We start from the raw sequence: 243,576 nt of genomic DNA, 5'->3' as shown, positions 1-243,576 counted from the left end.
AAATGAGATTTCTTCCTGTCTTTGCAATGCTGTTAGGGAATTGCCTGTTCTGCACTTTGCAGTCTGGTTTGATGCTCATTCAATAATTAAACTATTTTCTTTGTTTTATACATTTGTGGAGGGGATTTTCTTTTGAATTTTCTCCCACACCTCCTCCTCCTACTCTCTCATTTATCTTCACCTTCCCTATATAGGCTTTCTGAGACTTTCCCTTTTCTAGAGTATTCAGGAGACACAAATCCTTATGAACTGGGAAAGAAGTAAGAATTTCCTGAAATTCTGCCCCTGGCTGTCTCTGTCTTGGAGGCTACCATGATGGTACTGGGCAAAATCCAGCCCGAGTCCTGGAGCCTTTCCTCAGCATCCCTCTCCACCTGAGGTCTAAGTTTGAGGTCAGCATCTGAGGTAAGGATGGTCTTTGACAGGATCAGGTCTAAGTTCAGGTCCAAGGTCCTAGACAAAGCTAGGCCTAAATTGCAAGCAAAGATCCAAAATTTAGATCCAGGTTCAAGGTCTAAGGTCCAGTTTGAGCTGAGGTCAAGTTCAAGGTTCAGATCCATGATGAAGGAGTAGGTCTAAGGTCATGTCCAAGGTCTGGTACAAATCCAGGCCCAAAGTGCATGTCCAAGGTCAGGTTCAGGTCAGATTTCCAGGTCTGAAGTCCATGTATAAGATAAGAGGCACAGGTTTGATGAAACTGAATGTACCCCAGAAAACCATATTATTAAAGCTAATCCATTCTTGTAGGTGTAAAGTTACTGTAAGTAGGGCCTTTTGATTGGGTTACTTCAGTTAAGGCATGACTCACTTACTTAATCCACTTACTGGAGTCCTTTATAAATGGAATGAATATGAGAAAAAAAGGAACAGATAGCCAGGGAAGCAAGAAGCTGAAAGCAAGGAAACCCAAAAGAGAAGGGAAAGACCAGCAGATACCAACATGTGCCTTGCCATGTGACAAAGGAGTCCAGAATCGCCTGCAGATCTTCTGAAAGAAAGTATCACGTAGATGATACCTTGATTTGGACATTTTTCTCATCAAAACTATAAACTTACAAGCTTTTCCCGTGTTAAAAGCTAACCCATTTTATGATATGTGCTTTGAGCAGCTTAGCAGACTAAAACGAAGGTCCAAGACAAAACACTAGGTGGAGGTCCGAAGATCCAGGTCAAAATTCCAGATCCAAGGTCTAGTTCCAGTTCCAAGGTCCAGGTTTAAGGTTAAGGACCAAATCTGAGGTCTTAGTCTGAGTTTTAGGTCCCCATCCTGGTCCAAAGTCTAATGGCTAAAGGTAAAGGCATAGTGCAGAGGTCCAATGTCCAGGTCTAAGTTCAGGTCCAAAATCCTAGACAAGCTGTACTGAGCTTGATTTCACTTATACTCTAGACTAGCTACACTTTAATTCACCCTAATCATGTATCATTGAGAACTTGCATTAACTCCAATGATAAATAGGAACCTTTCTTTGTAATGAGTGAGTGATGAGTGATTTTGAGCTTGATTTCACATAAAATGTCTAATATGGACTCAATTTGTTCTCCCTATTAGTATTTACATTAGGAAGGATTATAGATTCTGAGCTTATTTGATATAAACAACTTCATTTCATCTAAACATTTTCTAACTTAACTGAGACATTTCACTTGAGGTGAACAGGTTTCCTGCCTGTTTTCAACTGTTCTGCCAAGTTTCATATATATTTGATCTAGGTCATCATAGGAGGTTACCTAAGGTATGAATGTGTGATTCTGAAATTATCACTTAAGCCACTTAGAATCATCCAAATTTGTTGTAAATCACAAAAATAAGGAGATTTAGAGAACAATATGTGGTTACAAGCTTATTCAGTATGGCTTAGAGTTATGTAAATTTGCTCTAATTCATTTGTATTATTCAGTCTTGTTACTTCACATTTCTTAGGAGGGGAATATCTGATTCTTAGCTTGCTTACAAATGTACTGCCTCCTTTCTAGCTCCCTTTGCTCTGGTCGCTCACCATTCCAACCATAGGGCTGGCAGTTTCCCAGGAATCTCAAAGCAAGGGGAATCTTGGGATCAGAAAAGTCCTTCTCCACCCCAAAGTGCCTACGTGAATATTCTGATCTAGTTTCTAAGATGAACTGTGCCTTGCTAGGAAAGGGGAGCTCTAGAAACAAAGCGGCAGGTGGGCAGATGGAATTCAAAACAGCCAAAGAGGGGAGAGGGTGTTACCTGGAGCAGAAGTGGCTAAGAAATTTAAAGCCATTCAGTAGTCCATACTTTGGTATTTTCTTCTCTGGGCTGTGCAATAACCCACCCCACTTCCACCCCCACCCCGGATGATTGGCAAATTGTTGATGATGATCATTACACACCACAACCTGGGGTTAGTGCTGCTTTGTGGAATAGAGATGAAGATGCCATTCCCCCCCTAGAGCCAAATAGGAGAGAGCACAGCAGAGGCCAGAGATGGGACAGCCAACAGGGTGACTGTGACCTTCCTGCTCCCGGGTACACAGAGGAGCAGAAGAGGAGCTGATCTGTGCACTAGTAAGAGTGGGGCCAAGAAGCCCTGGGTCTGTGAGCAAAGTGGCAGTGAGCAGGAATTCCTAGTGCAGGGTGGCCAGGGTAACCCAGATACCCCTCCTCACTCTTCAGGGCTTGGGGGTACTCGGGTTATAGCCCCATTGGCTCACGCAATCCCCAAAGGACCCTTGCAGGAGTCATATCAGAATTACCTCCACCTTACAAATGAATAAACGGAAACATAGAAATCTTCGGTGTCTTTCCCATTGTCCTGTAGAGGGCTGAAGAGGGTTTTAAGCCCACGTGTGACTTAGGTGACATCCACAAATAGAATTTGATTTACTCATTTAACACATTCTCTTGTGAGGAGCATTTCCAATTATTAATGCTCCTTATCTCCTATTGGCGGAAGTAAAATTGCTCCTGAATCTTGGCCCCCAACTTTTCTATTCCTGGCTCTGCCTCTCCTGGGATGGTGGAGAAAGAGGCAAGCAAAAAACAAAACAAAAAAAATCCATGGTTAGGGGAGCCGCGGGGCCCCTCCCCCACCGCTCGGGCGGGCGGCGGGCGCTGGGAGCGGGGCTCGGCCGCGGGCGGGGTGCGGGGCCCTTGGGGTGTGGGGGCGGCGTGTTTGGGGGGGGGCGCTGCGTGTGCGGTACTGGGGAGGGGGGGAGATGCGGCGGGGGACCCTCCGGCCTGCGTGCTTCCTTCCCGCTCTCCCGCAGCTCCGCGCCCGGGACCCTGCCAGCCGCGGAGACAGGTACATGCTGGTCACTTTCGAAGAGCCGCCCTATGCCATCAAGGCTGGATGGAAAGAGAACCATGCAACGTTTATGAATGAACTGAAAAACCTTCCGGCTGAAGGACTTACGACTCTTGGCCAATCCCTAAGGACAGCTTTTGATTTGTTAAATTTAAATAGATTAGTAACTGGCATAGACAACTATGGGCATGGAAGAAACCCTTTTTTCTTGGAGCCAGCAATAATTATTACAATTACTGATGGGAGCAAGTTGACTACTACCAGTGGAGTCCAGGATGAGTTCCATTTACCTCTTAATTCTCCTTTGCCTGGAAGTGAATTGACCAAGGAGCCATTTCGCTGGGATCAGAGACTGTTTGCGCTAGTGCTGCGGCTGCCTGGCACCATGTCGGTCGAGTCAGAGCAGCTGACCAGGGTACCTTTAGACGACTCTGCCATCACACCCATGTGTGAAGTGACAGGAGGCCGCTCATACTCTGTATGTTCTCCAAGAATGCTGAATCAGTGTCTGGAGTCCTTGGTGCAAAAGGTGCAGAGTGGGGTGGTGATAAACTTTGAAAAAGCAGGACCAGATCCTTCTCCTGTAGAACATGGGCAGCCAGATGTATCAAGGCCTTTTGGATCTCAGCCTTGGCATAGTTGTCACAAGCTCATATATGTCAGACCAAATCCTAAAACGGGGGTTCCTATAGGTCACTGGCCTGTTCCAGAATCTTTTTGGCCAGATCAGAATTCTCCAACACTACCACCTCGTACGTCTCATCCTATAGTGAAGTTCTCCTGTACAGACTGTGAACCAATGGTTATTGACAGATTGCCTTTTGACAAATATGAGTTGGAACCTTCACCACTGACTCAATTTATCCTGGAAAGGAAATCTCCTCAAACATGTTGGCAGGTGTATGTGAGCAGTAGTGCAAAGTATAGTGAACTTGGCCATCCTTTTGGTTACTTGAAAGCCAGCACAGCACTGAACCGTGTCAACTTATTTGTGATGCCTTGCAATTATCCAGTCCTTCTTCCCCTCTTAGATGACTTGTTTAAAGTACATGAAGCAAAACCAACACTGAAATGGAGACAGTCATTTGAAAGTTATTTGAAGACGATGCCTCCCTACTATCTTGGGCTCTTGAAGAAAGCTGGTAGAATGATGGGTGCACCTAACCTAATAGCAGACAGTATGGAATATGGACTTAGTTACAGTGTCATTTCATACCTCAAAAAGTTGAGTCAGCAGGCCAAAATAGAATCTGATAGAGTCATCGGATCTGTAGGCAAAAAGGTAGTACAGGAAACTGGAATTAAAGTCCATAGCCGATCACATGGTTTATCAATGGCTTACAGGAAAGATTTTCAACAGCTGCTCCAGGGAATCTCAGAGGATGTTCCTCACAGACTGCTAGATCTTAATATGAAGGAGTACACTGGTTTCCAGGTGGCTCTGCTGAATAAGGATTTGAAACCACAGACATTTAGAAATGCTTATGACATACCAAGACGGAATCTTTTGGATCACTTAACGAAAATGAGATCTAATCTTTTGAAGAGCACCCGCAAATTTCTTAAAGGACAGGATGAAGACCAAGTGCACAGTGTTCCCATAGCACAGATGGGGAATTACCAAGAATACCTCAAGCAAGTCCCTTCTCCACTAAGAGAACTCAATCCTGATCAGCCTCGAAGATTGCATACATTTGGGAACCCCTTTAAGCTGGATAAAAAGGGTATGATGATAGATGAAGCAGATGAATTTGTGGCTGGACCTCAAAATAAACATAAGCGGCCTGGAGAACCAAATATGCAAGGGATACCCAAAAGATGTCGGTGTATGTCTCCGCTACTCAGAGGCAGACAGCAGAACCCTGTTGTGAACAATCACATTGGAGGAAAAGGACCACCTGTACCTGTGACTCAAGCACAGCCAGATCTTATTAAACCCCTTCCTCTTCATAAGATTTCAGAAACCACTAATGATTCAACAATGGATGATGTGGTTGAAAATCATGTTGCAGACCAACTTTCACCGGACATTACCCCAAATGCTTTGGATACTGAATTGTCAACATCCTCTTCTCCAGCCAGTTTACTGGAGCGACCAACCAATCACACCGAGGCTGTTGGTCATGACCATTTAGGAACTAATGACCTTGGTGGTGGTGGATATTTAGAAAATCATGAGGAACCACGAGATAAACAACAATGTGCTGAAGAGAATATACCAGCATCTTCACTCAACAAAGGAAAGAAATTGATGCATTGCAGAAGCCATGAAGAGGTCAACACTGAATTAAAAGCACAAATAATGAAAGAGATCCAAAAGCCAGGAAGAAAATATGAAAGAATCTTCACTTTACTGAAGCACGTGCAAGGCAGCTTACAAACAAGACTAATATTTTTACAAAATGTCATTAAAGAAGCATCAAAGTTTAAAAAATGAATGCTAATAGAACAACTGGAGAACTTCTTGGATGAAATCCATCGAAGAGCCAATCAGATCAATCACATTAATAGCAATTAAAAGAAAATAGAATGTGGCCATTAATTTCACTGTCTTCTCCAAATACAAAGTAAATACAAGACTGTTGTGATCTTGCATTCTTTTTTTGACATGCATTGTTGGTTATTTGAGATACTGAAAGCAAGTCTACAGATCTTTTTTCCATCATTTTACAGTGACCTTTTCTTCATTTTGGTTTATTTTTGTAATGTGAAAAGTATCACTCTAAAAAACATTTTTATTTAACAAACTAAAAATATTCCTCCAAATCTCTTGCTTGTCATTGACTCTTGCATGTCAATTTCCCTCAGGTTCTATTTTCTTAAACCAACCTTTAAAATTGTCACCTCTATTAAGGTTGAACTTTGCCAAAAAAATAAATAAAAAAGAAGTTACTTTGTAATTTTGGGGGAAAAAAGCACATACATTAAAACTAGGTAATGTTTTGTATATACAGTTATATTTGGATATATTATTGTAAGTTGTACAAATGTATTTTGAAGAATATTTATTGTTATTCCATCAATAAATGCTCTATTTAAAAAAAAAAAAATCCATGGTTTACACACCAGTGTTCATAGCGGCATTATTCACAATTGCCAAAAGATGGAAGCAACCCAAGTGTCCATCAACAGATGAATGGATAAACAATATGTGGTATATAAACAATATGATGGAATATTATTCAGCAGTAGGAAGGAATGAAGTCCTGAAGCACGCGACAACATGGTTGAACCTTGAGGACATTATGTTAAGTGAAATAAGTCAGACACAAAAGGACAAATATTGTATGATCTCACTGATATGAACTAATTATAATATGTAAATTCATAGACATAAACTATAGAATATAGGTTACCAGGATATAGAATGAGGCTAAAGAATGGGGAGCAATTGTTTAATAAGTGCAGAATGTTTAGGTTGAAAAAACTTTTGGAAGTTAACAGAGGTGATGGTAGCACATTATTGTGAAAATAATTAACAGTGCTGAATTATGTGTGAATGTGGTGGAAGGGGGAAGTTTAGAGTCGTGTCTGTCACCAGAAGGAAAGCTGGAGGTTAAGACATGGGAATATATAACAGTGAATCTTGTGGTGGACAACGTCCGTGTTTATCTGTACCAATATAAAAAAGTTCTTTCATGAATTAGAGCAAATGTGTGACACTGTTACAAGGATTTAATAATAGAAAGGTCTATGGGGAAAAAAATATACCTATTACAAACTATGGACTATAGTTAACAGTAATATTTTAATACTCTTTCATCAACAGTAACAAATGTACCACACCAAAACTATGGGCCATTAATCGGGGGTACTAAGGGTTATGGGAGGATTTGGGTTTTCTTTTTTCTTTTTATTTTCTGGAAAATTGAAAATGTTCTAAATTTAATCATGGGGATGTATGCACAACTATGTGATGATATGTGAGCCAGTAATTGTATACTTTGAATGATTTGTATGGTGTGTGACTATATCTCAATAAAATTGCATTTAAAAAATAAAAATAAATAAATTTTTAAAATGGCATGGACAACCCCAGCCCTTCTTCACAGGTGAGAACCCTCTGCCCCACCTTCAGTGCTGATCAAGAAAGGTCGAGGGAATAAAACCCTACCCAAAAGAGCCTTAAAACCACCCTGTTCACCATACATGCCAAAAAGCCTGCAGAAATATGTTCCTACCCACCAGATCTCCATGACCTTCCTGCAGCCCTGCACCACGAACCACCCCAGCGGTGAGCTCTGCTGTGGGGGTTGGTGGGGTGCCACAGCCTTGCCATAGCACTGGCTCACATTAGCCCGATAGGCTGCAACCTTCACTGTAACAGGATCCTCTCCATTGTGCTGGTTTGCAACATTCTGTGAGTGATACTGGATGTTTTGTAAGCAGATACCCATAGCTAATTAAATAGATATACTTTTTAAAATTGCTCCGAGTCACTTCCCCATTTACAAGGGCTTTTGTGACTAAAGCACAACTGGATTTGATCACCCTGACTTTTGGTTGAGATTTTACATGTGATTTTTGTTGTTATCTGGGTTTTATTTTCTCTAAGCAAGCCATACCCACGAAAGAGAGCTCACCATCCTTACACCCTAGCAATAGGAACCATCACCATCCTGATAAAATATTAGAACACACCACTCCAATATTATTATCCTTCAGAGCAAGGTTTATCTATGTTGAGTTGAATGTCCCATAAATGCAACTCAAGTACTAATTAACTCAAGTCTTATGTTAAGCAGAATGAAAGAAAAGGAAAAAGGCTTGGGAAGTGCCTGGCAGGACGGAAGGGATGGATAAATCCCCATTTTTATTGATATCTCTGGGGTGGACTTCATGGTTGTGTGACCTATGTAGTTGCCTGTGGCTCCAAGCTCAACACTTGGTTTAATGTTGTGCTGTCACTGTCTTGCAATTCGTAATAATTTTATCTTAGAACTTGTGTTTTGTAAGTGAAGTCCGATGGGATGATGGAGCATGTGGGTGAGCAGAGGGGACATGAGCACTGTGCCATCCCACTGGCATATCCTGTATGTGATGCCCATGAGCACATGCTTACGGTGAACCCAGGATGCATGGGAGCTCAGTGAGACTCAAAGTGAGTATGTGAGTATGAGGTGTGTTCTGTCTGTGACTTAGTGCGATGCTGACAGCTCCGAGAGGCCAAGCTTTCTATTCAAACCAGATGTTTCTTTGATTACAGAGAGCATGTTTTGGTGTTCCCACAAACATGGACGATCAAGAAGCCCACCAGATCCTTTTGTATTGATTATGTTACTTCCCTGAATTAGCCAGCCACTTAGGCTGAAAATGATGACGGAGAAGGAGAGGGAGAGAGAGGGCAACCCAGAGTTTCTTTGTTTTTTCAGTCCTTCCTTACTCATGAGTATGCAGAAGGCAGGAATGGTTGGTAGAATGTGCAGGAATCAAAACGTGAAATAAAAAAAAACAGTTGATTTAGTTTGTGCAGCATCTCCACTGCTCTGGCAAGAACTAAATACAAATGCATGTATGAGTTACAAAATACAAATTGTGTAATTTCGGTGAGGCCACATGTGAATTAAATGCTCTCACACTTGCATTTAAAACTGTCATTGCTCAGTATAAAGGTGAACAGAAAACTTCATGCTAATAATTAAATGCTTTTTTTCCTTAAAATTACATTAAATAGCAGAAAGCACACTTTATATTTTAGTACCCCTAATGGCATTTTTTTCCTTCCTTTTGAACAAGAGGACCTACATTTTCATTTTGCATTGGCCCTACAAATTATGTAACACTCAGGGGTGGATGAGGATTAGGGAGAAGGCAATAGAATCCTGGCCTATGGTATGAGAGCCCTTGGTGGCAGACATGCTATAAAACCATTATGTTTTGGTCCAGAGGTACACCTTGACTCCAAGCAAATGAGGCAGCCCAGGGATGCTCAGGCCTGTCCCACCCCCTTCTCTGACCCCCTTGGTCTGAGTGTGCATCCTGGTCCCTGCCCTCTGTCTCCCCTGGGCCCTCCACCCCCACCAGCCTTGCTCCCCAGTTCATGCCCCAGCCTGCCACAGGAGGATGTAGGGCACTTGCCCTCTAGTCTAGAAAAAGCAACACTTAGCCTGGTCCCTGAAAGAGTATTTAGGTACACGTGATTTATTGGAGAAGAGCTCTGAGGAAGAAGGGAGTGAAAGAAGTGAAACAGGGCTGAGGAAGGAGCTAAGCAAGGGTGTGGTCTCCTCTGGAGTTTTGAGCTCCAGCCTGATCCCATGGGAGCTCTGAAACATGAATGACACCAAAATACAGTCCCCTCCTGTGCTGGTTTGAATCTATTATGTCCCCCACAAAATCCATGTTCTTTAATGCCCTCTTGTGGGGGCAGACTTATAAGTCTGTTGATCAGGGTGGAAATTTTGATTAGAGTATTTCCATGGAGGTGTGGTCCCACCCATTCAGGGTGGGTCTTGATTGGTTCACTGGGTACTTAAGAGAGCTCAGGAGCCAACACAGGCACAGACACTTAGAGATGCTTGGAGATGAGAATAGAAGAACGTTTGGAGATGCTAAGCTAAGAGATGAAGCCCACAGTTTGCCCCAGAGAAGCTAAGGGAGGACCCCCAGATGCTTAGAGAGAAACACCCTGGGAGAAAGAACCAAGAATGCACAGGAGATGAGAGACGAGCTGAAACACAACCCAGGAGAAGCAGATGCCAGACACATGCCTTCCCAGCTCACAGAGGTGTTCTGGAAGCTACTGGCCATTCTTCAGTGACGGTATCCTCTTGTTGATGCCTTAGTTTGGATACTTTTTTGGACTTAGAACTATAAATTTGTAACCTAATAAATCCCCTTTATAAAAGCCATTCCATTTCTGGTATTTTGGCAGCATTAGCAAACTGGAACACCTCCCTTTTGGCAGAGGCCAGGCTTTTCTACCTCCATATCGGTCAGTCAGTAGCTACAGGCTGACCCAGGAGTGTGGTGCGGTTACCTCAGGCTCAGCGGCTCCCATTCAGTCAAGGGTAGTTCTCACAGAAGGTGCCAACCATGAGCCTGTAGCCACCGACACTCCCAGAAGCTGGGGGATGGGGCACCTGTCCTTAAAGGGGATCTTGGCAAGGAGACCAACAGTGCCCACTTAGAGTCTATCCCCGAACAACAAGGAAACCAAGGCCCAGAGGTCAGACGACCTTCCCAACATCACTCCGAGATTTAAGGGTCAACCCAAGTTGAAGCCGCATCTCACGACTCTTAATGTCTCATCACAGACCTGCCCAGGAGACATGAGGGCTCTGCATTTTTTTTTTTCAGTTTCTCCCTCTGAAAAAATGGAGGCAGCAACACCAGTCACCAGGCTATTGTGAGGGATAGGGGGGCCTTCCATGGAAGCACCGAGAACAGGACCTAGCACAGAATAATGTACAACGCACATGATCACATTGGACAATCACTTCAAAATACCAAAATGGTTTTCTTCTTCACACTCCCTGATAGGAGACCTTCTCACTCTTTACCTCAGGAAACACTGGAAGTGATATAAGTGGTACACAGAGCAAAAAGCGAAACACTCAGTGTTCAGCTTTTGATGTCCAAACTTGGATTTTTAATTCCACAGCAATAGTTGTGGAAAGCAGGTTATGTCATGAGAGAAAAGAAATTTCTAAATTCCTTCAGACACTAAGGTCTAAAACTAGCCTCCTTACAAGGAAGGACACAACTGTCCCCCATCCACCCCCCCAAGGGCAAGAGTCTCAGTTTTATTCACTGATGAATCCCCAGTGCTAGAACAGAGTTTGGCCCTGTTATCCTCTATGGAAAGAGGAGAAGTGGTGCATTCCACAGTGCAGATAGGGCAAGTGGTGGCACCTGAGGAAATTTCCCTCCAGAGACTCAGCCTTCCTCCTCCTCAGACAACAGAGGAGGAGGAAGAACAGGGCAAAGCATTTGCTGAGAGGTTCCTCACTCATCAGGGGAGAGGGTTGGGATCACCCTTATCAGGAAGCTAGTGCCCCATTCCTCTGGGCAAGGCCAGCCCAGTTGCTGCCAGCACTTGAATGTGCCACACAGTCAGCCTGACGCTGCAGTGGGGTTGCCATGGCTGGGAGAGGGGCTAGCTGAACCCCCCCACCCCACCCCGGGGTGGGCAGGAGCTGCAGGAACCAGTTGGAACAGAGTAAGGTGAGGTGCAAAGAGAAAATTTTCAAAGCTTGTGCTGAGCTGTCATGTGTGCATTTCAGACCCTACCCCATATGGCAGCTCTTTCGCCCCCTTTATTTTGAAATAGTTATGAAAATATTTTTAGAAATCTGTCATAATGACACTGTGCTTCCTAATGAATAACAAGTTCTAGTGGCAGAGCTACCATAATTTTGAAGGAGTGATAAGCATAGATGGTATTTTCAGATGTCCCCAACAGACTTAGAGGATAAGAAAATATCTGTGTCTTCTATTGGGAAAAAAATCACACACTGTTGTCTCCATTCATAATGGAAGGTGTCCTAGTTTGCTAATGCTGCAGAATGCAAAACACCAGAGATGGATCGGGTTTTATAAAACGGGGGTTTATTTCGCTACACAGTTACAGTCTTAAGGCCACAAAACGTCCAAAGTAACACCTCAGCAATCGGGTACCTTCACTGGAGGATGGCCAATGGCGTCCGGAGAACCTCTGCTAGCTAGGAAGGCAGCTGGCATCCGCTCCAAAGCTCTGGCCTCAAAACGGCTTTCTCCCAGGACGCTCCTCTCTAGCAAGCTTGCTCCTCTTCAAAGCATCACTCCCAGCTGCACTCACTGAGTTCCTTCTGTTATGTCAGCTCATTTACATGGCTCCACTGATGAACTTAAACCCACCCTGGATGGGTTGAGCAACACCTCCATGGAAATTATCCAGTTAGAGTCATCACCCATAGCTGGGTGGGGTGCATTCCAAAGAAACACTCAAAGAATTACAATCTGATCAACCCTGATAACGTCTGCCCATACAAAATTACATCAAATATAATGGCGTTTGGGGGACATAATACATTCAAACTGACACAGAAGGACATGCTAATTTTCAGTTATAGGTCAGGGAAAATGAAGATGTGATGTTTTCCCCATCCCTGCTCGCAGACCCACAAAATTCTATCTGTGATGCTCGAGGATCCAGGGGTCCCAAGTTAAGAGCCCTGCAATCGGAGGCCTTTTAGACGGTCCCTCTGAAGCTCTGCTGATGGTTTTCAAAGCTGCTAAATCCACCCTCTCTGAAACCAGGCAGCAGTGGGAGGAGCTACCCAGCAGGGAGCAGGTGGGCTGAGCAGAGAAGTTCATCAGAATTTGGAGAACAGGTGCCCTGCGAGCACCTGTTAACAAAACATGTTAATTCCCTCGTTGATTAACATATTAATTCACATGTTAATCCTGGGAATCTGCATTTTAAACCAAAGCCCCAGGTGATAATCTACACAAACATACTGCCACTTCCCTAGGCCTACACCCACTCAGGGCTCCAGGCAGGAGGAAAGAGCTCAGCTGTGCCACCCTCCTGCTCCTCACGTGTCCCCGGGCCGGAGCACTGGGGGCATCCTTGCCTGGAGGTAAGCTGCAGCTTCTGGCCCCTCCGGGGCCCCTTCGTGTGTAAATGATGCCTGAAACATGAGATTCGCAGCTTCTTTGCTGGAAACTTGAGCAGAGGAGTGTGTGGCGGGATTGATGGGCCGAGGCAGGCCCAGGAACTCGCCGCCTCCCATCCCTTCCTCTCTCCCAAACTTTACCCTCCTCCACATTCGGTCTCAAGCAGGCCAAGGAGCCCGGGCCGCCGTCGGAGCCCAGGAAGGGAGGCCAGCCGGCATGAGGGCGGGAAGGCACCCCTGGCTGGAGGCAGGCGTGCAGGAGCAGACTGTGTGAGCCCGCGTGGGAGCCCTGCTCACCATGAGCAGCCAGTTGAAGGTCCCGGAGCAGGAAGGTGAGTTCACATCCTCATCTCCTAGGGGGAGCAGCAGCAGGCAGATGAGATCTTGTGAAGCACAGGGACCTGGGTTTGCATTCAGGGCCTGCCATTTGCTGGCTGTGTGACCTCAGCCTGGTTAGTCAGCTTTTCTGTGCCTCATCTGTGTGAGTGAGAGGATCGCTGCTTTCTTGCAGGACTATTGGAGGGATTAACAACAGCATGGACCACACATTTCTCAGAGCCCGCCAGGCTCTTTCAGCCTCGGCTGCCTTAGCAGTGCCCGCAGCAGATTCCTGGGCCTGTCTGTCTGCCGCTGGAGAGGGAGTTGTGATACTCTGGCCTGATGACCTTTCCATCAGGGAACTCGCAAGCTTGCCGAGTAGAATCGTCGGAGCCGGGCTCCAGTCTGAGGTTCCTCCAGGGAAGTGGGGGTAGTGCAGGAGGGAGCACTTGTCAGAAGTCAGCCCTTTATCCCAGTCCCCATCTCTTCCAGCTTGGTGTGCAATGAGAGGGCGGGCGAGCAGCAGCGCTCTGGGCACAGGTAACTGAGGGGAGTGTTCCAGGGAAACCCACAGTGCCCGGCTCCCCGCAGCCTCAGCCTGGCCATACCAGCCTCCTGTCCCATGTTTCTCTCTCATCTTCCTCTTCTTTCCCTCCCTCTCTCCCTCTCATTCAACGGGAAGCATTGAGCCCTCCGGAAAGGCAGACAGTGTAATTGGGGAGGGCGCAGAGGCCTGCGTGCTGTGCAGAGAGGGCCTGTGGCTCAGGCCTGGGTGTCAGGGGTCCTGTGGTCAGTGGCACTGTGAGATGAGCCTTGACAGGCAGCAGACGTTGACCAGACCAAGCAGGCAGGAAGCGCATCCAGCAGCTGGTCCCCTGGTGCAGCCAGGATTCCACCCAGGCCACCCACTCCACAGGGTGCATGTTCAAGCCCCTAAAGAACCAGCAATAAATGAATTCTCAGTCACCTCCCCATTGGGCAAATGGGCTTGTGAGGGAGGAGGCTGGGCTGCCACAGAAAAAGCTGGAGAACCCAGAGAAGCCACAGGCCAGAGAGGGGACCCTCAGCTGTGATGAGGAGAGGGGGCAGAAGCCTTACCTTCAGGCTGGGCACCCCACCCTTCATTTCACAAAACATGTTATAGATATGATCCCATTTTCTCCTCCTCACATCCCAGGCAGTGTGGGACCCCAGGTCCTGCACCCCACTTATAGGCAAGGAAGCAGAATCTCAGAGTGATGGGCTCTTGGGGATTGGAAGAGATCCCCCCACCCCATTGTGAGAGGGAGGGTCTGTCCTGGCCCCACCCTGGTGTACTAGCCCCAGGATCCACCTCATCTGCCTCCTCTGCCAAGCTGTTCCCTTCTTGTCACCCTCTGCTCTCCATTATCAGGTACTGAGTCCTTGGTGAGGCAGCTCCCTGACCAGGGGACAGACCCAAGAGCAAGAGGCCCAAAGGAGCCAGGCTCTTAGCAGGAGGAAAGGGCTCTGTGTGCCCTCCTGGCATCTCAGTGCTCCTTCCTGCCCCCTTGGCTCTCCAGCTCTCAGGAGCTGCCCCTTGGTCTCTGTCCCTCTTCTTCACCCCTGACCCCCACCTTCCTAGGCCTGTCCTTACCTCCTTCCAAAGACATGAGAGAGAGACAAGTGTGCTGCACCCCAATGTGGCTAGATGAGAAACCCCTTCCTCAGAGGGGACGGGGCCTGTGGCTGCTCGGGGCTGCCGTTCCACATTCCACTCCCCGTGTTGGCTCCCAGTTGCTGTCCCTTCTGCACCCAACCTGGGTGCCCCCACCCCAGCTGAAGGGGCTGGGCCTTACGAGATTAACTTCTATGGGCAAGTAGCTCCTGAGCAGAACTGAAGACCCTTCTGCCTAAAACTCAAACCTTCCTCCCACTGAAATATGCCCACACAGCCCATTCTTCTTTCCCCACAGAAAAAGGGTCAGGATTTTCTTTACAGGGATCCAAACCATCAAGAAATGCAGTGAAGTTAAATATTGGAAATCCATTAAATTTACTGAAACCCAATTCCAGAAAGACCTGATTCCTGTTCCTTCAGCTTATATTCTACAAGGAGGGGGGAAATGCTACTAATATTAAGTTCCTTTATCAAAAAAAAAAAAATAATAACAATTTGCTATTCCATTAGTTGAAAAGAAGGGTCAGAACTCTTCCTTATCCTGTTATCATTTGGTAAATATGCTTAGCTATTAAGATCCTGAGTCGGAGAGTGAGCCGGGCTCTGGGCCCTTCCCAGCTTCTCCCTGGCCTATTTTTTGTTCCATGAATTCTCTGACTTGAGTCAGGTGCATGAGTGAGAGGAGCCTGTTATGTCTACGAGCAGGCATGCCAGGCCTGGAGGTCTTCCTAGGGTGGCAGCTGCCTTTCTAGCTTCTAAATTATGCATCGTGTGGAATCCACTGAACACTGGTTGAAAGAAAACAAAAAAGCAGCTTGTTTTCTGTGCAGAAGAGGTTTGGGATAGGATGAAGGGCAAGTTCTGGCTTGTTTTCCACATTCCACATGAGTTCCATTTATTTGGGAAATGACATTACAACAGGAATTATAGCTCGGGAAAAACATATGAACCCCTTAGTTATAGCTGCAATGCTTGCTCACACCCTCAGTATTTTGTGTTCTCTGCCTTCCCTGAGAACCTAGCTCCGTCCTGGAGAAACCCTCGAAGGGGTCAAGGCTGCGGTGGTATTTGTTTCTGGTTCCCTCCCACCTCCCAGAGGGGGCTGATGCTTTTCAGAGCCATGGGGAAGAGCATCTGCAGGGCAAACCCACCTCTCACTGGCCAATACTAACTGGCTTCCTAACCTGGATGAGTTATTACTACACTTATGTAGTCTTTCTTTATTTGATCTTCTCATAGGGAGCGAGGAGAAAAAGAAAGGGGTGAGGGTGGGAGTGGACGAAGAAAACCTACCCTGTCACACGTACAAGTAACATACTTTGAATGTGTAAGTAGTACTTGATACTTTACAATGTGTTCACACCAGTTATCTCATCGGTCCCCTGCAGTGATCACAGTAATCGTTTGAGAAGGGCAAAGCTGTTCCAGGAGGCTCGATTTACAGCTGAGGAAACCGAGTCCCAAAGACATGGAGATTGTTAATGGTGGAGTCAGACCCATGCTCGATGCCTCTTTTTGCCTTCACAACAAGTGGAGAAACCACAGCAAACACACTCCCAGGGCCCACCCCACAGTGACTGGGGTGCAGGGTCCCTACTCCACAGCAACTTCTTCCATCCTGCTGGTGTGATCCTTTAATGCAGACCTCACCCCATAAAACGTGCTCCAATTTCAGACCTTCACCCTTCAAATTCCAACCAAGATCCCCAAGGGCATGGGCTGCTTTCTGGGCCACCTTCTCTCTCCACACTCCCCCACCCAGCACCAGAACATACCCAAGACTCGGCTCTGTCTTGGCCACACATACCCCAGACCCCTTGGCCTTTCCACCAGGGTTCCTGAGACTCCTGTACCCGCTGCTCAGAGTCCACTCCCCTGGCTACCGCAACACTCCCCTCTCTAGACCCACCCCTCTCTTCTCTGGACAAACTCCTCATCCTCCAAGACTCAGAGTAAACGTCCGCTCTTTGTGAAGCATTTCCAACCATCCTAGCCAGATTTCATCACTTCTCTGTGTTCCCATGGTCCTTTTTTCTCTAGCCTACATTTATTTCTTTTTAAAAACAAAATAATTTTTATCTAAGTTGTTGTCAAATAAAAAAAAAAAAACTGCTCCCTAAATATCACCAACACAACCTCTAGATAAGACAAAGCTGAGTTTATTGCTTACCACGGGCAATGCTTTGATGATGTCTCAGAGGAAGGAAGGTAAGGTTAGAATTTATTGAGAAGTAGAAGTTTGATTTAAGGCAGGTCTTTCAAAGTGCCGGCTTGATTGAGATTGGGTAAGAATCACAATACAACAGTCCAGGATGGTGAAAACAGCAAGGCCAAGATGTTGAGGCAAGGGATTCAAAGAATCTTGGAGCACAATCTGTCGATGCTTTCCACTGATGAGTCAGTGGGTCTTTCAGGAAAATCCTGTAATGAACAACCAAGCTATTTGCCTGGGTAGAAGACTCCCAGAAAAATAAAGTCATGCTAGGAAGACAGAGACATAACACAAAGTCATATTAATGTAGACAGGCTGAGTATGGGTATAGACAATTTCACTTCTCATTAATTAATCATGTACATAGTTGGAAGAGTCAGTGAGTTCTACAGGTTTGTAAGACTTGCAGCAATTTCTGGCCGCACCTTGCTACACTATTTTCCATTCTTCAGAGGCAACCACTTACAGCTTTTTTCTCTTGACATTTATCTCTACCTCTCCAAATAGCATGCTACCTCTCAATTTTGTCTGTTTTAAATGTCACCTGCTGATTCGTTACTGTGGGAGAGGACAATTTTTCTCTGTTTCCTCCTCTCTCCCTCTCCAGCACATGTCCTATCTTACCTCATCCTCCCAATACAGTTATATGTTATACTTGGCTAGATCAGCATTCAGTGTTTAAGTTCTTAGGACTACATATGCTGTTCAGAGCTGAGTCATTTAGTAAATTATGATCACCTTTTCCTTCTTGCCAACTTTCCACCTCCACCCCCCACCCCCAGGAGATAATCATTGTCTTATGTTTTGTTTTTTTATAATTTTATAATTCATACCCAAACTCCCTGCCAGTGATTTAAACATCTTCTTGGTATGTTCATTTGTATTGACAATTCTATCCATTTTGTCTTCTTGAAGTGGTTTCTTCTAGAGCTTTATGCTCTGCTTTAGGCTGGCCTCATTGTTCTCTACGCCTGATGCAAAAGTTGTCATCCTGCAGTCTTCCTCCACCTTTCTTCTGTTTTAGACCTACTCATTCCCAAATTTCTCATCTTCCTCCTTTTTGGTTTAATCCTTTGTTTTGATGGAGCACATCTTCCAGTAGCTTCCTGAGAAGGGTTGTGTGGGATATAAGCCAAGGTGGCCCTTACATGTCTGAAAATAACTTTATTCTACCTTCCTACTTTAATACTAGTTTGGCTGGATATAAGATTTAGGTTGGAAATCATTTTCCTTCAGAATTTCTAAGACTTTGCTCCATTGTCTTTCTGTGTTCTTTTGAACAGTCCAAAACTATTCTGATTTCTGATCCTTTGTAAGTGACTTAGTTTTTCTTTCAGAAATCTCCTTGTTATTCACAGTGTTCTGAAATTTTAAGATTATGTGTCTTGATGTGGATCTGTTGTATCAATTGTACTGAGCACTTAGCCCTTTCAATCCAGCATGTCATTTCCTTCAGTTTTGGGGAAATCTTCCTGAAAGATTTCTTTGCCTTGTTTTTCTCAGTTTTTCTTTCTGCAATTCCTTTTACTTAAATAAGAAGATATATTTTCTTATTTTTTATCCTTTTAAAAATATGTGCCTTTGCCTTTTTTGTTTTATTTTTGTGACATTTCCTCATCTTTATCTTCCAACCCTCCAAGTTTTTATTTCTACTATCATGTTTTAATTTCCAATAGCTCTTTTCTTTTCATTGAATGTTTCCTTTTCATAGCATCCTATTCTTGTTTCTTCATTCAATATCTTCTTTCATCTCTATAAGGATATTTCTTCTCTTAGCATAGTCTCTGAGTCTTAAAATTATTCATCACTTTCATATTAAAGCTGTTTCTCAGAAGTCTTATGACCTTCAATTGTTTCCTGATATTATAAAGAATGACAAACAGAAGCCTCCTAGAAGCTCCAAGCTCCTAGTAGGGCATCCTAAATATAAAGGGATTGAGTGGGCCCTTTGTTGGGGAACCTACAGTGTCAGCCCTCCTTGACTGGTCACGTCCTCTGGAAAAGACCTTTCAAGTCCCTTGGTTGGAGGGTGATGACCTGGCTGCCAACATCCTGGGAGCCTTGTGGAGGATTCAGGCTGAGTCCACAACATCCATTACATGTTAACTTCATCCCTCATGTTTAGTCCTGTTCTCCCACCCTCAGCTGTTCCTGGCATTCCCTAGTACAGAGACTCTGTTTTTCCCACAGAGAATAAATATCCAGGATTCACTGGGATGAGGGAAGGGGAGTTAACCTATGGTAGAGAAGATATCTAGGGATCAGCTCCCAGACAGTTTTCTTTAGGTTAGCAACCTCTACCCAAATCCACCTCCAAAGGGATGTGGTGCCTCTAATTTCAGGGCCTCTTGAGGACTCAGCAGTCTTTATTTGGTTGATTCTCAGCTTTTTCCACTGCTGACTTAGGATCTTGTTCTCTTAGGACCAAGTCAGTTATTACTCATCTTTCTGCTTTCCAGCTTCTAAATATTGCTTTTTCCTCCACTCCTATTCTCCTCACCTATGTGGGAGATGAAAAAAAAAGAAAATCTGAATTTGAATTTGATTTTGGAGTTTCAAAAGGGAATGAAATCGGGTAAGTTTGTTCTGGTGAACTCCACATGAATCTGTCTTCTAGACTAGCCCGGGATCTTTCGAGGGCAGGGACCATTCACTTCCAAATCCCTGGTTCTTCTCAGAGACCACGAGAAGTAGGGAATGCTCAGTAAACAACCACCTTCTCCCGTGGTTTCCATTACCATCTGGGTGTTAAGGATTCTGTTTTTGTTTGGGTGAATGAATTAGTGAATAAAAGGACAAATGCATCTCCTTTGAGTTCTTGGCCAACTCTGTTCTGCCAAGTCAAGCAAGCATCTTGTCCATTTGAATATGCTACTGATATCCTAGTCTGAGATCCAAGGAGAGAACTTAAGGTAGTATCTCTTTAGACCTCGACTCAAATTCGGTTCACTAAATCCAGCATGCTCCACCTTACGTTACACTTTCACACACATTATCTCAGTTGGATTTATCCACCACATTTTGAGGTAGGAGCCTATAGGTAGATCAGGTTCCCTAGAAGCAGAGCCTAAGATGAGAATTCTCATGCATTTGATTTACTGAGGGCAGGCTCTCAGGAGAAAGGGAGTGAGGGAAACAGGACAAGGCAGAGGAAGGAGCTGAGCAAGGGTGTGTGTTCAACTGGATTCTAGCCTCAACCTGATCCCACAGGGGACTCTGGAACATGAATGCCTGGCCTGGAGGCAAGAGGGCTGGGATTTGTATCCCTCTATCGGTTAGTAATTGGCTTGGGGCTGACTGGAGGAAAGAAGAGGGACATAAACTTCCAGGCATTTCCCAATAAGCTGCTCCTATCAGCCAAGAGCAGGGCTCTGAAAAAGGGAGCAGCTGTGAGCTGTTAGCAGCCAGCACACACAGCAGCTAGGGGACCACCAACAGCACATAGTGAAGTGCCCACGAGTAAGCTGGCTCAGAGGGAACAAGCTACTTCTCCAGGGCTACCTCGGTAACAACCTGCAGAACTGGGACTTGGGCCCAGATATCCAGACTCCAGATCCCAAGCTCAGTCTGCCCAAATCCAGCCCCACATACAATTGACCAGATTTGGTTGTTCTTTCACAGGGTGGCTTGCTCCTCAGTGTCAGAGAAGCAGAGAGGAAAGCCCTCTGCAGGCACAGCCCTAGGAGGCTGGGCGAGGATTAGATCAGAGGCCGTCTGCTGGAGGTTAAGAATTTGAGGATCTGAGGCCCTATGTCCCATGATGCCACCACAGACAGGACTGCTGCTGGGGACGTTAGGTGGCAAAACTCCACTCCGCTCTGCCTGAAGTTCGTGCTCCAGCAATGCAGTTGAGGAAATCCACCTGTTCACGGCAGAAGAGCCTGAACAGGGAGCTTCTGTAGATAGCGAGAACAAGTGTAGCCAGCTCTGATTCTAGGCCATGCCCGTGCTAATAAAGATGAACAGAGCACAGACCTGACAAAGCAGGCTGGAGACACAAGAGGGGAAAGGGTCTTTCTGGAGTCTCCCATGTGCTAGATCCTTTATTCCTGTTTTTAATTAGCATTTCCAACCATGTAGGAAAAAAGGAATATTTAGCACCATTTCATGCATGAGGAAACTGAGGTGCAAAGAAGTTAAGTAATTTATCTGTGGTCAGATAGTTAATAAGTGATAAAACTGGGATTTTCAAGCAGACCAGTCTGGGTCTATTCTAGTTTGCTAATGCTGCCAGAATGCAAAACACCAGAAATGGATTGGCTTTTATAAAAGGGGGTTTATTTGGTTACACAGTTACAGTCCTAAGGCCATAAAGTGTCCATCAACAAAGGGTACCTTCACTGGAAAAAGGCCATTGGCATCCGGAAAACCTCTGTTAGCTGGGAAGGCACATGCCTAGCATCTGCTTGTTCCCAGGTTGCATTTCAAAATGGCGTTCTCCAAAATTTCTGCATCAGCTTCCAATGGCCATCTTCAAAATGTTTGTCTCAGCTCCAGCTTGCTATGAGCTCCTTCTGTCTGAGCTTTTATAGCTCCAGTGAACCAACCAAGGCCCATGCTGAATGGATGGGGCCATGCCTCCATGGAAATTATCCAATCAGAGTTATCACCTACAGTTGGGTGGGTCACACCTCCATGGACACAACCTAATCCAAAGGTTCCAACTTAACACTAATATGTTTTCTCCTAGAAGAATGCATTAAAGGATATGGCTTTTTCTGGGGGACATAATATATACAAACTGGCACAAGGTCCAAATAAAAAAATGAAGATCTTATTTCTGGCTAATATGTCAATGTAACAATGTCCATTCCCAGATGTCAGTCACTGTGCTATCTATGTTTATTAACAAGCTAATGATAGCGTATTATCATCCCATTGTTATAGATGAGCTGAGACTCAGAGGTTAAGTGACTTGCTCAAAGACACCCAGCTAATAAGTGGTAGAGAGCTTGGTTATGAGCACCAGAACGTCATCATAATTTTGCCTGCATTTGATTTGTAAATGCCTATACAGATAGTTGTGCTTAAGCCAGCCACGGGGCAAACTGTGGGCAAAAGTTCATACTGTAGAATAGATTCTGCTCAACCACACCATCTGTCATTGTGATAAAGTTACCTTTTTAAAACCCTGCTGAGAAATAGGACCTGAACTAGCTTGGCTGCTGTCACCCACTGTCATCTCCCTCCTGCCAGGTGAGGGCACATCAGGGACAGCTCCTGAAGAATGGTCCCCCAGGGGCCCTGCCTGCCTCAGTCATCCAGCCTTACCAGCCAGAGGCCCATGTTTGGCCTTGGCATTGGGGGTGGGCAGGTGGCTCAGCTCTGACTCCAAGGAACTGCAAATCCAGCAGGAGAAGAAAGACGGTACCTAGGTCTCTGCCTGCAGTTTAGGCAAGAGTGTGGAAGTGCCAGAGGGTCAGAGGAGGGAGACATTAAATCTCATCACAGGGCAAAGGCGTCCTGAAAAGCCAAGAAGCATCTTGGCTTTTGATTTCTCACAGCTGGGGACACTTTCCTGGTGCCAATGCAGGTGGGGCCAGAACTGTTCATTTCCTGCCCCTGCAGGTGATGGGTCCGCGAGGAGACCCTCCAGGAAGCGTACCCCCAAAGCCCAGGGCACGCCGGGCAGGCGCGGAGGCCAGCGGTGCCCGAAGGAGCAGGCCAGAGGCAGCCCACGCCCGGGGTCTCCCCAGAGGAAGCCGGCAGAGCGCCGGAGACGCCGAGAGGAGCTGGGGGCAGCCGAGCAGAGCAAGGCAGAGAGGGCCTGCGAGGGGAGGCAGAAGAGGGAAGGGAAGGCTTCCCTCAAGGAGCAGAGAGCACCCCCAAAGAAGGAAAAGGAGGTTCCAAGGAAGGAGGAAAAGTGGACCCAGCTGAAGAAACACAGGTGTGTCTTGACTGTGATCAGAAGGGTTTTCATCTGCGTTTTCTCTCTCCCTCTGGGCCTTTCTAACGTCCCCCGATGAGGGGCCAGTGCTCCCCGCCTTTGTGAATCAGCAGCTCCTGCTCTTTCCTCCTGTTTCCATTTCCCTTCCCTGCCTTTGCCACTGCCCAGAGCTCAGCATCTGGGGCAGCATCGGGAGGAGAGTCACTGGCCATCAGCATCATAGCGGCCACTGGGATCCAGTGTCTCATGTAAGGCAGGTGCAAATGGAAGCGCTGAGTCGGGAGTGGGTGACATGGCAGTAGGGACGGGACAAGATCCCAAGTCTCAAATTCCAACTGGTGACTCACCACAGCTCTTGAGGGGGAGGAGCTGGGAGAAATGAACAAAATTGGGTTTAGGAATCATTGGAGGGCTTAAATAACCACTTTCCCCATCTGAACCAGTTTCCTCTTCTATGAATTGTGGCACTGGTCCAGAAGACTTTCATCATGGGATCTATCAGCTCTGAAATGCCAGGATTTTGTAGTTTTGTTTATTTGTTGTCTCCTTTGTCCAATTAGCACTAGCACCCAGGGGTTAGTGGACAGACCAGCACATGGAATCAGAAAGTCAAGATTTTGATTTCAGTGTCTGCCACCAATGTTGATGTGAGTTTTCTCTCTCTCTTCTTTCACTCCTTGGGGATGATACCTGCCCTACTTGCTTCTCAGGATGTTTTGAGAATCCCCCATGATGGTGGATGGGAAGGCTTTTGAAACTGTTGGAGGTGTCAGGATTATGGCAAAGCTGATGCTCCTTCCCACTGGGTTCTCACAAACCAGATCACCTGTGCCTACGCCTGTGGTTGGGTGTTCTACTACACCTTTCCACCTTTACAGAGAGGTAAATGAGGCCCTCAAAAGGGGCCATTGGTTTCTTATGTCACGGTGACAGCCATCCCTGGCTCAGTTAAGGCTTTTGTCTGGACATGAGCTGAAGAGGTAAAGGATGAACAGTGTCCTTAGAAATTTAAAGAGGACTCAGACACTTCTTTGGTGGACCCTGGGGTTTCCTGAACTTTAGAGGGAGTTTGCACCACCCTAAACATACCACAGGTGTCTGAATGACAGATAGAAAGTAAGGGATACAGGCACGGATTCTTTCATTTAACTTTCAGCAAGTATTTATTGAGTGCCATAGTAGGGCATAGAGAGTTGAAAAAGACTCAGTCCCTGTGCCCAGATGCCAACAGTCTAGCAGGTCAGATAAGACATGGGCCCCAGAATCATAAATCAAGGCAGAAAGCAACATGTATACCAGAAAGGATTTGTTGGAGTGCTGCATTCGTGTGGCCCGGGCATCCAGGGTTTCTTCCTGGAGAAGGTAAGCATTTCAAGAAGGTTTTAAAGTACAGGTGGAATTTGAACAAGCAATGACTGAATGTTAACTCCCCACCCTAAATGAGGGACACCCTAGCAAAGAGTCAAAGGCACATATCACGGGGTGTACCTGAAGTATGGCCAAAAATTCCTCTGTTTTAGGCTTTCCAAATTTTAAGGGCTAGAACCTCCTCCTCCCCACTTCCATCCTAGGACTCGCCTTTGTTCCTCAGGAATTAATCAGAAGCTAAAGCTCACAGGAGCTGCTGCAAACTGGTCTCTAAAACCTATGGTTACCCAAGCCCACATCCTATTATTTCTATTTTTGAAACCTGCTAAGACTGCTCAGCATTGCCTTCTCAAACCCCTCCTTCACCCACCTTGTCAGCCATTGTCTAACTCAGCTGAGAGGCTAGAGCCACTATTTTTATCAGAGAGGGACTCATAATAGCAAGCATAATAAGTTGGATTAAGCGGCAGCTAAGCACAAAGGATTATTTGCAAGAAGGTGAAGTCATCACATGGAGGGTTTCTAGCTGGAAGTTCTCTAGAGCTGTGCTGTCCAATTCGAGAGCCACTGGATAGCCACTGGAATGTGGCTAGCGCAACCGAGGAGCTGTATTTCTAATTGAATTTCATTTAACTTGATGTTAATATGACTCAGTTGGCACAACAGTTAGTACTGAACTTGACAGATGTAGTTTAGAAAGCATTTCTTCTGAAAAAGGCAAACAAGTCTTGTCAATGCAGATGCAAATATTAAAGGAAAATGATGTCTGGGTACTTGATGCAGTTATTGGAAGACTTTTCAGTGTGTGTGGAACCATTTGGATATGTGACTCTACCTTTTTAAATTTAAATTTTACAAAATCCAAATACTGATCAAGTATATCCAATAAAAACAATGTCTGAATGAGATGCGCCGTGAGTGAAAAATGAACGCCAGATGTTGAAGACATGGGATCAGAAAGAAGTGTAAATATCTCAGAAATTTTTATATCAATTACATGTTGAAATTATAATATTTTTTATATGAGATTAAGTAAAATACTATTGAAATTATGATTCTTTTTAACGTGGCTACCAGAAAATTTAAAATCACAAGTGGCTCACGTTGTGTTTCTTTGGACGGCCCTGGGCTAAAGGGTCATGTGTGGGGAGGACTGGTGGAAACTGAGTTGAGGGGCACAGCCCTCCCTGTTGCCTTGGGCTCTGACAAGCTGTTGGGGTCACTGATGGCTTCTGAGCAAGGCCATGGTCAGAGCTGTCTTGCCTGCCTGGTTCTCCCCATTCCACAGAGCACCTGAGGACACTCACCACCTTTTCAACTCTCCTTTGCATCTGCCCTGGCTCTGCCTCCAGATCTTCCTCCTTGGCCTCCATAGCCTCTGGCGGGGAGTCTCTGCAGGAGGAGGAACTGGCCAGGATCCTGGAACAGCTGGAAGAAAAGAAGAAGCTCATTGCCACCATGCGGACCAAGCCCTGGCCCATGGCAAAGAAGCTTATGGAGCTCAGGTGAGCAGGATGGTGGTCAACCAGGGCCTCCCGACCCCTGCAGGGCCCAGCGTGTCCAGGGGCCCTGACAAGGAGAGGGATTCAGCCTCCCACTCTGCTTTGGTCCCCCTCTGCTCAGTGCAAGCCCAGTGCCGAGGTGGAGCCCTGTTAGAGGTGAGGCTGGGAGGAGCCGAGACTGCTCCTTGAGCCCCAGCTGCATGCCAGCACGGAGCAGGGCCTTGGGGAGAGAAAGAAGACTCACAGTGCGTTAGGCCCACACCCAAACCCTCCCATTGCTTGGCTGCCCTTTCTACCCCATACCCCACCTCATCTGGTGGCTTCTGTGCCTCCCTCACAACCCTGTCCCTTCCTCGGGAGGCTTTCCATGGCCCCCAACATCAACAAGTACATATCTTTCTTGTGTTCTTCAAGCACCCAGAATGTATCCATGTGTAGCACCCTCACGCTTGTAATGATTTGTACAGACAAGATCAGGGAGAGGGTCAGTTTTAGCTGATCTTACATCCCTAAGTCCTAACACTGGGCCAAGCTTTTAATGATGCTTGACAAATATTGTTCTGTGAATGCTGACATGCATCGAACCCATGCCACTCACTTTTTTTTTTAATTAAATTCAGTTTTATTGAGATACATTCACATACCATACAGTCATCCACAGTGCATAATCAACTGTTCACAGTACCATCACATAGTTATGCATTCATCACCCCAATCTGGTTTTGAACATTTCCCTTACACCAGAAAGAATCAGAATAAAGAATAAAAGTAAAAAGGAACACCCAAATCATTCCCCCCATCCCACCCTATTTTTCATTTAGTCCTTGTCCCCATTTTCTACTCATCCATCCATATGCTGGATAAAGGGAGTGTGATCCACAGGGTTTTCACAATCACACTGTCACCCCCTGTAAGCTACATTGCTATACACTTGTCTTCAAGAGTCACAGCCACTGGGTTGGAGTTTGATAGTTTCAGGTATTTACTTCTAGCTATATCAATACATTAAAACCTAAAGAGGGTTATCTATGTAGTATGTAAGAATGTCCATCAGAGTGACCTCTCGACTCCATTTGAAATCTCTAAGCCACTGAAGCTTCACATGGTTTCATCTCGCATCTCCCTTTTGGTCAAGAGGATGTTCTCAATCTCACGATGCTGGGTCCAGGCTCATCTCTGGGAGTCATATCCTGTATTGCCAGGGAGATTTCCACCCCTGGGAGTCAGGTCCCATGCAGTGAGTTCACCTGCGGAGGTGGCTTACCTAGAGAGAGAGAGAGGGCCACATCTGAGCAACAAAGACATGCCACTCACTTTTATCTTCAACTCAGCTACATCACTGGTTTCCATATGAGACGCTGGCACACCAGGCATTTTATGATTCTTGAATCTCTACTGGAGTTTTGAGGTCAAAGGCAGGAGTCAGATGGCTTAACTTCTGGTTTTGCACTAAAAACTTCCCCTCCGACATTACTGCTTTCCCCAACTCCTTCCTCACTTTTCTGCCACAGGGTTGGGGAAGACATGCCCTCTCCCCTTTCCTCTATATAAAGCCCGTTTCCCCGGGCTCCTTTCACCCCTGAATTTCCTTGTTGCTCAAGTCACACTCTTCATGCTTCATCATGTAGAACCATTTGTCAGCCATCTCTTGACACTTGGGACCTCATGTCAAAGATTCTGGCTACATGATTCCAGAGCAGAATCTGACAAGGGTTCTGGCCAACAGAGCTCTGTGATGAAGGAAATGTTTTACACCTGCACGGCCCAATATGGTAGCCAGTAGCTTCCTGTGGCTCTTGAGGACTTAAAGTGTGGTTACTGCAACTGAGAAACTGAATTTTTATTCATTTTGTTTTGTTTTATTTTAATTTATTTAAATGTAAACTTAAATAGTCACCTGTAGCTAGAGGTTACCACTTAGCGCAGCTTGAGGCAGTGGACTGTCTTCCCTCCGTGTCTCCTCTCTCTGAGTCCCTCCACTCTGTTCCCTCAGGGCCGAGTCTTCCTCCTGTCAGCGGGGACAGAACAGCCATCTGTCACCCTAACAAACTCATCCCCACTCAGGTATCACCTGAACACATCTTTTATTAACAGTGGAAAAAGAACAACCTTGATGCTTATGGAAATGAGATCTCCAGCTGGCTGGAAGGCTCAGGGACCATGAACATCCCCGAGGGCTAGTCACCCACCAAAGGAGAACTGACATCTCCTCCCTGCCTCTGCAGGCAGAGTTCCTGCTCCTGGCAGGGGTGGGGGTGGCTAAGGCCTGAGAAGCTGAAAAAGACTATGTCCCTCTCTCCGGAGCCAAGTCTCCCCAGCAGACAGTGGCTCTCTTCTCTCTAGACATTCCTCCTTCTTTTCCCAATCTCCTGCCCTCCCCCAAGATGCCTTATTCTACACTCAGATGTAAGGCTGTCGGACCTCCGTGTCTCCACTCAAGCCAGTTCCTCTGTCTGAAGATCTTTGCTTCTGCCAGCCCACCTGGGCAACTCCTACATACCCTGTAAGACCCAAGCCAAGTATCCCTTCTGCAGGGAAGCCCCCATTACCTCTTCTGCATTGAGGCTGAGTTACTCGCTGCCCTTCTCTCCCCAAGGCACTGTCCCCTCACTTTACTAGAAGCTCTTGTTTGCAGAACTGTGTTTTATTCAACTTTTAATTTTATCTCCTTTTATTTATAACCAACATTTGTTGAGTGTTCCTTATGTGCCAGGCAGTGTTCTGAATGCTTTGCATATAACAATACATGTGATCCTCACAACCACCCTGTGATGTAGATATTGTCATTATTGTCCCCATTTTACCGATGAGAGGGAACTGAGGCAGGGAGCAATCAAATAATTTGCCCAAGGTCACAGCTAGTTAAGTGGCCTGGCCAGGATTTGAACTCAGGAATTCTGGCTCCAGAGCCTGTACTCTTAATTTGTAATCACCTCTTGAGAATTACCAAGCATTTTAGAGTGCACCTCTGGTTCGTGTATGATTTCCTTTTCTGGCAGTAAAGTCTCCAACCACATATAATGACCCCAGAATGCATCCTCTGTGATGGAAGCAGTGGGGTGGGGGCCCCAGCCTCTGGCCCAGTCAGGCAACCCGCTGACTTGTGCATAATTGTTGGAGGCAATCAGAGAGGGATGGCAAGGCATAAAGAGCAGCAGTGGTGGATTGGGGCAAACCTGAGTTCTCTACTCTGCCACTTCCAGGTAGACTTGACTGGCTGCTCAATCCCTCTCAGGCTGGTTTCCTTCTCTTAAGCTCTCTGAGTCTCACATTCTTCACTTGTGAAATCCACCTCACAGGATTTTCCTGATGGATTGGAAATATTTACAAAAAGTACAATTAATCAATAATAGTTATTGTTATGATTAAAGCTCAAACCATTTTGTGCCAGACAGTATGCTGAGCCTGAGAGATGAGGTTGGGGTACAAAGATGAATCAGAGAAGGACATGAACAGAATTGATAATGACACAAGGTAGAAAGTGATGTTGGCATATGAGCATCTAGTGCCCGAGGGTTAGGGGCTTTTGCTTTAATCACATGGACGAGGTGTGCCCCTCTGCTCTGTTAGAAGCCTGATGTCTTAGAGAATTCCCAAACTGCTCAGTTTCTTCAGAGCTCAGGAGACTTCCACCTCCAGGGTGATAGAGTATGTGCACTTGTACTGATGCCTCCCATGAAGTACAACTGAAACCCCTGGACATTATGTAAAAAACAAACAGAAGACTCTGAAAGGTGGAGAGAAGAAGGCAGACCAGCTAAAGACCTTGGACTGAAAGAAACAACAGGCGGTGAATTCCGTGGTTTTCCTTTGGCCTTGTGTGTCCCACACTGGATACTGGAGAATCCAGCAACCCAGAAACACCAACGGACGCAGACAAAAAAAAAAAAAAAAAGCCCCCAGCAAAGCCAGCTGTCTCTTGCCAAAGGGCCAGGAAAGAGGCCAACTAGCGAGATAGAAAACTTTTAGACAATAGCTGCTCAATTCCAACCAAACACCACAAGTAAAACTGCAGCTCCTCACCTACCAGCAAAGACCAAATAGGAAGCCTAGACCTCCACCTTTGCCAGGCGTAACAAGGTGCCAACCTCTCCCCAAGCACCACCCCCTCCACCACACACACACACACACTGGAGCAGTATTGGAGGAGGTCGGCTAAAACTCAAGATTTAAATAGGATGCAGAGCTGTGTAACATAACACCCCCTTTCACCCCACTGGATGTGACCAGCCACCCTGACCATGTTTTAGAAATTGTGACTTGGGACACTTGTCTAGAAGGAAAGTCCTATCAAAGGCCAATGTGAGGGGACCCTGCAGTGGTGTCTGAGGTGCAGTGCCCCTGAGAGCCCTTTTTACAGGGCCTTCCTCCTCTGCTAAGAGTTGGAGGAGCCCAAGGGTTTAACGAACACCTGCCAAAAGTCACCTAGAAATCCAGGCCCCTGGGAGGCTCCTCTTTTGCCTTTTCACTTCATTTCCTATACATCATCTGCATCTTGTTTGAGGAGGAGAGGTGAGCTCGCCAGGACTGGGGGGACAGGGCATTCCTGTTTGAAAAGGACACTGCTGACAAGGAAGGGAGAATAGCCCTTTACGGGAGTAGAATTTGCAACAGCTGGGAAGCTCAGAGCCAGAGACAGTGCGTCTATAAACCAAATACTATTTAAGGAAGAACATGGCATTCTGGGTCACAGATAACGTGTTAAAAAGAGTTTGCTATTAAAATGTTAGTGTGTTATTTGTACACACTCACTGCTTCCAAAAGGGCTTGTGGCAGCCATCAAAACTCTTAAACCAGCGGACTCTTCACGATGTCTGGTCCTTGGAGTTTGCACGCAGCGCTGGGCAGGGCCATCTGTTCTCTCGAGGGCTCTTGTGGGTCTGGACCAGGTCTGGACACAAAGAAGAGAAGCGTTTGCCGCTGGGCTCGATGGCTCAGACACAAGGGCTGGCCCTTAATTTTGAGAATTCTTATCCAAGTCTCCAAATCTTAAAACCTGGCACATTTAAACTCACAAAGCCCCAAGTGCTTATGGGTCTCTACCCACTCATAATATACAGGAAAAGGGCAAAAGTTAAAAATTTCATGAAGACGTTCTTTTTCTTTCACTGCCTGGAGGAGAGAGTGGGTAGCTTGTCCCTTTAAGGAGGTCATAGAGCCCAGCTTTTGTCCCTGATGTCAGGAGCTGGGCAGTTGGTCTCATTAAACAGACCTCTGAGCTATCTCAGTAAAGCCAACTTCAGGACTAACCCCAGGTTAGAATGTGACTTTGGCATACATGAACTGCTCGCCCTTGAACTTGGGAGGCTACATAAGCAGTGTTGTAGGTTTTGTGTGGGTAGTGGGGCTGCAGCAATAGCAGCCAGCCTTCTTCATTCTTCATTCACTTCTTTGGGTTTAATCCAGTGGGTGTTGATAAACTGGGGATGGGGGTGGGGGGACAATGTGAGGGACCCCTGATTTGCAACATTTGCTAATTTCCATGGTCTAAATGCTAACACTGTGGTTGATTTCAAGCTGCAGACAGTTTAACAACCCATTGGTCAACTTCCTGAATATTCAACAGCTGCTTCTCAGGAGCCAGCCACAGTGCATCACCCTAGAATATTTAGTAGACAAATTGATTCACATGTTTCTCACCCAACTTCCATGGAGTGGTTTCACTCGCTCATCCAACAGTCATGCAGTCCACAAATATCTATTGATGCAGAATTAGTTTTCCTGTTGCTGCCATAACAAATTACCACAAATTCAGTGACTTAACACAGCACCCATTTATTAGCTCGCAGTTCCATAGGTGAGAAGTCCAGCACTGCCTGGCTGGATTCTCTCCTCAGGCTCCCATGGACTAAAATCAAGGTATCCGGTTGGACTATGGTTCTCTTCTGAGGGTGGACATCCTCTTCCAAGCTCACTGGTTGTTGACAGAATTTGTTTCCTTCTCACACTTTCCATTTGGTCCCCTCCATCATCTAGCCAGCAACAGAGGGTAGAAAATTCTCCTGCTTTGGATTTCTCTGACTCTGCTTTCTATCTCTTCTGCCTTTCTCATCTGTTTTTAAGGGCTCATGTGATTACACCTGATCCTGGAAAATCTCTTTATTTTAAAGTCAGACGATTACTACTCTTGCCAGGTAAAATAATATATTCACAGTTGTAAATACCAGGGGACAAAAGACATGGGGTCAAAATTCTGCTGAGCACAAGTGCCTACCATGTACCAAGCCCTGTTTTTGGCATTTGGGAAACTTCAGTGGACAAAACAGACAAAAATGCCCTGCCCTCATGGAACTTGCACTCTAGCTGGGGGTATCAAAACACTAAGGCTTCCAGCCACATTTTTACCCACATAGTTCAGATTCCTTGTGGTTAGGTGTTGTGCTGGTTTGTATATATTATGTCCCCCAGAAAAAAGCCATATTCTTTAATGCAATCTTGTGGGGGCAGATATATTAATGTTGATTAGGTTGGAACCTTCTGATTGAGTGTTTCCATGGAGATGTGACCCACCCAACTGTGAGTGACACCTTTGATTAGGATGTGACCTCTAGGTTGAATGTTTCCATGGAAATGTGGTCCCACCCTTTCAGTGTGGGTCTTGATTAGTGCACTGGGGTCCTATAAAAGAGCTCACAAACAGAGGGATCTCAGAGCAACTGAGAGTGACATTTTGAAGAGGAGCTGCTGCTAAGAGAGGACAAATGTCCCAAGAGCAACATTTTGGAGAATGCCATTTTGAAACGCAACCTGAGAGCAAGCAGACAGCAGCCACGTGCCTTCTGAGCTAACAGAGGTTTTCTAGATGCCAATGGCCATCCTTCAGTGACAATGCCCTGTTGATGCCTTACCTTGGACACTTTATGGCCTTAAGACTGTAACTTTGTAGCCAAATAAGCCCCCTTTATAAAAGGCAATCCATTTCTGGTGTTTTGCAAAAACGGCTGCATCAGCAAACCGGAATAGGTGTTAATTGAATTCCTGCCCACATTTTTGTTTTGTTTTGTTTTCTGACCAGGGAGGCCCAAGCGTTTGTGGAGAAGTATGAAGGAGCCTTGGGAAAGGGGAAAGGCAAGCAGCTCTACGCCTATAGGATGCTGATGGTGAAGGTGTGTGGTACGGAGGCAGCAAATCTGTGGGCGGGGCCTGCTCAGCTCCTTACCTGTGTGTCTCTCACAGGTACCCGCACGGCCCCACCAGGCTGGGGCCAGCTTCCCCAAGAATCCTGAGTTTGAAGCCCCACTGACCATTCTGAGTTATCCAGGAATGGAAGTCAACTGTGTCCGGCCAGTTCTTCTATTCATATCTGTTAGGGTTTCATTATATTCAAGTCTTTAATAGAATAGAATATTAATATTATATGATTAATATGATTGTCTCTTCTCCAATGGATAACTAAATTCACAGGATTAATGAAGTTATGACCATTGGAACCTTATTTTCCAAACCCCAAATCAGGACATTTTACTTGATTTGGTGGGGTTCCATATAGGCCATCATGTAATCAGGGACAAATGGATGATGAACGGTAACATGCACGGGGGTGGGGGGTTGGGGGCAGCTCTGCTTAGTTGTGTCATAGCAGGGCTTCTGATTCAGACTAGAGGAATGTTCTGTGACTGGATATTTAATGTGGGACTTATTGAAGTATCCTGCCTTTACCCACCACCATTTTTTAAATGATTGATTTTTAAAATTCCATTTTCATTCATATAAGTCTTTATAGGGTCTGTTTCAGGGCTTTTAATTCTGAACAACCGTTTGACCTCATTGTTTTTAGCTATTGGTTAATTCTAATGCCCAATAATGCTAGCCTCTCCTTCTTGCGCTTGTTTTTCAAAAATTTCTTGGCTGGTCTTGCCCATGCTTTCATAAGCATTTTAAAAACCACTTTGCCAACATAGCCCATTTAGATTTTGATTGCAATTTTTTTTTTAAATCCTCAATTTAATCTGGAAAACATCTTATCTATACAAGATTTAGTTTTCTCATCTAAGAATGCCATACATTTCTGATTCTTATTATATGTTCTTCAGTAAAGTTTGTCATTTTCTTCATATAGATCTTGCCCATGTCCCAATTTTATGTCTACATAGTTTAGGTTTTACTTGCTTTTGTGAATGAGATTTTTTTTTTTCATTTATCTAATAACTAGTTATTGCTAGTATGTAAGAAAGCTATGGATTTGTGTATTGATTTTGTATCTTGTCCCTTCATTCTAATCATTTTCAACTGATTCATTTGTCAAGATGTTTTACTTGGATCCTTCTAAGTGTGATTTATCATTCCCATCTTAAAATGTAGGCTAGCAATTCTAGAACAATTTCAACTAATAAAGGTGATGACCCTAGTATTTCACATTCAGTTTTATGGGACTCAGCTTGAAATAGGTTTTCTTTATCACAATAAGAAATTAGCCTTTGCGTTCCAATTTAGTAAGATTTCCATTTTATTAGAAACAGATATCAAATTTTATTAAATGCCCTTTCCTTTCTCTTATTAAACCTTTTATTTCTGGGATAACCTCAGTCATGGAGTATTATTTCTAACTCCACAGCTACGTTAACTTTTTTCAGTGTTTTATTTATGACTTTTACATAAATTTTTATGACTAATATTGATATTACTCATGAATAATATGTGTGTGTGTTCTGTCTTGACAGATTTTAACATTAGGGCTGCATTTGCTTTATAACATTAAATGAATAGTATTTCTTCCTTTTTATACTGTAAATTGATTTTTAGAGCATAATTGTTTTGAAATTTGAAAGATGATATCCATAAAGCTGTAGAGATCAGGAGTCATTTTAAATGCCAATACCTTTGTAATTTTTTTTCATATATTCCTTGTTTAATGCTGGATTTAAGTTTTTCACTTTTTCTTGGGGCCATTTTGATAATTCATATTCTTCCCCCAAATTGGTCATTTCATTAAGATTTTCATGTTTATTAACATCATAAAGTTGCATGTTTTTCCATAATTTTGTAATTACACCCTCTATCTGTTGAGTTTGAATCTTTTTCATCTTTAATATTATTTTTTCTCTTCTTTTTCAGTTTTAAGTGCATGACAACCATCTGTAGGTCATTTTATTAATTTTGTCTAGAAACTATTTATCACTTAATTGCACACGCAGATCTTTTTTTTTTTTTTTTTACCACCTGAGGAATGGGTTCATCATATATAGCTATAATAAATATTTCTGTTCAAATAGTTCTAGCTTCTTCCTTAGGAAAAGATTGATTGCCCTTCCTCTGTCCTCCATATTTCCCTTCTCTTGTTTTTTTTTTTTTATTTTATTTATCAAAAATTTTAAAAAAACATTTCAAACAAGAAAAAAACAAAAGAATAAGAAAAACAAATATCCTAAAATAATTACATTGCTTCCAATGTTCCTACTGTATCCCAAGAAAATTAATGAATCATAGTCATTCCTGAGCATCCCCATATCATTAAGATTATTCTTAATATCTTATCTGTTCTTATTAGATTATCATTCCCCCTTCACTAGCTTCTATCTCTAGGTCCCCTATATTCTACATTATAAGACATTTATTTTACATTTTTCACAGAGTTCACATTAGTGGTAACATACAATATCTCTCTTTTTGTGTCTGGCTTATTTCACTCAGCATCATGTCTTCAAGGTTCATCCATGTTGTCATGTTTCCCGACCTCGTTCTTTCTTACTGCCGCGTAGTATTGCGTCGTGTGTGTGTACCACATTTTGTTTATCCACTCCTCTGTTGAAGGACATTTGGATTGTTTCCATCTCTTGGCAATTGTGAACAATGCCGCCATGAACATAGGTGTGTAAACATCTGTTCTTGTCACTGCTTTCAGATCTTCTGGGTATATACCAAGAAGTGAAGTTGCTGGATCGTAGAGTAACTCAATATCTAGTTTTCTAAGGAATCCCCAGACTGTCCTCCAGAGTGGCTGTACCATTATACAGTCCCACCAGCAATGAATAAAAGTTCTAATTTCTCTACCTCCTCTCCTGCATTTATAGTTTCCTGTTTGTTTAATGGCAGTCATTCTAATCGATGTGAAATGATATCTTGTTGTGGTCTTGATTTGCATCTCCCTAATAGCTAGTGAAGATGAACAACTTTTCATGTGTTTTTTGGCCATTTGTATTTCCTCTTCAGAGAAATGTCTTTTCATATCTTTTGCCAATTTTATAATTGGGTTGTTTGTACTATTGTTGTTGAGTTGTAGGATCTCTTTATATATGCAAGATATCAGTCTTTTATCAGATACATGGTTTCCAAATATCTTTTCCCATTGAGTTGGCTGCCTCTTCACCTTTTTGATAAATTCCTTTGAGGCACAGAAGCTTTTAATTTTGAGGAGTTCCCATTTATCTATTTTTTCCCCTTCTCTTGTTTTTAATTCTTTGTTTTTTCTCTTTGCACTCACAGAAATTTCTCAGGTTTAGTCTCATGCTTATCATTGAATCAATTTTTTTTCTGTGTCAATTATAGTCTAGTTATTTATATTTCTTTTCACCCCATTTCAAAATTCTTAGCTCCCTGTAATCTTCCCAATCTCACCTTTTAAAAATCTCAAATTGTTATCCTATCCTATAGAAGCCATATTTCTTGCATTGTATTAAGAGTGCTGAACCATTTCCTAAATTTATGTATTCATCCTAGAGGAAATACTTTCCAAGAATTCAAAGAATGGTGCCCCCATCCCTTGTTCTACAGTACTTTTTCATAGTTTTTATTTTATTCATCCAGACCCCAGTTTTCATCCACAGACATGATGCACAGCTTGCCTATGACTTATTCGACCACTGTTTGAAAACACTTTTCCTATATACAGCTGGAAAGCAAGATGACATGCACAGAAAATAATCCAATCCCAAGTTCAGCAGCCACCATCTCTCACGGCCCTGAGGAAGGAAATTGGAGTCTTCTGCCCAGGCCCATGCCCAGTTTTCCGACTCTCTAAACTAATGAAGAACAAGAATATCAATGCCAGAGCTTCTCCAAGTCTCCCCCCGCCTCCACCCCACCTCTGGGCCATCACTTTCCAGGCCGAGGGGCCCAGAGACTTGAGGGCTGTCAGGTGGTTTCCAAAGGACCAACTGGCAGACTCTCTCTCCAGGAGCCTCACCTGGCCACGTTCATTATCCCCACTGGTCCTCAGCCTTGCAAGCCTATATTTTGTCCTGATTTTATCAGCACCCTGAGAGAGGATCCATCTCTCAAGGGAGGACTCATATTAAGAAAGATTATGAGGCTGATATATAAAACCAGATGCCTTGGAACTTTGAATAGGAAGTGAGATACGGTAGGTTAGTATAGGCTGGAGTGAAATAGTGACACATCCTAGAGTAATTTGGGCAGATAATAAAAAACATATTTACAGCCTCCCCCTCCCCAGCCCTGAGAATCTGGGGGAAGGTGCGGATGTGTTGGACATCCTCACCTGGACTGGTATTGATGTTGTCACAAACATTGGGACTGGAGGTTTGATGTGCTGTGCCCTTGAGCATGGGACTTGCCCTTATGAAGCTCATTACCACAAAGGAGAGTCTAAAGTTGTACGTAATGGTGCCTAAGAGTCTCCCCCTGAGTACCTCTTTGTTGCTCAGATGTGGCCCTCTCTCTCTCTAACTGAGCCATCTCGACAGATGAACTCGCTGCCCTCCCCCCTACGTGGGACCCAACTCCCAGGGGTGTAAATCTCCCTGGCAACGCAGAGTATAACTCCCGGGGATGAATGTGGACCCGGCATCGTGGGACTCAGAGTATCTTCTTGACCAAAAGGGGGATGCAAAATGAGACGAAATAGTTTCAGTGGCTGAGAGATTCCAAATGGAGTCGAGAGGTCACTCTGGTGGACATTCTTATGCACTATATAGATAACACCTCTTAGGCTTTAATGTATTGGAATAGCTAGAAGTAAATACCTGAAACTACCAAACTCCAACCCAGCAGTCTGGACTCCTGAAGACAATTATATAATAATGTAGATTACAGGGGGTGACAGTGTGATTGTGAAGACCTTGTGGATCACACCCCCTTTATCTAGTGTATGGATGAGTGGAGGAATGGGGATAAAAACTAAAGGATAAATGGGGTGGGATGGGGGGATGATTTGGGTGTTCTTTTTTCACTTTTATTTTTTATTCTTGTTCTGGTTCTTTCTGATGTAAGGAAAATGTTCAGAGATAGATTGTGGTGACGAACGCATAACTATGTTATCATACTGTGGACAGTGGATTGTATATCATGGATGATTGTATGGTGTGTGAATGTATTCCAATAAAACTGAATTTAATAAAAAAAAATCAAGTAAAGTATGATGTACTATTGAATGAAATCTTAAAGTAATTAAACAAATTCTATGATTCTAAAAAAAAAAAAAAAAACAGATGCCTGATTATTAACTGAGAAGGAGAAATAGCTGATGATACAAGAACTAGAACAAAGTTCGTATCAGCAGTACATTCTATTTTTGATAGTAGAATTAGTATATAGGAACCAAAATACTTACAACCCAGGGGATCAGCAAATGTTCTTCTTATATACAGACCTACACAGGAAGCCACATAAACCAAAGGTTATTTTTTTTAGCACAGAATCAAAATGAGGGAAGACAGATGAAGCAATGGGACTGCAGTGCCCAATATCCATCATCCACCATTCCCCACATCTCCCCCTTTCTGTCTTAGGGGTAGCATTGCCGTTATTATCAGCTAGTCCCTTGTTTAGAGGGTCTACTTTTTCCTTTGCATCTATGACCAGCTCCCTCTTCTGACTGGTGGTTTCCTTCCCTATATAGTGTTCATCCAATCAGATAAGGCCAAAACCTTCTAGTCTGTAAGTCCATCTGATTCCTTCTGATAGTTTTTCTCTATCATCCTTTAGTGAATTTACAAGGGAAAATTTCATTTCCTTCTGGAACAAATTTTGAGGAGACCCTTATAACAATAGAAGTTGATGTTAGGATCTGCTCTCTACTACTTCTCGGTCTGCTGTTTTCTATGAGATTTTTTATTCCAGTTGGATCTGTTTCCAGGGGGCAGGGTTGGTAGGGAGCAGCCCTTTGGAAACTTGACAAAACAACAGCCAGCCAGCAGATAGACAGTGACTCAGGGTTCTGGCTGATACAAACCCTGGGTTTTGAGCTGTGAAGCAGACTAGGAGAGGGGGGCAAAATGCCTTCCTGCCTCCTTTTAGAAAAGCAGGGCTGCTGCTTCAGGAGAGGAAGGACTGAGGTCTCTTTAGCAGCTCCACCAGCCTGGTAGTTTAGAGTCAGTTCTTAACCTATTCAGGCACTTGGCTGTCTGCCATCATTGGGTAAGACGGTTGTGAGATTTCTCTTCCCCTTGAATTTTTGTTTTAAAATGGAGAGAGCTGCATCAGAGGTTGCTAACCCAATCTGATGCCCAAACCAGAAACTGTACAGAGAATTTGTAAGTTTATATGTAAACTGTACAAACCTGAAATTTTATAAGCACTGCAGACAAATACAAGGTGTTATTATTGCCCTGGCTTCTCTCTCACTCCACACCTGCCTTTGGGAAGGTGGAATCTTGAGCATCTGTCTCCAGCAGACTGGGCCCAAGGACTGCAAGAGATGGGAACTTTACCTGCCTGTCAATCTCATGTTGACATATCCACGCCAACACACCCCTCCCAGCCCCAAGTCAACACGTTAATGTACTGAGAGTGTCGCCTGTTTTATTTCAGAAATGGGTCAAGTTTAAGAGAGACTTTAATAATTTCAAGACTCAATGTATTCCATGGGAAATGAAGATCAAGGATATTGAAAGTGAGTATTTTCATGTCATTTTTTCCATTTGGTTTACTGAAGGGTTTTCAGGGGCTTTGATTGTCTTCTTCACCTTCTTATTAGGTTATTTCACAGGCTGCATCATACTGAAAAAAGGAATGGGCTTTGGACAAGTCAGATCAATATTTAAATTCTGCTTCTTCACTTTCTGATTGTGGGTGTTTAGGCAGATTGATTAACCCCACTGAGCTTCAGGTTATTTATTTGGGGATAAAAAAATGGAGACCAGGATGTTTGTTCCAGAAACTGACGTGAAAGTAAATCCATAACACACGTAAAATGCTCAATACTGTTAATTTCCTCCTTCTGTGGCCCTTAAATCCCACTATATTTTCTCTCTCCAGGTCACTTTGGTTCTTCAGTGGCATCATATTTCATCTTTCTCCGATGGATTTATGGAGTTAACCTTGTCCTTTTTGGTTTAATATTTGGCCTAGTCATAATCCCAGAGGTAAGAAAATTACTTCCTGTATCTTTGGATAGTGTTGAGGCTTATCATGACTGCCACCTTCATTTATATTAACCAAGAACTCTGTTTTACAAATAATCACTCATTCATTTTAAATCCTGTATTCACCTCAATTGCCCAGATAGTTCAGTACAAAGAATAAGACCAAAATACTTGTGTTTCTGGATTGAGGTGGATCCCCACATTTTCCTGTCTTTTTTTAAACCTCAGGAGTGGAGGAGAATTAATATTCTCAAGTGGAGAATTAATATCTTAAGTGAGTTTTTCCTTTTTCCTTGAAAAAAGGAGATGAAATGTCCTATGTCGTAAGTTATCACACACACACACACACAAAACCTTGTATTTAAAATAGTACTTGTCACTATTATCTCAGATATAATCTTAAGGATATTGGTAGATCCTTACAGATGAGGAACTGAGAAACAAAAAGGGGATAAGCAACTGGTGCAAAGTCACATAGTAAATTTTTAGGGAAAGCCCCCAGGCCCCCAGAGTGCTGACCTGAGGTGTTTTCTGAGGGAGACTGGTCTCCTAAACTCTGAGCACAGTAACTGCTACAGTCCTGCCTGAATTGCTTCGGCCAGTAGTGGGTCCACAAGGGGACTAATTTCAACAGATTCTGGGGTAACAATATGTCTGCATTTGAATCAGTAAGCATAATGGAGTCAATTCTACTTGTCACCATCCTTGGGAAACTTGTCCACCCAGGCATTTTTCTGGAAATTACAAACCTTCCACATGAAGTGAATTAAGTCCAATTAGTTGGAAGAAGTTGATGGTGCAATATAATAGCCCTTAGTAGCAAAAGAGTGTTAAAGTATTGCCTTATTTATAAAACCACTGAATATTTTTCTATACTACCTAAAAAATGCACTTACAAATGTGTCATTAACTATAAGCCTTTATACTCCTTGATATGCAATCCTTGAAACCAAGGGTTATGAGTCCACTTAGCCCCAGGTATATTCTTAAGTCAGTAGCAGTCTCTGACCCAGAGATGAGGATTTTAAACCTCTGGCAAGTGTGTGCAAATGCTCTTGCACCAAGTTTGGCTCTACTCAAGAGAAAAATATTATCAGAAGCTAACTAGAAGTTTCACCTGTTGCCTCCACATTCAGGCAAATGTGAGACTTCTCTTCCGTCAACAGTGGGGAATGTTTTCTCACAGAGCTCTTGGCTTTCCTCCTGGGAGCATCTAGTCCACCTACAGAAGAGAGCACATTTAAATGCTGTAGCGTATGAGATATCGCTGGAATTTTGTTACAAGGGGTCCAGAAAGGCAGTCTTTTTTCACTTAAAGAAAATATGAGCAGAAATCAGCAGTAAAGAAAAGTCATGACTCATGTGGTAATCAGAAGGGCATTTACATTATTCTAGGATTCCAAATGCTAAAATAATTAGGATTCCAAAAGCATAGTAAATATTTTAGATAACAAAACCCAGCAACTCATTGTTCATTTAATAAATATTTACATACAAGAAAAATACCTAATTAGAAGCATTTCTAAAATTCAACCTTCAGGTCAAATTAGATCCTAAAAGAGACTAACTTATTTTTCTTCTCTGCCTTTCTAAAGATTTTGAATAAGCAGCGTCTAAACTGTTGCTTTTTGTATTTCAATTAAGAAATACTAAAATAACACACTTTGACCACATAAACCTAAATACTTCTTTTTCATTTTCAATTGAAATTTTCAAAAATTGATTAAAAGCCTTCATACAAATTTTAGCAAAACTTGTTTCTATAGTTTGGTTGAGAAGTTGAATGTTTTAAAGACACTGGGTTTTTTTTTCCCCTTTAATGAATCATTAAATTTGATACAATTTATATAAATTGATTTAATTTAATAAATATGTCTTATGGGGGAAAATGTTTGTTGAAAACAATGAAACCTTGATGATTGGTACATTCCGATGAAACAGCAAAACCCAAACCTTCCAAGCAATAGAGCCTTGATTTGATTGGCAGGTGATTGGGAAAGCCCTCTTGGAGTGGAGGGAGAACTCGCTGAAATGAGGACTCCCTGAGGAAGATAACCACTGGGGGAACAGGGAGAGGTGGGGACTATTTAGGATCCTGTTGCAATAGTTCAATCCTAGATCAGGGTAATATCAGTAGGAATGAATTAAAAGAGGTATTAGAGATAGGTAGAATGGACAGAACTTCATGGTAGGTGTGATAACAGCAGTCAAGGATGTGAAGTATCCAGAGATGTCTTCTTAGCTAGGATGATGGAAAATAGGCCACATGAGAATCAGCCACATCCGAATTCACTGCAGAGAGAGTGAAGGGGGTACGAAGTTGGTCAAAGCATAAATAACTTCTGGGCCCAAGAACTGTCAGCATAAGCCAGGAATCAGAAATGCTCTCAGCTCATAGATGTTTTAAGGCCAGTCATGGTGAATCAGAGGATCTAGGAATAAGAGTATTAAAATTACTCAAACAGCCATCTCGACAGGTGAACTCGCTGCCCTCCCCCCTACGTGGGACCCAACTCCCAGGGGTGTAAATCTCCCTGGCAACGCAGAGTATGACTTCCGGGAATGAATGTGGACCCGGCATCGTGGGACTGAGAGTATCTTCTTGACCAAAAGGGGGATGCAAAATGAGACGAAATGGTTTCAGTGGCTGAGAGATTCCAAATGGAGTCGAGAGGTCACTCTGGTGGACATTCTTATGCACTATATAGATAACATCTCTTAGGCTTTAATGTATTGGAATAGCTAGAAGTAAATAGCTGAAACTACCAAACTCCAACCTAGCAGTCTGGACTCCTGAAGACAATTATACAATAATGTAGATTACAAGGGGTGACAGTGTGATTGTGAAGACCTTGTGGATCACACCCCCTTTATCTAGTGTATGGATGAGTGGAGGAATGGGGATAAAAACTAAAGGACAAATGGGGTGGGATGGGGGGATGATTTGGGTGTTTTTTTTCACTTTTATTTTTTATTCTTGTTCTGGTTCTTTCTGATGTAAGGAAAATGTTCAGAGATAGATTGTGGTGATGAACGCATAACTATGTTATCATACTGTGGACAGTGGATTGTATATCATGGATGATTGTATGGTGTGTGAATGTATTTCAATAAAACTGAATTTAATAAAAAAAAATTGCTCAAACATTAGGCAACTTAAACAGAATTTCTCCTCATACCCATATAACTTTTGCCACAAACCCTTTGTGGTGGATTGAATTGTGTACCCCAGTTTGTACATGTTCTTGGTCTTGGTCTGCATGCTGATAAGTGTGGACCCATTGTAATTAAGATCTCTTCAAGATGTTGTTCATCTTCAGTTAAGGTGTGGCCCCACTGAATCAGGTTGGGCTTTAATCTGGATTCTGGAGTCCTTTATAAGCAGAGTGAAAGCAGACATGGAGAGAAGTCACAGGGAGCAGCCAGACAATGGCAGTCAGCAGAATCTGGAAGAGAAAGGAGAGGACACTGCCACGTGATGGAAAAGCCAAGGAATCCTGAAGACTGCCGGCCAGCCAGAGAAGATACTGACTCTGGGAGGAAGGAAGCCTTCTAGCCTCTGAAACCATGAGCCAATAAACTCCTGTTGTTAAACCAACTCACTGAATGGTGTTTGTATTAGCAGCCAGTAAACTAAAACACACTCCAGTACAATTTTAATGGAATTAAACAGCTCTGAATGCTAGAATGAGACGCGTTCAGCTTTAACGACAATTGTCTGCAGATCCCAACATGCACCGTCCCTGGAGAATCCTCAGTTCTGCTGCAGTAGTTGGCTGCCAAGACCCTACTGGATGACAAGTTCATGTGCTTCTCTTCTCAATACTGGCTACTGTGAAATTCACCTAAGGCACTTTGAAAAAATACCTGGTGGTAGGTAGGCCCACCCCAATCAATTGTGTCTGAATATGAGAATGGGGTCTTGACATCCCTATTTTAAAAGCTCTTCTAGTAGGCAGACTCTTAAGGTGGCCCTCAGTGCTCTCCATCTCCTGGTATTCATGCCCCTGTATAATCCCCACCCCTTGAATATGGGCTAGATCCAGTGACCTGCTTTTAACAAATAGAATACGACAAAAGTGATGGGTTGTCACTTCCATGATTACGTTATAAAAGATTGTGACTTCTGTCTTGCTGGGATTCTCTCTCAATTCCCTTCCAGGCTTGCATGTTTTGATGGAGCAGTCTGCCCTATTGGAAAGTTCACCTCCTTGGCAAGGAACCGAGGCCCTAAATCCAATAACCCATGAGGGACTAACTCTTGCCAACAGCCATGTAAGCAAACTTGGAAGCAGATCCTTCCCCAGTGCAACCTTTAGATGAGACCAAAGCCCCAGCAGACCCTTTGAGTGCAGGTTTATGAGAGACCCTGTTGCAAAGGACCTGACTAAGCCATGTCAAAATTCTTGACCCACAAAAACTTTCAGATAATAAATGTGTATTGTTTTAAGCTGCTCGGTTTGGGGGTAATTAATTATACACAGCAGATGACTAATACAGCTTTCCAGGTGATTCTGATATGCTACCAGGGTTGAGAATTGCTGACATACATTAACTAATTAAGTAAAATGATTTTTAAAAATATACTTTATGATCTCTGTTCTAGAGTTCACACAGACAACATTCAGTCAGTAAACATCATACTGATACTCCCTTTAAAAATAGCTGTTAAATATTTCAGACATATGGAAAGGCATTAAAAATGGTCACACTTGCTGACCACCAAGCTTAAAAATTAAATGTTACATATACACTAAAGTCCTAATTACTTCTCCTCAATTGCATTACCTCATATGTAACCACTATCCTAAACTTTCCATTTCAACTTAAATTTATTGACCTTAAAGTTAAATATAGTAATTTCTTACTCTTTTAAATCACTGGTATATATGAAGTTATTCCCCTTTGCATTACTATGTAATTTTTGCTGTCTCATTTATAAAAGGTTTGTCTCTATTTTAGTTATTTCATTAAAGAAATAACTTGCAACTTTGTTGATTCTCTCTGATATGTCTCTTTTTAATTCAAGTTTTTTTAGGCTTAATTTACATACAGTAAAATTCACCCTTTATAAGTGTACAGTTCAATGAGTTTTTTTTTTGTTTTGTTTTGTTTTTAGGTAGCATTAGGACTTTAATCATATTTTCTGTTTAAAAACAAACAAATAAAAAAGAGCTGGTTAAGACAATAAGTACAAAGTTTGCTAAGTAAATTCAGTAGTTTAAATTCCAGTGATCTGAGAGTCAGTGGACAGAGCACAAGCCTGAAATCAAGAAACCTAGATTCCAGTCCCAGCATAGCCACTGTTTGGTTCTGTACTCATTTCCAAAATTTTCATTATCAAGTGTCCTTTTTTAAAAATTCCTTTTCAAATAAAGGACTTTACACTGCGGATAACTTTGTATAGTCAGCTATTAAGTGTCTTTGCCTGCTGGGAGTAAAGTTACATTAATAATAATAAAAGAATGTACTATTAGCCAATACTAGCTCTCGATTAATGAATACTTGACTACGTGCTGAGCAATTAGATGCCATAGTGGCTTGCAGTTATAGACCCCCTCCCCCCCAAATTGTTCTTAATCCATTCTTGTGTGGGTGAATCCATTTGTCAAAAGGATCTTTTAATAAGGTTACTTCAGTTAAAGTGTGGCCCAACTGAATTGGGTTGGGTTTTTTTTTTGTTGTTTTTTTTTTTTTTTAATCATCATTTTATTGAGATATATTCACATACCATGCAGTCATACAAAACAAATCGTACTTTCGATTGTTCACAGTACCATTACATACTTGTACATTCATCACCTAAATCAATCCCTGACACCTTCATTAGCACACACACAAAAATAACAAGAATAATAATTAGAGTGAAAAAGAGCAATTGAAGTAAAAAAGAACACTGGGCACCTTTGTCTGTTTGTTTCCTTCCCCTACTTTTCTACACATCCATCCATAAACTAGACAAAGTGGAGTCTGGTCCTTATGGCTTTCCCAATCCCATTGTCACCCCTCATAAGCTACATTTTTATACAACTGTCTTCGAGATTCATGGGTTCTGGGTTGTAGTTTGATAGTTTCAGGTATCCACCACCAGCTACCCCAATTCTTTAGAACCTAAAAAGGGTTGTCTAAAGTGTGCGTAAGAGTGCCCACCAGAGTGACCTCTCGGCTCCTTTTGGAATCTCTCTGCCACTGAAGCTTATTTCATTTCCTTTCACATCCCCCTTTTGGTCAAGAAGATGTTCTCTGTCCCACGATGCCAGGTCTACATTCCTCCCCGGGAGTCATATTCCACGTTGCCAGGGAGATTCACTTCCCTGGGTGTCTGATCCCACGTAGGGGGGAGGGCAGTGATTTCACCTTTCAAGTTGGCTTAGCCAGAGAGAGAGGGCCACATCTGAGCAACAAAGAGGCATTCAGGAGCAGACTCTTAGGCACAAATATAGGGAGGCCTAGCCTCTCCTTTGCAGCAACCGTCTTCCCAAGGGTAAAACTTATGGTAGAGGGCTCAACCCATCAAACCACCAGTCCCCTATGTCTGTGGTGATGTTAGCAACCATGGAGTTGGGGTAGGCGAATACCCCTGCATTCTCCACAGGCTCCTCAAGGGGGCACTACATCTTTTTTTTTTTTTTTTTAACTTTCCCTTCTTTTTTAAATCAACTGTATGAAAAAAAAAAGTTAAAAAGAAAACAAACATACAATAAAAGAACATTTCAAAGAGACCATAACAAGGGAGTAAGAAAAAGACAACTAACCTAAGATAACTGCTTAACTTCCAACATGTTCCTACTTTACCCCAAGAAAGTTACATAATATACCAACATTTCTGTGAACTTGTTCCTACTATATCCATCAGAAATTAACAGACCATAGTCATTCCTGGGCATCCCCAGAACATTAAATAGCTTATCTGTTCTTCTTGGATTATTGTTCCCCCTTCCTTAATTGCTCTCTACTGCTAGTTCCCCTACATTCTACATTATAAACCATTTGTTTTACATTTTTCAAAGTTCACATTAGTGGTAGCATATAATATTTCTCTTTTTGTGCCTGGCTTATTTCGCTCAGCATTATGTCTTCAAGGTTCATCCATGTTGTCATATGTTTCACGAGATCGTTCCTTCTTACTGCCGCGTAGTATTCCATCGTGTGTATATACCACATTTTATTTATCTACTCATCTGTTGAAAGACATTTGGGTTGTTTCCATCTCTTGGCAATTGTGAATAATGCTGCTATGAACATTGGCGTGCAGATATCTGTTCGTGTCACTGCTTTCCGATCTTCCGGGTATATACCGAGAAGTGCAATCGCTGGATCGAATGGTAGCTCTGTATCTAGTTTTCTAAGGAACTTCCAGACTGACTTCCAGAGTGGCTGAACCATTATACAGTCCCACCTACAATGAATAAGAGTTCCAATTTCTCCACATCCCCTCCAGCATTTGTAGTTTCCTGTTTGTTTAATGGCAGCCATTCTAACCGGTGTTAGATGGTATCTCATTGTGGTCTTAATTTGCATCTCTCTAATAGCTAGTGAAGCTGAACATTTTTTCATGTGTTTCTTGGCCATTTGTGTTTCCTCTTCAGAGAACTGTCTTTTCATATCTTTTGCCCATTTTATAATTGGGCTGTCTGTACTATTGTCATTGAGTTGTAGGATTTCTTTGTATATGCAAGATATCAGTCTTTTGTCAGATACATGGTTTCCAAAAATTTTTTCCCATTGAGTTGGCTGCCTCTTTACCTTTTTGAGAAATTCCTTTGAGGTGCAGAAACTTCTAAGCTTGAGGAGTTCCCATTTATCTATTTTCTCTTTTGTTGCTTGTGCTTTGGGTGTAAAGTCTAGGAAGTGGCCGCCTAATACAAGGTCTTGAAGATGTTTTCCTACATTATCTTCTAGGAGTTTTATGGTACTTTCTTTTATATTGAGATCTTTGGTCCATTTTGAGTTAATTTTTGTGTAGGGGGTGAGGTAGGGGTCCTCTTTCATTCTTTTGTATATGGATATCCAACTCTCCCAGCCCCATTTGTTGAAAAGACCATTATGGCTCAGTTCAGTGACTTTGGGGGCCTTATCAAAGATCAGTCGGCCATAGATCTGAGGGTCTATCTCTGAATTCTCAATTCAATTCCATTGATCTATATGTCTATCTTTGTGCCAGTACCATGCGGTTTTGGCAACTGTGGCTTTATAATAAGCTTCAAAGTCAGGCAGTGTAAGTCCTCCCACTTCGTTTTTCTTTTTTAGAGTGTCTTTAGCAATTCGAGGCATCTTCCCTTTCCAAATAAATTTGATAACTAGCTTTTCCAAGTCTGCAAAGTAGGTTGTTGGAATTTTGATTGGGATTGCATTGAATCTGTAGATGAGTTTGGGTAGAATTGACATCTTAATGACATTTAGCCTTCCTATCCATGAACATGGAATATTTTTCCATCTTTTAAGGTCCCCTTCTATTTCTTTTAGTAGAGTTATGTAGTTTTCTTTGTATAGGTCTTTTACATCTTTGGTTAAGTTTATTCCTAGGTACTTGATTTTTTTAGTTGCTATTGAAAATGGTATCTTTTTCTTGAGTGTCTCTTCAGTTTGTTCATTTCTAGCATATAGAAACATTACTGACTTATGTGCATTAATCTTGTATCCCGCTACTTTGCTAAATTTGTTTATTATCTCTAGTAGCTGTATCGTCGATTTCTCAGGGTTTTCTAGATATAAGATCATATCATCTGCAAACAATGACAGTTTTACTTCTTCTTTTCCAATTTGGATGCCTTTTATTTCTTTGTCTTGCCGGATTGCCCTGGCTAGCACTTCCAGCACAATGTTGAATAACAGTGGTGACAGCGGGCATCCTTGTCTTGTTCCTGATCTTAGAGGGAAGGCTTTCAGTCTCTCACCATTGAGTACTATGCTGGCTGTGGGTTTTTCGTATATGCTCTTTATCATGTTGAGGAAGTTTCCTTCAATTCCTACCTTTTGAAGTGTTTTTATCAAAAAGGGATGTTGGATTTTGTCAAATGCTTTTTCAGCATCTATTGAGAGGATCAATTGATTTTTCCCTTTCGAGTTTTTAATGTGTTGTAATACATTGATTGTTTTTCTTATGTTGAACCATCCTTGCATGCCTGGAATGAACCCCACTTGGTCATGGTGTATGATTTTTTTAATGTGTCTTTGGATTCGATTTGCAAGTATTTTGTTGAGGATTTTTGCATCTGTATTCATTAGGGAGATTGGCCGGTAGTTTTCCTTTTTTGTAGCATCTTTGCCTGGTTTTGGTATTAGATTGATGTTAGCTTCATAAAATGAGTTAGGTAGTGTTCCATTTTCTTCAATGTTTTGAAAGAGTTTGAGTAAGATTGGTGTCAGTTCTTTCTGGAAAGTTTGGTAGAATTCCCCTGTGAAGCCATCTGGCCCTGGGCATTTATTTGTGGGAAGATTTTTGATGACTGATTGGATCTCTTTGCTTGTGATGGGTTGGTTGAGGTCTTCTATTTCTTCTCTGGTCAGTCTAGGTTGTTCATATGTTTCCAGGAAATTGTCCATTTCTTCTACATTGTCCAGTTTGTTGCCATACAGTTGTTCATAATCTCCTCTTATAATTTTTTTAATTTCTTCAGGATCTGCAGTTATGTCACCTTTTTCATTCATTATTTTGTTGATATGGGTCTTCTCTCTTTTTGATTTTGTCAGTCTAGCTAGGGGCTTGTCAATCTTGTTGATCTTCTCAAAGAACCAACTTTTGGTGATATTTATCCTCTCTATTGTTTTTTTTGTTCTCTATGTCATTTATTTCTGCTTTAATCCTTGTTATTTCTTTTCTTGTACTTGGTTTAGTATTGGTTTGCTGTTCATTTTCTAGCTTCTTCAGTTGATCCATTAGTTCTTTGATTTTGGCTCTTTCTTCCTTTTTAATATATGCGTTTAGTGCTATAAATTTCCCCCTTAGCACTGCTTTTGCTGCATCCCATAGGTTTTGGTATGTTGTGTTCTCATTTTCATTCGTCTCTATATATTTAGCAATTTCTCTTGCTATTTCTTCTTTAACCCACTGATTGTTTAGGAGTGTGTTGTTTAACCTCCAGGTATTTGTGAATTTTCTAAGTCTCTGATGGTTATTGACTTCTAATTGTATTCCATTGTGGTCAGAGAATGTGCTTTGAATAATTTCAATCTTTTTAAATTTATTGAGGCTTGTTTTATGTCCCAGCATATGATCTATTCTGGAGAAAGTTCCATGAGCACTAGAAAAGTATGTGTATCCTGGTGATTTGGGATGTAATGTCCTGTATATGTCTGTTAAATCTAATTCATTTATCAGATTGTTTAGGTTTTCAATTTCCTTATTGGTCTTCTGTCTGGTTGATCTATCTATAGGAGAGAGTGATGTGTTGAAGTCTCCCACAATTATTGTGGAAACATCAATTGCTTCCTTTAGTTTTGCCAGTGTTTCTCTCATGTATTTTGTGGCACCTTGATTGGGTGCATAGACATTTACGATTGTTATTTCTTCTTGCTGAATTGCCCCTTTTATTAGTATGTAGTGGCCTTCTTTGTCTCTCAAAACATCCCTGCATTTGAAGTCTATTTTATCTGAGATTAATATTGCTACACCTGCTTTCTTTTGGCTGTAGCTTGCATGAAATACTTTTTTCCATCCTTTCACTTTCAGTTTCTTTGTGTCCCTGTGTGTAAGATGAGTCTCTTGTATGCAACATATTGATGGTTCATTTCTTTTGATCCATTCTGCGAATCTATATCTTTTAATTGGGGAGTTTAATCCATTTACATTCAACGTTAAAACCGTGAAGGCATTACTTGAATCGGCCATCTTATCCTTTGGTTTATGTTTGCCATATTTTTCCCCTCTCTCTATTAATATCCTTTATTGTACCCATACCGAAACTCTTTAGTACTGAACCTTTCTCCAAGTCTCTCTGTCCTTTCTTTGTTTCTCTGTGTGTAGGGCTCCCTTTAGTATCTCCAGTAGGGCAGGTCTCTTGTTAGCAAATTCTCTCAGCATTTGTTTGTCTGTGAAAAATTTAAGCTCTCCCTCAAATTTGAAGGAGAGCTTTGCTGGATAAAGTATTCTTGGCTGGAAATTTTTCTCACTCAGAATTTTAAATATATCGTGCCACTGCCTTCTCGCCTCCATGGTGGCTGCTGAGTAGTCACTACTTAGTCTTATGCTGTTTCCTTTGTATGTGCTGAATTGCTTTTCTCTTGCTGCTTTCAGAACTTGCTCCTTCTCTTCTGTGTTTGACAGTGTGATCAGTATATGTCTCGGAGTGGGTTTATTTGGATTTATTCTATTTGGGGTTCGCTGAGCATTTATGATTTGTGTATTTATGTTGTTTAGAAGATTTGGGAAGTTTTCCCCAACAATTTCTTTGAATATTCTTCCTAGACCTTTACCCTTTTCTTCCCCTTCTGGGACACCAATAAGTCTTATATTTGGACGTTTCATATTATCTATCATATCCCTGAGGTCCATTTCGATTTTTTCAATTTTTTTCCCCATTCTTTCTTTTATGCTTTCATTTTCCATTCTGTCATCTTCCAGGTCACTGATTCGTTGTTCAACTTCCTCTAGTCTTGTACTATGAGTGTCCAGAATCTTTTTAATTTGGTCAACAGTTTCTTTAATTTCCATAAGATCATCCATTTTTTTTATTTAGTCTTGCAATGTCTTCTTTATGCTCTTCTAGAGTCTTCTTGATTTCCTTCATATCCCGTACTATGGTCTCATTGTTCATCTTTAGTTCTTTGAGTAGCTGCTCTAGGTGCTGTGTCTCTTCTGGTCTTTTGATTTGGGTGCTTGGGCTTGGGTTATCCATATTGTCTGGTTTTTTCATATGCTTTATAATTTTCTGTTGTTTTTAGCCTCGTGGCATTTGCTGAACTTGATAGGGTTCTTTTAGGGTTTGTAGACCTATTGAAGTCCTTATCTCTAATTTATCAGATCTACAGCTTCGTGGAGTACTTTCTCTAACTAACCAGCAGGTGGCGTCCACGAGCCACCTGTTCTCCACAAGCCAGTTCTCCCCTGCTTAGCCTTTTTGGTGAGTGGGGGAGTGAGTCTTGTGGGGCTCAATTGGTGTACCAAGCTTGCATGTGTAGTTTGTGTTGCCTGCCCTGTATGTGGGGCGTGTTTCTGGGCAGTCGGGGAGCGGGGGTGGCCCTAACAATCAAATCTCCCTGATGATCCTGGAGTTTTAAAGCTGCTGCAATAGTCTAATCCTTCAGTTCAGTCCTGCCACAGTTTGTCTCTGCCACTGACCCACAAGTCTTTGGTATTGGCGTATGGCTCCTGAGACTTGCAAGTGGGCCCCTCTTCCAGGCTGTGCACCCCGGGTCCTCTGTTGAGGGATGACTGTGCTATGTCACAGGTGAGTGCCGTCCCCCCAGGGCAGTTCTGGGCTTCTGGGCTGTGTAGGGAGGCTCCCAGTCTGCTCAAATGATGGCTGAATGGGGCTTTGTTAATTCACACTGCTCCACCTTCCCAGCTCTGGGACAATCAGCTGAGGTTGCAGGGAAGGCTAATGTCCACGCCCAGTTTTGTGGTGTGTGCCTGTTATTTGAAGCACTTCCGTCACACTGGGTTGTCTGGGGCAGCTCTGGGCTATGGGGCTGGCGATGGGCAGGAGTGTTTCCTGTCCACCAGGATGGTGGCTGTGAGCAGACACCCCCCTTTTCTTGGGAAGTTGTGGTGTTTAGTGAATTTTCTCAGCCACTGGATTATTGCCTTTTGTCTCAGAGCTCTCTTAGTTCTGCTCTTGACTTGACATGCCCAAATTGTAATTCTTTGAAGCTTTCTGTATTGGGCTTCTTAGAGTAATTGTTTCAGAAAAAGAAAAAAGGATTAAAAAAAAAAAAAAAAAGGGCCTTCCTCAGAGATCTAATGGGTTATTGAAATGCTAATAGACAAAGCAACCAGGGCCATTAAGGAAATGTCCACAGGGCAGAGAGATCAGCTTTTCTTCAGGATTTGCATATGCGCCTCAAGGCCTGAGCTCCGCCCTTCCCCTTTCTGTGTTCACCAGAACTCCAAAAATCCTCTGCTTTTATTTTGGAGTTTTTCGCGTTATTTTTTTTTTTCTATGCCTGTCTCCTCTCTGCTGGGCTGGCAGCTCTCAGATTCTCTGGTGTCTGGTCTCAGTCTATCTATGGTTGGAGTATGAATCAGTAGAATGCGTTTCTGAGAAGGGCTACCACTGCAATTCTCCCTTCTCCTTCCCGGAGCTGGCAGCCCCTCCTCCAACGGGACTGAGCCTGGCAGGGAGGGGCGCGGGTCCCCTGGCCGCAAAAACTTACAGATTTCGCTGATCTCAGCAGTTCGACATTTTCATGAGTGTTGTATGAAGTATGCCCGAAGTCAGATTGCTCTGTGGTGTCCAGTCCACGCAGTTCCTGGCTTTTTACCTACTTTCCTGGAGGAGTAACTAAAACTTACAGCTCACCAGTCTGCCATCTTGCCCCGCCTCGTCAATGAGTTTTGACAAATGTATACAGTCAGATATCCAGCACCCACAATTGAGCTATAGAACATTTCTATGACAACAAAAGTCTCTTGTGCCTCTTTGCCAGCAATCTCCTCTCCATCCCCAGCTCTTAACAACCAGTGATCTGATTTTTTTCCCTACAGTTTTGCCTTTTCCAGAATATCATCTAATTAGAACCATACAGTATGTAGCCTTTTGTGTCTGGTCTCTTTCACACAGCACAGTGTTTTTGAGAGTCAGTCATGCCATTGCATATATCGAGTGGTTTGATCCTTTTTTTATTGCTATGTGGTTTTCCATTTTATATATACCATAGTTTGTTATCCATTCACCAGTGCATGGACATTCAGGTTATTTCCAGTTTGGAGCTATTATGAATCAAACTATTGTAAATAGTCACAGTCAGGTCTTTGTCTTGTGTATTTTTATTTTATATATTATTAATTTCTACTTTTACATGTATCATTTATTTCCTTCTACTTTCTTTTGGTTTGTATTAGTTATCTATTTCTGTATCACAATTTACTCCAAAACTTGGCTGTTGAAAACAATAAACATTTATTATCTCACAGTTTCTTTGAGTTGAGCATCCAGTATTGGCTTAGTTGAGTAGTTCTAGCTCAGGGTTTCTCACAAATCAAGCTGTCAGCCAGGACCAATTCACAAACTGCACAAACTGTTATCCTAAGATGTCAGTCATCTCAAGGCTTCTTTGGAACAGGATCTGCTTTCAAACTCACTAACACGACTTTCTCAGGTACTCACTGGCTATTGGTTGGAGACATCAGTTCCTTGCCACTTGGGTCTCTCCACAGGGCTGCACACAACATGGCAGCTTGATTCCCCCAGAGTGAGGGATGGGGGGCGGGGAGAGAGACCCTGAGATAAGAAACTACTGTCTATAACCTAACTTTCAGATGTGACATACCATCACTTCTATATTGTATTCACTAGAAGCAAGTCACTAAATCCAGCCTACACTCAAGGGGAGGGAATCAGGCATCCTTGGGGGCCAGCTTAGAGATTACAAATCAATATGCAGTTTTTTTGATTGTTTGTTTGGGGATTTTTGTTTGTATGTTTGCTCATTTTCTAGCTTTTTCAGTTGAACAATTTGCTCATTGCTTTTCAGCCTTGTTTTCTAACATGAGCATTCATGTATACAAATTTCCCTCTCAGTACCACTTTAGCTGCATCCTATAAGCATTGATGTGTGTTATTTTCATTATCATTCCTTTTTAAGTATTTTACAATTTCTTTATAACATACAAGTTATTTGTAAAATGTATTTTTGAGGTTTTTAATGTATGGGAAGGTTGATGGCATTTTATTACTGGCTTTTAACAATTTTATAGTGATCCTTAGAGCATGTTTTATATGAAACTGATCCTTTTTTGGTTGGTTGAGACTTGCTTTGTTAGCCCAGAACAAGATCAGTTTCCTAAAGTTCTCCAGTTTTGCATGGTTCAAATATGTTACTTGTATTGTACAAATCATCTCTAATCTTACTAACTTCAGGTCAGCATGAACTGTCAATTACTGAGTGAGATAAATTAAATCCCCTACTATGTTGTCTTTCTCTCCCTGTAATTATCTCTCTTTTTTTTTTTTACTTTATATATATGTTAATTCAGTATTATTGGGCACATACAAATTTAAAATTGTGATAATATGGTGAGCTTTTGTTCATTAATTTTCGAGTGTTTAATCTTATTGAATTCCTGGAATAAGTCCAATTGCGTCATTATGTAATTTCCTTTTTTATATATCCTTGAGTTTTGTTGTGTTGATATTTTGTTAAGAATTTTTGCACCTATGTTTGAGAGACAAAACTATAAATTTCCTTTCATAAATGTCCTTATCATGTTTGGTGATCAAAATCAGGATCCTTAAAATGATATGGGAAATGTTTCTTCTTTATTCTCTTGAAGACTGTGTGTAATTTCCCTCTGGTGTGCTTGGGTGAGGTTTTTTGCTGTCTTTGTTTGTCCTTTTTTTGTAGATGTGGTAGGCAGAATTCTAAGAATGCCCCCCAGTGACCTTGTCCCTGGTACAGTCCCCTCCCCTTTAAGTGTAGGTGGAACCTGTGACTATGAGGAAATACCATTCTGAGATTGTCTAGGTGGGCCTAATCTAATCGCATGAGCCCTTTAAAAGAGAGAGTTTTCTCTGGCTGGTTGCAAAAGAAGAGGTCAGAGAGATGCAAATCAGGAACATGATTTGAAGATGGCTTGAAGATGTGGAGGCTCCATGAGGGGGGCCTCCAAACACCAAGAGTCCACTGACTGACCTCCAGCAAGGGAACAGAGGCCTCAGCCCTACAACCACAAGGAAACGAATTCTGCCAACAACCAGTGAGCTTGGAAGAGGACTCCAAAACCAGATGAGATCCTCAGCCCCTGCTGAGACATTGATTTCAGCCTGGTGAGGCCCTGAGCAGAGAAGCCAGCCACATCGTGCTGGACTTCTGACCTGTAGAAATATGAGGTAATAAATGTGTTGTTTTAAGCCATTAAGTTTGTGTTAATTTGTAAAACAGCAATAGAAAACTAATATGTTATATATCCTACTTGGTATTTGTAGTGTTTCTTGACTCTTAAAATGTCTTGCCATTTTTGGAAAATTCTCTTCATATATTGTGTCTATGCCTTAACTTCTCTCTTCTCCTTCTGGGTCTCCAAATTTATTTATGTAGAACTTGTCTCTATATTTCCATGTGTCTCATGTTCTTTTCAGTATTTTCCGTCTTTTCTCCATGTGCTTAAGTTTGGATTTTTTAACCCTATTTTTCAAGTTACCAATTCTCTTTTCAGTTGATCTGTATGTTATTATACCTGTCAACTGAGTTTTTAATTTCATGATTGCATTTTTCAGTTTTCTAATTTCCATTTGATTCTTTTTATAGTTTTAGTTCTCTATCAAAAGTCTCCATCTCCTCTCTTAATTCCTTAAACATGTTAAAAACATGTGATTTTTTTTAATTAAATTCAGTTTTATTGAAATACATTCACACACCATACAATCATCCATGATATACAATCCACTGTCCACAGTATGATAACATAGTTATGCGTTCGTCACCACAATCTATCTCTGAACATTTTCCTTACATCAGAAAGAACCAGAACAAGAATAAAAAACAAAAGTGAAAAAAGAACACCCAAATCATCCCCCCATCCCACCCCATTTGTCCTTTAGTTTTTATCCCCATTCCTCCATTCATCCATACACTAGATAAAGGGGGTGTGATCCACAAGGACTTCACAATCACACTGTCACCCCTTGTAATCTACATTATTATATAATTGTCTTCAGGAGTCCAGACTGCTGGGTTGGAGTTTGGTAGTTTCAGGTATTTACTTCTAGCTATTCCAATACATTAAAGCCTAAGAGGTGTTATCTATATAGTGCATAAGAATGTCCACCAGAGTGACCTCTCGACTCCATTTGGAATCTCTCAGCCACTGAAACCATTTCGTCTCATTTTGCATCCCCCTTTTGGTCAAGAAGATACTCTCAGTCCCACGATGCTGGGTCCGCATTCATCCCCGGGAGTCATACTCTGTGTTGCCAGGGAGATTTACATCCCTGGGAGTTGGGTCCCATGTAGGGGGGAGGGCAGCGAGTTCACCTGTCGAGATGGCTCAGTTAGAGAGAGAGAGGGCCACATCTGAGCAACAAAGAGGTACTCAGGGGGAGACTCTTAGGCACCATTACGTACAACTTTAGACTCTCCTTTGTGGTAATGAGCTTCATAAGGGCAAGTCCCATGCTCAAGGGCACAGCACATCAAACCGCCAGTCCCAATGTTTGTGACAACATCAACACCAGTCCAGGTGAAGATGTCCAACACATCCGCACCTTCCCCCAGATCCTCGGGGCTGGGGAGGGGGAGGCTGTAAATATATTTTTTATTATCCGCCCAAATTACTCTAGGATGTGTCACTATTTCACTCCAGCCTATACTAACCTACCGTATCTCACTTCCTATTCAAAGTTCCATGCAATTGTGGTGTTTGAACAAATCGACTGTAGAGTTGTACCGTTTAGAAAATTTAGATCCTGTACCAAATAGATATCTATTCCCTTGGTCTCATATGAAAGTTGAAGAAAAACACGTGATTTTAAAGTTCTTGACTGATAACTCCCCTATCTGGGTTTCCTGTGAATGTTTATATTCTTTAGTTTTTCTTTTGCTTTTTGGTCAAGTCTTGTCTTCTCCTATGTCTGATTATTTTTGATGGAGTGCCAGGCATTGTATATGAAAATTATTGAGATTTACTTATGCTTCTGGCAGGGACACTAACAATCTAAAATCACCTTAATCCAATCAGTGATTTATGTGATTCAAGGCTGGACTCACTCCCTATGAGGGTTGGTCTATTTTTTGCTTAACTTTACTCTCAGAGTAAAGAACTCCCAGGCCTCAGCCAAAAACCTGGGGTTTTGCTGGCCCTAATTTCCTATTCAGCCTAAATTTCCTTTTTATCATACCCTCAGCCTTTTAACTATTCCAAAATCCCTCCACACTTTCTTAATCTTTTAGCTCCTGTTTTTGAAATCAGCAAATGATTCATGGGGACAGCAGTGCCACATGCCAGGACCGCCTCTCCAGAGTCCTTTCCGTCCTGGATCTTAGCCATGCAAATCATCACTGTTCACATTTCTGCTTGTTCTCAGTGAGGGGGTTTGTCAAAAGCAACTTCTCTGCCTTTGCTGGAAGTAGCTTTAATGTTATTTGTAAAAGAAAAACCTGGAAACAATCTCAAGGTCTATGAGGAGTAGAATGTGGAAATAAGTTGTAGTATAATCATGCAATGTAGTATTACATAGCAGAAAATTATTGTACCTATGCACATCAATATGAACGAGTCTCAAAAACGTAATTTGGTATGAAAAAAGAGCAATTCACAGGAGAATATTTATGCATGATTCCATTTATATAAAGACTTCAAACAAGGAAACCTAAGCACTAAGTGAGGCAAGTATAGGGAAAAGCAAGGGAATGATTATCATAAATGTACTAAATTTTTTTTATGTCTTAGGTGTGGAAGTGGGTTGTGATTCAGGATATAACACCCTGGATCATCCAGGGCATTGTAAGTCCTGGTGATGTTCTATTTTTTAAAGCTAGGTAGTGGATATCCAGTAGTTAATTTTATTTTTATTATGATCAACTGCATATATAGGTTATCTATGTACTAGTGTTATGTACAACATATTTCTCAATAAGAATATGAATTTTAAAAGAGAAGTGAAAGAGAATTACCTAAAAATAGTGTGCCAGTTTGCATGTATTATGGCCCCCAAACGCCATTATCTTTGATGTAATCTTGTGTGGGCAGACCTATCAGTGTTAATTAGATTGTAATTCTTTGAGTGTTTCCATTGAGATGCGCCCCCACTGAACTGTGGGTGATGACTCTGATTGGATAATTTCCATGGAGGTGTTGGCCCACCCATTCAGTGTGGGTCTGAATTAAATTACTGGAGCACTATATAAGATCAGACAGAAGGAGTAAGCTTGCTATACCAAGAGGGATACTATGAAGAAAGCACAGGAGCTGCAGATGAGAGACAGTTTGAAGACGGCAGTTGAAAGCAGACTCTTGGTCCAGAGAAGCTAAGAGAAGACAAACACCCCAAAAGCAACTGAGAGTGACATTTTGACAAGTTGAAGCCTAGGGAGGAATGTCCTGGGAGAAAGCCATTTTGAAACCAGAACTCCGGAGCAGACGCCAGCCACATGCCTTCCCAGCTAACAGAGGTTTTCCGGACACCATTGGCCATCCTCCAGCGAAGGAACCCAATTGTTGATGTGTTACCTTGGACACTTTATGGTCTTAAAACTGTAACTCTGTAACCAAATAAACCCCCTTTTATAAAAGCCAATCCATCTCTGGTGTTTTGCATTCCGGCAGCATTAGCAAACTAGAACAAATAGTAAACCTATAAATGAAAAAAAAAAGATATCTTATAATAAATGGTGAAATACTAAAGCCTGTGCTACTAAAATCAAGAGCAACATAGGATGCTCTTATCCCTACTACTTTCCAACATTATTTTGAAATTTCTACCTAATGCAATATGTCAGGGAAATTCAACAACTTATACATTTTGTACAAAAAAAGTACAAAATTTTATTAGTTTCCAGGTGACATGATGGTAGACCCAGAAAATCACAGACTTTTCATTAATTACTAGAATTAATAAGCAAGCATTTTGAGGTGGCTGGGGTTATTTTAAATAGGTAAACATCAATTTGTCTCTCAATATCCAGTTTGAAATGGAATTTAAAATTTTCAAATTTTAAATAACAATATTCACAATAGCAATAAATCTATAAAATAACCAGTAATAAAGTTAAGAGATTAGAAGATTTCTATGAGGATAGCTATAAAGCATTACTGGACAAAAATATGACAATAAATGAAATGTTACATTCTTGGAAGGGAAAAGTTATCATAAAAATCAATCCTTTCTACATCAATATGTAAATTTAAAACAATTCTGTTTTTTATATAATTAAGGATGTGAATAAGGGCATATGTATAAGGGTATTAATAACAGAATTATTTATGAGCAAAGAACTAGAAATATTCTAATGTCCTACAATAGGAGATTGGCTAAGTAAGTTATGGTACAAACATGTGATCAAATATTTTGAAGCCATTTTATTTTGAAAAATGCCTTATGACATGGAAAATTGGTTATAAAATAGTATTAAGCTAAATAACCAGACTAAAATATATAACACTCAAAAACAACTGAAAGGAAATATATGAATATCTAACAGCGTGTTTGGGTTGTGGGGATAGAGGGAATTTTTCAAATGCTCTTCTGTACTTTTTCGTATTCTCTTCAATAAATGTGTGTTACTTTTAAATTCAGAAAAGTGATGAGTGTTATTTAAAGTAGAAAATGTCCATGCCCCACATTTAACTCAGTGTATGAGTGTTTAAGTGACCCTGTGTGTTTGTGTTTCCTCCATTTATGACTGTGTCATTCTGTCCCTCTACAAGGTACTGATGGGCATGCCCTACGGAAGTATACCCAGAAAGACAGTGCCCCGAGCCGAGGAAGAAAAGGCTATGGACTTTTCCGTCCTTTGGGATTTTGAGGTATAACGTATTCCCAACCTGCCAATGCTCCTCTATTTTGCATTGTAAGGCTTAAAGATTGCATGGATAAGTGTGCAATATTGGGCTCAATTATTGGAAAACCTGTGCTTTCATCAAACAGTATCCCCACACTGTGCAAAATGAACAAGCAAACCATGAGCTAGTCTACCCTGTCTCTCAGCTGTCCTTCTAGGTCTCCTTCCTGGGTTCCCCTCTCCAGCCACACCCTGAGGGATCTGGGTCCCTATGAGGCAATTGCTTCTCTCACTCTGATCTTATAGTATGGTTTTGTCTCCCCATTAAAACACTACACTTTTTCCCCATTTTCACACATGTTCGACTGACTGCCCTACTTCCTCCTCAAATTCAACATCTGTCCAACCAAATCCACTTCTCTTTTTTCCATCTCCTTTATTGGCACCACTGTACATCCAGTCATTCAAGTCTGAAACCTGAAGCTCATCCTCCACGTCTCCTCCCCCCATCAATCCCCACATTCAGTCACCAAATCTGATCCTACCTATTAAACTTTTCTTGACTCTGTCCCCTTTTCTCCATCCCTCTTACCTCTGCTTTGAATAGTGCCCTCACCTTGCCAGGCCAGTTGTCACAACCTTCCAACTCTGCACCTGCCTTGGCTCGGCTCTTAAAATTCCCATTCTCTTTGCTGCCAGAGCCATGTTTCTAAAATGCAAAGCTGACCCAGCCACTCCTCAGATATTCACTGATTCCTGCTACCAAATGGAATAAAAGCCAGAGTTCTTCATTGGGTTTACAAAAGAACTGTTCATGACCTGGCTGCTGAGAGCCTCTCGAGGCCCATTTCTATCGAATCCCTCACACTTCATGCTCCAATATTGTCATGTTTGGAGGCATTCCCTGAAGGCACTATGCTCCCAGGGTCTCCCTGCCTTTTGCCCTTCTCCTTTTGGAATCTCCATCCTCCCATGCCTCTGGGGGTCTGGTCTGTGGCCCCCAGGAATTCCTGAGGCTGGAGGGCTTTGCTGTGGTGCCTCAACCACAGTCATTGTTGCCACCATCCTTCACCCTCACAGTCAGACCTGAGACCCCCTAGAAACCTAAAATGGAGTGTTTTCCTAAGTTACTTGGAACCATGGTGCCAATATACCCCCACTAAGGATTCCCTTTACTGTTTCACCGGAGGAGTCTGGTTGAAATATTGTTATCTACCAAAAACAAACTGAATTTATTCAATAATAATTAATTCCCTGTTTTGTATCAGAAAATACATATAAGTGTTAAAACCCTAAGTGATATGATTTGTTCTAGTTTGCTAATGCTGCCTTTTTGCAAAATTCCAGAAATGGATTGGATTTTATAAAGGGGGTTTTCTTGGTTACACAGTTACTGTCTTAAGGCCATCAAGTGTCCAAGGTAACGCATCCACAATCAGGTACCTTCACTGGAGGATGGCCAGTGGTGTCTGGAAAACCTCTGCTAGCTGGGAAGACATGTGGCTGGCATCTGCTCCAAGTTTTGGTTTCAAAATGGCTTTCTCCCAGGATGTTCCTCTCTAGGCTTCAGCTTCTCTCCAAAACATCACTCTCAGTTGCTCTTGTGGTTCTTGTCCTCAGCTTCTCCAGACAAAAGTCTGCTTTCAAAAGCCATCTCCAAAATGTCTCCATAAACTGCAGTTCCTCTCTCAGCTTCTGTGCATTCTTCAATGTGTCCCTCTGGGCTGTAGCAAGCTCGCTCCTTCTGTCTGAGCTTATACAGTGCTCCAGTGAACTAATCAAGGCCCATGCTGAATGGGCGGGGCCACGTCTCCATGGAAATTATCCAATCGGAGTTATCACCTACAGTTGGGTGGGTCACATCTCCAGGGAAACACTCAAAGAATTACAACCCAATCAATACCAATTCTGCCCACACAAGATTGCATCAAAGATAATGGCGTTTTGGGGGACATAATACATTCAAACTGGCACAATGATTATACCTAAATAATTACCCATAAGCACACCTAAATCCAATAATACCTAAAAGTCAAAATCAAAACAAAACTTGAACTTTGAGTTTGACTGTAAGCCTTATTGTGTATCATTTTCTTTAGAAATTTTGAAATACTGAGAAATCTCACAGACTCCCATCTACTTCTGGCATAAGTTAAAAACCTGGAGATGGGGAAAAAGAATTTGGATTTATATACGTGTGGGCGTGCACGCATACACACACAAACACGCACCTTATCCCTACTCTTATCCCAAACGATAACTACGCTCTACTCTCCCTCCTGTATATCAGTGTACTCCATGTAAAGGGGAAATAAAGGGAGAGAAGGGGAATGGGAGAGAGACATTGATGGACTCTGGAGCAACTGAGAGAAGTGAAGGAAAAAACAAGAACTTCCACGATCCTTCCTTCCTCCATTCAGACTCTCGTTAAACCCCTGAGAAAGAAATCCCCGGTAGAATGGAAGTGTCTGATGACTGCCTGCACTGAGCTTGCAAACCCAGAGCACTTGGATTTGCTGTCCCACAGGGCTTCATCAAGTATTCTGCTCTCTTCTATGGCTATTACAACAACCAGAGGACCATCGGGTGGCTGAGGTACAGGCTGCCCACGGCATACTTCATGGTGGGGGTCAGCGTGTTTGGCTACAGCCTGATGATTGTCATTAGATCGTAAGTATGGCTCTCATTTACAGGCTTTTACTTTTCTTCACACAAACAGCCCACTCCCCCAGCCACTCTATGCCTGCTTATCCTCTTGTGGAGGATTTAGAGAGAAAACAAGAAAACAAGCAAACAAGGCAAATGTGGATTGTAATATGTGGTATGAAAGACAGAGCAATGTGGCATTTTCTAGGAAATGGGATAGAAACTCCTGCAGATGAGACCTGAAGCCACCAGCGATGCCGGGGCACAGCATTTTTGACAGAGGAAGAGCATTGCAAAGGCCCTGAGGCAGCATTTGGCCTAGTGAATTCCAGAAATGTCAAAAGGCCAATGTGACTTGAGATGGAACATGGTACTTGGTAAGGCTGGACAGGTTTGCAAGGCCTGTTTCTGCTTTTCTCAGAGCTCAGCTTTCTACAAAAAGAAAATGTTTCTGCTCCTCCATAACTCCAGCTTGTGTATTCTAACCAAGTCTAGCACATATAAAGATATAAACAATGAATATGCACTAAATGAATATATTGTAGCTGTGATTAATCTGGCAGCCTCTCTGGCCCCAACTCTACCTGACTTTGACAGAAATGGCCTTTCTATATGTGTGTGCCTCCAAATTCATATTCTCTAATGGAAAAATTCAACCCAGCCCATGAGTCAGTTTATTCTGAGCCAGGGGACCCCAGTCAGCTCTGCCTGGGGGTATGGAGTCATCATCTTTTGCACAAACCTGAGCACCATGGCCCACACTCCAGCAGGCCACAGGGACCCCTTCTCCCAGAAGTTTCCAGGAGAGGAGTAGGGCCCTCTTGAAACCTGGTTAGAACCCCTGCAAGGGTAATGGGTAGGACCAGCGTGACTTTCTGTAGCGTCATCTCGGGGGGAAATGCTGCTATTCAGGAGAGCCTGTGCTTCACTTGACAGTGACCACTGGGTAACAGCTGGCTATCCAGCTCTGACACACACAAAAAAGGAAAAAACAAGGAGACAAGCTTGGTTGTATTCTTAGCCCTCGTGTTGTTACTTTTCCCCTGCTATTATTTCAGGTAAATATAGGGACCTGGAATGTTTCCTTGATGAATCAGAAAGCCAAATTAAGCCCTGTGGAACAGAAAATCCAGAAAGCCAACATGTAGGCTGGAGTTACGGAGAAGCACAAAAGGCCCCCACAGTATCTGATAGAACCCCTGCTTAGAATTCTGCGGACTCCAAGGGCACGAAGAGAGGTTGAGCACAGGCAGGATCAGGTTGGGGAGTAAGAAGGAAGTCCAAGGCACTCCCAACCAAGCTTGCTTACAGAGAGGATGTGAGGGTTACCTGGTTGTGGTTCCAACCTCCTCATGGTTTATTGGGTTTTACATCAGAAAATATATATTTTCTATCCAAGAAAATAGAGGACTTAGAAAGGGATGCTCCTCTTTGAGAATTTATTAGTCTCCATAAAGAGCTCCCAAAATACATTTGCAGGTGAATCAAGTCACAGGAACTCAGACTTAAAGGTAGGAAATATGGTTAAGTGTCCTATATCCTGCAGGCTCCCTCCTACCCAATTGACACTATGTGTGTTTGCAGGGAACAGAGAATTGCAGGGGTGGGGATTGGGCAGGGAGAGGCTCCTGGCTATTATAAGTCCCATTCGATCTGTCTTGGCTCAAGTCCCAGCCTAGTTCATGCGCCTCATCAGATGTCTGCTCCCTGCTCATCTGCCACCTGAGCCCAAGACCATCTCGGGCCAAGGCTCCCTGGGCAGACAGAGCAGAAACAGGCAGGTACAGCAATGTGGGGGTGTGCCTTACAGGATGGCCAGCAACAGGCAGGGGAGCACAAGCGACGGGGAGAATGAGAACTTCACATTCAGCTTCAAGATGTTCACCAGCTGGGACTATCTGATCGGGAATTCAGAGACAGCAGACAACAAATTTGCCTCCATCACCACCAGCTTTAAGGTGATTATGCCTGAACCTGGCCACAGTGAACTGCTGGTTAGTTGGCAAAGTCTCCTCCCAGGTACCTGGTGTATGGGACACCTCGTTTTCCATCCTGGCTCTGCCATTTACTGTAAGTGTGCAGGACACAAAGTTAATAATCAAAAATCAAGTGTATTTGTATATACTAGCAGCAAACAATTAGAAAATTATTTTCTAATTCCATTTACAACAGCACCCAAAACACAAATTCCTAGGAGTAAATTTAACTAAAAAATGTGCAAGACCACAACACCAAAAGTACAAAACATTGCTCTAAATAAAAAAGAAGCTCTAAATAAACAGAGATATATGAAGTTTAAAACTAAGAAGCTCTAAATAAACAGAGATACATGAAGTTTAAGACACACATCCAGTTATCAGTGAAGTTTGCGGATTGGAACTAGAGTCAACAAACTATGGCCCATGGGCCAAATCCAACCTACTATTTCTGTAAATAAAGCTTTATTGAAACACTGGCATGCCTATTCATTTTCATATTGTCTACAGCTGCTTTTATGCTACAATACATAGTTAAGTAGGTGTGAGAGAGATCATACAGCCTGCAAAACCAAAACTATTTACTATCTAGCACTTTATAGGAAAAAGAAAAAAGGTTAACTGACCACTGGATTAGAAGACTCAATATTGTTAAAATTCAACTTGAATATATTTGTTCTATAGATTTAAAACAAACCCTTTAATAATATGGTTAAAAGGGGAAATGTTAGGTTGTATATATGGTAACAAAATAAAAATTTAAAAAATAAAAAGACAATCACAATCATACAGTAATCAAAATCTCTCTGGACTGTAGTAACTGTAATTGAGGTAACAGTAGCACCTCCTCTATTTGTTTGTTGTTGGGATTCAAAGGGATAATATGTGGAAAGTGTTTAGCACTACATCTAGCACATGTTAAGTTTTCAATAAATCTCAACTTTTGTTATTCCATGTTCCAAAATAACAACAGCAACAAAATAAATTTTCTTAAAGAAAAGAACTAATTCTTCAAACTGTGGCAGAGTATTACACCATCCCTTTGTATTATTTCATTTATGGAGGTATAGAAAGTATTATTCTCAGAAACCCAACCTGGTACTATTCACATTTCATTTTCACACAAGGAATCCATAGTGGATGAACAAGAGAGTAAAAAAGAAGAAAATATCCATCTGACAAGATTTCTCCGTGTCCTGGCCAACTTTCTCATCATCTGCTGTTTGTGTGGAAGTGGGTACCTCATTTACTTTGTGGTGAAGCGATCCCAGGAATTCTCCAAAATGCAGAATGTCAGCTGGTACGAAAGGAATGAGGTAAGGAGGACGGCTCTGAGGAAGTGAATGTCGAGGAAAAGTAGGCACTCTTATTTCTACATTTTGCCAAAAGTAACCGAGATCCAGAAAGTTTAAGACACACATCCAGTTATCAGTGAAGTCAGAATTGGGATCCAGGACCTGTGTGACTCCACATCTCTCAGGTGCCTCATTCCTGAAGGCCTGGGCTCGGCCCTGCCCCACCCTCGAGCAGCAGCAGTGAGACATCAGTCAGCTTGGACCGGCAGTCTCACGGGAGCTCCTGACATGGTCAGAATGGACTTAGGAGATGGGAAGGACCAGGCTTCTGGGGGTTCCTCTGTAGGCCCAGGTTAGAAGAACTGGGGGTTGAAACCAGGAGAGAAAATTCCCTTCCTCAAAGCCATCGCTGGGTGAGAGGGATACAAAAGATGCCCCAGATGCTCTTAAGGAGCTCACAGCTTCCTCAGGAAGCAGGCTTGACAAAAATAAACCATACAGCACTGGGCAGAGGCAATGTGATCAAGTCAGATGTTTTGGGTTATGGATGTGTTGCAGGTGGAAATGTCCGTGTGAGCTGGGGAGGCAGGGGGACTTGGTGACAGAGGCAGGAATTATGCTGAGTATTAGACAAACATGTAAAGAAGGGCTGTGGTGGATGCAGTGCAGCGGTGACTCTCCAGGTAAAAGGGACTCCATGAGCAGGAAGTGAGGAGAAGCCAGGCAAGGATCAGTGGAAGAGACGGTGGGAGAGTCATGCCCAGCCCAGAAGAGTTGACCAACCAGAGCTTTGGTCAACAGTTCAGGATTTACTCTCCATTGGGAGAGCAGTTTTAGTCCCAGTGGTCAAGTTTGGTAATAAGAGTCAGGATTCTCCCAAAACTGGAGTTAAAATAGAGTGCCTACTGATTCCCAGACTCTGGGCTAAGAGAGACTTCTGACTCTCACAGCAACGACTATCATCCCCATTTTACAAATGAAGAAATGAGATGCTTAGAGAAGTTCCATAACTTTTCCAAAATTATCAAGCCAACAAGTGACAGAGCTGGGACCCAAACCCAGAGAACCTGACTCCACATGCTGCACTGTTAACCACATCCCTCTCCTGTTAGTTCTCTCCTATGATCTGAGCTTTCTGCCTTCCATTCTCTTGAGATGAGGTTATCATGGTGACTCCTTCCTAGCTCACAACTTTTCCAGCCACAGAACTCTGCCCCATATGTTACCCATTTGCTCCTTGTTCTGGTTTGCTAGAGCTGCTGTTACGCAAAATACCAGAAATGGATTGGCTTTTATAAAGGGGCTTTATTTTATTAAGGTATAAGTTTACAGTTCTAAGGCCATAAAAGTGTTCAAACTAAGGCATCAACAAGAGGATACCTTCACTGAAGAAAGGTCGATGGCATCTGGAACATCTCATTCAGCCAGGAAGACACGTGGCTGGCATCTGCCGGTCCCGGTTCTGGTTTCAAAATGGCTTTCTCCAAAATGTCTCTGGGCTTCTGTTTCTCTTAGCTTCTCTCTCTCAGCTCCTGTGCATCCAGGGTGTTTCTCTCTAAGCATCTGGGGATCCTCTCTTAGCTTCTCTGGGGCAAACTCTGGGCTTCATCTCTTAGCTTAGCATCTCCAAACATCTTTCTGTCTGCATCTCCCAGCATCTCCAAGTGTCTGGATCTGTGTCAGCTCTTAGCTTCTCCCAAGGGCAAATTCTGGATTACGTGTTGTTCTAGTTTGCTAATGCTGCCAGAATGCAAAACACCAGAAATGGATTGGCTTTTATAAAGGGGGTTTATTTGTTACACAGTTACAGTCTTAAGGCCATAAAGTGTCCAAGGTAATGCATCAATAATCGGGTACCTTCACTGGAGGATGGCCAATGGCATCCAGAAAACCTCTGTTAGCTGGGAAGGCACATGGCTGGCATCTGCTCCAAAGTTCTGGTTTCAAAATGGCTTTCTCCCAGGACATTCCTCTCTAGGCTTCAGTTCCTAAAAAAATGTCACTCTTAGTTGCTCTTGGGGTGTTTGTCCTCTCTTAGCTTCTCCGGACCAAGAGTCTGCTTTCAAGGGCCATCTTCAAACTATCCCTCATCTGCAGCTACTCTCTCAGCTTCTGTGCATTCTTCAATGTGTCCCTCTTCACTGTAGCTCCTCTTCAAAATGTCACTCTCAGCTGCACTAAGTTCCTTCTGTTTGTCAGCTCATTTATATGGCTCCAGTGATTTAATTTAAACCCACCCTGAATGGGTGGGGTAACACCTCCATGGAAATTATCCAATCAGAGTCACCAGTCACATTTGGGTGGGTCACACCTCCATGGAAACACTCAAAGAATTACAATCTAATCAACACTGATACATCTGCCCACACAAGATTACATCAAAGATAATGGCGTTTGGGGGGACATAGTACATTCAAACTGGCACACGTGTCTTAGCTTCTCTCCAAAATGTCTCTCTCAACTTCTCTGAGTTCATTATCTCCATGAGCCTCTTAAAGGACTCCAGTGATCTAATTAAGACCCACCTGGAATGGATGGGGGTCACATCTCCATGGAAATGATCTAATCTAAAGGTCTCACCTACAGTTTGGTGGGTCACGTATCCATGGAAACAACCTAATCAAACGTCCCCCCCAATCAAAAGACTAATAAGTCTGCCCCAACAAGATTGCATTAAAGAACATGGCTTTTGTGGTAAAAATAATAGAGACAAACCAGCATACTCCTCAAAAAAAGGTGACAATTTTTTTATCAGTGCTAAAAGTGACAATCATGATAGCAGCCAGTCACCAAGCAGACAATTGTGGAGACGCCGGGGCATCTCCAGGACACAAAGGGGGCAGCAGGGAGATGGAGATGAATGTCCCTGAGGATGCAGAGACAGTGGCCAGGCATGGCAACACAAGTAACCCAGGCTCTCTGATTTCCCAGGTAGAGATCGTGATGTCCCTGCTTGGGATGTTTTGTCCCCCTCTATTTGAAACCATCGCTGCCCTGGAGAATTACCACCCCCGCATTGGACTGAAGTGGCAGCTGGGACGCATCTTCGCACTCTTCCTGGGGAACCTCTACACGTTTCTCTTGGCCCTGATGGATGATGTCCACCTCAAGGTAAAAACTGCAAACTCTTCCCCATCCCTGGTATTCACTATATCTCCTTTTTTAATATAATAATTTTATTATGCACCATACATATTAATTAAATAAATTTTGGAAAGTCCAGAAAAGTAAAACATAAAAATATCCCCAGAATCCTCTGGCTCAAAGACAACCATTATCAGCAGATTTCTACAATTCTTTTCTGTCTTTTGTGGGTTTTTTTAAGCTGTCTTTTTACACAGCATTCTAGTCATATATATGTGATTGGTATCCTGAATTTTCACTTAGTATTTTATCTGCAGCCTTTTCCATATTGTTTCATGACTGCCATAAATGTTTAAAAGCTGATGAGTGTCCACTGAGGTGATGTGTCACAGTTGACTTAACCTTTCATCAGTCCTCACAAGACAGTTATGAAACATCTGCTCTGTCAGGGCCTGGGGTACAGCAGAGAACAAGGTGCATCCCTATTCCAAGGGGGTTCACACTCTGGGGTGGGAGACAGACTGGCAAATAGACCATTTATAACATCATGTGGCAGGATGGATTTTGGTGGGGGCAAGTACAGAGCAGCACAGCAGTGCATAGAAAGGGCTCTGGACCCTCTCCTGGGGGATCCTAGCAAGCACTGGAAGAAGCAAGGGGAATAGCTGGTGCAAAGAGGAAACTACAGGATGGCTGAACAATGGGGTGAAAAAAGAAGAAATTAAAAACAGACTGGGAAGGGGCCATATGATGATGCTCCTTATTCCCACTCCTACCTCTTCCTTATTGAATGGCAGGAACATTCTCCCGAGGATAACAGGGAGCCATTGGGAGCTTCTAACAGAGAACTTACTGGATCTGGCCCTTGCCTATCCCTCCACCCTCATCTCCTTCTGCCCTCCTATCCCAGTAGACTGTGTTCCACCCTTCCGAACCTCACATTTCCCCCACGGGACACAACTCTGTCGTGCCTTTCTCTCCCGACCCTTTTCCCTGTTCGACTACTTGACTAATCCTCCCTGAGGTTTTGGCTCAGATGTCATTGCCTTCAGGATTCCTTCTCTTGCCACCATTGTCTGGTATGGATGTTCCTTGGTCCCTAGAGTAAATTTCCCAGAGCTCACATCACTCTGCTCTGTAATTGTCTGTCCACTCATCTCTGTAACTTACTAGACTGTGAACTTCCTGTGGCAATCCCCATATCTCTTGTTCACTCCTGTATAACCAGTGCCTTATATACCCATAATAGATGCTGAATAAATTATTCTCAAAAGAAGAATGAAGAATTGGATGGATGGGTGGATAGATGGATGGATGGATGGATGAATGGGTGGGTGGATGGTGAATGCTAACTTAGGGGAGAAGATAAATTTCATGGGAAAGACCCAGCCACCTGCCCTCTCTCTGGCCTATATTGAAAGCCTGAGGAGGGCATTTCTGGAAAGACAGTCAATGGGGTGGATCAGAAGCTAGGCAAGAGGGATTGGCTTTATCTCAACAGGTGAACTCGCTGCCCTCCCCCCTACGTGAAACCCGACTCCCAGGGGTGTAAATCTCCCATCTCCCTGGCAACGCAGAGTATGACTTCCGGGAATGAATGTGGACCCGGCATCGTGGGACTCAGAGTATCTTCTTGACCAAAAGGGGGATGCAAAATGAGACAAAATAGTTTCAGTGGCTGAGAGATTCCAAATGGAGTCGAGAGGCCACTCTGGTGGACATTCTTATGCACTATATAGATAACACCTCTTAGGCTTTAATGTATTGGAATAGCTAGAAGTAAATACCTGAAACTACCAAACTCCAACCCAGCAGTCTGGACTCCTGAAGACAATTATATAATAATGTAGATTACAGGGGGTGACAGTGTGATTGTGAAGACCTTGTGGATCACACCCCCTTTATCTAGCGTATGGATGAGTGGAGGAATGGGGATAAAAACTAAAGGACAAACGGGGTGGGATGGGGGGATGATTTGGGTGTTCTTTTTTCACTTTTATTTTTTATTCTTGTTCTCGTTCTTTCTGATGTAAGGAAAATGTTCAGAGACAGATTGTGATGATGAACGCATAAGTATGTTATCATACTGTGGACAGCGGATTGTATATCATGGATGATTGTATGGTGTGTGAATGTATTTCAATAAAACTGAATTTAAAAAAAAAAAGAAATTAATTAGAAAAAAAAAAAAAGAGGGATTGGCTTTAACTGTTGTTCCTGTGGGCATGGTTGGCCAATCCCTGGCTCTTTCCAACCCTGTATCTTCATCTTCCCCTTTAGCTTGCTAAAGAAGACACAATAAAGAACATCACTCACTGGACTCTGTTTAACTATTACAACTCTTCGGGTTGGAATGAGAGTGTCCCCCGGCCACCCTTGCACCCCGCAGATGTGCCTCGGGGTTCTTGCTGGGAGACAGCTGTGGGCATCGTGAGTAGTTACGCTCTCCTGAAAAGACAATCCCTGTTCTCAGTTCCTTGTTACTCCTTCCTGGTTATTTCCATTTCTAAGCCAACAAAATGCCAAGCCAGTATTTCTTAGGAAAGTTTGACCTTTTCATTTTCCTAATTTTTTAATGTCACATATTTCTCTAGATGTTCCATACATCAAGCTAATATCACTTGGATTTATTTCATGTTTCACTGGAGATTTCACTTAAAACTCCCCAGGGTTCTTAATCCAGAAATTATTAATAAATGCACCTAAAAATTGGATGTGAAATTTAGTGTGTATATGCTTCTGTGCATTTTCTGTAAGTAGAGTTCATGGACCTCATCAGAGTCTCAAAAATTAAGAACTAGCATTTGCCCTTATCCACTTTAGCTACTATTTCTATAGTTTGCACAGTGTGAACTTCAAAGCCTAGTGTTCTTTGCCATCCTAGGCAGAAAATTATAATATTCATAGATAATCCAGGGAAATTGTGATACTCCTGGGTAGCACATGGACCAACTGCCCTCTTTCCTCAACTCCACTTTTTGGCATTGGGGTTTCTATTCATCTACCCCTGCCCCCTACCAAGGAGCAGATTTATTACTTCTTCATGGGTCTCCTGAAGAATCCACTCACTACAGCATTAGACAACACTGCTTTTCAATGAGGCTGATGAGGTCCACAGAGGAGGGCATTAAGCACACACTCTGTGGAACCCTGCCTGCAAGTCCAGCAGCAGGTCCTTTTCCAGTTGCAAAGTCTCTTTCCCAGGGGGCCCTGAGGGTCTTTCATCCCTGCTTTGCTTATGGGGGGCTCAGACTTGCTGCTTCTCATCTCCTCCTGTCCAGATGCCCCCTTGCTCTTCAAAGCCTCCTTTCTTTAAGGCACAGAGCAATTCAGCTTCCTCCACCTCCTGCCTGTCTGGACCCATCACAGCGTGGCAGAGAAAGAGTTCTCGAGTCAATAAAACCCATCTCCTTAGAAGACAGAAGAGAGTTAATCACTTGCCTGATCCATTTGGAATATTCTGCTCTAGCACTTCTCATTTCCTGCCTCATGTCCTTGGAAAACACCTCTCTGGCCCTCCTTCCTGACCGCCCATCTCTTTTCCCATCGACTAAAGCTTGTTTCTTTCTGAGCCAGTTGGTAATGGGGGGTTGAGGTGTGGTGCCCCAGCCATCTGTATCCTCCAACTCCTCCATGGCCCCAGAGCATCACCTTGCACAGAAAGGAGACTTGATGCAGGTTGGCTTACTTTTTTACTTAGGAGAATTAACCTGAGTTCTTGAGGAATAACACTGAGAACTCACCAGGAGTTCATCCAGCAAATATTTATTAATCATCCCAGGGATAGAAAACTGAGTAAAGCAGACCCCTGTGTCCTCTAGGAACTCCAGTTCTATGATGTGTCTTAAAAACTGTGAGGGCATCTGGTACATCTTTTCCATTTAAAAATAATGATAATGAGTTATATATACTCAGCAAAAGCAGAGTAAAGCTTTGTTTTTTTGCTTTTGGCTCTTCTGCTATGTGCCTCTATTCAAAACCTGTATTACTTTCTCTAAATAGAAAGAAAAAAAAATCCCAGATTAGCAGAAGTTGAAGAAAGCCAGCTATTGTCTCCAGTGACCAACAGTCAGATTCGGTGTGAGCTGGGGCAGACATACTTCAGAGCAAGGGGTGAAACTTCTGATCCCATATCTGTGCAATAGTGGTAACTTCCATGCATTGGGTATCTCCAATGTGCCAGGCAATTTGCAAACATAATCACTAAGTTTCCCAATAAGCCTGCAAGGGTGATATTATCAGCTTCAACAGGTTCATAGATTATTCCAAAGCCAAACGATTAGTAACTTGTACAGCTGAGACCTAATTAGGCATTTTCCAAAACCTGGGATCCTTTCTCTGCTCCACAACACTGCCACCAAGAACCAGAGGGTCACGAAGGTAGGTTCAGGTAGATGGGAGAGAGTTTGCCTGGCTGCAGCTGGTTGGGAGAAGTGAGCAAATTTGCCCTGGTCACCACCTTTCTCCTTGCTCCTCCTTGTAGGAATTCATGAGGCTGACAGTGTCCGACATGCTGGTGACATACATCACCATCCTGCTGGGGGACTTCCTACGGGCCTGTTTTGTCCGGTTCATGAACTACTGCTGGTGCTGGGACCTGGAGGCTGGATTTGTAGGTCACTGTTTCACAGACATTCCGCAGAAATGCATTTCAGTGGTCCTGTTTGACACTTACAGGCAGATACATTCTTGAATGTCTAATGCCAGTCTCTAATAGTCAAGTCTTTAATCTGTATTTCCTGTAAGTGAACTGTTTGCCCTCTAAAAGGAAATTGTGCTTTTTCCCAGTGTCCTTTTTATCTGAGAAATGGAGGTGTTTGGCCTGGGGAAAAAGTGCTGAGCAGGTGGAGGTAGAGCAACCCCTAAGCAAGCAGCAACTCCCACCAGGAGGCTGAGATCTTGGGGCAGAGAGGGCGGATGTGGACGTGAATGTTTCAGAAAGTCCTGGAACACACCAAGAACACAGTAACCATTAGCACTGTCTTCTGGATTATGCTCTGAGAAACTTCTTTGGACTCTCACTCCCTCCACCTGAGATGCCTCCCCTTCTCCGCCCCCTCCCCCCACCGCCCCTTCCTGGTGAAATGCTGCTGAGTCACCTTCTCTCCGTGGTGGCCTGCTCTGACCCGCCAGAACCTCTGTCCTGTGTGTTCCTCTTCTACAGCACCTCGTAGTCATTGTGAGGGGGGAGCCCCCCCTAGCTGAGCCCCCAGCATGAGGGTCCATATCTTGTTTGCCCGTGTAGCCCTCATCCTGACCTGACCCGGGAAACAGCCCCAGTCAGCCCCTTCGGTTTCTGTCATTTTTTTTCTTTTAGTCACCAACCACAATTTTAGACATCTCAAACAGACAAACCAGTCTACGGCCATACCCACCCTGCATGCGCCCGATCTCGTCAAATAGACAAACCCACTCAACTCCTTATAAACAGTAAGGAAAACGTCATAATTGTGTCTAAGAACAAGGATGAGAGAACCTTGTGCTCAAAGAGGGTGACATCTTTCCTAAGGTTGCAAAGATGCCATTGCCCTCAAATTAACTTGTAAGTTTAAGATCCAAAAATAATACTAAAGTTCATTAGGAAAATATGCATATGGAAAGATCCAAGAAATTTTTAGAAAAGAAAAAGAATGAAAGGGACTAGACCTACCATTATATGAATACATATTATGGAGCTATAATAACTAAAACTGATACTAGGAAACAGACAAGTTTATAAATGGAACAAAATAGAAAGTCCAGAACTAGACACAACCTATATGGGAATGCAGTTCATGATAAACCAGTGGATAAAAGAAGGATTATATAATAAACAGGTCTGGACAACTGGTTAACCTTTTAGGAGGGGAAAAAAATCTGTAAATAAATAAAATTCCAGGTCAATCAAAGTTTTAAACATCAAAAAAATGAAATCATAAATTTCTAAAAGGAAGTATAAGTATATTTATAATCTTGAGATAGGGAAGTTTTCTCTAAGCAGGACCCAAAACCCAGCAGATAAAACATTTTTTAAAATGTTAAAATGTGAAGTCCTAAGGTTTACCCCTCACATAAGCTTGGATTGTGTGTGCTTCCTTGATCCAGTTTGCCCGACCTCCCTTCCTAACTTCCCATCCCTCCTCCTCTCATTCCTTTCACCCTTTACCTCCATTTCTGGAAGACAAATTAGGAAACAGACTAAACCTGCTGCCTGAGGACCCTGCCCCACCAATGCTCACAAACACTTCATTCTTTCAAATACTTGACAAGTCACCAAAACTCTGAAACTCAGAGCCAGGCTGAAAACCTGAACCAGGCTGAGCTCTCTTCTCTCCATGAACTGCTCTCAGCTTGGAAGAAGATGAGTAGGAGAAAGGGAAGGTGGGGAGTGATTCAGTTTTTTCTTGTTTGTTTTAAAGCCTCTTTTCATTTGACCCCTGATTTCATTATTTGCCCTTTATTAATTATGAGATTTACTCCTTGATTATAATTTCTAGGTATACTTCTGTTTAGAGCATTGGAAAAAAATGCCCTCTAAGGGGCCAGGGGCCTTCCAAGAACACACTATCAGCCAGCAGGTACATGCTCTCACATTGAAAAATCTTTCAATTTTAGGAACATTTAAACCTTTTCTTAAAATTTTGGAAACATGTTAAAGAAATCAACCCTGAGTTAAGGTCCCTGTCCAGTTTCTAGAGTGGGCTCTGGGATGGAATGGTCTTGGCTTGGCTAGTTGGCGGGGAGTGGGGTCTGGTTGACACCATCTAACATGCTTTTTCTCTCTCTTCCTCTTTCTTTCTCTGTCTCTCTCCAGCCCTCATACGCCGAGTTTGATATTAGTGGAAATGTGCTGGGTTTGATCTTCAACCAAGGAATGATCTGGTGAGTTATTCATGTCATCTGGGGATCACCTCATTCAGGGAGTCAAAAAAAACTGGAATTATTTCCCAGGTTTGTCATTCAACTGGCTTGGGAGAAGCTGGACAAATCATCTTGCCTGTTTGGAAAGAATCCTTTGGGACTCTTTCATTCATATGAAAAACAGGGGCAGGATTAGATGAGAACTAGCACAGTCTGGTCCACCCATGTGCTACCATGAAAATAGGGAGGGAGGAAGAGAGAAGGAAAAAGAAGGAGGGGAGAGAAGAAGGAGAGGGGTGGGAAAGAAAGAAATAAAGGAATGGGAGAGAGGAAGGAGAAAAGAAGGAAAGAATGGAAGAAAGAAGGGAAAAGAAAAAAGGAGAAAAGGAGGGAGGTAGGAAGAAATGTCTTCCTCCCCTGTAAAGGAAGTTAAAGGAGGCTGCATAACTTCAGTCAAAGACTTGCAAGATGCCGAGGACTCCCTGCAAGCCACTGTCTAATTCTCTTAATTGAAGGACTTCAGCTACTTTTCTGTTTAATGGAGACCATGCAGAAGCAGGGAGGGGGCCTTGTATTTCACTAGCTGTCCCATGGTGAGGCAATGGTAAAATCCCAGCCAGAACCCCCACCAGGAAGGCTCATGGGGTCTCCCTCTCTTGAGGAACAGGTAGCTCTGGCTTGGTTGATCAATGTCCTTGTAGACTAGGAGGCCTCTTCCTTTGAGCCCTGCAGGGAAAGCAGCCTGGCCTCGTGTCCCTGGCCTGTCCATCCCACGTCCTCCTGTCATCCTCCCCTGGCCTTCCCTGCCATCAGGCCAACCAGGTATCCGGTTTCTGCCCTTCCAGGATGGGCTCCTTCTACGCTCCAGGCCTGGTGGGCATCAATGTGCTGCGCCTGCTGACGTCCATGTACTTCCAATGCTGGGCCGTGATGAGCAGCAACGTCCCCCATGAGCGTGTGTTCAAAGCCTCCCGGTCCAACAACTTCTACATGGGCCTCCTGCTGCTGGTGCTCTTCCTCAGCCTCCTGCCGGTGGCCTACACCGTCATGTCCCTCCCGCCCTCCTTTGACTGTGGGCCCTTCAGGTGCAGAGTCTCGGTGGCCCGGGAGCAGTTCCTCTAGCAGGGCAGTCGGCTCAGGGGGTCCCAGAGCTTTGGGCAAATCATTAGTGCCGTTCAATGGAGTTTCCGGCTATGGTGGAAATTTTCTGTGTCTGCGCTGTGCCATGCGGAAGCCACTAGCCACATGTGGCTGTTGAGCGCTTGGAATGTGTCCAGAGCAACTGAGAAACTGAATTTCTAATTGTAACTAATTTTAATTTAAATGTATGTAGCCGCACGCGGCTAATGGCTACAACATGGATTTTGAACATGTGGGTGATCTATTGCCCTGAATTTCTTTACCATAGGATGAGTAATGGGGGATATCCTGAAGATGAAATGACCATAAAATTACAAGTGTTGTTCAAATGTGAGGGAGCTGCAGTTGACTCTCAACTGTTATTCTCAATTGAACCCCTATGCTCTATAGAGCATTTGACAGCACTACAGGTTAAGAGATGTAAGTCAAACTAGTTGAGGAGACTGGCTATCATATAAAGAGATATAAATGCAAGGAGGTAGACTGAGAAATATTGTGCATCTACTGCTCTCTTTCCAGCTGTGTGACCCTCAGAAAGCAAACCCTCTCTACTCCACAAAGAGGCTCTGTGGTTAAAGTAGTTTGGAGCATGCTGCCCCTTATATCAGCCACCTTCTCACTTGGAAGCCTTTACTAGAGGCTCAGTGCAGTATAAGATAATGTGTTTAAGCCAATGTTTCCCATTCTTACTGACCACGGAACCCTTTCTTCATGGAACACTTACATGGCTCAGGGCTAGGCTGAGGCACACGAGGCACCGACCCTGCATTGCACAACCCTGAGAGTGGGTTCTTCCTTAAATTGTGCACCCCAAGTGCCTCATTTGCCTCCTTCTAGTCTCGGCCCTGCTGATCAATACAAAGAAACCCACTTTGGGAAATGCTGATCTGGTACTTCTCAGTTTGTAAGGAACTTACCTAGATCCTTCTCTTGTTAATTGCCTTTCAGCTTGTCAATGCAGTGCCATCTAATTCAACAACAAAATAATCCACACTCAACTGTGCCTTAAAATTATGACATTTGGAATCCAATTTTCTCTCCTTATTTTGACATGATGGGTATGCAGTAGAATAAAAATTGAACAAAATGTCATGCTATGATGATATATGTATTGTACTCGAGACACCATCAATTTGGAACTGCATCAGTGTGATTTGTAGTGTGCTGAGCAGTAGTCCTATGCAGTTAAGGCATCACAAATGGTCTCTGATACAACTACTCATCCCTGCCATTGTAGCATGAATGAATGAGTGTGGCTGTGTTCCAATAAAACTTTATTTATGGACACAAAAATTTGAATTTCATATAATTTTCATGTCACAAAATATTATTATTCTTTTGATTTTTTCCAGCCATTTAAAAATGTAAAAACTGCAGTTCCCAGGCTGTACAAGAACAGGTGGCAAGCTGGATTTGGCCCATGGGCTATAGTTTGTCAATCCCAGCATAAATTTTACACAAGAGAAAAGTGAGGCTGCTAGCTGCAGCATTTTGGACAGCATTTATAATTTGCCAGCATCATATTCAATGTTTTATATGGATTCACTTCTACATGCCCTAACAATCTTCTGAAAAAAAGCACTATTGTTATACCCCCATTTTGCAGACGAGGAAACTAGGGCAGAGAAAGTTTTGGTATCTTTCCTACAAATATGAAACCCCTGCAGCGCTGACCAAAAGTACTTTTCTGTGATGATGGAAATATTCTGTATCTGCTCTTCCAATATAGTAGCTACCAATCACATGCAATTATTGAGTGCTTGAAGTGTGGCTAGTGTGATTAAGGAGCTAAATGTTTGTATTATTTTATTTGAATTAAATTTTATTTTATTTTAAATAGCCACAATGGTGAGAGCAGCTCTGGGGGCAGAACTAGGGTATGGAGGCAGGTAGAAAGATAATAACTAAATTGTCCATGGAGTCCCAAAGCTAATAAATAGGGGAACAATGAATTTAAAACACTAAAGACCACTTCTGGGTGTCAAAATTGCCAACCAAGAGTCAGCAGAGTTCAGTGGTCTCTGGACAGGCATTTGTGAGAGGCAATCTGCATAATCTTAGGTATTTGAAGAAAATCATAAATACAAATTGGCCAGGGTGTCTTAGAGTGATTCAGTCTCCTAGAATTACAACCTGAACTCTAACTTTAGGTATTTTTGAGAGGCCCTTTGAGGTCATCCAACATACTAGCCTCTGGAGAACTGTTTCCATACCAGAGGGCCCAGAGGAACCCCCATGCTGGTCTCACAGCTGTATCAGGGCAGTTTTCTCCCATTAGAGTATAAGAGAAACCCATTTCTATCTTGCTCAGGGAAGTGTCAGACACAGAAGACCGATGTGATTTGAGAGGTGAACCAGTGTGCTGACCCAGGTGTAAGCCCGAGCCAAAATAGCAGCTCTTTGGGCATTTTTCCCTCACACTCTGTTTGGAGCAGAGCTTGGTTCTTCTAGGAAAGCAGTGGCAAGTGTTGGCTGTGGACCTAGGGGCATGGACACGGTTGTATGTGCCACATGAGTTTTTCAGCACCCTGTACCAGTCCTCTTCTCTTCCCAGTGGGAAAAACAGAATGTACGACGTCATCCAAGAGACCGTTGAAAACGATTTCCCAACCTTCCTGGGCAAGATCTTCGCTTTCATTGCCAACCCAGGCCTGATCATTCCAGCTATCCTGCTGATGGTGTAAGTTGGCCAGGGCCCACGGCTCTGCCCCTCGGAAGCTTCCCCTTGCAGCCGAGACGTTTCTTGGCAGGTCCTTCTTTCTTGCTCTCTGCCTTGGTCTTGGTTTCCCAGAAGATGACCCTGGGACAGGGATTCAAATGCAAGTAGCTTATTGGGGGGCAGGGAAGTGAGACAGGAAAGGCAAGGGACACCACTAGCCTTGATACCACTGTGGATGACTTGACTGTAATCCTGCTGGGAACTCTGGGATTTAGAATGTGTGCCTCCAAGTTATCCCACCTAAGAGTGAAGAATCTGCAGGCATTTGTGGAACAGTTCCTCTCAGTCATTGGTTAAGGGCTCTGGGAGATGGGTTAATTTCCCGGCAATTCTGGCCTGCTGCATGCACAGGCAGGAAGGTTTTTGTGGGTGGTGGGGAAGCATCAGGCAGAGTTGCAGGCACTGGCAGTTGTAGGTCTTCAGGGAGCACACTGGAAGGTAGGGTCAGAAGGATATGGGTGCGCACTGACAGAATCCCCAAATGTTCACCAGAAATGTCAAAGACCTCTAGGCTCCTGACTGCTGAGGGGGTGGTTCAGTCCTTCCCCTCCCACAGCACTTCACCACAAAGCACACCATGCACCAAATGGTTGGTTCCTTCCTCATTATCCCCCTCACAGCCTGAGAGATCTCCGAGCGCCTTGGGTGGGTTTGGTGAGCTATATGTTCCCAACACCCAGCCCCATACCTAGGGCACAGGAGGCAAAAAAATAACACTCAAGGAAGGAACTAGGGAAGGAAGAAAAGAAGCAAGACAGGAAACGAGAGTCTTGAATTTGAATTGCTGGCATTGAAACATGCTAGTGAAAATATTGGCTTTTTTAAAATAAAACCCGATTTTGGCGTGCTTTTTTAAAATCATCAGATATTCCTAATATATGGAAAAGTACAGGCATCCACATACAGTACTACAAGATTAAACAGATATTAACATTTTGCAATGTTTGCTTGAAATCTGTCTCTCTTTTTAAAAGAAATACATTACAGATGCACTTCAAGTCCCACCCATCCTTCTCTCTTCCACTCTTTCCAAAGGTAACCACTATTCAGATTAGTTTCAATCATTTCCATGCATATTTTGGTACTTTTATCACATGTATTTATGCTATTGTTTTCTGAGTTTTAAAGTTTTTCGTGAATGGTCCATGCCACATAGCTTTCCTCACTCAACTTTATGTTTCAGGGATTTATTCTTGTGGATACATGAGCTCACATTTTACTGGCTTTAATGTGTCCCACCGTATAAATATACCCACAGTTACGTTGTTTCCACTTTTTGCTATTGCAAACTGTGCTCCATTTAACAGCTTTGAATATGTCCTTGTGCAAATGTGGAAGTTTCTCTGTGGTAGACATCTAGAATTGGAATTGCTGGGTCATAGGTATGAGTTACTCTGTTTTGATTCTTTTATATAGATTCCAAGTCTCTGGTGAAATGCAATACCTTTCTGTTTTCTTGAACATAGTAATCATGGTTATTTTTAAATCTTTGATGATTCCAATATCTGAGTCACCTGTGGGTCTATCACTACTGTCATCTTTCTCTTGTTTATTGATCATTTAGTCTCATTTTTAGCATGACTTAAATTTGGGGGGCATCCCAAACATTATGGATGAAAAACCATGGAGGCTATGGATAATGTTATCTTTCCTGAGATGGGATATGTTTTCTCCTGGAATTCAGTTAGAGAACTGGCAGATCACTTAATCCTCCCCGAGGCCAAGGCCGAGTGTCGGTTCCAGTGTCCCCTGCTTCTGTCCCAGCTTTTGCCCTTTCCCGAGGTGGCTGGACCACAGGAAGTTGCTTTCTTTCTTGCAGCCTGGCTATCTACTACCTGAACTCAGTTTCCAAAAGCCTTTCCCGAGCAAATGCCCAGCTGAGGAAGAAAATCCAAGTGGTGAGTAGCAAAACTTTCATCCTGGAGGGTAAAGAGATGTCATGTTTCTGTTTTTGTTTTCTAATTTGCTCTGTGAGCTCAGTTATATTATCTAAATGGCTTTCTTCTAAACCAAATCTAAAAATACATGTATCATAGGAAATAGCCTCATGAGAGTCAACAGAATGCTTTTATATTCTGGGACATCAGTAGTCCATGAAAGGTTGCTAAAGAATGGGAGAAATTCAACAGATTCAACCAATGCATGTACATAATAAATCCAGTACCCACAATATTTCCTACAGATTAAAATTAATTCTATAAATACTGAAATAAATAGTGTTGTCAAAACAATGTATTCCTTGTGCCCCTCACCCTAAGACATGTCCTGAGATCCCGTCACACACACAGGCTGCCTTGCCCACACCCCAGATGATGGCCTGACTTCTGACCTCTCTCTTCCACTCCCGCCCACCCCAGCTCCTACACACCATGAGAGGCAGCCCCCAGCCCTCTCCAGTCCTGTCCTCTCTCCTCCTCTGGATCTAGTCTCCTCTGCCTGGCTGCTGGTTCCCCATCTACACTTACTTTTGTTAATCTCACTGGCCTCCCACCCATATATGTAAAGAAAGCCATTGAAATAAAGGAATAGAAGGGTTTCCATCCCTCCCTGGCCAGCTATTCCTTCAAACTGTGCAAATCTGAAGAGGCTGCCCTCCCAGTCAGTGCTGAGGATCAGTAACCTGGGCGATTTAAGGCAGTTACCAAGAATCAGAAAGAGAGCCCTTGCCCTGTAGCACTCACCATCCTGTGCTCTGACCTCAAACACCCCTTTCCCTGGCCGGGACTGACAGCTAATTTTTTCCTGCAGCTCCGCGAGGTGGAGAAGAGCCACAAATCCATGAAGGGCAGAGCCACAGCCAGAGATTCAGGGGACAAACTTAAAGGCAGCTCCCAAAGCGCCGCACCCCTCCCAATCACCAAAGAGGGTAAATTCTGTTCCGTGACGAGTGCTTCCGGTGAGGTCACGTGGAACCGGGTAAAGCGCGTGTGTAAAAAGCAGACCGATCTGATTAAAATCAGACTCTGGCAATTATTAGCTGCATGAAGTTGGGCAAGTTACTCACTTCAGGGTTCTGATCTATAAAATAAGGATAATCAGAGCTCCTACTTCATGGAGTGGTGAAGATGAGATGGGATCACGCATGTAAAGTGCTTAACAGAATTCCTGGCACAGAGAGAGAACTAATAAAAACTAGCTGGGAGGAGCAGCACTGGCAGTAGTAACGCTGGGAGTATCTGTAAAATGGGGAAAATACTACTGTCTGTCCAGCTAGCTATTTCTATGTTCTTCATAATTTAGTGATTTTGTCATCTTTACTTTCTTTCCTGAGTCTGTTGGTTCCCATATTATATTCTCCTACAGTCTGGCTTCTTAACCTAATGTAGGAGCCCTCTTGATGCCCTGCTCAGATTCCCTCTCTCTGGCAGGTGTCCCCATCCTCCAGATGCTCTGAATGTTGACTGGCACGGACCACAACTGCCCACGGGTGTTCTACATGTTGTATTGAATGTTTTCTTTAAGATGAGAGATAGGGAGATTTGAATCTAGCAGCTTCTTCTCTTGCCAGACCAGTTTATATTCTCTTTAAAAAGAGAAATACTGGAATATCTAAAATAAAAGAGTGAGATCAGGACTACATAAGAAGTTTCAAAGGAAGTGCCAGAGGGCTTCAAAAGGGAGTGATCACAGACCATCACATGGAAGGTCTAATTGAAAGAGGTGATTCCATTTTCCTAGGGTGGTCCCTGTTTTAAAGTCAAACAGCTCTCTACACAGCAGTGGGACTATGGTGCGGAGGAGAGCTTAGGGAAATGGTCAAGCTTCAGCCGGGAAAATGCCCAGTAATCTCTACAGTTGCCCTCATTTAGTTTCTCTTTCTTGAAGTATTAGCAAGGATGATAGTAGTTGCTGTGACAAATAGGCCCAAAATCTCTAACAGCTCAAACACTATAAAAGTTTATTTCTTATTCAACATGGAGTCCAAATTGGGTGTTTCTGCTTAATGGCCACTTTTTTCCAGTGACAATGGAGGGGCCCAGCTCCTTCCACCCTGTGCCTCCAACTGCATCAAGCAATGGGCAGAGCCTGGAGGGCACACCTGGAAGGGGTGCACATCACAGTCAGGAACTCAGTCACATGCCCAGATCCCACCCACAAGGGAAACTCAGTCCACTCCTGGGTCCCAGAAGAAGAGGACCTGGGTTTGGTAAAGAGCTGGCCCACCATTGCCCCTAACTTGGAGTTAGAGGAAGGGAAAGAAGGAAGGGAATATGCAGGGAAATGGATATGATTCCAAACAATCTACACAGCCCCTTTCCTCCCTAATCATATTTGACCTTGTCAGCCACCCTATGAGGCTGTTATTATTATTGTCCCAGTTTTACACTGGAGGAAATCCAGGTTCTGAGAGGCTAGTCCAAGGTCAGAACTCAAAACCAGCCAGCAGATCACACTCCTCAACCCAATCTTTGTCCAAGCATCAGGCCAAGGTGTCCTTGGACCCTGAGGGGAATCTGATGACCCACATTGCCAAACAGAACTGGAATCTACAGGACAGTTCCAGAGAGCTCTAATTCAATATCAAGAAACTAGACTGAAATTTCCTGCCTCCTCATAATTGTCTTGGTTCATTTTTCAGGAACCACACCTCATTCTGCCAGCCAAAGTCAGATCCTCGACAAGAAGGCTCAGGGCCCTGGGGGCCCCAGCTCTGCTGGTGGGCCCACACTGCCTGCCTCCCAGCACCAACCTGTGTCCCAGCCCCCTGGAGTCAGACGAGATTCTGCCCAACCCCTGCCACATTCTCATCCTTGGAGGTCAGCTTCTGGAAAGAGTGTGCGGAGGCCTCCCCACTGATGCTGGGACCCGCCGAAGCACCCGTCCCAGGGCTGATCCTTGGCACCCCATCTCACACGCCCATCTCACACACACCCGAATTGGGCTTCTCTCTTCCTCTCTCCTCTCTCACACACGCACATTCCTTTTAATGTGGGATCTTTGGTTAATCAGTCTCAGGCCCTTTGGGGCTACCATGAGGGAAGGACCATGACTTCATCTGTGCTTTAGGGGAGCTAGAGCCTTCCCCCCACCAACTGCCCTTCCCAGTATTTCAGTTCAGGCAGCTCTGGACACACAGTGGCTTTTCTTGGGACTAGACTTTGGGAAGAAGGAATAGGGCTGGGACCACCTCATAGACTTTTCCCACAGTGTATATGTTGGGATGCAGGTTTCTATCAGCCCCCAGTGCCTGTGAGGAGAACACAGAGGGGCCCACACATCTAACTATCACGTCTATCTAAAGGAATCAAGGTGGCTTCAATGAAAGGTACAAGAAGCCAATGAGATTAAAGGTAAATGAACCAAAGTCCTGTCACAATGGGAGGGAAGACGGCGATACCCCAGCCTCCAGCCTAAGGGAAGCCGATGCCATTAAGCATAAAAAATGCGTTGGTACCTCCCAGCAGCAAAGCACAGGAGCAAGTGAGTTTCCTTCTTTTCTAATTGAAGGAAACTTAAAGACGCTCAGGGCAGAAAATTTTTCATGCACCAATTCTAAAAGGAACTTGATAACCTGGTTATTGCATGAGGGACCTTGAAGATGGTTCCCTTGAGGAGTTTTGCAAAGGGTGCAGGGCAGAGCCTTGGCTCTGGTGATTCTGTGTTCACCTAGTGCCGTATCATAGTTCTATACAGAATGTCTCCTGGAGATACAAGCCAGGGAGGGCAAACAGTTAAGAAGTCTTTTCTAGAAAGAGCAAAAGCCTAGCAAGGTGAGATTTGCAGTCCAGGACTCCTCAGCAGCCCAGGTATCTTTCGGGCAGTTCCATACTTCCCTCTACCCCATGCTCCAAGATCCAGGCAAGCAGTGCAGCTTCAGGATCAAGAGCTGTCTCACCCCATGTTTCTGAGTCCTCTCCCTCAGCCGGTCACCCCCCATTACAGCCACTACCCAACCCTGTCCCCTGAGATTCTCAGGAGAGTCCCCCACTCTTTGGTGATCAAAGAGAGTCCTAGGGGAGAGATGGAGATTTCATAGATTCCATAAGCTATGCAGTTAGCATATTTCCAAGTTCCTTCCCAATGCCTTCCCCTTCCCAACCCAGCACCAAAACCTCACACACAACCTGCATGAAGTTGGGGTAGGGACATATGACCAGGTAAGGCTAAAGAAAATGTTCCTAGTGCCTCATGCTGAGTTATATTTTATTAAGAGGAGGGAGATGCTTTTCAGTGCTTGGTGGGAAGGTCAGGTTTAGTAGCTTAGGAATTATTTGTGCAATAGTAAGACTATCAGATGGCTGTATTATATAAGCTAACTACAGACAAACTTAGGAAATGGAACCTCAGGGAAGCAGTGCTCAGCATATCTAAATAGTGATAACAAGATTAAATCCAGTTTAGTAAGTTCATCAATATCCAAAACAGAGAAGTCCATGGAGGAGCGCCTGGGAAGAGGGCTTTGGTCAGCTGTTGAATCAGTTATGCATCATTTCTTAATATGTATCACATCGAAAGGAAACGTTTGTTTCACCTTTTTAATGGTTGAAACAGTGCTCTCATGGTACCTTAACAGATAGTCTTCTGATATGCACTCCTGACAAACACAGAGATCTTTAAATGCTATGAGATCAAGACATAAACAATTCATAGCCAGTGAGATAAAAAGTAACCTAAACCACCTAAAAATGTGGAGGGGCATTTTAAATAAATATATGCTTTTATAAAGAAAAGGATGGGAAATTAGTATCAAACCGGTGGTTAATATTCAAGTTAACAACAGTTTACCTTTAAGGTTGCCTTAAAAATGGCCTATTAGGAAGGCACGAGAATGGAAACCTTCCCATTTAGCTGGAACCAAAAGAATCAAGAAGGGAAACCAGGCCACCAAGCTAAGACTGTTTGATGAGTTGCTTATTTTCTCAAGTTCTTTTCAGTTAGCTTTGTATGGTAGAATTTTTTTTTTATTGAAATATATTCACATACTATACAATCACCCAAAGTGTATGGTAGAGTTTTGAAGGTTCTCCCCTCTGTTCTGCTAGAAAGATGGATAGAGGAGGAAGGTGTAGGTGAGGGGACACGTGGTGATGTGACATGGTTTAGTGATGGGGCTTGTTGTTATTAGAAAGCAGATAATGGTTGCTAGCAACTCTGTGTTCTTGGGTTTGACCTCCCAGTTCATTCCATCTTAAATTTTTCTATTCAGTATATTCAAGGACCATCAGGCATGAACACTTTCTTTTTCTTTCTTTTCTTCCTTCCTTCCCTTCTTTTTGTTCCTCATCTTACCTAAGAACAATTTAAACTAAAAAGTCTATTTAATAGTTTATCCAGAGAAATATAGCTGGGGTTCTTACTGATATACATGCCCTGTTTTGTGCATTCCTTATTGGAGGAAAATGTAATAGACACTGAATTTTAACTGTTTGAAACTTTTTTTCCTGGCCTATCCTTCCATTCCTTCCAACCTACATGCTCAATTCCCATAAGGAGCCCCACTGCACACAGACTTGCATAAATAGGAACATACTTTTGGTGATGAACATACCTTTGGTGATGAAGATACACTTTTGAGTGTACCCTGTTATTGGTACACTCAAAGAAACTGGGAGGTGAGGCACCAGCCAGTAAAAGGGAGCTGGACGCAGGTGTGCTCTGTAGAGTTCCAAGCAAAGTGGAGCACCAAAGCTTCTCATACTCTATAAGAGGAAATAAGAAATAAACTTGCCATGAAGAAAGGAACAGCAAGAGAATTTGCCTATCTTGACCTTAGCAGAAAGTGGAGGAGGAAAAAGTCTCCCTTGACAGTTTATATCCTTAAGACAGCCCTCACAAGGAGGAAGTAAAATCCTATACCACCTGTTTTTTCAAAAAAACTCAAATGGAAGCTTTCACTTAAAGTTGCCTATGGTTGAGAGTGCCTCCAGGGAAGGAAGGAAAAGGCAAAGAAACACAAAATCACAACAAATAGAAAGCACATAATAAGATGATAGAAATAAATCAAAATATATCAGAAATCATAATAAATATAAATGGACTAAACTCTCCAGATAGAAGACGAAATTCCATGTGCTGTTTTCAAGAGTTACCTTTATTTTTTTTATTTTGAAATAAATACAAACTTACAGAACAGTTGCAAAAATAATACAAACCCCATACACAGAACTCCAGCATACCCCAACCCCCTCCACCGATACCCCAATCTACCAACTTTAATATTTTGTCACTTTACCATTTCTTTCTTTCCCTCCCTCCCTCCCTCTCTATCATCCATCATCTATTGCTCTGTCTTCTGAACATATGAGAGCAAGTTGCACACATCCTTAAACAAATAATATAATTCACATATACATTTCCTATGAACAAGAATATTCATTTATGTAATTACATTAAGTGTAGTTAAGAAGTTCAAGAAATTTAACATTGATATAAAGCTTACATTCTATATTTCATTTTTTTCCTTATGTCCCAATTGTGTCCTTTTGAGCCTTTTCTCCTATTCTTAAATACCATCCAGGATCATCTATGGCATTTAATTGTCTTTTAGACTGTCTTTTTTTTCTATTCTGGAAACATATCTACAGCATAAATCTTCTCATTCCAAACCCTCCCAAGCATTCCACTTAGTGGGATTAATCACATTTACAATGTTGCAACGCCATCACCTTCCCACCCAAGAGTTCCCTTTAAAACTGAAGGATAGGACTCAGGCAAGATGGCGGCATAGAGAGGAGTGGAAACTAAGTAGTCCCCCTGGAACAACTACAAAAAAACAGAAACAACTAGTTAATAATCCAGAATAACTGCGGGGGGACAAATGAGACCATCCATTCATTATACACCAACCTGAATTGGGAGGAATGCCCGAGAACACAACATAAAATCTGTAAGTAAAACCTGCGGAACCAGGTCGGGAGACCCCCTCCCCCATAGCCCGAGCTGCAGAGCCGCATGGTGCCACAGAGAAGCTCTCTCCCAGCAAGCAAATACAGCTCAGCTGAGCTCCAACTGGGGTTTTAAGTAGCGAGCGTGAACTGCTCACTACAGGTACGCAGCCCCAAAAAACAGACAGAGGCTTTGGGTGACGACTGACCTGGGAGAGCCAGAGGGTTGCCTTGGACTGGGTCTGAAGGGGACTATCTGTTTCTTTTTTGGCTCAGTGGGGAAAGCCCCAGTCATTTTCAGTTTCCAGGGCTGTGACTCCGGGAAGGGTGGAGACAGCACAAGCAGAGAGTGAGACCATTGAAATGCTAATGACCTTCCCCTGGGGGCTCTGTTGTCTCTAGGAGGAAAGGGGTGGGGCCCTTTCCATTCAGAACCAGACCCCAGAGCCTGGGGGAACAGGGCCATACCTCCTCACACCAGTCAAGAATTATAGGCTAACAGGCGTCACCTGCTGGGCAGAAAAGCACAGTGACCCCAGGCATCAAAGGGTGGAGCAATTTTCTAAGACACACCCTCAGGGAAACCAGATACTGAATATTTCTTCCCTCTGGGACCGGAGCCTGTTCTGGTCTGGGAAAACCTGATTTGGATAACCAAGGAAACCATGCCTAGACAACAGAAAATTACAACCTACACTAAGAAAAACAAAGTTATGGCCCAGTCAAAGGAACAAACGTACACTTCAACTGAGATACAGGAATTTAAACAACTAATGCTAAATCAATTCAAAAAGTTTAGAGAAGACATTGCAAAAGAGATAGAGGGATATAGTAGGAGCAAGTTCACAGAAATGTTGCTATATTAGGTAACTTTCTTGGGGTAAAGTAGGAACATGTTGGAAGTTAAGCAGTTATCTTAGGTTAGTTGTCTTTTTCTTACTCCCTTGCTATGGTCTCTTTGAAATGTTCTTTTATTGTATGTTTGTTTTCTTTTTAACTTTTTTTTTCATACAGTTGATTTAAAAAAGAAGGGAAAGTTAAAAAAAAAAAAAAAAAGAAAAGAAAAACAAGGAAAAAAAAAGATGTAGTGCCCCCTTGAGGAGCCTGTGGAGAATGCAGGGGTATTCGCCTACCCCACCTCCATGGTTGCTAACATGACCACAGACATAGGGGACTGGTGGTTTGATGGGTTGAGCCCTCTACCACAGGTTTTACCCTTGGGAAGACGGTTGCTTCAAAGGAGAGGCTAGGCCTCCCTATGGTTGTGCCTAAGAGCCTCCTCCCGAATGCCTCTTTGTTGCTCAGATGTGGCCCTGTCTCTCTAGCTAAGCCAACTTGAAAGGGGAAATCACTGCCCTCCCCCCTACGTGGGATCAGACACCCAGGGGAGTGAATCTCCCTGGCAATGTGGAATACGACTCCCGGGGAGGAATGTAGACCTGGCATCGTGGGAAGGAGAACATCTTCTTGACCAAAAGGGGGATGTGAAAGGAAATGAAATAAGCTTCAATGGCAGAGAGATTCCAAAAGGAGCCGAGAGGTCACTCTGGTGGGCACTCTTATGCACACTTTAGACAACCCTTTTTAGGTTCTAAAGAATTGGGGTAGCTGGTGGTGGATACCTGAAACGATCAAACTACAACCCAGAACCCATGAATCTCGAAGACAGTTGTATAAAAATGTAGCTTATGAGGGGTAACAATGGGATTGGGAAAGCCATAAGGACCACACTCCACTTTGTCTAGTTTATGGATGGATGAGTAGAAAAATAGGGGAAGGAAACAAACAGACAAAGGTACCCAGTGTTCTTTTTTACTTCAATTGCTCTTTTTCACTCTAATTATTATTCTTGTTATTTTTGTGTGTGTGCTAATGAAGGTGTCAGGGATTGATTTAGGTGATGAATGTACAACTATGTAATGGTACTGTAAACAATCGAAAGTACGATTTGTTTTGTATGACTGCGTGGTATGTGAATATATCTCAATAAAATGAAGATTAAAAAAAAAAGAGATAGAGGCTGTAAAGGAAGCACTGGACATGTATACAGCAGAAATCAAAAGTTCAAAAAACCTACTAGTAGAATCTATGGAAATGAAAGGCACAACACAGGAGATGAAAGACACAATGGAAACATACAACAGCAGATCTCAAGAGGCAGAAGAAAACACTCAAGAACTGGAGAACAAAACACCTGAAAGCCTACACGCAAAGGAGCAGATGGAGAAAAGAATGAAAAAATATGAGCAACGTCTCCGGAAACTCAAGGATGAAACAAAGTACAATAATGTACGTATCATTGGTGTCCCAGAAGGAGAAGAGAAGGGAAAGGGGGCAGAAGCAATAATAGAGGAAATAATTAATGAAAATTTCCCATCTCTTATGAAAGACATAAAATTACAGATCCAAGAAGCGCAGCGCACTCCAAACAGAAGAGATATGAATAGACCTACGCCAAGACACTTAATAATCAGATTATCAAATGTCAAAGACAAAGAGAGAATCCTGAAAGCAGCAAAAGAAAAGCAATCCATTACATACAAAGGAAGCTTAATAAGACTATGTGCGGATCTCTCAGCAGAAACCATGGAGGCAAGAAGGAAGTGGTGTGATATATTTAAGATACTGAAAGAGAAAAACCACCAACCAAGAATGCTGTATCCAGCAAAGCTGTCTTTCAAATATGAGGGAGAGCTCAAAATATTTTCTGACAAACAGACAATGAGAGACTTTGTGAACAAGACACCTGCCCTACAGGAAATACTAAAGGGAGCACTACAGGGTGATAGAAGACAGGAGTGTGTGGTTTGGAACACAATTTTGGGAGATGGTAGCACAACAATGTAAGTACACTGAACAAAGGTAACTATGAATACGGTTGAGAGAGGAAGGTGGGGAGCATGTGAGACACCACAAGAAAGGAGGAAAGATAACGACTGGGACTGTGTAACTTGGTGAAATCTAGAGTATTCAACAATTGTGATAAAATGTACAAATATGTTCTTTTACGAGGGAGAGCAAGCAAATGTCAACCTTGCAAGGTGTTGAAAATGGGGAGGCATTGGGGGAGGGATGCAATCAGCATAAACTAGAGACTGTAACTAATAGAATCATTGTATTATGCTTCCTTTAATGTAACAAAGGTGATATACCAAGGTGAATGCAGGTAAGAGGGGGGGATAGGGGAGGCATGTTAGACACTTGACATTGGTGGTATTGTCTGATTCTTTATTCTACTTTGATGTAAGGTTATTTTTCCTTTTGCTGCTTCCTAGCTGTCATTTTTTTGTTTCCTCTTTCTTTTGCCTCTCTACCTTCTTTGACTCTCCCTCCTGCCTTGTGGAAGAAATGTTAATGCTCTTGCTTAGTATGAGCAGAATGTTCAATTAGGATGAACTTAAATGTTTGGAAATGAACAGGGGTGTTGGTAGCAAGATGTGAGAATAACTAACAGCGCCGAATGGTGTGTGAATGAGGTGGAAAGCGGAAGCTCAGAGTCATATATATCACCAGAAGGAAAGTTGGAGGTCAAAAGATGGAAATGTATAAAACTGAATCCTATGGTGGGCAATGTCCATGATCAACTGTACAAATACTAGAAATCACTTCATGAACCAGAACAAATGTATGACAATACAATTAGAAGTTAATAATAGAGGGGCATCCAGGGAAGAACTATATACCTATTACAAACTATATACTACAGTTAGTAGTATTTCAACATTTTTTCATAAACAGTAACAAACGTACTATATCAATACTAGGAGTCAACAATTGAGGGGGGTTGGTTAGGGATAGGGGAGGTTTAGAGTTTCCTTTTCATTTTTTCTTTTTTTATCTTTCACTTTATTTCTTGTCTGGAGTGATGAAAAGTTTCTAAAAATTGAACAAAAATTAAGTGTGATGGATGCACAGCTGTATGAGGGTACCCAGGGGCAAGTGATTGTACACTTTGGATCTTTGGATAATTGTATGGTATCTGAACAATCTCAATAAAAATGAAAAAAAAAAGTTTACAAGGTGTGACAGTATGATTGTGAAGACTTTGTGGATCACACCCCCTTTATCTAGTGTATGGATGAGTGGAGGAATGGGGATAAAAACTAAAGGACAAATGGGGTGGGATGGGGGAATGATTTGGGTGTTCTTTTTTCACTTTTATTTTTTATTCTTGTTCTGGTTCTTTCTGATGTAAGGAAAATGTTCAGAGATAGATTGTGGTGATGAATGCATAACTATGTTATCATACTGTGGACAGTGGATTGCATATCATGGATGATTGTATGGTGTGTGAATGTATTTCAATAAAACTGAATTTAATAAACAAACAAACAAAATAAAAAAAACGGAAGGATAGATTGGTGTGGTAGTTTGGAGGCTGTATGTACCCAAGAATGGATCATGTGGGTGGAGACCTATTATAGGTATGATCTTTTGATTAGGTTATTTCAATTGAGATGTGATCCACCTCATTCAAGGTGGGTCTTTATCATCTGACTGAAGTCCTTTATAAGAGGATAAAACACATACAGAAGCTAAGAGATAAAATAGAGAGAAACCCAGAGAAGTTTAGAGAAAAAGCCACAGACAGAGAAGCCAGAAGCTGAAGCAACAAAACCCAGGAGAGAAGAACCGGCAGACACTGACCATGTGCCTTCCCATGTGACAGAAGTGTCTTGGATGCCAGTAGCCTGTCTTCAGAGTCCAGGTATCGTCCTGCTGATGCTTTGAGTTGGACATTTTCAGAGCCGAAAAACTAAATTGTAAGTTAATAAATCTCCATTGTAAAAGCCATCTCATTTCTGGTATATTGTATTTCCAGCAAACCAAAACAGGTGGGTAAGGACTTCATCCCTTTTGATTCCTAGGGACAAAAAACAGAAAAATAATCATCAAGGGCAAAATCACCATGTGTGTGAGTGCTATCAAATTGTACAAGCTGGGCTTCTTTTTGAGTGCTGAGGATTACTATTAAAGACAGTTGTCTGCAAACTTGTGCCATATAATTTATTCTTCAGTGCTATATTAGTTTAGAAAAGCTGAAGACCAACCTAGAGTCATACTTGGGGCAGATGAGGTATGTAGAGCATATAGATAACTCTATCACCTAACTGTGTGAAAAATGGGCCATATCAACAGACTTCCAAATTCTGTTGTTACAATTCAGTGAGTTGATGCTTGTAAGATTAAGTGCCAAGTATTAGGCCAAGTGCTCAAGAAATAATAGATATTATCACAGACGTGAATGAGCTCTAACACCCTCAGGCTCAGGTTATAAACACAAACAGCATCAAATGCTATGAACAAAACTTTTGCCTTATAACCTTAACTCCTGGGCTTCAGGAGCTGTGCCCCCAAAAAATGAGGGATATTGGACTAAATGTTCTTTGCAGGGTGTTTTTTGTTCTTCTCTGACTATTGAAATAGTGCATATATGTGTAACACGGTACCAAAGAAAATTGTTTCCACATTTGAGAAAAGGGCCAAGAAATTTCCAGAAGCCCTTTCAATTTGATTTGAGAATTTGCTCATTCTCAATTTGTGTGTAAAGTGCTGCCATCTTGTGGGTACTTTATGCAGTTTCCTTTTTTGATGCTGTCCCTATTCATTGGAATTTAAATAGCATATTCCATTTCCATAGGACTCCACTAGTGTTGCCCAGAGTAAAAACTCAGGGTTAATTTATGCAGAAATGATAGTTAACCAAAGCCTGAGCTAAGTGAAGGAGGTTAGCTGATATAGTGCATGAACCCTTCCCAATGGGTGAACAGTCTTATCTCCCCTGGAAAGGGCCCCAGGTATCATGTGGCCATAAACCTGAGCCACGAGCACACCTGGGAGGCCCACAGCTCCCACTCAGACCTGCTGTCCGTATAGGACACTTTTCCAGCTGGACCCCTTTAGGGACAGTGTCCTGCACATCACCTCCAAATTAATCTGCTTGATGGGGAATCAAGAGAGTCTCATCAGACCCAAACCACTCATCCTAGATTGCATCCAAGGCTTCTTAAGTCCTGGATCCTTCAGTCTTTTCTCCAACTACTGTCCAGCTTGAATTCTATACCTCTGGCAGTTTCTTCTCTTGTTTATGGCTTTTGCTTCCACCCTCTTTCCATTCTTCATCTCTAAATAACCTCCACATTCTTCTGTGAATACCTAAAATCCTTCCAGCTATGAAGTGTTCCTCAGAAACACCAAGCCAAATTAATCTTCTTCTGATTAGCCTCCCGTAACACTACATTTAGCACTTGATTATGTTCAGTCTTCCAGGAAAGTAAATTCTCTGAAGTCAGAAATCATGGCTTATTGTTTTTATTATCCCCCCAGATATTCCCATTGCTTATACCATCGATTCCTTTGGTTTCTGCCCAAATGTCACCTCTTTGCTGAAGCCATTTACAAAACAATGCAACACTCCTTAATACACCAAAATCTGACACACTGCTTATTTACTTGATTGTCCAGCTCCACGTCTTGAATGTAAACCCCATGATGGCAGGGACTTGTATCCCCAGCACCTAGAAAGATACCTGGCATGCAATAGGCACATAAAAACTAGTTTTTTAAATGAATGGAAGAATTGATTGATTGATTGATTGACTGCTTCTGTGGCTTCTTGAACACTGAGTGGATAGCTGTTTCCTCAACTGTAAAAGGAAGAGGCTGGCTGAATCATACAGTCTCCAAGGTGCACTCTAGCTCAAAACACTTATGTTCTCAGTGGCACAAGAAAGACCAGCTGATTTGAATCGGTTAGTTTGGGTTCTCAGATGATTAATAGATGCGGCTTTGGGCTCATTTCTCTGCTCACTCCTCCCATCACCCATGACCATTGCAAGCTTCATGTCTGTGAGGTGTCTGCAGATTAAAATGATTCCTTGGGCCGGGGGCACACAGAATGATGCTGGCTATTGGAGCCATGCCAGCACTTGAAGATCTAGGTTGAAGCTGACAGAAGGTGGAACGATACAAGCAGGATTGTAAATCTGAGGTTGGGAAGCTCAACAGCTCATGGCTCCCCCAAATTGTTTTGACCTGTAGCATCTTACCTTGTCCAAAAGGTAAGTTGTTGTTGTTTAAATGGCTGTTGCTAACTGAATTAATTCTGTGTCCAGGAATGGATTCTGGTTTTGATTTGAAAATCCCTGTCTTAGTGGATAAACAATTATTAACACCAAGATTTAGGATTAACTATGCAAATAATGAAGTAAATCAAAGTGATAGCCTTCATATTTTCCATTACATTTTGGAATCGTGTTTGGTATTTTGAGTATTTGTAATGTTTAGGAGAATTTAAGATACTGAAATATGTTGTGGATTAATTTTGCAATCCCTTTTAAAATAAGTAACAGAATAACTGATTCAGACTTATGATTGTAAACCGATATGCACATGCAATTTACCACATTTGTAAGCGATACTGAGACTTTTAAGAGATCTTAAGATTCACCAACCACATTTTTAAAATGTAATGTTTTAGATTTATAAATAAGGTAAGTTCTTTGTTTCTCTTGTCAAGTCACTGAACTACTTAAGAAGAAAATAAAACATTAAATTTATAAATGCAGTTCATAGTTATGGGAACCCAAGTTATAAAAGTGCCTTTAAAATCTCTTCAAATTTATCAAGAAATCTACTCATTAAGGATAATCAAGTTTTGGATTTAAAACTCAAATATTAATTATTAAATCCAAAATACCTTCAAAATAGTCTTCTGTGTGACCAAAAGCCGCTCTCGAGGACAGGGAAGCAGCTCTAACTGAGAGACAACTGGGTGTTAAGAACTTAGGGCCATTCATGCGAGCGAGCAACACGTGGCCCTAAATAGTTGGGTCTAGCTGAAGTAAGGGAAACCGTCCTGGGAACACGTGGTAGCGTCTTTGTGTTTTACCTTATTAACCGTTACCTTCGTTAAAAATAAAAAAAAAGTGCCAAGAAAGCCACGGGGAGTACAGTTTCCTGCAGGATCTGCTCCCGCGCGTCCCAGGCCCCGCTGCCGCCCAGAGCACGGGGGAAAAGGTGCGGCCCACGGGGCTCTGGGGGGTTCACCCCGAGGGTATGGCCGGTACCCAGCGGTTCTGAGGGCGTGAGGCGGAGGGAGGGGTCTGGGGCCCGAGGTCACCAGCGATGCAGGGAGTGAGCTCGGCAAGTTTCCTGCCTGGGGGACGATCGCCGCCCCACACGCGGTGCCTGGGACACCAGATTTCACCAAGCTCTGCTGCGCCTAACTTAAATGAAGAAAACATGAAGGATAGGTCTATTATCCAGAAAAGCTCTTTTGCAAACCATTTTTGCGGCCTGCAGGGAAGGCCGGGAAGGGGGAACCATGCAGCCCGCGCTACACCAAAGGCCGGAAACGGCCGGCTCTTTCGCGCTCCGCGCCGCCACTCTGGAAGATACCACCTCTGCTGACCCCTTCTGAAGATTCCGAAATGGTGCCGTCCCCGGTCTCTGATTGGCCGACGAGCCGAAGGCGTGGCTTCCGGAGCCTGGTTCCGCGCGCCGGAGGCCGCTAGTCGCATTGCGAGCCGGGCAGGCAGCGGGCGCAATGGTGAGGAGTGGTTTCGGGTTGCGGGCTAGGCGGAGGCCGTGGCCTGGGCCCGGGCTCGGACTCGAATCCGGGACTGGGCTGGGGCCTGTCCTGGGAGCAGGGGCCGGGCGGGCGCGGGAGCTGCGCTTATGTTCGCGCCCCGGCTCCTGTTCCAGGTGCTGTTGCACGTGCTGTTCGAGCACGCGGTCGGCTACGCGCTGTTGGCGCTGAAGGAGGTGGAGGAGATCAGTCTGCTGCTGCCACAGGTAGGTGGAATTGGTAGGTCCGCACAGCCGAAGGGGATGAACTGGGTCGGATAAGCTCCCAGCGCGGGCCCCAGCATGCACCGCGCCCCTCCCACGTGGCTGGCTGCGCTCGGTGGGGGTAGGGCTGGGCCTGGAAAGCTAAAGAGTCGGGGGTCTCTTACCTTGATTCATGCTTAGAGTCGTTTTAAGAGCTTTTATAAGTAACCTTTATTCTTTTTCGTACGGATTAAAGCAGAACCTCAGGCGGTGAGTCAGATGCATCAGTGTATTTTAAAAAGCTTTCCAATTGGTTCTTAAGTGCATCCGGGGCTGAAAACACTCTGCTTTATTGCACTTTAGAGGCCAAAGCGAGGGAAGAAAACTGTTCATCTTTTTCTACCTACCCACAGGTAGAGGAGTGCGTGCTCAACCTGGGCAAGTTCCACAACATCGTTCGTCTAGTGGCCTTTTGCCCGTTCTCCTCGTCCCAGGCTGCCTTGGAAAACGCCAATGCCGTGTCTGAAGGTGAGCGGGCCACCCCAAAGTATTTTAGGAAGATAAGCGAGGTGTGGTTATTTAGTGATACTATTTGCATTTCTTGGATTACTTTGTTCTAGTTCTGGTATGTGCTGGGGCATTGTTCAAGATGGTCAGGATGTAATTTGAGATAGTTGTCTCCACAGAACTCAGGGTTTACGGTATTTCATAGCTGAATGCTATCATTTAAAACTCAGTGCAGAATGTAATTTTTGGTTTTGGGCACTGGAATGATGATTCTTAAACAAAATCTTGGAGGGGCTCTTGTGCTCCAAGTTTGACTAAACCCAATCAAATGTCTGGTCCCCTGTTGTATCCTTCATTTGATTGGAAGGGGTGATTTTTTTTAAATAAAACTTTATTGAGATATATTCACATACCATACAGTCACCCACAGGATACAGTCAGTTGTTCACAGTATGATAGTACTAGTACTATATACTATAGTATAGTACTATAGTTGTGCATTTATCACCACAATCAATTTTTAAACATTTTCATTACTCCATAAAAATACACATAAAAAAGAACACCCAAGAATCCCATCCACCCCCCATTCATTTTATTTTTGTCCCTCATTTTTCTACTCATCTGTGCATACACTGGATAAAGGGAGTGTGAGCCACACGGTTTTCACAGTCACACAGCATAAGCTATATAGTTATACAGTCTTCTTCAAGAATCAAGGCTACTGGGTTGCAGTTCAACAGTTTTAGTTATTTCCTTCTAGCTATTCCAATACACTAAACTAAAAAGGGATATCTACATAATGCATAAGAATAACCTCTGGACTCTATTTGAAATCTCTCAGTTACTGAAACTTGATTTTGTTTCATTTCTCTTCCCCCTTTTGGTCAAGAAGGCTTTCTCAATCCCACAATGCTGGGACCAGGCTCATCCTTGGGAGTCATGTCCCACATAGTGAGGAGAGTGGTGAGTTTACCTGCAGAGTTGGCTTAGAGAGAGAGGCCACATCTGAGCAACAAAAGAGGTTCTCTGGGGGTAACTCAGGCACAATTATAAGTAGGCTTAGCCTCTCCTTTGCAGTAACAAGCTTCATAAGGGCAAGTCCCAAGATTGAGGGCTTAGCCTTCTAAATTGGTAGTCCCCAATGCTTGTGAGTATATCAGGAATTCCCCAGGTGGGGAAGTTTAATATTTCCACATTTTTCCCTAGTCCCTTGAGGAAGCTTCACAAAAGCCTCTGCCCAAATTACTCTGAGATGTATTGGGGCTTCACACTAACCTGTACAAACCAAACAGATCTCACTCCCTATTCAAAGTTCCATGTAATTATAAACTGACCATACAAGTCAAATTACATAGTGTGCTACAGAAAATACAGATTTTGCAGCAAACAAGACATCTGGAAGGGGCAATTTTGATACATAGAAGCTAAGTAGAAAATTTGGCAGAAATAATTTTTATCCCGGGAGGCAGATGAGGTGCTCAATACTTCAGTCACTTTTATGTAATTCACACTTGTGCTGTTGGACCTGAATCCTGTTCCTCCTGCCGTTGAGCCTGGCTTTGCAGTGATGACTTGCGAATCTGTCAATCCCCTGAGTGCAATCGCTGATGACTCCGTGTCTCTGAGCAATGCCGAAAGGAAGAACAGGGTCAGATGTTTTTTAGCACCTTATCAGTAGTTAATGGGGATAAGGGTCTCTCAGCATGTTAGTGGGAGCTATATTCTTTGCCCCAAGGTGTTGTTCATGAGGACCTCCGCCTGCTCTTGGAGACCCACCTGCCATCCAAAAAGAAGAAAGTACTTTTGGGGGTTGGGGACCCCAAGATTGGTGCTGCTATACAAGAGGAGTTAGGGTACAACTGCCAGACTGGAGGTGTGATAGCTGAGATCCTGCGAGGTGAGACCATCATCTGTTACACTCATGCATGTCATTCTTGGCATCTTTGGGGGTGGGGGTGTTCCAGAAATGAGTTAGGGTGTTTTTGATTGCTTCTGGGAAGCCCTTCTGCTTGGTTGACTCCCGTGGGTGCAGGAGCTAGCTCAGATCCCTTTGTTGCTCACAGTCTTGCCCTTCTCCAGGAGTTCGCCTGCACTTCCATAATCTGGTGAAGGGTCTGACAGATCTGTCTGCTTGTAAAGCGCAACTGGGGCTGGGACACAGCTATTCTCGTGCCAAAGTTAAGTTCAATGTGAACCGGGTGGACAATATGATCATCCAGTCCATTAGCCTCCTGGACCAGCTGGATAAAGACATCAACACCTTCTCTATGCGTGTCAGGTAAAGTGCAGGGATGGCCCCTGAGAGTAGGATAATTTTGAATCCTAAGATCAGCATTGACAGCTCCTGTGGGTAGAACCAGGTGGGGTAGGACTGGGCCTCCTGATGCTTACCACAGGCTGTGTTCTTACACTGACTGTATAGAAAGAGGAGGCAGAGTAAACCTACCCCATCTACACCTCAGCCCAGGCCTTGTGCCTGGGCTGTATTGCAAATGGGGGGACATGGAATTTGGGCTTTGGACTGTTTAGTCCACTACTGTTTAGTAGATGTGGAGATAGCTGAGGCTGCGGCTTTATTGTTTTGAAGCATGGCAGCTGGGCCCAGGAGTAAACTATGGCTCTTTGTAGGGAATGGTATGGGTACCACTTTCCGGAGCTGGTGAAGGTTGTCAACGACAATGCTACATACTGCCGCCTTGCCCAGTTCATTGGAAACCGAAGAGAGCTTAACGAAGACAAGTTGGAACAACTGGAGGAGCTGACAATGGATGGAGCCAAGGCCAAAGCTATTCTGGATGCCTCACGGTCATCCATGGGTCAGTGCAGCAGAACCTGGCAATCAGGTGTAAAATAATTGGGCTTTAAACACCCCGCTCTTGAATTCACACCTAGTTTTTCCTAGGCATGGACATATCTGCCATCGATTTGATCAACATCGAGAGCTTCTCCAGCCGGGTGGTGTCTTTGTCAGAATACCGCCAGAGCCTACACACTTACCTGCGATCCAAGATGAGCCAAGTGGCCCCCAGCCTGTCGGCCCTCATTGGGGAAGCGGTGCGTTAGGGTGAATACAAAGGGGAGAATTGGAATGTTGCCATGTGTGTCTGTGCTGCTGTATATTCTGATTCATCGTGTCTTTCCCAGCTGCTTGCTGAGAATGGGAGCAGGGATTGTGCAGTTGGTGGAGACAGGCAATTTCTGCTTCTGATTTTTCCCTTGAATCTTTATGCAGGTAGGTGCACGTCTCATTGCTCACGCTGGCAGCCTCACCAACTTGGCCAAGTACCCAGCATCCACAGTGCAGATCCTTGGGGCTGAAAAGGCCCTGTTCAGGTACCAGTGAGGGCACCTGCCCACACTCCGGTGCCACTTCTGGTGCCCACTGCTTGTTTGGGGATCACAGTGATGGCTGACCAGGGCTCCCTGACCTGTGCAGGCCTCTGCTCTGGGAGTGATGGCCAGCCCTGGTGTCTGAGTGATTCCCAGGGCCCAGCAAAGGGACCAAGCTTCCAGGTCAGCGACACTGATACCTTGTCTCTGGGAGCTGTGGGTTGGTGTGAGGTGGGGGGGTTGGCGAACCAGTCCCAGCCTGAGAATCATTCAGACTGGGGAAGGAGGGGGAGGTGGGGTTTAAATTTCTGATTTTAAAATCATTGTTATTCTCAGAGCCCTGAAGACAAGGGGAAACACCCCCAAATATGGACTCATTTTCCACTCCACTTTCATTGGCCGAGCAGCTGCCAAGAACAAAGGCCGCATCTCCCGATACCTGGCAAACAAATGCAGTATTGCCTCGCGAATTGATTGCTTCTCTGGTATGGGGGTGGCATATGTGGGAGGGAGCGGGGCTGACTACCTCAGCAGCTTCTACAATGATGGCAATATTTTTCGTCAACAGCAGTTCACCTATTTGAGTGAGTGTTGATAGTTTTGGGTCTGAGTGAAGCTGAGGGTAGAAGGAGTAAAGGGCAGGGCTTAATCCATACTTTCAAGGGCTGACCAGCTTTGTTTGCCCATATACATTTCCAGAGGTGCCCACAAGTGTATTTGGGGAGAAGCTTCGAGAGCAGGTCGAGGAGCGGCTGTCTTTCTATGAGACAGGAGAGATTCCACGCAAGAATCTGGATGTCATGAAGGAGGCAATGGTTCAGGTCTGTTTGGATTGTTAGGAGAAAGAATCATAAGCTTGCTGTTGGAGGTGATGAACCGTCTTAGCCTGACTTTGTGAAGTGGAGGCAAAAAAACTGATTTAATGAGCCTGATCCAATAAGGCTAGTAAGGAGGCTTGGTGAGCCAGAGGCCTTCAGAGGCTTTTCAGCATTTTTCTTTGATCAGGCAGAGGAAGCTGCTGTGGAGATTGCTAGGAAGCTGGAGAAGCAGGAGAAGAAACGCTTGAAGAAGGAAAAGAAGCGACTGGCTGCAATTGCTCTCATGTCTTCAGAAAACAGCAGTACCCCAGAAGAGTGTGAGGTCAGCTGCGGGCGGTCTGGGTTTTTGAACAAGTTTTCTCAAAACTATCTTATTCCTATAGGATCAAGGTAGTTTTAGATGGATTTACACTAACCCCTGGTTGAAGATTCCTGGGAAGCAGCTAAGGACAAGACCCCAGGGAATGGGTGTGAATCTTGCTCTGCTTATTCTCAGGTGCATGTCTGGAGGCATGTCCACAGTGGGACTGGTGGAGATTTCTCCAAATGGAGAATCATTCCCCCACCCCCAGAATTTTCACAAATAGTATTTCAGGTTCCCCTCTGAAACTTGATATGGTTCTGCTGTGACCAGTTTTCTTACTGAGTATAGTGGTTTTCTGTGGGTACACGGGCATAGATGATTTCTCATTCCATGTTCTCCCTGCTTCTGAGTGGCAATATACTTTGGGTAGATTTCTGGAGACATACAACTAAAAAGCCTCCAAGAGAGAAACAAGTTTTCTGCCCCAAATGCTTACTTGCTGAAAGCGTAGTAGTATGTGAGTGCACGCATGCATGTCCCTGTAGTGAGTGGCAGTGCTCTCAAACCTCTCTCCCCCTTTAGGAAGCAAGCGAGAGACCCAAGAAGAAGAAAAAGCAAAAGCTCCAGGAGGTGCCTCAGGAGAATGGAATGGAAGACCCATCTGTTTCTTGCTCCAAGCCCAAGAAGAAAAAATGCAAGGTGCTAATTAGTGATCTTGAAGAGACAGCTGGCAGCACAATAATCCCCAAGAGGAAGAAGTCTTTACCAAAAGAGGAACCAGTTAGTGATCCTGAAGCAGCAGCCAACAGCAGGAGTACCCCCAAGAAAAAGAGGAAACTCTCCAAGGAGGAGCCCATCAGCAGTGGACCTGAAGAAGCTGTCAGCACGAAGAGCAGCTCCAAGAAAAAGAAAAAGTTGCAAAAACTATCCCAGGAAGATTAGAATGGACATTCCCTGGGTGGCTATGCCCCAACCCATCTCCCATACCCCATACCCCAATAAAAACAAATTTACAGAAGTTGACGCACATTTTATTGAACACCTTACACAGGTATGGGTGGGGTCTATGGGTGGGGCAGGGCAGCAATGACAGCCTCAGTGAAGTCTTGGCAGGTGGCATAACCACCCATGTCAGAGGTTCGAACCTGTGGGGGAGAATTGTCATCATCCCTCTGCCTGGGCCTCACCCCTAACAGCCCACCACCACCGGCAGTTCCTTAGGGAATAGGAGGAAGCCAGCCCCAGGACAACCTAGGCTCTGCCCAGAAAGGTGATTTATGGTCCGCTGTCTAGAGGGGAGGTCTGTTGTGGTCCACTGTACTGGAGGGATGTGTAGGTAGTATGGTCCTTGTGAGACTGGAGGAAATAAAGGGCTCTAGACCCCATGGGGGTGCAGGTGGCCGATGACAGACTTGATGAAGTCGGATGTGGTGCTGTAGCCGCCCATGTCTCGAGTCCGCACCTACAGCCACCAACGGCAACAGCCGTGGGGAAGAAGAGAAGAAAGCCCATGAAGGGGGCGGGGCAGTATGACCAAGAAATAGAATCTAAGGAGAGGAGACAGCCAGAAAAAAAGATGTAGCAGAAATGAAAGGTGGCCAAGTTTGGAAAAGCATGAACCCAACCCTGGCCAGGCCACTCCCACTCTTTCTAGGGCCAGAGTTATTACTGGAGCTAGGCTGTGGCCTAGGCAAGATGGGAGTGAGGGGACAATGCACATCAGGCATAAGGTAACCTTGGAGGAAATACTGAAAGCAGGACCAGCTGAGAAGAAGGAAGACAGAAGGGGAATAAAGATAAGGATGGTCCCTCAGGTGTAGAGAACTGAGCTCCCTCCACAACCCTGCTTCCCTAGATAGAGTGCAGCAAGTTCTGGGTGAAACAAGACCCATAAAAGGGGCAGAGCTGATGGAGCAGAAACATGGCAGAAAGAGGGAATGGTAGATGAGAAATGAAAGAGGCAAAGCAGACAGAGGATGAAACGGCCAAGAAAAGGGAGGTGAAGAACAGCCCTGAGTGGGCAGGGCAGACCAGAAAACAGATTTTGACCTGGGGACCTGGAGGGAAAGAAAGTACCCACTCAGGTCCCCCCAAGTAAGAGCGAGGCCCTGCATCCCTGCATCCCTTCTAAACTCACCTTGCCAACTTTGATCACCTTCTTCACCGCATCAGCAATCAGGTTGGAGTGATACTCAAGACTGTCAATGTGGACAGGAAAAAATTGAGACTCCCCCCAATACATTCTCCCCAATTCCCAGCCCACCTGTGCTCCCCCTCACAACATACAACTCCGTATCTCATTAGCCTCCCGCAAGCCTACTTGAGATGCCGCAGCATGTTGGAAGCCGACAGCAGCATGGCTGTGGGGTTGGCTATATTCCTGCCCACTGCCTGGGCAAATGGGTGCCGGGCGCCCTATGAAGAGAACATAAGGTCAGAGTCACTGAGGGAAGACATTACAGGGCATTATGGGAGAGGCAGAGATGAGAGGGAGGACAAGCCTGGGTCACTGCTAGTGCCAATTATGTGGCACTAGCCCAAGGGAACTTTGGAGGGGGAGGAATGGCAGGGGAGAAATTAGGGGGAACCTAAGATCAAAGGAGGGCATGCAGAGAAGGCTGAAGAAGGAGGTGGTGGCTCACTCACCATCTCAAAGACTGCATACTCTGCACTGTAGCTCTCACCAGGGACCACACCAGCTCCCCCAACCAGGCCAGCAGCCAGGTTGTCAATAATGTTCCCATAGAGATTGGGCATCACAAGCACATCAAACTGGTAAGGATTCTGCACCAGCTAAGAGGCAAGATGCAGACATGGAGAAGGGAAGTGAATCCCACTCCATGCCACCAGAGCACCAGGAGAGAGGGGGCACAGGGAATGGCTGACCTGCATGCAGCAGTTGTCAATGATCATTGTCTCAAACTTGATTTTTGGGTACAGTTCAGCAACTTCCTCACAGCACTGCAGGAACAACCCATCCCCAAGTTTCCTGCCCATGGGCCAAAGGGAACAGATTCAGTCAAGAGTGCAGGGGGCCACCTTCCCAGGAACCCACCCTGCACAGTCATCTCCCTCACATGATGTTGGCCTTGTGCACAGCTGTGACCTTGCCCCGCCCCTTCTTGGTGGCATAGTCAAAGGCGAACTTTGCAATCCGCTGAGACTTGGTTCGAGTGACAATCTTCAAGCACTCAATCACGCCCTTCGCACTCTGGGTGAGAAGAGAGAAGCAGCCATGTGACACTGGGAAGGAGGACAGAAAAGAACCATGCCTCTCCTCCCACCTACATCCCCACTCTCCCCAATTTCCGAGATCTTACCTCATGTTCCAGAGAGCTGTATTCCCCTTCTGTCTGCTCCCGAATGATCACCAGGTCTAGATTGTTGTGTCGAGTCTTGTACCCAGGAAGTGACTTCACATGGACCACATTGGCAAACAAGTCCAACTTACGCCTGTGGGTGGGTAGAGCAGAGCCATCAGCACTGCACCTAGTGCCCCAGTGCCCCCTCTGACCACTGCCCCCACCACATACCTCAGCCGCATGTCATAGGAAGCTAGTTCCCCCTTGAACTCCATTGGGGTGTGGATCTTCCCTGCACAAAGAATTGGGGGGGTGGGGGGTGGCGAGAGGGAGTGTCAGGCACAGGCCAAGCCCAAAGAAGCCCAAACCAGTGTCCAATCCTGTTAGGGGCAATATAACCCAGACTCCCCATCAACTAATCCCAAATCAGTGACCCTTAATTGCCTCTGGGATCAAGGGACAAAAGAATAATGTCATTTTCTCTAGCGCTTTATTATTAGTCACCACATTTAATGAATGTTGAAACTTCAAAACGAACTTAAAGAAAGACATGAGATTTTTCATATTTATCAAGGAGCCTGGGTTTAATAAGGGGTTGAGAAACAATACCAGGAGATCTGTGGCCTTGCTTGATGTTTCTGCATCTAGCGACTTGACATTTTTTCAACCCACACTTACTATCAACCATATGCCATGCACTAAGGACATCAACCAAAACACTCAACCCCTGCCTTTGAGGAGCAAACAACTCACTAGGGAAGACAGATGATATGAAAGACATAACAAATACCACGGGAGAGGTATTAAGAACATGCATAGGGATACAGAAAAGAAATTTCCAGAGGGAATATCAAGAAGTGTCACAGAAGAGTTGACATTTCAGACACTTGAATATTTCCACATTCTAACCCTCAGAACCAGTAAATGTAACCTTATTTTGGAAAAGGGTCTTAGCACATATGTGGCCAAAGCACAGCAACCAAGTCAACAGAGTTCAGGGCCAGCTTATAAAGAACTTTCTTTCCTGGGCTGAGGTTGAGCCTGGAAAAGTCAGGCTGGTGTTTCTAAGATGTGGAGATGGATTGTAGGGGCAGAACTGGAAGCCAAAACATCCCATGAGGAGATTAAAGTATGACAGCAGAAATGAAGATGGAAGAAAAGAGGCAGCTAAAAGTAGCATTCCAGAAACAATTAACAGGACTTGATTAAGACTCATGACAGACTCCCAACCCTTGCAGCCTTCCTGCATTCGCAGCTAATATGATTTCTCAACTCCTGGCTCCCAACGGAAACAGATGTGGACGTGTTAGTGATAGGAGCTGTGAGAAGTTATGTATTATTAGTATGTGGGAAGGGAGACTTGAGCATTTGTTCATTTGATTTTAAATGACACTGGCAGAATGGCAAGGGGCTGCACGTACCAATGATAGCCACCTTGTTCTCCTTCATGGAACTCAGCACCTGCTCCAGCTTCTCCTCTGATGCCATATTCTGCACCTCACTCAGGTGGTGCTCCTGGAACTCCACCGGGACTGCGGCAGCCTTCAGAGACAGGTCCCAAAAATCGCAGGGTCATGGTCGCATAGGTCCCAAAAATCTCAGGGTCAAGGTCGCGTGTCCTTTCCAATCTATCCAACTCTCTGCTGGCTGAGCCCCCCAGGCCACTCACCTTGAACACCTCCTTGACAGCGTGCATTAGCTCAGGCCCCACGCCGTCTCCTGGCAACATAGTCACCGGAAAGGCGCCTTCCCCCCTCACGTCCACGGCCTGCGGGCGAAGCCAACAGAACTAGAGCCGAGGCGGGAGCGGATGTCCTGGAGCCAGGGGACAGGAGCGCGGGGAGGGGGGCGGGGCGAAGAGGGAGCGGGAGGAGGGGAGAGAGGCGTGGGCGAGTCTGCAGCCCGACTCGTGCCTACCTGACTTGCCGAGGCGGCGCGCACTGTGGCCGAGGTGCCCAGGCTTCTCCATGCCCCACCGTTCGCACCAGCGACCAGCGCCTGCGACGGAGACACGTAAGCCTGTGAGGTCAGGTCTGGGACTCTCAGACCGCAATACTACAGGAACCTTGCCCTGCTTAGGAAACCCCAGAATGAACCTGCCGTTCTCCTGCCCAGAGTGTTTCCCGTCCTTACTCGGGTCATCCAGCGGACACCGCCGACTGCCGCCATGTTCTTCTCCGCAGGAAGTCGCGCGGAAAGTGACGCCAGAAGATGGCGCGGCCCCGTACACGAACTTCCGGCCTAGCATGTCTTCTTGGGAGGTCCGTTGCCCACACCTCTTTCTCCTCATCCATCTTCTTTCCACACCTTCTCTTGGACACTGACCGGCAGGGTCGGGGACACACATCACTTTGTCTTTTGATTTAATTCCAGTCACCATATTTAATTTATGTTGAAAGTAACATTAAAGGAAAATATGAGATTTTGCGTTCTTCAAACAAGGGCCTGAGTTTAATGAAAAGTTGAGAAACGATACTGGGGAACTGGTGTCGTGATGTTTTTGCTTCTACATGCTTGTCATTCCTTTAACTCCCTGAACATAGGAACAATATGTCAGGCACTGGAGACAGAATGAACACACCACCCTGGGAGAAGGTGTGTGTCCGGCTTCTCCAATCCCTGAGCCTGTTTTAATCACGACCCCTCATTATTTTTGCCTTTATTTTCTAGTTCTTTGGCCTGATGGTTGTTTAATGGTGTCCCAGGCTTGAATTCCCCTGGGCAGGCTCATAATGGATGCATGCCAGAAATCGATTCAAGGATATAAGAGTGACAAAAGGGGAATTTCAATTTTGGTTTTAGAACTGCAGTCTCATGATGTTTATAAATGACATACCTAAAAACAAAATGAGACAGGAAGATTGGCCTAAACTAGTATTTCTGGAAGTGTGGTTTTCAACACCTATCCGAGTTGACCAGGGGCATTTGTTAAAAATGCAAATGACAGGCCTCACCCCAGACCTGCTGAATCAGAATCTTAGGATTGACACCATTTAACTGGTTCAGTGATGCACACTGAAATTTAAGAACCTCTAGCTAGGTTCTTTGTGTGATAAAGACATCATTTGTATATCTCAGCTGTCCAAAAGGATGACAGGTCATTCTCCCAGCACAAGGGAGGGATGCAGTGGTTCTAACATAACATTCTCATAATTTAGTATGTTACCTCCAACACTCCTGATTGTAATAATTAAAGATTTTATTCCCAGATTATAATTTTTCCTTTGCATGAATAATTATTCAGATGGTGAAACAGTGGTTTGTTCGATATATCTTGTTAAAGAGAATGAGCAGACTCATTCTTTTAGTCTACTGCCTATATTCTATAATTCTATAATATGTGAATATACTTAGGTGGTTTCCAGTTTGAGACATTACCAGCAACATTGCTCTGTACATGCCTGTGCCTTTTCCTTTGTACACATCAATCAGTGTCACCAAGGGTACCCAAAGCAGCTCTATCCATGTATATTTGTCAATTATGAATGTGTTCTACTGCGATAAACAAATAAGGGTTATTTAGTTGCTTTTTTTACTCCCATCACATCTAGAAGTAAGGGTTACTGAGATTGCTTTAGCTGCTCAGTGGTGCCCTAGTGATCCAGGCTTCCTAACTTTTTGCCCTGCCAGCCTAAGTATCTTGTTTGATGTCTTCCTCCTTGGTACCTTAGAGTCACAAGATAGCTGCTGTGGCTCTGGACATCACTTCCACATTCAGAGCTGGAAAAGGGAAGAAACACCAGTTCCAACCACATCACTTCTTCTGATCAAAAATCTACTCTCAGTAGATTTCCACTTAGATATCACAGGACAGAACTAGATCCATGGTCACCGCTACTGCAAAAAAAGGCTGAGAAAGGGGAGAAGATTTGTCATGATTGGCTTAAATGCACGATATGCATCCTGTCTGCACATTAGAGTCACCCAGGGAACTTTTAAAAAACACCTATGTCTGAGTCCCACCTCCAGGTTTTGATGTAATTGGTCTGGGTGAGGCCTGGACACTGGTGTTTTTTTTATTTTGTTTTTGTTTTTGTTTTCTAAAAATAGTTTTTATTAGAAAAAATTTAGGTTTACAGAAAAATCTTGCCAATAATACAGAGTTTCCATGTATCTCCCTCCCATTATCAACACTTTTCTTTTTTTTTTTTCCTTTGCTGGGAAGTTTTTTTTTTTTTTAATACTTATTTTATTGAGATATATTCACATACCATGCAGTCATACAAAACAAATCATACATTCGATTGTTCACAGTACCATTACATAGTTGTACATTCATCACCAAAATCAATCCCTGACACCTTCATTAGCACACACACAAAAATAACAAGAATAATAATTAAAGTGAAAAAGAGAAATTAAAGTAAAAAAGAATACTGGGTGTCTTTGTCTGTTTGTTTGTTTCCTTCCCCTATTTTTCTACTCATCCATCCATAAACTAGACAAAGGGGAGTGTGGTCCTTATGGCTTTCCCAATCCCATTGTCACTCCTCATAAGCTACATTTTTATACAATTGTCTTCGAGATTCATGGGTTCTGGGTTGTAGTTTGATAGTTTCAAGTATCTACCACCAGCTACCCCAATTCATTAGAACCGAAAAAGGGTTGTCTATATTGTGCATTAGAGTGCCCACCAGAGTGACCTCTCAGCTCCTTTTGGAATCTCTCTGCCACTGAAGCTCATTTCATTTCCTTTCACATCCCCCTTTTGGTCAAGAGGATGTTCTCTTTTTTTAAAAGCTTGCTGGAAGCCAACTTGGCAGGTGAACTCACTGCCCTCCCCCCTACTTGGGACGAGATTCCCAGGGGTATAAATCTCCCTGGCAACGAAAGATATGAGTCCCGGGGATGAACCTAAACCCAGCATCGTGGGATTGAGAACATCTTCTTGACCAAAAGGGGGAAGCAAAATGAAACAAAATAAAGTTTCAGTGGCTGAGAGATTTCAAATGGAGTCAAGAGGTCACTCTAGTGGGCAATCTTATGCACTATATAGATAGCCCTTTCTAGCTTTTAGTGAATTGGAATAGCTAGAAGTAAATACCTGAAACTATCAAACCTCTACCCAGTGGCCTTGACTCTTGAAGACGATTGTATAACTATGTAGCTTACAAGGGGTGACAGTGTGATGGTGAAAACCTTGTGGATCATATGCCCTTTACCCAGTGTATGGATGTATGAGTAGAAAAATGGGGAAAAAAACTAGATAAAAAATAGGATGGGATGAAGGGGGTGATTTGGGTATTCTTTTTTACTTTTATTTTTTATTCTTATTCTTTCTGGTGTGAGGAAAATGTTCAAAAATAGATTGGGCTGATAAATGCATAACTATATGATGGTACTATGAACAATTGATTGTACACCATGGATGACTGTATGGTATGTGAATATATCAATAAAACTGAATTTAAAAACAAAACAAACAAAAAAGCTCACTGCATGACTCTAAAAGTCACCTGAGGAAGAGCAGATGCATCAGTTAGGATTTGATTCAGCTGTGAATGGCAGCACACAAAGTAACTTCACAGTAAACAAGACAGGGGTTTATTTTTCAATGATAGATGATCCAGGGCTGAAGTGGCCCTCCACAGTGTTAGAGACTCAGAAACCATCGTCTTGTTGACCCACCTTACAGGACCTCCATTCCCCAAGTCACTTCAAGATCCAAGACGGTTTTTCCAGCTCCAGCCATCATGCATGCATTCCAACCAGCAAGAAAAAGGATAGGGAAGGAGAAGAGCAAATCCCTCACCCCCACCCCACCCTTTTAAGGACACTTTCTGGAAATTGCACACACCATTTCTGCTTGCATCTCATTATGATACAGAAATTTGTTTGTCTTTTCTTTAAAAATGCTAGCTTTTGTCCAGAAGGTCTCCTCTACCTTAAAATGATAAGCATATTCCCCAATATTTTTCTGTTGATGTTATGGTTTTGCATGTTTGTATGGTTTGGGTTATTAATTCATCTGAAATTTAGTTATGTAAAGGGTGTAAGGTAAAGACCTAACTTTGTTTTTTCCAAAAGGTTATCTAATTGCCCCAGTAATTTATCTTTCCCCCATATAAGAAATGCTACCTTTATCAAATACTAAATGGAAGGATGGGGGCCCCGTGGGTCAGATTCAAGGAAATGAAGATTCCCCGGCATCTATTAGTGAATGCTCTCACCCAAATGGTGAGGAGGTAGGAGGAGGATACCTGTCCTACCTGTTAATATTAATGAAGCTAAGTGATAAGAGGTAGGATTAAAACAAGCCACCTGAATGGAACTTTGGTTGTCACTCATACTCCATGCAGGTGGAGGGAGAGATGTTACAACAATGGGACAGCAAAAGGCCTGCAAGCCCAGCTAAAAGGCAATATGGATGTCAAGAGTCCTGAAATAAAATAAATAGTAGCAGCCATGCTGTTTGATACAGAGTTTTAGGTGGACTAGAAACATTACAAGGGTAGTTGGCTGAGTCACGCAGGTGGCCACTCAAAACGAAAGTGAATGCAAAGCCTTGCTTACTGGCACAGAGCTGCTCTCCCCCTGTGCTCCCCAATCCTCCTCATCCCTCTTTCCTCCACCCTCAGCTGCTTTAATGAAAAGCTGTGTATGCTGGGGGACTTCAAGGAGGGGAGGGTCTCAAACACTTATACCTCTGTTGGACCCAAAGACCCAAGTCACCATCTTACCCAGCCAGATGGGAGGAGTAGGAGCCAGGTTCAGGGGTGGCTGAAGGCACCAAGGACTACAGTATGGAGTGGGGACAAAGAGAATGGGCTCCCTGGACTCAGGTCTGGAAGCAGCCCTTGAGTACCAATCCTGGGGCCAAGGGAAAATAAAAGCCTCTCGGCTTCCAGCTGCTCCCCCTGCAGGCCAGCCTCCCTCTGCACCCTGCACTTCCCTGCGCCCCCACTCACTCCACCCACCACCATCCCTGGAGGTAGGGTGATCTCCTGGCAGCTGTTGCTAGGGCGCTTAATCCACATTCCTGCAAAGTTTAAAAAAAAAAAGAAAGAAACAAAAAAGCCCAATTTCAATTGAAGAAAGTTGAACAAAGTTCTAAATGGGGAAGGAAGAGAGTTTGTCATGTCAATTCAATGTTCTATTGTTGCTTCCACTGCTGAATGTGTAATTAGGATTGATGGCTGTACATGATTTTCCTGGGAATGCCCCTAAGTGTCAGAGGGGTCTCGCCCACTCAGGAACTGCAGCATGTAGAGATTATTCTTGAACTCTCTTAGACAGTCCAAAAGGAAAAGTAGAGGTTTCCAAGAGGAGAAAGGGAAACCAGAATGTCAAAGGCTTCAAGGCTGCCTGGTACCCCAGAAGGGCCATTTTCCAGTACAACAGTGCCACCTGCTGGACACAGTTGCCAGATACAGCCCTTTTTCAAAAAGGACCTATGGGCATGTTCCTGACCCATTGAGTCAGTCTTGTGTCTCCCCAACTTGAACTTCCCCACTTAGGGATGGGACAACTGGAAGGGCATTTTCTAGGCCCAACACAGCTCAGAGTCCCCCAAAGAAAGCATACTTTTGGTTCACTGGTCTCAATTTTGTGTGTTAAAGCTGCCCCCTTTCCCCCCACGCACTGGGCTTGGGAGCCATAGAGAGTGCAGGTGAAGCTTGAAAGAGAAGTTTGGATCTCTACATCTCTGTGAATGTCCTTGTCTGTTTTAAGTACAGTATAGTCAGTTTTATATGAGACGCAATTTTCTAAAAAAAAGGCTTTGTTTAAAAAAAAAAAAAGGGAACACAGCTGGCTTGGCCCTGGGGGAAACTTAATCCCTCACTTCACTACCTGAAGCACAGAAGTTCCCCTGGGTACCTAGTAGTTCAGTGAAGCCGCCACCTGGTGTTGCAGCTGTGATATGGTCATTCCGCCCAGTGGGTGGAACTCAAGGCAGTGCCAGTAGTCCTGGCCAATGCTCCCTTTGATGAACCAATGGCCTAGGTGTCCAGTCTGATCCCACCCACACTGCCCACATCACGGTCATCGCTGCCTGGTCCCACCCCCCCCACTCTGCACTGCTCAGACATGGTGACATGCTCACCATCTGGACTGGACACAAAGGAAAGGACTACACGGTTCTGAAGCAGAAGCCACCCCTACATACCACATTTGTGACTCTGCCTCCAAATTGGACCATTTGTCTTGCAGTCAAGGAGGCCCCACTGCCCGGACATTGTCCCCACCTGCTCCTGGCAGGTCAACGACATCTGCCTTTTGAGCCCCCTCACTGCTGTCAACACATCTTCAGGTTAACACATTGCTGGTCTAGTCTGATCAGGAGACTCTGGCCACATCACTGCGGCCCTTGACTCTAACTCACATCAAGTTTTCAGCTTTCAAACATCTAGAGTCTGACAGTGATGTGCCTTTTGTTGCAAAAACCACCCAATAAGAAGCCAATAATAAAGATATCAGATAGCTGTGCCACACTCCCCACCATCTGCAGGCATCTGGAGTGCTGGAAAGGCCTCAAAAATAAACTCAAAAAGATTTCTTACCCCACCTCCCTCACCTCTTTTGGGCCACACACCTCAGTAAGGCAGCTTGGTCCCTGAATTCAGCTGTCCCCAGAAAGGGGTCATCTCCTCCCAGCCACTTCCTGGGTAATGATCACAACAAAAGGGGTGGGAAGCTATATAGACCTATTCTGAAAATGTGGGATTCTGACCACTCCTGGGCACGGTGCTTCTTTTTTTCCCATAACACCATCAGGTCAGCCTGGTTAGTAAACTCGCCAGATGTCAGCCTGGTGAAAGGGGGGCTGGGGAATTCAAACTTAATTCTGGTTTAGCCTGCTGCTTCTCTTGATGTGTTAACATGGCCCTAGATCATAAAAATGATGAACATCTGGTTGAGTCCTCTGCTTTCCAAGTCCCCTGACCATGGTCTACACAGGCCAAGGGAGGAGACATAAAGAGTCTCCTGTCAATTTTGTAAAAACACCCTTACCCCCTCAAACACAAACCTCTAGACAAAGAATCTGGGTAAGAGTAGGGAAAGACTGGAGAAACGGTGAAGCTATAGCTTCTGGAATGGGGCTCTGAGTCTATAGCAATGGAGAGAGAGCAACAACTCTGGCACTCAGACCCAGCAGCTGCAGGGAAGGGGGGACAGTTTATCTCTTTGTCCCCTAGACCCAGTGCCGAGGCCTTGCAAACTATCATCTGGTTCACCTGAGTCAAGCAGCAGCTACGGCTGCCAATCTGACCCACTGCTGGGTTTGTCACCCTGGCCACATGCTATGAAAACAGAAAATCGCACATGGGCATGGCCAATCCTTAACAATAATGTTGTGCCCTTTGCCATCAGTGGTGACTCCAGAACATGCAACCTCTCCCCGTCATACATGCCCAAACACACAATCCAGCACAACCTTGTTTCAATCGGACTGGTGCAAATATATATGCTTATCCTGTCACCCAAATGGCCTTGGGGCCATGTATAGTGACCGAGGCTGAAACTACTTTGTGACCCTGCAGTGTCATGGTGATCTAAATTAACAACCCATCCTGGACTGGAGCAATACACAACCCCTCGTGTTGTGTGTTTGTGTATGGGCCACAGAATGTCTCTCCATCAGGGATGGTGGTTGCTTTGGGGCCCATCTGTTGCCTCCTGTAATTACTGACAGTGATGTTAAAGATCAGCAGGACGGTCTAACTCTCACTCATGTGGCTTGTAATGGGTAATAGTCTGGCCTTGGCCTAGATCCTCACTGTCTGAAATAAGACCCACTGGTCCCAGGTGACTGGGATGCTAGGTGGCAGAGCCAAGGCCCACCCCACAGGTTGGCCTCTTCCTGCTGCTTGGAGTCCTATTAACCAAATGCTATATGAGACAAATTGAACTGATTCAGTCCCAGCCTCTGTTGACCAGACTAACCAGAATGGCTGAGGAATGGCATCCTCATGTGAATATTTGAGCTCAGACACAAATGCCCAGGGCTGAGGAGTGGATTGTTGGGAGAGGCAAGATGCCACTGGCCCTGAGCCTCCCTGCACATTTTTCCTAGGAATCCCAAGAATACAAGGTCCTGACCACTCTTTGTCTGGGCTATTTCTCAGGGTTTTGTTTACAGCAAGCAGTGTTGAGGAGTGAGGTAATATATCCTTCCAGGACAAAGAACAAGTTTGCTTATTGCCTTCTGTAAGACACGGGTTCCCTTTGCTCAGTGTCTTCAGATGTGACCCAAACCCACTAACTGCTCCTTACCTGCAGGACTTGAGGAGCTGAGGCGAACATGATGCTTTTGCTCCTTATTATGCTGTAAATGATAAAGTTCTTTGTCTCTGATCAAGGAAGATCGTGTCTTCTGCCAGCACCCATATAACAGTAACAGGCTAACTTATTAACTCATGAGTACGGTAAAATCAAATTCCAGCTCCTGACGTGTAGTTGGGGTATAAGAGAATAGACAGTAACTGCTTAGAGAGGGGCTTAGGGGTAAGTATGTCCTCGAATATTATCCAGGTTTCAGTTAGGCTGGAGTTGAGAGAGAAAACTTTAGAGAAATGATGAGAATATGAGGAAGCTGGCTAATTATGAAGAGATTCTGATGGGTATGGCAGATGTTTTGGGAAATGAAGAAGTGATGGAGGATGGGTTAGGGCCAAGGAGGGAGGAAAAGAGTATTATGGGATTGAGGACATGGCTAGGAGGGCCAACCAGTGGAGTCCACAGATTCAGAGATGGGTGACCAAAACAGACATAAGAAACTTTTATTAAGCGGAAGTTATTAAAGTGGGGATACTGCACATAAATAAAAATGAATGAACTACTGTTACATACAACATGGATAAAACCCACAGACATAACAATGAGTTAAAGAAACCAGATACAAAAAACTACATAGAGCATAATGCCATTTTAACAGGAAAAACTAGTTTACTGTGCTATAAGTCAGGAGAGGGGTCATGTCTGAACAGTATGTATTGAGTGGAAATTGTGGGGCAGGCTGCTGGGATATTGGAAAGGTCCTACATGGTAACCTAGATGACAGCCACATAGGTGTGTGCCAGCCAGAAGACACTGACTCCAGGAGGAAACAAGCCTTCTAGCCTCTAAAACCGTGAGCCAATAATTTCCTGTTGTTAAGCAAACCCAATGTATGGCATTTGTTTTAGCAGCTAGGAAACTAAAACAGTATGTAATCATTTATCAAGGGGTACACTTAATATTTGTGCACTTTAATGTATGTAAGTTATACCACCATATAAAAGCAAGTAAAAAATGTTTGAAAACCTAAGGAAAAAAAAAAAAGGCATTTGGCCACATTGATCACCCATGGATATTTCTGTGAAAGGATCTTGTCAGCAAAACTGTCCAGATACCACTTGGCACGGAACGTGGGGCCCCACTGTCCAGCACTTGCTCAAGTGAGGGGAGACCTCAGTCACTGGGACCCACACAGGAGTGTGCTGCAGCCAGCTTGCAGGGGCTCTGGAGAGCTGGCTGTGCACATCTCTACCCAACACGTACAGGAACATCACAGTGGAAGTTGAAATCATCCATGGTGAGAACACACACATCATGAAAATTGGCAAATGCTACAAATCCAGGCCTTTTTTTTTCTGAAAGCCAGTTCTAATGGTTAAACACTTACCATCACGCCACTGGACCCCAGCTTACCCATGAAGTTACTGAAGCTGAGAAGGATTCGATGACTTGCCCAAGGCTGTGCAGCTGAAACTCAAACTCAGGTCTCCAGTCTTAAGTCCCTTCCCACCATGCAGTGTACTCCAAGCACCTGGCTCTATCTGGCCAAGTGGCCACTAAAGGCGAAGGGAGAGAGGGGCCTTTATCTTTCTCTCCCGGGAGTGGGCCTGGTGACAGGGCAGGGCAGAGTGAGGTGGCAGATGGGAGGGGTGCTGAGCTCATCAATTCAGAATACCCCGTGGGACCCCATGTATCCAATTGATCATGAAGTCCTGCCCTCTACCTCCCAGACAAGCATCCATTCCTCAAAAGTTTACTGAGTGCTTACAGCAAGCCAGGCTCTGTTCTCGGCACCGTGGTACAGATGAGACAAAAGTTCCCATCTGCATGAGCTACGGGCAAGTGAGTAGCAGCCCTTTTCTAGCAAGACATATATCTCTTCTGCTGACCGTGACTTAATGGAAGTCCTTATTACCTCTTACCTGAACTGTGGGACCCAATTCCTGGTCCCACAGGAAGACTAGATTTTGTGGGGTCTGAAGCTTACATGATTTGGGGGGAGGGCAGGTAGCTCTTTAAGAATATCTAATGAATTCACAATTACATATAACCACGTGAACACATCGCAAGGATCTCTTGAAGGACTTTGGGAGCGGCTGTGGGTGAGGGGCCCTGAAGCTTTAACCTCATGGAGCCTCTACCAGGTCCTCTCCCCACTGCACTCCAAACGAGTGGAGAACAGCCCTCTCCCACCTCCCAGTTCCACTCCCCTCACTCCCCCACCCTGCTACACCTCAGAAGTGGCTTCCTTTCCTGGTGCCCCCAGCGCCATCTGAAAAATGCCTTCCACCAGGAATTCGACCTTGCCCAATCAGTAAAAAAAATATATTTTTAGTTCAAATTTTCTGCCACCACCTGTGGGTCATTAGCGGGCAGCCATCCAGGGTAGCGTTGCGTGGCATTACAGTTTCAGGTTAGAAACTTACAGGCCCTGGACCCTCTCTGAAAGCTGGGGAATGAACAAAGGGAGCTGGCCATGGCTCTGCAAAATAGCCCGGAGTGGGCAGATCCAGCTGCAGGGGGCTTTAGCCTGGTTGTTTTGACATGCTTTGTGACTGGGGGGAGCAGGGTGTGGACAGCCAGGAATAATGAGGGACAAAGCCAGCCTTCACCCCAGCCCAGAGGCCGCCTAGGAGACTGGAACCTGACTCTCTTGTCAAAGGGCCCACCATTATGGCTCAATGTGTTAGCCAAGACAATAACTCAGCCTAGTTGTGGGGACAAGCACAGATCCTAAAGCATCACCTGTAGTGTGGGTTGTTCCTGAAAGCAGGAGTCAGCAGGGAGGAAGGCTTAGAGCTAGGGCATGGGATGGTTATCACCTTTTTGGCTTTCTTCATAGGCCATGTTGAATGCATGCCTTAATTTTGTTCTTCCTATATTTTAATTCCCATCCAGGAAGTTGACAGGAAATCTAAGTGCCTGCCCGACACCCTCAGGCCTCCAGGGGGAGCTACGGCACAACACTCAGCCCGGCCAAGCCAGCCTCAGCCTAAGACACCACTTGGGATGTTTTCTAGAGTATGGCTACCCCCATTTTTTTGGGGGGGGGGGGCTGGAAAGAACCATTCTCCTGATCTAAATATATATTTTTAAAGCCCTAGGCCTATTGGAAAAATTTCAAGCACCATAGCATGGCCTACCAGGTATCAGCTCGATACTTCATGTAGTAAAACCTTCCAACATGAAGTAAGTGACCAAACCCACTCATTCAGCTCTGCCAGTCTTTACGCATGCTGACACTTCTACCCTGATGTCCTTCTGCCCGTCTCATGCTCAGGCCCTTACCTGAGTTTTCACAAGTCTCCCCCCTCCCCACCCTTATCCCCACCCCCCGCCCCCCACCAGACTGTGAGCTCTGTAAGGTCACAGTCTGTATTCAGTATTTGCTTATTCTCTAGCATGGAGCTTATGACAAGCACCCTTCACGCTGTCGTGGACATGAATGTCCATGACACATGGAGGAGGAAGAGGTCAGAGGCTGTGGGCTGGAGATTTGAGGTAAGCCCCTGCTTGGGCCAGTGGGACCTGGACCCAGCCTCCTCAATCCGTCACCACCACCACTCCAGCTCTCTGTGGCCACAGCCATGGCAGGCCCCCCAAACCCCTTGCGCATGGAGAAGCTGCAGCTGTTAGAAAAGAGACATTTGCTAAAGGAACTAAGGTAAATAATGGAAAAGTAAGAACCCACATAAGGAGCTCTAGGAAACAGATTTCCAACTGGATCTCAAGCAGGGATACTAATCTCTTCCCACAAAGACTGCCCCAGAATTTGCTCATGGGTCTTCCACCTGGTGGGCCTAAAAGTTACCTTCATCACCAAGAGGTCTTGCCCCTTGGTTCAGTGACTCTAACCCAGGATCCCTTCTCTGGGGCTGCCGGGAAGCCTCCACCACCAACCTGGCTTGCTTCTTTCTATTTCAAGTGAGTAGAATCGAATAGAAACTCACACAAATGCAGAGCATTACTTAGCTCAATGCTGCTTTCCTGGCTTGACCAGTTTCCCTATCTGCCCCAAGTTAATTTTGAGCACCTTTCCCTCAAATCTGCTTTGGGGAGTCTTCCAGAACTACGATGGTCTGCAACACCAAAGCACTCAGCCAGCACGAAAAGGAATACAGACTCCTTGCCTGCCAGGGAAGAAAAGTGTTCCAAAAGTCAGGACATTCCAGCTGGAGGAAATAGGCAGAATAAAGGCACAGAGATGAGAGCATGGGAGCTGTGTTTGGGAAAAACAGAGATTTTCCTTGTTAGGTGAGCAAGGAATTCACACAGCAAGGACATGAAGGGGAGGCTGGGAAGGAAATTTGGATCAGGCATCAAAGGGCCTAGAATGTGCCTAAACTGAGCCAGTCTTCTATTTGGGGAGCCATGAGAGGCATTTGAAAGTCTCAATGACTTTCAAATTGAAATGGCTGCCTATGAACAACACTTTTAAAAACAAGGGCAGGAGATGGAGGATGGAGGGGGTGAGCAGCTGGGGGCAAGGAGATAGACTAGGAGACTGTGGTGAGAGCGTGGGCAGATTCCTCCTCCAAGCCAGGGTGCAGCAGTAACTCTGTTACATGTTGGCTGTGGGCACTGGGGTAGGGAGAAAGACCTGGAAGGGAGCATCCCAAAGACCTGCCAAACAGGTGGCTGCAAGGACAAGGTGAGGACAAGGCAGGGTATCAGAGATGACTCACAGGCCCCAAGCCTGGCCGGCAGCAGGAGGAAGGCTCCAGACAGACATAGGAAGTCCAGAGGAAAAGACTGGTATGCGGGGAACAGGGCCCAAGTGTGGCCTGGGCATGTGGAGATGGACAAGGTGCCCTACCATGTGCCCAGGGGCAGAGTTGCTCATGATGGGGACACTCCCCAGAGGAGGTGCCCCTTTTTCTCCAAGCGTCAAGCGCAGCTCTATCCTCAACAGTGCATGTCCACGACTGACAGAAGCAGGCCAGGGGCTCACACTTGGAGATCGTTTCCCCAAAGATGCCTCTGAGGCCATGGAAGAGCATGGGGTGTGGGTGGAGCAAGGCTCAGCAGCCTGGGACCTGCTCACGGGGATAAGAGAAGAAATGGGGAGTGCTCTGGCCATGGGGACAGCTCTCCCAGGCATGGTGGGGAGGAGGCGTGGAAAGTCAAGGGATGGGAAGCAGGAGTCAGCAGCAGAGCTGGAGGGAGCCCGAGCGTGGGGGCATGGCGGTGGCTTGCTGGGGGATGGCAAGGCACCCTGGTGAGCCTTCCTGGAAGCCTCTCAGAAACAGGAGGAGGGCAGTTGAGAAGGAGGCGGGGACAAGGGAAGGTTCTTCGAAGAACTGGGCAGTCTGAGCAGAGGAAAGACGGAGGCTCAAGACACAAACAGGAGATCTGATGGGATACATCAGGAGGGGCAGAAGAGGGTTCTGAGCAAAGAGGTCCCTGAGCCCACATCCTTCTCCGAGGCAGGAGGAGAGGTGGAGAGAACAGGTGAAGAGACTGAGGAACTGCGAAAAGTGTGGAGGGGCTGAGAGAGCCGGCAGGGGTCTGCCAAGATTCTCTGTATCCTCTCCACTAAAGAAAAGGTAGGGTGTCTGCCCAGGAACCTGGAGAGCCAGAGGTAAGTCCAAAGGTGGGAGAGAGGGGCAGAGCAAGGATGGAACCATTCTGGGCGGTTTCTCTAGAGCAAGGCTTCTCAAATGTTACAGCGAATACAAATCACCTGGGATCTTGATAAAATGCAGGTTCTGATTCAGTGGGTCTGGGATGGGACCTGAGATTCTGCATTCCTAACAAGCTCCCAGGTGATGCTGGTGCAGCTGGTCCAGGACCACTCTGTGAGGAGCAACGTTTAAGAGTCAGAGGAACATGAGATGGAGAAAGTGGTTAGTAGAAGAACTAACCTTAAGGAGAGACCTACCTTTGATAAACCCACTTGGGGTAAAAGCTAAGATCTTGAGGTGTGTGGGTGGAATGACAGCCCCTGCAGATGATAGGAGAAGAGGGAAGAAAGGGCTGGTAAAGAGGAAAGAGGTCAGGAGAGGAGTTAGGAAAACCTCTGGAGCACTAACCGCACACTTGGAGCCCCCCCCCCCCCAGAGGATGGTACTCAGTGGGGGCAGAAAAGTGAAACCCAGGGATGGCTGAGAGTGAAAGCAGCCACGGGGAAGGCCATCCTGTTCTGCAGGAAAGTGCTGGACTCATTCTGGGGTTGTTCAAAGCCAGGCCAGGACACACTAGGCCAGAACGCCGATGAGGGGGGCAGAAATGGCTCTGCCCCAGGGTCAAGGGCAAGATGACTTCTGTGCCAGGAACTAACAGAAGAGTAAAGAGAGCTGAGTTGGGGAGGCCGCAGGGGAGAGGGAGGGTGAGCTGGGCTAAGAGCCCTAACACCAGACACTTGCAGCCAGAAATCAAGACGTTTCGGAAAGGCACAGGTTGGAAACGGAAAAGCTTTAAGTTTAGGCCACCCAGAGACAGAGAATAGGGATGAGGGGCTGAAGGAACCGTTCAGCTCGCGCTGGGCCCCAGCCTCGGCCTGGGGCAGAGGTTGAGTCCTGTTCTGGGGTCAAGCAGAAGCCAGGTGTGCCAGGCGCAATGCGGGGAAGGCAGCCCGGCAGGCAAAGAACACCAAGAGCAAAGGCTCGGAGGCGTCAAAATGAGCAAGTCCAGGAACAAGGCGTCGGCGTGGAGAGTACTGCGAGTACTTGGGGGAGGGAGACGAGGCCGCGAAGACGCCGGAGCTTCGTCCTGTGGCGACCGCGAGACCGTGGAGGTTGCAGAGCGCGGCGTGGCACGCTCCTCGGCCTTTGGCCCGGCTCCCTCGCCGCGCCGCGCCGCGCCGTATCCTCCCAGCCACAGCCTCCCCGGCCCCCGCCGACCCCTCCGGCTCCCTCCCGTGGCCTCCACCAGGCCGCAGCCCCCAGCCCCGGCGACCGACTTGCCAGGGTCCGCCCCGCCGCCGCGGCCCCGGCCCGGCCGCTCCTCCCCCGATGATGTCACGTCCCTGGCCGCCCCTCGGCCGGCCGCGCCGCCCCGCCCCCGCCTCCCCTGGCCCCCCGTCCCCTGGGCCCGCCCGCTCCCGCCATCCCTCCTCCCTCCCGAGCTCCCTCCCTTCGGCTCCCGCTCCCCCGGGAGCGGCGGCGGCGGCGGGATGGCCCGGGCCCGCGGCCAGGCCCCGGGGAGCAGCGGTCGGCGGCGGCCGCGGCGGGGCGGCGCGGGAACCGGGCCCCGGGGGGAGTCGGCCGGGCTGCTGCTGCTGCTGCTCCAGGTGCTGCCGCCCGGGGCTGCGGCAGGGCCGGGGCGCCGGAGCGCACGGGGAGCTGGCGGCGGCGGCGGCGGCTGGCCTGGCGCTCCCCCTGCCTTTCCCCGGGACGCGCGGCTGCTCCTGCTCCTGCCGCCGCTACCGCCGCTGTCGCCGCCGCCGCCGTCGTCGCCGAGCTCGGCGCCCGCAGCCTCCGCCTCCCGGATGGTAATCAGCGCCCCGCGCCGGCGCCGCGGGCGGGCGGGAGGTGGGGGTGGCGGGGGGAAAGGGCGGGCAGCCCCGCGCCCCCGCCTTGTCGGAGACAGCTCCCGGGGCGCTTGGGCCCCCCCCCACCTCCGACGACCGCGGCCCTGGAGCGCGCGCCTCTGGGGCGCCTCCGTGCGGACCCCAGTGCCGGCTCCGCTCCCGCCCTTCCCGCCCCGCGCGCAGTCGCCCGCCCGCCGGCACTCAGGCCGCGGGGGAATCCCTCCATCTCCCCGCCCCGCGCCCCGGGAGGGGAGGGGACAGCGCGGGCGCGCTCGGACCCGCTTTCTCCGAGGGAGAGCCCGAGAGGCTGGCGCACACTGAGGCGCCGGGACTTGGCGCCGCACTGCGCTCCCCCGCGGCTCCTGGTGCCGTCGGGTCCGGCTGAGCTGTGACGCCCGCAGCCTCCACCGGGCAGGATCCCGGGCGGCTGGGGCGCCCACCCATTGCGCGCCCTTATGTTCCCCGCGCAGGACGTTCTGCCCCGCGGCGGGCTGAACTTGAAGGAGGAGCCGCTGCTGCCCACCGGCCTGGGCTCGGTGCGCTCCTGGATGCAGGGCGCGGGCATCCTGGACGCCAGCACCGCCGCGCAGAGGTAAGCGGTCCGGCGGCACCCGGGCGCGCTCGGGTTGGACGGCTTCTCTCCGTCTTCGCTCTGCTTGCTCAGCTGCTGGGGTAAGGGTAAGGGGGAGTCTTAACTCTGGACGGTCCCGGCAAGTTCTCCCGCCCACCCTGTCCTGAGTGCCTGTGCTTCCTCCTGAGGATGTGGGGCGGGCCGGGGCGGGGCTTCTGCATCCACTCTGGGCTGTCCCGGCTTTGACTTCTGACAGTCGCTCTCCGGGCGCGGCGGTGAATGCCACCCTGGCCCGGCTGTCCACGGCTCTGGAGGAGGTGCCCCCGCTGCCCGCAGCTCCCGGGCCGTGTACCAGCCTTAGAGGAACGGCTATTCCCCTCCTTTCTGGGCAGTCCTACTTCTTCCCCTTGTCCAATTCCGAGGCTCTCTGCCAGGAAAGGCAAGAAATCCAGCCCCTCCTTTCCCACGCCCCTCAGAGTTGGAGGGTGGGGGTGAGTAGAACCGGAAAAGCGGCTAGAAACTAAAAAGTCAGGGAGGGCTAAGGTGGGCAGTGGGCTTAACTGGAATGGTTGGGGGTGGGAATGGGCCGGGATCCTCAGGCCCCACCTCTTTTCAAGGAGTGTTTCTGGAGTTCCTGTCGGGGGCAGAGGGTCTCTGGGAAGCCAACATCCACACACATTTCCTCTGACTCCTTTGCAGCAGTTTGGGCAGGGAGCCTCTAGGGCGGATGGACTCCTGGATCTGGAATATAAGTTTAAAACTTGGCCCACCACACACACACAGCAGGTGGGCCCCAGGCTGTTTGTACCCCCAGCTTTGAGGGCAGGAGGAGAGGTTGAGACATCCCATGGGGAGCTCACAGTGGTTAGGATTAGGAAGGTGCTGGCTCTGGAGATAGCTGGGGCTGGGTGGGAACTGGGCTTTCCAGAAGGTCTGAGCTGCTCCATCCAGCAGCCAGAATGGATTCTGCTAGCAGGTTGCCAGGGCACATCCAGCCTGGCAAAGGGGCCACCCACTGACATCCCTGGCCCTGGCCAAGGGACATCACTCATACTGCAACACACCCCTCACCCTGGAACAGACACACACCTTGTTTCGTGCTCAAGCTGAAACTGTTTCTGCGCTCATGACCTTTCAAAGTTGGGTATCAGGAAGGGGCATGTCTGGAGCCCAATTTCAGATGAGAAAGAGCCTTGTGTGTGAGTTACTTTCCATAAGCATTACAACGGACAGTGTTTCAGAAGAGGTGAAAATGTAAAACAAAACCCCACTTCTCTATCACAACTACTGTTAACGTGTTGGCGTATTTCCTTCCCATCTTTCTTTCCATTAACCATGTTTTTCCTGAGCTATCCGTATGATTTTGTCCTGCCTGTTTTTCTGTTGGTTTGGATTTTTTATTCAACTTGAGGGGATAAATTTCTTATATGGCCCCGTCCTCATCCTCAACACTGGTTGTGTGGTAAGAGATCCTTGTAAGAGAGGGTTGGGAGTTCCAGGTCCTCTGGGACTTAAGGTTCCTAATCCCCTCCACCCCTCCCCTCTGTCCCTGCAGTTTCCCTGAGCAGAGAGCAGGTGCAAAGGAGGCAGTGTCCTTGTAGCCTGTGTGGGGTACAGGGAAAGTGGGGCTGGGTGACACCCCCCCCCAGAGGATATGGCTGCCAGCAATGCTTTCGGCACATGGGGTTCTTAAGTGGAGTTAGAGTGTCCAATCTGAGTCCCCAAGGCCACATCGGAGGACTCGGAAGACATCTCCAATTTAAACAGGGGCATTTTTTCAAGCCCAGGCTATTCATCCCCAAATCCAGAACACAGATTGGGAGCCCCCACATGTTTGCTCAACTCTGGGGCCCCCTCCTTCCACGGGGGAGCAATCTAATCCTTTCTCCTCTCCCATTTATATCTTGATCCTCAGTCTTCTGCTCAGGTCTTTCCATCTGAAAACAGTGACGACAAACATTCCTTTCCCTGTCCCCACCTCACTCTGCAGCCCCTGCCTGGTTGCCCCCACTCTCATCTCGGAGAAAATTCACGGGGGCCCCCTGCCTGCCAAGGCTGTTGGGATCAGAGAGTTGTCCTTGATGCCTCACCTCACAACCACCTGGTTATCAGGGCTTATGGATTGTCCTACTCCCAGTGTCAGTGCCCACAGTCATCACTTTTAACAATGCACCACATTCCTCCCTGGCTTGAAGGCTGACTGTGCCCTGGTTTATCCCCTCAGCCTCCTGGCCCACTGCCCCAGTCCCCACCACTTCCCCCAAACCATCATGCACCTAGGCCCCAGCAATGCTCCCTAGGAACATCTCTGATCTTATTTCTCCCCTGACTTAAAACTTCAGTGACTCCCTGCTTCCTCCCAGATATTCAACATTCAAGACCCATCATAGTCTCACCCCAACTTTCCTCCCGCTCTGTAGGATGCCTGGAATCCAACAGTGTTGGAAAACCAGCTGCTCCACCAGTAAGTCCTCTCTTCCTATCGTCTTGTGAACCAGTCCCCCCAGCCCCAGCACCCACACATCCAGCCTTCAGGACCCACCCCACCCAGCACCTTCTCCCCACCCTCCACCCAATGGAATGGTTCTTAGGACTGCCTAAGAATGCTTATTGTAGGCCAGAGGTTCCTGTCCTGCCTGTCCCGGTTGTCCTTGCCCTGCCAGCCTGGGCATTCCTCTAGGGCAAGGATTTGGCTCATTCATCCTTGTGTCCACAGCACCCAGGACAGGCTAACACAGTCAGTAAGGGATCAATGAGTATCTGCTGCACAAAGCAGAGTGCATCTTAGTTCCTGAAACCACTTTCTGTTCGTTCCTCTCTCTACCTTGTTGGTATTCAGGATCTACTTGACCCCTAGAAGCCAGGTACTGGAGCAGTTACTGTTCCCCAGTTTTCAAATGCCAATGTTTTACAGAAGGTGGATGAGGAGGAGAAGGCCCAGAGCCTGCTAAGATCAGGGAGGGAGGCTCTGCCAGCAGGAAGGAAAGTTATTAACAAAGAAGGGGTAGGGGAGAAGGTGAGCTGCATACTCAACCTCGAGGCAACAGGGAGGGAGACTGGAATAGAGGGCGTGCCGGATCTCCCTAGTAGGAAGCCAGGAACTCTGCACAAGGACCCCTGGCCATTGCCGGGACTCTCCTGCCCTGAGCCCACAGGACTTAATCTCAGAGACCCATACGCTCAGCCACAGCCTGCCTTCCCTGGACTCCCTGCAGACCTGGGGCACTCGGTGTAGAAGCAGTTCTCTCTTTTCCTTCTGATATGCTTCTCGGCCTGCGGAGACCCCTGAAGGGCCCAGGCCAGGCCTCGCCATTGAGCTGTCCGTGGCACACTAGCAAGGCCCCTGAGAGGGAAGCCAGCTGGGGCTGCCTTTCCTGTAAGCAGCTGCAGGCTAGCTTCCCTGCTAGGAAATGCTTTTGTTGGCTTTAATAATTAATAGCCACTCTTCAGCCTGGGACCTGGCAGGCAAGCCTGTGGGTGGGTGGCAGGAGGGTGGGCAGAAGACAAGCAGGGTGGGCAACCTTTGGGTGGGATGGAGGGCAATTGTGAGGGCAAGAGGAAGAATGGGAAAGCAGGCTAGTGAGATCCTTCCCCCACCCCACCTCCTTCAGGGATCTGGGTGGCTGAGCCAATTTCCTAGGGCAGGTGAGCAGGGGCCGCTCCTGGGGCAGTGGAGGAGGGAATATAAAGCCTCCCCAGCCCTGAAGCCTTCTCTCCAGCAGAACCTTCTGGACACAGGTTCTGGGCAGCTGCCCCTAGCCAGCAGGCACTCCCTCTGCCTGAACTGCCCCACTGTTGATGTGGGTGTGCCCCAGTGAGCGGATGCTTTTATCTTCTCTGGTCTGCAGGGCAGCCAGGCTCTGGGCATTGTCAGGAGCTGGGCAGGGCTAGGTCCACAGGTCTTGGCTGGGGGCAAGATTGCCAGGCCCAGTTTGATGCTTATTGGCAGTCCCAGGGGCCTAGGGGTTGCCTGTAGGGCAGAGCAGGGGCCAATGGGATGCTTGAAGGATGGGAGGATGTAGAAGAAAGCAAGGACAGAGCATCAAAGCCGGGGGGCTTTGCGGGGGGGTAACACTTATGTAACCATGCCAAACAGGGAGAAGAAGAGCTGGATTTAGAAGAGAGAGGCTTTAGGGAAATCCAGCACAAGGAGTGAGATGCAGGAGACCTACACTTTTTGCTCTTTCCACCTCTCCAGGGGGTGAGGGTGGGATCAACAAAGAGCTTCCCCCATTGTTGATGACCTCAGGGCTTGTCCCCATCGCCCTTGCATCCCAGACTCAAAACGGATCAGGCCCAAGACAAGATACTGCTCAGAACCTTGGGCTGTCAAGGCTGGCAAGAGAGAGGGAAGGGGAGGACGGAAGGCCTGGGATCCCTCTCAGAGGAGGAGGGAGCCCCGGGCTCCAGCCTCGGTCACTAGTCCTCTGTAGGGTTTGGGACAGTTGTTGTTAAATTGCTCTTATTTGTAATAAGCATGTAGTCGAGGATGTAAAGAGTCACGAGCGGCTTCTGAGGAGCAAGCACAGGCTGGGAGGGAAGCTTTGTCTCTGCTGGACAGTTGTGGCAGGGTCTTGTGGCCGCCATGAGAGGAGAATCTGGGGCATCCTGCTCAGCCTTCCAAAGGAGCATCTCCAGGGACAGGCTGGGGTCCCCAGCAGTGACAGCAGACAGACAGCTCTGCAGCCCTCAACATGTCCCCACAGGCATCCCTGTGTGTCCTGGTGCATAGGTCCCCTGAGTGGTCCAGTACCTGAAGGTCAGGTTGCCCTTGATGTCGACTTTAAACTGGATTCCCAACAGTTCTCCCAAAGCCTGTGCACAGCCGCGCTTGCTGTGAGTATCTGTGCAAACTAAAGCTTTCCTGGTACCACAGTCTCCTTTCACTGTTGGCCTATTTCAGAACAGAAGGTGAGAAGTGGGTGAGTGGGGCTTGATAGTATAGAAAAATGAGCATTCTCTCCTCCCAAAACTGGGTTCTTTAGTTCAGGGGCAAATGCCCCTCCACCTTAGCACTCTCCAGAGTAGATAAGAAAGTGTTCTGACCAATTCATTAAAAACAGTCTTTTTAAGAAAGTGTGGAAATGTGGCATTCATTTTGGAGTCTTACAAAAGCAGTGCATGTGGCTGTTTTCGTAAATCAGTGAAGTAAGCTGCATTTATCTGGGAAAAAAAAGTGCATACGTGGAATGCTTTGTTCACTCATGATGCTAAGTGAATGAGATGTTTCTGGATTAGGGGCTCCATCCACAACCACATGTGCCACATGAGGCGGTTCTTACTTTTATTTGTCATAAACAGATACCAGGCCCTCCTGGCTGTGGCTTGGGAGGCTGTCCCGGCACCCCGGCCTCTGGATGGCTGGGTCTGCTGGTGTCCTCTGCAGGGTGGGAAAAGGGCCTGCTTCTACTGCTGGCTCCTGCTTGCCCCTGCCTGCGGGCGTTCCCAGGCTGCCAGCACCTGCTCTGCCCTCTCGCAAGGCGAGCAGAAGTAACTGAGGAGTGCCTCGGCCAGTGACTAACTGGCGTTGGTGGAAAAATACCCCGGCTCCTTCACACACACACACCCCCACCCGGGTCGGATAACTGAGGCCTGTGTTCTATCCTGTTCCCTGACCCCGGTGGGGTCAAGCTCCTGTTGCCCACAGTGGCAGGTTACTGAGACCATACCCCTCATTGGCTGCCTTCCCCTCCCTGTCTCATGTCCCCACTCCCCTACCCTGTTTCCTGGGCTCACCTCCCAGTCAACATCTGAATCCCCATCTCATGTTCTGCTTCTGGGGAAATGCAAAAAAATAACCACGCAGCTCTCCCAACTTCAGAGACCCCACTCCCACTTCACTCCACCTTTCTTTCTTTTAGCTAATGGATAAATATCAAGAGACATCCTCAGTTTCTCCCCACACCTAGAGGTTGTCTTGGGCATTCCCACTTTGGAGACTACTGAATCAGGCCTTGGCCTTTACCCTCGTTTCTGTCTCTAAGCCAGACTAAGAGCACACCATCCCCCCCACCTCCCACCTGTTTCCCACACATTTCTGCACTCAGGATGCACTTAAGGGGGCTCTCAAGCCACGAGGCACCCTGGTGTCTATCTCCTGAGTCGTGTGAACGTATCTCTGTTTCTTTCTTCTTGTTCTTTAAACTTGGCTTGTTTTCTCATTACAAGAGCAGCAGCTATTCCTAAGAGGAGAAGCGCAAAATTCTCCCCACCCCCTCCCCAGCTCTCCCCCCTTGAGGTCTGCAGTTCCACTAGGTGGGTTTTGATTGGCCGCTAGCTGCTCTCTGGGGGTTGTGGTGCCTTGAGGGAAGGCCCCAGGGCAGACCTGTTAGCTTCCTCTTCCTTCCCATCTCCTAGGATGCCGTTAAGATGGAAACTTTTCTCATTTTACCTAGATTTTCTCACGAGTCCCACAGCGAGCAGGGGTATGGAAAGGGTAAGCTGGGGACATTCTCAGACAAGGAGCTTACCTCGGTGTGCCTGGCAGGGGTCTTGCCCAGTGTGTCATCCTCCCCTGGCCCTCCCCTGGTCCTCAGAGGCTGGGGCTGTTGTTACTATTGTTCTGTTGTGCTGGTGCTAATGATCCTGGCCAGCCCCTTCCTTTCCCTTGCTTTGCACGGATGACTGTGAGCCTGGGAGGATGATCATGCTTCAGACTCCCTGAGCTGCAGGGGGGCAGGGCAGAGTGGTGCTCCAAGGCTGCAGTCTTTGTAGGGAAAGGGCTAGAAGCCAGACCCCGCTGGGGGGTAGGACACGGGCATGTGAGCCAGTGTGGCCGCTCTGCTCTGTGAACCTCAGCTCATAGCACAGGGGACCGGGCCACAGACCCCAAGGGTACTTGTTCCCACCTCCCTCCCCAGTCCCCATGCCCTCTCTCCTCAGGAATCCCCTCCTGGGAAGGGAGAGAGTCTTTCGAAGGGAGCTTGGCTTAGGGCTTCAGCCAAACTTCCCAGATCTGGTGCTTAAGCTCCAGAGGCCTGGCAGGAGCCGGCAGGCAGCCAGGGCCTGGGAGTAGTGATGCTCGCCAAGGGGGATGGGTGGGAGAGAAGCATCCTTGACGTACTCTGCGCTGATTTGGAATTCAGTGTGGGTGGTGCAGGTTTATCAGTGTAGAAAGGGCATGTCAGGTGGTCCAGGGGACTCTTATTTCTCAGCATCCTAATGGCCATGCCATGGTGACCTGCCCCATCCCCGCCAAGGCCTCTTTCTTCCCCTGTACCCTTCTACGAGCCTTCCGGGGACCTTTCCTGGGCAGCAGTGATCTGAATGCTCCACAAGCCCACCTCCTTCTGGCCTTCTCGCCCTCCAAGTGGCCCTTGAACCTGTGGAGTTCAAGAGAAGCTGGTCCTGGGAGCCAGGGGGAGGAGCTGAGGGTTGATGCCTCATTAGCATATTCATCAGCAGTAATCAGGGGCCTGCTGTGATTGAAAGCCCTCTTTGGGCTTCCCAGACACTTGGCAAATGGTTAGGTGGGGCTGGAGCTGTCAAGGCCTGGACTTATAGCCCCAGGGGAAGGGAGAAGGAGTGAAAGGATGGAGGTAGGGCAGGGTCCCTGGTGGAAGGAACTGAGGTGGAAAGAGCCTTAGGGAAGTGAAAAGAACCTGTTGATGGACCTCTCCACCCCCTCATCTTGCTCAGGGGAAGAGCAAGCCCATCACTTCTGCCTCCTAAATCAGCATTTCACAGGGACCATTGGACTCCAAAGCCAGGATTTTAGAGGAAAGAACAATTTTCATTTTATTATTTATATATGTATTGTAATCCATATGAGTGAAGACATAACAGGCCCTTCAAGCCTAGGACATCTCAGATATTGTGGCTCACACGAAGCTGAGTAAAAGAGTGAGTTGATTTAAAGATAAAGAAAAATATTAAGTAGTGATGAATCTGGCAGAGGTTGTCACAGTGGCATGTCCATGATGGGATTCTGGGAAAGCGGGCTTAAATGGCTCTCAAGGCAGTTCCACCATCCTCATCCTCTCCCCTGCATCCCTGCAGCAGCCTCCTACTTGTCCCCCACACTGCACCCTGCCTGCCTGCAGCATCTTCGGAGGCCAGCCTGACACTGCACTGTCTGGCTTCAGAACTTTCTTGTGACCTTTAGTCATGTTTCCCAAACCATGTGTTTTAGTTTCCTTGGCTATTCAAGCAAATACCATGCAATGGGTTGGCTTAAACAATGGAAATTTGTTAGCATACAGTTTTGAGGCTAGGAAAAAGTCCAAATCAAGGCATCATCAAGGCGATGCTTTCCTCCTGAAGTTTGGTGTTCTGGGACTGGCTGCTGGGAATGTTTGGTCCTTGGCTCCTCTGTCACGTGACAGTGCACATAGCGGCCTCGCCTGGCCTCTCCCTTCTCTTCTGGGTTCCACTGACCTTCAGCTTCTTGCTTCCCAAGGCTTTCTCTCCAACTGTCTGAATTTCATTCGGTTTATAAAGGACTCCAGTAATAGGATTAAGACCTACCCTGATGGAGGTGAAACGTGCCTTGTCTTGGTTTGCTAAAGCTGCCCAAATGCAATATACCAGAAATGGGTTGGCATTTACAAAGGGGGTTTGTTAGCTTACAGTTTTAGAATTCTAAGGCCATGAAAATGTCCAAATTAAGGCATAAAAAGAAGATACCTTCTGTGAAGAAAGGCTGCTGGCATCTAGGACACCCCTGTCACATGGGAAGGCACATGGCCAGCATCTGCTGGTCCTTCTGTCCTGGGTTTTGTTGCTTTCAGGTCCTGACTTCAGTGGCTCTTTTGGCTTCTGTGGGTGTTTCTCCCTCTGTGAGCTCCCTGGATGTTAAATCTATTTTTTTCTGTCCTTTATCCTCACATAAAGGACTTCATAAAGGATTAAGACCCACCTTGAATTGGGTCAATTGAAACAACCTAATCAAAAGGTCCCACCTACAATAGGTCTGCACCCACAGGAATGGATTAAAAGAACACGGCCTTTTCTGGGGTACGTAACAGCCTCACACCAGCACACACCTTAACTGAAGTAACCTTATCAAAAGGTCCTCCTTACAACAGGTTCACACCTATAAGAATGGATTAAGTTTAATAACATTCCTTTCTGGGGTACATAATTCCAAACCACCTCACCATGACCTTCATAAAAATGCTCTATGGCTACATAAAAAAATTACCTCAAAATTTAGCAGCTTAAAACAGCAAGCATACCTCACAGTTTCTGAGGGTTAGAAATCCAGGGAAGGCAGGGTGGTTCTTGCTGAGGGTTTCTCACACAGCTACAGTCATCTGAAAGCTTGACTGAGGCTGGTGGAACTGCTTCCAAGATGGCGCACTCAACTGGCAAGTTGGTGCTGGCTCTCGGCGAGAGGCCTCAGTTCTTCTCCAAGTGGACCTCCCCATAAGGCTGCTTGAGTGTCCTCAAGACATGGCAGCTGGCTTCCCCACGAGCGAGTGACCCAAGAGAGAGAAGAAGACAGAAGCACAGTATCTTTTTTTTTTTTTTCATGGTCAAAAACTTATATTTAGAATTTACCAGCTGAACTCAGTTTAGATGATCCCAATTTTGTTGGCAACATCCAAAGCATCATAGTCAGGAGCCAGTCGAACATGCCACCTTTTCTCCGTCAGGCCTGATCAGGGTGTTGACCTTTGACAAGTGTGTTGTCTTCAGTCTTCTTCATGACTGGCTCAGTGTCAGGGGGAACTTTTTGATGTCATAGTGGTCAAGTTTGTTTTGCCTGGGGGCACACTTCCGAGGATATTTGGGCTGTCTTCTGAGACACAGCATCTTGGGCTGCTGGAATGTGGGTGAAGTGTGGATCTTTTTTTGCACGGCTGTGGACGCCTTTCAGTACTGCCTTCTTGGCTTTCAAAGCCTTTGCTGTGGCTTCAGTTTTGGGAGCGGGAGGGGCTTCCTTCTTTGCTTGCAGCTCCATCTTGGTGAAAAGGTAGCACAAAGTCTTTTATGGCCTAACCTTGGAGTCATATACTATCACATCTGCCATCTTCTGTTGCCACACAGACCAATCCTGACAAAATGTGGGAGGAGGGTGTGCACACAGGCACAAACACCAGGAGACGGGGGTCGTTGGGAGCCATCTTGGAGGCCTGCAGTCACTCAGGACACTGACCAGAGTCAAGCCAAAGAGGGTCCTTTCCTGGAGGGCCATGTTCAAATACACCTGCGTCTGCTTTGAAGTTGCATTTTCCCAATCATTGTGGCCTTAGCACCGTTTTGTATAGGAGCATCTGGATCCATGAGAGATCCAAGGAACACACTTTAGAAGATCCTGACCCAGAGAGAAAAAGTCCAGACTCCCTGGCCTGGCTTTTGTAGCCTCCCATGGTCTGACATGAACTTACCAATGCAATCTTTTCCCTCCTCACTTTGCTTCTTGAAACCTGTGGTCCAGTGACACCACCCCTCACACTTACCGCCATTTCTTATGCTGTCTGTTCTGCCCATTTGCCTCCTTCACCTGTTCAGCTCTTATTCATTCCTCAAGGCCCAGGAAAATGCCACCATCTCTATGAAGTCTTCCCCTTACCTCTCACAAAAACAATTCATTTTTTTCCTCCATTGCTTCTGTAGCTTTCTATACAGTGATATCTTTTGGGGGACACCTACCACTTTGTCTTATGTTACAGCTGTCTGTATCTCTTACCTCCCCTTGCACGCATTTAGCTCCAACCCCATTCTTTGCTTGGTACATCACTAGAAGACAGGAAATATTTGTTGAATAGCGCCTTGGTTCTTCTCTTCATCCTGCCCTCCCCTGGCCTTATTTCTAGGAATGGTTTCTGATGAGCCAGGAGAAAGCCCTTGGCAAGGACAGACTAGGAGGTCCTCCTGCCCAAGGGGCCTAGTGGTTGTCTTCCTCCAGGCCTTGTGGCAGGCCCCTCTATACCTGGGGAGGGTGTTGCCCACCTCCAGTCATGACCAAGGGTCCAGGCTGGGCAGACTAGTGGCCCTGGGCCCATTTGATGTCTCTGAGAGCCTGATGGGCATCATTTCCCAGGCAGTGCCACAGACTTATGGAAATCTTAGCTGTGGGCTGGGTACAGTGGGATATTTATTCCAGTATCCCCCAGCTGCCCCCTGATGTCCTAAAGGGGGTAAATTGGGCACTCACAAGAGCCTCTGGTCAGTAAGATGGATTGGTTTGTATGTTTGGGTTTGGAGCTCAACCTTTCAAAATGTGGGTCCCAAGAGGAAGGCCTGGAAAGGGCCTGGTGGGGATGCCTCCCTTGCAGCCACAGGCTATGATCCTTATTCCCAAAGGAGAAGGCTGGGGTGACCTCGGGGCTGGGAGGCCCTGGCCAGGGTGGAAAGAATCTGTCTGGTTTGAATTCTTGCCCAAACTCTTCATGGGTCAGAGCCAAGTCCTGTCCAGCCCATCTACCTGGCCAGATGCTTTGGGGCTTTCTCGCTGGAGGGCACTTTCAGTGATTTTCCAGCTCCTTTCCTCCCCACAGTGGTGTGGGCCTGGCACGAGCACATTTTGAGAAGCAGCCCCCTTCCAACCTCAGGAAATCCAACTTCTTCCACTTCGTGCTGGCCATGTATGACCGCCAGGGGCAGCCTGTGGAGGTGGAGCGCACAGCCTTCATTGACTTCGTGGAAAAGGACAGAGTGAGAGGCTCGTGGGCTTGGCTGGGATGGGCACGGGGTGGGATGGGAGAGCTTCAGGGACCCCCCCTTCCACCGCCCTACAGCAGATGAACCGGTAGATGGATAGATGAGTGGAGAAGGATGGATGGTGAACGGATGGAGGGCAGGAGAGAAGAGTGGGGCTAGGGAGGAGGACACGGGCAGGGAGGATGGAGGCTCCCTGGAGAAGCACTGGCGCATCCTCCCCATCTTGTCCCTGCAGGAGCATGGGGCCGAAAAGACCAACAACGGGATCCATTACCGCCTCTGGCTGGTGTATAATAACGGTGAGTGGCGCCCACCGCACCTCTCTGGGCCCTGACCCAGAGGAAGTCTGGCTCCTGCTGCATTGTGCAGTGTGGGACCATGGGCGGGAGTGTGGTCCAGCCATGAGAGGCCACAGCTCCTCCCCATGAAGCAAGCCCCCCTTCCTCCCACTCATAGGACTTAGGACCGAACAGGACCTCTACGTGCGCCTCATCGACTCCATGTCTAAGCAGGTGAGCCAGCCAGGATGCTCAGACCCATCCCGCCCTCCTCTCAGACCCCCATCTCCGAGGGAGCTCCCCCTTGGTCTGAGTGTGCATCCTTGTTCCTGCTCTCTATCCCCACCAGTCTGGCACCCCAGGTCCCGCCCTATCCTACAGCAGGCGCATGGGTGAGTCAGACTCACTAGGCTAGAAAAAGGCAGCATTTGTGCAAAGACCCCTCTTAGGTCCCCTTCCCTAAAAGCCCATCCTAAGATGGGAATTCAGGTGCATACGGTTTATTGGGGGTGGGACAGGGGTGCTCTTTGCAGAAAGGGAACAAGAGAGGCAGGATGGGGCCAGGGAAAGAGCTGAGCAAGGACGTGGTCTCTGCTGGAGTTGAGCCTCAGACTGATCCCGTGGGGAGCTCTGGAGAAGGAATAATGGCACCAGAGCTGTGTCCCCTTGAAGCTAGGAGGCCAGGATTTCATACCCCATGTCAATCATCCAGGGACTGGGGACTGGGGATCACTCCTAAGGGGAGGGTACAATCCCTCAGACATTTTCAAGGGAGGCAGCTCCCATCAACTAATGGCAGGGAGAAGATAGTGCACTAGTCCAGGAAAGGGGACTGGGTGGGGCCCCAAGAGCTTCTACCACAGCCCTGCCCTCCTTGCTACTGTGGAAGGTGGGAGGAAGGAGGCTCAGGGGACCAGCTCTTGAGAGGAGGAGAAATCACAGTGGCCTGAGATGGTCTTAGGGATAGTGGGAATTCTTTCCCTCCTCCTCTCCCTCCCTCCCTCCCTTCCTTCCTTCCCAAGCATTTATGGAGCACCATAGTTTGCCAGGCACAGGGAAGGATCTCAGGGAAATCAAATCCCGACTAAGACCTGATGGATTCTGCTGGGGCAGGCCCCCAAGTCTCAGGGCTTTTCATATAAGTTGTGCCTGCTGGTAAGGAGGGAACTGGAATCTCCCATGGGCCAGATCAGTGGGCCTGGCCTGCAAGGTGGGGACTGGGGCTTTGCCACCCAGGCAGCATCTCCCTGCAGCCTCCATCCAATCCCAGGGCAGAGGAAGAAATTATTTGTTCTGGAAAGGCTGTGGTTGCTGTGGTGGAGAGACAGACAGGGCAATGGCAATGTGGGATTGTGTGGGCGTGGATGTGGAAGGGGCTTGGGGAAGTCCAGAGAGGAAATCCCTGCAAATGGGTTATAAGGCCCAGAGAGTTATAAGCTGGGAAGACAGATTTACAGTTTAGGAAGTACATTCCTTCCTTCGGGGCAGAGAGTGGAAGCTGCAAGGCTGGTGAGGAGGCTGAGCCAACAGTTCAAGGGAGAGAGACTGCCCTGAGCTAAGGGGAGGTGACAGAGATTGTGGGGGGTGGGGGGAGGCGAGGGGAAAGGCAGCTGCTTGGCCCTCAGGGCAGATTAGCCGGCAGGGAGAGTGAGAATGGCTTCCTGAGCAGACTTCGGAGATCCAGCCGGAGCCTGGGAACAGCCTGCAAACGCAGGATAATGCTCAGGGCCAGGAGGGGAGCATGATGCAGCATGGGCATAGGAGTGTGCCCTGACCGTGGTCCCCATGGTCTAGGAACGTCCCACCCAGAGCCGGCTCTGGAAAGAGCTGCCTTCAGTCAAGTAGAAGCTACAGCCCACATGCTGCTCTTGCCTGCTCCCGCAGTACTCCTGGTCTGGGAGGAGGGAGTTATTCTCCACCTGGGCAGCCAGACCCGCAGCTCTTGCTTGGCACTCTTGGGCCCCTTGCAAGTGGGACTGCAAGTGGGTCTCCCCTCGGCTTGAGCTTTGAAAATGCCAGGACAGAACCACAGGTCCAGGTCCCTGCCGGCACCTCCACTTGAGAGGAGCCTCCTTTCCCTCCAGCCTGTGCACTTCCCCCTTCCCCCCAACCCCAGGCCATCATCTATGAGGGGCAGGACAAGAACCCGGAAATGTGCCGAGTGCTGCTCACCCACGAGATCATGTGCAGGTGAGATGGGCCGGGACACGTGGGGGGCGGGGGGTGAGGACACCTTGCTCGTTTGCCAAGATGCTGCCAAGGACTGCTTCCAGGCCCTTCCCCGCTCCGCCACACCCGGCTCTCCCGCTGCTCCCTGGGGAGGCGGCGGGGAGGCGGGGAGGAGCGGGGCCCCCTGGCTGAGGAGAGGGTCCTTGAGGCCCCATTAGCCTGGCCTGTTTATGTGGCTGCTCCGAGTGTTTTTGTAAGAGAGGCCTCCTGCCGATACGGGGAAGCGTAACTAATAAGGCTCGGGGGAGGGGCTCGCTGGGGAGGTGGGGGCAGGGCCGGGCTGGCGACGCCCTCGGGCCTCCAGGATTAGCTCAGACGCCCGAGGAGGAAACTTGGCCGCTTCCCACGTGAACCTCAGCGCACACGGGGTGGGCAGCTCCCGGGGACACAGTCCCTGGATCGCTCTTCCCCATGACCCCTCTTTAGGCATTCTTAGGCATGGAAGAGGGAACAGTGTTCAGAACGCGGCGGTTGGGACGTGCCAGGAAGGGGGCACAAGGGGGCTTCTGGGGCGCTGATCATGTGGCATTTCGCGGTCTGGGTGCTGGTTACATGGGTGGGTTCGCCTCGTGATCATTCATCGACCGCGTGCTTACAGTTTAAGCTCGTTTTTATATGTAGATTGATTTCAATAAAAGTGTGTCCAGAGAGGATGCCCAGGCCCGCAGCCTGCCGTCTCTTGGAGTCACCAGGAGCAACATGCCTTTGGGACAAGGGTTTCCAGGCCAACCTTATCCCCAGGGCGGGGCTCTCCGGGTCCCTGGGAAGAACTCTCAATGCTTTCCTCCCTGTGGCCCCTGGGAGCCCCTCTGAGACAGGACATCAGCATCCTCACCCCTGGGCTGCCCTGGTGGAGGGGCCCTCCCTCACCACACACACACACCCCACACTGTAATCTATTTCCCTCCCTTCCTCCTTCCCCTCCTTCCTCATCCTTCCCTCAGCCGGTGCTGTGACCGGAAGAGCTGTGGCAACCGGAACGAGACGCCCTCAGACCCGGTCATTATTGACAGGTACTGGAGGGGGCGGGGCGGGCTGGGTCCAGCCACAGAGCTCCGTGGCTCCAGAAGAGGCCAAGCTGCCCGCCACCCCTCCCCACCGCCAGCACCCCCACCTACCACCCCCCACCCCGCCACTGGCACACGGGGTTGTGGGCTGTCTCAGCAGAGAGGAACTGTCAGGGACCAGGGAGCCGCCAGCCACGGCTCCCTGAGGTTGGGACTGGGCTTAGGAGCTGCCTTCCCTGATGGAAGGAGGGGAAGTGGGGAGCAGTAGGAAGTGATAAAGGGCCAAAAGGGGAGCAGGGGAGGGAGGAGGTGAACTCAAACACAGAGAGAGGCAGGGAGGCTTGGAGGGCTGGCACCGGTATGTCAGGAAAAGCTGGGTTCTATCTAGTCCTGGTTCCAACACTGCACTGTTTGACTTCACTTCTCTGGAAGAATGTTTCCTTCATTTGAAAGAGAAATGCTTGGCAGGTTTCAGTCACAGGATTGTCAAAGTGATAAATGTAAAAAGGCATTCTCCCACCACAATTATTATTCTATTTCTTTTTGAATAGGAGGTGCATGTATAAGATACAAAACTCAAAAGGTACGAAAGAATAGATAGTGAAAAGTAAGTCTGCCTCCCACCCCTATGAATAGCTTACTGTACACATTCTTTTTTTAATTCAGTTTTATTGAGATATATTCACATATCATACAATCATCTGTGTTGAACAATCAACTGTAAACAGTACCATCATATAGTTGTGCATTCATCACCCCAATCTATTTTTTTAACATTTTCTTTATACCAGAAAAAGTAAAAATAAGAATAAAAAATAAATGTAAAAAAGAACACCCAGATCATCCCCCTCACCCTATTTTTCATTTAGTTTTTGTCCCCATTTTTCTACTCATCCATCCATACATTGGATAAAGGGAGTGTGATCCACAAGGCTTTCACAATCACACTGTCACTGCTTGTAAGCTACATTGTTATACAATCATCTTCAAGAGTCAAGGCTACTGGGTTGCAGTTTTAGAGTTTCAGGTATTTACCTCTAGCTATTCCAATACATTAAAACCTAAAAAGGGTTCTCTATTTAATGCATCAGAGTGCCCACCAGAGTGACCTCTCGACTCCATTTGAAATCTCTCAGCCACTGAAACTTTATTTTGTTTCATTTTGCTTCCCCCTTTTGGTCAAGATGTTCTCAATCCCATGATGCCGGGTTCAGATTCATCCTTGGGAGTCATATCCTGCATTGCCAGGGAGGTTTACACCCCTGGGAGTCAGGTCCCATGTAGGGGAGAGGGCAGTGAGTTCATCTGCTGAGTTGGGTTAGCTAGAGAGAGAGGGCCACATCTGAGCAACAAAGAGGCACTCAGGGGGAGACTCTTAGGCACAATTATAAGAAGGTTTAGCCTCTCCATTGCAGTAATGAGCTTTATAAGGGCAAGCCCCAAGATAGAGGGCTAGGCACACTAAACCGCCAGTCCTCAGTGTTTGTGAGAACATCAGCAACAATCCAGGTAAGGAAGTCCAACACTTCTGCATTTTCCCCCAGCTCCTCAGGGGGGCCTTGCATATATATTTTTATTCTCTGCCTAAATTATTTTGGGATATGTACACATTCTTTTGCGCCTTTTTTTCAGTTACAGTATGTCTTAGAGATCATTCCATATTAGGATATAAACCACCACCTTATTCTCCTTTTAACAGATAGATCATTCACATGGTTCAAAAATTCAAGAAATTTTAGAGTTTACAGCAACAAGTCTCTCACCCATCCATTCCCCTCCAAATAAGCAACCATTGTGCATGTGTCATTTCTGAAGGATTTTACTAGAAGAATTGCTGGGTCAAAGGATATGTGCATTTTTAATTTTGATATCTAATGCCAATTTGCCCTTTATAGGGGTTATACCAATTGACATTCCTACCAGCAAATTTAAGAATGCCTGTTCCCCACACTCTGGCCAATTAAATGTGTTATGCATTCCTTCAGGAAATAATTTTTGAGCATCTACTCTGTGCCAAGGTCTACTCTATATGCTGTAGATTCAGCAGTAACCAAAATAGACAAAAAGCCCTGTGTTCATGGGCTTCCATTCTAGCAAGGGAGATAGATATGAATTAATTGAATTAATAAAATTTGCAGCATGTGAGATAGTGATAAGGGCTAAGGAGAAAATTAAAGCTTGAAGGGAGATTAGGGAATGCCAGGGAAGGGAGTATTGCAATTTTAAATAGAGTATTTAAGGAAGGCCTCACTGAAAAGGTGGCATTTACTGTAGGAAGTGAGGAGTGAGCCATGGATGTATCTGGGGGAAGAGAGTGCTTTGCAGAGGGAACTGTATGTGCAAAGGACCTGAGGCAGGGTGCACCTGCAGAGGGAACAGTGAGAGGACCAGGTGGCTGGGGTGAGAGAGGCAGTAGGAGAAGGTGATGTCAGAGAAGCACTAGGTGGGGCAGGAGGAGGGCAGGACATGCAGGGCTTTGTGGGCCATTGTAAGGACTTGGGCTTTATTCTGAGTGACGGAGGAGCCACTGCAGGGTTTTGAGAAGAGTGATGGGACCAAGGTCACGCTAGCTGCATGGTTGAAATGAACCCGTAGGAGTGCAGGGGTGGAAGCAGGGAGATGAGCTGGGCACCATTACAATAACCCAGGTGAGAGAGGGTGGAGGCTGAGACCAGGAATGTAGTAGGGGAGGGTGTAAGGAGTGGTTGGATTACGGATGTAGTTCACAGGCAGAACTGATGAGATTTGCTATGGAAAGAGAGAGACTGGGTGACAGAAAGAGGAGAGAGAGAGAAATTGTGAGAAGTCAAGGAAATCTCCAAGGTTTCTGACCTGAGCAATTAGAAGGATGGTGTTCCCATTTACTGAGGAAGGGGGGATTTCAAAAGGAGCACATTTGAAGAGAGGATGATCATGAGTTTGGTTCTGGATGTGCTGTGTTTAAGATGCTCACTGAATATCCAGGTGGGGATGTTGAGAAAGCAGCTGAAAATATGAGTGTGGACCTCAAGGGAACGGTTCAGGCTGCAGATATAAATGTGAATAAGTGAAATCATCCTGCGGATGGGTGTTGATACTAACTAGAAGAGGTCCAAGAACCGAGTCCTGAATCCACCGTTTAGAGGTCAAGGAGATGTGGAACTGGCAAAAGAAAATGAGAAGGACAACCACTGAGCTAAGAGGGAAACCAGGAGAATGCAGGTCCTGGAGGACTAGATGAGAAAATGTCCCGAGAAGGAGGCAGCTGTGAACTGTATCAAATGCTGTTGATGAATGTAATAAAGCCATTAGATTGACAACATGGAGGTCATTGGTGACCTCAACAAGAGCCATTTCAGGAGAGTGGAGGGGGCAGAAGTCTGATAGGTGTGGGTCTAAGAGAATGGGAGGAGAAAGATCAGAGACAATGAAACCAGGAACTTTTTTGAGTTTGGCTCTAAAGGGATGAAAGAAATGGGATGGTGGATGGAGTACAATGTAAGGCCAAGAAAAATAATTTGTTCATATGCTGATGAGAAAGACCCAATAGAGAAGGGGAAATTGTTGGTACAAGAGAAAGAGGGGAGAATGGCTGAAGCAACATCCTTGAGCAGGCAAAGGGGATGGGACCTAGAATGACTAGTTTGGCTGGCGGCGTGGACAGTTGCTCCATGGAAGGAGCAGGGAAGACAGAGAGCATGGGCACAGAAGCAGGTAAGTGGGTATATCCACTGTGGGAGCTTGAGGTTGTCCTCTTCTGATTGCTTTGTTTTCTGAGTGAAATAGGCAGTAGGGTCATCAGTTGATGATGAGGATGGAGAGGGAGGCACTGGAGGGAAGAAAATAGTTGTCCGTGAGCGTGAACAGAGCAGGGAAATGTCACATGATTGCCAAACAGCACTAAGGGCCCACCTGAGGCGTGTGGTTGTAAATTTAAAGCGAGAACTGTCTCCAGCCATGCTGAGCTGCATGGCTGTAGGGGCAGAACAGGTGGGTGGTTGCAATCACCCAGTCAGGAATTTGCCACGTGAGTACAATGAAACCCAACAGCACAAGAGTGTGGACAGTGCAGTTGTAGTTGTGTTGTATTTGATTTTGCTATGATAAGCACAGCTACTATGAACATTCTGGTTTGTGTCTCCTAATTTGAACTGTTGCAAGAGTTTGTTTAGGATAGAAACCTAGGAATGGAATTGCAGGTCAGAGGGTATGCGCATGATCAACTTTAAAAGTTAATGCCAAACTGTGTTCCAAGGCAGTTGTACTGAGTAACCCTCCCACCCATAGTGATTGGATTCCTGTTGCTTTGCATCCTCACCAAGTTTGATAATGTCAAACTTCTTGATATTTGCCAGTCTAGTGAGTGTACAAGGAAATTTTGTGGTGGTCTTAATTTGCATTTTCCTGGTCACTAATGAAGTTGAATATCTTTTGTTTATTGCTATTTGAGTTACTTTGTTAAGTGTATATTGTAGTCTTTTATCCATTTTTTGAATTATTTTTTAGCAATTCTTCATGGTTTTTTCATAGATTCTAGGTACTGATCCTTTGGCAGATGTGTATTACAAGTATCATCTTAATGTAGTTAAATTTATTGATATTTTCCTCTAAGATTTTTACTGTGCTTTATTTAAGAAATCAGTCCCTCAATGAGGTCATAAAGATATTCTCCTATATTTTCTTCTAAAAGTTTCACAGTTTTCCCTTTCACATTTAAGTTTGTAATCCATGTGAAACTGATTTTAGGGTATGTTATGAATTAAGAAAGCAATGTAATTATTTCTCCTTTTGAATTGCTAGTTATTCCAGTCCCATTTATTTAAAAAGCTTATCCTTTCCTATTGAGCTTAAGTACTGTCTATGTCCTAAACCAAGTTTCCTTCTATCTGTGGGTCTGTTTCTAGGCTCTATTTTATTCCTTTGATATACTTATAATCCCTATACCAATATCACATTGTTTTAATCACTATGTTTCCCTTTTAATAGCTTTAATGAGGTGTAATTGATGTACAATAAAATGCAGATACTTAAAGTATGCAAACAGTTAAACAGTTTTGAAAAGTTTGACATAAGTATATAGTCATGAAACCATCATGACAGTCACACTAGTGTGACTGAAGGATACTTCAGCCTCCACAGTTTCCTTCTGTCCTTTTGGAAGTCTTCCCTCTAGCCCCTATGCTTCATCCCCAGGGAGCCACTAATCTGCTTTTAGTCACTAGAGATTAGTTTGAATTTTCTAGAATGTAATGTAAATGGAATTATCCAATATACACTCTTCACTCAGCAGAATTTTATTTCTGAGATTCACCCATGTTATTGCATGTGTAAATAGTTTATTTCTTTTTATTGCTGCATAGGATTCATTGTATTGATGTACCAAATGTGTTTGTCCTTTTTCTATTTATAGACATTTAGGTTGTTTCTAGTTTTTAGCTATTACAAATAAAGCTTCATGAAAATGCATGTGCAAGTCTTTGAATGCTTTTATTTCTCTTGGATAACTACCTCAGAGTGGGATGGTTAGATCATATGATGGGTGTATGTTTAAATTTATAAGAAACTGCTGAACTGTTTTCCAAATTGGTTGTACCATTTTACATTCCCACTAACAGTAACTCTCACCAACACTTAGTATGGTCTGTCTTTTCAATATTAGCCATTCTTATAGGTGTGTAGTAGTATCTCAATGTGGTTTTAATTTGCATATCACTAATGAATACTGATATTGAGCATCTTTTCAAGTGCTTCTTTTCTGTGCATATGATTTATTTGATGAAGTGTCTGTTCAAATCCCCTGCCTTTTTTTATTGGATTGTTTCTTTTCTTATTACTCATCTTTTTAATTGAGATATATTCACACACTATACAAACCATTCGAAGTATACAATCACTATTATTACTGATTTTTGAGAGTTCTTTATATACTGTGGATACAAGTCCTTTTATCAGATACATGCTTTGCAAAATCTTTTTCCTAGTCAACAGCTTGTCTTTTTATTCTCTTAATACTGTCTTTTGAAATGCAGAAATTTTTAATTTGATGAAGTCTAATTTATCAATTGTTTCTTTTGTGGATTGTGGTTTTGTTGTCATATCTAGGAAATCTTTGCCTAACCCAATTGCATGAAATTTTTCTCCTTTGTTTTCTTCTAGAAGTTTTGTAATTTTAGGTTTTACATTTAGGTCTGTGATCGATTTTGAGGTTGTGTTGTTTTGTTTTGTTTTGTTTTGTTTTGTTTTGTAGCTGGCAAGAGATATGGATTCAAGGTGATTTTTGTTGTTGTTTGGTTGGTTTCTGCATCCAGACATTCAGGTGTTCCAGCACCATTTCTTGAAAAAGCTATCCTTTCTCCACTGTATTGTCTTTACTCCTTTGTCAAAAAACACTTGTCAAAAAAAAAGAAATCATTTGTCCATATTTGTGTTGGGTTATTTCTTGACCCTGTAGTCTGTTCCATTGATCTATTATTCTATCTTTATGCCACACTCTTTTTTTTTTTAATCTTCATTTTATTGAGATATATTCACATACCACGCAGTCATACAAAACAAATCGTACTTTCGATTGTTCACAGTACCATTACATAGTTGTACATTCATCACCTAAATCAATCCCTGACACCTTCATTAGCACACACACAAAAATAACAAGAATAATAATTAGAGTGAAAAAGAGCAATTGAAGTAAAAAAGAACACTGGATACCTTTGTCTGTTTGTTTCCTTCCCCTATTTTTCTACTCATCCATCCATAAACTAGACAAAGTGGAGTGTGGTCCTTATGGCTTTCCCAATCCCATTGTCACCCCTCATAAGCTACATTTTTATACAACTGTCTTTGAGATTCATGGGTTCTGGGTTGTAGTTTGATAGTTTCAGGTATCTACCACCAGCTACCCCAATTCTTTAGAACCTAAAAAGGGTTGTCTAAAGTGTGCGTAAGAGTGTCCACCAGAGTGACCTCTCGGCTCCTTTTGGAATCTCTCTGCCACTGAAGCTTATTTCATTTCCTTTTGGTCAAGAAGATGTTCTCCGTCCCACGATGCCAGGTCTACATTCCTCCCCGGGAGTCATGTTCCACGTTGCCAGGGAGATTCACTCCCCTGGGTGTCTGATCCCACGTGGGGGGAGTATGCCACACTCTTTTGATTACTGTAATTTTATAATAATTTTTGAAATCAGGTAGTATAAGTCCTCTAACTTTGATCTTCTTTTTCAGAGTTGTTTTGACTATGTTAGTTTCTTTGCGTTTCCATAAGAATTTTGGAATCTGCATGTCAATTTCTACAAAATAGCCTGCTGGAATTTTGTTTGCAATTATATTGACTCTATAGATCAGTTTTGGGAAAATGGATATCTTAATATCAAGACTTCCAATCCATGAGCAAGGTATATCTCTCCATTTATTTAGGTCTTCTTTAGTTTCTCTCAGCAATATTTCGTAGTTTTCAATGTACAGGTCTTTCACATCTTTTGTCAGATTTATCCCTAAGTGTTTCCCTTTTGTTGTTATTGTGAATGGAATTGTTTTTTAAATTTCTGTTTCTGATTGGTTCATTGCTGGTATAGAGAAATACAATCGATTTTTGTATATTGACCTTGTATTTTGCAAACTTGCTAGACTCATTCATTAGTTCTAGTAGCTTTTTTTAGATTGCATGGGATTTTCTACATAGGCAATCAGCTTGTCTGCAGATAAAGACAGTTCTATTTCTTCCTTTCCAATCTGGATACCTTGTATTTATTTTTATTGCCTGCTTGTACTGGTAATAATTTCTAGTATAGTGTAAAGTAGTAGTGGTAAGAACACACTCTTGTTCCTGATCTTAGGAAGAAAGCATTCAGTCTTCCACTGTTCTAGAGTATGATATTAGCTATAGATTTTTCACAGATGTCCTGTATCATGTTAAGGAAGTTCCCTTCTATTTTAAGTTTGTTGAGAGAATTTTTTTCAGGAATGGATGTTAGATTTTGTCAAATATTTTTTCTGCATCTATTGGGATGATGTATTTTTTTATTTTTTAGTTGGTTAATATGGTGAATTATATTGATTGCCTCTCTAATATTAAGCCAACCCTACTTTCACTGGGTAAACCCAACTTGGTCATGGTGTATTATCTTTTTAATACAATGCTGGATTCAATTTTCTAAAATTTTATTTAGAACTTTGGCATCTATATGCATGACAGATATTTGTCTGTCGTTTTCTTATAATTTCTTTGTCTGGTTTTGATATCAGGGTAATGTTGGCCTCAATGAGTTAGGAAGTATTTCCATCTCTTCAACTTTTTGGAAGTTTGTGCGAAAGTGGTATTATTTCTTCCTTAAATGTTTAGTAGAATTCACCAGTGAAGCCATCTGGGCTAGAGTTTCCTTTGTGGGAAGGTTTTTAACTACAATGTCAATGTCTTTAATAGATATAGGAGGTTAGCTATTTCTTCTTAAGTGAGCTTTGTAATTTGTGTCTTTCAAGAAATTTGTCTGTTTCTTCTAAGTTCTTGAATTTGTTGGCACAAAATTGTTCATAAAATTCCCTTATCCTTTTAATATCTGTAGAATCTGTTGTGATATCATCTCTCTCATTCCTGATATTGGTGAATCATATTTTCTTTTTTTCGTGATCAGTCTGGCTACAGGTTTATCCATTTTGTTGGTCTTCTCAAAGAACCCACTTTTGGTTTATTGATTTTCTCCATTGTTTTCCTGTTTTCTATTTCATCAATTCTGACTGATTATTTTTATTTCCTTTCTTCTGCATACTATAGGTTTAATTTTCTCTCCTTTTTCTAGTTTCTTAAGGGGGAAGCTGAGTTCATTGATTTGGGGCCTTTCTTTTTGTCTAAAATAGGCTTTGAGTGCTATACATTTCTTCCTAAATACTGTTTCAGTGGCAAACCACAAACTCTGATATGTTGTGTTTTCATTTTCATTCAGTTTTAAATGCTTTCTAGTTTCCCTTTGATTTCTTCCCATGTAGTTACCATTTCCTGTGCTCTTCTTTTCTTTGTTTAGATTCAGATTTATACCTGGTGTTACTTTCCTTATGCCTGAAAGTCGTCCTTTAATATTTCTCATAGTATGGGTCTGCTAGTGATGAATTCTTTCAACTTTTATTTTGAAAATGCCTTTATTCCACCTTCATTATTAAAGTATTTTTGCTGAGTATAAGATTCTAGGTTGACAGGTTTTCTAAAAAAGATGTTGCTCCACTGTTTTCTCTCCTGCATTTCTGATAAGAAATCTAATGTTATTTTTATCTTTGTTTCTCTATATATAACATGTCTTTTTTTCTCTGGCTGCTTTTAAGATTTTCTCATTATCACTGGTTTTGGGCAATTTGATTATGATGTACCTTGGTGTAGTTTTCTTCATGTTTCTTGAGCTCGGGGTTCATTGATCTTTGGGGATTTGTAAGGGTGTAGTTTTCATTACATTTTAATGTTTTTGAACATCATTTCTTCAAACATTTTTTTCTGACACTGCTCCTTTGAAGAGTCTAATTACCCTTCTATTAGGCTACTTGAAGTTGTCCCCCAGCTTATTGATGCTCTTTTCTTTTTCTTTCTTTCTTTCTTCTTTTTTCAATTCTTTTTTTTCTCATTGTGTTTCATTTTGTAATTTCAATTGCTATGACTTCAAGTTCACTGTTCTCTTCTGCAATATCTCAGCTGCCATTACCCCATCCAGTGTATTTTTCATCTCAGACATAGTGGTTTTCATCTCTAGAAGTTTTATTTATATCTTTTTTTTTTTTTACATCTTCCATGTATCTACTTAAAATTTTGAACATATGAAATAAAGTTATAATAATTCTTTGAATGTCCTTTCCTGCTAATCCTAACATCTGTGTCTGTTACGCACAGTTTCAGTTGATTGACTGTTTTCCTCATGAGGGGTCATATTTTCCTGCATCTTGGCTGGATGCCAGACATTATGAATTTTACCTTGTTGGGTGGTGAATACTTTCATATTCCTATAAATCTTATTGATATTTGTTCTGGGATATTTGTTCTTGGAAGCAGTTTGATCTTTTGAGTCTTGCTTTTACGATTTATTAGATGGGTCCACAGCAATATTCATTCTGGGGCTAATTTTTCCCTACTACTGAAGTAAGACCTTCCTGAGTACTTTTCCCAATGTCCCATGAATTATAAATTTTCTTGGTCTGGGTGGTGGAAACCCAACCCTGGGTGAGCATTTGAATTGCTCTCTTTATTCCTCTTAGGTGGTTCTTTCCCTGGTCTTAGAGTAATTTCCTCACCTGCATGCACTCATCAGGACTCTACAGAATACTCAAAGAGGAACTTCCACAAATCTCTGGGGTTCTCTCTCTGTGCAGCTCTCTCCTCTCTGACATGCTGTCCTAGGAATTTTAGCTATCTTGGTCTCCCGCTCCATCTTCTCGACTCTGGGAGTCTGCTGGACTCTGCCTCGGTGCCCCCACCCAGTTCCCTGCTGCAGCCTGGAAACTCTCAAAGCAGTAAGCTTGGATATTTGTAGGGTTCACTCCATTTGTTTCCCATCTCCCATGGATCACTGTCCTTCATTTTATGATGTCCACTGTCTTGAAAATCGTTTTGTCAATTTTTTTTTTCAGGCCAGAGGGTAAATCTTGTCCTTCTTGGCCAGAAGCAGGAGAATTGTATTTCCCAATTTCCAAACATGGTATTTTTCTCATTATCTTTTGTTACTAATTTCTAGCTTAATTGGACATAAAATGGGGTCTACTCTTCCACGTATGTCCATTAAATCAAAATTATTGATTTTTTTGCCCAGATCTGTCTTTGCTTATCATTGTATGTTTGATTTATGAATAATTGAGATAGGTGATTATAATCTCCCACATGAATTTTCAGCTTATCCTTATGGTTCCATCAATTTTTGATACATCTATATTATTGAATATTTTGTTAAGTGTGGATGAGTTTTAAAATGTGATAGCTTCCTTCTGAATTGAATCTTTTATCAGTATGTATTGACCCTTTATTTCTAATAGTATTTTTGAACCAAATCTGGCCCAAAACTTTGTATGCTTTCCCCGGGGAGGACCTGGATTTGATTCAACCAGGAACCAGGTGTGCTACCATACTGGGAGCTCTTTATGCTCTCCCGTTACTCAACTATTCTTGATTTATTTAATTTTTTTTTAATTCAGTTTTATTGAAATATATTCACAAACCATACAGTCATCCATGGTATACAATCAACTGTTCACAGTATGATCATATAGTTATGCATTCATCACCACAATCTATTTCTGAACATTTTCCTTACATCAGAAAGAATCAGAATAAGAATAAAAAATATAAGTGAAAAGAGAATACCCAAACCATCCCCCCATCCCACCCTATTTGTCATTTAGTTTTTACTCCCATTTTTCTACTGATTTTTTTTCAATTTTTTAACTTTGTTTATCAAAAAATTAAAAACAAACAGGCAAACAACAACCAAAAAAACCCCACAACATTTCAAACAAAGCAATGGATTAAGGAAAACAAATAACCTAAAATAACTTCTTTGCTTCCAATATGTTCCTACCATACCCCAAGAAAATTAATAAACCATGTCCAAACAGAGGAGTAAGAAAAACAAATAATCTAAAATAACTACATTCCTTCCAACATGTTCCTACCATACCCCAAGAAAATTAACAACCCCTAAGAAAACAAAGGAGTAAGAGAAAAAAAAAACCTAAAATAACTCTATTGCTTCCAACATGATCTTACTATATCCAAGAAAGTTTACAAACCATAATCATTCCTGAGCATTCCCATAACATTGAGATTACCCTCCATAGTTTATCTGTTCTTATTAGATTATCATTCCCCCTCCACTAATTGGTATCTCTAGGTCCCCTACATTCTACAGTATAAAACATTGTACATTTTTCACAGAATTCACATTAGTGGTAACATCCAATATCTCTCTTTTTGTGCCTGGCTTATTTTGCTCAGCATTATGTCTTTTTTTTTTTTTTTTTTTTTTAATCTTCATTTCATTGAGATATATTCATATACCACGCAGTCATACAAAACAAATCGTACTTTCGATTGTTCACAGTACCATTACATAGTTGTACATTCATCACCCAAATCAATCCCTGACACCTTCATTAGCACACACACAAGAATAACAAGAATAATAATTACAGTGAAAAAGAGCAATTGAAGTAAAAAAGAACACTGGGTACCTTTGTCTGTTTGTTTCCTTCCCCGATTTTTCTACTCATCCATCCATAAACTAGACAAAGTGGAGTGTGGTCCTTATGGCTTTCCCAATCCCCTTGTCACCCCTCATAAGCTACATTTTTATACAACTGTCTTCGAGATTCATGGGTTCTGGGTTGTAGTTTGATAGTTTCAGGTATCCACCACCAGCTACCCCAATTCTTTAGAACCTAAAAAGGGTTGTCTAAAGTGTGCGTAAGAGTGCCCACCAGAGTGACCTCTCAGCTCCTTTTGGATTCTCTCTGCCACTGAAGCTTATTTCATTTCCTTTCACCTCCCCTTTTTGGTCAAGAAGATGTTCTCCGTCCCACGATGCCGGGTCTACATTCCTCCCCGGGAGTCATATTCCACGTTGCCAGGGAGATTCACTCCCCTGGGTGTCTGATCCCACGTAGGGGGGAGGGCAGTGATTTCACCTTTCAAGTTGGCTTAGCTAGAGAGAGAGGGCCACATCTGAGCAACAAAGAGGCATTCAGGAGGAGACTCTTAGGCACAAATATAGGGAGGCCTAGCCTCTCCTTTGCAGCAACCGTCTTCCCAAGGGTAAAACCTGTGGTAGAGGGCTCAACCCATCAAACCACCAGTCCCCTATGTCTGTGGTCATGTTAGCGACCATGGAGGTGGGGTAGGCAAATACCCCTGCATTCTCCACAGGCTCCTCAAGGGGACACTGCATCTTTTTTTTTTTTTCCTTGTTTTTTGTTTTTTTTTTTTTTTTAACTTTCCCTTCTTTTTTTTTTTTTTTTTTTTTAATCATCATTTTATTGAGATATATTCACATACCACGCAGTCATACAAAACAAATTGTACTTTCGATTGTTTACGGTACCATTACATAGTTGTACATTCATCACCTAAATCAATCCCTGACACCTTCATTAGCACACACACAAAAATAACAAGAATAATAATTAGAGTGAAAAAGAGCAATTGAAGTAAAAAAGAACACTGGGTACCTTTGTCTGTTTGTTTGCTTCCCCTACTTTTCTACACATCCATCCATAAACTAGACAAAGTGGAGTTTGGTCCTTATGGCATTCCCAATCCCACTGTCACCCCTCATAAGCTACATTTTTATACAACTGTCTTCGAGATTCATGGGTTCTGGGTTGTAGTTTAATAGTTTCAGGTATCCACCACCAGCTACCCCAATTCTTTAGAACCTAAAAAAGGTTGTCTAAAGTGTGCGTAAGAGTGCCCACCAGAGTGATCTCTCGGCTCGTTTTGGAATCTCTCTGCCACTGAAGCTTATTTCATTTCCTTTCACCTCCCCCTTTTGGTCAAGAAGATGTTCTCCGTCCCACGATGCCGGGTCTACATTCCTCCCCGGGAGTCATATTCCACGTTGCCAGGGAGATTCACTCCCCTGGGTGTCTGATCCCACGTAGGGGGGAGGGCAGTGATTTCACCTTTCAAGTTGGCTTAGCTAGAGAGAGAGGGCCACATCTGAGCAACAAAGAGGCATTCAGGAGGAGACTCTTAGGCACAAATATAGGGAGGCCTAGCCTCTCCTTTGCAGCAAACCGTCTTCCCAAGGGTAAAACCTGTGGTAGAGGGCTCAACCCATCAAACCACCAGTCCCCTATGTCTGTGGTCATGTTAGCAACCATGGAGGTGGGGTAGGCAAATACCCCTGCATTCTCCACAGGCTCCTCAAGGGGACACTGCATCTTTTTTTTTTTTCCTTGTTTTTTTTTTTTTTTTTTTTTTTTAACTTTCCCTTCTTTTTTAAATCAACTGTATGAAAAAAAAGTTAAAAAGAAAACAAACATACAATAAAAGAACATTTCAAAGAGACCATAACAAGGGAGTAAGAAAAAGACAACTAACCTAAGATAACTGCTTAACTTCCAACATGTTCCTACTTTACCCCAAGAAAGTTACCTAATATAGCAACATTTCTGTGAACTTGCTCCTACTATATCCATCAGAAATTAACAGACCATAGTCATTCCTGGGCATCCCCAGAACGTTAAATAGCTTATCTGTTCTTCTTGGATTATTGTTCCCCCTTCCTTAATTGCACTCTATTGCTAGTTCCCCTACATTCTACATTATAAGCCATTTGTTTTACATTTTTCAAAGTTCACATTAGTGGTAGCATATAATATTTCTCTTTTTGTGCCTGGCTTATTTCACTTAGCATTATGTCTTCAAGGTTCATCCATGTTGTCATATGTTTCACGAGATCATTCCTTCTTACTGCCGCGTAGTATTCCATCGTGTGTATATACCACATTTTATTTATCCACTCATCTGTTGAAGGACATTTGGGTTGTTTCCATCTTTTGGCAATTGTGAATAATGCTGCTATGAACATTGGCGTGCAGATATCTGTTCGTGTCACTGCTTTCCGATCTTCCGGGTATATACCGAGAAGTGCAATCGCTGGATCGAATGGTAACTCTATATCTAGTTTTCTAAGGAACTGCCAGACTGACTTCCAGAGTGGCTGAACCATTATACAGTCCCACCAACAGTGAATAAGAGTTCCAATTTCTCCACATCCCCTCCAGCATTTGTAGTTTCCTGTTTGTTTAATGGCAGCCATTCTAACCGGTGTTAGATGGTATCTCATTGTGGTCTTAATTTGCATCTCTCTAATAGCTAGTGAAGCTGAACATTTTTTCATGTGTTTCTTGGCCATTTGTATTTCCTCTTCAGAGAACTGTCTTTTCATATCTTTTGCCCATTTTATAATTAGGCTGTCTGTACTATTGTCATTGAGTTGTAGGATTTCTTTGTATATGCAAGATATCAGTCTTTTGTCAGATACATGGTTTCCAAAAATTTTTTCCCATTGAGTTGGCTGCCTCTTTACCTTTTTGAGAAATTCCTTTGAGGTGCAGAAACTTCTAAGTTTGAGGAGTTCCCATTTATCTATTTTCTCTTTTGTTGCTTGTGCTTTGGGTGTAAAGTCTAGGAAGTGGCCGCCTAATACAAGGTCTTGAAGATGTTTTCCTACATTATCTTCTAGGAGTTTTATGGTACTTTCTTTTATATTGAGATGTTTGGTCCATTTTGAGTTAATTTTTGTGTAGGGGGTGAGGTAGGGGTCCTCTTTCATTCTTTTGGATATGGATATCCAACTCTCCCAGCCCCATTTGTTGAAAAGACCATTATGACTCAGTTCAGTGACTTTGGGGGCCTTATCAAAGATCAGTCGGCCATAGATCTGAGGGTCTATCTCCGAATTCTCAATTCGATTCCATTGATCTATATGTCTATCTTTGTGCCAGTACCATGCTGTTTTGGCAACTGTGGCTTTATAATAAGCTTCAAAGTCAGGGAGTGTAAGTCCTCCCACTTCGTTTTTCTTTTTTAGAGTGTCTTTAGCAATTCGAGGCATCTTCCCTTTCCAAATAAATTTGATAACTAGCTTTTCCAAGTCTGCAAAGTAGGTTGTTGGAATTTTGATTGGGATTGCATTGAATCTGTAGATGAGTTTGGGTAGAATTGACATCTTAATGACATTTAGTCTTCCTATCCATGAACATGGAATATTTTTCCATCTTTTAAGGTCCCCTTCTATTTCTTTTAGTAGAGTTATGTAGTTTTCTTTGTATAGGTCTTTTACATCTTTGGTTAAGTTTATTCCTAGGTACTTGATTTTTTTAGTTGCTATTGAAAATGGTATCTTTTTCTTGAGTGTTTCTTCGGTTTGTTCATTTCTAGCATATAGAAACATTACTGACTTATGTGCATTAACCTTGTATCCCGCTACTTTGCTAAATTTGTTTATTAGCTCTAGTAGCTGTATCGTCGATTTCTCAGGGTTTTCTAGATATAAGATCATATCATCTGCAAACAATGACAGTTTTACTTCTTCTTTTCCAATTTGGATGCCTTTTATTTCTTTGTCTTGCCGGATTGCCCTGGCTAGCACTTCCAGCACAATGTTGAATAACAGTGGTGACAGCGGGCATCCTTGTCTTGTTCCTGATCTTAGAGGGAAGGCTTTCAGTCTCTCACCATTGAGTACTATGCTGGCTGTGGGTTTTTCATATATGCTCTTTATCATGTTGAGGAAGTTTCCTTCAATTCCTACCTTTTGAAGTGTTTTTATCAAAAACGGATGTTGGATTTTGTCAAATGCTTTTTCAGCATCTATTGAGATGATCAATTGATTTTTCCCTTTTGACTTGTTAATGTGTTGTAATACATTGATTGATTTTCTTATGTTGAACCATCCTTGCATGCCTGGAATAAACCCCACTTGGTCATGGTGTATGATTTTTTTAATGTGTCTTTGGATTCGATTTGCAAGTATTTTGTTGAGGATTTTTGCATCTGTATTCATTAGGGAGATTGGCCGGTAGTTTTCCTTTTTTGTAGCATCTTTGCCTCGTTTTGGTATTAGATTGATGTTAGCTTCATAAAATGAGTTAGGTAGTGTTCCATTTTCTTCAATGTTTTGAAAGAGTTTGAGTAAGATTGGTGTCAGTTCTTTCTGGAAAGTTTGGTAGAATTCCCCTGTGAAGCCATCTGGCCCTGGGCATTTATTTGTGGGAAGATTTTTGATGACTGATTGGATCTCTTTGCTTGTGATGGGTTGGTTGAGGTCTTCTATTTCTTCTCTGGTCAGTCTAGGTTCTTCATATGTTTCCAGGAAATTGTCCATTTCCTCTACATTCTCCAGTTTGTTGCCATACAGTTGTTCATAGTATCCTCTTATAATTTTTTTAATTTCTTCAGGATCTGCAGTTATGTCACCTTTTTCATTCATTATTTTGTTTATATGGGTCTTCTCTCTTTTTGATTTTGTCAGTCTAGCTAAGGGCTTGTCAATCTTGTTGATCTTCTCAAAGAACCAACTTTTGGTGATATTTATCCTCTCTATTGTTTTTTTGTTCTCTATGTCATTTATTTCTGCTTTAATCCTTGTGATTTCTTTTCTTGTACTTGGTTTAGGATTGGTTTGCTGTTCATTTTCTAGCTTCTTCAGTTGATCCATTAGTTCTTTGATTTTGGCTCTTTCTTCCTTTTTAATATATGCGTTTAGTGCTATAAATTTCCCCCTTAGCACTGCTTTTGCTGCATCCCATAGGTTTTGGTATGTTGTGTTCTCATTTTCATTCGTCTCTATATATTTAGCAATTTCTCTTGCTATTTCTTCTTTAACCCACTGATTGTTTAGGAGTGTGTTGTTTAACCTCCAGGTATTTGTGAATTTTCTAAGTCTCTGATGGTTATTGACTTCTAATTGTATTCCATTGTGGTCAGAGAATGTGCTTTGAATAATTTCAATCTTTTTAAATTTATTGAGGCTTGTTTTATGTCCCAGCATATGATCTATTCTGGAGAAAGTTCCATGAGCACTAGAAAAGTATGTGTATCCTGGTGATTTGGGATGTAATGTCCTGTATATGTCTGTTAAATCTAATTCATTTATCAGATTGTTTAGGTTTTCAATTTCCTTATTGGTCTTCTGTCTGGTTGATCTATCTATAGGAGAGAGTGATGTGTTGAAGTCTCCCACAATTATTGTGGAAACATCAATTGCTTCCTTTAGTTTTGCCAGTGTTTCTCTCATGTATTTTGTGGCACCTTGGTTGGGTGCATAGACATTTACGATTGTTATTTCTTCTTGCTGAATTGCCCCTTTTATTAGTATGTAGTGGCCTTCTTTGTCTCTGAAAACATCCCTGCATTTGAAGTCTATTTTATCTGAGATTAATATTGCTACACCTGCTTTCTTTTGGCTGTAGCTTGCATGAAATATTTTTTTCCATCCTTTCACTTTCAGTTTCTTTGTGTCCCTGTGTCTAAGATGAGTCTCTTGTATGCAACATATTGATGGTTCATTTTTTTGATCCATTCTGCGAATCTATATCTTTTAATTGGGGAGTTTAATCCATTTACATTCAACGTTATAACCGTGAAGGCATTTCTTGAATCAGCCATCTTATCCTTTGGTTTATGTTTGTCATATTTTTCCCCTGTCTATTAATATCCTTTATTGTACCCATACCGAATCTCTTTAGTACTGAACCTTTCTCCAGGTCTCTCTGTCCTTTCTTTGTTTCTCTGTGTGTAGGGCTCCCTTTAGTATCTCCAGTAGGGCAGGTCTCTTGTTAGCAAATTCTCTCAGCATTTGTTTGTCTGTGAAAAATTTAAGCTCTCCCTCAAATTTGAAGGAGAGCTTTGCTGGATAAAGTATTCTTGGCTGGAAATTTTTCTCACTCAGAATTTTAAATATATTGTGCCACTGCCTTCTCGCCTCCATGGTGGCTGCTGAGTAGTCACTACTTAGTGTTATGCTGTTTCCTTTGTATGTGGTGAATTGCTTTTCTCTTGCTGCTTTCAGAACTTGCTCCTTCTCTTCTGTGTTTGATAGTGTGATCAGTATATGTCTCGGAGTGGGTTTATTTGGATTTATTCTATTTGGGGTTCGCTGAGCATTTATGATTTGTGTATTTATGTTGTTTAGAAGATTTGGGAAGTTTTCCCCAACAATTTCTTTGAATACTCTTCCTAGACCTTTACCCTTTTCTTCCCCTTCTGGGACACCAATGAGTCTTATATTTGGACGTTTCATATTATCTATCATATCCCTGAGGTCCATTTCGATTTTTTCAATTTTTTTCCCCATTCTTTCTTTTATGCTTTCATTTTCCATTCTGTCATCTTCCAGGTCACTGATTCATTGTTCAACTTCCTCTAGTCTTGTACTATGAGTGTCCAGAATCTTTTTAATTTGGTCAACAGTTTCTTTAATTTCCATAAGATCATCCATTTTTTTATTTAGTCTTGCAATGTCTTCTTTATGCTCTTCTAGGGTCTTCTTGATTTCCTTTATCTCCCGTACTATGGTCTCATTGTTCATCTTTAGTTCTTTGAGTAGCTGCTCTAGGTGCTGTGTCTCTTCTGGTCTTTTGATTTGGGTGCTTGGGCTTGGGTTATCCATATCGTCTGGTTTTTTCATATGCTTTATAATTTTCTGTTGTTTTTGGCCTCGTGGCATTTGCTGAACTTGATAGGGTTCTTTTAGGATTTGTAGACCAATTGAAGTCCTTATCTCTAATTTATCAGATCTACCACTTCGTGGAGTACACTTTCTCTAACTAACCAGCAGGTGGCGTCCACGAGCCACCTGTTCTCCACAAGCCAGTTCTCCCCTGCTTAGCCTTTTTGGTGAGTGGGGGAGTGAGTCTTGTGGGGTCCAATTGGTGTACCAAGCTTGCGTGTGTAGTTGGTGTTGCCTGCCCTGTATATGGGGCGTGTTTCTGGGCAGTCTGGGAGGGGGGGGTGGCTCTAACAATCAAATCTCCCTGGTGATCCTAGAGTTTTAAAGCTGCTGCAATAGTCTAATCCTTCAGTTCAGTCCTGCCACAGTTTGTCTCTGCCACTGACCCACAAGTCCTTGGTATTGGCGTATGGCTCCAGAGACTTGCAAGTGGGCCCCTCTTCCAGGCCGTGCACCCCGGGTCCTCTGTTGAGGGATGACTGTGCTATGTCACAGGTGAGTGCCGTCCCCCCAGGGCAGTTCTGGGCTGCTGGGCTGTGTAGGGAGGCTCCCAGTCTGCTCAAATGATGGCTGAATGGGGCTTTGTTAATTCACACTGCTCTACCTTCCCAACTCTGGGACAATCAGCTGAGGTTGCAGGGAAGGCTAATGTCCACGCCCAGTTTTGTGGTGTGTGCCTGTTATTTGAAGCACTTCCGTCACACTGGGTTGTCTGGGGCAGTTCTGGGCTATGGGGCTGGCGATGGGCAGGAGTGTTTCCTGTCCATCAGGATGATGGCTGTGAGCGGACACCCCCCTTTTCTTGGAAAGTTGTGGTGTTTATTGAATTCTCTCAGCCACTGGATTATTGCGTTTTGTCTCAGAGCTCTCCTAGTTCTGTTCTTGACTTGACCTGCCCAAATAGTAAGTCTTTGAAGCTTTCTGTATTGGCTTCTTAGAGTAATTGTTTTAGAAAAAGAAAAAAGGATTAAAAAAAATAATAATAATAATAACGGGCCCTCCTCAGAGATCTAATGGGTTATTGAAATGCTAAGAGACAAAGCAACCAGGGCCATTAAGGAAAGGTCCACAGGGCAGAGAGATCAGCTTTTCTTCGGGATTTGCATATGCGCCTCAGGGCCCTTCCCCTTTCTATGTTCACCAGAACTCCAAAAATCCTCCGCTTTTATTTTGGAGTTTTTCGTGTTGTTTTTTTTCTATGCCTGTCTCCTCTCTGCTGGGCTGGCTGCTCTCAGATTCTCTGGTGTCTGGTCTCAGTCTATCTATGGTTGGATTTTGGATCAGTAGAATGAGTTTCCGATAAGGGCTGCCACTGCACTTCTCCCTTCTCCTTCCCGGAGCTGACAGCCCCTCCTCCCACGGGACTGAGCCTGGCAGGGAGGGGCGCGGGTCCCCTGGCCGCAAAAACTTACAGATTTCGCTGATCTCAGCAGTTCCACGTTTTCATGAGTGTTGTATGAAGTATGCCCAAAGTCAGATTGCTCTGTGGTGTCCAGTCCACGCAGTTCCTGGCTTTCTACCTACTTTCCTGGAGGAGTAACTAAAACATACAGCTCACCAGTCTGCCATCTTGCCCCGCCTCTCCTGATTTATTTTTTATATGAACTTTAGAAGTAGCTCATCTAGGTCCCTAAAAACAATATCCTGATGTCACTTTTATTGGGGTCATGTTTAACTCAGAATGAAATATTGATGATACTACATCTTGAAAGTGCTTTGTAAAATGTAACTCATTTACTGCATGAGCTGCACTAGGAAGGATACAAACAAAAGTAGCTTTAGTCTTTCTAACTGCCCTATAAACCTGCTCTTCTGGCTCATTTAGGCCTGCCCCTGGATGAACTTGTGGGCCATTCCCTCAGCTTTTTCCATCTCTCTCTTAAAATAAAAATCCTCTGGTCACTTTCAGGGAATAAAATATCCAGCAGGTTCTAACATAGAAACTCCAGAGACTGTCTAATTCTGAAGCATCCTCTCTCACTGGCTTGGTCCTGCCCCAGGCTTGGTGATGTAGGGAGGAGTTGGTAGAAGGGTCTTCTCTCTTTCTCCTCCCACCTTCACCCCTAATTATTACCTGCAGTTTAGAGTTGCCTCCATGGTTAAGATGGGGGAGGGATGGAGAGGTTTAGGACAGAAAAGATGTTCTTCATGGGAATCTAGTATTCATGCCTTCTGCCCATGGCGGATGACTCTGGCTTTCTCTCTGGGGGAGCTTTTGTGGATCGCCAACTTCCCCCTCTAGGGCCCCCCCTCTCATGGCCTCTTCTGTCCCCCTCAGCTTCTACACCCACCTGTTCATCCATGGCTGGGGTGCCTATCCTGAAGCCTAAAAAATTCCCTGGATAGAATTCAGAGGTCCACAAACTTGGATAGGAAAATTTATCTTTATTTTAGCCAACTTTTAGTTAAGGGAACCTTTAGCTAATGTTTCACATTTCCTTCAATAATAAGAATCTGAAACAGATCACAGGAGTATCAGCACTACATGCAATTCTGTCACCAGAATAGGTGTTTTTCATAACATGATAGACCTGTTGCAAGTACTTTGAAATATTATTAGACTCACTGCTCCTTCAAAATTACTATAGTTACTAGCACTGCTGCTAAATGAATTCATAAAGAAGTGTTTATAGCCATATCATAATTTTTAAAAAATTGCTTGATAACTGTATTTCAGTATAATTGGTTTCCTTTATAATCCTAAGTATTTTATTTGTACATTTGGAACAGTATTCTGAGAAAGGATCCAATACCAGAATGCCAGTGGGGGCCATGGCACCAAAAAGGGATAAAAATTCCTGATTTAGAACCTCCTCATTCCCTTTGGGGGGGCATTTATATAACAGTTTGCAGTCAGCTTCCCTCCAAGAGTCCAGATCTGGCTAAAGGACAAAAAAGGGCAGATCTCAGCCCTAATAAAGTCTGGAGAGCAGCTGGTTCCCAAGCCCCACCACTAGCACCACCACCAACTCCTGTCTCTGCTCTGCTGCCCAGGACAAGCTTACCCAGCCCCTGCCACTTACTATTAGACTTCACAGGTATGAGTTGGGTACCATTTTCTCTGCTCTTCAAAACCTAGAGACTTTTGTCAACTTCTCCAAGCAGTTCTTCCAAAGCTCCCCCGCTAGCCCGAAGTGAGACTGAAGCATGCCACAGCTTCCCCTATGGAAAAGGGAGCCGCTGCAACGCCCCAAGAGCTCCATCCAAGACAGTTCCTGTTTTACACCCTAAAGATAGATGACGATCACAAGGTCACAAAACCCATTCCACAGTCTGTTAGCAGGTACATCATAAGTGATCCAGCAGCTACTCTACTGTACGTAACTTTGAGGCCTCAGCTGAAAGCAAGACAAAATGAGTCCCATTTTCACATCCAGCCACACAAATGTAAGTAGTGGTTGTTACTATTTGTAAACCTGTTGTCTTCCTAGAAGCAGAGCCCGAGATGGGGATTCTTGTGCAAGGGATTTATTGAGGAAGAACTTTCAGTACAGGGGCAGCAGGATGAGCCAGGGGAAGGAACTAAGCAAGGATGTGGGTTCAGCTGGAGTCCTGCCTCCATCTGATCCTGTAGGAAGCTCTGGAGCGGTGATCCCACCCTGCAGCAAGGGAGCTAGCCTTTTGTACCTCTGTGAGAACAAGTCAGCCCTAGGCTGCAGGCCACTCCTTTGGGGCACCCCTGAAGGGCACTTCCAGGTGCGGTGGCTCTCTGTCTGCTAAGGGCGGTTTGCAGCTGGGAGATGCAAGCACTGGACTGGATCTTAGTTTCTAAGGGCTGCCCTTACAAATCACCACAAACTGGATGGCTTAAAACAAGAGCAATGTATGTTTTCGCCATTCTAGAGGCTGGAAGTCCCTCCAGGATCTAGGGAAGAATCCTGCCTTGCCTCTTCCAGCTTCTGGTGGCTGCCGGCATTCCTTGTGGCCACTTTAGTCCAATTTCTGACTTTGTCTTCATGTTGACTCCTCCTCTCATGTCTTTCTCATCCCGTTCTGCCCCACTCTTTTAAGGACCCTTGTCATTGGATCTGAGCCCACCTGGGTAATCCAGGATGATCTCATCTCAAGATCCTTAACTAGATTACATTTGCAAAGACGTTTTTTCCAAATAATGCCACATTTGCAGGTTCTCGGATGTGGGCATATCTTTTGGGGCCACCATTCAACCCACTCCATCCAGTGGGGGGGATTGGGATGAGGCAGCGTCAACTTCCCTACACAAATAATTTTCAAGCCAGTAAATCACCTGAGGCAAGCTCTGGGGGCTCTGCTGTCCCCATGACCACCTGAGCAACTCATGAGCACACACCAGAAGGCACTCCAGAAGCACTTTCCCAGCCTGTCCCTTCGAGCGTGCCAAAGCTTGCTTGTTCACTCTCTGGAAAGGGACACACGGGGAGCCTGCCAGCTGAGTGGCAGTTCTTCTGCTAGAAAGCTCTCTCTCCTTTCCCCAGGCCACTGCTCTACCTTCCCCTTAGTCAGTGCTCCGGTCATAAGGTCCCTTCCCTCTCGCTCCCACCCTGCCCACTATTTTATGGCACTGTATGAAGTAGGGTTTCTACTGTAAGAAAGAATCCTCAAATGCAGTGGCTTAAATAAGATATTTGAATATTTCTCTCTCACAAAATAGTCAAGAGGTGGTCCGTTCAGAGTAGCTCTTCACAGAGACACCCGGGAGCAGGCTGTCTGTCTTCAGCTCTCCCCTAGGGTGATTTCCTCATCTGCATGGTCCAAGCAGGTTCAAAGACACCAAAGAGGGATAGAAGAAACAGGACAAGCAACTTCTTTATAAGGGCATGACCTACGGTCACACTTTACTTCTGCTCCTGCCCTTGGCCAGTGCTTAGTCACATGACCATACCTGTCTGCAAGGGAAGCTGGGAAAGGTAGGCTCTGAATGGGCGGCCCTTGGCCCAGAAGAAAGAGAAGAAGATGGATGCCCGGGGTGAGGGGTGGGCGGCCAGTGAGCAGTCTCTGCCACAGCACCTTTTGCCTGGCTACCCTCACTATCTCTCTTCCTGCAAACAAACCAAGCTTTTCCCTATCTGTGGTTCCTAGATATCTATAGTATCACTTTTAGAATGGGGAGCTGGAACAGAGCCCAGGCCTTCCTCTGCTTGTGATCTTAACAGCTTTGTGTTTGTGTGGATGTGAAGGGTAAATTCTTAGAAATGGAGCTAAAACCCTGTGTGCTCACCTTCCACCTGCCACTTCATGTCGAGTGGGGCTTCAACATACACATAGAGACTTTGGCTTCTTTACCAGTTGCATGCCGGTTTTGGCCCCTACCAAACTTGAGTCTACTAAAATATCTAATTTCTCTACCACCGCAATCTCAGGAACACCTGCCTGTATATTGCAATTAATTTTTTAAAAATAGTTTTCAAGATATAATTCACATGCTGTAAAATTCATTCTTCTAAGGTGTACAATTAAATTATTTTTAGTATGTACACAGGGTTGTGCAACTATCAACAGTTTCTAATTTTAGAACATTTTCATCAACCCAAAAAGAAAGCCCCATAACTATTAGTAGCCGCTGCTCATTCCCCCCTCCCTACCCCCAGTCAATGACAACCACTATTATGGTCATTTGGATTTGGCTATTATGGACATTTCATATAAATGGCATCCTACAGTAAGAAGTCTTTTGTAACTGGCTTTTTTCATGTAGCATAATGAATTCAAATTTCACACATTTTGTACCATGTATGCAAACTGCATTCCTTCTCATTCCAAATAATATTCCAGTGTATGATATACATTTTATTTATCAGTTCATCCGTTGATGGACATTTGGGCTGCTTCTACCATTTGACTATTATGGATAATGCTGCTATGGATGTTTGTCTACAGGGTTTTGTGTGGACATGCATTTACAGTTCTCTTGGGTCATTTGGTAGCTCTGTTTAACCTTTTGAGGATCTGCCAAATGGATTTCCAAAGCAGCTATACCATGTTACACTCCCACTAGCAATGTAGGAGTGTCCCTGTTTCTCCACATCCTTGCCAACACTTGTTATTGTCCATCTTTTTATTAAAATCATCATAGTGGGTGCAAAGTAGTCTTATTGCGGTTTTGATTTGCATTTCCCTGATGACTAATGATGTTGAGCATCACATCATGTGCTTATTGGCCATTTGTACATCTCCATGCAGTAATGTCTGTTCAAATCCTTTACCCATTTTTAAATTGGATTATTTGCCTTTGTATTGATGAATTGTAAGATTTTTGATATATTATGGATACTGGATTTTTATAAGATATGTGATTTGCAAATATTTTCTCTCATTCTCTGGGTTGTCTTTCATTGGCTTTATAGCATCCTTTGAAATACAAATGCTTTTAGTTTTGTTGAAGTCAGTTGACCTATTTTTCCTTTGGTTGCTTGTGTTTCAGGTCTCTTATCTAAGAAGGCACTGCCTAATCCAAGATCATAAAGATTTACTCCTATGTTTTCTCTTGAGATTTTTATAGTTTGAATTTAGACCTATGATTCACTGTGAGTTAATATTTGTATATGGTATGAGGTAAGGGCCCAACTTCTAGGTTTTTGAAGAGTCTGTAAAGGATTAGTATTAATTCCTCTTGAACATTTGGTAGAATGTGAATTTGGAAGTTTTAAAATCACTAACTCAATCTTTTTGCTTCTTATAGATCTATTCTGATTTTTTTTATTTCTTCTTGAGTTGTTTATGGGATTTTGTGTCTTTCCAGGAATTTGTCCATTTCATTTAGGTTATCTAATTTGTTGGCATCCATTGTTCATAGTATTCCCTTATAATCTTTCGTTGACATAAGGTCAGTTGTGATGATCCCTCTTTCATTCTTGATTTCATTGACTTGAGTCTTTTCCTTTTTTCCTTCAACAGTCTAAATATTTATCTATTTTGTCGATCTTTTAAAAAAATTGTTTCACTGATTTTTTTCTTTTTTTTTAGTCTCTATTTCATTTATTTTTGCTCTAATCTTTATTATTTTCTTCCTACCGATTGTTTTGGGTTTAGTTTTCTCTTCTTTTTCATGTTTCTTAAGGTGGAAAGTTAGTTTATTGATGTAAGATCTTTCTTCTTTTTTCTATAGGCATTTACAACTACTTCAGCTGCGTCTCATACGTTTTGGTATATAGTGATTTCATTTTCTTTTATCTCAAAGTATATTCTAAGGTAACTTGTGATTTATTTGACCTATTGGTTATTTAGTAGTGGGTTGTTTAATTTTCACATATTCACTTCTGCTATTGGTTTCTAATTTAATTCCATTGTGCTCAGAAAACATACTTTGTATGACTTCAATCCTTATAAATTTATTGAGGCTTCTTAATGGCTTACTGTATGTTCTATCCTGGAAAAGATTCTATGTGCACTTGAAAAGAATGTGTATCCTACTGCTGTTGATAGATATCTGCTGGGTATAGTTGGTTTATAGTGTTGTTGAAGTCTTCTATTTCCTTGTTGATCTTCTGCCTAGTAGTTCTGTCCATCATTGAAAATAGAGCATTGAAGTCTCCAACTGTTATTGTTGAATTATTTATCCCTTCAATTCTGTCAGTTTTGGTTCATGTATTTTGGAGCACTGTTTTAGGTGCATATATGCTTTTAATTGTTATTTCTTTCTGATGGATTGATACTTTAATAATTATAAAATATCCTTATTTGTCTCTAGTAACAATTTTTGTCTTGAATCTATTTTTTTTTTTTTAATTCAGTTTTATTGAGATATAGTCACATACCATGCAATCATCCATGGTGTACAATTAGTTGTTCACAGTACCATCTTATAGTTGTGCATTCATCACCCCAATCTATTTTTGAACATTTTCCTTATACCAGAAAGAATCAGAATCAGAATAAAAGAAAAAAATAGAGAACACCCAAATCACCCCCACCCCCATCCCACCTTATTTTTCATTTAGTTTTTGTCCCCATTTTTCTACTCATCCATCCATACACTGGAGAAAAGGAGTGTGATCCACAGGGTTTTCACAATCACACTGTCATCCCTTATAAGCTACGTTGTTATACAATTGTCTTCAAGAGTCAAGGCTACGGGGTTGGAGTTTGGTAGTTTCAGGTACTTACTTCTAGCTATTCCAATACATTAAAACCTAAGAAGTGTAATCTATGTAGTGCGTAAGAATGTCCACCAGAGTGACCCCTCGACTCCATTTGAAATCTCTCAGCCACTGAAGCTTTATTTCATTTCTTTTTGCATCCCCCTTTTGGTCAAGAGGATGTTCTCGATCCCATGATGCCAGGTCCAGATTCATCCCTGGAAGTCATATCCTGCGTTTCTAGGGAGATTGAATCTATTTTTTGTTAGATTAGTATAGCTACTCTAGTTCTATTTTGGTTACTATTTGCATGAGATATCGTTTTCCATCTTTTTATTTTCAGTCTATTTTTATCTTTGAATCAAAATGTGTCTCTTGTAAACAGCAAATAGTTGGATTATTTTTTTATCCATTCTGACTATCTCTGCATTTTAATTGGAGTGTTTAATCCATGTACATGTAATGTAATTACTACTAACATAGGATTTACATCTGCCGTTTATCTATTTGTTTTCTATGTCGTGTCTTTTTTTTGTTCCTCTATTCCTCCAATAATGCCTTTTTTATGTGTTAAATAGATTTTTCCCTAGTGTTCCATTTAATTCCCTTGTTTCTTTTACTAATTTTTTTTATTTTAATTAAAGAAGTTACAGATTTACAGAAAAATCTTGTAAAAAATATGGTATTCTCTTATGTCCATCCTATTATTAACATTTTGCACTAGCATGGTACCTTTGTTATGGTTGATGAAAAATATTGTAATTGTGCTATTAACTATACTCCATAGTTTACATTAGGTTTCTTTTTCTTAGTGGTTGCCTTCAATATTACAATGAACATTTTACTTTAAAACAATCTAATTCAGTTGAATACCAACTCAAATACAGCTACATTTCCTTTCCTTTCCTTTGTGCTATCATTGTCAATCACATCTGTATACACTATAAACCGATCAATACAGTAGTATAATTATTGTTCATACTGTCTCTTATATTTATCTATTTAGTTACTTTTACCAGTGCTCTTTATTTCTTCATGTGGATTCAAGTTACTGTCTACTGTCCTTTCTTTCAACTGCTGAAGGACTCCCTTTAGCATTTCTTGTAGGACAGGTCTATCAGTAATAAACTCCCTTAGCTTTTGTTATCTGGAAATGTCTTAATTTCTGCTTCATTGTTGACAGTTTTGCTGGATATAGAATTCTTGATTGACAGTTTTGTTTTTTTTTTCCCAGCACTTTAAATATGCCATTCCACTGTCTTCTGGCCTCCATGATTTCTGAAGAGATATCAGCTGTTAATCTTATTGGGGATTTCAGTGGCTTCTCTCTTGCTACTTTCATGAGACTCTCTTTGTCTTTGTCATTTAGCAGTTTGACTATGATGTCTGTATTTATGGATATCTTTAGGTTCGTCTTACTTGGAGTTCACTGAGTTTCTCAAATGTGTGGATTAATGTTTTTCATCAAGTTTCAGAAATGTTCTGCCATTATTTCCACAAGTATTTTTAATGCCATTTTTCCTCTTTTCTCTCCTTATGGGACTTCCATATGGAACGCTTATTGGTGTCCTATTAATATAGGCTCTGCTCATTTTATTTCATTCTTTTTTCTTTCAGTTCCTTGGACCAGATAGTCTCAACTGACCAATTTTCAAGTTCACTGATTTTTTTTTTTTTTTATCTGCCAACTCAGATATGCTCTTGAATTGCTCTAGGAAATTTTGCATTTCAGTTATTGTCCTTTTAGTTGATTCCTTTTTATAATTTCTGTCTCTTATTGATGTTTTCTTTTAGATGAGACATCATTCTCATATTTTTCTTTAGTTCCTTAGACACAGCTTCCTTTAGTTCTTTGAATGTATTTATAATAGCCAATATGAAGTCTTTGCTAGTAAATCCAACATCTCAACTTCCTCAGGCATAGTTTCTATTGACTACTTTTTTTTTGTCCTGTGTATGGCCCATACTTTCCTGTTTCTTTGCACACAAGTCTCATAAGTTTTTGTTGAAAACTGGATATTTTAAATAATATAGTGTGGCAATTCTGGAAATCAGACTTCTCTCCTCAAGATGTTGTTGCTACTGTTTTTTATTTTATTTATTTATTTATTTATTTATTTAGAGTGACTTTCCGGGACTTATTCTGTAGTGTCTGTATTCCCTGTCATGTGTAGCCACTGAAGTTACTGCTCAGTTCGCTTAGTGGTCAGTTCATGATGGACAGACATTTCCTTAAATGCCTTGAACCAATGAGTCTTCAGACCTATACCAAGGGACTTTGTATGCATATGTTTTGGAGCATCCCTTCAATGCTCAGGTGTTTTACAGCTCTGCCTTAGCCTTCACTTCCTGCTTGGGCAGGGTCTCAGGGTCAGCCAAGATGAGGAATAAGGGCCTTCTCAGATCTTTTCTAAGCATATTCTCAGCTCTGGACATGTGTAGCCTTCTAAATCACAAGGAATATGTTAGAGCTTTTCAAAGCCTCCTGTGGACATTTCATTCTCCAATTTTTCCTTTAAGTTTTTTTTTTTTTTTTTTTTGGCCAGCCTATTGTTTGCCTCAGTTGGTACTGCTGCTTCAGGCAGCTGCAGTGTTAAACAATTGCCCTGGTTGTTTTTAACACACACCCTGGGGTAGGGCTTTTTCCACTGAGTGAGCTCTGAGTTAGGTCAAATGACAAGCCTTGAGAATGGGGCTTTTCCAAAGAGCTGCCAGACAGGTCAGATAGTGACAGTTCTCTGGGAATGCAATTTGTTGAGAAGTCCAAAACCCAGTCTGTCCTTCCAGTGGTTGCTATGCTGCTAGTTTTCACAATTGCCATAGTTGTGCAGTTCTTGGTTTTCCCAGGCTATCACAGAACTCAGAAGAGGGGTATGGGAATAGGGCAAGTTAACATACCACAATGTTCTCTGTTCTTAATGAGATTCAGCAATTTTTCTTGAATTAATGCTTCTTGTATTGTTGCAAACCCTTGGTTAATTTTAAGAGTTCTGAAAAAGTTGATCTTGATCATTTTTGCCCATGTTCTTATTTCTTTTATGGAGAAACAGATTTTCAAAGGTCCTCAATCTGCAATTCTTGAAATACTGTCCCTGCAATTGATATTTCATCCTGATACAGGATTTTGCATTGATCCCTCTAAATGGTGATTTGGGAGCTTTGGTCCAGAGTTCATCCTGTCACAGTAATTTCGACTCTTGAATTCCATCATGAATTAATGAGCACCTGATGTGGGGCAGGCACTGATAGATGCTGGGGAAAATAAAGAGACTTTTGAACAATGATTCCTGCCTTCTGGGAGCTTGCAGAGCAGTTGAGGAGACAAGACATAATTATGTAAACCTTTACATAATGATAGGAAATAAAAAACAGCCCAATAGCCAACATTCCCCATTTCCTCCTCAGCTACAAAGAAAGGCCACAATAGTGTCTGCCCCTTTCTTTCCACCTTTTCAGCAGGGTCTCTTTGCTCTCACATTGGTGCCACAGGCATCATCTTGGCATTCTCCCTTGAGGCCCTGGAACCTCCCTTGCTGAGCCAAGGCTGTAGTGGGGCTGAGGATTTCCCTCTTGCCAGTCAAATAAATGGCACTTGCTTCCCCCACCCCCAACCCTTTCAGAGGTCGGAGTATTTGAAGGAGAGAGAAGCAGAGGGGTTTCAGGAGAGATTCCCCCATGTGCCCTGGGGTGACAGGGGCTGGAAAGCCAGTCACGAGGCAAGCCACTCCTAATTCAGAGCAAGGACCTATGAGCAGACCGCTGCACAGTGGAAGCCAGGTTTGGGGTCAGAGTGGCCCCCATGCTGCGGCTATCAGCTGAAGAGAGGGAGTGTAAACATGAGGAGGAGGCCTGGGGACCCTAATGGGTGGGGTGGGGGTGGTTAGTGAGCCATAAGTTCTCTCCATAAAGCAAAGTGCTATTCAGGCTTGGACCACTCAAGCCAAACTGAGATGTCTGGCCCTGTGAGTGGGAGCAAGATCTCATCTCCCTCACTTCAGGTTCCTCGTGTGTTAAATGGAGCTGATAGGGATGTGGCAAAGTCACAGTGTTTCTGCCGTGCCCAGCACAGTGCCTGCCACCATATCATTTCCTACCCCACGCCATCCCCACTGACCGTCTTAGAGGGTATGTGCATCAGAGCCCAGACAGCAACCAGAGGTTCAGTTAGGGCCAAGGAAGAACTTCCTGACTCTGAGCATAGGCAAAAGTGAGCAAGAGAGAGTGTGGGCCTCTGCCAGGGACCCTGGGATGTCCCGGGCTGGAAATGGGGTCTTTCTCTGAACAGGAAGGGGGCGACACTTCCTCTCTGTCTCTTCTCTCTGCCTTGAGTTGCTTGGTGCCTTGTGGAATTTGCCAGGCCTTGTCATCCCCATCTTGGCCTCTCACATGATTCATAAACAGGAGGTGCCAAGGGACACATAACTTCTTCCCTTCAGTCTCAGGACCTCTGCTTTCTCATTTACATCCCCTAACTGCTGACAGGCCTGCCACTTCTACCCTTTCTCCTCCTTGGCTTCCATCTGCCTGTCTGTCCTCCCATCCTTCTATTCCTCCCACTTTCTCTCCATCCCGCCTCCTCCTCTGCTCCTCCTATGGAGTCCAACAGCAACAGGCAGAGCGACATGTATGTAAGTCTGTGCCCATAGGGCAGGTGGGCATAACGCTCAGGTCACCCACTGTAACTGGGCTCCAGCCTGTCTCCCACTCCACCGGGGGTGCCCCGAGGCCTCCCAGCAGCAGCCTCTCCGCACCCTCTCCCCTCCCTTCACGTCCCATCTGGGGAAAGTGTAGTCACCACCACTCTTCATGGGCAGCTGGGAGCCCCTTAGCAGTTTCTCCATCCCTTCTCCCCCTCTCTTCAGGCCCCATGCCCAGCCCTGAGGCTTGGAGAGCCTAGTAAGTGCCCTATCAACATGTTAATCAAATTACTTAGGAGCTAAAATTGATGCTGTTCATTAATTATACAAGATTATGCTAATTGCGCATGCAAATGCATGCAGGGGAACAGAAGGTGTTCAGGCGCTTGGTGGGCCATTAACATAGAGGATGGGGTGCGGGTGCATTGGCATGCTAATGTATGCGCCCCGGCTATTTATAGTCCCCCAGCCCATCTGCACTGCAGCCACCTCTGCCCCTGGAGGGGATCAGGCTGGTCCAGGCCTGGCAGGTGGCCGTCATAGCCCTGGGGACACTCTGCCCTGGCTGCTGCCCCAGGCCAAGACCATGAAGCAGCCTGACCACCCCAGCTGGGCCTGGACTCTTGTGGCAACTTCCTCCTTCATCTTCCCTTCTCCAGCCTCCATTCTTGGTGCCTGCTTCCCCGAAGAGGCAAAATAACTTCCTAATGACAGCCAATACGGTGTGCCCCTGCTGACTCCCCATCACCCACAGGGTACAAATCCCTCCCGGTTTGGTGCCAACCTCCCAGATCCCTGGCTCACAGCTGCCCACCTCACGATCTTGCCAGGCACCACTGGGCAAGTGTGTTGTACCTGCCACTGTCCCTGTCTCCTGCTCCTCCGAGAGGGAAATGCCTCTGGTCCTTCAAGACCACAGATGCCCAAGCACACACAGGCAAAATAAATGGCTGCTGCAGATTACACTTGGCAAATTACTCTGTGTGTCCACCACTCTGACTTACAGGCTGTAGTTTTCTCTCCTCTTGGACCATAATTTCCTCAAGATCTTGTTCACCTCTATATTCCCACTGCCTAACACACAGAAGGCATTTAATAAATCTTTTTAAATGGGTGTATGAATGAATGAGTGAGTGATTTAGCCATCTTTTTCCTGCTCTTTGCCTGTGCTGGGGGGCAGCAGACAACAAAAACAGTGCAGAGCACAGGTCCAGCCCCAGAAGAAGTGCTGTTTCTTCTGAGGCTCCTGAGCTCGAAGGTGAGCCCGTCAGAGCGAAAATTAGCCAAGGATTCCTCAACCTATTTCCCTATCTCAGGCTCCAATGCCAACCTTGGGCTTGAAAATAAACCCAGTTTTGTTGTGTTCTGCCCTCTGCCCCCAATCTGCTTTCTTCCCCAAGGCTTTCGCAGGAGGTTCTGTTGTTTTGAACACCCTGCTGCAACCCAGGTATCCATTTATATCACTCCTGTCTTTCTAGATCTGCATGGTCTGATGTGATAGCCACGAGCCACATGTGGCTATTTAGGTTTGAATTTAAATTAATTAAAAATGAAAGAAAATTTAAAATTGCGTTCCCTCAGTCACACTGGCCACATTTCAAGGTTCAATAGCCACAGGTCAGGTGGGTGTTATTTGGGAGAAGTTCTCATTGGACAGCTCTGTAATTAGGCAGCCACTTCTTTGCTCTTCACAGCTCTGAAAGCTGAAAGAGCCCCTGGGCGCCCCGTACAGCTCTTTTGGTTACTCATAGCTTTCTCTTTGGGAGTGGGAAGATAATTTCTGCCCTAAGCGTCTCATGGGGCCAGGAGGAGAAAAAAGCCAGTGAAAGTCTTAGCTCTGGGACTGGGTTTCTAAAGATGGGGTTCCTAGAAGCAGAACCTGAGGTGGGGATTCTTGTGAAAGTGGTTTCTTTGGGGGAGCACTCTGAAGAAAGGGAGGGAGGAGAGCAGATGGGGCAGGGGAAGAAGCAGCAAGGAAGTGGTCTCAGCCAGTCTAGCCTCTGCCTGATCCCACCAGAAGCTCTGGAGTGTGAGTTACAAGAGTCGATCCCTCCTTGAGGCAAGATGGTCAGGATTTTGTACCCCTACGACAGCCTGTCGTTGGCTGTGGGATGCTAGTGGGGACCGTATGTCCCCAGAGGGCAGTTCTTGGGGAGGGGGGCAGCTGTGAGCCTTTCAACAGCCAACACTAACAGCAGCTGGGGCTTGGGGAGATCTGGGAGGGCACCAGCCAGTGTACTGCCTTCTCGGGGGCAACTGCACCCCACTCTGCTCTCCACCCCTCAGAGCCCAGAGTTAGCAGTGGACTCACATCAGTTGCCTCCACATTTTCCTTATCTACTGAGGGTCTCTTTTGAGTAAAGCCCTGTGCTAGGGGAGCATACCTTATGTAGTAGAGTCACCCCTGAGAAGTTGCGTGCAAGTCAGATAGTTGCATTGAGTCATATTCCACCCAGCATTTGCTTCTGTGGTAGGAAATGTTCCATTGACAAGGATGGTTTGTTTTAATTTAATCTTGAATTGTTTTTGCAGGGAGGGATAAAACACATTTATAGAAGTGATTAGGAAAGTTAGACTGCTTTCAGAATGTGGTTAGGTAGGCGTGCAGGTGAACTGCTCTTACCTCTCATTTAAATCACAGGCATCAGAGGTATGATGCAGAGATAACTCCCTTTAAATGTCTTCTTAGCTGGATAACCACTGTTCACAGCTCTTCAAACAGTCTTTAATGTTAACCTTTTGATTAATGAACTACACGGACCTCCTCTGAGCTTCAACAGTGATCAATTCTTGGCTCATCTTGCTCAACTGATCATTGTGAAAAGCTTCTCAGACTGAGAGCAGCAACACAGCAGCCAAAGACCTAAAACTAAGAGCAAGGGGGCTTGAGTCTCTCCTTTGCAACCTTGTTGGACTTTGTGATCTTGAGAAAATCCCCGTAAAATAGCTAGACTAGTCCCTGCACAGCCTGCCTCTCAGGGCTGCTTTGGAAGGAGCCTGTGGGCTTGCTGCAAAGTCCTGCAGCAGCAGCAGCAGGGGCAGCAGCCTCAGCGCATTGGCAGCGCTGGCCCCAGAGTCCTCACTGGGAGGGACTCTTCCGTGACTCTTGTCAGCATCAGTGGTTCAGGAAGACCCAAGTTCGTATCCCGACTTAGGCATTTACTAGCTCTGTGACTGTGTGGCTTATTCTTGCATACCCTCAGTTTTCTCATCTGTAAAGTGGGGATGATCACAGACCCACACCACCTCAGGATTGTGAGAGGGTTAAACATACAACACAAATGACAAGCTCAGCAGAGTGCCAGCCACTTGTTAAGTGCTCAACAGATTGGACCAGGTTCACCTTTTAAATTTTTACAAAATTGCCTCCCTGATGCATTTTATTTTTGTGCTTGTATTTATGGTGCTTTCTTCCAGTAATTCTAATAGCAGCTCTCGGGGCTTGATCTTTCTCTGGCCACCCTTTGTTCCTGCCCTCTTCCCTGTGGCCAAGATGAGGGGTGCGTGCCCCAGAGAGCCTCATAGGCGCCAGTTGGGGGTGGCACTGGGCACAGTTCTGACCTTAACTTGGGGGTGTCCTATAAAGCTCACTGTCTGTGAGGGCTCTTGGTGGCCAGGGCTGTGGGCTTCTCCTGTAGCAGAGCGCAGCCAGGGAAAAGGTGCTTTCTCAGACTCCCCTCCCAAACAGACCCACAGGGAGAGGGGCAGGAGGGCTGCACAGAGAACACCCCTGACTCCTCACATGTTCCTTCCTGCCTCAGAACCCTGTAGGGAGGTCTTGGACCCCAGAACCCTGTCTTCACCAACTCAGATGCTGCCCAGGCTCTCTTCTTTCAGGGGAAGCCCAGTGCCTCAGTTTCCTCACCCATACATGTATTTGTCTCCCCCCCCCCCCCCGCCCCGCTCCCCAGGTTTCCTGACCCCCAGTTCCTCCTGCAACTGGCTTCTGCGCAGACATGGCTGGGAGGACCTGCTGTTGCTGCTTCCACTTTCCTGATTCCAGCATAATCCTTCCCCAACCGCTCTGAGTCCTCCCCAACCCCAAGGGGTGGGATAAAGCGTAGCCGGTGGGGAAACTGCTATCCTCAAATTAGATCCCCACCTCCAGGGGTGATGGGAGGTGTGTCTGTCTCCATCAGTGGACACAGAGCCCGCCCTGAGGGCCAGGGAGGACAGGCTCTCTTGGGGCAAGAGAGGTTTGGGCACCACTCCTGGTTCTCCCAGACCAGGGCCGAGGACCCCCAACTCCAGGCCTTGTGACGCAGCAGTTCTGAAACTGGCCAGTCACCCTTGTCAAAGCATAATCTTCAAAATGTTAAAAACCTAATTCTCATACAGATTGTTCCTGAGTGTGTATAACTCATTAACGAGAGGACCAGCAGGATGAAAAAGCTGGTTTAAAGAAGTCTAAGAGAAACGGAGATCTGTATCTATTTATCTATCTATATCTATCTATCTATCTATCTATCTATCTGGCTAGAATACTGATTATAAGATTACAAAGTTAGATACAAAGCTAGCTAACATGGAAAATAACATGGTAACCTTTAGGGCTAACTTCTCTACCAAACACAGTTTATTTACTTCTCTGCACAACAAATATAATTTGCATCTTATCAGTTTTTTGCAAATTAACACCTAATTTTACAAAGTCTGAGCTCCATTCAAAAGTAAATATGAATCAAAGTTACTTGCCTCTAGAGAATCTATGACTCTTAGGTGACTTTGTAACATAACATTCTAGAACAGCGTTGTCCAATATAAATGTAACATGACCCATATCTATAATTTAAAATTTTCTAGTAGCCACATTGAAAAAAAGCAAGAAGAAACTGGTAAAATTTATTTTAATGATATATTTTATATAACCCAGTGTGTCCAAAACAGTATCATTTTAACATGTAAGCAATACAAAAAAAAAAAAAAACTTATTAATGAGATATTTTACATTATTTTTTTCTTTTATATTCTTTTTTTTGAAGTTTTCAAAATCCAACGTGTGTTTTATACCCACAGCACATCTTAATTGGGACTAACCATGCTTCAAGTGCTCAGTAGCCACGTGGGGCTGGTGGCTGCCATTTTGGAGAAGACAGAACTAGAGCAGTGATTCTCAAACTTTAGTGGGCATCAGACCCACCTGGAGGGCTTGTGAAAATACCCCAAGAGTTTCTGAGTCAGCAGGTCTAAAGTGGGGCCTGGGATTCAGCCTCTCCAGCAGGTTCCTGGGTGTGCTGCTTCTGCTGTGTGGGCACCACACTTTGAAAACCACTATTCTGGTGACTTTGAAAGGACAGACCCTCATCTTTTTGTCTTATTTTCAAGTCGAGGATAATTTTCCTAATACCGCTCAGGCTGGCAGGGTGGGCACCAGTGGCAGCAGCTCCCTGGAAGTTTTGTACTGGCTCAGCCTCTGATGGGGCAGGCTGCCGGCTGGGTGCAGCCTTGTGGCCCACCAGCCGGACGTGGGGAGATTCACCAGCACCACCACTGAGGGCGCCTCCTGTGTGCCGCTCTGAGCTGGAGGACAAGAGAGGAGGGAAAAGGGATCTGACCCTCCACAACCCCACTGAGCACCCAGGCCTGGGGCTGCCTGCTTCTCACTCATCACCACCCTGCAGGTGACGCAATGCCGTTCAGAACGGGAGACGTCCTGGTTTAGGTTGATAGGATGGAGATGCGGGGGGTGGGGATCCCTGAAGTCCAGAGTGGCCAGAAAGGGCTGGCTTGACAGGGAGTGGGAATTGATGCTGGAGCCAAAGGACAGATGGAACCTGTACTAGAAAGGGAGAGGGTGAGAAGGCCTGCTCCAGAAGGGCCGAAGGGGCAGGCCGATGAGGGGGTTCCCAGGGGTGAGCTGGAGCTCTGCCAGGGAACTGCAGCCTGAGGCTTTAGGGGGTTGTGCCTCAGCAGCCTTCCTCTTGCTTCTATAGGCTTGGGAGTGGGCTTGGGTGCAGTGGGCACATGTGTGGATGTAAGGGAAGTGTGTACGTCACCCTTTGGAGCATTCTGTGTAAAGGACTGAGCACAAGAACACTGAATTTGAAAGAACTGGTCTGTGCCATGCATGTGATTAGGGTATCTATGTCCTATAAATGTGGAATATGTGTGGGGTGACTACTGTGTGTGCAAGGGGTGTCTGTACCATGGGGTATCCTGTAGGGGTGTAGGGAGTATTTGGGAGCATTGGAGGTGCTTGCACTGTGGGGTGACCTATAGGGTTATATAGGATATCTACACTGTGGTGACTACCATTTGGGGTCATATGGGGTATCTGCCCTCCAGGGTAATCTAAAGGGGTATTGGGGTGTCTGCATTGGAGGTGTGCACTGTTTGGGGTCATATGGGATAGCTGCACTTCAGAGTGCTCTGTAGTGGTGAACAGAACGTTTACATGATGCAAAGTACTTTCTGGGAGCTGTCAGTTGTGGGTGGAAATGCATGCTGATGTACCGTCTCTGTGCAAAGGGAACCAGAGGGACACCCGTGGTGGGGGGAGTATGACAGATGCTGAGGGGTCAGCCGTGTGGACAGAGGCAGGGCCCTGGGGGAGGTGCCTGGGACATCCTGATGGCTGCAGCTCCTGGTGAGAGGCTGCCTTCTTGGGACACTTTTCCAGGGGTGTCCAAGCACTCCTCTCAGTGCTTGGGGACCTCCTCTTTGGGGACTGAGTTTTCAGAGCCCATAACAAGTTTTCCTCTGAAAGTGAATTTCACATTGCAGATTTTGGAGGCAATTCTGATAAATCAAATGATTTTCAACTGTACGGTCTAAAGCCAGAAGGTGATGGTAAATTGAGGAACCTCATACAGTGGCACAGTGCAGCATGCCTGGTCAAGTGGACTTGACCACTGCACTCTAAAGTTTGTAAAGGGAATCTCCCTAGATGCTCACAGAGTCCTATAGGGACCAAGGCAGATATTGATAGTACCCTGAGTTTACAAAAGCGTAAGAACCAGACTACTGTCATGATTACTGACCTACTGTGGGGCCGCAGGGCCAAGGCCCCACCATCCTAGTCAACTGCCCGGAAGGACTGGGGGACCAAATGTTCCCAGGTTTGTCTAAAAAGCAGCCTCATCACTTTGTCATCATACCTCATATACTGTGCTTTGTTCAAGTATTATATGTGGAAAAGATATTCGTCATGTTATCTATAAGGCATGTATATGGTGGTTATTTGTGCTTTGTGCTTAGATTTATGCTGTGTGTGTAATGGAGAGGGAGCATGTGCTAGAGGTTCTGCTGTGTGGTGAGGTCTGCTGTGTGTGATGGCGTCTGCTTGTGGAAGGGGCATATGGCATATGGGAGAGGGATCCCCTGTGTGTGATGGCAGTACAGTATTGGTGTTGTGATGACTATACCTTTGGGTAATAATGTTCAACATATATTGGTGCATACCTGGATATGCGCTGTGTTTCATAGTCTTTCTGCACACATGCCTTGTGTGATGGGCATATATTGTGCATGAAGGGTATAGACACTGTGTGATTAGGATACATAGTTGTGATGAGGAGATGCAGTATTTGGAGTATGTGTTAGTGTGCTGGGTATCCTGTGAGTGTGGTGGGTGTACACTGTGTGTGATGGGCCTATTTTGTGAGTAATAGTATATAAGGCATATTTGGCATACATAATGGATATACTCTTTAGGATGAGTGTGAATTGTGTGGGTAATGGGTGTATTCTGGGGGAGGAGTATACTATGTGCTGGATGTACTATGTGTTTGATGGGTGTGTATAAACTATGACAAACCTACACCTGGTATGAAACATGGACTTTGGGTAACAGTGCGTACATGCTGTATGGGGAGTATACATTGCATATATGATGGGTATTCAGTGTGTTGGGTACAATTTATGGGCAATGGGTATATGCATATATGCAGTGTATATAATGGATATACTCTTTATGATGAATACCCGTTGTGTGTGTGATGAGTGTACACTTTGTGGTACAAATCAGCACTGTGTGAGCAATACCTTTGTTTTTGGGGGGGCAGTTATAGTCTGTGTGGCGAGGTCATCAGGGTGTGACAGGTCTACTCTGAGCACAGCAGGCACGCTGTGTATGTGAGCTGGTGATGGGAATAGGGGGTGTGTACCTGTGCATGAGCGGGCAGAGAGCGGTCACCCTCCTGGGAAGGGGCGTGGCGGGGAGCCGTTGGATCTTCATCTGTTTCCAGAACTCCCAGACCCTTGAGCCCACCGACACACTGTTGCAGGTTCTTCCTCAAGTTCTTCCTCAAATGCAACCAGAACTGCCTAAAGAATGCGGGGAATCCCCGGGACATGCGCCGCTTCCAGGTGGGCCTGGGATGAGGGCTCCCCCAGCAAACCAGCCCTTTCTTGACAGGGGAGGGGAGGGGGAGTGGAGGGCAGGCTGTGGCCCCGCCACCCAGGGCAGGGCCCCCAGGGCAGATCTCTGCCCTGCCCTGTGCCTCCAGGGTCTACTGCCCGCTGGGGGTGGGGCGGCTCCTTCACAACTTATGCTGGCTGCCGAGGGAGGCTTCATTAGAGTCCCACTTAAGAAGATGCTAATTGTGACATTTTTACATGATTAACGACCCAGGTAATTTGCATAGCGTGAAGCCGAGAGCAGCTGCCCTTAGCACTTCCCCAACCTTTATACCTCTCTCAGTGCAGAGGAGGGAGAAGGAGGCAGCCCCCAACTTCTCCCAGAACAGGGTGGGGGGTCCTGCTAAAGGGTCCTCAGGCTGATGCTGCCCCCCACCCCGCTCCCCCTCCACCCCATCCAGACCCTAATTCCCACTTGCCTAAAATCCCCTTCTTGCCTTGGAGCTCTAGGGATAGAGCCTGGGACACTTGTGTGTGCAAAAATAGTAGCCACTTTTTTTCCCAAAAAGCCAGAGTTTTTTTTTCAGGGTTCTTGATTTTTCTAGCTCCTGAGAGTGAGTTCCTCTGGCCCCTTGCCACCGCCTCGGGGTCACCAGCCCTTGAGGGGCTGAGGCCTCCCCAGGGACCCGGAATTCCAGCATCCACCTACCGCCCTCCGGTGCTGGTTCCCGGCAACAGCCCAAGCCGGGAGCGCCCGAGGGCGTCAGCCAGGCTGGCCTCGGCTCTCCCCGCAGGTGGTGGTGTCCACGACGGTGAGCGTGGATGGACACGTGCTGGCCGTGTCCGACAACATGTTTGTGCACAACAACTCCAAGCATGGCCGCAGGGCACGCCGCCTGGACCCCTCCGAAGGTCAGGACCCCGGCCCAGTCACGGCCGCCGCGGGCCCAGCCAGCCCCCAGTCCTGACCTCGGCGCGGTCCCCTGACCTGGCTTTTCTCCTGCCTCCCAGCTGCCACTCCCTGCATCAAAGCCATCAGCCCCGGGGAGGGCTGGACCACGGGCGGCGCCACCGTCATTGTCATCGGTGACAATTTCTTCGACGGGCTACAGGTCGTGTTCGGGAACGTGCTCGTGTGGAGCGAGGTGGGCCACCCCCCGCCAGTCTCCCTCGGGGCTGAGCCCTCCCCTAGCGAGGACGGGACCAGCAGGTCTCCCCTCTCCCGTTGCAGCTCATCACGCCGCACGCCATCCGGGTGCAGACGCCCCCGCGGCACATCCCCGGGGTGGTGGAGGTGACCCTTTCCTACAAGTCCAAGCAGTTTTGCAAGGGAGCCCCGGGCCGCTTTGTCTACACAGGTAAGGAGTCGGATGGGCGAGGGGAGGCCCAGGGCCCGCGAAGGGAGCCCCAATCCCACCATGCGCACCTGAGCACAGGAGGGGGAGTCAGCCTGAACCCGCCTGTGCCCACGCCCCCTAAGGTGGCTGCAGCGCCCCCTATGCCCAGCGGTCTGCGCCGCCCTGAGCCCCACGACCCCTCCTCGCGCAGGACTTTCTCTCCCTGGGCTTTTACATTTTCCTTCCCTCTGGCTCCTCAGTTCCCTCCCGAGCACGGAGTCCCCGTCCTGCCAGGACGCTCTCTCTGCCTAGGGCCTCCTCAGCAGGGCATCCCCTTTCCCCCAACCAAGGTCTAGAACATCTCCACGGAGATGTTTATTTCAAAGATGCCCCCTAATCTTCCCTGGGTCGCGTTGGGTGTCACTCTGAGCCACACACATGCACACACCCCCCACACCCCTTACCTGACACCAGGGTGAGCCATTAACAAGACATTTGTAAAGACACTCCTTGGAGATGCAGCATAAGCCCCCATCCCCCCATCCCTGGCTCCAAGTGGTCACTGACCCAGGCTTCCCCACCTCCATCCTCCTGCCCTGTCCCATCCCAAGTCACCTACTTCCCCACCCCACCCCCAACAGATATTCATGGAGCCCTTCGCAGGGCACTGGACACTCCATCACTCCCTAGTGCCCTACTTACCCTCAGGGAGCTCCAGTCTAACAGGGAGAGGCAGAGCAGGGAACACAGTCTGAGGTGGGTCACAGTCCCTGTCGGGACAGGAATCAGTGAAAACAGCGTGGAGCCATTCTGGGCTAAACTGGCCTGGAGAGAGAAATCGGGGTTAGTAGGTAAAGTTGAGGGATGAAGGCCAATCCAGGGAGAAGGAAGAAGAAGTGCAAAGATCTGGGAGTGAGTGTTTTACGCTTTAGGGGAAACTGATGGAAGTTCACTAAACCTGGAGTTGGAGGAGGAGCAAGTAGAACTATGAGGCTGGTGAGGGGAGAAAGAGCAGGAGGAGGACCGGGAGGCAAGAAGAGGGCGTCGGGAGCTGTGTCAGGAAGCTGCTGCGCCCTCCAGAGAGCCATGGATGTGGGCTAGTCACTTCCTTGGGGCGCAAGCAAACCTCAAACCGCCCGAGTATGCTCAGAGTCTGCCTAAGCCGTGACAGATAAATGGAGACTGTTGAGATTTTTTTCTTTTTTATAACAATTTAAATACTCCTATAAGACCAGATCCAAACAGAAAACTCCTTCCTGTCTTGCCCCTAGGAATATAGAAGTGATATTTATATAGTTTCCCTTTTTGTCTAATCACAAATGGGAACATATAATACATGTGTGTTAGTCCCAAGCTCCTGGCACAGGCCTGGCTCGGTAAATCAGTGTTGCATGAACACACTAAGGAACTGAAGAAACTTCTCTGTACCTCTCTGACCGGTGTGCCCTGAGGCAGTTTTCCGGGGGATTTGGGCTGGGTTTGAGGAAGCAGTTCTGCGCCGAGGCTCCCAGACTTGCTGCTGGCGTGCATTTTGCGCCCTGCGCCTGGCGATAGGAGGGGGCATCCTCCAACATCGCCTCTTCCCCCAGCCCTGAACGAGCCCACCATTGACTACGGATTCCAGAGGCTACAGAAAGTCATTCCCAGACACCCGGGAGACCCGGAGAGGCTGCCCAAGGTACTTAGAGGGGCGCAGCGGGGCGGGAGTGAGGGCGTCGGGTGGTGGAAGAGGTGAGGAGGGGCCCTCCGCTCCGCCGCTGCCCCCAGGTACTGCCGCTCCGTCTCGCTGTCTCCCCTGCCCCCAGGAAGTGCTGCTGAAGCGGGCGGCCGACTTGGCGGAGGCCCTGTACGGAGTGCCCAGCAGCAACCAGGTATGGCGCGCCCGCCCGCCTCCTTGAGCCTCCCGGCCCTGGGACTCCTCCGGCCCCGCCTCCTTTGGCTGCCCCGGCCCGGCCTTGCCCTGCCCTTGTCTTCGCAGGAGCTCCTCCTGAAGCGAGCGGCGGACGTGGCGGAGGCTCTGTACAGTGCCCCGCGCGCGCCCGCGCCGCTCGGACCCCTGGCCCCCAGCCACCCGCACCCTGCCGTTGTGGGCATCAACGCCTTCAGCAGCCCGCTGGCCATCGCCGTCGGGGACGCCACGCCTGGGCCCGAGCCGGGTGCGTCCCGCTGCCAACCCCTCCCTCTGCAGTCCCCCGGCACCCTAACGGCCCCTTCCCTGCCCGCACTGCCCCCCTGACAGCCGCTGTCTCGCAGGCTACGCCCGCAGCTGCAGCAGCGCGTCGCCCCGCGGGTTCGCGCCCAGCCCTGGCTCGCAGCAGAGCGGCTACAGCGGCGGCCTCGGCGCGGGCCTCGGCGGCTACGGGGCGCCGGGCGTGGCCGGCCTCGGCGTGCCGGGGTCCCCTAGCTTCCTCAATGGCTCCACGGCCACCTCGCCCTTCGCTAGTGAGTGTCCCCTGCCCGCACGGGGGTGCTGGGAGAGGAGTGGGCCGGGGCCCCGGGGAGCAGAAGGGGACGCAGCTTTGTCTCCCAGCCCATCCCAGGGATAGGCTTCGCGCGCCTGCCGGTGGGGGGCGACCCTGACCTTGCCCTCAGGCACAAGCCCAGCCTGCCCAGCGTGCAACCCCACCCTTCGACAGCCCACTCCGGACCCTGGGGCCAGAACAGTATTCGCCCTTTTTGATGACCCCAGTTGTACACATCGCTTTTGGCCCTCTCCTACTTGTGAAACTGACTTGAACGAGGGGACGTCCGGCAGGAACCTGGCCAAACGCCTGCTATCTTTCCTTCTTTTGCCGGGGCTTTGGGAGGAGAGTGGCGCCCCCTGCCGGAGACTATGGGAAGTTCAGTATTCAAGAGAAGCGGGCTTCCACCCGGCCCAACGACCCCCAGGAGAGGCGGGGGCCCGCGGTGGGACAGAGCGAGGGAATCCTCTGTGGCCAGACAGGGATGGTTTCAGAGTTTTTGGTGTCCAAATCCGGAGCTGTGTAGCCTTCTGCAAGTTACTTTTTTTTAGAACCTCAATTTCCTCTCCATAAAATGGGATTAATACCATTCCCTGCCACTGCACATAAAGGACCCAGACAAAACTCAGGAAGGGTGTAAGAGCATGGGCTCCATCTAGCTACTTTGGATGGGGCAGCTCAGAACGGGGTGGATGGGCAACAGGGCTTATATGCTTTTACCATTTTGGCAATGCCAGATCTCTGCTTACAACACCAAGTCCCAGAATAGCATGTTTACAGCTCTTTTTAGCTTAGCTTTTAAACAGACATTTTTTAAAGCACCTACTATGTGCAGAGCACTGGACTGAGTGGGGGGGGCTTTTTCCCAGGCCCCTCTGCAAGGACTCTCTCAACCCCAGAGAGGCCAAGTCCTGGGAGACCCCAATGGGCCAGAGGAATGGTGAAGGCTGCCCAAGGAGGAGCTAGTTATAGTTCTCTCACTCCTCCATGTCCTGTTTGCCATTGCTGAGGTCACCTACCTAGCCTTCTTGGCCAGTGGCCTGTGTCTTCGGTGCTGCTCTTTCTGGCTGGAGGTTTGACCCTGGCTCTCTCCTCCTGATCTCAGCTCAAATTCTAGGACCTGAGGCCCTGTAGGCCAGTGTCCATGTGGGGGATGGGCCTTGGGTATCCCTCCCAAGGCCTCTGTCTCTACTGGCCCTTTGCTCGGGCCAGGCGCTATTGTTCCCCGCTTCCCTTCAGCTCTGGGATGTATACCTATAACCTCTCTCTGGGTGCCCCTTGCACCCTGGACCCTCCCCAGGGCAGAGGGCAGAAGAGATCTGAGTTTCCCCCTGGGCCACCCCAATGGGATCTGGGACACCACCCCACTAGCCTCCATACAGTGACACAGCCAGCAGTGGAGGAACACACAGCCCTAATGTGCAAAAGCCAGCCCTCCCTACTAGAACTCTGGCAGGAAGCACAGAAGCCATCATCAGCTGGACCTGGTGCCCTCCTAGGCTGAGAACACCTTGGATTTACCCAAGGATTGGTCATATCTTGTCATGTCATCTTGACCAGTGCACACAGGTCCCAGAGTGCAGGGTCCTTTGTTGGACAATTTAAGGGCATACAATTTCCATTGAGTTTTCCAGGATATACCTGGGATGACACCCAAAACTACTCCAGCCAGAGGGTCTGGGGCTGTCTGCTTTAGCCCCCATCCCCATTCTTTGGCTTTGACCTCCAGCAGCCCTGGACTGAACCACAACTCCCAGTGCCACCACAGCTTCAAAATGCTGCAGTTGAGCCCCAGACCTTAAGAGATAACGGTTCATTTCCTGGCTTTGGTCTCAAGCCCTTCAGGGTCTCCATGGGCCTCACTACTGGCATGAGCATTGTCTGCAAGGAGATGGTGATCCACTGGACTGAGACTCTGGGAACAGGGATAAGTGTTGAAGGCATCATTGTGTCGGGGTAGGGGATGCTCTACCACCAAAGGCAATCCTCTCAGGCTATTGGTTTCCCCCCAGGAAGTCCTTTCCACATCTCCCATCTCACTCCCACCCCCTATTGCTGGCTGCTTGGACAACACTCAAATCACAGCCTTATTAGTATTTAGAAGAGAGGGGCAGGGAATTGGGTTCACATGAGGATGGGATCCAGAGATGCCCTGGGCAGGAGCCCCCAAGAAAGGGGGCTGCAGGAAGGAGGGGCATGCAAAGTCTGTGTTTAAGAGGATCCTGGCTACTCCCAAGAGAGGGATCCACAGCCCCTGGTGGCTAAAGAGCTGTAGAACAGGAAGATTTGAGGAGGTGCAGCCTGTATTTTTCTTTAAAATTGATCAGTTGGAGGAGGGAGGTATAGGAAACCTCCAGGACCCAGGCTGGAGATGAAAGGAGCTGCATTAAGCTGGAAGGGGACAAAGTAGCAAGGGTGGAGGAGAGTGATAAGAGGAGCACATCTGCAGAGGAATTTAAGATGCCTCTTGTGTGGGCTGCGGTCCCGGACAGAGGGGCCTTATAGCAGGAGCCTGTGTCTACCCCAGACTGCAGCCCTGACCACTTGCCACAGCTCTTCTCTGAACCCTGACCCTTGACTAACTTTGGCACCCCAGGACCCCTAAACATCGTTAGCATCTCAGAATCCCAGTAGTCTTCTGTGGGCACCCTAACCCAGTCTATCTTCTCTTGCCAACCTCTGGTCTTTGGGGCACCTCCAAGCATTTGGTTTTGTTGGGTGCTTTGCTCTTGCTTTTGTTTTTACTTGGCCTGGCCCTGTCACCTCTAGCCCTGGAAAAGGGTCTCCAGAACCCCCAAGAAGGCAAGGACTGGCCCCGGAAGACTTCCCAGGACCCCTGAGGCCCCCAGCCCATCGTGGTCTCCACAGGAGCCTCAGCTCCCAATGAGATCTGAGCCTGCACTCGGGTCAGCAGCCCACGGGGCCCACTGCCCATGCCAGGGCCCCAGCCGAGCTGCTCACTCTGGTGCTGTTTCCCTGTTGTGTCTCCCACCACCTTCCCTGCTGCGCCTGCCCCTCCCTGCCCCGCCCCGGAGTCATGCCCTCTAGCCCCCCGCTGGCTGCTGCCTCCTCCATGTCCCTCCCGGCCACTGGCCCCACCACCAGCGTCTTCTCCTTCTCGCCTGTCAACATGATCTCCGCTGTCAAACAGAGGAGCGCCTTTGCCCCCGTGCTGCGCCCACCTGGCTCCCCGCCCCAGGGCTGCCCCAGAGCCCACGGAGAGGGGCTTCCAGGTGAGTCATTCAAGCTGCCCCACCATGGTGGCCTGAGGAAGCTGGGCTTCGGGGGCCCCTCCATCCGTACTTCACCAGTGCCTCATGCTGCTTGACCAGTTCTCTCTGGCGGGTGCAGTGCAGGGAGCCTGCAAGAGTCCAAGGGAAGTCCATCAGGCACCACTTCCCTGGGCTTCATAGCTGGGGGTGGGCACCACTCTGGTGGCTATTAATTGGCCACTTGGCCAAGGGGAAGGAGGCTCAGATCACAGTAGAAGATCTGGAAACCAGCCCCAATGCCCCATCCCATCCAATTGAGCTCAGATCTGAAGGAACCCTGCAGGGCCACATAACTTTGACCTATGCCTCCCTTGTCCACCCAGAGGTGAAAGGGTAGGGCTCTCTAGATGGAAGGGGACCGACCTTCCCCTCCCCTATTTTATGTATTGGGAATTAAGACCAAGTAACTCCACCCTTGCCCCATTAGTGAATTGGTTGCTCTCTCACTCAGCAGCACCTTTAGTCAGAAGAACTTTTCCCATCCAAGTGTTCACTGGAAACTCACTAGCATTGAGGCCAACAAAGGGAGAGATTGGCTATGGGGAAAGAGAAGGTGACAATATGTGGGGGGGGGCAGAGTTGGACCAGACCCTTGACTAGCTTCAGCACCCCAGGACCCCTAAACATCCTTAGCATCTCAGGTGTTTCCATGTCTGGCTGAGGAGGGGGTGTCTCTAGGGGATCCCCTAGGACTTGATCCTGAGTTTAGCTTGTACTTCATTTTTGGCACACAGTAGGTACTCAATAAACAGTGGCTGAATTAATGAATGAATAAGTGGGTCAGAAAGACGCCCCTTAAGCCTAGAGGCAGAGGGCTGCAGTGCAGTTTACTAGGGCACTGAGCTGAAAGAGGCTGAGCTAGAGCAAGGGTTGAGCAAGTCCTATTGGACAGTAATGGGTATTTGTTAAGAATGGAATCAGTGTTCAAATAAGGTAAATGGGTTTTTTATTGAATTTGTCAGAACCCTTAATGAGCAAGGGTACATTGTGTATTTCTAGGGAACAAGAAAATGCAAATTTGCTTGAGCACCAAATATATTTTTCAGGAGTATCTTGAGATTAGTGTTGGGGAAAGCCTTTCGGGGCAGAGGCAGAAACACCCCCTGCGGTGTCCAAGGCCTGATGTGGGGCTGGTCAGGCCAGGATGCCAGTCACAAGATTGACACCAGTGTCTGGGGCCCCAGAGTCATCTCCAGATCCAAGGCAGGGACAGATGGGAAGGCCCCTGTGCGGAGGCAGGGAACTGGGCTGTGGACAGTGCCCTGTGGGGCCTCTGTGCCCCTGGGTCTCTGCATGAGACAGTGAGGGGACACTGGAGGAAGTCAGGGCAAGCACGAGGCCTGGGGAAAAAGCTAAGGGGGAGGGATGTGCACAGCAGCCAGAGGACGCACTTGATCAAGAATCGGCTGTTCCTGGGGTGAACAGAGCAGTCCACTGCAGTCCAGGTATTTCTCAGCTCCCCTCTTGAGGACAGACTGGGAACCCCTCCCACCAGGAGCTTATGACTTCCTCAGACAACACAGGCCAACCTGTGGCAGTGATTCAAGTTGTAACAGACTTTCGTGCCTGGGGGTGAGGGGGCACACAGAGGATGGGGTGTCATCAGAGAAGGCCTTGCCCACACAAGATTTGAAGAATCAATTGGAATCTTCTAGTGTATGTGTGTCAGGGCAGGGCGGGGTGGGGGTGCTGCCCTGAACAGAGGAGCTCTCAGGGTGCAGGTGTGGAGGAATGCAGGGAAGGTAGAGCCCACACCCCAAAACTTAAAAACATAGTTCATACAAATATATGTCCAAGATTGATTTGACTCATTGATAAGGGAATAGCAGGATGACAAAGTGGCTTAAAGGAAACTATGAGAGACTGAAGTCAGTGAAAGAAAGGCTGCTAAAATAAGATTCTTAAGTTAGATGCAGAACTGATTCTACAGGGCAATAAAACTGTAAGCTTTGGGGTCCCCTTTGCTACCAGTTAGAAGAATTTTGCCAATTATCAATTTCCTCCAATTTAACATCAGCTTAACAAAGCCTGGGCTCTAACCAATAGCATGTGGCATGTCAAACAAATCTCCCTTTCCTAGAATAAGATGACTCTTAGGGAGGGCTTGGTAGATGATGCCCTAGGATGACTTTGAAAGGGCATGCAGCCATTTTTTCCCTTATTTCCAAGTTTTGGATAGTTTTTCTTAACCTAAATATGTCTGCAGTTTAAAATGTAAGCAGTGGGGTGGGCAGAGGGGCACCTGCCAACAAAGGAAACTATGGGAGCGTTTTAGGCAGGGACGGGACAGCAAAGAGGGGTTGACCCTACCATCTTCCAGGTTCAGAATGAAAAGACTTGAGCAGGGAGGTGTGGGGGGAAGCGATGAATTTCATAAAGCTATGGGAGACAGAAATGATGATGGCACGGTTATATATATATATATATATATATATATATATATATATATATATATATATATATATCTGTATCCCTGGAGGCCTGCCTCTTTCTTTTGCTGTCCTGGTACTTGGCCATCTCCTTCCTTCCTTGTCTTGAGACTGGCCCTCTAAAGATATGACACACAGTCATATCTCTGTCACCTGAGAAGGCCAAGAGAACAAGAGAGGCAGAAGCCGCGGTGTGGGGCTGCACCTCTTAAGAGGTCCTGGGGCACCCCTCACCCGTCTATGTAATGCTGACTGCCTCCAAGGCTCCAGAAAGCCTGTCCAGAGAGGGGCAGGCAGGTGAGGCCCCCAGGTGGTGCACTGCTTATGGCTCCTCTCTCCTCGGTTACGCAGACCCGCCTTTTGAGGATTCTGACAAGTTCCACTCCCCAGCCCGGGGCCTTCAGAGCCTGGCATACTCCTAATTACGGTAGGTCTCGGGCTGGCTCTTGCCTCCTCCCCTGGCCCTGGGATGGTGCTTTCTCTCCAAAAGATCTTAGCAAGGATGGGGAACTGGGGTCCAAGTCTCCCTCCCCGGGGCCCCTCTAAACAGCTGCCTGAGTCACATAGCGCACCCAGCAGCCCAAGCTGAAGAACCAGTGGGGAGAAGGCTTCCTGTTCCCTGGGCAGCCAGCCTTCCTCCAGGGCCTTCTCTCCCTCTCCCCGCACCAGGTCTGCAGGCGCTGCCCACACTGAGCCTGTACTGGAGGTCTCTCCAGGATTCACACCCATGTCCTGGATGGAGCATGGGCAGATGCAGGGCCAGGGCTGCAGGAAGACCTCAGTCCAGGGACCCAGACTGGGAGAGACCTTCCTCCCTGTGCTCAAGGCCCAGCCAGCCCCACAGGCTTCTCTCTCCTCCCTTCCGTGGGCTGTTCGGAAGCCCAGCACTGTGCTGGTACTCTTGGCAGGAGAGCATCCCCGGGGAGGTGCTGGGGTGCCAGGCCTCACTCGCTGTGCCGGTTCCCCTGGAAGAGATGTATCTTGTGCAGACCAGGGACTTTGGGTGAGGGAAGCTTGGGATGAGGACTGTGGGAAAGAGGGCGGCTCAGGGAGAGGTGGCCGGGAAGGTCCTGTTTGCATCTGACCCATCTCAACAGGCCCAGCATCCCAACTTCTCTCCAGGGCATGGGGTGGCGCCCAGGCTCCCATGGAGCTTCCAAAGGCCATGTGACCCCGTGGCTGCCCCACTCCTTTTGAGATCTGCACACTCATGCTTGCCACATCATGACTCCTGATAGGGGCTTTGGGCATGGTGGGTGCAGAAGAAGGGAGGCCTAGAATTTGGGGCCTTCCCCTCCAGTGGATGTCTTGTGGACTCTGGCTGATTCAATCTGATTGGCCCCACATATAGGGGCCAGCTGCCCTCCAGTGGCCTCATACTCTGCTCTGCTCTGCTGAGTTTGGAGAAAAGAGAACAATAAACAGATGCAGGTGGCTGTCACGCCTCTCTTGCCTGCTTCCTTGGCACGGGTTTTCTTCTCTCAGCGGTTCTGCAGCTCTCTTGGGACCCCTCCAAACCATGCCCCTGGGTAGCCTCCTTGTACTGTAGGCTTTTTAAACAGCCTCAAGTTCAACTGAACAAGTATACTCTGTGATACTCTGCTCTTGGGTTCAGAGAGTGGGGTATGAGGGGTGGGCAGGGATGTCAGGAGCAGGCCAGCAGGCCTGAGGGCCCAGGAGATGGGCTCAGCACAAGAGCTCCGGCTGGGCACCCAATCAGGCCACTGAGGATGCTCCAGTCCTCCAGCTGTCTGGTCAAGACCAAGGTGGGAGTTGTCAGAAGGATATTACTGGGAAGCAGAGCAAACCAAATACATCACCCGACTGCACAGACGCCCGGAAGTGAGGTCCAGTCCTGATTGGAGGTCACATGGCCTCACCTTGGCAGGGCTGATCAGGCTGACCACACACACCCTATCCAGGCCTAAGCACCTTCTGGCTGGCCTGCCTCAGGGTTTGGGAGGAGAGGTAGTGAGGAGGCAGGATTCTCAGGCCCATTCACACCCCTAGGATGAATCTCAAGCATCCCCCCGAAACATGTCTCCTAGGTCCTAAAGGTCTGACTGTCTGACCATAGAAGCCACCTTTTTGGATCCACTATCCAGTGTCCAGCCCAGGCCTCAGACTTTCTTCTTTCACCTGGAAGTGGTCACCTGGCACTGCCTCTGGAAAGCCCTGTACCCATGCCCTGTAGCCCTCTGGACAAACCCACCACCAAGGCACATGGATGGGTCCTGTCCTGCGGAGGCTTCCACTCCCTTCTCTTGTGTTCTTGGCCTGGCCCTGGGATTCATCCCACTTGTAACCCGTGACAGGAGTAGCCTTCTGGTTATCCTGCCCTATTCCCAGTTCTCCCCTGGCCTGCCCCTCATTTCCTGCTTCCAATCTGTGTTACAGAGCCCCAGAGCCAGCCTGCCCAAGCTCTGCTCCATCCAGGCTCTGAGCAGTCCCCATTGCCCAGGGCCCACCCAGACTGAGACCCAAGAACACTAATCTGCTGAACACAGGTGGTGACTGGAAGGTCCCTTCGTGAGGCAGGTGGTCACATTCTGTCTGGCTCCTGGGGTGGGTTGGCACAGTGGTTGATATCTGTCCTCAAAGATCCCACAACACTGTGCTCAAGCCACCATTTCAGTCACCCCTGCCCTCTCCCTCAGCCACAATAGATGTAGTTAATCAATTATGATGCCCTTTCTCACATGTCTTAGATTGGATTCCCCTAGAAGCAGAACCTGAGACAGGTTCCCTGCTGGAGAACTCTGGGAAACAGTGAAGAACACACCTCAGAGTTGTGCCACCCACGGGGGTGAGGGATCTGGGATATTGGTCCTCCAGTTCTCTTCTGTCATTGGCTGAGGGCTTCTCCCAGGAGAGTAACTCCCTGGCATTTCTGGCATAACCTTACACCTGCACTGAGAAAAAGCCACCAGTTAGTCACATTGCTTGCCATAAGCTGTTATAAGTCATACTGGAACAGTGAGTCTGAGGACATATGGACAGGGCATCAACAGCCTCTGCTACACCATAGAACCACCAGGATCATAGAATCCTTTTCAATACCACTACCACCCCTGATCAGAATTATCACTTGACAAAGTGGCTAAATTATCACTTAGCCAAATCTGGTAATATCACAGGAGGCCTCTTTGTAGCCAGTAAATCAGTCAGGAGTAAGTCAAACAAAATCAATGGTATGGATCAAAAGAGACCAGCTGCCAGCAAAACCTGTGCCTGTGCCTGGATCTACTGCACCTCCAAGCACCTCCGACAGCAACTGGGGTATTTTCTGGGCTTCACAGCAGAAAACCTTCCCTGGCTCCCTGCATTCTTTAGTCAAATGCGGTTCCAGTCTAATTGATGGCTCCTCCAATCCTGAGTCTGAGGACATCAAGCTGAGTGGCAGAAGCTCGGTCTTGATCTTGCATAAATCTATAGTGGAGACCCCACTGCCCAATAAATACCATTAGATGGTTTTGCTGCATAGTCCTGAGGTCTTGTACATGAGATGGAATTGATCAGCTCATTGTTATTGATCCTACAAAGCTAGACATCCTAGACCCATGAGGAAAATCCTAACCTTGACTCCAATGCATCCACTAATATTGGTCATGGGGGCATTATTTACCTGGAATGGAGGTTGTCTTAGTTTGGATTACCTCAGGAGAAGACCCTGAGACAAAGATTTGAGTTCAAGGCTGTTTATTTAAGGGACAAAGCCAGAATGCATCAGTAAGGGAGCAGAGAATTGAGACAGGGAAGAAAAGGAAGCCCAATACAGAGTATGCTATGGAGCAAGTTACTACTGTGGATTTTCTGGAGCTTACTCCCACTGGGGATCTCTGGGAGACTACATAAAACACCTGCCTCAAAGAGTGCCCACGTGAGGAGTGAGGGAGCTGGGGTATTTATGCACCAACTCCTGTCAGTCAGTAGTTGAGGGCTTCTGGGTGGAGTGGGAGAGGAGCTCTAACTTCTTGGTATTTCCAGTCTGCTCTGTAGGTGGCTAACAGGCTCTGGTGGCTAGAAAAAGTCCTCAGGCAAAGAGGTGCAGGTGCTGGCAGTTGGAAGTCAGGCAGTTGTATATGCAACAGGCAAAGGTGAGGGGATTTGGGTGAGGCACAACCTCATCTGCCCTGAAGAGTCCCTGGCAGTCATCTTATGGAAGAGGAAGCTGGCTTTTCCTGCTTGACATAAGTTTAGAATGGGCATGAGTTTTCCATTATTTGCATGTCCCGCCTTTCCTGGGACCAGGTGACAGACTCTGCCTAGGCTGTTTCTAGGCCAGGTGACAAAAGGACTTCTGTCAACATCAGCCCACCTGCAGAGTTTTTTCCCCACAGGGCAAGTAGGGAAGGTGGTAATGGGGCAGGATAGGAGTCAGACACTCGGCTGCTCACTCTTCAGAGAGAGAGCATCTCCAGGAAATCCTGTTTTCCTCTCACATAAGTTTCCCAGCAGAACCAGGCTGCTATGTTCTGCAACCCACCCCAATGGGGATCGGACAGACTCTGAGGCTCCATTTGGCTCAGAGAAGACCTACAGTGGACAGGCCTCACTGGCTCAAAGGAAGTCAGGCAGCAGGTCTAGCCAGCCTTCCTCCTTAGCATCTTCCAAAAAGAAAACTATCCCAGAAAATGGAAACTGCTGTGTGGTGGGGAGAGGATGGTCTTTTCAATAAATGGTATTGGGTCAGTTGGATTTCATTTATCCAAACCTGACCTCTACTTCACAACATACACAAAAATCAATTCCAGGTGGATTTTGGATCTAAATGGGAAAGCTAAAACAATAAGTCTTCATGCTGTTGAAGACAGTCAAGAATCCTTTTGCCTGAATGACTTCCAAGGTCTATTTTCCCACCCATACCTCCAATTTTAGAAAGAGGCAAGCATTGAGCATGTTTGAGGTGGTTCCAATGGGCCCTCCAAATCTCCTTTCTCTTCCCTAGGATAACTTTTCCAGATAGTTCACTTTCTCTCCAAGAAAAGACAGGTTCTTCACAGTCAGGGATTCTCTGTTATTCCTAGCCCTTGACCCTAGGGTGGCCACCTTCTACCAGCCCCATCAATACCTTGGAACTTGAACTCTCAAGCTTCCTTCCTCTACTGCCACCTCAGAGGCAGGAACAACATACACTGGATGATAGAAGAAAATGAACCACCGCCTTACAGCCAAGTCTGATGTTCACAGGAAGACTCCCAGGATGGTCCCAAGGGGTGTGGGGCATTGACCACTCCTGGAGACTCCAGATCCACCTCTCGCTTCTTTCACACTCTCCTTCTCTTTACTCTCACTGTGGGATGAATAAACTTTTTAATGGAATGTTATCCAAGTTCTCAATCTTTTCTCTATGGTTAGTGCTTTTTGTATCCTGTTTAATAAGTCCTTACCTACTCCACAGTCAAGAAGATATGTTAGAAGTTTTGTTTTTAGTTTTTATATTTAGATCCACAATCCACCTGGAATTGATTTTTGTGTATGGTGTGAGCTAGGGGTCAAGTTTAAATTTTTTTTCCATAATAACACCGTTTATTGAAATGACCATCTTTTCCCCAATGCACTGCAATGGCACCTGCATAAATCAACTGTCCATATATGTGTGGCTCTCTTCTGGATTCTCTATTCTGATCCATTGGTCTTTTTGTCTGCTCTTATACCAATACCACACTATCTTAGTTACTTTAGATTTATAGTAGGTTTTGATATCCAGTAAAGTAAGTCATCCAACTTAGGTCTTTATGACTATCTTGGCTGTACTTGGCCCTTTGCATTACCATACAAATTTTATAATCAATTTATTCCTTTCCATTTTTTAAAAACACCTACTGGCTTATAATCGGGATTACATTAAGTTTTAGATTAAGGAGGGGAGAATTTGCATCTTTAAAATATTGAGTATTTCAATCTGTGAATATTGTATATCCCTCCTGGTTTAGTTTCCTTGGTCACTCAAGCAAGTAACTTGCAATGGTTTGGCTTAAACAATGGAATCTATTTGCTCACAGTTTTGAGGCTAAGAAAAGTTCAAGTCAAGGCATCATCAAGGTGATGCTTTCTTCCTGAAGACTGGCATTCTGTGGATGGCTGCCAGTGATCCTTGGCCCTGGGCTCCTCTGTCACGTGACAATGCACATGTGGCCTCTCCTGGCCACTCCCTGCTCTTCCAGATTCCATTGACCTTCAGCTTCCCATGGCTTTCTCCTCTGAATTTCTTTCTGCTTTAAAGGACTCCAGTAATAGGATTAAGGTCTATCCTGACTGAATTGGGCCAACTTTAACTGAAGTAACCTCATCAAAAGATCCTAATTCCGATGGGTTCACACTCACAGGAATGGATTAAGTTTAAGAATATGTTTTTATAGGGTACATCACACCTCCATTTATTTACGTCTTTTAAAACTTCTCTTAATGGTATTTTATAGGTCTCTGTGTGGAAGTTTTACACATCTTTCATTATAGTTATTCCTAAGTATTTGATTTTTTATGCTATTGCAAGTGATATCATTTTCTTAATTTCATTTGCTGACTGTTTATTGCAGGTATGTAGAAATATAGTTGATTTTTTACAATGACCTTTTATAAATATGAAAAAAATGACCTTGCTTAGCTCACATATTAATACTCTATCCATAGATTATCTTGGCTTTTCTTAAATACATATTCATGACATCTACACATAAGGACAGTTTCATTTCTTCACTTCTGTCCTTACTTCTTTTGTTTCCTTTTCTTGCCTAAATTCACTGGCTGGAACCTCCAATAAAATGTTGACTAGATGTGGTTATAGTAAGTATCTTTGCTTACTCTTGATCTCAGAAGACAAATTTCTAACTTTCACCATTAAGTATCATGTTTGGTTTTATAGATAGCCTTCTATTCTAGTTTTCTAGTTTATAGTTCCCTTCTTTTCCTAATTTTCTAATTTAAAAAAATTTGAATAGATGAATTTTATGAAATGCTTTTCTGCATATATTGAGATTATCACGACTTTCTCCATTGTTTTGTTAATGTGGTATATTATACTAATTATAAGTCTAATGTTAAACCATTACATTAACTGTCTAATTATATGTTTAATAGTAAACTCCCTTATACCCTTTACCAGGGTATACTAGTTATACCCATTGTTAAGAGCAGCCCTTTCTCCCTCCCTCCGTCTCCCTCCCTCACCCTCCATTCCTTCCGACCTCCCTCTCCTCCTCCTTTCCTGGAAGGCACCCACTGGCCGTCACCCTTCCTCACTTCCTGCCTCCCATCAAGCAAGGCTTCTTGGAAAACAAAACCCAGAGACCTTCAGAGCACCTGGGCACTTCACCTTGCCATTCAGCCCCTCTGCTACCTCTTGGAGTGGGAGGGAGAAACACACCAAGAACAAACACAAATTAATCTTTCACTAAGTCATTCCTCCTTGCTTCTCACCCCTCAGCTGGACTCTTAGCTCTGAGTCCCCTCAGTTGGAGTTCCAGATGAGCACTCGTGGATCATCTGTCTAGGAGCACCTGCCTCCTCTCACTTCCCAAAGGCGAAGTTTTCCAATCCTCCTCCTCCTTGCCTGGGCCTTGGCAGGGGAGCACAGGGTGGCAGCCCCCAGGTGGGGCAGGAGGGGTGGCTCTGGGTTTGGAGCAGCAGGCACTGCCGCGGTGGGTGGGTGGGAGGGTTCTGGAAGCACAACCTCCCGCTGGAGACAGAACAGAAGAGACCTCGTGACTCTAAAGGTGCAGAAGAGGCTTCCCAGCAGGTCTTTAACAGAAACAAGGCAGTTTTTACACATTCCTTTTGGTTATTTGGTTCCTTGAGAGAGAAAGCGACCAGTGTTTAAAAAGGGAAGGGGGAAACGCCGTCATGGAGCAGGTTTATTTCCAGCATCCTAGCATCTCATTTCTCCAAAGCCTGTCCTGCCCCCTCCCTTGTTGGCTGGGAGGGAAAGCTGCCCCTGATGGACCCTTGGCTGTGGGGTGGTCCCCTCAGGGGAGGCTGGCAGGGCTCCCCAGCTGAGATGGGGAGGGGCGCAGTGGCTGAGCCGCTGGGGCCTGGGAGAGGGGAAGTGTGGATGTTCCCCAGGCAGGTCTGTAGAGGGCCAGCCATCTGGCACTGTCACCAAGGGCCACTCCATAGCGGAGCAGCCACCATGAGAGTCTAGTTCCTGAAGACCTGCCTCGGGCTCGAGAGTAGGGCAGGGAAGCCCCCTGGTGTAGGTCACCACTCCTGCTTCTATTGGGGATCCACCCACCTGGAGGCCTGCCCACCTCCACACATCCACTCACTCACCCAGACCCTGAATCTACCTTCGGGTGGTGGAGGAGGGTCTGGCCACTTTCGGGCTGGCACTGGGTCAGGCCCAGCCAGCGTTGGCTTCTGTGGTGAATGCTGGTTTGTCTGGGCTGCTCCCCAGGCCCTCCTTGGAGCCAGGCCTAGAGGGCCACTTTGCCAAGACAAATTGTGGCTACTGGCTGGAATGTGGTGGAGAAGCTGTTGAGTAGGCCCAAACCTGGCAGAGTCCCCAGGGTCAGGCCAGGGCAGGAGCAGGTGCCAAGAGACGCCTGGTCATCTCTCTGCTTATTGAATAAGGCAGGGGCATCTCCTCTCTTGGTCTCACTTGAAAACCAGAAAGTTCATAATCAAGTTTCAAGGTTGGCAGAATTCCTCCAAACCCACTCCCTCAGTTGAGTAGCTCAGCAACAAAAAGGGTGTGTGTGTGTGTGTGTGTGTGTGTGTGTGTGTGTGTGGAATAGGGGTGAGCAGAGCAGGAAAAAGAGCTCCAGCAGGACCTCTTTTTCCCTCCACACAGTCCAGAACAAGGAAGTTACTTGGCCGTTGGATCGTCAATTTATTCCCCACTTAAGCCCCTTATCTTAATTGCAGTTCCCCAGAAGCAGAGCCCAAAACGGGGATTTGGGTGTTCGTGAAAGTGCTCTCTGGAGAAAAGGAGTGAGGGATGCAGGCCAGGGCAGGGAAGGAGTGAAGTAAGAATGTGGTCTTGGTGGAAGTCAAGCCTGACCCCACAGGGAGCTCTGGAGTGTGAACCACACCACAGCTAGACCCTCCAGCAGTGAGGAAGTGGGCTTTAAGACCTCTGTGCCAGTCGGTCATTGGCTGGAGGCTGGCAAGTGGGGTGGAGCATGTCACCTCCTGGGCAGCTATGAGCTGTTAGCAGCCAATACTCATCAGAATTAGGGGATGGGTGTCCTGGCTGGGAAAGAGTACCTGGATGGGGCACTAACAGCCTTCACTATACCCATCTACCAAGTACCTCCAGGAACAGAGCCTTGGCCTGCCTTCATGCCACCATTACTCCTTGGGTGGCAAGGTCTCCTTTCTGTTTCAAGTGGGGCTTATAGGAAGTGTCCTGGGTCATTGCTATTGAAGGGCAGAGGGAGACCAGATGAGGCTCGGCAGAGCTCTGTAGCAGAGATGGATGCATATAACATGAAGAGCCAACTCAACTCTACTCACCTGGAAGGGCAATGGGTATTTTCTGCATTGGCTTCACTGACCCAGTGCTTGCCACAGACTTCTCTGAAAGACAACTTGCCTGCTTGTCCCTGTCCTTCTCCCATGCCCCGTACCCAGATTGGGCCCCATTTCTCCTCTCCTTGCCAGGTCAGGTGACCCTCAGCCAGTTCCCAAGGGAAGGGGATGGGCCACAGTCTGACTGTCCTAGTCTCTTTCCAAGATATCATCTTGGCATCAACACCTGCTTCCCTCAGGCCTTCCTTTTTGGTACTCAAGAGCCTGTTTCTAAAACAAAATATAACAAAAGAATACTGAGCCTGCTGTTTCTCCTTCTGCACTGCTGGGACAGCAGCCCCAACTCTCCTTCAGGCACTACTGATTGACCAGGGAGACGACTGCAGAAATGAGGAAAAGAGAGAAGGGAAGTCTAAGGAGATGTGGTATAGATCCCAGAGAGCAAATTGTCCCACTGGGAGCAGGGACAGCAGTGTGCTCTGGAAGGGTGAGCTCTGGGAAAGGGCACTCAACAGCAAAGCCAATTGTGGGGGGAGGGCATTTGAAAAAATTAAAAGATGTGTGGAAAACACTTTATGAACCAAAAAACAAACAACAAAATAGAGCAATAGAGACTTCTGCTTCTGAAAAGATGGGGTAGATGTACTTTTTCCTATTTCTCCTGCTAAGTTTAACTAAAAACTTTAGATTTTATATCTAAAACAAACATTAAAAGATTGGAAGGTGGAGAAAAGAAGGCAGATCAGCTAGGAATCTTAGCACTGAGGAAAGACACTGTGATGAATTCCCTGGATTTTCCTTTTGCCTCATATATTCCAGACTTGGAGATGAACAAACCAGCAACCCAGAAACATCAATGAGAGAAGGGGGAGGGGGAATGCCCCAACAAAAGCCTGTTCTCTCTAGCCAAAGGACCAAAAAAGGAGCAATCTAGTAAGACAGAAATATTTAGACAATAAATGTTCTAGTCCAGCCAAACACCAAGAAAAAAACATGGCCCTACCCACACCAGCAAAGGCCACATGGGGAGCCTTTCTACCCTTGCAAGGCTGAAATGAGGTGCCCCAACACCTCCGCTGGAGGGGGGTCACAGAAGGTGAAGTAGAGAGCAGAGTAGTGAAGACCATACGAGAAGCTGGACTTCAATGCCCATTTGGCAGTAACAAGGTGCCTCTCGCCTTCCCTGCTGGGATGGTGTCAGGGGAGACCTAGTGGAGAGTCAGGACTTTCACCATGGCCCAGAGGTAAGGCCAACCCCCATACCTGGGCTGTCAGTGGAGATCACAGGTGGAGCTATATTTCCCACCAGGGCCCATCAGGGGAAAGGAGCACCCCCACCCCAGGTGTCAATGCAAGCCAAGTAGAGCACCCTGATTTCTAGCTCTCTCTGGCAGTAATGAGGTGGCACATACACCCTTTGCCTGATAGTGTTATCAGGAAAAAAAAAATAATTAAAACAAAGTTGAAATTAAATTCAGTCTCAAAACATAATATGAAAATATCCAGGGTTGAATAAAAAAATCACTTGTCATAGCAAGAACCAGGAAGATCTCAAACTGAAAAAAAAAGATAATCAATAGATGTTAGAGTTATTTGACAAAAATTTTAAAGCAGTTGTGATAAAAATGCTTCAACAAGCAATTATGAACATGCTTAAAACAAATGAAAAAAAAAAGAGATAGCAAATAAATAGCAAATAAATAGAAGATATAAAGAATAACCAAATGGAAATATTAGAACTGGAAAATACAATAAGTGAAATTAAAAGCTTAGTGCATAGACTTGACAGCAGAATGGAGGGTACAAAGGAAAGAATCAGTGAATTGAAAAACAGAAAGATAGAAATGACAATCTGAACAAAAGAGAGAAAACAGAATGAAAAAAAGTAAAGAAGCAGAGCCTCAGAGACACATGTGGCTATATCAGAATATCTAGCATTAATATCATCTGAGTACCAGAAGGAAAGGAAAAAAGAAATGAGGCTGAAAAAGTACTCAAAGAAACAATGGCCAAAAACTTCCCAAATTTGTCAAGAGAATTGAGAAGCTTAGCAAAGCTGCAACCCAGTAACCTTGACTCTTGCAGACGTATGTACAGCACTGTAGCTTACAAGGGGTGACAGTGTGAATGGGAAAGCCTTGTGGATCACACTCCCCTTTACCCAGTGTATGGATGGATGAGTGGAAAAGTGAGGACAAAGGACTAAAGGAAGGGTAGGGCAGGAGTGGGGGGACAATGTGGGTGTTCTTTTTTTTACTCTTATTTTTTCTTATTCTTATCTTCACTTTTTTGGGTACAAGGAAAATGTTCAAAAAACAGATGGGGGTGATGAATGAACAACTATATGACAGTACTGTGAACAACTGATTGTACACTTTGGATGACTGTATGGTATGTGAATATATCTCAATAAAATTGAATATACATATATAAAAAGAAGAAGCTGAGCAAACTCTAAACAGGATAAGCCCAAAGCAATCCACCAAAACATCATAATTTGCTTCTGAAAGCTAGAGACAATGAAAAAAATCTTGAAAGCAGCCATAAAAAAATTGACACTTTGCCCACAGGGACAGAAATTATGATGGTCAGAAGGAAGTAGCACAAATATATTTCAAATGCTAAAAAGAAAACAACTCTGAAGCCCAAATCCTATAACCAGAAAAAATATCCTTCACAAAAAAAGAAAAAAAGAAGAAGAAGAAGAAAATCAAGACATTTTAAGATGAAGGAAAACTAAGAGAATTTCTCACCAGCAGAGCTACCTTAAGAGAATAGCTAAAGGAAGTTCTCTAAACAGAAAGGAATAATAAAATAAGGAAACTTGGAACAACAGAAAGGAAGAAAGAACACAGCAAGGGCAAAAATATGGGTAAATAGACCTTCTTTCTCCTCTTAAGTTTTCCAAATTCTATTTGACAATTGAAGCAAAAATTGTAACACCATATGATCTGGTGTTCAAGGTATGTGGAGGAAATATTAAGACAATTATATTACAGATGGGGAGATTAAGGAGATGTAAAGGGAAGCAAAGTTTCTATACCTCATTTACAGTGGTAAAATGATGACACAAGTAGATTGATATGTTCTGTATATATAAGGTAATAAAACTAGAAATCAACAACCAAAAGATAATAGGAAAATCTCCACACACTTAGAAACCAAACAACACAATTCTAAACAATCTACAAATAAAGAGGAAGTCTGAAGGGAAATTGAAAAATATATTGAACTGAGTGAAAATGAAAATACAGCATATCATTACTTATGGACACAGCTAAAGCAGTGTTTAGAGGGAAATTTATATCACAAAATGTATACACTAAAAAACTCTCAAATCAATAATTTAAGCTCCCACCTCAAGAACAAGGAGAGCAAACTAAACCCAAAGTAAACAGAAAGAATGATATAATAAGAATAAGAACAGAAAGCAATGAAATTGTAAACAAAAACAATAGAGAAAATCAATGAAATAAAGAGCTGGTTCTTTGAAGAGATCAATAAAATTGACAAACTTCTAGGAAGACTGACAAAGAAAAAAAGAGAAAAGACACAAATCACAAATATCAGGAATGAAACAGCAGATATCACTACAGACCCTGTTGACATCAAAATGATGATAAAGACTCTAAAGTTAACTAAAGCAAAAGACAGAGTCTTCTAATAGCCTCAAGAAGATGCAAAATGATACTGAATCAAGAAAAAATTCTAAAACAAGAAAAATATGCTATGAAAAGGAATAATCAAAGGAATAAAAAGGGCTCTTGGATACTAAAAATGTAATTGCTGAAATAAAAAGTTCAACAGAAGAGTTGGAAGATTGAAGAAATTTCCCAGAATGTTGAATAAAAACCATAGTGATAGAAAATATATATTAAAAGAAAAGATGCATAGAGGGTCAACCCAAAAGGTACAATATCTAACTATAAGAATTCCAGAGGGAAAACAGAGGGAAGAAAATTAAGAAAGAAATAATAGAATATCACAATGCTGAGGAAAGACATAAATCAACAATTAGGAAGAGCCCACCACCTGTCAAGCACAATGAATGTGTCAAAAAAAATGATATAAAGAAACACTGTAAATAACTCTACATATAAATTTGACAACTTATATAGGAAACGGACAAATTCCTCAAAAGACACAAACTACCACACTCATCCAGTAAGAAACAGATTATTTGAAGAGCCCTATAATAATTGAAAATTGAATTCATCATTTAAAAGCTCTACCAAAACAAATCTCCATGCCCCTATGGGTACACTGAACAATTCTACCACATGCTTAAAGAATTAACACCAATGCTACACAGTCTCTTCAGAAAATAGAAGAGGGAGCACTTCCCAATTTATTTTTTGAAGCTAGTATTATCCTGATACCAAAATCCAACAAAAACAGTACAAAAGAATTAAACTACAGACCCAGATCCCTCATGAATATAGATGGAAAAATCCCTAACAAAATATTTAGCAACCTGGAAAAAGAATTGTACATCATGAACAAGTGGGGCAGATAGTGAGTGGCAATTCCTCTAGAATATCCCACGACAGGGTTGGGCATTTCCCCTGCCTTTGTTGCCACTGGCTGTGCTGTCTCTGGTTATGTAGCATCCAAGCCTGATTTCTAGCCCTCCTGGAGATTGTGTTTAGCTTCCTAAGATCCTGTAATCAATCTCTCTGCTTAAGCAAGTTAGAGTGAGTTCCATTGCCCCCTCTTTTGACTGGGAGCCCAGGAGGCTGAGAGTTTGCACAGCTTCTCCTTGACTCCTTGGAGCATGGCACTGAGCAGAATGTTTAACGGCATTGCCATGGGGCCTGGAGCAGAAGCTGATGGGCAGAGATGAGTTGCTCTGCCAAGCCCTGGGTTCGAGAGGAGCCCAGGTGGGACTCTCTTTCCCCACCATGACCCCAGAAGTCCACTGAGAAGAGTGAAAAGTGTGTGCAGAAAAGGAGTCGTAGGGCAAGCGGAGGCTGCCCCAGGAGAAGACCTGGGGCGCAGAGACCACAGGAAGCCTGGCTGAGGTGCCCAGAAGCTTTAATGAGCCCAAGCACCTCGTCCCCGCTTTGTCCCTCCCTCTCCACTCTCCATCCCCCTCAGGTCTAGGCAGGTCCAGCCTGCCCCAGGCTCTGCGGCTCCTCAGCTGCGGTGTTAATCTTTCTGTTCCCTCAGCCGTTCCAGCCGCCTCCGCAGGTCTGGGGGCACCTTGGCCCCGGCTGCCAGCAGCTCTCGCAGTCTTTGTTTGGGAGTCTTGGTGAGGTGGAAGTTGCAGGGGATGGGGCCCTCTTCGAAGGTGACCCGACAACTCCGTGTCGCCGTGTGGTAGCCCTCGGCACTGGCGCGCACCACATAGTCCCCCGGGGTCAGCAGCCTCCAGTAATCCCCACCCCACGCTGAGGAGAGTGAAGGGCACGATCAGGACCCAGCGGGCCTCGGCTCCCGGCCCAGCCTAAAGCCAGCTGGTGCACACACGCACACGCGCACGCACACACACACACCTGTTGTTACGTCATGGTTAATCCCATCCACGGCAATGACAGCATCAGCGATCCCAAGCTCCGTGTCCTTGTCCCGCACAACTCCCGCAATGCCCATGCGCACCTGTGGGGGGTGGGGGGAAGGTTCTCAGAACACTCTTCCCTCCCGCCTGAGACTGTGTGACCTCCCGTGAAGGCTCTGCCTCTGCTCCCCTAGAATCCTGGTAAAGGCGGTACGTCCACTATGTTCCCAGATGACAGTGCTTTTGGCAAAAATGTTTCCTTATTGAGAAACTGCATCTGGACTGGGAGAACTGTAAATACCTGGTAGGATGGCACACCTTTAAGCTGCCGCAAATTCGGTAAAGCTTGTTACTGGGCTTGCTCTTGTAGACGCCTCAGAAGCTATAACCAAGGAGCCATTACAAGAGAAATGGGCTCCTGACTGTGGACCAGGCAGCTTCTGTGCCAGGGAAGTTCCTGCACCCGCCTGATGGGCGTCATTTCGGAGACTAGCTCTGAGACTAGCTCTGAGACGGCTCCACGGACCACTGCTGTGGGGATGACTCCCACTGGAGGAGCAGGTCTGATGCCACCCCACTGGCACATGGTGCTTCCCGTCCTACATCCTTCCAGGTCAACCTGATGCCAAGGGTGGCCTCTGGCACCTTGTGCGCCTGAGCATTCAGCTGGACCTTAGAAGACGCCCTGGTGGGAGCTGCAACCTAAATGGGGAGCTGACAGGTGGAGAGTAACTCGGGTGGGCTGAGGAGCCAGGGGTGCAGACCCGACCTGTTCCAGGTAGGTGAGGAGGGCATCTTTGTTGTTCTCCCACTCCTGGGGCAGCTCGTTCTCATGGGGGAACTTGTCACAGGACAGCTCCACAGTGACCTCAAAGCAGTTGGTGTGCAAGTAGCTGAAATCATTCATGCCTGGGGAGACCACAGACATGGGGGGCCTCAGGAGGCAGGAGAGCAGCCCCACCCTCCTGGGACTGACCCCATTGGCCTATGTAACAGCCCACTGTCTTCTTGGGGGAGGGGAAGGGGCTAACTCCACCCCTGGGGCACATACTCCCAGGGACTGTGTGCCAGTCAGCCCCGTTGATGACGTTGCCATGCAAGGAGAAGTCTTGGTTATGGCAGGGTCGGCGATCCGTGTCCTGCATGGCCCGATTAGTGCCAGCATAGACGGTGCTGAGCCAGCGAAATACGGAGTCATCGGGCGTGGGCGTGAGCTCGCGGGCAGCCCACGACGTCCGAGTCATGTCAAACGGGTAGGACACCACAAGCTCACCCCCGTGGAGATTGGCACTCAGCACAAAGGGGATCCGCTCCATCCACTTGATCACTGCCCGTGTTTCAGGAGCCACCTAGACAGAGGAAGGTCAGGAGGGACAGGAGACAGAGATAAGGACCCCCAGGGGAGCCCTCCAACACTGCCCCCAGGATACTCACGGTGGCATTGGGCAGGGTATAGTAAGTGGGCAGTGGCAGGTGATGGTTGGGGACAGTGTGAGGCACCAGGCCATCCTCCTCCGCCTCCCACAGTGGTGTGTTGAGGTCAGCAAAATTGTGGTTAAGGTCAATGCCCTGCTGGTTCCAGCGGCCCTCTGCCCAGCCCACCAGCTCCGAGCCCTGCCAGGGAAGAGGATGGGTCACACCGGGTAGGCTGCAGATGCCAGGGCGGACGAGGCAGTGGCCTTCACGCCAGGCGGCCTACCCGGCGGTAGGCGGTCTCGTAGCCATCAGGGTTCATGGAAGGCAGCAGGTGGATGCGCGTCTCCGAGAGCAGCCGGGTCACCCGGGGGTCCCCTCGCAGGAACTCGTGGCACAAGAACTGCATGAGGAGCAGAAGCAACTCCCGCCCCAGGGCCTCGTTCCCGTGCATGCCGGCCACATAGCGCACCTCGGGCTCTCCTGGAAGACACAGCGGCTGGCAGCTGGCTCACACTCAGAACCCCTGCCCCGTGCCCACCTCTCTCCACCCCACCTGTCAGTACCCAGCTCGTGCTCCCCGGGCTGGTCCGACATTTCCATCACATACAGCTTCAGGCCCTGGTGGCTCTTCCCGATGCTGTAGATGCGGGTGATGTTGGGGCACTGCTCGTTCACCTCCTTCATCAGCTGAGGCCAGGGTGTAGTGCGACATGGGATGAGGGAGGATTAGACCCAGGGGTCAGGGCCATGGGTGGCCATGGAAGGATTTAGGAAAGTCAGTGGTGGCCCATACCAATGGGACATCACGGGAGGGGGGCAGCAGTAGCCCCAGAAGGAGAGGTGAGAACAGGGCAGGGGAGAGGGGTCATAACGAGTGAACTGGGCGGAGGGAAGCGTGGGACGGTGGGTGACCATGGGGGAGGTCACAGCAAGGCAAGCCCTCTGGGAGGGCTGGAGGTAGGCAGACCCTCCCTCCTGGGCCACAGGGTTACAGCTGACCTTCCTCATGGCTTTATAATTATGATGCCGAAAGTCCAGCTGATCAGAAGATCCTGGCAGAGGGGCCTCAGGGAATAGGCCGTTAGGATCTGGTGGTGGGTGAGTTCATGGTAAAGGGTGAGTTCGTGATGGAGGGTAAAACCTGCAGCTAGGCCCTGCCCACCCAGGCCTTGCCCAACTGCCCACCTGAAACTGGGCAGGCCAGGATCTCTGCCCGGAGGCAAGACGATCCTCCCTGGAGCCATGTCTGGGGCAGCAGGCGAATGAAGCGAGCCACCTGGGGCTCTGGCAGGAGGTTCAGCACCGGAGTTTCTGGATCTGAATTGGCAGGAAATACCTGGGGACATCCAGGGAAGGAGCTCAGGTCTCCAAGCTCACCATCTCACCCGCCCTGGTGGTTCAGGCTGGAGACTAGCTTTCTAACCAGAAAAACCCACAGCCCCTGCCCGCAGCCCTGTGGCCGGGCAGCCCTACACGGCGATGCGTTGTGTCTTGGTCACAGCTGATCACATCGATATGGCCATGAGCCTCAGGGGCAGCCAATCCTAAAGCTGGCCAGGACCCTACACCATTGCCTGGTGGGAGAAGGTGGGGAAGTCAGAAGCATGAGGAAGCCAAGGAGTGACACAAAGACCCATCTCCACAAGGGGCATGCCCGCAGGAAGCTGAGGCACAAAGCTGTACCAACCACATGGTGGATGTATCTGGGGAGGATGCTGGGTGCCATCTATCCTGACAACAGCCCTCTTTATCCTGGGTTGCCTGAGCAGACATCTCTTCTTTGTCCTCAGAGGAGCCCTAGACCAGTGCAGCACTCTACAGTGGGCTGGGTACCCAACTCCCGGCACAGAGAGTTCCAGCTGCTGCAGCCCACTCACCGCATCCATCCCACTGCTGCGGTTCCTACTCCCCCACCAGCTCCGACTGTCATTGCTGAACTGGACCTTGTAGGACGTGACCCAGTCATACCTGGCAGGGGAGTGGGATGTGATCACTGGTGCCCCCCTCCAAGGTTCCCCATCCCCCAGCTCTCCAGTGCCTCACCTCCAGACAGAGTTCCTGCCCTGCGTGATGACCCCCGAGAAGCGGGTGGGGCGCCCGGCATCCACCTGCAGCCAGGGCTCGGCATCCTGCTGCTCAGCACACCAGGCCCCGTCGTATAGGTCACCGTCCTCCAGGCCTGACTGTGGGCACAGGATGCAGCAATCAGGCCCAGGCGAGGGGGACCAGGGCAGGGAGGGGGCAGGGGAGAAGGCCCCGGGGGTCACCTTGCCTAACCCTGAGATGGGGGCTCTAAGCAAGTGTTGCTGACCTGGATGTTGAGCCGTCCTCGGTGTGGTCCAAGACCAAAGGACTGGCTGCTGGAAGCCTCGAGCTGGTTATCTGAAACTCGCAGGGACTCCAGGCCCAAAGGGGGACAGTCTGGAGCAGGGACAGAGCAGTGAGATGGGACCAGGGAGAGGGCAGTCAGAGCAGGTGAGACACTGAGCCTAGGCTTGCCCATGCTCAGGGCAGGAAAGAGGGCCTGCCTATGCCCACGAGGCCAAGGGCTACGTGTGGGGGTGCCCCAAGGGCTGCACATCTGGGCAGGACCCCTGGAGAGGCAATACCTGGCTCTCGCTTGTCGGGAAGGTCAAGGGCCCCTGCAGGGCTGGTGGGCACCAGGGAACTGGTGGTCACTGAGAGACGGGGGTGAGTTAGCTTCTTTCGCTTCCTCATGATGACCTTTGTCTTTTTGACAACGCGAATTCGGACATTCTGTTTTGCTGTCCCTGGGGACCAGGAAGGTGCTACATGGGGAGGAAGGGAAATGGCTAGAGAACTCAGATGGAGAGTTCTGCCAGCCCAAGAAGCATGCAAGCCCACAGCAGGCCTCAGCGCAGGTATCTGGGGGGTTGAACATGGCATACAAAGCCTTCAGTCTGACCCCAACCTGCCTCTCGAGGCACTTCCTTAGCTCCTTCCCCCCATCTCCTACCTAACATGACTGCCGGCTTGGCCAGCGTCACTTCTGAACTCTCCAGTGGAGAGTCATACCCAGCCACTAGGAACTGCTCATTTGCTCCAAAGAGCTGAGTTTGTTTCTTTCCCTCTGGGCCTTTGCATGGGCTGTTCCCTCCCCTGTAATACCATTTATCCCCTGACTCTATTGCCTAATTCCCACTCTGTCTTCACATTTCAGCCCAGATGCTCTCTGGGGCGCCTTCCCTAGCTCCAGACTCAGTCCGAGGCTCCACAGTCTCTGTTGCATCTGCGCTCTGGGATAAAACGTCCTGTCGTAAAATCTGTCTGCTTGGATGCTCAGTCTTTCTAGGGCTGACCCTGGGTCCTGCTTACCCTTCAGCACAGGGTGTGGCCCAGGACAGGAGCCACCAGCTCTCCACCCAACCTCCACAGCTGTCTCTGGAACATGATGCACATGTTTGTGCCTGGTGCCCCCATGCCTTTGCACATGCAGTCTCCTCCTCCTTGGCTGTTGGCTCTCTTTGGTGCTTCCTGATTCAGAGATACTGATCCTATAGGACCTAATTCCACTTGCCTCCTCTGAGAAACCCTCCTTGACTGCCACCACCTGTGTTCTTCCTCTACGTTCCCACATCTGAAAAGCTGTGTTGGCATGTAGCCTGCCTCTGGCCTTCCCCAGAAGCCTCAGCAAAGAGTCTACTTTGCTCTCCCTCCCTTTCTCTTGTTCTCTCCCTCAACCCTGGCCCTCGCCCTTGGCTCTCTCCCAAAGTCTTCCTCTGCGCCTGTGAAGTCTCCGTGCTTTTGTGTACCTCTCACCTTCCCGCTCCCGGCTCTGGGCCTCAGTTTTCTCATCTGTAAAAAGGGAAGGCTTTGGGCTGGAAGAAGCCGCGTCCCACAGGCGCCGGTCCTGGGGCTGCTGACTTGGTCAGGCGGGAAACGGGGTTGCTGAGTCAGCAGACTCCACGCCCAGGCGGGAAGGGCGCCTCGGTGTGGTGTGTGGTGTGTGTGTGTGTGTGTGTGTGTGTGTGTGTGTGTGTGTGTGTGTGTGTGTGTGTGTGTGTGTGTGTGTGTGGTGTGTGTGTGTGTGTGTGTGTGTGTGTGTGTGTGTGTTGGAGAGGGGTCACCACATCGGGGACGGGGGGGGAAGGGGATCGACTCGCGGAGAACCGGGCCCTGGTCCGGGAGCTCACCGTTCTCCTTCTCCGCGGGCGGCTGGGCCGGGGTGCTTCGCTGGGCGGGGGTCGGAGCCGGGGCCTCGGTGGTCGCGCGCCGCGCAACACCTAGAACAGAGGCGCCGGACGCCCCGGGACCCAGGCCGACGGCAGGCGTGACGACGGCCAAGGCGATCAGGAGACCCCACATGGCGGGGACCTAGAGGTTGAGGCGCACGGATCCCGCGACGGTCGCCGAGCCCGTCTCTTCCTGCGCGGTGCTCTGCAGCCCCCCGCCCCTTCCTGCTCGCCCGTGCCGTCCCCGCCGCACGCCCCTCCGCGGCCTCTGGCCCGCCCACAGCCCGCTCTCTGGCGGCCGATCTGGGAAAAGAGGGGAGGGACTGGGCGGAGCGAGCGGGCGGGACCCCCGAGGGGTTGCGGGCTGCGGACCGGGCCGCCCCGGGTCCCAGAGCCCATCGTCCCAGCCCCCTCCTCTGGTCGTCCCGAGATGTGGAGCCTCACTCGTGCGCTGCCCTTCACAGTCTGCAAAGACCCTTGACACTCGATTTCACTGAATTGTGTGAGGTGGCCATCCCACAGTGGGCACCTACTTTGTACCACGCATGATGCCAGGCGCTTTCACGTGCCCTCTCCATTAAACCTCTTTTACAAACTGGTAAGCCGAGACTCAGGGTAGCTAACTGACTTGGCCCGGGCAGCAAACCTGAGAACAAACTACAACCCGAGAGGGAAAGCCACCCAGGGGCAGAGGGCCCCTGCCCACGCGGGCAGGACAGGAGGGAGAGAGAGTGCGGGGAAACCGAGGCGGGGCTGGGGCGCAGGGGGAGAGCTGGCCCTCCGGGAACCCTCCTGAAGGACCGCCAAGGGTCCCAGCCAGAGGAGGCGTCCCCTCGTCCTTGCCGGCCCCGCCTCTCCCTCCTCCTTCTTTCCAGCCCCTTCGCTGCTCCTTTGCTCACCCGGCTGCCACGTTCCGGGGTTACATAACCGGAGGGGAGCAGTAGGCAGCGGAGACCCAGCCCGCTGGGGCTGCGGGATGGAGAGGCCGAGGCTGGACAAGCCCCTGCCCTGGGCGTCCCAGGGGGCGCACAGCCCCAGGTCTGTGTTCGCCCGACGGCCCCAGATTCGGGCTTCCAGAGCTCGGGGACCCCTTTGGATTCCCCACGCCGGGGTCACCTCCCCAGAAGGAAGGAAACGCGTCCGCGGGAAATCTCTGGCCCCGCTTTGCCCTCTCGGGGAGCCGGGCAGAGAGCAGCTGCCATTCTCACGTGAGAAGCGATGCCCTGAGGTAGCCGCAATCTATCCCTGGAGTACTTGGGGCCGCCCGCAAATAATTTTTTGCAGGCTCTCTGTCTATATAAACTATTTGAATCTTTCTAAATCAGCGGATCAGCACCATTCTGGAGACCCAATCTGACGCGATCCCACGAGGGAAATACCGTGCCACGCTGCTGGAACTGAGCCGGAGCACCGGGCTGGAAGGCCCCATAGGCTCCTTCTATGTGTCTCCTATAGAGAGACACAGAGAACCCCGGAGAGAAGGGGTAAAGGAGATGGGGTCCACTCGCGTCCCGGTCCCCATCTTGGAGCACCCCGCCTAGACGGCACTGCCAGGTCCCAGGCACCGGAGGGGACTTGGACAATTTCAAGGAAGCGTTGGGGGTGGGGTGGAGGCAAGGGACCCGAAAGCTCCGGTCGCTCGGTGGGTCGAGGGCGAAGGTCAGCGGCAGCAGGCTGAGGCTTCCAGGACAGGACAGGCTGGTATCGAGGTAGAAGCGGGTCTGAAAATGTCCTGTGGTTTCTTCCTCCTGCCAAAGTCCAATCTGCCCTCCTCCCTGTTTCTGCCCCCCCCACACACACACACACATTCAAGTTTTTTGCAGAGGGATGCAAAGGGGGATGATGAGGTGCACAGGGGGCATAAGGGCTACAGGACATCTCAGCCTCCTGGGGCTCCTGCCTCCCCTTTGGTCCTCTCCAAGCCACTCTCCCCAGAGCAGCCACATTGAGCCAAGTTCTTCCTGGCTTAAAGCCCCCAATGGCTCACCTGCAAGGCCCTTCATGACCAGTTCTTCCCCACCTTTCACCCTCATCTCCCTCCACTCTCCCCCTGACATGTACCCAACCAGCCAATGGCATTCCAGCTGCCCCTCCAATGTACCAGCCTTATCCAGCCACAGTGCCTTTGCACCTGCTGTTCACAAGCTGGCATTCTCATCGCTCCATTTCCTTTGATGTCACCTGCTTCCAAAAACCTTCTTTGACTAGGCACCATCACCCTGCACACACAGTCTAGACCCTCACTCTGTTCTATTGTCTTCAGGGCATTCAATGTTGTCTGGAATGATCTTGTTTCATTTGTTATGTGCTCACTGTTATTCCACCCCTAGGAAGAGGTACATAACCCTCCAGAGGAGTCGTTTGTGCCCAACAGTTCACAGCTGCACCTCAGGGCCTAGCACAGTGCTTAGTCCCTAGTCAGCACACAAAAACCATCCGTATAATATTTGCAAGGTTAGAAGGAGACCAAGCAGGGGCAGAGGGAAGCTGACCCTCATGCAGTAACGCTGGGTTTTCCCAGAGAGGAAATCACAGGCTATGAGCTGGGAGACCTGCCACCAAAGGGACTGGGGACGGACATGCTGGCCTCCACCTGCCAATCCATGAGGGACTCAGATCCAGGGAGTGCCTACACCCCTCTGCTTCCCCTATGTCCCTTGTTGCCTCCACCTCCTCATCCCCCTTCGCACCCCTCTGCACCCCTTGCCTCTCTTCCCTATTGCAACTCTCAGCACATCTTTTCGCCTTTCTGTGGCCCCCGCACCCCTGTCACCACTCTGCACTTACCAGCCCCGGATGCTGCCTCTGGCCCTTGCCACTGGGTACCTGGGACTGCAAAGGTGTGGAATCTGGAAGCAGGTTCTAGAGATGGCTGATCCAGGGGAGTAGCAGCAGGTTTGCACCCAGGTACCTGCACAGCCAGGTCTCTAGCACCAGAAGCCGGGTTGAGGACTTTTGGTGGCCTCACCAGGGCAAGTACGCATTGCAAAACAGGGACTGAGCTGGAATGAGTGCTTCTGGGTGGGGGCAACTGCCCTAAAGGATTTGTCATTTAAGGAATTGTCTTAGGAATCTCCTGCTAGCTGCCTGATATGGTCAGGCAGCTGGGGGCTGGAGAAGATGGATGACTTTGACGCGACACAGACTTTATTTCAATCTGTTTCTGCCATTTATTTTGTTTGGGTATCCTTAGACAACACTTAGACCACTCTTAGCCTCAGTTTCCTTATCCATAAAATGGGAACCATCATATCTCCCTCACAGATTAACTGTGATGATGATGTGAGATAATATGTGGTTCCAGTGGGTACCAGATGAATTAAAGTTGGCGGAACAGCATAACATTGTCCTTTTGCTCCCACATACGTGGATGGAATTGAACAACTAATATCAAAGAAAAGAAAGAAGCCTCTGTGTCTGGCTATGTAAATAAAGAAATAAGTTGTAGAATCTACTGCCTGCCTATGCCTCCTAATCCCCTCACCCTGGGGCTGGGGCAGGTCTCACTCCCAGCCAGGTGCTGTCCCTCGCAGGGACTGAGGCAGGTGGGCACTCACAGGGATCCTTGGTTCCTACACTACAGGGTGGCATCTCCCCACACGCCTGTCCTCCTGCACCAAACCTCCCCCAGAGTCTCTCTTTCCTACATCATTACCTTTGAGAACCTTGCTCCCCAAAGTGTACTTAAGGACCAGGGGCATCAGCACCCCCCTGGGAGCTTGTTAGAAATGAAGATTCTCCCCCCAGACCTACTAAATCAGAATCTGCATTTTCGCAAGATCCCCAGAGAATTCAACCCCAGGAGATTCCTAGGCACATTCAAGACTAAGACTTTCCTTTAGAGCACCTCCATCTAAAATGCATGAGATTCAGAACTTTGAGTCTGTCTTTGATGCTGTCACTGGAAATTTTGTCTCAAGCCACAAGAGTAAATCCATATAATATTAGGAAACTGGTTTTTCATTCATCCTGGAAGGGTATATTCCCGATCTCCACAGTATAACCATATACTGACTTGCTTTTTAAAAAAATAATCTTTATCAAAATACTACAGAATATAATTTTAAAGTAAAACACATTCAGGCTTGTAAAGGAAAATTCTTCTCTCTATGCCTTTCCATTCCCAAGTCAATCACTTTTAATTTTTTTAATTTCTCCTTGTAGTCACCTCTATGCTTCTATTGCCATTTATTGATTTTTCTATTTTTATATCTTATCTGTGGATCTCCTACTATGGACTATAAGGATTTTGCTTTCTAACACACATACACAAACGTAAACTTTCTCTCCTTATATCCTCTCAATTGAGCTAACTAAATCTTCATTTGGAGTCAATATTCAGTACTTATATTATTATGACCATGTAAATATTATTGTCCAACTTTTTTTTTCCCTGTAGTGAATGACATTGTTTTGGCATTTGTTTGGTTTTCTAGGCACCAATCATGTTCCGGTTTGCTAATGCTGCCTTTATGCTAAATGCCAGAAATAGATTGGCTTTTATAAAGGGGGTTTATTTGGGTACAATTTTACAGTTCTGAGGTCATAAAAGTGTCCAAACTAAGGCATCAACAAGAGGATACCTCCACTGAAGAACAGCCGATGGGGTCCTGAACACCTCTGTTAGGTGGGAAGGCACGTGGCTAGCGTCTGACGGTCCTTTGCTCCCAGGTTGTGTTTCAAAATGGCTTTCTCCAAAATGTCTCTTGGTTTCTCTTAGCTCCTCTCTCTCTGCTCCTGTGTGTCCTTGCTTCTTTCTCCCAGGACATTTCTCTCTAAGCATCTGGAGGTCCTGTCTTAGCTTCTCCAGGGCAAACTATCTTAGCTTAGCATCTCCACACATCCTTCAGTCTGCATCTCCAAGCATCTTTAAGTGCCAGCAAGCATCTGGGTCTGTGTCGGCTCTTAGCTTCTCTCTTAAATACTCCAGTGAACTAATCAAGACCCATCCTTAATGGGCCAGGTTACACCTCCATGGAAATAATCTAATCAAAAGTGTCACTCACAGTTAGGTGAGTCACATCTCCATGGAAACACTCAATCAAAAGATTCTACCCTAATCAAAAGACTAATAAATCTGCCTCCACAAGATTGCATTAAAGAACATGGCTTTTGGGGGACATAATATATCCAAACTGGCACAAATCACTAACCTGTTCCCAAAGCTTCCCAATGAACTGAACATATATGTTAAATAATTTCAGGCTGGGCGGGTTGCTCTCTTCATCTGAGGGCATAACTGGCATCTTAGGCCTTTCCCATCATCACTCTCCTGTGTTTAATCCCATTTCTTGAATTCCACATTGTCCCTTTAATCCCTTGTTCTGATGAAGCACTTTCTCCAGTAGCTTCCTTAAGAAAGGGTATAGTAAGATCAATTTTTGGAGACCTCTTGGGCCTGAGAATGTCTTCATTCTACTCTCACAATTTTTCATTGTTTAGACAGATATACATTTCTAGGTTGGAAATAATTTTCCCTCAGAATTTTGAGGGCATTGCTTTATTGTCTTCTAGTTACCAGTGTTGGTGTTAAAAGTCTGATGCCATTTCAATCTCTGGTCCTATATGCACGATATTTTGTTTTTAGGAAGCTCTTAGGAGTGTCTCTTTATGCCTAGTAATCTGAATTTCATGATGGCCTTATTTTCAGTCTTTTTTAATTTATTGTGCTGGGAACTGGTGGGACCTTACAGTCTAGAGACTCATGTCTTCAGATTGAGTCTGATTTTTTTTGAAATCCTCTTCTTTTCCCATGTTCCAATTTTCTAGAACCAATATGATTCTGTAACTGAGAAGTTAGGATCTAACAAATTATGACTACTGAATCATTATATAGATATTTCTTTTTATTTTCCAGTGTATTTGAATAGCCAGAAGGAAATACCTGAAATTGCTGAACTGTAATCCAGTTGCCTTGATCTCTGATAATGATTATATAACTATATAGCTTTTACCTTGTGACCTTGTGATTGTAAAAACCTTGTGACTGACCCTCACTTGTACCCCTTTATCTGGTTTTTCAAATTTAGAGTCTTATGATCAGTAAGGACAGCCCCTAATGTTTGTTAATGAAGGGCTTTGAGTCAGCCCAGAACTAACCCTCCCCAATTCCAAAGCTATCTTGATAGATGGAGGTGGATCTAACCAAAATGGGCCTGTCTGACACGCACAGTAGCTTAAACCTTAACCTACAAGTCACCTATACCTCACTATAATACTAAAAGTCACACCCATCATCATATTAAAACCACCATTTTCCTTAAAAACACATGGAAAAATATTCATCTTCACTAGCTATTAGGGAGATGCAAATTAAGACCACAATAAGATATCATCTCACACGAATTAGAATGGCTGCCATTAAACAAACAGGAAACTACAAATGCTGGAGGGGATGTGGAGAAATTGGAACGCTTATTCATTGTTGGTGGGACTGTATAATGGTTCAGCCACTCTGGAAGTCAGTCTGGCAGTTCCTCAGAAAACTAGACATAGAGTTACCGTTCGATCCAGCGATTGCACTTCTCGGTATATACCCGGAAGATCGGAAAGCAGTGACACGAGCAGATATCTGCACGCCAATGTTCATAGCGGCATTATTCACAATTGCCAAGAGATGGAAACAACCCAAATGTCCTTCAACAGATGAGTGGAGAAACAAACTGTGGTATATATACTCAATGGAATACTATGTGGCAGTAAGAAGGAACGATGTCATGAAACATATGACAACGTGGATGAACCTTGAGGACATAATGCTGAGTGAAATAAGCCAGACACAAAAAGAGAGACATTGTATGTTACTACTAATGTGAACTCCGTGAAAAATGTAAAATAAATGTTTTATATTGTAGAATGTAGGGGACCTAGCGATAGACAGCAACTAGTAAAGGGGGAACGATAATCTAATAAGAACAGATAAGTTATGGAGGGTAATCTTGATATTATGGGAATGCTCAGGAATGACTATGGTTTGTTAATTTTTGGGGGGTATGGTAGGAACATATTGGAAGCAATGCAGTTATTTTAGGTTATTTCTTTTTCTTATTCCTTTGTTTTGTCTTGTTTGAAATGTTTCTTTATTGTTTGTTAATTTTTTGATAAATAAAGTTAAAAAAAAAAAAAAGACCATTCTCTTACATACGTTCTGTGGCTAAGCATGTAATCAATATGCATGTGCTCAATAAGTAGATAATCTCTAACCTCATCATCTCAAGCCATTGTATTCATTACCCTAAAACCTGCCATCTTTTGATGTTATAAAACTATCAGAATTACTGCATTTGGCAAGACAGATTTTTAAGTCACTAGGCCATCTAATTTGCTTTGTGCCTAGCACTAAACTCTTTCTCTCTTTGAAACCCTGTTATCTCAGGAATTGGTCATTTAAGCGCATCAGGCAGAGAACCCACTGCTCTTGATTGGTACCAATCTGGCAGCCAGAGAAGGGACAAAAATTCTTAAGAAGCAGGGAGCCTGACTGCCTGAAGTTCTGGAGCCCCTTAGGACTGGTAAAAGCCATAGGCGAGTATTTTGCACCTGCTAGTCTCTTTTAGTCTAGAGGCTTGGCAACTGGGTTTTTCTCTGCTCTGCTGGCACTCCAGTCCCTCAGCACCTTAAAAAGCGTCAAGAGAGAAACCGTTTCCAGTTCCAAGTCCAGACATCTGACTGGGTGAGTGGGTCATCAAGGTAAAAGTGGATTGGGAAGAGTACGGCGGTTCATGGCCTCTGGACCTGGGCTTGAGGTCCTGGGTCCAACTTCCAGAATCAATCCCCCTGCTCTGACCTCTTTACCTTTCTGTGTTCTGGGTACCATTCCGTATGGAGTTCGAGGCCCTGACCTGTGTTTGTCTGAACAGGGTTCAAGACCCTGCTCTGAGTTTGTCAGTTGAGTATACTCCTGGAAAATAAGTAATCCAATAATTAATTGATATTTAATGAAATTAAGTATGACTGTTTAACTGTTAATTGATGTGTTACTTAGGTATAGTAAATGTTTAATGCCTGTTTAATTGTTAATTGGTGTGTTCAGTCTGGTTATTGATTGGTGTAGTACTTAAATATATAGTAAATGTTAAGCATCTGCTTAAGCTTGTTAGTTGTGTGTCACTGCATTTCTGTTTATTGTTCAAGTGTTCCTAACTGGTTACTGACTATGGAAATTCTTTAAAATGGGAAAATCTAATTCTAATAGCATTCCTGAATATAGACCTTTGGATTGTATTTTGAAAAATTAGAAAGATTTTAGTTATGAGCTTATGAAAAAAACAACAAAAAATAATTTACTTCTGTAACAGTCTGGCCTCACTATGATTTAGAAACAGGGAAAAAATGGCCTGAAAATGGTTCTACAGAAAAGGACACTGTATTACAGTTAGAATTGCTCTGCAAAAGAACAGAAATGGGAATGAGATGATATATATTCAATCTTTTATTTGTACCCCTCAAAAGTATATTTCTGTTTTTTTATGTGCGACTAATTTTCTATTTGTGTTTGTCTGTTTGTTCAATGTATATTTTCATACCTCTGGATATTAATAACAAATTAACAAAAGACTCTTAAAGAGCTCTATTCAAACTGCATAAAGATAAATAAACACACATATATACTTACATATAAATATATAAATAAATTAGTACTCCTGGAGTCCCAGAAAAAAGGAAACAACCCTCTGGGCATCAGGGCTCAAGGCATTAATTTGTAATCTCTGTAAACAAACCTGGACATTGGAAAGAAAGCACTGCTTAGAATTTCCCCAAAGCAGTAGAGGGCTGCCTTGGGAAACAGCAAAGACTTTTTCCAATTGTCTGTGTCACAGCTTTAAGCAAAACAGTTCTAATAATTGGAAACAATTAAAAGAAGGGCATAGGAATGCTCATCAACACTAAAGCCACCTTAGAGGTCTTAAATTTCACTGCCCTCATTTAAAACTTTTAAATCCAAGTTCATCAGACCAGGCCTCATTCTTTCTGTCACACCTATCCCTGGTGGTCAGAGAAAGTGCTTTGTATAGTTTCAGTCTTTTTAAATTTGTTGAGACTTGTTTTGTGACCCAGCGTGAGGTCTATCCTGGGGAGTAATCTATGCACACTTGGGAGGAGAGTATATCCTGCTGTTTTAGGGTGCAACATTCTGTATATGTCTGTTGTATGCCTCAAGTGTATTTGTAATCTCCATTATTGTGTCTTTCATCCCCATAAAAAAAATAGTTTCAGTGGCTAAGAGATTTCAAATAGAGTTGAGAGGTCATTCTGGAGGTTAGTCTTAATGCAAGTTCCAGCCAGATATTCAACTGCCACAGCATGCCAAGCTCCAACCAACAGTGTTCCTGAAAACCTAAAGAATGCACTGGGCTCTAAGACTCAATAAAAGTTTTACTTATTAAGTTTATTTTTCAGAGATTTAAACCTTCCAGATTATTCCTTTACCAGATAAGCCCTAAAACCCAGAGGTACCAATCTCTCCAAGAACAACAACCAGTTTTATTCCTGTACTCCAAAAGGTTGATACCCCTTTTCAGCATGAAGAAGTTAGGAAGGTCATCACCCAGCTATCACTCAAGATTGAGAGAATGATCAAATGAGAGGGAGAAGTTGTAACCAAGAGGTTAGGATTTAACAAATGATTATGACTACTGAATCGTTATATAGATATTTTTTACTTTCCAGTGTATTTGAATAGCCAGAAGGAAATACCTGAAATTGCTGAACTGTAATCCAGTTGCCTTGATCTCTGACAATGTATAACTATATAGCCTTTACCTCGTGACCTTGTAATTGTAAAAAGCTTGTCACTAACCCTCACTTTATCTGGTTTTTCAACTTTAGAGTCTTATGATCACTAAAGATAACCCCTAATGTTTATTAATGAAGGGCTTTGAGTCAGCCCAGAACTAACCCTCCCCAATTCCAAAGCTATCTCGATAGAGCTGGTTCTAACTGAAATGGGCCCGTCTGACATGCACAGTAGCTTAAACCTTAACCTATAAGTGACCTATACCTCTTTACAATACTAAAAATCATACCCATCATCATATTATGACCGCCATTTTCTTACACACTTTCTGTGACTAAGCATGTAATCAATCTGCACGTGCTCAATAACTAGATCACCTGTAACCTCATCTCAAGCCATTGTGTTCATTACCCTAAAACCTGCCCATCTTTTGATACTATAAAACGATCAGAATTACTGCAGTTCAGAGAGACAGATTTTTAGGTCATTAGGCCATCTGTTCTTCACAAGCAGCAATAAATTCTCTCTTTGAAACTCCAGTGTCTCAGGAATTGATCATCTGAGTGCATTGGGCAGAGAACCCACTGCTTTTGATTGGTATCAATTCAAATATTGGTCCTCTAATTTTTCTCTTTTCTTCATGGGCTTTTTGTTATCATTTTAATTTCTGGAAGATTTTCTCAACATTATCAATCCTGTTGATTTTAAAATTTCTCCTTCATATTTTTAATTTATAAGAGCTCTTTTTGGGTTTTCCATTTCTTTGTTTATGAGCATCTTGATTCTGTGTCATGAAATGAAATATCCTTATTGTCAAATGCCAGATGATCATTGACTCTTTGTTCATATTTGGAGAGAAGCACTAAAAAGCTAACTGAAAGGAGGGAGGTATGGATGGTTTTTGTCAACCAGTGGCCCTTACTTAGGTAGATTGAGTGGAGACCCTACTATTTACTTGGAAAACTCTTAATCTCTCTGAGGCTGATCAGTTTTATCAGAAAGGAATCCTCCAGGATCCAGGCTATCAGCCCCCTGAAAGCCCAGCAATAACAGGAAGTGGGCTCATCTTTCAGTACTCAGAGTTCCCTCACCCTGTTGCCAGTATTACATCCCACCCCACCCTGTGCCCATTATATCTGCTGAGCCCACCCTGTCCTCTGCCTGAATAGGGTGTATATGAGGGAGGGGGTTCTCATAATGGTGGGAGAGGAGATCTGGTGTGGGAAAGTTTTAAAGACTATCAACTAATGCTTCAGTTACCAAGGCTCCACAGGCACCCCAACTTCTTTCTGCGAGCCTCTAGTTACCTTTTTGAGGGCTTGCCTTCCTTTGTGATGGCTCCACTGTCCCCACTGTGATGGGTTGACTTTCAATTTTCTCTGGGTTTGCTCACATCCATCTGCTTTCCAGCTTCCAAAATACTGACATCTTTTCTACCATTCTCTTTTCTGCTCTTTATCCATGTGGATTTATGCCCCTTAAATTCCTCTACTACCATCTTAGTCAGATTTCAGGAAGGAGCAAAGAAATCCATTGTTTAATCCTCTAGCTTATCTACTCCTAAAGTGTATTCCTATGTAGATTAGATTCTTATTTAGCAAATACTTACTCTCCTATCCCCTCCATAGAAGGAGTATTCCAGCCCCATTGATGTCACACTTGGCCAATGGGGTATTAGTAGACATGATACAAGCAAAGGCTCAAAATGTATACATCATGATTGCCTCTTGTGTTTCTGCTTTTTTGCCATAAAGTGTCCCCCAGTGTCACCCATGGGTCCTTGGTAGATGGAAAAGCACATGGGGCAGACCTGGACTCCACCTACCATGTCCAGCAGAGTCCGAGATAAATCAGACAACCGCCAGCCAGCTGCAGATAACGACCAAGTATAAACTGCTTTGAGACCCTGAGTGTTGCGATGTAGCTTTGTAGCAATAGCTAACTAAGATAATTTTTAAAAGCTGGGGCCTAAATGTCAGTCTCTTTTGTGATCCTCTGTGGGAGCCATGGAGGCCAAGCCACACTGTGGTCATCTGGGTGAGCTTTTCCTCTGAAAGAAACAGGAATCTCACAACCAGCCACTCTGAGAGTCAGTTAATCCTCTCAGGAAATGAGGTGCTGAGACAGGAGTGGGGGCACCTCCAGGCTATGGGGCTGAGGAGGCCTGAAATGCTTGAGTTCCCCAAGGTCATGGCAAGAGAGGAGCAAGTTGCACCACTGAGCAGTTATGCAGCCTTCTACCTCAAGGGCTTCTGGACAGGAGTCTGCCTTCCTGGAGGCTGGAGGGTGAAGCTGTCAGGGCATGGACACTTGAATGCCACCCAAGGCCTTGGGACAAAGTCCACATGCCTGGGAATTTTAAATGCTGACCCACAGGGCCATAACCCTTGGGGTGCCCAGGTGAGCAGAATGCAGAAAGGAAGACTGTCCCATGTTATGAGATGTGGGTGAATTAGAGAAACCAGCCCCACAGCTGAGGCAAGATCAGGCCTGGGTTTTAGCAGCAGCAGCACAAAGGTGGCAGCCAGAAGCAGGTGAGACCAACAGGTGGGGCTGGACCTCCAAGAGCCAGCACCTCAGAGCAGCTGTACTCTCTGCAGATGGCCAGGAGTCAGCATGAGGAGTGAGACACAGTGTCAACAAACGCAGGGCTTCTGGTCCAGACAAAAAGCTAGTGGGGCTCGGACTCATTGCAACTGGACATTACAGGAAATGTGAGCTGAGTAACTACCACAGGCGGGTGAGTGGGACGTCAGTTATACTTACTCAGTGAAATGAATTTTAGTAACAAAAAGAACAAAAACTATTAGACAGCATTTGCAGGCCAAATCACACAAGAACACAGAAAAGATAGTGTCTCTTGTCTTCCTTCCCCAGCTCACCCTCTGACTGGCAGCCTCTCTCATCTCCTTCTCCCCTCGTCACTAACTCTTGTCCATCCTTCCAGTCTCAGCCTAAATGCCACCCCCTGAGAAGACTTCCCTTCACTGCTAGACCAAATCCGGACTCCCTGGTGGTCATTCTCATACCAGGTTTTTTGGGACACATACCCACTACAGTTCAGGTTCCTTGAGGTTCACATCTCTTTTATTTACCACGGTATACCTGTGTTCGGGGATCCCCAAGACCGCTCTCAAATTCAGTGGTTCACTAGAAGGACACACAGAATTCAGCAAAGCTGAAAAGAAGCATCTAGGGCCAGGAGACAAGGGGTGCAAGCTTCTAGTTGTTCTCTCCCAGTGGAATCTATTGTCAGCACTTAATTCTCCCAGTAATGGTGTGTGACAATACATGTGGAGTATTGTCAGCCAGGGAAGCCTTGTTGTCCAGGTTTTTTATTGGCTGATAACATGTGGCCCAAGGCCCCCACCACAAATCACATTGTTGGCATAAACTATCTGGGGTGGCTGTGGCTGAAGGTCCCCAGGTAAACAAAGGCACTCTTACCAGGCAGAATATTCTGAGGGCTTAGATGTAACTTCCCAGGAACTGGGCAAGGGCAAAACCTTTCTTTGAAATGTGTCGGGTGTGGACATCCCAAGCCTCTGGGTTAATCCTGTATTTCACAACACCCACTGCAGCAGATGCTGCTGGTGTTCTGCTGAGGTCCCTTTGCTGGCTCATTGCTCATAGCTGACTGCTCTCATCTCCAGGAAACTGCCTTCAGCTGGCAGGAGCTGCCTCACCCCCTGCCGGGTAAAGGAGCCACAGCCAACAGCTGACTGACACCGAGTTCAAGATGGAACCAATTTTATGGTGCAAGTCACCTTCCAGAGCTCCCTGTGGGATCAGGCTGAGGCCAGGCTCCAGCTGAGACCACATCCTACCTTAGTTCTTTTCCCTCCCCAGTCCTGCTTCTCTTCCCAAACTTCCATAAAGGTTTTCCTACTGAGAGTGTTCCCTAAATAAATCACATGTACCAGCATCCCCATCTCAGGCTCTGCTTTTAGGAATCATGACGCAGCATCTGGCACAGAGCCTGGGCATATAGGAGAAACTTAATAAACGATTGCAGAGAAAAAATAAGCTCTGATGTTGAGGAAATCACAAACGTAACTTTCCTATAAATGTATGCAGAGCAGCTGGCGCTTAGTAAGCCCTCCTGGAGTTTTTTTTTTTTTTTTTTTTTTTTTACAGCTTATAACACAACTTTTATTAGAAAAGTTATACATAACATGGCATCAACTATTTCCAAGAACAATATTAAACCCGATAAGCAACAAAAACCAGACTAACAAAATGTGTAACAAGAAACTAATGACCTTTCTATAATCAAACATTCAATTATCTACAATGTCTTTTTACAAAGGGGGAAAAATCCATGGTTTACAGGCACATTATATTGAAAATAAAGCTGTAATAGCAATTTTATACATTTCCATTCTCAAGAAACTGAATCATTAAAACAGTAATTACGAGTTCACAAATTTAAAATATTTCACATAATTTTAAAATTATTGGGTATACACTGAAGTCTGAGTTTCAAAAGTGATTTTTTTTTTTCCCCACAAAAGTGCCAACACTTAAGCTAGGACTTTCAGTGTGAGTAATTTTGCCCTAAAAAGTTAAGACATGTTTTGATAATCATAACAGTCACATAATTTCTGTGCTATCTGGTCTGTTAATATTAAAGCCTTTATTTGGATGTGTGTTTCTTCACTTAAATTATAGGAAACTGGAGAGGATTTCTGTTGCAAAGCTATTAAAATAAAGTTCCAAACACAGGAGTGTGCGGCACTGGAAGAGACCAGTACTAAAACTTGTAATAAATATCAGGGAAGCCATTAATTTTTACAGCATTGTCTGCTTAAAGATTAAGTCAACCAGGTGCATAATTTCCCATCAAGTCTGTCCTTTTAATAGGCATGATAATTTCTATTTTCATGATCTGAATATTCAAACAAATTTATCCTAACATCTTTTCAAACTTTGATTTATAGCTTCTGGAAAGTTATAAACTCTTTTATAGTCATTCTACTCTTTAAAAAAGTCTACTACTGCTCATTTTGGAGCCTCACTGTAACAACAGATTTCAGGATAGCAGGTTCATCATGAGGGCTCAAATGGAATGATCTGTAAAATAGAACACTTTAAATCAAGTAAGTCCTATCTTTTTGTAGCTGAAAGGAATCAGTTACAGCACAGTTTCATATATACTGTCGCTTATTATGGAATTAAAGTTTAAAATATATCTCAAAAGGATGAACAAACTGTTGTTTCAGGTACCACCCTAAGCACAGTGATTAACATGAAGATTGACTGAGTTACTGATACCCTCCTGGAGTTTTAGTCATCCCCACCCCTCACCTCAACTTGGTAGAATCTTCCAGGCATGACCCTCAGTTCTGCATGTCCAGGAATGCAATGTTAGGAATCCAGAACTGATCAGGCTCGGGGGACTGGCAATCTTCAACTTCAATGCTAATTTGCTTATTTACAAAGAAAATTGGAATTTATGCAATAAAAAAAAAATAAAGAATGCTAGAGTCCTATTTTACATCCTAGTCCCTTATAAACAAATCTATGCTGGAAGCCCAGTTGCTGGATAAGCAAGAAAAGCCAGAGCAAGGAAGATCAGTGGGTGGTCCTGGGGACCGGTGGCATTGATTTTATTGGCTTTTGAGCCCATCACCACCAGAGTTGTCAAGGCCACCAGGCCCTAGTCCTTTGGGCAGGATTCCCTGGAGGCAAATTTGCAGCCTTATTCTTGTTCTGTGCTCTCCTCCTAAGGGCTCCTACCTCCTAAGGCTACTACCTACCCCGGCCCCATCAGTTTTTCTTCAAAGTTTGATATAGGAACAAGGATTACGTTCTCTGAATTATGGCCCATTTCCACTTTTGCTTCTCAAGTCACTGTACTGAGATGTGCTGGAATCTCCGTAGCCACCACCCATTTACAGATTATCAGTGGGAATAGGTTTCTTTTCCAGGTGACCAATCCCTTCATTACATGTTGATTTTCCTTAGTTTCATTCTAGGAGGATAACCTTAACCTCCAGATTTGTGGCTACTATGTCATAGCCGTCTTACGCGCACATCTTCTACCCCATTTCTAGAACCCCCGTATCCAGAACACCTCTCCCACACTACATGCTTAGAACACCTGAACGGCCCCCGCCTGTCCCCCCACTCCTGTCCCCCCACCCCCTCCCATTCAGCAGGTCACCCAGCCCAAGAAATTGTCAGGCTGCCTTCTGGCAGAGCCTCTCTCTGCCTTCCAGGTCTGCAGCCCTAAAAAGTCCCCATAAGGGCCAACAGGCATCACCCCACTCTCATGGGAGAGGTAGGGGCAGGGAGATTGAATGAGTTGCCCCTTGACACACAGCTCTGGGAACCCACAGGGAGAAGAAAGCAGATCTTCCTTCCCTGCCCTGCTCAGCTGCCCTTGTGGAGGGGGACTAGAACGCCTTTCTAGAACTCAGACCCCAGCCCCAGAGGAGGGCCCTAGGGCAGAGAGTTAGCAAAGGCAAGAGGGTGAGTCTCAGTTCTGGAGAAGCACTGACTTCCTTCTGGTTAAGCCCCACCCAGGCCACCCAGCTACTTTTGAGACCAGAACCAGAACCTCCTCCTCCAGGGGTCCACCTGCAGCAGGTCACAATGCCCCAGCTGCCTGTCCCAGAATGGCTGACTGAAGTGGGAGGAGGTGAGGAGGGTTTGGTGGGTGGGGATGTGGGGAGGGGGAGAGTCCCAAGAAGCCTGATTCCCCACTCTCTGAGCTCACCCTTAAGTGTCTGCGAGGGCCCCACCCCGTCCACACTCCCACCCCCCATACTCCCTCCCTACCAACACCAGCCTTCCTGTCCCCTTCACCTCCCTCCATGACTCAGCTCTGCTTACCCAGGCCGGAAGTCCTTACAAATCTCATCCCAGTCCCTCCCAGGGTTCTGGGTGCTGGGGAAGGGTTGGGCAGTCCAGCGGGTCCAAGCATGACCCCCTGGGATCCTAGACCGGTCCAGCTCCTGGACAGCACCCTAGGGCTGGGGGCACTGGGACTGACAGTTTGGGCAGTCTTCTCTGCTGCTGGCCCAGCTCTGCTGCTGCTGCTGCTGCTACTGATCAGCTTCCTTGCCTTCGACCTGCTCCACAGGTAAGTGGGCAGACAGCCTGGCAGGTGGGCAGGTGATCAGCATCCCTAAACCTGGTGGCCCCCCTCTCTCTCTACAGGCCTGCAATGTCTTCCCTGCTACAGCACAGGCTTCTCGAAGGCGGCCAGATTCAGGGGGCTGGTGAGGGTCCGGGACAGCTGGGAATTCTACTCCTGTCGAACGAGGCAGCCACAGGACAAATCAGCCTCCAGGATGCACTGCTCCTGCTGCTTATGGGTCTAGGGCTGCTCTTGGGAGCCCAAGGCATGCCCCTGGCCCTGCTTGGCCTGGTTTTCTGCCTCCACCCTTGGGTCTGAGTACCCTCCAGAAATACAGTGGCCAGCCCGCTTCCCCAGGCCTGTTTGCCTCCATCCTGGGTTGGGCTCCCTGAACCTCAGGGAATCCCTGGCCCCACAACTTGGGTGTGAGTCTGGGGGTCCAGCGAGGCCATGAGAACAGTGAAGGAGGGCAGGATGAAAGACAGGGAGCCCAGGGCAGAGGTGGTAGCCATCTCAGAGTCTGCAGGTTGGAGGTGGCCATTCTAGCCTCCTCTGTGCTCCCAGAAAATGAGAATCCAGAGAGTAAGACAAGCAGGAGAGCAGGGAGGGGCTGCGTAGTGGCCAGCAGGAAAAGGACAGAGATCCAGGAAGGGCTTCCCGGTAAGAACATATGAGAAACCGGTCCCCAGCGCTTACTAGGCTCCCCTGCCTGCCTAGAAGGCCCATGGAGAGGGGCTCAGGTGAATTTCTCACCCTGAAGTGGCTCTGCTAATGGCTGGACCCCACCCTAGCCCGGGTCACAATGGGGGTCCTCTGGGGAGGGTGGGGGGTGGGAGAGAGTGGGGGCTCGGATCTGGCTGCCAGGCTGTCCTGGGTGCTGTAGGAGGCAACATGACTTAGGTAGCTCTGCCCAGAGGTAAGTTCCAGGTCCCAGCTCACAAGCCCCCACCCTGCCCACACTGGCACCTTCCCACCCCCCTGCCCCTCATCTGCCCTGGCGTCCCAGGCATCTTCAGGGCTGCTCCTGCAGCTGGCCTGGCCCTCTCCCCAGGTGCACCAGCCGTGATGCAGCAGCCGCGAGTGGAGACAGATGCCACCGGGGCCGGCGAGGGGCTGCAGCCTGAGGTGCCCTGGTCGGCCTGGATCACTCGGCAGGGCTGGGTGAGCTGGTGGGCATGCCACGTGCCCCGGAGCTGGGCCCAGTGGTGGACCACATCCGGCTGGCGGCAGCCACTGCAGCATGTGCTGTGGGGTCTTGAGGGAATCCTCTACCTGCTGCTGGTGCTGATGCTGTGCCATGCGCTCTTCACCACTGGCTCCCACCTGCTGAGCTCCCTCTGGCCCGTCGTGGCAGCAGCGTGGCGCCACCTGCTGCCGGCCGTCCTGCTGCTGGTGCTCAGTGCGCTCCCGGCCCTGCTCTTTACGGCCTCCTTCCTGCTGCTTTTCTCCACTCTGCTGAGCCTCGTGGGCCTCCTCACTTCCATGTCTCACCCTGGCCACGCTCAGGTCTTGAACCAATAGAAGGGCAACCCCATCCTGCTGCCTGTGTCTGTTGAGCCCGGGCCTAGGGCCTGAGGCCCCAGGGAGAGGGAGGGCAGTGGGACCAACCTTCCTGCCTTAGCAGCCCCCAGCCCCCAGTCCCTAGCACAGGCCAGGGCATGTGGGGTGTGGCTGGAGCCGGCAGGATAGACTGGCCAGCCTCTGGGCACCTCCCTCAAGCTGATACTGCAGGTGCCCGGTGTGGAGCTCTGGGGGCTTTAAGAGACATGGAATGGATAGAAGGCTTAGCCTGGGGCGGAGCTTGGCCAAGCCACTCAAGGCTCTTTCATGGAAATGGTGACACCCCTGGGGACCCCTTGGAAGCTGGTAGCATTTTCTTCTTGCAGCTGCTTAGCCTCATACTTCACCGTGAACTTATACCTGGGTACCCCAACTCTCCATCCTCCCAACAACTCCTCTTCCCATTTCCAGGAGCCCCACAGGCTCTGAGAGGGCCCCATTGACAGGAGCCTAGTGGGGAGAGGGCTGGAAAGAAGCCCCTGGGACCCCACTCCACTCACCTCCCAGGCATCCTCTGCTCCCTAGACTTCCTACCTGCTGCCTCAGTCCACAACCCCAAGTCTGGAAAATGGGTGACCAGGGTAGTGAGATTCCCAGGAAGTAGCCACTCACCCTTTAAGACTTCCCAAGGTCTCCAGTGGGAAAATGAACAAGAAGTCTCTATTTCACCCACCTACACAAGGTGTGGCCTTGGCCAGTTAATTCCTTTGAGCTTCAGTGTTAAAAGGGTCCCAACCTATCAAGGGGTTTTGTGAGTCAAAGGCAATACAGATTTGTGAAGTACTTGTAAAGAACAGAAAACTTAAGATTTCATTTTGAACACTAAGAACATTCTGTAGGCACAAAACATTTTTTGACCTGGAAGACTGTTGAAAGAGCAGGCAGCTTCCTAGGCCTTCAGGAAAACGCTCTTTGTCATGGATAGAATTTTGGCTGTTAAAATGGATGGATGGGTGACGACAAGATGTAAAAGATTTAAAAATGTGCAGATGTTAAGTTTTTCTGATTGTGAAACACTTAGGGCTGGGGCTTGGTGCCAGGAAGTGCTTGCACAGCTGTGTGAGTGTGGGAAGCACAGCCCACGGGTTTCCAAAACTGACCCAGCAAACAGCTCACAGCAGGAGGAGGGCCTTAGCAGGAGGCATCCCTAGCCCTAGATGTTGGCCATTCACACACCTGCTGGCCCCTCCAAACAAGACATGAAATAATCAGGTATTACCAAGTAAGATACATGATAGACAACCTTACCTACCTGACCCCACCCCATTCCTGACCACTGCCCAATCCCTGACCCTGATGGGATTCCCCAACCTCTATCTCCTGCCCAGCCCTGACTCTCACTCCATATTTAACCCTAAAATGCCTGCTCCAGAAGCCATAGACCTAAGTCCCCTCTTCTGCCATCTAAATATTCGGGCCCTGAAGACCAGCCTCTGGCCCCCTGCTGAATGCCTGGTTCATCTTTGCCAAAACCCCTTTGTTATCAAGTTTTATAACCCCGTACACCACTGGTTGGATGCCTTCAGCATCAGTGCCTGAAACCCAAGGCCTTCCTTCCTGTTTCCTTATGGTTCTCTCTGAAATATGGTCTGGTGGCAAGGGTAAAGCAAAACATGAAGGTGATATAGCTTTGTGGTTGACATGGCTTTAGCATATTAGCTGAGGCTGGGTTTGAATCCCAGCACTGTCACTTTCTAACTCTATGGCCTTGGTGGAAATTGCTAAATCTCCCTGAACTTCAGTGTCCTCATGTCTTAGGGCTCCTGTGGGGATCCTTTGGGGCTCCTGGCACACGGGTGAAGTACCTAATTGGCTCCTAGCACCAAAATTATAGCAATGCTGTTACTATACCATTTTAGAAATGAGAAGTCAGGCTCAAGATAGCCACTTACAAATGGCAAGGCAAGGCCATTTGCATTCTAGTCAACCTTAACAGGCTACCAAAGGGAAAACGATGGTGGCTGGAGGTAATACAACCTCATCAAAGACCACATGGCCTCTCAGTGCCTGTGCTCAAGAGCTCTCCTTACAGATAGAGCTCAGGCCAGGCAGTTTTGAGTCAAACCAGTCTAGATGTCTGGTAGGCTGAGGCTTCAGCGTCCCATGTGGAAGGGGTGGGACCAGGATGTCAGGCCTGGATCCATCATTGACTTAGCCATACACCGCCCACCAGTGACATCACTCCAGGGCCCTGGGGCCATTGGATTGAGGGAGAAAGGTGGCTCTGACCCACACCAGATGCCCTTGGGGGCAGGACATACTCAAGAGCAAAGAGAAGGTCTTCTTCTCTTCTCCCTTAAATATAGATCTTCCTTAAATATAGTCAAGTGGTACAGCCAGAGGGGAGAACAAATGGGTAACATTTATCAAACCTATGTACCTGTGACCCAGCAACCCGAAATCAATTCTCATAGAGGGCCATAAAGACTTAGCTCCTCAAAGCATGGTCCCCAGGACTAGTGGTAGAGGCATCACCTGGGAGCTTGTCAGAAATGCAGTGTCTTCTGTCCACCTCAGACCTGATGAATCGGAGCCTGCATTTTAACAAGATCCCAGATGATACAAGTGCATACTAAAGTTTGAAGAGCACTACGTAAGAGGAGTATGTTTGAGAATGATTATTGCAGTGTTACTGGTGGTAGCAGGAAGATAGGAAGAGTAAAGCATGGTGGATGAATACCATGGAGTGGAGGCAGCGGTTAGAAGAGGGTAGATCTTAAAAGGCCAGTGTTGAGGGAAAAGAAACTGCATGAGAAGTAATACAATTCCTTTTACACAAATTTGAAATGCATGCCAGCCAAACAAGATACTATCTCTTTTACAAAAATACATAAAAACAAAAGATAAACAGAATGGAATGGCCAATTCAACAGCAGGCGAATGGGCTTGGGGCATAAAGATAAAAGGGAATAAAGTGAGGGACCTTGCAGAGATGAAAAATGATGTCATGAACATAATTCCCGAAATTCCTTTAAATCCATTTAGAGTTAAAAGGCTTCAGATTGCAAACCTGGGGAGGAGACCAAACACACTAATATGAAGGAGTGTCTAAGCCTTTCTGGTTTCCGCCAAGAAGGGAGAGCTGCCAGGACAGGCCCACTGGGTTGAGAACTCTGCCTGCCCTCCCCCACACACCCCCACCCCACCCCCACCCCACCCCGCAGCCTGCTCTGATGGGGGCAGGGTGGGGGCGGGGATCCAGCCATCCGTGTGGCCTGGCCAGAAATAATCAGGTCAGTGGGTGGAAGGAAGGCAGGGAGTGGGGGGTGGGAGAGTGTGGGGGGGGGGTGCGGTCAGCCTCGAGGGGCCTTGCGTCTGAGAGAGCAGAGTCCAAGGCTGATTGGTGAAGAGCTCGACAGAGGCGGGCATACACTACCTTGGGGGGGCGGGGTGGGGGCTGAGAGCAGGAGCGCTGGGCAGGACTTCCTCCCCCCACCACTCCTGCCGCCAGGAACAAGGGGCAATGAGCGGGAGCGGCCTGGAGGCGGACGGGCCCGAGAGGGTGGCATCAACGGGGCCCAGTGAGGCTGGGGCCACCCCTTGCCCCTTGAGATGGAGCAGTCAGTGGCCACCCTGAGCGAAGGAGAGAGGGTCACGGGGAGGAGGAGGCCGCGCGGAGCCCCGGGACCGACTAAGGGCGGGCGGCGGAAGCTGGGAGCGTGTGGCGCTCCCTCGGGCTCGAGGGCGAGGTTACCGTGGAGATGAGTGAGGCTGGGGGTGGGGAAGGGGCTCATGGGACAGAGCAATCAGCGACCACAGGGAAGAGAGAGAGCAGAGGGTAATGCGCCGGCGCTGCCCGCGGTGGACGTCCAAGGAGGCGCCAGAGAAGGAAGGGGAAGGTCGAAGGGGCACGGTGAGGCGGGAGGGAAGCCTCGTCTGACAGCAGTCAGGGACTACGATGGAGATAGAGACAGCTGGCGTCGGGGACCGAGGCCGGCTGTGGGGTGCAGGGCACTGAGGACGCTCTTCCCCAGGCTCAAGGAGGCAGGAGATGGGCGAAGGCGGAGGCTGGAGGGAGGCCAGGTGGCGTGTTGACCCTGGGGACAGAGAGGAGCGGGCGAAGGCCTGAGATTGGAAAGACCCAAGCCTAGTCAGGTGTCCAAGGACCGTGAGCACCCAAAGGTGCGCCCTATCCTGGAGCATCGACGGCCCCCGGATTGCAGCACCGGAAGCCCGGCTACCGACGGTGCAAGGCGCGTCCCCTGGCGGAGATCTCCCGCCCTGGCAACAAAAAGTCAGTGGTGGGGGCCTGGACACCAGCATTCAGACAAGGGCAGCTCCTGTGGCCAGGGAGGGGCACCTCGGGCCCGTTTTGTCAAAGTGGGAGCTTCGTGGACACCTCATCTCTTACCTCAAATCTCCAGCCTGGGTCCTTGTGTACCCCGTCTTTCTTCACATCAGGGTCCTGGAGGCATCAGTGGCAGAAACCCTGAGACTCCTGGGTAAGGAAGGGCCCAATCTAGCCGGTTTCACTGTATCTCCGGCTCCTGGCCCAGCCCAGTCCCCTTGGGATAGAGTTGTCTTTGTGAAGTTCCGCAGAGTCTGGACCCAATCAACTTTTAACAAGTTTTGTTATGTGTTTTTTTCCCTTCTGCTGAGCAAAACATCTCCATCTATATTCTGGAACTAACCCTTGCTTTGCTTCCTTTATATTGATTCCTTACTTTTAAAGATTTTCTCTCTTAAAAATAAAGACTTGATTTAATATCTGTAGCTTCCACCATATTTTCTGGCCTGTGTCATTTCTCCTGTTGGTGGACATGTGGGTTGTTTCCAGGTTTTGGCTATTATAAATAAAGCTTCTGTGAATATTCTTGTTCAAGTCCTTAGGTGGATAGATGCACTCATTTCTCTTGGAGTGGAATTGTTGGGTTGTAGGGTATGTAAATATTCAGCTTTGGGAGATGCTGCCCAATAATTTCTGACGTGTAACAATTTGCAATCAGTTTCCAGTGCTTTTTCAGCCTGCCCATCTAATTTACTATTTGGGTCCCTGGCAACATGGGACATGACTCCTGGGGATGAGCCTGGGTCTAGCATGGTGGGATTGAGAACATCTTCTTGACCAAAAAGAGTGAAGTGAAATGAAACAAAATAAAGTTTCAGTTGCTGAGAGATTTCAAATGGAGTGGAGAGGTCACTCTGGAGGGCATTCTTATGCACTATATAGATCTCCCTCTTTAGTTTTTAGTGTATTGGAATAGCTAGAATGAAATACCTGTTGAACTGCAACCCAGTAGCCTTGATTCTTGAAGGCAATTGCTTAACTATGTAGCTTACATGATATGACTGTGTGATTGTGAAAACCTGGTCGCTCACACTCCCTTTATCCAGTGTATGGAAAGATAAGTAGAAAAATGGGGACAAAAACTAAATGAAAAATAGAGTGGGATGGAGGGGGATGGAATGTTTTAGGTGTTCTTTTTTACTTTTATTTCTTTTGGAATAAGGAAAATGTTCAAAAATTGATTCTGGTGATGGATGCACAACTGTATGATGGCACTGTGAACAACTGATTGTACACTGGATGGTTGTATGGTGTGTGAATATACCTCAATAAAACCATATTTAAAAAAAAAAAGACATCCTACAGAATAGGAGAAAACAGTTTCAAACCATATATCAGATAAGGGCTGTATCCAAAATATATAAAGGTAGATGTATTTAGACACTAAAATAAATTCAACACACAATCTATGCAAGGAACTGGGGTGAATAACAGAAGACAAGTTATCTGCTTTTGTTGGGAAACCTCCAGTTGGAATAAAGTTTTGGGGAAAAAAACCCACTGGTTTTCTTTTCTTAAAGGAAAATTTCCTCCCCAACCCAGAAAATAAAAGTCTATCAGCACAATTAAAGTGATCATACAACTTTTACTTCTTTCAGGAATATCTTGCTATAGCAAAGGAATGAATACTGGATCCATTCTTTAAAAACTTGAAGTGCTGCCAACACCCCAGCAGAGACGCTGAAGGCAACATTGAATTTGAAATATTTAAAGTGGATACAAAACTGTAGACAATTAAGTGCATTGTTGTGGGTGTAGTGCCCTTGGTAAAACATGTTTCCTGATATCCTACACAACAAATTTCCATCTGAATATGTACCAACCATTTTTGACAACTATGCAGTCCCAGTGATGATTGGTGGAGAGCCATATACTCTTGGACTTGTTGATAGTGCAGGGTAAGAGGATTATGACAGATTATGATCACCAAGTTATCCACAAAAAGATCTATTTCTAGTCTGTTTTTCAGTGGTCTCTCCATCCTCATTTGAAAATGTCAAAGAAAAGTAGGTACATGAGATAAGTCACCACTGTCCAAGACTCCTTTCTTGCTTGTTGGGACCTGAATTGATCTCAGAGATGACCCCTCTACTATTGAGAAACTTGCCAAGAACAAACAGAAGCCTATCACTCAGGAGACTGCTGAAAAGTTGGCCCATGACCTGAAGCCTGTCAAATATGTGGCATGTTTTGCACTCACACAGAAAAGTCTGAAGAATGTATTTGATGAAGCAATATTGGCTGCTGTAGCGCTTCCAGAACTGAAGAAGAGCCACAGGTGTGTGCTGCTATGCACATCTTTCCACAGATGGTGTTGGCATCGCATTAAAAGCAATGTTTAAATCAAATTAAAGATTAAAAATTAAAATTTGTTTCTGCAATATTGACAAATGCCCTGCACCTGCCCCCCCCCCCACACACACACACACCGTGTGAGACAAGGCCCATAGGTATCGCCCCGCCTCCTCCCAGTACTATTTAATTTTGAGTAATTGAGTATCGTCAGAAAAGTGATCAGTGCTAGTTTTTGTTTTGTTGTTTCAAAAAAATTTTTTTGGGTTAGAAAAAAACCTAGCTTCTATGTTTGAGAGGGAGTCAATGGAAGATTGTCTTATTAAGTGACTTGTCAGTGGTCAAATACTGGTTTTCGAGACCATGAAGTTTGAGAAGTTGTCATGCTAAATTACCAAATAATGTGTTTATGCAATGAAGCAACATATGATTTTCATCACTTTTACATCTCAAAACAAAGACCAGGTGTTATGGGTTGAATTGCATCCCCCCTCAAAAGATATATTGAAGTCCTAATCCGCTAGAACCTCAGAATGGGACCTTATTTGGAAATAGGGTCATTGTAGATGGAATTAGCTAAGACGAGGTCATCCTGGACTAGGGTGAGCCCTTAATCCAATATGACTGGTGTCTATCACAAAGAAACAGCAGACAGACACCGGACCAACCACAAAAAGCTAGAAAGAGGCAAGGAAGGATTCTCCCCTAAATGATTCAGAGGGGGCATGAGCCTTACCCTCATGACTGCCTTGATTTCAAACTTCTAGCCTCCACAACTGTGAGACAATTTCTTTCTACCACAGTTTGTGGGACTTTGTTACCATAGCCCTAAGAAACTGAGATACCAGGAAATGTTTTAAATGCAAGTAATGACTTGTAACTGGCTTTTTCTTAAGTTCCTTGTTTCCCAATCATGACTAAAACCTCTAACCTCTAGAGAAATTATCAACCCAGATTTTTAAAAGTGTTTTGAACTGTACGCTTACATGATAATAAAATGAAAATAAACTAATCTTATCTCCTTCATTCTTACATCATATTTCAAATTCAAAGATAGGCTACAGTAATTGTTTAAGGCTGTAAGACAGTTTTAAGGACAAAAGGTGTTGGGATGGCTTCCAGGAAGATGATGGATTAGGACAGACAGAGCAAAACTCTCTTCCATGAAAAATACCAAGTAAAGGACAGAAAGCACCCCAGAGTAGCAGTTCCAGGGTTCCACCAGCTGGGCAGGGACTTCTACACCCATAGTGAATGTGTACATGGAAAAACCAAGAGACTGTGTTTAAGACTGGTGAGTGTTCAGCCCAGAACACTGCCAGGGAACAGGTGGTTGGAGCCAGCTGATGAACATGGAGGGGAGCAGCCGTCCACACCCTGTGCACCCTTCTCAGCTCTTGGCTCAGGTGATAACCTTTCTCAGATCTGCGGCCAAGAGCCCTCATACTAGGGACTGGTGGTTGGAGCAAGCAGACAAGCATGGAATGGGGCAGCTTTCCACATCCCATGCAGCCATCTTTGCAGTTGGCTGGAGAGAGAACCCTTCACAGCCCCAAAGCTGAGCGCTTCCTTGAGGGAATTCGAGCTTCAACGGGCTTGTGCCAGCATCCACTCCTCCTCTATGGAAGCCTGCGTTGTGCACAGCCTAGAGGCAAGGGCACTGTAAGGAAGTGCCAGGAGCCCTCCCCCAATCCCAAGGACTCATGAGTGCATAGCAGACAGGAACCGTGGGGTATTTGAGCTGGAAGGTGAGACGTGCAGCTCTTCAGCCCCAGAATACTCCTCCTAAAGCCCCAGAAATGGCTGGGACCACTGTGTCCTGGAGTGGACTCCCTGCCAAACTGAGCAGGTACACATCCCCACCCACAGGGCTGGCAGTCCCCAGTGCATGTGGGAAGTTGGTGCACTGATTTGACTTCCACATGGTTTGGACCCCTCTCAGTGCATAGACAAATTTGGGGAGAACTGGCTTCAGGATAAGAGGTGATTCAAGAGTGCCATCTCTTGGTAGGTCAAACAAAGTAAACTCCACCAAGCTGTAGCTCTGCCAAATTATAGATGAATGCTCAAATAATTCTGCATATCCTAAAAGAACCCTATCAAGACAAGATAAGCAAATGCCAAGAGGCCAAAAACAACAGAAAATTATAAAGCATATGAAGAAACCAGAAAATATGGATAACCCAAATGTCCAAATTAAAAAGCCAAAGGAGACACAGAACTTGGAGCAATTAATCAAAGAAGTACATGCAAATATCAGTGTCATGGCTCAGGATATAAAGGAAATGCAGAAGACCCTAGAAGAGCATAAAGAAGAATTTTCAAGAGTAAATTTTAAAATAATGTATTTTATGGAAATAAAAGATACTGTTGATCAAATTAAAAATATTCTTGAGACACATAACAGCAGATTTGAAGAGGCAGAGGAATGAATTAGCGACCTCGAGGACAGGACAACAGAAGTCAAAAGCATAAAAGAACAAATGGTGAAAAAAACTGAAAAATTTGAAATGGAGCTCAGGAAAATGATGGACAACATGAAGCTCACAAAGATAAGAATCACTGGTGTTCCAGAAGGTAAAGAGAAGAGTATAGGGTTAAGAGGAGTATTTGAAGACACTGTTGGGGAAAACTTCCCAACCCTTCTAAATGACAGAAATATGCAAATCAAAGATGCTCAATGAACTCCAAATAGAATAAATCTATTTATTCCAAGACATATTCTCATCAGATTGTCAAATGCTGAAGAGAAGAAGAAAATTCTGAAAGCAACAAGAGAGAACTGATTCACTACATACAAGGGAAATAAAATAAGACTAAGTACTGACTACTCAGCGGGCACCATGGTGGCAAGAAGGCAGTGGAATGACATATTTAAGATTCTGAAAGAGAAAAATTGCCAACCAAGAATTCTTTATTCAGCAAAGCTCTCCTTCAAAATTGAGGGAGAGCTTAAAATTTTCACAAACAAATGCTGAGAGAATTTGTTAACAAGAGACCTGCCCTACAAGAAATACTAATGGGAGCTCTACCAGCTGAGAAAAAAAGACAGGAGAGAGAGGCTTGGAGAAGGGCACAGAACTGAAGAGTATTAGTAAAGGTAACTTAAAGGAAATAGAGGGAAAAAATAGATCTGACAAATAAAAACCAAAGGATAAGATGGTTGGTTCAAGAACTGCCTTCACAGTAATAACACTGAATGTGAATAGATTAAACTCCCTAATTAAAAGATACAGATTGGCAGAATGGATTAAAAAATATGAACCATCAATATGCTGTTTACAAGAGACTCATCTTAGACCCAGTTACACAAAGAGACTGAAAGTGAAAGGATGGAAAAAAATATTCCACACAAGCTACAGCCAAAAGAAAGCAGGGGTAGCAGTACTAATCTCAGATAAAAGACTTTAAATGCAAGGATGTCATAAGAGACAAAGGAGGACACTATATACTAATAAAAGGGACAATTCACCAAGAAGAAATAACAATCATAAATGTTTATGCACCCAATCAAGGTGCTCCAAAGTACCTAAGAGAAACACTGGCAAACCGACGGAAACAATAGGTGTTTCCACAATACACATGAAAGACTTCAATACACCACTCTCTTCTACAGATAAATCAACCAGACAGAGGACCATTAAGGAAACTGAGAACCTAAACAATGTGATAAACAAATCAGACTTAATGGACATGTATAGAGCATTACATCCCAAAAAACCAGGATATACATTCTTCTCTAGTGCTCATGGAACTTTCTCCAGGATAGATCATATCTAAAGCAAGCTCAATAAATTTAAAAAGATTGAAATTATTCAAAGCAAATTCTCTGACCACAATGGAATGCAACTAGAAGTAAACAGACATCAACGATCTAGAACATTCACAAATATCTGGAGGTTAAACAACACACTCCTAAACAATCAGTGGGTCAAAGAAGAAATTGCAAGAGAAATTGCTAAATATCTTGAGATGAATGAAAACAAGAACACAACATATCACATAACATATCAAAACTTACGGGAGGCACTGAAGGCAGTATTGAGGGGGAAATTTACAGCTCTAAATGCATACATTGAAAAGGAAGAAAGAGCTAAAATTAAAGAACTAATGGAACAACTGAAGAAGCTAGAAAATGATCAGCAAACTAATCCTCAAGCAAGTAGAAGAAATAACTAGAATTAAAGCAGAATTAAATAATATGAAGAACCAAAAAACATTTGAGAGAATAAATAAAACCAAAAGTTGGTTCTTTGAGAAGATCAACAAGATTGACAAACCCTTAGCTAGAATGACAAAGTAAAAAAGAGAGAAAACCCAAATAAACAAAATAATAAATGAGAGGGGGGACATTATTGTGGATCCTGAAGAAATTTTAAAAATCATATGAGGATATTATGAACAACTGTATGCTAACAAACTAGACAACTTAGAGAAAATGGATAATTTCCTGGAAACACATGAAAAACCTGGACTGACCAGAAAAGAAATAGAAGACCTCAACAAACCAATCACAAGCACAGAGATTCAACCAGTCATCAAAAAGCTTGCCATAAATAAAAGCCCAGGGCCAGATGGCTTCACAGGGGAATTTTACCAAAGTTTCTAAAAAGAATTGACAACATTCCTACTCAAACTCTTTCAAAAAAATTAAGAAAACGGAATACTACCTAACTTATTTTATGAAGCCAACATCACTCTTATTGCTGACAGGGCGACACTGAAATGAAACACAGACACAAAGTTAAGATTTAAGGGAGCAGGGGACCCACTGCATCGTGTGCCAAGTGGGTGCTGATGCACCTGTGCTCCAGTTATTTATTCGTTTGTTACACAAAGCTAGACTATGCTACGTGATCAAAAGCATTCAGGGTCTCTCAGATATTAATCTTTACATCCTGCTGCAGATAAGAAGGAACAATCTGGGGTCAATGGTTAACGCTGCTGTCATAGTCACAAGACACACATCTTTACAAGGCGTGCCTACATGGCGTTCCATGCAGGCTTGTGGCCCAGCATTCCAGGCCACCACCCCGGACATGGTCTAAGTGACATGAAAAGCTTGGTTCCCCACACACTCCAATACCAAAACTAGAGATGCTACAAGGAAGGAAAACTCCAGGTCAATCTCCTAATGAATATAGATGCCAAAATTCTCAGCAAAATACTTGCAAATTGAATTAAAAAACACATTAAAAAAATCATACACCATGACCAAGGGGGTTCATCCCAGGCATGCAAGGGTGGTTCAACATAATGAAATCAATCAATGTAATACAACACATTAACAAATCAAAAGGGAAAAATCAAATGATCATCTCAATAGATACTGAAAAAGCATTCAACAAAATTCAGTATTATTTTTTGATAAAAACACTTCAAAATGTAGAAATTGAAGGAAACTTCCTCAATATGATAAAGGGCATATATGAAAAACCCACAGCCAGCATAGTAGTCTATGGTGAGAGACTGAAAGCCTTCCCTCTAAGATCAGGAATGAGACAAGGATGCCCGCTGTTACCACTGATGAATTCAACATTGTGCTAGAAATTCTAGCCAGAGCAATCTGGCAAGTCAAAGAAATAAAAGGCATTCAAATTGGAAAGGTGGAAAGGAAGAAGTAAAACTGCCATTATTTGCAGATGATATGATCTTATATTTGGAAAACCCTGAGAAATCGATGACACAGCTACCTGAGCTAATAAACAAATTCAGCAAAGTGGTGGGATATAAGATTAATGCACGTAAGTCAGTAATGTTCCTATACACTAGAAATGACCTAACTGAAGAGACACTCAAGAAAGATTCCATTCACAATAGCAACTAAAAAATCCAAGTACCTAGGAATAAACTTAACCAAGGTTGTAAAAGACCTCTACACAGAAAATCACATAACTTTACTAAAAGAAATAAAAGGGGACCTAAAGAGATGGAAAGATATTCCATGTCCATGGATAGGAAGGCTAAACGTCATTAAGATGTCAATCCCACTCAAACTGATCTACAGATTCAGTGAAATACAAATCCAAATTCCAACAGCCTACTTTGCAGACTTGGAAAAGCTAGTTATTAAATTTATTTGGAAGGGAAAGGGGCCTTGAATTGCTAAAAATATTCTCAAAAAGAAAAACAAAGTGGGAGGACATACACTTCCTGACTTTGAAGACTACTCTAAAATCACAGTATTCAAAACAGCATGGTATTGGCACAAAGATAGACATATTGATCAATGGAATCAAATTGAGAATTTGGAAATAGACCCCCTGATCTATGGTCTACTGATTTTTTATAAGACCCTCAAATCCAATGAACTGAGACAGAACAGTCTCTTAAACAAGTGGGGCTGCGAGAACTGGATATCCACATCCAAAAGAATGAAAGAGGACCTGTACCTCACACCCCATACAAAAATTAACTCAAAGTGGATCAAAGACCTCAATATAAAAGACAGTACCATAAAACTCCTAGAAGATAACGTAGGAAAACATCCTCAAGACCTAGTATTAGCAGGTCGCTTCTTAGACCTTACAGCCAAAGCACAAGCAATGAAAAAAAAAATAGATAATGGGAATTCTTCAAAATCAAAAGCTTCTGTACCTCAAAGGAATTTGTCAAAAAGGTGAAGAGGCAGCCAACATAATGGGAGAGAATATGTGGAAAAAATGTATCTGATAAGAGACTCATATCCTGTATATATAAAGAAATCCTACAACTCAACAATAGTACAAACGGCCCAATTATAAAATGGGCAAAAGAAATGAAAAGACATTTCTCCAAGGAAATACAAATGGCTAAAAAACACATGAAAAAATGTTCATCTTCATTAGTTATCAGGGAGATGCAAATCAAGACCACAATGAGATGTCATCTCACATCAATAAGAATGGCTGTCATCAAACAAACAGGAAACTTCAAATGCAGAGAGGATGTGGAGAAATTGGAACTCTTATTCATTGCTGGTGGGACTGTATAATGGTATAGCCACTCTGGAAGACATTTTGCTGGTTCCTCAGAAAACTAGATATCGAGTTACCCTATGATCCAGCAATTCCACTTCTCGGTATATACACACAAGATCTGAAAGCAGTGACATGAACAGGTATTTGCACACCGATGTTCATCGTGGCATTGTCCACAATTGCTAAGAGATGGAAACAATCCAAATGTCCTTCAACAGATGAGGGGATAAACAAAATGTGGTATACACATATGATGGAATACTATGCAGCAGTTAGAAGAAACAAGGTCCTGAAACATATGACAACATGGATGGACCTTGAAGACATAATGTTGAGTGAAATAAGCCAGACACAAAAGGAAAGCTATTGTGTTACCACTCATACCAATTCCATGAAAAATGTAAAATAAATGTCTTATAATGTAGAATAAAGGGGACCTAGAAATAGACAGAAACTAGTGAAGGGGGAATGATAACCTAAAATGTACAGATATGATAATGACGGTGAACTTAATTGTATGGGAATTATGTGTGACTATGGTTTGTTAATGGGATTATAAGTATCAGTGATACATTAAAGATGGACATGTTTGTAAGTGGTTGTTTAAAGGCATGTAACCCACAGAGTAGAACCACAAACCTAAATAAGTGTTAGCGTGATATACTTATAAGGTATGACACTGGTGCAGAGGATTAACAACAGAGTGGTAAGGGAAAACTACCCATTACATAATATAGACTATATTTAATAGGAATATCTTACCAACACTACATTAATACTAGGGATGAATAATTAGCAGTTGATAAAAGCTCTGGAATGTAGATACTTGCTTAAAATTGAGAGTGATGGTGATTGTACAACTAAGTGAAGATAATGTAAGAAACTGACTGTTTATCTTGGGATAAAATATATATCAAGTGAAATTAAGAACACACTACCTAATGAATCAAGCCCTTGACTTGAGGCTTGCTCTTGTGAAACTTAGGGTTGTAAATGGGAGGCTGAGCCCTTACTATAATTAAGCCTAAGAGGCACATCCAGGGAGCTTCTTTTATTGCTCAGATATGGCCTTTCTCTCTCTAAACCCAAATTGGCAAATAAATTCATTAACCTCTCCCCCCATGAGGGACATGATTCCCAGGGGAATGAATCTCCCTGGTGACGTGGGACATGACTCCCAAGAACGAGCCTGGCGCTGGCAGCGAGGGATTGAAAATGCCTACTTGACCAAAAGTGGGAAAAGTAAGGTATCAAGCTGTGGTCACAGTGGCTGAGAGGTCCCAAATAGAGTTGAGAAGCTATCCTGGAGGTTTCTCTTACGCAAACTCCAGCTAGACATCCCAAATGGCCACAGTATGCCATGCTCTTTCCAAAAGTAGTCCTCAAATACCTAGATCCCTACTTGAGATCCTATAAAAGATTCACTTACCAAGTTTTTTTTTTTTCTCTCAGAAACTTAAATCTACCAGAGTGTTCCTATGCAAGACAAGTCCTAAAACCCAGAGGCAATAGCATCTTTAAGAACAACAATCAGATGCAGCCCCCTTCCCCATACTGTTGACACCCCCTTTCAATATGAACAGGTTAGGGTGCTCACTGTCTTAGACACCCCTGAAGATGGAGAAAGAGCTTAAATGAAAGGGGTAGGAACAAACAAGATAAGATTTAACAAAGGTCTTTGAATACTGAAACTTTACATACATGTATTTAGATGTTGGGGTGTTGGAATAGTTAAACAAGGTAAATATCATGGTGGAACTGCACCCTGTAACATCTTTTGAAATTTGCTCCATAGCTACTCATTGAATTGTTCTTTGCAAGTCTTCA

At 45.7% G+C, this 243,576-nt stretch overlaps 8 protein-coding genes, 5 non-coding genes and 1 pseudogene across 21 annotated transcripts; 12 read left to right on the top strand and 2 right to left on the bottom strand.

The window, feature by feature from the left end:
- The first annotated feature begins 3,281 nt into the window (after positions 1 to 3,281).
- Positions 3,282 to 5,988, top strand: LOC119515563 (integrator complex subunit 6-like). Its single transcript, XM_037811624.1, has one exon. It carries the CDS (start codon positions 3,340 to 3,342, stop codon positions 5,704 to 5,706), a length of 2,367 nt encoding a protein of 788 aa, XP_037667552.1. The 5' UTR covers positions 3,282 to 3,339; the 3' UTR covers positions 5,707 to 5,988.
- A 7,175-nt stretch (positions 5,989 to 13,163) lies between these two features.
- Positions 13,164 to 85,147, top strand: TMC2 (transmembrane channel like 2). Its single transcript, XM_037811868.1, has 19 exons — positions 13,164 to 13,197; positions 22,603 to 22,921; positions 25,642 to 25,794; positions 32,807 to 32,897; positions 39,499 to 39,580; positions 39,946 to 40,052; positions 60,577 to 60,675; positions 63,178 to 63,320; positions 65,107 to 65,254; positions 66,400 to 66,588; positions 69,499 to 69,678; positions 71,932 to 72,081; positions 74,135 to 74,263; positions 76,445 to 76,512; positions 77,337 to 77,576; positions 80,186 to 80,311; positions 82,170 to 82,248; positions 83,099 to 83,216; positions 84,930 to 85,147. The coding sequence occupies exons 1-19, from the start codon at positions 13,164 to 13,166 to the stop codon at positions 85,145 to 85,147; spliced, it is 2,673 nt and encodes an 890-aa protein (XP_037667796.1).
- A 12,521-nt stretch (positions 85,148 to 97,668) lies between these two features.
- Positions 97,669 to 103,927, top strand: NOP56 (NOP56 ribonucleoprotein). Of its 3 annotated transcripts, XM_037811827.1 has the most exons (12): positions 97,669 to 97,726; positions 97,882 to 97,971; positions 98,361 to 98,475; positions 100,193 to 100,354; positions 100,537 to 100,735; positions 101,086 to 101,273; positions 101,360 to 101,511; positions 101,690 to 101,790; positions 102,124 to 102,371; positions 102,487 to 102,608; positions 102,793 to 102,927; positions 103,492 to 103,927. In XM_037811827.1, exons 1-12 carry the CDS (start codon positions 97,724 to 97,726, stop codon positions 103,849 to 103,851), a joined length of 1,875 nt encoding a protein of 624 aa, XP_037667755.1. In that variant the 5' UTR covers positions 97,669 to 97,723; the 3' UTR covers positions 103,852 to 103,927. The 3 variants fall into 3 exon arrangements, with proteins under 3 accessions (XP_037667755.1, XP_037667754.1, XP_037667756.1); XM_037811826.1 differs by lacking the exon at positions 97,669 to 97,726 and having other exon boundaries at positions 97,757 to 97,971; XM_037811828.1 differs by lacking the exon at positions 97,669 to 97,726 and having other exon boundaries at positions 97,761 to 97,971; positions 102,124 to 102,272.
- On the top strand, positions 100,017 to 100,086 carry LOC119516249. The gene has a single exon (XR_005213256.1). It is a non-coding gene; the product is annotated as a small nucleolar RNA SNORD110 (small nucleolar RNA).
- LOC119516241 lies at positions 100,832 to 100,963 on the top strand. The gene has a single exon (XR_005213249.1). It is a non-coding gene; the product is annotated as a small nucleolar RNA SNORA51 (small nucleolar RNA).
- LOC119516247 lies at positions 101,853 to 101,938 on the top strand. Its single transcript, XR_005213254.1, has one exon. It is a non-coding gene; the product is annotated as a small nucleolar RNA SNORD86 (small nucleolar RNA).
- Positions 102,325 to 102,401, top strand: LOC119516237. The gene has a single exon (XR_005213245.1). It is a non-coding gene; the product is annotated as a small nucleolar RNA SNORD56 (small nucleolar RNA).
- On the top strand, positions 102,651 to 102,722 carry LOC119516235. The gene has a single exon (XR_005213243.1). It is a non-coding gene; the product is annotated as a small nucleolar RNA SNORD57 (small nucleolar RNA).
- Positions 103,925 to 108,423, bottom strand: IDH3B (isocitrate dehydrogenase (NAD(+)) 3 non-catalytic subunit beta). 3 transcript variants are annotated; one of them, XR_005213124.1, is made up of 13 exons: positions 108,345 to 108,422; positions 108,129 to 108,209; positions 107,881 to 107,979; positions 107,633 to 107,753; positions 106,443 to 106,503; positions 106,230 to 106,362; positions 105,987 to 106,120; positions 105,796 to 105,898; positions 105,556 to 105,702; positions 105,230 to 105,324; positions 105,047 to 105,107; positions 104,161 to 104,371; positions 103,930 to 104,054 (listed from the first exon to the last, which is right to left on the bottom strand). XR_005213124.1 is itself a non-coding variant. In XM_037811830.1 (12 exons), the coding sequence occupies exons 1-12, from the start codon at positions 108,378 to 108,380 to the stop codon at positions 103,974 to 103,976; spliced, it is 1,152 nt and encodes a 383-aa protein (XP_037667758.1). In that variant the 5' UTR covers positions 108,381 to 108,423; the 3' UTR covers positions 103,925 to 103,973. The 3 variants fall into 3 exon arrangements, 2 of the variants coding, with proteins under 2 accessions (XP_037667758.1, XP_037667757.1); XM_037811830.1 differs by lacking the exon at positions 104,161 to 104,371 and having other exon boundaries at positions 103,925 to 104,054; positions 108,345 to 108,423; XM_037811829.1 differs by having other exon boundaries at positions 103,925 to 104,371.
- A 15,151-nt stretch (positions 108,424 to 123,574) lies between these two features.
- Positions 123,575 to 190,682, top strand: EBF4 (EBF family member 4). Of its 3 annotated transcripts, none has more exons than XM_037811419.1 (18): positions 123,575 to 123,861; positions 124,371 to 124,492; positions 135,916 to 136,072; positions 136,314 to 136,377; positions 136,535 to 136,590; positions 138,473 to 138,546; positions 139,530 to 139,598; positions 179,645 to 179,765; positions 180,551 to 180,668; positions 180,768 to 180,901; positions 180,988 to 181,114; positions 182,683 to 182,771; positions 182,899 to 182,964; positions 183,072 to 183,249; positions 183,347 to 183,535; positions 186,591 to 186,788; positions 189,608 to 189,683; positions 189,926 to 190,015. In XM_037811419.1, the coding sequence occupies exons 1-17, from the start codon at positions 123,859 to 123,861 to the stop codon at positions 189,676 to 189,678; spliced, it is 1,836 nt and encodes a 611-aa protein (XP_037667347.1). In that variant the 5' UTR covers positions 123,575 to 123,858; the 3' UTR covers positions 189,679 to 189,683; positions 189,926 to 190,015. The 3 variants fall into 3 exon arrangements, 2 of the variants coding, with proteins under 2 accessions (XP_037667347.1, XP_037667346.1); XR_005213052.1 differs by having other exon boundaries at positions 123,729 to 123,861; positions 186,707 to 186,788; positions 189,926 to 190,682; XM_037811418.1 differs by lacking the exon at positions 123,575 to 123,861 and having other exon boundaries at positions 124,356 to 124,492; positions 179,684 to 179,765.
- Positions 190,683 to 203,741: 13,059 nt separating this feature from the next.
- On the bottom strand, positions 203,742 to 210,075 carry CPXM1 (carboxypeptidase X, M14 family member 1). Of its 3 annotated transcripts, none has more exons than XM_037811467.1 (14): positions 209,792 to 210,075; positions 208,247 to 208,426; positions 207,949 to 208,058; positions 207,681 to 207,820; positions 207,515 to 207,605; positions 206,823 to 206,973; positions 206,637 to 206,725; positions 206,201 to 206,324; positions 205,921 to 206,117; positions 205,656 to 205,835; positions 205,273 to 205,570; positions 204,991 to 205,130; positions 204,220 to 204,322; positions 203,742 to 204,114 (listed from the first exon to the last, which is right to left on the bottom strand). In XM_037811467.1, the coding sequence occupies exons 1-14, from the start codon at positions 209,961 to 209,963 to the stop codon at positions 203,873 to 203,875; spliced, it is 2,217 nt and encodes a 738-aa protein (XP_037667395.1). In that variant the 5' UTR covers positions 209,964 to 210,075; the 3' UTR covers positions 203,742 to 203,872. The 3 variants fall into 3 exon arrangements, with proteins under 3 accessions (XP_037667395.1, XP_037667396.1, XP_037667397.1); XM_037811468.1 differs by lacking the exon at positions 209,792 to 210,075 and adding an exon at positions 209,411 to 209,586; XM_037811469.1 differs by lacking the exon at positions 209,792 to 210,075 and adding an exon at positions 208,974 to 209,009.
- Positions 210,076 to 226,384: 16,309 nt separating this feature from the next.
- Positions 226,385 to 227,040, top strand: C19H20orf141 (chromosome 19 C20orf141 homolog). Its single transcript, XM_037812358.1, has 2 exons — positions 226,385 to 226,653; positions 226,731 to 227,040. The coding sequence occupies exons 1-2, from the start codon at positions 226,385 to 226,387 to the stop codon at positions 226,966 to 226,968; spliced, it is 507 nt and encodes a 168-aa protein (XP_037668286.1). The 3' UTR covers positions 226,969 to 227,040.
- A 526-nt stretch (positions 227,041 to 227,566) lies between these two features.
- On the top strand, positions 227,567 to 228,171 carry TMEM239 (transmembrane protein 239). The gene has a single exon (XM_037812359.1). It carries the CDS (start codon positions 227,716 to 227,718, stop codon positions 228,169 to 228,171), a length of 456 nt encoding a protein of 151 aa, XP_037668287.1. The 5' UTR covers positions 227,567 to 227,715.
- A 3,820-nt stretch (positions 228,172 to 231,991) lies between these two features.
- Positions 231,992 to 234,840, top strand: LOC119515262 (annotated as a pseudogene).
- Positions 234,841 to 243,576: the final 8,736 nt, after the last annotated feature.

The sequence above is a fragment of the Choloepus didactylus genome, chromosome 19 (assembly GCF_015220235.1).
Source record: "Choloepus didactylus isolate mChoDid1 chromosome 19, mChoDid1.pri, whole genome shotgun sequence".
Classification (NCBI taxonomy): domain Eukaryota; kingdom Metazoa; phylum Chordata; class Mammalia; order Pilosa; family Megalonychidae; genus Choloepus; species Choloepus didactylus.
The sequence above is the reverse complement of the archived record's forward strand: the minus strand, read 5'-3'. Positions and strand labels throughout refer to the sequence as shown.

What these genes read in the sequence shown, in the direction of transcription:
- TMEM239 (XM_037812359.1), top strand. Translation starts at nt 227,716, where the DNA reads ATGCAGCAGCCGCGAGTGGAGACAGATGCCACCGGGGCCGGCGAGGGG.
- NOP56 (XM_037811826.1), top strand. Translation starts at nt 97,855, where the DNA reads ATGTTCGCGCCCCGGCTCCTGTTCCAGGTGCTGTTGCACGTGCTGTTC. An exon ending in GATAGCTGAGATCCTGCGAG is followed by an intron (nt 100,355 to 100,536) that starts GTGAGACCATCA and finishes GCCCTTCTCCAG; the next exon opens with GAGTTCGCCTGCACTTCCAT. An exon ending in ACAGCAGTTCACCTATTTGA is followed by an intron (nt 102,372 to 102,486) that starts GTGAGTGTTGAT and finishes ATACATTTCCAG; the next exon opens with AGGTGCCCACAAGTGTATTT.
- CPXM1 (XM_037811467.1), bottom strand. Translation starts at nt 209,963, where the DNA reads ATGTGGGGTCTCCTGATCGCCTTGGCCGTCGTCACGCCTGCCGTCGGC. An exon ending in GCAGCAGTGGGATGGATGCG is followed by an intron (nt 206,974 to 207,514) that starts GTGAGTGGGCTG and finishes GGATGTCCCCAG; the next exon opens with GTATTTCCTGCCAATTCAGA. An exon ending in CCTGGCCTGCCCAGTTTCAG is followed by an intron (nt 206,726 to 206,822) that starts GTGGGCAGTTGG and finishes ACCCACCACCAG; the next exon opens with ATCCTAACGGCCTATTCCCT.
- TMC2 (XM_037811868.1), top strand. Translation starts at nt 13,164, where the DNA reads ATGAGCAGCCAGTTGAAGGTCCCGGAGCAGGAAG. An exon ending in TGGATGATGTCCACCTCAAG is followed by an intron (nt 69,679 to 71,931) that starts GTAAAAACTGCA and finishes CTTCCCCTTTAG; the next exon opens with CTTGCTAAAGAAGACACAAT. An exon ending in TTTGACTGTGGGCCCTTCAG is followed by an intron (nt 77,577 to 80,185) that starts GTGCAGAGTCTC and finishes TTCTCTTCCCAG; the next exon opens with TGGGAAAAACAGAATGTACG.
- EBF4 (XM_037811419.1), top strand. An exon ending in ACGTGCTCGTGTGGAGCGAG is followed by an intron (nt 180,902 to 180,987) that starts GTGGGCCACCCC and finishes CTCCCGTTGCAG; the next exon opens with CTCATCACGCCGCACGCCAT. An exon ending in GAGTGCCCAGCAGCAACCAG is followed by an intron (nt 182,965 to 183,071) that starts GTATGGCGCGCC and finishes TTGTCTTCGCAG; the next exon opens with GAGCTCCTCCTGAAGCGAGC.
- IDH3B (XM_037811829.1), bottom strand. Translation starts at nt 108,380, where the DNA reads ATGGCGGCAGTCGGCGGTGTCCGCTGGATGACCCGA. An exon ending in CTGTCAAGGAGGTGTTCAAG is followed by an intron (nt 107,754 to 107,880) that starts GTGAGTGGCCTG and finishes CTGTCTCTGAAG; the next exon opens with GCTGCCGCAGTCCCGGTGGA. An exon ending in TCCTATGACATGCGGCTGAG is followed by an intron (nt 106,363 to 106,442) that starts GTATGTGGTGGG and finishes ACCCACCCACAG; the next exon opens with GCGTAAGTTGGACTTGTTTG.
- C19H20orf141 (XM_037812358.1), top strand. Translation starts at nt 226,385, where the DNA reads ATGACTCAGCTCTGCTTACCCAGGCCGGAAGTCCTTACAAATCTCATC. An exon ending in GCCTTCGACCTGCTCCACAG is followed by an intron (nt 226,654 to 226,730) that starts GTAAGTGGGCAG and finishes CTCTCTCTACAG; the next exon opens with GCCTGCAATGTCTTCCCTGC.
- LOC119515563 (XM_037811624.1), top strand. Translation starts at nt 3,340, where the DNA reads ATGAATGAACTGAAAAACCTTCCGGCTGAAGGACTTACGACTCTTGGC.